General features: G+C 40.6%; 1 protein-coding gene across 50 annotated transcripts; it reads right to left on the bottom strand.

Moving 5' to 3' along the window:
• Window positions 1-1,109: 1,109 nt before the first annotated feature.
• Window positions 1,110-225,028, bottom strand: LOC131761076 (myomegalin). Of its 50 annotated transcripts, none has more exons than XR_010840732.1 (48): window positions 224,465-225,028; window positions 178,326-178,381; window positions 172,874-173,019; window positions 154,788-154,898; window positions 124,162-124,238; window positions 121,479-121,602; window positions 121,168-121,343; window positions 117,766-117,883; window positions 92,137-92,268; window positions 91,064-91,183; window positions 90,731-90,823; window positions 90,383-90,595; window positions 89,121-89,279; window positions 88,143-88,256; window positions 87,816-87,953; window positions 86,710-86,889; window positions 85,603-85,797; window positions 82,951-83,118; window positions 82,468-82,549; window positions 78,915-79,006; window positions 74,389-74,505; window positions 73,859-73,996; window positions 72,509-72,621; window positions 71,232-71,359; window positions 60,609-60,697; window positions 55,218-55,450; window positions 52,188-52,623; window positions 49,883-50,075; window positions 48,663-48,782; window positions 47,298-47,826; window positions 45,608-45,843; window positions 44,529-44,580; window positions 43,187-43,410; window positions 42,413-42,565; window positions 40,292-40,477; window positions 36,686-36,937; window positions 36,205-36,336; window positions 35,403-35,522; window positions 33,745-33,934; window positions 33,006-33,130; window positions 9,115-9,354; window positions 7,464-7,580; window positions 6,681-6,907; window positions 5,357-5,500; window positions 4,117-4,255; window positions 3,779-3,825; window positions 2,816-2,876; window positions 1,110-2,145 (listed from the first exon to the last, which is right to left on the bottom strand). XR_010840732.1 is itself a non-coding variant. In XM_059071456.2 (48 exons), exons 1-48 carry the CDS (start codon window positions 224,698-224,700, stop codon window positions 2,000-2,002), a joined length of 7,608 nt encoding a protein of 2,535 aa, XP_058927439.2. In that variant the 5' UTR covers window positions 224,701-225,028; the 3' UTR covers window positions 1,110-1,999. The 50 variants fall into 50 exon arrangements, 41 of the variants coding, with proteins under 41 accessions (XP_058927439.2, XP_058927529.1, XP_066890362.1 ...); XM_059071456.2 differs by having other exon boundaries at window positions 2,816-2,867; XM_059071546.2 differs by having other exon boundaries at window positions 2,816-2,867; window positions 48,663-48,779.
• Between the last annotated feature and the right edge of the window lie 14,298 nt (window positions 225,029-239,326).

Below are 239,326 nucleotides of genomic sequence, written 5' to 3'. Positions count from 1 at the left end.
CTCCATTCAGAGGCAGCCCAAGATTGTGTCCCCATTGTGTTTATCCCAAATCTAGTGTAAGACTGTGGCATGGAGTGGGCTGGGCCTGGAGGTTGGGGGGTTGTGGCTGCAGGGACTGAGGTGGCTGCACTGCCACCTGAGATCTGGGCTGCCTCTGTGGCAGACCTCACCCAGGACCTGTCTGCCCCAGATCTAGTGCTGAGCTGGAAGACAAACCACTGCGTACTCCTAAGCATGCTCACAATGGCCGTTGCAGCCCCAGCTGGACCACACCCCAGGCCCTCTGGGCTGTTTCTGCCTAGCTAGATCATATCCTCTCCCAGGGCCTGTCTGCTCAAGATTCATTGCTTGGCCCTTGCACACTCCTGTTGTGCCACCATGGACACACACTAATGTTTGCTGCATTTACACCTGTTGCTCTGAGCCCTTGCTGACTATGGCATCTGAGGCTACTCCTAGATCACACCCCAGATTTCCTAGTCTGTCTCTGCATGACTAGATCTAGTCTCTGGCAGGATTTTGTGCCAGGTTGTGGTGTGGAGTGAGTGGGGCCAGGGCATTTGCCCCTTTGGACTGGGAAATACAGCAAGGGGACTGCTCCCAGTGCAACACTCTCTGCACTGATTGTCAGCGAGCCAGCATGCACTGCTGGTGAGTAAAGTCTAGTCTTCTCCAACCCTTCTGTCTCAGCAGATTTCCCAAGAGGCAAGGGGGCCTGGCCACTCCATGCAGGACCCCAGGACTGGGATGCCCATATTGTGACTTGACCTGCTCACTCCCCAGGGCAAGGGTCTACCCTTGTGGACCTTCTCCTTGCAGATCCCACCAAGGAGCCCAGGTGCTGACCCAAGTCTTCTTTTTTTTCCTTTCCTACCCAATTAATTACATGTAGATCTTTCTTGCAGCTTTGTTTTACAGGAGTTCTGCCACTTTTCAAGGAGAAGTGCTCCACATGTAGATGTATTTTTGATATGTCTGTTGGGGAGAGGAGCTCCACATCCACCTACTCCACCATTTTGATTCTGCTTTGGACAGTTAGCTTTTTAATGACAGTCTCTCTTTCCTATTTTTACACACTCACCCTGAGGACTGGTATAGAAATTAGAAACTAAGCAGGTGAAGAAAACTTTATTTCTTTATACATATTTTGCTTTAATAGCCACCAAAAAGACTGTTTCATTTCCTCCCACTGACCCTATCCACCAGTTATGTTAGCCTTCAACATATCGCTATAGCAACATATATAAATATATATCATACATTTATACACACACACATTCTAAAGCACTGTGAAGACACAGACTAGGCTCTAGCAACTGGGAGTTGCTCACATGTCACTTAAAAATGATCACTGATCTGCTTTACACAAGACTTTCAATGGGCTTGGTGTGGCCATTAGTCCCTAGTTCCCAGAGAGAAGTTGGGATGACAAAATGGGACAGCATATTTAGAGTAAGGTCAGTACACATTTTGGAGATCATAATAGAATAGAAATAGGAGGTCTAGGCTAAGCACTAGATGGCATCTGGGAATCACTGCTCTCACCACGTGGATTCAAATAACTCAGGTGTTGCAGTGTAGACCAATCCCCAGCCTGACTGTGACCCAGCTCGCTGGCCCAGGTTAGGTCTGCCAACACTGTCCTGCAGGGTGCCACTGCTCACTCCTGTGCTTTTAGATCTGCCGTGGAGCTCCAGTGTGGGGACCATATGCTCCATGACTAGGAAGCAGGTCCTATTTCCCCTGAGTTGACCCTCGGAGGATGAGGTGAGAAATGTGCTGTTGCCGGTTCCCAAGCCCCTGGGGTGTTCAGAAGCAGTGCCACAAGGTATTCTACAAACTATTCCTGTTTTGCTTAGTGCTGGGTCCAGTGGACCTTGGCTGGTTATTCCTCAACTGCAGGAGAGGCCCTCTGCCTTTCGCCCTGCCCCACCAGGCCACATCTCTGACTCCTCCCAGACCCTCCAGCAGGTGTGGAGGAGTGAGACCCAGATCCTCCTCAGCAGACTGGGAGCTGCAAAGAAGGGGGGCAGGCCCATCCTCCCTGCTGTTTTAAGGACCTCTGGTGGCTTCGCTTCTTGCTTGGCTCCTGGAAGGCAAGGGTCACAGGACTGGAGTGCATGGCAGAGCCCTTAGGGATTTCACCTGCAGATGAAAATAACACAAAGAGTCCATTATCAGGCCCTGCTGGTGGCTAACTGAGGCTGGAGAGAGTGCTGAGTGGTGACAGAAGCCAGGAGCACGCTGAGAGCCTGTCACGAGGATGAGCTGAGGGGATGCGCTGAGGTCTGGAGGAGCAACTGGGGCCACCAGGTTCGAGGAAAAGCTTCCCACCACCTCCCGTGGTCATATCTCTGCTCAAAGCCACTGCACACCAGGTGGCCGGATCCTACCACTCCCTCTTCAGGGGCCAGTTCACTCTCCAATTCACTGTGGAGCAAAAGGATGGCTTCTGTGATTTCCCAGGAAAAGAAGTGCTTAGTATGAAACAGGCATATATAGAAGCAGCCTGTTGTAGGAAGGAGAGAACATTTTGCAGGGACGTCCCCCTGTTAAATTTATGTTCTGTTTACTTGATGAGGAGGGGGAGGGGCCAGGTCAGCAGGGACCTCAGAGATCATCTAACTGTAATGCCCCCTCTTACAGATGAGGGTCAGCAGGCCCCAGAGACTGGGGCCAGCCAAAGCCACTCAGCCACTTAGTGACAAGGCTGGGATTAGGTCCCAGGCTTGGGGCCTTTCCAGTGGCCTAGGGGAAGTGGGAAGGATACTTCCAAACTGGGGAAGCCAGCAGGTATGAGAGGCTGTTGGGTTACCTTTGCTGAGGCAGGAATAAGGTTTTACAGAGGCAATCTTGTAAGTGTTCTTCTAAAAAGGCTCAGGAAAGAGAGGAATCATCAGAGAAAAACAGAAGAAATTAGCAAAACAAACAAACAAACAAAACAGAGTTAAATTATGGCCCAACCCATTTTCATACTGTGGGGTCAACACTCTCTTAGGTTACAATTTAGGAACATTCCTAGGAATGTGCTTAATTGCTTATGGCAAAGCTTTAAAGTCCAAGGTAAAAGGTTTAGTTTTTGATTTTTAGGCCATTTCTAAGACCTCAAGTTTTTCATCAAAGTGGTTGCTAGAGAATGTGTTAGTGTTTTAAATAAAAGTAGAGAAGGTCTGCCATAGAGATAATATCTTTCCCTTTAAGTTTCAGTTTTTACTTATTACCAAATTCTCTTTCAGATCAATAAGACCTAAGGATTTTCTTTTGTGTTGTTGCTTAAAGAAAAAGAGATATCAAAATCAAACTGCTGTTTTCAGCCCAATAGTGTGCAGTGAAATCAACTTATTAGGTTGCATCTTTCAATTATTTTTTCTTATAATGTTATAGGAAACCCCAGAACACATGACTGGCCTCAGGATCCCTTTACTGAAAGCTCCTTCAGAGGCAGACCCCATATGTCCTCTGACCTCGAGAATCAACTGAACTGCATTTCTCCCCACTCCTGACCTGGCATAAAGGAGACAGAATTGGAGTAAGGAGAGAAGATGATGACAAAGTAAGGGTCAACCGAGAGGTCAGGGGAGGTTGCTGATTGGGGTGGAGGGCTGATGAGGATGGAATCTAGAGGGATGCTCCTGAGGACCTGAGCTCCCACAGATGGACCAGACATCTCCTCCTGGAAGGTCAGAGCAGGTCAAGGATCACCTGCACACTCTGACGACAGATGGTGAAAAGTCTGGGGCGGGCTCTATGGCTCCGAGTGGTGCAGTAGTTTCCTTACCTCCAAATTCGTCCTTGCCTTCTTCAAAACATCGTGTGTCCTGCTCACTGAAACAAGAAAGCAGCCCCCAAGGCAGAAATTACCAGTGGGCCCACGCTTGCATTGGGTTTGTGTTCTAAAGCTTGTCTTTCTGGACACTCAGCTCAGGGTCCCCTGCTGTGCCCCGACCCTGTGTCCCCTCCTCTGCCTCCACGATTACTGATGGCACAGGATGTTTAGAGACGTCACATCAGTCTTCCCCGTCCCCTAACCTCTCTGGTGTCTGTGCACTCACAGCACAGGTGGCTACCCAGAAGGATCCCCATTTTCTGTCCCATTCCCGGGCTGGGGGCACCCACACTGGCTGAAGATAAACTGTTCCATGCTCTCCTTCTGCTGGTTGGCGACCTTCAGATGCTCAGCTGTGCTCCGAAGGAGACTCTCCTGTTTGGACAGTTTGGTTCTCAGTTCCAGAAGCTCCCTTTTCATGCACTCTCCCTGGGAAGAAAAACAGGCTCTCTGTCAATGGTCAGAAGGCCTAAAGCACCCTGTGTTTTATGGCTCTTTCCAACTCCAAAGAGGATTCTACAATCTTCACAAGTATTTTTGGAGCCGATTTCCCTCATTAAAGCCTCTCAATCCCTCCAGCAGGTGATGGCTCAGGATGGGCCATGAGCTGGCAACACTGAGGACCTGGAAGCCCCCGTGCAGATTAGCACAGGGTACACTCCTGTTGCTGCAGAGAACCTGACTCCAGGCCACACTGAAACTCCCAGCTGTGAACAAGAGCTCAGATTTCATGCTGACATAGTTATATCACTTGGGCTTCACAAGTAAGACTTGGTCGTTAGGCATTTTATGCCTGGATATCACGCCTGGGGAGACGGGGCTGGCCTGAGACAGTAAGTTTGTAAATATATCTGCCAACCACAAGATGGCAAAATGCTCCCTCCTTGGAATTAACATAATTGGGGCCCCTAAAGTGTCAGTGATCTTAGTCTGGAGTTGGAACCCCTGGGAGGGATCCTGAAACCTGCCTATCCAAGGTCAACAACCAAAAAGCAGTCTGAGATCTGAGAGCTCCTGGGGGAGGCTGATTCTCCCCAGGCCTGACCCTGAGACGCAGATGTAAGTGATTTTCTGGGATTCCAGGGGGTGGCTACAAGAGGCTGGGTGACTCCTGGTGACATTCTGTGATCCTGCCTGACTATGTGGAGCTGGAGGTGGTTGTGGGCTAGGATGGGAAAGGAGATGTTGATGTTTTAACATGGCCCTGAACTTCAGCGCAGCCAGACTTCAGAAAGTTAAAGAAATGGCACATTTAGGGGTTACCAGGGCTCTCGTGTCTCTGCCTCCTCCATGTCCTTTCCTTCTGCTCTTTGAGTACTTATCCTGGGGGTCAGGGCTGGGGGGAGAGGGGATGGAGTCAGAGCTGCACTGAAAGCAGCCACCGCGGAGGAGAGGTCTCCCTCCACGGACGCCCCCCTCAGGTCCCCTTTGTCCCAGCTGCCCATTAGGCTCCTGATCTTCAGGATCTGCTGGCCAAGGAGGCAGAAGGATATTTGGGGGCAGAACCAGTAGGGGATGCTGGCTTCTTACCACTTTGCTGTCCAGCGCAGGGCCGTGAGAGCTTGGCAAGGCTGCTCGCCAGAACATGGTGAGGAGGGAGGCTGACTCCTCCAGTCGGTGGTGAAGGGCGTTGGTGCTGTTCCTGAGCTCGTGGATGCCTTCACTGCCTATCACCTGGGAAAAGGGGGAGGTAGCCATGGGCATCTCCGGGGCTGAGAGATCACTTTTTTTTTTTTTTTCTGAGCATAGGCCTCAGCTTCCTTTGTGGGTGAGGCATAGACACAGGCCTGCTTAAACCTGTGAAATCCTTTTCTAACCTGGAAGCCACGGTTCTCTGACCTCAGCAGGGACCTCTCGATTTGCAAGAATTCATTTGACTCCGGCTTTCCCCACACTCTTTAGCTTCTAGTCCTGCTTCATGCTCCAAAGTCTAAGGTCCCTATTTTTGCACTGGCCCCCCTTGTCCTTCCATATATCACATCTTATGCTTCAAATGGGCTGCACCACTTGTAGCTCGAAGGACTGAGGTACCGCTCCCTTTACCTGTCATGTTCTCCCCCGAGAACTTACATATCCCCTGTTGGCACACCCCCCCCCCCCCCCGCTTGAACCTGTTACTTTCCTTGCCTGGGATAACAGCCAATTCTCGGTTCATGCCCTCACACCCAGAGCACTTGTAACCTTGTGCCTGGAGCCCCTGGTTATATTTATTTATTCAGGTGTGGGCATCCCTCTCTACTGTGGGGGCCCCTGGGGGCAGGGCTGTCCCTGCATGCTTGTGCATCTCCAGTAGCTCAGACAGCATAGCAGCTAGCACCTGGATCTATCCCTGGGAAAGGGCTCTGTGAAGCCTTGCTGCTTGCTCTCCCCCCTTGCTCAGTGTGAGCAGAGAAATTCCATGGCTGCCACCCTCCTCACCCCTTCCACATATTTGGACCATATGGACACAGATTCTCATTTTCCAGCCAACTGGTTAAGTGATTTTATTCTGCCCACAGATGGTCATATGCCAGCATGACTTTAGCAGATAATAAGCTACCAAAGGGTACTCAGTACAGCATTGTGTGTATGTTGATGCTTAATGTGCTCTACTGATGAGGACGGCAATGCTGCACATGCTTTTCTGTGGTTCTGAGGGGAAATAGCAAGTCAGCTACATCTGGAACAGAGCAGAGCTTGTAGTGAAATTAGCAGATGAAGATAAAAGGCCTAGCTGGATATAAATGGAAGATGTATCCTCAGCTGATGGGAGATGTGGAACAGGAAAAAAAAAAAAATAGAGGGAGAAGAAGCTAAAATCAGAAGAAGAAAGGGCCTAAGGAAAAGTTGTACCTAAGAGCTAAAACGTGATTACCTCTGTGCCTGGAGCTTCAAGGCCAGGGAAGTTGCATGTTGATCTCATGAGCGATGCTATCTTCTTGACCAGCAGTCTGCCCTCCCCAATCTGCTGTCTTAGGGCACTGTAGTCATCAATGTGGCCAATGACATGGCGGCCATGCTTATTGGCAAAGGAGCCATCAGTAGCATCACCCTCCAGCTTGGGAGGGTTCTTCATTACTGGAGAAGCATCCAAACCCAGCTCTGAAGAATAAAACCACAATAACACAGAATCTACTGTTATTCATAATCATCCTCAGTTCAATCCAAAATGGACATCAAATAGTGAAAGAGGCCAGAAACAAGAATGACAATCTTGGAAAGTACAAGTGTGAAGTCCATAGGTATTCTGGCTTCTATATTTTTATGATCTTTCTTACATCATCTCATAATGATAAAATTGCCAGGAGGCAAATTTTATCCTCATTGACAAATGAAATATTCAGGACAAATTTAAAAAATTTTCAATTTGGGGGTTGAGAAGACACAGACAAGGAAATTAAGCTGGATACAGAGAGCACTTTCAAGAAGGAAGAGATTATAGTGCAATGAAGAAATACCAGAGCAATAGGAAAACCACAGGAGGATGAATAATGACAAAAAAGGCAGCCACAGGAGGTGGAATGAGTAGGGCTAAAGGCCGTGGGACATGCAGAGAAAAATCTCTAAATTCAGATAATGTGCATATAGAGAACCAAAGGTTACTTGCTTCAGTCATTTTCCATCATTAGACCCTGAATCCTGTAGTTGCCCTATTTACCATTTGTCCTATTGAAGGTTGTGGTCTCTGAGCCATGAGCAGTGGAAGAAGAGCTGGGGAAGACCAGAATTGGAGAATTCATGCCCACATCCCGAACTGGAGGGGAGGCAATTGAATCTAGGGAGTAAAGATAGCCACAACTTTAGGAACCCTGGAATATACTGCTCCCGAAACACATGCACAGCCTATCTTCACTACTGGAGATCTAAGGCAACATGACTCTCCTCTTACATAATCATCGTCCATGTACCACAGTCAAAACCAGTGGCAAACACACCACTTAATTTGGAGCAAGATATTCCTGTAATTGAATGCTATTCCATGAGAAAGCAACTTCTAGTTTGAAAAATTATTAGATATATTTTCCTAACCCTTGATTTGAATATAATATTGTATGCAGTGTGTCTAATACAATGCTTTTTTTTTTTTTTTTTTTTGTGGTACGCGGGCCTCTCACTGTTGTGGTCTCTCCCGTTGCGGAGCACAGGCTCAGTGGCCATGGCTCATGGGCCCAGCTGCTCTGCGGCATGTGGGATCTTCCAGGACTGGGGCACGAACCCGTGTCCCCTGCATCGGTAGGCGGATAATACAATGCTTTTTAACTAAATATAAATATGTATAAATATATGTAGTATATATGTTAAAAATATTTGATCAAAGAATGAATGGATTTATGGGCGATTAAACTCAGCACTCTAATCACCATTCTGATGAGTCAGTGCTGTAAAATATGTAGTAGTATAAGAAAGAGACATACTAGAAAGCATGTAGTATTATAAGAAGAATAGGAGCCATAAGCCTTGGTGACTTTGAGATGCCCTACTGGAGACCAGGCAGCAATCCTCCAGGGGAGGAATTGGAAAATATCACGAAGAGATAGAAATGACCCTGCTCAGGCAAATGTGGCTTAGAACCTGCTTTCCACCTCAGGCCTCTGTGCTGTATGATGAGAAGGAGGAGTGACTGAGCCAGTTCAGATGAGTCCTGGCTGGTGCTGTGGGGAGGCTCTGAGAGGGGAAAGCATAAGAGGAAAGAGAAGCAACACTGAGACAGAGCATAGTGAGGTGGGAGGAACACAGAGAGCAGATCAAAACTTCTGCTTCGAATCTTGGGTTGGCCTCTTAACTCCTGTAAACCTTAGCATGTCCGTTAATTGTCTCAGTGCCTACGTTTTCTCATGTAAAATACAGAGATAGTAAGATCTACCCTAGCTCTGATGAAATTATTTGAAAATTTATTTGAAAACGTGGTAAATTTTAAAGCACTCTGCAAATATAAAGAATAGGCATTAATACATACAGCTGTTAACTGTTGAGCACTTATTGCATCAGGCACTTGTAAATTATATCACTTAATGCTCCATATAACTATGCACAGTGTTTATTATTATCCTCATGTTAAAGATGAGGAAACTAAGGCTTAAATACCTGAGGAGTTTAAACACAAGGCAAACAACATATAAGTGTCAAACTCAGAATCTGGAGCCAGATCTGACCCTAAATCCTGTGCTCTCAAGGCACTGTATTGAAGCATCTTCGATTTTACCCTGACCTTAAGGAGCATGGAAGAGGCGAGATTGTCCCTTCCACCGCAGACATCCTGGGGACCTCCCCATTGGCTGAGGGCTTCCTGATTCCCTTTTCCTTCCTACCTTGGAAGAGCAGCTGCTTGTTTCCAGGGTCAGTGTTGGTGGGGAATTTCTGGTTAACAGAGGAGGGGCTGAGGCTGGTTTTGCTGGCACCACCATCCAACTGCTGCTCGAGCTGTAGTCGCAGACAGTTGTTCACCTGAATGCTCTGCTCCAGCTGCCCTCTCAAAGCTTGGATCTCTGCCACCAGTTGGCTCAAGTCACTGCTCAAAGGGGCTTGGTGACAGGCATCCCAGGTGTAAGCTGAAAGTAGAGAGAGGACGGAGGGTCTGGTGGCACTGAACCAAGTATTTCCAAGCATTTGTCAGAACACTCCTCTGACGTTCCTTTCTGCCAAGGACCCCACTGTAATTTCAGGGTCCCAGGAACACACCTGTGATGGATATGTCACTTTTCCTATGCAGGGCCTGGTGCACACTGAGATGGCATACACTCCAGCATGGAGTTCACCTGGAGGCTCAAATGACCCTCGTCCATCAAGAGGGCATTTAATTGGCAGATAAGTCAAGCCTATTATTTCACCTTATTAACGTCAGTCCTGCAGGCTAGACAGCAGGGTCTTCCAGGGCAGGAGATCAATACTGAACTAGAGAAGGGGAGGGGCTAAGGGAGAAGGATATGTGATGACCTTCACATTCAGGAATCAAAGGGAGAGGAGGAGGAAGGCATCAGGGCTTTGGGCAGCATGTAAGAATGGGAGAGGGGTACCACAGACCAGGGATCATAACTAACTGGGCTTCTCAATTTCTTCTAGTTTTTTTTAACCTCCACTCACCATTCATAGCCTGTTTCTATGTACTGGGGGAAGAAGAGATCTAAGAAATATTCTACAAGACCACAATTGCTCATCTAAAAACGTTGAAGCCAAATGTAGTTAAAAAGATAGAATTCGTTTTGGTTTTTAGCAAGGGTATATGATGCATATACCATATAATAATGCACCCAGTTGCATCAGGGCCACAGGCCTTAACCAAACACAATATTTCTGCAATGAGCTATATGAATATTCTCACTAAATGGGATAAATGAAGAGGAGTGCAGGACAAGATGGCAGAGTAGAAGGACTTGAGCTCACCTCCTCTCATGAAAACACCAAAATCACAACTAATTGCTGAACAACCATCAACAAAAAACACTGGAACTTACAAAAAAGATATTCTGCATCCAAAGACAAAGAAGAAGCCACAAGGAGATGGTAGGAGGGGTGCTTCCATGATATAATCAAATCCCATACCCACTTCCACAAACTGGAAAATAATTATATTGCAGAGGTCCTCCCACAGGAGTGAGAGTTCTGAGCCCCATGTCAGGCTCCCCAGCCTGGGGTACTGTAATAGGGAGGAGGAGCTACCAGAGCATTTGGTTTTGAAGGCCAGTGGGGTTTGAGTGTAGGATCTCCACAGGACTGTGAAAAACAGAGACTCCAGTTTTAGAGACTGCAAAATGGTTTCATGAGCACTGGGACTCAGGGCAAAGCAATGACTCCATAGGAGCCTGGGCTAGACCTACCTGCAGGTCTTGGAGGGTCTCCTGAGGAGGCAGGAGTCAGCTGTGGCTCACTGTGGGGACAAGAACACTGGTGGTGGAGGCCCCAGGGAATATTCAACAGCATGAGCTCTCCTAGAGGTTGCCATTTTGGCACTGAGACCTGGCCCCACCCAACAGCCTGCAGGCTCCAATGCTGGGATGTCTCAGGCCAAACAACCAACAGGGTGGGAACACAGCACCACCCTTCAGCAGACAGGCTGCATAAAGTCATCCAGAGTCCACTGCTGCCTCTAAACATACCCCATGACTTGGCCCTGCCCACAGAAGGACAAGACCCAACTCCACCCACAAGTGGGCAGGCACCAGTCACTCCCACCAGGAAGCCTGCACAAGCCCCTGGACCAACCTCACCCACCAGGGGGCAGACATCAGAAGCAAGAAGAACTACAATCCTGAAGCCTGTGGAAAGGAGATGACAAACACAGAAAGTGAGACAAAATGAGAAAGCAGAGAAATATGTTCCACACGAAGGAACAAGATAAAACCCCAGAAGAACAACTAAGTGAAGTGGAGACAGGCAATCTACCTGAAAAAGAATTCAGAGTAATGATAGTAAAGATGATTCAAAATCACACAAAAAGAATGCAGGCACAGATTGAGAAGACAGAAATGTTTAACAAAGACCTAGAAGAACTAAAGAACAAACAAACAGAGTTGAACAATACAATAACTGAAATGAAAAATACACTAGAAGGAATCAATAGCAGAATAAATGAGGCAGAAGAAGAGATAAATGAGCTGGAAGACAGAATGGTGGAAATCACTGCTGTGGAACAGGATAAAGAAAAATGAATGAAAAGAAATGAGGACACTTTAAGAGACCTCTGCGACAACATTAAATGCACCAACATTCACATTATAGGGGTCCCAGAAGGAAAAGAGAGAGAGAGAAAGGGCCTGAGAAAATACTTGAAGAGATAATAGCTGAAAATTCCCTAACATAGGAAAGAAAACAGTCAGCCAAGTCCAGGATGAGCAGAGAGTCCCATAGAGGATAAACCAAAGGAGGGACATGCCGAGACACATGAATCAAATGGACAAAAATTAAAGACAAAGAAAAAAATATTAAAAGCAATAAGGGAAGAGCAACAAATAACATACAAGAGAATCACCATAAGGTTATCAGATGATTTTTGATCAGAAACTCTGCAGGCCAGAATGGAGTGGCAGAATATATTTTAAATGATGAAAGGGGAAAACGTACAACCAAGAATACTCTACCCAGCAAGGCTCTCATTCAGATTTGATGGAGAAATCAAAAGCTTTACAGACAAATGAAAGCTAAGAGAATTTAGCACCACCAAACCAGCTTTACAACAAATGCTAAAGGAATTTCTCTAGGCCAAAAAGAAAAGGCCACAATGAGAAACAAGAAAATTATGAACGGGAAAGCTCACTGGTAAATCAAACATACTGTAAAGGTAGGAAATCATCCACACTCTACTGTGATATCAAAACCAGCAATTGTGAGAAGAGGAGAGTACAGATGCAGGATATTGGAAATGCATTTGAAAGTAAGAGACTAGCAACTTAAAAATATCTTGTGTGTGTGTGTGTATATATATATATATAGACTGCTATCTCAAAATTTCATGGTAACTGCAAACCAAAAATCTACAGTTGATACATGCACACACACAAAAAATCAATCCAAACACAACACTAAAGATAATCATCGGGGGGGAGCAAGAAGATGGCGGAAGAGTAAGACGCGGGGATCACCTTCCTCCTCACAGATACATCAGAAATACATCTACACGTGGAACTTCTCCTATAGAACACCCACCGAATGCTGGCAGAAGACCTCAGAACTCCCAAGAGGCAAGAAACTCCCCACGTACCTGGGTAGGGCAAAAGAAAAAAGAATAAACAGAGACAAAAGAATAGGGACGGGACCTGCACCAGTGGGAGGGAGCCGTGAAGGAGGAAAGGTTCCCACACACTAGGAGCCCCTTCGCGGGCAGAGACTGCAGGTGGCGGAGGGGGAAGCTCCGGAGCCGCGGAGGAGAGCGCAGCAACAGGGTGCGGAGGGCAAAGCGGAGAGATTCCCTCAGAGGATCGGTGCCGATCAGCACTCACCAGCCTGAGAGGCTTGTCTGCTCACCCTCCGGAGCGGGTGGGGCTGGGAGTTGAGCCTCGGGCAGATCCCAGGGAAAGGTCTGGAGTTGGCAGAGTGAAAACAGCCTGAAGGGGTTAGTGCACCACGGCTGGCCGGGAGGGAGGTCGGGAGAAGTCTGGAGCTGCGGAAGAGGCAAGAGACCTTTTCTTCCCTCTTTACCTCCTGCTGCGCGAGGAGAGGGGTTTAAGCGCGCCGCTTAAAGGAGCTCCAGAAACGGGCGCGGAGCTGCCGAAGAGACAAGAGACTTTTTCTTGCCTCTTTGCTTCCTGGGGCGTGAGGAAAGGGGATTAAGGGCACCGCATAAAGGAGCTCCAGAAACGGGCGCGAGCTGCGGCTGTCGGCGCAGACAGCAGAGACGGGTGTGGGACGCTAGGGTTGCTACTGCCACCACCAAGAGGCCTGTGTGCGAGCACAGGTCACTCTCCACACCACCCCTCCTGGGAGCCTGTGCAGCCCGCCACCGCCAGTGTCCCGGGATCCTGGGACTGCTTCCCCGGGAGAACGCACGGTGCGCCTCGGGCTGGTGCAGCATCACGCCGGCCTCTGCCACCACGGACTCGCCCCACATCCATGCCCCCCTCCCCCGCCTGAGTGAGCCAGAGACCACGAATCAGCTACTCCATTAACCCCGCCCTGTCTGAGCGAAGGGCAGATGCCCTCGGACAACCTACGCACAGAGGCGGGGCCAAGTCCAAAGCTGAACCTCAGGAGCTGTGCGAACAAAGAGAGGGGGAGGTCTCTCCCAGCAGCCTCAGAAGCAGCTGGTTAAAGCTCCACAGTCAACTTGAAGTGCCCTGCATCTGTGGAAAACCTGAATAGACAGCGAAATATCCCAAGTTGAGGAGGTGGACTTTGGGAGCAAGATATACTATTATTTTCCCCTTTTTTCTTTTTGTGAGTGTGTATGTGAGTGCTGCTGTGTGAGATTTTGTCTGTATAGCTTTATTTTCACCATTTGTCCTAGGGTTAGAGAGACCCATTTTTTTTCTTTAATAGAAATTTTTCTTCTTAATAATTATTTTTTTATTTTAATAACTGTATTTTACCCTACTTTATTTTGTCTTCTCCCCTTTCTTTCTTCCTTTCTTCCCTCCTTTCTTTCCTATTTCCCTCCTTCCTTCTTTCCTTCCTTCCTTTATTCCCTCCTTCCTTTCTTCCTCCCTCCCTTCCTTTCTTTATTCCCTCCTTCCTTCCTCCCTTCCTTTCTTCCTCCCTCCCTTCCTTTCTCCCTTCCTTCCCTCCCTTCCCCCTTCCTTCCTTCCTTTCTTGCCTTTCTATTTTTTTCTCCCTTTTATTTTGAGCTGTGTGGATTAAAGGCTCTTGGCACTCCAGCCAGGTGTCAAGGCTATGTCTCTGAGGTGGGAGAACCAACCTCAGGACACTGGTCCACAAGAGACCTCTCAGCTCCACATAATATCAAATGGCAAAAATCTCCCAGAGATCTCCATCTCAACACCAAGACCCAGCTTCACTCAAGGACCAGCAACGAACAGTGCTGGACACCCTATACCCAACAAAGAGCAAGACAGGGCTACAGCCCCATCCATTAGCAGAGAGGCCGCCTAAAATCATAATAAGGCTACCAACATCCCCATACACACCACCAGACGTGGACCTGCCCACCAGAAAGACAAGATCCAGCCTCATCCACCAGAACAGAGGCACTAGTCCCCCCAACCAGGAAACCTGCTCAACCCACTGAACCAACCTCAACCACTGGGGACAGCCACCAAAAACAGATAGAACTACGAACCTGCAGCCTACAAAAAGGAGACCCCAAACACAGTAAGATAAGCAAAATGGGAAGACAGAAAAACACACAGCAGATGAAGGAGCAAGATTAAAACACACCAGACCTAACAAATGAAGAGGTAATAGCCAGTCTACCTGAAAAAGAATTCAGAATAATGATAGTAAAGATGATTCAAAATCTTGGAAATAGAATAGACAAATTGCAAGAAACAGTTAACAAGGACCTAGAAGAAATAAAGAGGAAGCAAATAACGATGAGCAACACAATAAATGAAATGAAAAATACTCTAGATGGGATCAGTAGCAGAATAACTGAGGCAGAAAGACGGATAAGTGACCTGGAAGATAAAATAGTGGAAATAACTACTGCAGAGCAGAAGAAAGAAAAAAGAATGAAAAGAACTGAGGACAGTCTCAGAGATCTCTGGGACAACATTAAATGCACCAACATTCAGATTATAGGGGTCCCAGAAGAAGAAGAGAAAAAGAAAGGGACTGAGAAAATAGTTGAAGAGATTATAGTTGAAAACTTCCCTAATATAGGAAAGGAAATAGTCAATCAAGTCCAGGAAGCACAGAGAGTCCCATACAGGATAAACCCAAGGATAAACACGCCAAGACACATGATAATCAAACTGTCAAAAATTAAATACAAAGAAAACATATTAAAAGCAGCAAGGGAAAAACAACAAATAACACACAAGGGAATCCCCATAAGGTTAACATCTGATCTTTCAGCAGAAACTCTACAAGCCAGAAGGGAGTGGCAGGACATATTTAAAGTGATGAAGGAAAAAAACCTATAACCAAGATTACTCTACCCAGCAAGGATCTCATTCAGATTTGATGGAGAAATTAAAACCTTTACAGACAAGCAAAAGCTGAGAGAGTTCAGCACCACCAAACCAGCTTTACAGCAAATGCTAAAGGAACTTCTCTAAGGAAGAAACATAAGAGAAGGAAAAGACCTACAAGAACAACCCGAAACAATTAAGTAAATGGTAATAGGAATGCACATATCAATAATTACCTTAAATGTAAATGGATTAAATGCTCCCACCAAAAGACACAGACTGGCTGAATGGATACAAAAACAGGACCCATATATATGCTGTCTACAAGAGACCCACTTCAGACCTAGGGATACTTACAGGCTGAAAGTGAGGGGATGGAAAAAGATATTCCATGCAAATGGAAATCAGAAGAAAGCTGGAGTAGCAATTCTCATATCAGACAAAATAGACTTTCAAATAAAAACCATTACAACAGCCAAAGAAGCACACTACATAATGATCAAGGGATCGATCCATGAAGAAGATATAACAATTGTAAACATTTATGCACCCAGCATAGGAGCACCTCAATACATAAGGCAAATACTAACAGCCATAAAAGGGGAAATCAACAGTAACACAATCATAGTAGGGGACTTTAACACCCCACTGTCACCAATGGACAGATCTTCCAAAATGAAAATAAATAAGGAAACACAAGCTTTAAATGATACATTATACAAGATGGATTTACTTGATATTTATAGGACATTCCATCCAAAAACAACAGAATACACATTTTTCTCAAGTGCCCATGGAACATTCTCCAGGATAGATCATATACTGGGTCACAAATCTAGCCTTGGCAAATTTAAGAAAATTGAAATCATATCAAGTATCTTTTCTGACCACAATGCTATGAGACTAGATATCAATTACAGGAAAAGATCTGTAAAAAATACAAACACATGGAGGCTAAACAATACACTACTTAATAATGAAGTGATCACTGAAGAAATCAAAGAGGAAATCAAAAAGTACTTAGAAACAAATGACAATGGAGACACGACGACCCAAAACCTATGGGATAGAGCAAAAGCAGTTCTAAGAGGGAAGTTTATAGCAATACAATCATACCTTAAGAAACAGGAAGCATCTCGAATAAACAACCTAACTTTGCACCTAAACCAATTAGAGAAGGAAGAACAAAAAAACCCCAAATTTAGCAGAAGGAAAGAAATCATAAAGATCAGATCAGAAATAAATGAAAAAGAAATGAAGGAAATAATAGCAAAGATCAATAAAAGTAAAAGCTGGTTCTTTGAGAAGATAAATAAAATTGATAAGCCATTAGCCAGACTCATCAAGAAAAAAAGGGAGAAGACTCAAATCAATAGAATTAGAAATGAAAAAGGAGATGTAACAACTGACTCTGCAGAAATATAAAAGATTATTAGAGATTACTACAAGCAACTCTATGCCAATAAAATGGACAACCTGGAAGAAATGGACAAATTCTTAGAAATGCACCACCTGCCAAGAGTGAACCAGGAAGAAATAGAAAATATGAACAGACCAATCACAAGCACTGAAATTGAAACTGTGATTCAAAATCTTCCAACAAACAAAAGCCCAGGACCAGATGGCTTCACGGGCGAATTCTATCAAACATTTAGAGAAGAGCTAACACCTATCCTTCTCAAACTCTTCCAAAAGATAGCAGAGGGAGGAACACTCCCAAACTCATTCTATGAGGCCACCATCACCCTGATACCAAAACCAGACAAAGACGTCACAAAGAAAGAAAACTACAGGCCAATATCACTGATGAACATAGATGCAAAAATCCTCAACAAAATACTAGCAAACAGAATCCAACAGCACATTAAAAGGATCATACACCATGATCAAGTGGGGTGTATTCCAGGAATGCAATGGTTCTTCAATATACGCAAATCAATCAACGTGATACACCATATCAACAAACTGAAGGAGAAAAACCATATGATCATCTCAATACATGCAGAGAAAGCTTTTGACAAAATTCAACATCCATTTATGATAAAAACCCTGCAGAAAGTAGGCATAGAGGGAACTTTCCTCAACATAATAAAGGCCATATATGACAAACCCACAGCCAGCATTGTTCTCAATGGTGAAAAACTGAAACCATTTCCACTAAGATCAAGAACAAGACAAGGTTGCCCACTCTCACCACTCTTATTCAACCTAGTTTTGGAAGTTCTAGCCACAGCAATCAGAGAAAATAAAGAAATAAAAGGAATCCAAATTGGAAAAGAAGAAGTAAAGCTGTCACTGTTTGCAGATGACATGATACTATACATAGAGAATACTAAGGATGCTACCAGAAAACTACTAGAGCTAATCAATGAATTTGGTAAAGTAGCAGGATACAAAATTAATGCACAGAAATCTCTTGCATTCTTATACACTAACGATGAAAAATCCGAGAGGGAAATTAAGAAAACACCCCCATTTACCATTGCAACAAAAAGAATAAAATATCTAGGAATAAACCTACCTAAGGAGACAAAAGACTTGTATGCAGAAAACTATAAGACACTGATGAAAGAAATTAAAGATGATACAAATAGGTGGAGAAATATACCATGTTCTTGGATTGGAAGAATCAACATTGTGAAAATGACTATACTGCCCAGAGCAATCTACAGATTCAATGCAATCCCTATCAAATTACCACTGGCATTTTTTACAGAACTAGAACAAAAAATTTCACAATTTGTATGGAAACACAAAAGACCCCGATAGCCAAAGCAATATTGAGAATGAAAAATGGAGCTGGAGGAATGAGGCTCCCTGACTTCAGACTATACTACAAGGCCACAGTAATCAAGAAAGTATGGTACTGGCACAAAAACAGAAATATACATCAATGGAACAGGATAGAAAGCCCAGAGATAAACCCACACACATATGGTCACCTTATCTTTGATAAAGGAGGGAAGGATATACAGTGGAGAAAAGACATCCTCTTCAATAAGTGGTGCTGGGAAAACTGGACAGCTACCTGTAGAAGTATGAAATTAGAACACTCCCTAACACCACACACAAAAATAAACTCAAAATGGGTTAAAGACCTAAATGTAAGGCCAGACACTATCAAACTCTTTGAGGAAAACATAGGCAGAACACTCTATGACATAAACCACAGCAAGATCCTTGTTGACCCATCTCCTAGAGAAATGGAAATAAAAACAAAAATAAACAAATGGGATCTAATGAAACTTAAAAGCTTTTGCACAGCAAAGTATACCATAAACAAGACTAAAAGACAACCCTCAGAATGGGAGAAAATATTTGCAAATGAAGCAACTGACAAAGGATTAATCTCCAAAATTTATAAGCAACTCATGCAGCTCAATAACAAAAAAACAAACAACCCAATCCAAAAATGGGCAGAAGAACTAAATAGACATTTCTCCAAAGAAGATATACAGATTGCCAACAAACACATGGAAGAATGCTCAACATCATTAATCATTAGAGAAATGCAAATCAAAACTACAATGAGATATCACCTCACACCGGTCAGATTGGCCATCATCAAAAACTCTAGAAACAATAAATGCTGGAGAGGGTGTGGAGAAAAGGGAACCCTCTTGCACTGCTGGTGGGAATGTAAATTGATACAGCCACTATGGAGAACAGTACGGAGGTTCCTTACAAAACTACAAATAGAACTACCATATGACCCCGCAATCCCACTACTAGGCATATACCCTGAGAAAACCATAATTCAAAAAGAGTCATGTACCAAAATGTTTATTGCAGCTCTATTTACGATAGCCAGGACATGGAAGCAACCTAAATGTCCATCAACAGATGAATGGATAAAGAAGATGTGGCACATATATACAATGGAATATTACTCAGCCATAAAAAGAAATGAAACTGAGTTATTTGTAATGAGGTGGATAGACCTGGAGTCTGTCATACAGAGTGAAGTAAGTCAGAAGGAGAACAACAAATACCTTATGCTAACACATATATATGGATTCTAAGAAAAAAAATGTCATGAAGAGATTAATGGTAGGACTGGAATAAAACACAGACCTACTAGAGCATGGACTTGAGGATATGGGGAGGGGGAAGGGTAAGCTGTGATGATGTGAGAGAGTGACAGGGACATATACACACTACCAAAAGTAAATTATATAGCTAGTGGGAAGCTGCAGCATAGCACAGGTAGTTCACCTCTGTGCTTTGTGACCACCTAGAGGGGTGGGATAGGGAGGGTGGGAGGGAGGGTGACGCAAGAGGGAAGAGATATGGGAACGTCTGTACATGTATAACTGATTCACTTTGTTGTAAAGAGAAACTAACACACTATTGTAAAACAGTTATACTCAAATAAAGATGTTTAAAAAAAAAAGGTAATCATCAAATCACAAGAGATGAGAACAAAAGAGGAAGGGAAGAAAAAAGACCTGCAAAAACAAATCCAAAACAATTAACAAAACTGCAATAAGAATATACATATCAGTAATTACCTTAAATGTAAATGGATTAAATACTCCAACCAAAAGACACAGACTGGCTGAAATGATACAAAAACAAGATCCATATATATGCTGTCTACAAGAGGCCCACTTCAGATCTAGGGACATATACTGACTAAAAGTGAGGGGATGGAAAAAGATATTCCATGCAAATGGAATGAAAAGAAAGCTGGAGTAGCAATACTCATATCAGACAAAATAGATTTTAAAACAAAGACTAAAAGAAGGACACTGCATAATGACCAAAAGATCAATCCAAGAAGATATAACAATTGTACATATATATGCACCCTACATAGGAGTACCTCAATATATAAGGTAAATGCTAACAGCCATAAAAGGAAAAATCAACAGTAACACAATAATAGTGGGGGACTTTAACACCCCACTTACATCAATGGACAGATCATCCAGACAGAAAATCAATAAGGAAACATAGGCCTTCAATGACACATTAGACCAAATGGAATTGATATTTATAGAGTATTCCATCTAAAAGCAGCAGAATACACATTCTTCTCAATTGCACATGCAACATTCTCCAGAATTGACCATACAGTGAGCCAGAAAGCATACCTTGATAAATTTAAGAAAATTGAAATCATATCAAGCATCTTTTCCAATCACAACACTATGATATTAGAAATCAACTACAAGAAAAAAAATAAACTAAAAAAACACAAACATGTGGAGGCAAAACAATATGCTTCTAAACAACCAATGGATCATTGAAGAAATCAAAGAGGAAGGTAAAAAAAAAAACAAACCTAGAAACAAATGAAAATGAAAACGTGATGATCGAAAACCTATGGGATGCAGCAAAAGCAGTTCTAAGAGGGAAGTTTACAGCAGTACAGTCTTACCTCAGGAAACAAGAAAAATACCAAATAAAAAACCTAACCTTACACCTAAAGCAACCAGAGAAAGAAGATCAAACAAAACCCAAAGATAGCAGAAGGAAAAAAAATCATAAAGATCAGAGCAGAAATAAATGAAATAGAGACAAAGAAATCAATAGAAAAGATAAATTAAACCAAAAGCTGGTTATTTGAAAAGATAAACAATATTGAAAAACCTTTAGCCAGAATCACCAAGAAGAAAAGGGAGAAGGCTCAAATCACTAAAATTAGAAATGAAAAAGAGGTTACAATGGACACCACAGAAATATAAAGGATCATAAGGGACTACTACAAGCAACTATATGCCAATAAAATGGACAACCTAGAAGAAATGGACAAATTCTTAGAAAGGTACAATCTCCCAAAACTGAACCAAAAAGAAATAGAAAATATGGATAGACCAATCACAATTACTGAAATTGAAACTGATTAAAACACTTCCAACAAACAAAAGTCCAGGACCAGATGGCTTCAGAGTGAAATTCTATCAAATCTTTAGAGAAGAGTTAACACCTATCCTTCTGAAACTATTGCAAAATATTGCAGAGAAAGGAACACTCCCAAACTCATTCTATGAGGCCACCACCACCCTGATACCAAAAGCAGACAAAGATACCACACGCAAAAAAATTACAGGCCAATATCACTGATGAACATAGACACAAAAATCCTCACACAAAATAATTCTAGAAAACCGAATCCAACAAAACACTAAAAGGATCATACACCACAATCAAGTGGGATTTAACCCAGGGCTGCAAGGATTTTTCAATATCTGTGAATCAATTGGTGTGATAAACCACATTAACAAATTGAAGAATAAAAACCATATGATCAGGCTTCCCTGGTGGCACAGTGGTTGAGAGTCTGCCTGCTGATGCAGGGGACACGGGTTCATGCCCCTGTCCTGGATAATCCCACATGCCGTGGAGCGGCTGGGCCTGTGAGCCATGGCGACTGAGCCTGCGCGTCCGGAGCCTGTGCTCCACAACGGGAGAGGCCACAACAGTGAGAGGCCCACTTACTGCAAAAAAAAAAAAAAAAAAAAAAAAACCCAACAACAAAAAAACATATGATCATCTCAATAGAGGCAGAAAAAGCTTTTGACAAAATCCATCACCCATTTATGATAAAAACTCTCCAGAAAGTGGCACAGAGAGAACTTACCTCAACATAACAAAGGCCATATTTGACAAACCCACAGCTAACATTATACTCAATGGTGTGAAGCTGACACCATTTCCTCTAAAATCAGGAGCAAGACAAGTATGTCCACTCTCGCCATTTTTAGTCAACATAGTTTTGGAAGTCCTAGCCACGGGAATCAGAGACAAAAAAGAAATAAAAGGAAGCCAACTTGGAAAAGAAAAAGTAAAACTGTCACTTTTTGTAGATAACATGATTCTACACATAGAAAATCCTAAAGATACTACCAGAAAGTTCCTAGAGCTCATCAATGTATTTGGTAAAGTTGCAGGATACAAAATTAATACACAGAAATCTCTTGCGTTTCTATACACTAACAACAAAATATCAGAAAGAGAAATTAAGGAAACAATCCCATGTACCATCACATCAAAAAGAATAAAATACCTAGGTATAAACCTACCTAAGGAGGCAAAAGACCTGTACTCTGAAATCTATGATGCTGATGAAAGAAATCAAAGATGACACAGACAGATCAAAAGATATACCATGTTCTTGGATGGGAAGAATCAATATTGTCAAAATGCTACACTACCCAAGGCAATCTACAGATTCGGTGCAATCCCTATCAAATTACCAATGGAATTTTTTTGCAGATCTAGAACAAAAAGTCTTAAAATTTGTATGGAAACACAAAAGACTCCAAATAGCCAAAGCAATCTTAAGAAAGAAAAACAAAGCTGGAGGAATCAGGCTCCCTAACTTGAGACTATAATACAAAGCTACAGTAATCAAAACAGTATGGTACTGGCACAAAAACAGACTTATAGATCAATGGAACAGGATAGAAATCCCAGATATAAATCTATGCACCTATTGTCAATCAACAACAAAGGAGGCAAGCCTACACAATGGATAAAAGGTAGTTTCTTCAATAAGTGCTGCTAGGAAAACTGGATAGCTACATGTAAATGAATGAAATTAGAACATCCCCTAACCATACACAAAAATAAACTCAAAATGGATTGAAGATCTAAATGTAAGACCAGATACTATAAAACTCTTAGAGAAAAACACAGGCAGAACACTCTTTGACATAAATTGCAGCAATATCTTTTTGGATCCACCTCCTAGACTGATGAAATAAAACCCCAAATAAAGATATGGGACCTAATTAAACTTAAAAGCTTTTACACAGAAAAGGAGACCATAAACAAAATGAAAAGACAACCCACAGAATGGGAAAAAAATATTTGCAATCACTGTGACTGACAAGGGATTAATCTTCAAAATATACGAATAGCTGATACAATTCAATATCAAAAAACAAAACCACCCAAGCAAAAAATGGGCAAAAGATCTAAATAGACATTTCTCCAAAGAAGACATACAGATGGCCAAAAAGCACATGAAAAGATGCTCAACACTGCTAATTATTAGAGAAATACAAGTCGAAACTACAATGAGGTATCCCCTTACACTGGTCAGAATGTCCATCATCAAAAAATCTACAAACAGTAAATGCAGGAGATGGTGTGGAGAAAAGGGAACCCTCCTACACTGTCGGTGGGAATGTAAATTGGTATAGCCACTATGGAGAACAGTATGGAGGTTCCTTAAAAAACTAAAAACAGAGTTATCATATGATCCACCAATCTCACTCCTGAGCATATACCCTGAGGAAACCATAATTCAAAAAGAGTTATGGGGCTTTCCTGGTGGCGCAGTGGTTGGGAGTCCACCTGCTGATGCAGGGGACGCGGATTCAATCCCTGGTACGGGAGGATCCCACATGCCACGGAGCAACTAAGCCCGTGTGCCACAACTGCTGAGCCTGCACTCTGGAGCCTGCGAGCCACAGCTACTGAGCCTAAGTGCTGCAACTGCTGAGGCCTGCATGCCTAGAGCCCGTGCTCCACAGCAGGAGAGGCCACCTCAATGAAAGGCCTGCACACCGCAGGGAGGAGCAGCCCCCGCTCACCACAACTAGAGAGAGCCCACATGCAGCAGCGAAGACCCAGCACGGCCAAAAATAAATAAATTAAAAAAAAAAAAAGAGTTATGTACCACAATGTTGATTGCAGCACTATTTGCGATAGCCAGGACATGGAAGCAACCTAATTGTCCACTGACAGATGAATGGATAAAGAAGATGTGGCACATACATACAATGGAATATTACTCAGCCATAAACAGAAATGAAATTGAGTTATTTGTAGTGAGGTGGATGGTCCTAGTGTCTGTTATACAGAGTGAAGTAAGTCAGAAAGAGAAAAACAAATACCTTATGCTAACACATTTATATGGAATCTAAAAAACAAAAAGGTTCTAACGAACCTAGGGGCAGGACAAGAATAAAGACGCAGACATAAAGAATGGACTTGAGGAAATGGAGAGGGGGAAGGGGAAGCTGGGACAAAGTGAAAGAGTGGCATGGACATATATACACTACCAAATGTAAAATAGACAGCTAGTGGGAAGCTGCAGCATAGCACAGGGAGATCAGCTCTGTGCTTTGTGACCACCTAGAGGGGTCGGATAGGGAGGGTGGGAGGGAGATGCAAAAGAGAGGGGATATGGGGATATATGTATACATATACCTGATTCACTTTGTTATACAGCAGAAACTAACAACATTGTAAAGTAACTATACTACAATAAAGATGGTTTAAAAAAAAGATATTGTAGGTGGGGGACCTTCAAGATAGCGGAGGAGTAAAATGTGGAGGTCACTTTCCTCCCCACAGATACATCAAAAATACATCTACATGTGGAACAACTCCTACAGAACAACCACTGAATGCTGGCAGAAGACCTCAGACTTCCCAAAAGGCAAGGAAATCCCCACGTACCTGGGTAGGGCAAAAGAAAAAAGAATAAACAGACAAAAGAATAGGGACGGGACCTGCACCAGTGGGAGGGAGCTGTGAAGGAGGAAAGGTTTCCACACACTAGAAGCCCCTTTGCGGGTGGAGACTGCGGGTGTTGGAGGGGGTAAGCGTCGGAGCCGCGGAGGAGAGTGCAGTAATGGTGCAGAGGGCAAAGCAGAGAGATTCCCGCACAGAGGATCAGTGTTGACCATCACTCACTAGCCCAACAGGCTTGTCTGCTCACCCGCCGGGATGGACGGGGGCTGGGAGCTGAGGCTCGGGCTTCGGTCGGATAGCGGGGAGAGGACTGAGGTTGGCAGCGTGAACACAGCCTGAAGGGGTTAGTGCACCAAGGCTAGCTGGGATGGAGTCCGGGAGAAGTCTGGAGCTGCCGAAGAGGCAAGAGACTTTTTCTTCCCTCTTTGCTTCCTGGCACATGAGGAGAGAGGATTAAGCACACCGCTTAAAGGAGCTCCAGAAGCAGGCGCGAGCCACGGCTATCAGCGCGGACACCAGAGACGAGCATGAGACGCTAAGGCTGTTGCCACCACCAAGAAGCCTGTGTGCGATCACAGGTCACTATAGACACCTCCCCTCCAGGGAGCCTGTGCAGCCTGCCACTTCCAGGGTCCCAAGATCCAGGGACAACTTCCCCAGGAGAACGCACAGCGTGCCTCAGGCAGGTGCAACGTCATGCCGGCCTCTGCCGCCTCAGTCTCGGCCCGCATCCGTACCCCTCCCTCCCCCCACAGCCTGAGTGAGCCAGAGCCCCTGAATCAGCTGCTCCTTTAACCCCCTACTGTCTGAGCAAACAGCAGATGCCCTCGGGCGACCTACACACAGAGGCGGGCCAAATCCAAAGCTGAACCCCAGGAGATTTGTGAACAAAGAAGAGAAAGGGAAATCTCTCCCAGCAGCCTCAGAAGCAGCAGATTAAAGCTCCACAATCAACTTGATGTACCCTGCATCTGTGGAATATCTGAATAGACAACGAATCATCCCAAATTGAGGAGGTGGACTTTGGGAGCAAGATATATAACTTTTTTCGCCTTTTTCTCTTTTTGCGAGTGTGTATGTGTATGCTTCTGTATGAGATTTTGTCTGTATAGCTTTGCTTTCACCATTTGTCCTAGGGTTCTGACCGTCTGGATTTTTTGCTTGTTTTTTTACTTAAAATTTTTTTTCTTCTTAATAAGTATTTTTTATTTTAATAACTTTATTTTATTTTATCCTACTTTATTTTATTTCTCCTTTCTTTCTCTCTTTCTCTCTCTCTTTCTTTCTTTCTTTCTTTCCTTTCTTTCCTTTCTTTCTTTCTTTCCTATTTTTACTCCCTTTTATTCTGAGCCGTGTGGATTAAAGGCTCTTGGTGCTCCAGCCAGGCATCAGGGCTGTGTCTCTGAGGTGGGAGAACCAACTTCAGGACACTGGTCCACAAGAGATCTCCCAGCTCCATGTAATAGCAAATGGTGAAAATCTCCCAAGATATCCATCTCAACACCAAGACCCAGCTTCACCCAGCAAGCTACAGTGTTGGACACCCTATGCCAAACAACTAGAAGACAGGAACACAGACCCATCCATTAGCAGAGAGGCTGCCTAAAATCATAATAAGGCTACAGACACCCCGAAACACACCACCAAATGTGGATGTGCCCACCAGAAAGACAAGATCCAGCCTCATCCACCAGAACACAGGCACTAGTCCCCTCAATGAGGAAACCTACTCAACCCACTGAACCAACCTTAGCCACCAGGGACAGACACCAAAAACAACGGGAACTACGAACCTGCAGCCTGCAAAAAGGAGACCCCAAACACAGTAAGATAAGCGAAATGAGAAGACAGAAAAACACACAACAGATGAAGGAGCAAGGTAAAAACCCATCAGTCCTAACAAATGAAGAAGAAATAGGCAGTCTACCTGAAAAAGAATTCAGAATAATGATAGTAAAGATGATCCAAAATCTTGGAAACAGAATAGACAAATTGCAAGAAACATTTAACAAGGACCTAGAAGAAATAAAGAGGAAGCAAGCAATGATGAACAACACAATAAATGAAATTTAAAATACTCTAGATGGGATCAATAGCAGAATAACTGAGGCACAAGAATGGATAAGTGACCTGGAAGATAAAATAGTGGAAATAACTACTGCAGAGGAGAATAAAGAAAAAAGAATGAAGAGGGGACAGTCTCAGAGACCTCTGGGACAACATTAAATGCACCAACATTCGAATTATAGGGGTCCCAGAAAAAGAAGAGAAAAAGAAAGGGACTGAGAAAATATTTCAAGAGATTATAGTTTAAAATTTCCCTAATATGGGAAAGGAAATAGTTAACCAAGTCCAGGAAGCACAGAGAGTCCCATACAGGATAAACCCAAGGATAAACACTCCAAGACACATAATAATCAAACTGTCAAAAATTAAATGCAAAGGAAACATATTAAAAACAGCAAGGGAAAAACAACAAATAACTCACAAGGGAATCCCCATAAGGTTAACAGCTGATACTTCAGCAGAAACTCTGTAGGCCACAAGGGAGTGGCAGGACATATTTAAAGTGATGAAGGAAAAAAAACCTACAACCAAGATTACTCTACCCAGCAAGGATCTCATTCAGATTTGATGGAGAAATTAAAACCTTTACAGACAAGCAAAAGCTGAGAGAGTTCAGCACCACCAAACCAGCTTTACAACAAATGCTAAAGGAACTTCTCTAGGCAAGAAACACAAGAGAAGGAAAAGACCTACAAGAACAACCCGAAACAATTAAGTAAATGGTAATAGGAACATACATATCGATAATTACCTTAAATGTAAATGGATTAAATGCTCCCACCAAAAGACACAGACTGGCTGAATGGATATAAAAACAAGACCCATATATATGCTGTCTACAAGAGACCCACTTCAGACCTAGGGACACATACAGACTGAAAGTAAGGGGATGGAAAAAGATATTCCATGCAAATGGAAATCAGAAGAAAGCTGGAGTAACAATTCTCATATCAGACAAAATAGACTTTAAAATAAAATCTATTATAAGAGACAAAGAAGGACACTACATAATGATCAAGGGATCAATCCATGAAGAAGATATAACAATTGTAAATATTTATGCACCCAACACAGGAGCACCTCAATACATAAGGCAAATACTAACAGCCATAAAAGGGTAACACAACAGTAACACAATCATAATAGGGGACTTTAACACCCCACTTTCACCAATGGACAGATCATCCAAAATGAAAATAAATAAGGAAATACAAGTTTTAAATGATACATGAAACAAGATGGACTTAATTGATATTTATAGGACATTCCATCCAAAAACAACAGAATACACATTTTTCTCAAGTGCTCATGGAACATCCTCCAGGATCGATCATATACTGGGTCACAAATCTAGCCTTGGTACATTTAAGAAAATTGAAATCGTATGAAGTATCTTTTCCGACCACAATGCTATGAGACTAGATATCAATTACAGGAAAAGATCTGTAAAAAATACAAACACATGGAGGCTAAACAATACACTACTTAATAACGAAGTGATCACTGAAGAAATCAAAGAGGAAATTTAAAAATACCTAGAAACAAATGACAATGGAGACATGACGACCCAAAACCTATGGGATAAAGCAAAAGCAGTTCTAAGAGGAAAGTTTATAGCAATACAATCCTACCATAAGAAACAGGAAACATCTCGAAGAAACAACCTAACCTTGCACCTAAAGTAATTAGAGAAAGAAGAACAACCCCCCCCCCAAATTTAGCAGAAGGAAAGAAATCGTAAAGATCAGATCAGAAATAAATGAAAAAGAAATGAAGGAAACAATAGCAAAGGTCAATAAAACTAAAAGCTGGTTCTTTGAGAAGATAAACAAAATTGATAAACCATTAGCCAGACTCATCAAGAATAAAAGGGAGAAGACTCAAATCAATAGAATTAGAAATGAAAAAGGAGACGTAACAATGGACACTGCAGAAATACAAAAGATTATTAGAGATTACTACAAGCAACTCTATGCCAATAAAATGGACAACCTGGAAGAAATGGACAAATTCTTAGAAATACACAACTTGCCGAGACTGAACCAGGAAGAAATAGAAAATATGAACAGACCAATCACAAGCACTGAGATTGAAACTGTGATTAAAAATCTTCCAACAAACAAAAGCCCAGGACCAGATGGCTTCACGGGCGAATTCTATCAAACATTTAGAGAAGAGCTAACACCTATCCTTCTCAAACTCTTCCAAAAGATAGCAGAGGGAGGAACACTCCCAAACTCATTCTATGAGGCCACCATCACCCCGATACCAAAACCAGACAAAGACGTCACAAAGAAAGAAAACTACAGGCCAATATCACTGATGAACATAGATGCAAAAATCCTCAACAAAATACTAGCAAACAGAATCCAACAGCACATTAAAAGGATCATACACCATGATCAAGTGGGGTTTATTCCAGGAATGCAAGGATTCTTCAATATACGCAAATCAATCAATGTGATACACCATATCAACAAACTGAAGGAGAAAAACCATATGATCATCTCAATAGATGCAGAGAAAGCTTCTGACATAATTCAACACCCATTTATGATAAAAGCCCTGCAGAAAGTAGGCATAGAGGGAACTTTCCTCAACATAATAAAGGCCATATATGACAAACCCACAGCCAACATCGTCCTCAATGGTGAAAAACGGAAACCATTTCCTCTAAGATCAGGAACAAGACAAGGTTGCCCACTCTCACCACTCTTATTCAACATAGTTTTGGAGGTTCCAGCCACAGCAGTCAGAGAAGAAAAAGAAATAAAAGAATCCAAATTGGAAAAGAAGAAGTAAAGCTGTCACTGTTTGCAGATGCCATCATACTATACATGGAGAATCCTAAAGACGCTACCAGAAGACTACTAGTGCTAATCAATGTATTTGGTGGAGTAGCAGGATACAAAATTAATCCACAGAAATCTCTTGCATTCCTATACACTAATGATGAAAAATCTGAAAGAGAAATTAAGGAAACACTCCCATTTACCATTGCAACAAAGGAATAAAATATCTAGGAATAAACCTACCTAAGGAGACAAAAGGTCTGTACACAGAAAACTATAAGACACTGATGAAAGAAATTAAAGATGATACCAACAGATGGAGAGATATACCATGTTCTTAGATTGGAAGAATCAACATTGTGAAGATGACTCTATTACCTAAAGCAATCTACAGATTCAATGCAATCACTATCAAACTACCAAGGCATTTTTCACAGAACTAGAACTAAAAATTTCACAATTTGTGTGGAAACACAAAAGACCCCAAATAGCCAAAGCAAAACTGGAGAAAGAAAAATGGAAGACAAGGAATCAGGCTCCCTGACTTCAGACTATACTACAAAGCTACAGTAATCAAGACAGTATGGTACTGGCACAAAAACAGAAATAGAGATCAATGGAAAAGGATAGAAAGCCCAGAGATAAACCCACACACATATGGTCACCTTATCTTTGATAAAGGAGGGAAGGATATACAGTGGAGAAAACACAACCTCTTCTGTAAGTGGTGCTGGGAAAACTGGACAGCTACATGTAAAAGTATGAAATTAGAACACTCCCTAACACCACACACAAAAATAAACTCAAAATGGGTTAAAGACCTAAATGTAAGGCCAGACACTATCAAACTCTTTGAGGAAAACATAGGCAGAACACTCTATGACATAAACCACAGCAAGATCCTTTTTGACCCATCTCCTAGAGAAATGGAAATAAAAACAAAAATAAACAAATGGGACCTAATGAAACTTAAAAGCTTTTGCACAGCAAAGGATACCATAAACAAGACCAAAAGACAACCCTCAGAATGGGAGAAAATATTTGCAAATGAAGCAACTGACAAAGGATTAATCTCCAAAATTTATAAGCAACTCATGCAGCTCAATAACAAAAAAACAAACAACCCAATCCAAAAATGGGCAGAAGAACTAAACAGACATTTCTCCAAAGAAGATATACAGATTGCTAACAAATACATGAAAGTATGCTCAACATCATTAATCATTAGAGAAATGCAAATCAAAACTACAATGAGATATCATCTCACACCAGTCAGATTGGCCATCATCAAAAACTCTAGAAACAATAAATGCTGGAGAAGGTGTGGAGAAAAGGGAACCCTCTTGCACTGCTGGTGGGAATGTAAATTGATACAGCCACTATGGAGAACAGTATGGAGGTTCCTTACAAAACTAAAAATAGAACTACCATACGACCCAGCAATCCCACTACTGGACATATACCCTGAGAAAACGATAATTCAAAAAGAGTCATGTACCAAAATGTTCATTTCAGCTCTATTTACGAAAGCCAGGACATGGAAGCAACCTAAATGTCCATCAACAGATGAATGGATAAAGAAGATGTGGCACATATATACAATGGAATATTACTCAGTCATAAAAAGAAATGAAACTGAATTATTTGTAATGAGGTGGATAGACCTGGAGTCTGTCATACAGAGTGAAGTAAGTCAGAAGGAGAAAAACAAATACCTTATGCTAACACATATATATGGACTCTAAGGGAAGAAAAAAATGTCATGAAGAGATTAGTGGTAGGACGGGAATAAAACACAGACTTACTAGAGCATGGACTTGAGGATATGGGGAGGGGGAAGGGTAAGCTGTGATTAAGTGAGAGAGTGACAGGGACATATATACACTACCAAATGTAAATTAGATAGCTAGTGGGAAGCTGCCGCGTAGCACAGGGAGATTACCTCTGTGCTTTGTGACCACCTAGAGTGGTGGGATAGAGATGGTGGGAGGCAGGGAGATGCAAGAGGGAAGAGATATGGGAACATATGTATATGTATAACTGATTCACTTTGTTGTAAAGGAAAAACTAACACACTATTGTAAAACAGTTATACTCCAATAAAGATGTTTAAAAAAATAAAAGAGAAAAAAAAAGGGAATAAAGTATGAAGACTTACCCAACTTGATTTCAAAATTTACTATAAAACTCTTAACAATGTAGACAATTTGGTATTGGTGTAAGAATAGGCATATTGATTAATGGAACAGAATGGAGAATTCAGAAGTAGACTCACACATATATTGAGAAGTGATTTTTTTTCTTTTTGCCTTGGCAATTGTTTTTCAATAGATTGCCAAGCAATTAGAAGATACTCATGGTGATGAAAAATCAATTGTGTTTCTATATTAAAAAAAAATTATTTGGCAATTGAAATAAAAATGTTATCCCACACACATGTATCCCACACACGAGAAATATTTATGTAGAAGTTAAAATATGAAAGATGAATATACTAAAAATTACAAAATATTACTAACAGAAGTTATGGTCAATTTATTGTCAGCAAAGCTGCCAAGATAATTCAATGGGAAAATGGCAGTCTTTGTAACAGATGGTGCTGGAAAAACTGGATATCACAATGGGAAAAAAAGAACTTTAACCTTTTTCTCACTTTGCATACAAAATTAACTCAAAGTGAAATGCAGTCCTAAACATAATAGCAAAAGCTATAAAACTGCAAGAAGAAAAATGCAAGGAAATCTTTATGATCTTGAGATAGACAAAGATTTCTTAGCTAGGACATAAAGAAAAGCATAAATAATAAAACAAAAAATTTGATTAATTGACCTTCAACAAAATTTAAAAGTTTTGTCTTTCAAAGACACTAAAAAGACTTGGAGAATATATCTGCAAATTATTTTTCTGACAAAAATTCCAGACAAAAAAAAGAAATTTTTAAAAATTTCTTTAAAAAAACCTTAATTTTCTCACTGGGGTAAGAGCAGGTTGTCTGCAACATTGGCTGCATGGGTGGTCAGAATTCAGAACATTCAAGACGTTTTCAAATGATGATATCACCAAGACAGTTTTGTGTATTTTTCTTTTTTGAATCACTGTATAAACTGGACTTTGATTAACTTATCTCAGACCATGCAGGTGGGTATAGTTCGACTCTTGTGGCCTATTTTTAAGGATGTCGAGGCTGGATCTTGCTAATGTCACCAACCTCTGGGCTATGTGTGTGAGAGCTCCCCTCTCTTCCTGTTGGGATCCTCAATGACTGAGGGTTTTTTTCTGAGACAGAGCAAGATAGGTTTCCAAGATCTCCACAACTCCCAAGGTAAAGACTTCACCAGGACCCTTAGCAAGAGCAAGAAGCTCATAGGGGGGGAAGAAGGGAAAACATACCTTTCAGCCCCTTCTTGGAATTGCCATAAAGTGCCTCATAGATCTGTAGCTCTGACTGGAGGGACTGGAAAAGCTGCTGTTTCTCTTCACACTGATGCTGCAAGAGGGCCAGCTTATGCTGCAGCCTGTCAGGAGAGAAGCAAGGGTCCGCTGAGCTGGTGGGGCCCCACCAGGGCAAGAGGCTGTGAGCCAACTTCTGCATCATAGAATTCTAGCCCTAGATGTCAACTCAAGGGTCATGAAGACCATCACTTTTATTTTACAGATGTGGCAACAGAGGCTTGGAAGGTAAAGTAACTGTGCTTGGAGTCATGCCATTAGCTACCATACCTAGGACACATTATCTGGTATTCTTACTGCCCCACATTGATCTTTTCATGTTGTCAAGCAGTTACAGTGTTTATGCTGGGGACTAGCATCATGGCTGGTGTAGAAGCTTCCTAGGTTACGGTGGGACTAATATCTTAAAACTAACTGGAAGCACGAGAATGTACTTTCTGCAGAATCTGATATGCTGAAGCTTTCCATAACAGGGTTTTACTCTCTCAACTTTGGAGTGAAAAAGACATTCCCAGAGAAGTCCTTCCTTCTGTTCAAAGTTACCCATAAATCCGGAATAGCGGAGGGGCTACTGAGGTTTCCAAAACCCTCGACGGCAAGACCATTAACCGTCTTGCCAGTATCCCTTTTGCTAAATCTGAAAATGGGCCACCTTCCTTATCAATGGGCTCCCTCTAACCTGGAGTCTTTCTCCTGGAGAGATAGTCGTTCCTCATCGAAATGCAAGATCTCCTGCTGCTTCTCCTTCAAGTCTTCCAAAAGCTGCTGCCTTTCCACCTTTTGGTGCTCCCGCTCCATTTCCAGCTCTTGAAGCTGGGATCGAGAGGTCAGCAGAGCCTCCCTCAGGCATTCTGTTTCCTGGGAGTGCTCTGGTGAGCAGAACACAGGAGTACATATATTGTAGGGCCAAAGGTCAGCAGCAAGACGAGCCCAAGCACATCCATCCTGACAAACAGAACTAAAGCAAAAGGAAGGCCAGCTTATGCTGCCAGGAGAGATAAAGTGAGGCTATGCTATTATATCCACACACTCAGGGGGATGGGAACTTCTTTCTCTGCAATGCCCTTTGATCCTCTGATTTAATACGTCCCACCTTGCTTTTAGAGAAAACACTCTGCTTCCTGACGCTCACTGTTTTCTAAGTCCACATATACCTTCTGTGCAGTAATCCATTCTTGAATTTTGCCAAGGATCCACATCAAAATTTCTTGTCTACAGTTTTTAGTATATATTGTTTTCATCATATTGCAAATAGAGCCAACTGTTCTTTCCTGGTCTTGCAGCATCTCTCTGATCTTCATGATGTCTCAAAGACTATTGACAGGGACTCTAAGAATAAGGCTCCGGTGCTGTTAATCGTCTGGGGCAGAATCACCTGTGCCTGGCAGACTGAGCTCTTTTAAATCTCACTATCTTCTCACCTGTGAGGTCTGTTCTGATCTTTCCAGGCATGCAATGGTAGTTTAGTAGTTCTGCCTTCTCCCTTATCTTATAATTTTTGTTATCTTCCCTAGCAGGGATCACTCCTCTCACATCTTCTTGCTCTGAGGAGGGTAATTTAGAAATATCTCTTGATGTCTTTTTCCTTTCCCACAAGCAGTCTTTCATTCTGGGCTTAATCCTCTTAGCCACTCTTCTTTGTCTGTTATGGCTATTCAATAAATATTTGTAAATAAAAATAATTTGTAATCGAAAGTATATTGATTCCACTAAGTCAATTAACACTAAGGTCAGCTGCCCCACCAGGCCGCACAGGAAATGATGCCCACACGTGGATGCCCACTGAATCGTGTTGGGAAACCTCTGGAGGACATTTTGCTAGCATCTTCAGACACAGAGTCATGAGGACTAGTGACCAAAGAGGAGCCCTGAGTATATGAGTAGGGAGGTGGTGAGGAGATATGGGGATAGCAGATCAGCAACTGGGCGGGACACACAGAACAGCTGCAGCCAAGTCTGGAGAAACCTGAGAGAGGGTATAGTCCTCACGTTCCTTCCTTTCCTGGGTCCAAACTAGCTGTGAGCTGTGGGCAAGTAGAACAGGCACTAACTGGAATCTAGTTTGATAACTAATGACAGTATCTGCCGGCGGGTTGCACAGAGGTGGTGGATTTCCTAGAGCCCTTGTCTCTGGAGCCTAGGAGTCTGAGGGCCCGTGGTTGGGAATTGTCAGGAAGTAGCCCTTTCTAGACTTAGAATAGCTATGGGAGTTTGAGGTTGCTGGGTCTGGGTAGCTCTGTTCTCTCCACCTTCTCTGCTTCTCCAGTTGGTGACTGGTGTGGCCAGGGAGGAAAGGGACACAAGAGTAACCACAGTTTGTGGCTTTTGACCACTCACCTCTGGAAGCATGATTGAGCTGAGCCTGAAGCCTCTGGTTTTCTTCCCTAAGGACTCTGTTCTCATTGCAGAGCTGAGGTGTGGACTCCAGGCCCGGACTGTAGAAGGTAGAGGTGGGTCCTGTCCCGGGAAGTGCAAGGAGGCAAGTTACACATTTGGGTAACAGACGCTCTCTGTGTTGTTCATTCTGTATCTCCAAAGATACTATCCCAACGCAGCAGAAAACCCAGAGAACTCGCATCCTGGGCCTAAAGCCTGATGCGCTGAATGCCTGGCTTTCCTGTGGCTCCTTTGAGTGGGTTCTTTGCGTGCATTACCACGTGCCCTGGCTGTAGCTGTTCAGGAGGCCCTTTCCCCTAAATAGCTGCTGCTGCGGTGTGGGCAGGACAAGGGCGTGTGGAAGGGATGGCCTCCAAGTGTCAGCAGCCTGAGGAGAGGGTGGGGAGGAAGGCCACCTCGTTAAGTGGCTGGAGGAGGCCCTGCAGACCTGGCTCTCCCACTTGCCAATCGCAGGACGGGGGCACAGAAGTCAGCAGGCAGATATGAGCAGATTAGGATGGATGAGAAGTCAGAGGATTCTGGGGACCAGACCTGGTTAGGTCTGCCGTGAGGAAAGTTACCCTCTGAGCTCAGATACAGCTGCAACAGGAGCCTAGTACTTGCCCCCTGCCTCGTTGATGTAAGGAGCAAATACAGCAAAGCAGACCTCGGTGCTTTGAAATCTGCGAAGCTCTGCCTAGGGGTTGACCTTCAGCAGCTCCCTAATGACAACCAGAAACAGGAAGCCCTGGGCCTCTCCTACCACTTCCGCGGGCCGTGGAGCTAAGCCTGTGTTCCAGCTGCTCCTGCAGGCGCTCGTTAATGCAGATGGACTCCTCCAGGCGCTGGCGCAGGTTCCGGATTTCACCGAGGTGCTCCTCCAGCAGGTCAGTCCCTGCAGTCACCCAGCAGGACAGGAGGAGGTGGGAGATGGAGAATCCTGGTCACTAGTGGGGCCCATATGGGGGGTGTGGGGTTTGGCCAGTGGCCTCTCAGCAAGATCCCTAAACATTACCGGTCTCTCTCACGGGCATCTAGGAGCTCAGATGACTTTGTTTAAAGAGTAAATTGGCTTCAAAAACAGGACAGCTGGTGCTAACCAAGCCCCATGGGCCTCCTCTAACACAGGGGTAATGTGTAAGGGAGTTACAAGTGTACATGTACAGCCACCATGGTAACTGGTAAGTGTAAGGGGTTTCACACGGTTTAGAAAAATAATTGACCTGCTCAGCTTTGTGCTTTACCTGTGGGTTTGGAGTTAAGCTGGTACGTGGAGGAGCCTGAAGATAGGTCCCCAGATATGCTCCCTTTCTGGGGCCTCATCATGTCCCACTGGCCTCTGCTGCCCAAGTACCCAGGTTCGAGGGTTCTGCCCAGTTCTATGGTGGCCCTCAGAGGAGAGAGGGGCTGGGCAGGGTTGAGGTAGTGGGAAGAGCTGGCTTCTAAATGGTTGGTTGGCAAAATGGTTGGGGAAGCAGGATGAACATTGCTGACACCTGGGCAGAAAGAAACATGAATGAGAAACTGTAACAGAACAGAAGGATCGGCAGGGAAGCACGTGATTGCTAAGAACAGACACTAAAGGGGACACGTGGGCTATCAGAGGTCCCAGTCTGCTGTGAAATACCAATTAGATGAGGATTCCCATCCTAGAGACTATAACTTTTCACCCCTTGTATTTGCTAGCATGAGACACCAAGAGGTAGGGGATGAATAACGTATCAGAAAGTCACCAGTGTACACAAAAGGGAAGTCCAATGGCCCTAATCCTGGCTCCTGTGATAATTCCTCATGATAGAATCCAGGGAAGTTCCAGAAGTGGAACTCACTGGGAAAATCAGAGGTTAAGAGTGTGATGGGCCATAGCATTGAGCACAGCTGTGAACGGGAATATTTGTGTCCGTATGAGTACTTGCTGTACCCAGAAGCTAAACTGCCAGCTTTTCGGTTTTCCTCTGGGGTTGTCAGAAGAGAAAGGGGGTATAAATCCAGTTAGACGTGGTGGCCCCAGTTACTCCAGAGTGGGGAACTTCTTTGCTGAGGCTGGGGGGGTTCTAGGTAAGGCAAGAGGTGATTTCATTCTTACCTAACATGATTCCAGGAACTGAAATATGTCATCACTCATGTCTAAAGAGTCATGAACACTCTTCCATGGGGGAGGGAGGACCTTTCATTTCATAGGCTGATGCTTTCATAGAGCCTATGAAATCATGGGCCTTCCCATTATCTCTGCTTCTGTGTAAAAAGAAGCCCAACTTGGTTGAGGGAGGGAAAGAGGTGAACAGGGACATAGTTTAGAATATTCACGTTCAGAAGACTACTTTCTTCCAGGGATTATCAATATGAGCAACAGAGTAAACAGGTAGCTCCACCTAAGAAATAGGAGTTAGGAGTAAGGTCATCGTTCTTTCCAACCAGGCCAACCCCCTTTGAGGGATTAATGTAATTGGCGGTTGCCAATTTTGATCCTCATTTATAACTGTTTCTCAAATTTGGCCACATACTGGAATAATCTGAGACAATGTAAAAACATGTACTGGTGCCTGGACCCCCAGAGATTTTACCTTAATTGGTATGCAGTGCAGCTTGGGCACTGGATGTTTTAAAATCATCGCAGCTGATTCTAGTAGGCAGGTAAGTTTGAGAAGTATTGTCATGGGTTTCCCCTTCCCCAGTTTGCAAAATACTGTATATTCATTAGGATCACAGGAAGTTAAAGAGGGAGAGGAAACACGTTAGCATCTAAACTATAGTCAGTATTTTAAAGAATGTGACTTCCTGCCTCTCTCACACCTCCTTCAACCCCAACCTCACACAGGCAGAGGGGGAAATCAGTGATTGTCGACAGTCAGCTTACTATCTCAGCAAGGTCATAGGAGGTGCCAAGTCTATCAGTAACAGTGATCAGTATTCTCATGTTCCAGTCTTCCCAGCCACACGATACAGAGCACATGCCCTAAACCATGCAAAGACACCAGGCAGACTCTTGCACAAGGAAATTTTAGCCCCACAGTGGCCTGAGAAGCCGCCATGCACCACTGTCCACTTGGAAGCTTGTTTCAAAGCAAAGGGGGAGCGCCGGTGAGGACTGTGCTTGACAAGGCAAAAGAAAGGGCTACAGCTTTCCTCACCAAGGCTGGGACCACCCAAACTCTGGCCAATGGCACAGACTGGATATGACTCCATTTCAACCCACATCACAGACCCTTTCATGCACAGTGCTCTCCTTCCTCCATCTTTCCCTTTGGGCAAAGACAAATTGACAGTGTGGAAAGATCAAGGAAAAGGTGGCAAGGAAAAGAAAGGTAATCTAGAGAACAGTCTTGCCTTTTGGCATGGAACACATTTGTTATCCATCAGTTGTTGCTTCCAGGTGTGCTATAGTAGCAAGTTCTAGATCAGAGAGAACAGCACCTTCCTCTCATCTCTAAAGAGAGAAAAGATTGTTGCAAGGGGCCTCCAGGGTTGTTCAGCCGAGCTCAGCTCTGTGCTCTGAGCAGGATTGTAACAAAACCACTGTAGATAGAGAAGGTATAATGGAAGTATGGAACTGGAAGCAGAGGATCTGAATTCAAGCCCATTTCTCCCAGTTACTAGTGATCTCGAACAAGTAACCTCACTTCCCTGAGTTTTAGTTACTGCTCTGGCAGGGAACAGGGTTCACGTTGGTAGGTAAGCCTAGGCTGCTGTACCTGTGTAATGCCGATAAGCAGAAGGTAGCCTCCTAGACTTCACTTCCTGCAGAAAAAGGAAGATGTACAAACTCTTCTAAAAATAGACCCAGTCTAGCTGGTTCTGGAAATCAAACTGATGTTAGAGTAGACAGTGTATCCATTTTCAGAGCTGATAAATAAGCCAATCCGAATGACCTTTGGGGCTTCACATATGCAGATTCCTAGCTGTGGTCTTAGGTCGTTGGACACCCTTTGTACAGTGACCCTACCATCAATTTCTGCCTCATCCAAGCTCTTCTTCACAGGCACAGAGTGTGGTTTTAAGGTAATTTCAAATTGCTTTCTAGTTTTTTTAAGCACTACTAGAGAGCAAATTCATCACGTGAGGTTCTTTTCTTATTTTAAGCTATAAGTGATAAGTGATAGCTTATAGCTTAAAATACAACAAAATGTTTTATGATGTGGCATCCAGCCCATATTTACATCAAAACTTTCCCTAAAAGATGACTACATATTCTATGAATTTTGTGACTACATAACATCAATTATATCTGGGAGTTGACAGAATTCACAATCAGACATCACAGCCTGTGCTCTGGTTCTAGCTGTCCTCGTGCCACCTGTGCAGAAACAGAAATTAACCTCGTGTAAGGGGAAGAGAGGTTTGGCACCCCTTCTTAATCGTTCCTCCACCATCCTTTTAGCCCTGAACCTGATGATGTCAGAATTTGAACTTGACTAAAAACATTTCACAGAGGAGGATATAATTGCCATGGAAATGGTCCCATTGAATGTGGCCATCTTTTTCTGGCCACTTCATCCTGCGTCAGCGGGCAAAAAAACCTCTCTCCCATGTCCTGCCAGTGAATATGTTGACAATGTGTCAGGGCTTCAACACACCTGGTGGAAGGTACCCGACACTGTCAGCAATGGGAAAGCACCAGGTCTAGGGTCTGATGAATGTATATACCTGTTAACTGATGAGACACACATATGAGAAAGATAACAGTAAATATAGTTCCCAAAACAGCAAGCACAGCCCTCCCTCAATCGTCCACCGATAACGTGTACCCCTATGTTATTTTCTAAAACTCTGCCATCCAGCCAAAGCCATGCAGAGAAACACAGTGTGGGTCCATCATTCGCAAGAACACAAATGCAGCAGGAAGTGCTCACTTTCTCCCAACTGCTTCTGCAGCATCTGCAGCTCCTGCTGAGCCTCAGCCAAGGAGACCATGGGTGTCTCACAGCAGCCAAGGAGCGGAGGGCCAGCAGAGCTGAAAGGCAGGAAGCTGGGTGGAGCTGAGGGCAGTGGTGCCTGGGGAAGGCTAACCAGCGTGGGTATGGATTGAAAATGAAGGCCTAGAAACAGAAAGTTAGGGAGAAAGGAGATAAACCATTAGAGAGAAAGTCAGAGAAAAGAATGGGTGAAAGATTGAGAAGGTGAAACTATTCCCTGAACAAACATCTCCTTGGGCAGTGTCTATCATTCATGTCTATCCTGCATACACATTCTATGCTCATCTTGAAAACAATTGGCTACAAAAGGCAAGGTGGCATTACCATAACCCAGGCAGCCATGAAAGCCCCATCCTAGCCATCTGGACACGGATAGGTGAGGATGGCTGTGCCTTGATGCTCTCAAGAGCCCCTGCAGTGCTGCTACCAGCATGTGCTAGTCCTGGCCCTTGTGACAAGACTCTCCCTACACCTAGAACTCCTCTTCTGAAAGCAACAGGACTCATCCTGAGGAGGGCAGAAGTAGACTAGGATAGTGGGGAAATTTGCATGACTAATGCATGTAATTCAACACTGATGGAAACAAACTTCAGAATCCCAAATCAATGTGTTCATTCACCAAAGGAAAAAATAAAAGCCTTGGCATACTGACTTAGACACAATGGCTTGCAAATCTTTCTGGACATTCAAATAATTTAAGAAAAATTCTTAAAATACATGGATCCTTTCATCCTTAATGCAATTTACTGAATCATAAACTCTGGCAGTAGGGCTTAGAAATTTGTTTCTAAAAAATTCTTCACAGGTGATCATTAGGCAGTCCATCTATAGACAGGTCTTTAGGAACCCTGGGAAGTTCTGATGTTTGAATCTGTCTCCTCTTCCTAAAAAGTTATAGGGCAGGTAGCCCACAGAGGGAGAAGAAACCAAGAGAGACCTGTGGAGAATGTCTCACGTGAAAGACAATGATCACATTCTGAAAAACATCCCTTACCCCAAGATACTGACATAGTATCAGAGCAGTACAGCAAAGACCCCTGAATTACCAAGTGACACAGACCAGGCCTCCTTCAGGGAGGCATTCTGATGTTAAAACCCCTGACCTTCTGCTCTTTTTGATCCCAAAACATTTACACAGATGTCTACAGTACTAGGTGAATAGCTTTTCCCCATGATTTCCTGGTTTAGCTGCTACCCACTCTGGCCCAGAAACTTTGAGCCCAGGCTCAGAAAGAGTTGAACACATTCTTTTTCTTAAGATTTTGGTTGACTTGTCCTCAAGAGAGACAAGGGCGGCAGAATGAAAGTGCTGTTCTTCTGGGGGCGCCTCTACACGAGTCTGACCTCACCACAACCACACTGAAAGCAGCCAGCCAGCCCATCTTGTTGGGTGGTAGGAGGTGAGAACAAGGTTTGCCCTTTCTCTGCCATTGCTGGTGTGCAGCTGTGATTGAACAATGCACCCCCTGGTAACTAAGCTGAGGCAGGTAAATGAAATGTACAACTATTGGTCCAAGATACGCACCATATACACATCAAGGACTACCAACCCATTCATAAACCCATGAATGATAATGTAATATGAACAGAATCTTGTCTAAGGATACTGAAGCATCCTTAGCTATGAAGTAAGCAGCCCTACTTACTGTAGAGGCTCCTCTGCAGATAAAATGGGGAACACATATAAGGGAGCAGCAGATGTAAATTTCCCTTTGTTCTTTGGCTACAGTGATCCTAGGAGAAACATGTTGCCTCTTTGATTCCCAGGGTGAAATGAGAGAAAGAAATGAAGATGCTTCTTTTAGAATGATTAGCCAACTATTGGTCAAAATTGATATGTAGATCAAAGTCTATTGTGGATTATTTACTTTTCTAAAATATTTTAAACAAAGCGTAGTCAGACACTATTAGCTAATTTGGATGGTCTCTTGATTTTGTCTAGGATTTAATGTATTGATATATAAGCTCCTAATGTTGCTTTTCTTGTCCCTGAAGAAAAGTCAAACAGGCAGCTGAGGAAGAGGAGATGAAGACCCTGCCCCATTGGCTGTTGCATACCTGGATGGGCCTGGCTGGCCTCCTTGTGGGGATTCTGGGGAGCTGGCAAGCTGATGGGGTTGCTGCTGGGTTCGGCCTTAACCCCCTGAGATGCACTGGTTGATGATGGTTTAGAAGACAGTACAGCAGAATGACTCGAATGACAGATGGAATCTACAAAACCCACGAATGAAAGAACATGTTTGATGTTCTACAAAGAACTGGCATCTGGCCTTACATTTAATCAGGGCAGAGCCTCATTTTCAGGGAGAGCATCAAGCACAAGCACTGGGAGCGGTGTTCATTCTTTACTGGCAGATAGCCTCCTCCGTGAGGAAAGCCACCTTAGAGGTGACAGTGGGGCTCAGAGCCTGAAATCATGGAAATGGCGCCTCCAAAAATACCAGGCAAGTCCAGCAGCATCTGTAGACACCCACAGAAACTCAGGGGTTCAGGAACTGCAGCTAGCTGGAGGGATAAGATATCCCATCTTAAAAAAGGAGGTCAGTCAGACAGATTGTATGCTCATGAGGCAGAGTGGGGAAGAGAAGTCTCCGTGATCTCACTCTCCTCACTGTCACTAGCCTTGTCCAACAGCAGTATCCATGTACTGGTGGAGACCCAGCGACAGGGGTAACTTGTAGAGTCAGGAGCAAAGCAAAGATCCTGACCCACTGGGGCCTGTGCTTCGCACGGTTCGGCCTGATACACACCAAGGTGCATCTATAAGGCCTGGATGTGGAGTTCTCCTCTCAGCCTAGAGAAAGGTGGTTCCACTCAGAAAGTGGAGGCTACCTGAGTGACAAGGTGAAGCTTTCTTCTCTTCGTAGTGTGTGTACTCGCTGGCTATGTCCATGTCAGAGCAGGCTTCCGGCTCATCAGACGAGAAGGAAGAGCTGCTGGGAGACCGGTGGGAGTCAGACAAGGCACGGCTGCTGGAGGGCGTTAGGGACCGCGCGTCCAACGTGGCCTGCAGGACTTCAATCACTTTCTCCTTCTCATGCAGCTCCCTGCTGAGCCTAGTGGGGTGAAGGAGGACAACAGCTGAACCCAAAGTCACTGGACTAGCTAGTCCTGACTAGGGCACATGGGAAAAGCCACATAAGTCAAGGGGACCATTCCTGCAAAGGGTAAACGAAATTACCCATCTCTGATTAGGAGTGGAAAGTAGGTGAGGTGCAAAGGGAAGGAGAGCAAGAGCTGCCCAGTGCACCGGTCACACAGTACACTGAGCACTAGCAGAGGCTCAGCTAGCACTTCAAGGCACTGCTGCTTAAAGTACGGTCCCCAGTACAGCTGGAGTCCGAGAACCGTTGGTTCCCAGTCTCCAATAAGTACAGAAATGCAAGGTAAGCCTTGAGCAACATAGCAGTGTGGCATGCCCACAACGTCTAGGAGTATAAGTAGAATCATCTGGTTGACTGAGATACAGAAAATGTGTGTGTCTGTGATGGATTCGAAATGAAAACAAACAAACAAAAATACTTTGTCCTTCACTGCAGATATTTTGAGAAGCACTGAGTGGTCTAAAGCACACTCACGACACAAAGGGGTGTGAACTAGTGACTACAAAGGACTCTGAGCCTGTATTTTATTGCACATGATGAGATAATATTCAGTGTCAATGAAAACTGGTTCCTAAGACGCTGTAGCCTCCCGGGATCTGCAACGTCAAGCACTTTTTTTAAAATTAGGAACTGTAACACAATTCTTTTTTTCCCAAGGAAATTGTGTGGCCATTAAACTAGCTGCCAACTCAACTTGGGGTAAGCCAACTTGGCAAAAAGTATACCTTGGTCTTTAAACACACAGTGGGGAAGCAGAGGAGATCCTTTAATGGTGCCAAGGACCCTTAAAACCTGGTTAGTTTACTTTTAAGTCAAACTGACTCTAGGTTACTAAGCTAATAATATAATAATAAATCTAGGTTACTAATTTGAATAAATATACAAACAGAAATCAATAGAACTATATCAAAAGAGAGTAAGGCTAAAAAGAACAGTAATGTGTTCCATGAATAAATGAATTCATTACAATCAGCATTTTCCTTTTTTCCCCCCTGATTTGTGAAACTGCAGCCACCCTTGACCCCTTAGGCCTTGTTCCTGATTCCTTTACCAGATCCTATTTTAATTACCTCAGGGCCAGCGGCTCAAGTCCAGCTTGATCTTTCTCACTTTTATGATCCTCTGCAAACCAAATTCAGAAAGAAACGGTAAGAAATTAAACAGGTCTCGCTTCATACATTATAAATGCAGGAGCCGATTTGGGTGCAAAATAGTGACTACTCTATGTGTGTCCAGGATATGTGGGAGAATTGCTCTGGGAGAACCTCAGACTGTATCTTTAGAGAGCAGACCTGCAGGTTCTCCTGAGCTCACCAGGCAGACCTTCCCTGACCTGGTAATCACCATCATGACTTCCTCTGCCCGAAATCAACACAAAAATAGTTTAAAAGGCACTTGGCTAGCTTCCCTCTGGAACATTTCAGCCTCCAAGTCTGCCACAGACTGACTCCCAGATGGACCAGCTCTGTGACCCATCACAGCTTTCATGTAGAACCTACTCTTGCTTTGAGGAGATGACAAACAGCCCATCCCACCTCTGCACCTGCCACTAGGATGTGGGATGGTTGGCCCTCAAGACTGATCCTGCTGTTGTCCCTCGGTCTCTCAGGAAATTCTAAGTCAAGGGCTTCAATAATTACCAATATTCCTAGCCCTGGTACTATGACATTCAGTGCCCAAACCATGTTCAAAAGGGCATAGTGCTTCATCTGTATTTGAATTACATTCATGTGGGATACCAGGCAATAGATGAAGAAACAGAGATACCAAAAGGTTAAGTCATTTGCCCAAAGAAACTTAATGGCAGCATCCAGGCTAGAGCTTGTGTATTTCAAGTCTCGGTTCAGGGCTCCTTTAACTACAGTGAAGTCCTCTGATCTCTTCTCCCTTTCTCCCCCTTAGCACTAGATGGACTCAACCTCCTTCCCTAGAGGTCACATTCCATAAATGATGCTGTAGCCATGGCCTCTCTGACCCTGTGGTTCCTCCTCAGTGCTTCCCACTGGCCAGTCCTGATTCTGTAATGACCCCTGGGAAATGAAGTGGAAGCAGGACCTGGGTTAAAAGGCTGTGGTGGAGGTGTGGCGGTCACCTGGGGCTGGGCTCTGGGAGGGACTGAGAGTGTCCAAAAGCCCTGTGGCCAACTTACTGGTGCTGAGTTTGCTGGTGAGCCTCTCTGTCAGCTGGCTTCCCTGAGCGAGTTGCTCCCGGAAGCTCTGCCCCAAGTAGTAGTCAATGTCATTGCTCCTTAGGAGGTCCTCGAAAGACTTTACTGTATCTTTCGCATGCTGGGTGAGAAGATAACAGATACCCCTCCCTTCTCGTATTTTCTGGCGTAGGTAGGAAAGTTCTCGGGCCTGGTCCTGAATCAGGGAATCATATTTCCTAATGTAGGAATGAAGAGGAAAGGGTAAGAATGGAAAAGAGTGAAAATTAAGTTATGGGGGCTTCTGTAGTCATTTCTGTGAGAACATCTCTAAGAGTTCCTCAGTTTAAGCTGAATTCTGGCACAAAAACCAAAGGATGTATTTAAGAGTAAATTCTGTTCTGACAAACTTGCATCAAACAACATGGTATGCCACCATTCTTCCACTGTTTTATATGTGCTAGTCATGTGTCCAAAAATGAAAAATAAGTTCTGTGGGGGTAAATACAGTGCCATATTTTACATCCCTTACAGCACCAATATAGTGTAGACTCACAGTTGATACTCAATAAATACTAAATATAGTTATTGGGTAGACACTCAATAAATACTAAAAATCCAAATAGGTCCTTTCATGTCTTCTACTTCAAAGACCATCTATATTATGGCAGACTGTATTTTGCAAAGATGGCCATTACTCAAGCTCCCATTCCATGTGCTCCTCTATAATGTGGCTGTGCCCCTCTTTCATCATTGGGCAGAAGTTATTCTCCACCTCCTTAAATCTGGGTGGGTTCTGTGACCACCATGACCAAGGTAACATAGTGGAGGTAACACTGCACCAAGTCCAGGAGTCGCTCTTAACTGGCCTGGCAACTTCCATTTGGAAGCCAGCTGCCATGCTGATGTGAAACTACCCTGAGACCACCGTACTATGAGAGGCCCAGGCCAGGTGGAGAGGCCCCGGAAGACAAGGAGCCACATGGAGAAAGAGAGAAGCTAAGGAGCATCACGTCACCAGACACATGAATGAAGAAGCTGTGTCCAGGCAGACTTCAGTGATTCCAGCCCCAACCTCCATCTGATGGCAGCCACATGAGAGACCCGAAGTGAGAGCTACACTAAGCCCAGCCAATCCACATAAATTGTTTCAATCCCCTAAGCTTTGGGGTGGTTTGTTATTCAGCATAGATAACCCAGATACTGAGAGGGATATCTATCCTGATGTTTTTCAACCACAAAGTATCAATAACAATAATAATTATGGCAAATAGTGTTGAGAGCTTTAATATATGATAGGCATTATTATAAGCACTTGTATTAATTAATTTAAACCTAATAACCACCCTTTGAGATAGGTTTTCTTATTATCCTCATTTAATAGGTAAAGAAATAGGCTCAGAAAGACTGAGTAGGTGGCATAGCCTGTAAATCCCAGAGCTAGGATTTGAACCTAGGAAGTCTGACTCCAGTCTTACTACTTATATCATATATCCTGTCACTTTAAGAATACATTCCTAAGAGGAAATCCCAAGGACCTGGTATCTCCCAGCAGACCTAGGGCTACCATTTAAATAGGTGCTCCTCTGATTGCCCTGATGGGTTCTCTCTTCTACCTGCCCGGGCTACCCTCCTTCAAACATAAACTTAGACATCATCAATCAAGTAATGGTCCAAAGAGTACCCTCCTTACCCAGGCCACGAGGCTGATCTCAGCTCCTCGGCCAGCTTCCCTTCTGTTCCAGTTTTCGGGAGCTGGGCTTCCAGCTGGGACACCCTCTGGATCAGACTCTCCAGATCCTTTTTAGCCTGAAGCCCTGGGGGGTAGAAAGCCCCAGTGCCATCAGACAGCCACCCCTCATCCTCATCAGTGACACTATGAGGTGAAGATCCCTCGAGGGTACCAACAGCCTTCAGCTTTTGGGGTCTCTCCAGACTAGATGAATAATCGCTTGTAACTGAGAGGGACCGGACCCGACTCTTGAGGTTTTGAATGACCTTGTTGGCGTTCTGCAGCTGGGCCTTCAGATCTTTGATGTCCTTACATAGGACAGAGATGTCTTCTGACTTTCCATATGCCTGGAACTCCTCCTGCTTCCCTAGCTGGCTCTCCAAGGACTTCTTTCCAGAGGGGCTGGCCAGTGTGGAGCCCAGGTGTCCTTGCTCAGAGCACAGCCCCTCCATTAGGACAGTTTCCCTGAGGCTGTCATGCTCCTCACACTCTGAGAAAAGACAAAGACATCTTCCTGAGTAAAGCTGGGCGTGCTGCTGAGGCCACTCCCTTCAAGGTCTTGAGGACAATAATTACTAGAGCAAAAGTTGAAGCAGTACTTCATTCAGTGCTGGCACTGTACTAACATTCAAATGCAGTATTTCCTACCCTCCCAAGAGCCCTGCAAGTCAGGTGTGGTCACCTTCTATTTTACTCAAGTGTTTTTCTCCTTGATTTCAATTTGGTGGATGTCCCTATAGTCACAGTACTTTTATAATAGAAGATTTTTTTTTTTTTTTTTGACGTACACGGGCCTCTCACTGTTGTGGCCTCTCCCGTTGCGAAGCACAGGCTCCGGACGCACAGGCTCAGCGGCCATGGCTCACGGGCCCAGCCGCTCCGCGGCATGTGGGATCTTCCTGGACCGGGGCATGAACCCATGCCCCCTGCATCAGCAGGCGGATTCTCAAGCACTGCGCCACCAGGGAAGCCCAGAAGAATATTTTTTTAAAACTTATGGTTTGCCTATTCCCCCAAAGCTCATCTGGTCTTCTCATTAATAAATAGACCTTAGTATTTTTTTCTATAATAAACAGTTGGATAGAACATTTTTTTAATTAACAGCAGTATGCTGAAAACTAATTGTAGAAATTCAAACTCACACTCAGCCTCATTCTGGGCAAGAGTTCTCCTCCAAACTCCCTGTCCCTCTCTGGCCTTGTGTCCTCTTCAGTCTACCATACCCCCTCATCCCTACTCCTCGTTGCATGTGGGACTGGCCAACAGCACCCAAATGTGAAGGCTGCCTCTAGGGAGGGAAGGTGAACCCCATACTTGTGCTCTTACCGGGACTGGTGCTCTCCTCCCGCTCAGCCTCATTCTCGCTTCGGCCACAAGTCTCATAGCCCAGGTCCTGGAGGTCCACCTGCACCTGCTTGCTGTCCTGCTTCACCAAGGATTCACCTGCTTAGGAAGAGACAGGGGGTGTTACTGAGTCTCTGAATTTCCCACATACACCCTCATCCTCAGTGGCACATACCCTGGCCCTTAGGGTGCAGGGAGGTTAGATCCAGAGTGGGACAGATGCTTCTTTGGACTTAGATGGGAGAAGAGACCGCCTGCTCCAGGCAGCAGAACTTCCCTCCACCAGGATGAGCCTGTTTGCCATTGATGATCCCATCTACAGATAATGGGGCTTCGCTGGGACCAGACATCTTTAAGTCATCTCTAGAAGCCCCAGGGAAACTAGTAAATGCTTTGTTCACAGGGGCTCAGTAAATGTTTGAATGGAGCTGAACTAATTCAGAGTTTCAAAGACATCTAGATCTGTACTGTTCCGTAAGGTAGCTACTAACCACATGTGACTATTTTATGTTAAACTGGTTAAAATTAAGCTTAAAATTTCCAAGTTGAATTAGCTACATTTCATGTTCTCCATAACCACATATGACGTAGGTATAGACCATTTCTGTCACCGCGGAAGTTCTATTAGAAATCGTTGATTCTAGACCAACAATGATGGTATACTTTTTTTTTTTTGCGGTACGCGGGCCTCTCACTGTTGTGGCTTCTCCCGTCATGGAGCACAGGCTCCGGACGCGCAGGCTCAGCCGCCATGGCTCACGGGCCCAGCCGCTCCGCGGCATGTGGGATCCTCCCGGACCGGGGCACGAACCCGCGTCCCCTGCATCAGCAGGTGGACCCTCAACCACTGCGCCACCAGGGAAGCTGGTATACTTTTTAAGAATCTGATGTGGTGCAAAGAGGAGCAGAAGAGAAGCAATTAGCATACGTTGAGAGAGGTAAGGCAGTTTGTTGACTGTACCAGAAATCAGCAAATCTAGGTGTTAGTCCATTTCCTCCCTATACTGTCACTGCAAACTTGATTTATTCATTTACTCTTCTCTGCCATCTGCAAATTGAAATTAAGTATCCACTTCCACAATCCTAGGGTCATGGTCAGGATTAAACTTGTTATGAGGTTGGGGAAGAAAAGTGAAGTCTGCAAAGCATGTAGCTTCTCAGGGAGAAGACAGGCATTTTGGTGACGTGAACTTAAGACTTACTAAACATGACTCTGTATTTCTCCAGCTGGTTGGCCTGGGCAAAGACAGTGGCTTCTGATATCAGCAGCTTCTCTTGGAGATCTTGAAAGCGTTGTCTGCACTGTGCCAACTGGGAGCGCAGGTGCTTGGTGGATCCTGGGAGGCTAAATTCTGACTGAGGTCCAGAGTTACGGGACTGGGGAAGGTTGACCAGCTGTGAAAAGAGCCAGCACAGGGTCAGGGCAGCCTGAGCTCATCCCCCAGGCAGTGATGGTTGCTTCCCCTTGCAAACCTTGTGGACTTTATTCATGTGTCTGTCACAGCACTCATCATCCAATTTGGCAGTTACTTGCTTTCTGAAATGAGCTCCTGGAGTGCTGGGGTAATGTTTTATTCATCTCTGTATCTACAACACATAGCATGATATCAATTGAATCTACGAGAAGGAGCTCTCAGTAAATGTTTGTTCAATGATTGAAGAGAGAAGGGGTGGAAACCTCCACTCATCCCTCCCTGCATTCCTGCCCAGTTGTCCTCTCAGAATCCTCTGCAGAAAGTAGAACACTCCCAAACATCATACACAAAAATAAAATCAGAATGGATTAAAGACCTAAATGTAAGGCCAGACACTGTGAAACTCTTAGAGGAAAACATAGGAAGAACACTCTTTGACATACATCACAGCAATATCTTTTTTGACCCACCTCCTAGAGTAATGGAAATTTTTAAAAAATAAACAAATGGGACTTAATGAAACCTAAAAGCTTTTGCACAGCAAAGGAAACCATAAACAAGATGAAAAGACAACCCTCAGAATGAGAGAAAATATTTGCAAACAAATCAGTGGACAAAGGATTAATCTCCAAATATATACACAGCTCATGCAGCTCAATATCAAAAAACTAACAACCCAATCCAAAAATGGGCAGAAGACCTAAACAGACATTTCTTCAAAGAAGACATACAGATGGCCAAGAGGCCCATGAAAAGATGCTCAACATCACTAATTATTAGAGAAATGCAAATCAAAAGTACAATGAGGTATCACCTCATACCCGTTAGAATGGGCATCATCAGAAAATCTACAAACAATAAATGCTGGAGAAGGTGTGGAGAAAAGGGAACCCTCTTGCACTGCTGGTGGGAATGTAAATTGATACAGCCACTATGGAGAACAGTATGGAGGTTCCTTAAAAAACTAAAAATAGAACTACCATATGACCCAGCAATCCCATTACTGGGCATATACCCAGAGAAAACCATAATTCAAAGAGTCATGTACCACAATGTTCATTGCAGCTCTATTTACAATAGCCGGGACATGGAAGCAGCCTAAGTGTCCATCGACAGATGAATGGATAAAGAAGATGTGGTAAATATATACAATGGAATATTACTCAGCCATAAAAAGGAATGAAATTGGCTCATTTGTAGAGACATGGATGGACCTAGAGACTGTCATACAGAATGAAGTAAGTCAGAAAAATAAATATCATATATTAATGCATATATGTGGAATCTAGAAAAAAGGTACAGATGAACTGGTCTGCAAGGCAGAAATAGAGACATAGATGTAGGGAACAAACGTATGGACACCAATGGGAGAAAGGGGGAGGGTGGTGTGATGAACTGGGAGACTGGGATTGACATATATACACTAATATGTATAAAATAGGTAGCTAATGAGAACCTGCTATATAGCACAGGGAACTCTACTTCATTTTGCTGTACAGTAGAAACTAACACAACATTGTAAAACAACTATACCCCAGTTAAAGAAAAAAAGAATCCTCTGTAGTCTCCATTTTACTTAATCCTCAGCTCAGCTGCCTCCCCTTAGAGGATCCTGAAAACTCCTTCTGAGGCTCAGGGACAGACACCTGTGATGAGCTGTGACGAAAATGGCAGTGAGAAGGAAGAGATGTCATTACACACCACTTGTCTGGCTGCCTTAAAACCCCATGTATCCCTATATTGTATCCTATTGAAATGATCTGGTTTTGTGCCATCTTTTCCCACCATATTGAATACCTGAAGGACAGAGACAAAGTCTTATTGCCTGCTTCCAATGTCTAGTCTCTTATCTGGAAGATTAGGCACTCATATATTTATGGAAAATTAATTATTCATGTAATATTTATAAGATAATGTTATAAAAAACCTTTCTAAAGGTTGATGTGTGAGGAATATTATCACCACTACTTGTGGTGCAAACGTGCCCTTCCCTTGGTACCTCCTGACCCACAGGGCAGAACTGTTTAAGGTAGAAACTGACATTTCCCACCCTTCTCCAAGGGTCTTTCATTCCATCTAATCCCACACTTACTTGGTGGGTATCCACTGTGAAGGCAGTCCCAAGGTCAAGGCTCTGGGGTCTGGGGCAAGGCCTCATGGTCACACCCTCCTCTTCTTGGCATTGGTGCTTTCCAGAAGAGCAAACCAGCTCTGTGTTCATTCTGTCGATCTCCCTGGCCAGGTGCCCAAGGAACTCAGGATTAAGTTTACTATTCCCTTCCCTGGTGCTCAGCACCAGCTGTTCTTTGAGGAGGTTGATGATATTGTGGGCATTCTTCAGTTTTCCCTGGAGCTTTCTGAATTCAGCCTGAAGGCTATTCTCATTCAGACCCCCTTTGGCAACCACAGTCTCCACCATCACCTCGCCCTTCTCCTTGTCTTCCTCAATCTCCCATCCATCAGACATTGCTTCTCCCATCTGCTCTTTCAGCTCTGCATTCTCAAGGCAAAGGCTCAGCATGGTGTTCCTACAGGAAACATACATAATCAGGGGCCAGGTATGGTCTTGGCCTCAGTTCCTAAAAGCCCCATTTACCCACACCTCAGGCCATCAGAGACTCAGAGACACCCCAGAGCATGAAGTGACCTCAGAGACCTACAACAACTCCCTTGTTTTATACACGAGGAAACCAAGGCTCAGAAAGAGCAAGAGATTACCCGCACTCCCATAGCTACTTGGTGGCAGCATCATCACTAAAAATCTAGGACTCAAGACACCCAGTCTAGTTGTCTTTACTCATGCTTGCAGCCTCATGTTCTAATTTTCAGTGGCCTCCAGAATAAACAAGGGTAACTACACTGTTAAGAAAAAAAATAATATTATTATGGATTCTACAGTTCTATTAATTATCATCAGTCACTTTTCAACTACTGGATGAGAAATTTGGACCTAGGAACACAGAAGAAATAAATAACACTAATCACAACTATAATCAAATGTACTTATGTTAATTATTTGCTTTACGTCTGGCTCCTGTGATAGGAGATCATCTCCATAAGAACAGAGATTCTGCGTGTCCTGTTCACCCTGTATCTCCAGAACCTCCACAGTGCCAGCTGTGCATAAAATATTCATATTTGTTGAGGAAATAAAATGGACTAAATAACTAATTTTCACCAAGACATTCTAGACGCAGCCTTTCCTCCCACCAAATATTTCACTAGGATTGGGTGGAAGCAATAAAAAATATGGCTTTAAAAAGGCAATTTACTTAAAAAGGCAGTTCACTTAACCTCTAACACTGACCTAGTGGAGTTATTGGATGCTTGCATGAAATTACATAAGTGGTGTGGCTGGCTCGGTGTCTGCAACAGAGAAGTCATTTAATCCTGCTCATACTAGCTGCAGACCCGAGGAATACTAACAGCAGAATCCTAGGAGGTGCTTGTTTAAAAAGCTTTAGAGCTAAGGCCTACAAACTACTTAAGTTCCACAGGTGATTCTTAAGCATGCTAAATTGAGAACTGCTGACCAGAAGAGGCAAAGGAAGTAATAATTCATAGCCTGAAGGACCAGCAGTTGGCTATGCCCCTAGACTGGGTTTCTCAGATCCTCAGGTTTTGGAATAGAGTAGAGCTTGTCTAGCATGAATCAAGGATGAAAATGCTTTAGGACACAGGAATCAGAGAGATCATCTATGAGAGTTTCCATGGAGAAAAGTGGGACAGGTATTTTAACCAAAACTGATGTGTAAAAGGGAAAGAAAGGGGCACACGTGTGGTATAAAGAAGAATATTTAATATTATGTCATAACTTTATATTTGCTGTGTTCACAGTACAAACTAACAACAGCAATGTTCAACAAAATCTCAAAAGAGGGACTACAAATTACATAGATTCTATCTTCTACAGTATCAGTGATGCTTCAGGTTGGATGAAGAGTTCAATCAGTTTTAGGTTAGTAACTGAGGAAAAAGGAAAATAATTCATGAAGGTACTACATTTGGTTGGATTGTATATTCAACTGTAGGATCAAATGACATGTATTGTTCTCACCCATGATAGCACAACAAAGTTTACACATAACCATGTTTAAGTCAAACTTAAGCTTTAACTTAAGTTGAATTTAAGAAAAGAAATATCGTGATAATTCAGAGTAAAAGAACCAACATTAAGGATGATCACAAGAGTATTTCAAAAATTGTTTGACAAAGTATACAGTATAGAAGAAAAGGTTTATAATTTAATGATTGGGAGCCAGGGGTCTAGCCAGGGACTATTATACAACCTTGAGCAAGTTACCAGAACTTTTTAGGCCAGAGTTTCCTCGACTATGCTGGATGCCAAGGTCCTCTTCTGTACTAATATTATTCTATGATTCAGGGACATTTAAGTGGCACATAATAGGCAGGGAAACAACAGGGCATGAATTAGAAGTTGTACATCTGCACAGCTGTGTTCTAAACAGCAGGCCATTATGATTATGACCCTCAGGGATGAATGAATAACTGGATTAGCCCTATGTTATCAGCATGTTCCCCAAGCATCTTTTGAAAAAAAAAGCCATTAAAGACAGAGTGGTCAATCTAGCCAATGAATAAGCTACTTACCACTTTTGCAAAGTAAATAAAACAGCAGAGATTATTAAAATTGCTATTCTGTGATTTAAGGATTTGTGCTGCTGAGAGAGAGCTGAGTGAAGGTGGAAGGGCCTCTGTATAAATCCTCCTCCTCATGGACTATTCGGGTCATGCATATAGCAGTGAAGCATCTTGGGTAGCAGAAGATTCCTGACATGTCAGTCAATTCAAAAGAGCAATACGAGTCATACAACTAGGAGATTTCCACTCATGACAGTCATATGTATAGCTAATAATGGACATTATTATACTGAATTAAGACCAGATTTATTTGAATACTTTGAATGGTAATAATTGATAATCCCCATTATCCAATACTATTAACTTTTCTAAGAATCAGTAGAACAATTAATGCACGGAGCATGGGATGTGGACCAAGAAGCCCCATGGCAGCACAAATGCCTTGGCAGCAGCAAGGTGAGTCCCTTGGCTATGGTAGCCTCTCCATCAGCGGGCTCCCCTTCTCTGGTGCACATCCTACCTGATGTGGGCCACAGAGGAGAATCCTGCTTCCTCGATTTGAGCCTTTAGCTCCTTCAGTTCCCCCTCAGCTTTCCTCTTCTCCTCTAAGAGCTGGTGAATCTCAGCCCTCAGGTGGAGCATTTCCTCCTGAAGACCCCTGTTACTGTCCCCTCCTGTCGTGGATGGAGGGGCAAGAGATATGTTCTGGGTCTCCACAGCTGCCAGGCTTTTCTCCAAAGCTACCTTGATGAGCTGAAAGAAAATCATGGTTTAAAGAAGTTAGTGCATTGAAGAGGATCTACGAGGAACATCAGAGCACAAAGGCAGCCATCTAGGGGACCAAAACAGGCAGACCTAAAAGGAGCTCCCCCTCTAGGATTCCTCAGCCATAAGGGCCCTGGAGACTGGTTTGGATGAGAGGACATACCACACAAGCAGGGTGAATTGTTGCCACAGGCAGAGGTGGGTGAGGAAAAAAACACAAGCACACAATAAATTTAAAACAAAAGCAAACAAATGAGATTTAAACAGGACTGGAGAGTGTGGATGCTGTGATTCTTCTCTTTCTGAGGGGACAGAGTTCTGCAGAAGTCTTCTCACAGTCAGGAAGCTTCATCAGCTCAACACTTGAGTCCTTGACTGCAAAGATCATGGCTAAGATACCAAAGCTCAAAGCCTGAGGCTGTAACGCAGACTCCAAAAAGGATGATTACGAGGAAGGATATGGGCACTCAGGAATCTGGAGTCATAGTCAGAGAATTAGGGTATAGGCGGAGCTACAGTTAAGACAAAGCAACCTTAATTTCATTGGCAACAGGAGAATCACACTCTACAATTGCTGAGAAGTTAAAGTGAGGCCACCTGCCTAGCAACCAATTTCCCTTGTTGGTTATCACCCTATGCTGATGTTGCCAGCCAAACTCTCTACAAATCTAAGCACGTGAGAAGAAAACAAGCAGAAGCAATTTCCCATCACCTTTGTTTTTTGAGGATACTCTTGAAGTTACTCCTTAATGTTTCAACTAAAGCAGATTGTATAGTTTTTCCTCAGATAATATTTTAGGGCCTCCCTGGTGGCACAGCGGTAAAGAATCCACCTGCGAATGCAGGGAACACGGGTTCAAGCCCTGGTCCAGGAAGATCCCACCTGCCACGGAGCAAATAAGCCCATGTGCCACAACTACCGAGCCTGCATGCCACAACTACTGAAGCCTGCACACCTAGAGCCCACGCTCTGCAACAAGAGGAGCCACCATAATGAGAAGCCTGCGCACAGCAACGAAGACCCAATGCAGCCAAAAATAAAGAAAATAAAAATAAATAAATAATTTTTTAAAATTAATTTTTTAACTTTTAAACTTTTTTATTGTTCGTCTTCGGCTCCTCTCCAGCTTTTCCCATGCTTTTAAAAGCGTAGAAACCAAAACATGAGTATGATTATCTACTTAGTGTATGACTAATCATTTTAGTATGTGAATTTCTTGCCTGTCTGTCGAATATTAATCTTATATCCCAATGTCATATTGGCTTATTTTTCCTTCAGTGGCAGCATTTTTGGGTTTTACTTAACTTCAGGTCAATTTTGACCTCCCAATTTTCCAACTCTCCCCACAGCTATTTCTGGGTCATATTGTTTTCTTTTATCTCTGTAAATATAATGACTTGTACCTGTCACAAATTCATTCCGGCTATACAGAATCATTTCAAAATCACCAAAGTCGTCAAAATATTTATGTGCATCTCCATAAATCATGTAGCGGCCACTTGATTAGGGATGATTTGTAGAATTAATTATGTGCTTTACTGCTTCATTTAGGTCAGAAATATTGATATATTGGACAGAACAGGGCTCAGAGGAGCTTAAATGGATCAGTGATTAACAGCTGCTTGGCTTGGCACAAAGCCATTGACTGTTGCTTTGGACCTCGTAACAGCGTGATAAAATCTAGGTTTCAGGTATGTCGTGGGGTGGATTCATATGGCACGTATGTGTAAAAGCATTTAGTAGCATAGCAGTTGAGGTTGTAAAGAGATGTGCGCGATAACGCACCCACGTCAAAGAAGAAAGAGATGCCTCGCACAGGTGCTCATTTCCTAGGCATCCAATCCCACCTGGGGTTGTAAGCCTGAGATTTGAGAGGCTCCTGGGAATGTGTTTCTATGGTTCTACTGCCAGGCTTAGTTGGACTGGTGGCCATCCCTGCATGTGCCACGAAGCACTTGGGTCAAAATAAAGGAAGGGGGACTGGATAAAACCACTTTTGAAAGTTTATGTTCTCACCCTTCATTTAAATTATGTGACATTACCTTTCTAAATAAACTCTTTTCAACTAACTAAACAATGTCATCAGCTTTGAATATGGACACATTTATTCTTTTCTAAACCTTAAGGGTTCCTTCTGCTTAAAAATGTCTAACTTTAATGATACCATCTATTTTTAAAGTGCCTTCTAGATGTATGTTATCTTCTATTGATTTAAATATACCTACTTTCTTTAAAAAGAAAAAATAAGACCCACGAAATGTTAATACCAGAAGGGACCTTAAGGTTCACCTGGTCCGATTTCTTGTTCCCAGGCTAATTTGCCTTTTCATATTTCCATGTCCAAGGGAGTTTACGTTAGCTGCCTTGTCTGTAAAATTTAAATGTAAATGCATGAAAAGTGACTCAGTATCTAACCTTTTTATTTTTTTTTCTTTAACATCTATGGAAAGCTAGTATTTCTATTGTTTTCCCTGAAGTAAAACCCCAGGGCTTCCAGTGTATGTGGTAGTAGTATGAATCCTTTAGTTCTATTGTTGATTACATCTCTTATAGGTAATTGTTGCTGTTGTTGTTTTTCACATTTCCTAATTCAACTATTCTATTGCTTCCATGGTATAATTCAACTTTTTTGTGTGCTGGTTTTTCATTTGCCCCATGGAGATCAATGTGCAGATCTGATCTCTTATTTGAATAGAGTGGTTTTGTTTTAGCCCTATTCCTTCATACCTCCCACAGTGTAATTCATTTCTCAGACCGCATCAGGGTATTAAAAATGATCTTTTTTCAAGTTCATCACTGACTCTCCTTTGCGGTTTTGATTGTTGATTAACTTTTCTCCATTGCAAAAATTCGAATGAAGAAAGGAAATGATTGATTACTCTAGTTTCTTTCACGGGAACTTCCTAGGTATTTGTTACAGAACTTACATTTGATTAGGAATGGAATTGTGTGAGAGGTGTCTGAGGACAATTACCATCATGGCCAGGCCTTTCTGAGGAGGGTGAGTCCAAAAATAAAGGTGAAGCAATCTGCTTTGGCCAAAAGTTGATTCTTGCCTTAAAAGGCACACAAAGTTGGATGTGTTTGTTAGGGGAAGTGTGTGTATGCTTGAGGTGGGAAGGGAGCTTGGTGTTGAGAATAAGGTCTACCTCCTAAGGACACAACTAGGAGAAGCTCAGAGCTCAATCTTAAGGGACCAGTTCCCAGGAACAAGCAAACGCATTTTTGAGAATCTGGACACAAAACAGTTATGACAAAACAAGCTTTATTTAATTGGTAGCAGGAGAGTCACACCAACAAACCTCAGAAAAGTTGAAGTAAGTTTACAATGATTTCACACACCTCCTTCCCCAAAACTGGAGATTGATTTTCAAGGAAAGGGGATACAGAGAAAAACAGTGCTTACCCAAGATATTTTTCATCCAACAGGTAAATACTTGTCTAACTTATTAAGTATCTCCTATGCCAGGTGATAGGGAAGACATTGCAAGGGAAGTACAAATGCCCCAATGTAAAGGTTTATTCCAGGCTTGGACTGACCTCAAAAATGTGGTCTGATCATTTTCTCCACGCTCAGCTATAGAAAAGAAGGTTGAGGAAGATGTGACTTTACAAACCAGTTTGCCTATAACTGAGAAGCACAGTGAAGAACTCGTGCTATCAGGCATAGTTTGTACCACATCAGTCGGAATCTGGTTCTCTCCATATCTGTGTCTCCTGTTCACTTATTCTGAAGTTAACCCTGACCCAGAGTAGCAATAACCATCAGTGACCTGCTGACATCCCAATCTAGCTCTGTGTTAGAGTGGATATTTTCTCATCCTGCAGATCCCACTGTCTCACCCAAGATCCTCAGTGAAATCAGGAAGTGAGAGGTAAGGGATCTGTCCAGAGGCCCAGTGGTGTACATAATTAAAGTTACAAGCACCGGTTAGGAGGACTCAGAAGAAGCTGTCCAAGCAAAAAGAGAAGTGAAGTTCATGCAGGAACGCAAGGGAGATGTTAGGGTCAGGTGTGTCTAGAGCAGCAAAAAGGGAATCTTGGTAGAAGGTAAAGAAACTGTGCTGAGGATGTGAGGTATTCCAGACAACTGCTTGTGTCCCCAAGAGTCAAAGGCTGTGCCAAATCCTGTGAGATTTGGGGACTGCTCACTTGGGTCTTTCTGCTGGTTTATTAGACGTCTCCTTTTTTCTTATGCAGGCTATGAAGAGGCAGACCCAGAAAGCCTCATGTCCCCTATAGCTTTCCTAATAGCTCCAAGGAGCCTATCTCTGGAAAAGCCCAGCTGCTTCTGCAGAAGGACAGATACCAATGATCCACTTTTCCCTTAAAAACTCAGAGAGTCGCAGGCCTTGTCCATCCAAGACATGTGATTGCTAAATGTCACTGGGCAAGGTGAAGACACATAGGAGTTCCAGTGGGTGCTATGGGATCACTATTGGTGACTTAATCTCTGACGTCTAGAACATTCTGCTCTTGAGCTTGAGAAAATGCTGGTTACACCTTCACTGATGGTTGGTGGGAACAATGTTTTGGCCTTGGGTACCAAGTTCTGAGGTTGGACAGGGGCTTTGCTCTTGAAGTGTCATCTGCTGGTCATTGACATGTCACAACCTGGGTAGATTGTCAGGTTGCTCAACAAGGTTCTCTTTTATATATAGTGAGACTTCACTGAGAATGATCCCTGCTTCGGAAGCATTCCGATCCTCTTGGAGTTCCTCAGAACACACTCTCCTGAAGCAGGTCCTAGGCCTGCCACCTCCCCAAGCAGCCCTTCGATGACTCCCTGTCTTCTGTGATGTGTTTCAGTTACAAAAGCCCAAGAGGGGAAGTGTTCAGGTCTTGTCGTAAGTAAAAATTCTTCTGAAGCTATAGCTATAGACGGTACATAGGAGCAAAGGAGGGTAGGAGGGGGCAAGAAGCAGGAGCACAAGATACAAGGAGTCAAAAGGGTGGATCGGAAAGAGAAATGGAGTGAGGACAGGGGTTGGCAAGGTGGCTGGGAGGGTGGAAAGAAGACTGGGAAGTGGTTTATCTAAAAAGATAGCTTCTCACTCCAGGCCCACAAGGGCTGCAGGAGACCACCAGTCCCCAAAGGGCTATGAGCTCTGCACCCTGGGGCCCCAGGACCTGACTTAGACTTACTTGCTGGTGGCTATTGTGTGCAGCCTCCTCCTCAATACTGTCAGTGAACTCCGTGCTCGCATCCTCTGTGTCGTCCCCTGCAGCTGCACCTAGAAGTAGGTCCAGAAGAGAAAGGTGACTCCCTTCACACGTGCCTTCCAGACAGCAGCTAAAATTACACTCTTTTTGCCATCTGCCTCTGACTTCTTCCCTTCCCCACATGGGTGGCCCCCTAGCCAGCAGGGCTGACAAGGAAAGCAGCACCAAGGTACCAACTCTATAGAAAAGCTTTTTCACCATATCACTGATACTTTCTTGCTAACACTCAAGCTTAAACCTCAAAACATAAGCTGGCTTGACCGCACAGACCTGTACCTAAGAAGCAGACTGTTAGACAGAGGGGTTATCCTCCCTCACTTATTTCCAGAAAGCCAGAATTATTCCCCTCCAGCCACTGACTATGTAATAACTTTCCCTATTGTGACACGGGCCCAATGTGACGTTTTCCCACCATCGAGTGCTGAGAGGGTCCCTGCTTTCCTTGGGATTAGGGAAGCCCGGCTCCTCTCACACTTTTCCATTGCTGGGATCAGTCGTGAGTGGGGTGATAATCTCGCTGAGGAACCCTCCTCTAAGGGTCCTGTGTCCTACAGAAGCTCAGGTCTAGTCCAGCCCCGCGGCAGAGAACGGTTTAGCTGTTTCCTAACCCCTTCCTCTAACCTCCCCTCCTCCCACCTCCCTCAAACTCTTGTCCAATGCCAACATCTTATGCCTGAAGGGTTTCCTGCACTTCTTGTCCAAATGGAATTTAATCCATTCGTCCATTCCCCAAAGATGAACACAGTCACCCTGGGGTGCAAACCTCTATGCCCTGCACTAAGGGACAAGTAGTTGCAGTTCATGGTCCAGGTAAAGGTCTAGGGCAGTGCTGACCAATAGAACTTTCTGCGATTTTATGCCTCTGCTGTTGAATTCAGTAGGCACTAGTCACATGTGGCTACTGAGCACTTGAAATGTGGCTAGCATGATTGAGGAACTGATTTTATAATTTAATTTAAATTAATTTAAATTAAATTCAAATAGCCACACATGGCTGCTGGCTACCATATCAGACAGCACAAATCTAGGGCATTTCTTCTTCTCCACATCTGTTAAAATAAGACCATTCATCAAATTTTAGATTGAGACCTGTGGACCACATTACTGATTTCTTCTGAAAGTGTAGGAATTTATAGTGGTTAATTCATTTGGAAACCAAAGAAAATCTACCGTGACACTCCCCGAACCTGCCCAAGTTAGAGAACTTTGAGATCTAGTTCTGACCCTGGCCTCAGCAACCAACCTGTTAAAACTCCTCTTACGACCGCTGGGAAATCTGGGCCTCAAAGAGATTAGGTGGCTTGACCTAGGTTACATAGCTAGTTCTGGGTAAGAGCTGTGCCGAGATGGCAAGTCTCTGGGCTTTCAGGCAGAGGCAACTCACTGTTCCCTCTGGTGACAAATCAGATCTTTGTCTATTCCTCCAAGAGCAAAGAACCTGCTCCTGAGCTTAGACACCTGTGAATGAAAGGCTCTGCGTGAATAATGAGCATTCACTACCCTCAACAGGTAAGGTGAACAGGGCCAGTTCACACTTACATTCCATCTCTTGGCATCTGCAAGTTTATATCAGGGATTTGCAATGGCCCAGGCCAATCTCATTAAAGTCCTAACAGCTTAATCTTTTGACTTATTCCCTGATCTTTACTGTGAATGTTGTGTTAACTTTGGACTAAGGCAGTACCCTATTCAATAAAGTCCTGCTCACAAGGAGGCACCTTTACCATTCAGCATCTTTAGAGATACTTGGCAGGCTGTGTACAGTAGGGATTTCCAATACTTACTTTTTCAAACCAGCCCTAGAACCATCTTATTCAGAACACTGGTTGTGTAGAGGTGGTGAATGCACACACTTCCTAAGCTGTGGCTGCTTTGGAAACTCACTGAACCCAGGATGCTAATTCACTCGAGGACATCCCTATCATATTATGCTCATTTTGGAAACTCTTTCCCTGTACAGCAATAGAGATCAGAACATTTTTCTTTCCCTGCAAAGAAAATGAATTGTCCCACTCGGTGATAGATTAAGAAAACACACTTTTCACATTGTTTCTCTTCTGAGTGCTGGACTAGAGAATGATCCTGTGGTTGAAGAAAGTTCAGCTCTATGAGGTCAGGATCCTCACCCCCATACCACTTTGGGCCCAAACTCCATGATGATTCCTGTACTAGGTTCCAGAAGTAAGGTAAGTGGGGATTAGAAAGAGTGATTGTCACTGGCCTTGAAGGCTTTTGTCTAACCCTTTCTGCCCTCCACTTACCTTTGTCAGCCTTTCTGATGCCACATCTCCATTTCTACATAATGTTCTCTCTTTAATTCACTCTGGGGCAGGAGACCATGATTTTGACTTCATCAGTAGTTAAGTGGAGACAAAGCAAAAATGCCCATTTCATCCTGACATTATACTACTAGGGGTTTTATTTTCCTTATTCATTTTTTCATCTAGCTTAGTCTGCCATACTTCCTTCAGGGCAGCTTTAAGGGTTGCTCAGCCCTTTACCAATTTGAATTAGAATGCTAAAGCCTTTTTTGTGTGTGTTTGTTTGAGGGGTAAAGTTAAAAAAAAAATTTATAGAAAACATTGGAATAAGTTATCCCACACAAGGTCCTATCTATAAGTTTATATTAGCCTTTCCTCTTTCTGTTTTTACCATTTCTGGTTTTTAAAAAAATGACAATAAAGGACTTCTCTTTTGTGGAGGATACCCTTTTCTATGCTTTCACAAAGCAACAAAACACTGTCTTCAGAACTAAGTTGGAATAGTACTTTAAATTTCTAATTTAAAGGTACTATATTGATGAAGTGAGTGCTTATGTTTGATAAATAAATAAAGTGGTCTGCCACCTTTAGAATTTCTGAAAGCTAAGAATCTGTTCATTCAAATTTAACTTGCTTCTCCTGGTTTTATCTCCAGGATTAAGTTTTACATGTTAGACTGGAAATTTTATTAAAACCTTTTATTTGAGGCTTCGATGGTAGTTTCTCAAGTTGTGGTTCTTCCAAGTTTCTAGGCTCTGAACCACACATAAGGGAGGTGGTACCAAAACTTCCCTTTCTTAGATTTAGAAAATTATTTTCTACCAACTACCTGACTCTGTAAAGTGTATAGAAGTAAACTTCTATAATACTATAAAATCCCTGGGCAAAAATTTAAGTGGTATGCAAAACTAAGGTCTTTTTTTTTCATCATTGAGGCAAAAATTCATACTTCTGTGCGTTTTTTTTTTGCGGTACGCGGGCCTCTCACTATTGTGGCCTCTCCCGTTGCGGCGCACAGGCTCCGGACGCGCAGGCTCAGCAGCCATGGCTCACGGGCCCAGCCGCTACGCGGCATGCGGGATCCTCCAGGACCGGGGCACGATCCCGCGTCCCCTGCAAGGCAGGAGGACTCTCAACCACTGCGCCACCAGGGAAGCCCTTCTGTGCTTTTTAAATTGAGGATGGCATAATTATTGAGAACATGGACTCTGGAGCCAGATTGTCTAGGTTAGATTTCTGCTCCCGTCATTAGATACGTGACTTTAGACAAATCACCACCTTTCTGTAACTCAGTTCCATCACTTATTAATTAGGGTTAATAGTAATATCCACTCCATACACCTGTCAACTTTCAAGGGTTTGGTGCTTTTGAAGGGCTTAGAATAGTGGTTGGCATATACTGTGTACTCAGTATATTGCATTATTATTATTGTTTTAAATTATTGTTGGTAAACTGGTCTATGGGCTAAAAAGTTGAGGGTAGAAAAAGACCGTAGAACCTAAAAGTACTCAGCAGAAGAAAATTCTATACCTAATGTTTTTACTGGATGATCTTGATTGAGTCTATCTGTATTTCTTCACTGCTGAATATGTTTCCCCAACAGGAGGTTTGAAGTAACACTCTTATGTTCTCCCTACTTTGCAGGACAGTTGAAAAAACACAGATCTATCAGTAGATTAAGATGAACTCTTTTGAATAGGTTTTACAAATAGGATTCATCATCATTAAATAATAACTGCCTTAAAACTCCATCATGCACAAATAAGCCTTGAGGGAGAGTCATGAAGTGTTATTTTAATTCTTCAGTAATGAGTCCCAGCTGGGCTGCAACAAGACCATATTCTCCAAATTCTACTCTACCATCATTATTGTTTCCTTTTTAAGCCATTTATACGCAACCAACAGAAAAGGAGTAATATTTTCCCATAAAGTTACTCAGAACATAGGAGTCCTATTTGACTAATTTTGAAAGGGGATTCAAAGAGCTAAACTTTACAGTACGAACACTGACAAGCGCCCAGCTGTTTTTCCCAGTGCCAGGCCCTTATGTCCTCTGGGCTCACCTCACTTTCACTCCTAGGCACTCTGCCATGTGCTCATTACAAGAACTCTCACCTGTTCACGTCATGAACCAACTATTGATGACTTAAATATTATGATGCTACATGAGAGGATCAAAGAAAAAAGGTCTCCTATCAAACTGCAGTATTACCTGCATCCATTCCCTTCTGGACCATAAGAAAATTTTAAGATTTCATATAATCTTCCATAAGCTTCTGCCAAGAAATAAAATTCTTTAACTAGACAGATTCTGATATTGGAACTGAAGTAGCTAGAAATCTGTTGTCTGCAGTCAAGCCCCTTCATGGTATATCTTTGTCTTTAAATTGCAACATCTCTTAGGTACCCTTCCAGCTTACAAGCTTACAATTCAGAAGGCAACTGTTTTCAGTGACTTAAAAGTCTGTAATGTCAAGGAATTCTTCCTGCTTATGATCTCTTTTTTCCTCAAAGAACTACAAGAAGCAAGCCTTTCCAGGAATATACACAGGGACAGCACCACCCACCAAAACAATGGACTCCTCAAATTTTCATCCCACTTTCTACTACTCTCCTTCAGCAAGGAGAGCAAGAAATGTTTTTTTTAAGATAAAGTAGTCCATTTCACATTTCTGGGGGAAGTATAACGCTGTTTCTTTAGTCTCACTTCTTTGAGAGTAGAAAAATTCAGGTTTCTTCCTCATCCTTTCTTTAGTTAAATTTCCTGAGCCTTATTTGACTTGGAATTTTAGTACAATAATCAATAGACTGATTCTCCTATAAGGGAAAAAAAAGATATGAACTTTCTCTACTTTTCTCATAAATCTTTTAAAAATGAAACCAAATAGTTACTGTTTGGCCTTTGATACTTTTATTGGATCAGTGACAATTTTCTGTGTCTCAACTAAAGTAGCTGAAATTCTAACACTTATATATAAGAAAGTACACGCTCCATTTCAGCACAAATGTTAACACAATTTAACACAACACAGTGCCATGAAGAAATGAAAATTTACAGCTTGTTTAATCGGGGAAATAGTCCTAGAAATAATCTAGCACCACGTTACTGGATTATTTAACACGTCACTTCCTTCATCATTTAAATTGTTATGAATCACTCTAATTTTTCTCAACAGCTCTAAGACCAAAACTTTAAGTGGTAAAAGTAAACCTGCTTTTATTATCAAACTGATAGTACTTTATGGAAACAGACAGAAATTCATGGTTTATAAAACATACTTGTATATACACATGCCTCTAAAGTTCACAGATTGAGAGACAGGTTGGTATTTCAGAGCAGTGATTTTGATAATTGCAAAAGGAAGCACTGTATACTCATGTTATATACCAAAAACAAACCTACATGCATTTCCTAGACAATCATGAGTTCTCAAAGGGAACAAGGAAGTCCATTTGGTTCATGTACTTAATTAACAACCCTACTCTTCATATTACTTTAGATCAAACATTTTCTGATGTTGATGAGCTTTCTATTTTATCCTTCCAGCTTTAGCAAGAAGAAAACTGTATGATAAAGATTTTTATTTCTGGAATTTGACTTTAAACAACAAAAAGGGAAAGTAATGCAAAAAGAATTAGTATGTCACTTTATAAGTTTAATTATTCTTATTTGAAACCTGATAAAATTAGTATTGTCAGCTCTACAGGTTTGTTTGCTTGTTTTGGTACGCGGGCCTCTCGCTGCTGTAGCCTCTCCCGTTGCGGAGCACAGGCTCCAGACGCGCAGGCTCAGCGGCCATGGCTCACGGACCCAGCCGCTCCGCGGCATGTGGGATCCTCCCGGACTGGGGCACGAACCCACGTCCCCTACATCGGCAGGCGGACTCTCAACCACTGCGCCACCAGGGAAGCCCCAGCTCTACAGTTTTATGTGTCCCTTCCACTAACCATCCTTTTGGAAGCAAATTATAAATTTGCTTTATTTGGGAAATTTCTTTGGGAAATTCATCCTGGCTCAGTGATTACATAGAAAGAAGTTGAGAACTTACCTTCTGTCAATACTCAAACTATTTAAAAGCAACATGGTAGTCTTTCAATCATAATAAAAGGCTTAAAAAAGTTATTGCTCCAAAAGTCTAGTGGGAGGGTGGCTTAAATCCATAGTCCAAAAAGCATTAAGATGCAGAAACTATTACCCCACAGAAATCAACTGTCCCACTGACTCATTCCTTGTTTTTTAATTGGGTTGCCTTATATGCACTCCATATTTCCAGCTATTCTTTCTACAGTACAAATGGTTCTATACTACCCAAGGGAGAAGAAAAGCTCTCTGAGCTCTACCCCAAAGAGAAATGAGAAAATACTCTATATGACTGTATCTCACAGGATGTTAATATCTGAACAAGAAAGCTAACTTCATTTATCCCACCTCTAGTGCCATTTCTATAAGGCAGGATGGAAAATGGACTTTAAAAGTGTGTGGGTCACTGTATTCCTTCCCGACTCCCTAGGAAGTTTGTCATATATCCCTGCACACTGCCTGCAGGACTCTAGAATTACTACTGAGACCCTAGTTGAAGAGGCAACTTGAGTTTTTCAGGGACATGAAGAGTCTGTGACTTTTTCAAATAAAAAGACCAAGAAACCAGAAAACAGTAACTTTATCCTAACAACAGGACCTAGAGTTTTCCAGTACTAGCTCAAGGAAAGCAAAGGTATTAAATTATAGTTTCCTATAGGGCTTACAGTCCAAAGGGAAGTGACTTTAGGTAGGTCAGTCAACCTTTATTCCTTAATGAAAGGAGCAATTTTGGGTGTAATCTGATCTATTCCTTCTCTCCCTTATCAGAAGACTCTAGATCCAACTAGAAGGCTGAAGCAGAGAGAACTGAAATCAATTTTCTTGAACTGTTTTGAAGCTATGAACCAAACCTCTCAACCAGATACTGAATTAGAAGCATAAGCATAAAAGTAATAGGTCTTTTATATATATCTGCCATTTATGTATAAACTGTGCAAGTAGAATAAATGAAAGAACCTCCTAAGAAAACTTGTGGCTTGGATCTAATATCGTATCCAGGTCAAGATTTTCTTGATCTTTAACAGATCTCTCACTATACATAATGACAAAGACAAATCTTTTAAAAATATGAAGGAGGAAGTGGAGAAACCAAAAATATTGCTACCATCCACAACTGAATGAAGAGAGGTGGGTGTGGGAGAGGGTTGGGTCAGGGGGGATAAGGATAGAAGTACACCCCATCAAAGTAAAAGGTTGACAATGTTAAAATAGTCCCATCAGGCCTTTTCAGAAAAAGTTATAACTTGGCTAAATAGCTAAAAAGAGAACACCAGAAAAATGTAGATTTATACTAGGCATTAACAATCACCAGACTTCAATGATATAGTTTAAACCTGTAATAGAAAAGAGTTTAGGGGAAATATCTGTCAAAAGGACTCCATTTCACTCCACTCATTAAATAAATCTTCTTGGAGGTCCTTTTCAACTCTCTAGCTCTAAAAACTATAGACTTCAACTACCCTGACCTCTTACAATCATTACAACCAAAAAGGAAATGCGAGAAAGACCAAATCCATCAATATGCATTTTTCTCAATTTAAGTTCTATGCTTCCAATTAAGCATAGCCTGAGAATTTCATTTCATTTTCTTTCATGCTTTTTATTCAAGCACAAGGTTCTATAAGCACACAATGCTTTACCTAAAATTATTGTAAGGTTGAAAAATGCCTGCAAAAGTGGAATAATTCAGTAAGAGAAAATGTCTGTGCCCCTGAAGAGAGAATGGAATCATATTATAGCATGCTAAATATGATTATATGAATGATGTGGCCAAAGCATCATCTATCTGTGGGATACAGAACAAAATTCATTAGAATCATGTTCTCTAATAAGATGCCAAATTACCACACAAAATTGTTAGACCAGCAAGCTCTCTCCAGTTAGCACTGTTTGCAAGGCTCATTCCAGCTATACAGACCAGAAAGTCAGTACCAGATTTTAGTCACATCTACGTTATCAAGACCAAACTTTTAATTTCTCTTGTGCCACTAAATCACCTAACTTTCTAAAATGTTTCCCAAGGACCAATATCAAAGGTAAGTAGCTATAGCACAAGTTACTCTATCTTTTCAAGATCCAAATCAGGACTGGAATTCACTTACTTTCTCCCCAAATCTACGTATTTTGTTCATTGTTCAGTAGGAAGTTGAGTTTCTCATTATTCACCCCACTACCTTAATATTTCTAACACTTAGCAACTGTTCAAGATAACAAGGGAAATTCCTATTCTCATTGGAGAATGACAGAAACAGAAGTAGTAGTTTACATAAATTACTGTAATCACTATGAGCCATTAGAACCCAAATATCACCCATGGTTGAATCTTAATAAGAAACTTAGAAAGTGTCATTGCTCTATTAGTAAAAATAAGGAAAGGCATTTCTTAAATGCTTTGTAATCATGACAGGCTAGTCTTTGGTGGGGTGCGATTTCTACAGCTCGATTACCCTCCTCTTTACTTCTACAATGTTACAGAGCTTTGTGCAGGAAAGGGTCACTAAACATTGGAAGACTAAGAAAAAATGGATGATTTTGCTTATACTTCTAATCTCCCTTCTTAAATGACCCCTGTACCACCCAAATCCTATTAAAACTGAAAAGCTTTCCATTAAGAGGAAAGCTTATGGCTACCAATCTTTTACAAACTATCAATACTTAATCAGAGAATTCCATGGTGTTTCTCCAGTAGAATATTTTCTTCCCTGTCCATTTTAGAGTGACAGATGCTCTATCTGTTACAGGTGTGGCTAAGGTTACAGAAACTTGGACAGAATTTATAAGGTAAGCAAGCCATGTCAACACATGAACGTGAAAGAAATAAAAGTGTCATGTGAAAAATGGAGGGAAAAAAGAAAAACTATCGTGCTCCACCTCGTCTAGAAAGGGTACTCGGTCACATTTATGGGGCTAAAGAGCCTCAATCCCTATTCACCAAATTCCATATTTAAGAACTGAAACCTCAGCTTCTAATCTAGGAAGTTAATTCCAGCAGAAATAACAAACCTCATGGGTTAGCAAGGCTCCAAATTAACCTTGGTTACTTTTTATACTCTTGACATTTAAGATACCAGAAGCATAATCTCAAGGGCTCGCTTCCTTACATCTGTCATGTTGAAATAAGAAAGCATTGAGACAATGACCAAAACCTAGAAAGATCTGCAACATTTCTTTCTAAACTATTCAAACACATCAAAGCCAGAAGCCTATTATTTATTGTAATATGGAGAAATGCAAAAGCACTAAAAAGTAAAAAATACAGGACTCCATCTAGTGCCATTACCAAATGAAAAAAATACAAGAAATATTTTCTTCTAGTCATGAGTTATTTGGTGAAATACTGAATTTAAAGGGGGACATTACGTTTGAAATTATATTTTTATATAGAGAATTCTGACTCTGGAAGACCTGGGAGCTTTCTTAAAGTTGTGTTCTGACTAAATACTATACCCTTAGTTTAAAGAAAAAAGTTTTAATGGAATTTAATCTGCACCTAATCTAATTTCACTGTCATTCAATAATCAACTCTGAAACAACATTAGAGGTAAAGGTTTACTATAAACACTTTAACAGTCTTTGCTTCTGCTCTTTAACTTGGCCTTCCGAATACTTTGTCTACTATTGCAAGACTTGGCTTTGGTTACCTTCTGATAAGGATTATACCACTTTTGCAAAGTCATTCTTATAGACTCTCAATCTCTTATCTTGAAACTTCTATTTGATTAAAAAATTGCTCTCACTCAAAGAGCAGGAGTTGATTGAATGGCAAAAATAATACACACGCATGCATTTATGACATGATATGGAACATATGAAATGGATTGTGAAAGTGGGGGAGGAATAAACTTTATTGGCCCATAGAAGGGATGAGGAAAAAGAAGGAAGGGCTGGGGAAAAGAATGAAAACAGGTGGGAAAACTAAAATGGAATGATTTATAGTGCGCAAATATACTTTGTAACCTCCACAATTCAACCTAGAGACAGCTATGTACAGTGAAATACAGGTAGACTAAAGTGAGTTTCACTTTGTAGTTGATGGTACTTGTACCAGTTCTATCATTAGTAAGTCACTGTTTAATTCTGCCAAAGTCAGACAAGGCTCTCTGGTTAGTGCAAACAAGGGTCTCCATCCCGGGCTGCAGTCTGACCCGCCAGTGCTCAGAAGGCATGCTCGTGACGAACTCGCATACTTTCCAGTTCCCCACCTCCAATGGCGGCCAGGGTCTCCAGCCTGCTTAAGCGCTCCAGGCTTCTTCCAAGAACTTCTTCTAGCCGACTGCATATCACCTGGGCCCCTTCTAGTTCCACCTGCAGGGTTCGGTCTCTCTCAGAGCTGATTAAACATGCCATACATGGAAGGAAAATGGATTAGCCATCAATGTAATGAGCCCCTAGATGCTTCCAAAGAGCCATCAGTGCCACTCTGAGCCATGAGACTTTTGGAGTAATTGCTCTCTAGGACACAGTAAATGAATGTGGTCTTTGTTGTGGCCCTTGTGTTCAATGCTGGTAGATTAGCAAGGCCTGCTTTCTGTAAAGTTTGTCCCTTTATCCTAGATTCTGGGCCAATTTGACATAAAATTATAGTTCCTAATATTTATCTCACACCCCTATAGCCCACTAAGAGAAATTTCATTTTTTAACGAAAAGCATTAGTTTCTGAAAAGCCAAAACCCAGGAAAAACTAAATGTAAACTGAATCGATATTGAGCCAAGTAGGGTCACTACCGAAGATATTTGTTTTCTCATTTGTTACCGAAAATTGACAATGTTCTGAAAATGAATCCAGTTCACAAAGATGCAGAGATTCTTTATAAAGTAACACACATGGTCCTATTTTACCTTTCCTCTGCCTTCATTTTCTTGAAGGACAAAGAAAAAAAAAATTTTTAACTCAAAAATAAATTAGAAAAACCTGAATAGTAAAAGAATAAAAATTAGGAAAGAGAGAAAGGGGCTAGGAGGGAAGGCAAAATAAGAAAAAAAAATTAAGGGAATTTAAATTTAAATTAAGGGAATAAACCAGAAGGATATAATATACATGACCAAAAATCAAGAGGTACAGGAAAATAGATTCATCATGATGGCTATGAGTAATCCTGGGGTAATATTAGTCATAACAACAATTATATCTTCTTCAGTTATATTCAATGAGTATCAGTGCCCTTTATAGTCTTATAATGAAGCAGCCTTTAATAGGACATGGATTAGAGAGAGGAAAGAAACATACAATGAGTGCTTACTATATGCAAGCATTATTTTAGACACCTGACACGTCTCCTCATCTGATCTTTGCAATAGCTACATGAAATGAATGTTTTTCCTGACTTAAGATTTAGACACTGAGGCTCAGAGCAATCCCTACAACTAGTGACAAGTTGGGTAGTCCAAGTTATGATTTTCTTTTTCTCCCTCCTTATATACTGTATGCATCTGCACTTAATGAGGAATAAAAGGAAAAACAGTGCAGTCACTCTCTTACCTCTCTGGATGGGCATGGAACTTCACCAGACTGCTATAGAGCTGTCTCTCTGCTTGTAAGGCCTCATTGAGCCGACTCCGTTCATCTACCAGTCCTTCTAGCATCAGCAGCAACTGAGGGAAAAAGAATAGAAGCAACATGCAAATAGAGACATGAGCCACAGTTAATCCTGAGAAAGAGACCAAAAGAATGTATTAGCATGAACTATGACTCAAAAAGCTCACTATCTCATTACTGACTTAACCTTTCTATATATAGTATGTTACAGTTTTCAAGTCAATGCCATATTATCTTTTTTTTAATCTTTAAAACTCTATCGGGGGCTTCCCCAGTGGGTGCTGTGGTTAAGAATCCGCCTGCCAATGGAGGGGACATGGGTTCAAGCCCTGGTCCAGGAAGATCTCACATGCTGCGGAGCAGCTAAGCCCGTGCGCCACAACTATTGAGCCTGCGCTTTAGAACCCGTGGGCCACAACTACTGAGCCCATGCACCACAACTACTGAAGCCTGCGCACCTAGAGCCCGTGCTCCACAACAAGAGAAACCACCACAATGAGAAACCCACGCACCACAACAAAGAGTAGCCCTCGCTCGCCACAACTAGAGAAAGCCCGCATGCAGCAACGAAGACCCAACAGCCAAAAATAAATAAAATAAAATAAAATAAAATAAATTAATTTTTTTAAAAAAACCTCTATCAGGCAGAATTCAAATATGGGAGCAAGAAGAAGAAAGAGGAGAGAGAAGTCAGAAGGACAGGAAAGAGGCCAAGAAGAAGGAGTGGGAGAGAAAGCAAGGAAGGGCAAGAGGGAAACATACAATAGGACTTACTAGTACTCTTCATTCATTCAGTAAACATTTATTGGGCACCTTCTATGTGCCAGACTCTGTTCTAAGGATAAGCTTACTATCTAGTGGGGGGAAAAGACATTCATGAGTCACAGACACATGTCATTATGAGCTACAGTAAGTGCTATAAAGAAGATGAGCTACAATAGTGCATAACTACAGAGATCTATTTAAGTGAACTGGTAGAGTTAAAAGCTAGCTTGGAATGAGATGAGTAGTTAGTGAGAGAGATGATAGTGGAGACAGGGAGGAGTACAGGCAAACAGGTCATTTTAAGAAGCTTGGCATTAAAGAGAGGTCACATATGGGGCAGCAGTTACAAAGGAACTACACATGTGAGAAAAGAGCATCTGTGGCTGCTACTGACCAAGGCAGGGAACCTTAGAGCACAGATTTTCTATGAAATTCCATCAATAGACACCTTCATAAGTAATTGAGATTGACGGCTTGTTCATTGTTTATCTCACAGTAAAAAATAAGGTATGTAATTCAATAACTTACTTGTTGTCTTCGGTTTCCGGAAGTTTCCTGACCCTGTGATTCCACTGAAGCAACTTTTTCCCGAAGAAGTAAGACTTCTTGGGTCAGGCGTTCCATAGCTGGTATGTCTTCAGGATCAACCAGCTGCATTTGCAGGTCCTAAAAGTAAAAACAAGTATAGTAATAAAAATATTGGGTTGCCCAAAAAGTTTGGGTTTTTCCATAAGATCTTATGGAAAAACCCAAATGAACTTTTTGGCCAACCCAATAAGTAATAAAAACGCTATTCAGCACAGGAACAAAGTAACAAATTTCTTGAAATAGTCTGCTATACTTTAAGTGGTATATTAATAAGCCATATGATGGTAACAATAGCTTCTTTATGAAATCTTAGCAACTCTGACATGAACCAGAGAGAATATGGCAATATCAAGAGGCTCAGAACAACAGTGCATAAGAAGACTCAATGTATCCAAGTGTTGTCTGAAGATGCCCTACAGGTATTCTGAGCTGCAATCATTTCCAATAGTCTTGAAAAAGCTTTGAAAGACCTTTATGAGGTCTTCTTTAATCTGTATTGTCCTGGTCAGGGACTCCATATCAGCAGCCTGCACCTGCAGCTCTTCCTCTTGCACAGTCATCATGGACTGGAGGGCGGAGAGTTCCATCTGTAGAGAAAGAAATCCTGAAGTCAGTGGGTAGAGGAAACAATACGTGTCACAATTACATTTTAACACTGAAGCAAATGCTTTTCCATATCTTATCACTATCAGCCAGTAGTGCAAATAGAAACTAGAACATGAATAGTGCGCTACTGGATCAGATCAATAAACTGCACTGTGCAGTACTAAAAGGTGTTTCATGGGAAGTTGTAATGTGGTTTTAATGATATCCTCCATCTTTGTTAGCACTACAAAACATACCAAATTTGTTAAATTAATGAGTTTATTATACTACTTTAAAAAATGGGTTACTATTAGCAGATGCAAGAATAGATGTTTTTCTTTACATAAGTATTTCAGCTAAAAGATTAAAAAAAAGACAGAATATCTCCATTTTTGCAAGCCTTAATGAATTAATAGAGGCATCGATCATCAATATCACAAGAGATCACCAAACATTACACACCTGCTGACGGAAGAACACACCACCACCTATGAAGAAGTCCTACCAAAAGTTAACACTGTAGACCCTAAACGTTCAATGTTGTATCTTTCATCTCTCACCAGAAAATGACAGCCAAATATTCGATTATGACAAATTTCACTAAAAATCATGATAATTTCCACAGCTGCTAACATTTACTAGGTGCTTATTACTGTGTTCCAGGCCTTATAAAAAATACTTGGTATATATTTAACCCTTTTAACAAACCTAATGACTTGGCTTCTGCCCACTTTTTCAACCTCAATATGAACCATTTTCTACCTCATTCATGATTTTCTAGGCACACTGGACTTTTTCTGTTCTAGGAATACCAGACTTTCTCTTGACTCAGAGCCTTTGCACCTACTATTCCCTCTGCTTGAAATATCTTCCTGAGTTGCTTCCTTCTCATCCTCGAGTCCCAGCTTACACGGCATCTGCTCAGAGAAGCATTCTCTAGCCATTCTATCTCAAATGGTCCCATACATGTTACTTTCTATTATTTCCCTCATATCGTTTATGACGATCTGTAATTGTATTATCTGTTGTCTGAATGTTCCCAGTAGGAATTAATTACATAGGGTCAGGGACTTTGTTGATTTTGTTCCCTATTCATCCCCACCATTTGCCCTGGCTTAGAGAAGGTACCCATATAGCTGATGAATGAAAGAATGAGTGAATCCTCCCAACAACCCTACAGGATAACTACTCTTCTACTCTTCAATTTACAGATGAGGTGACTGAGGCTGAGAGAAATTAAGGAACTTGTTCAAAATCAGAGCCAGTAAGTGGTAGATCCAGAATGTAAACTCAAGGAAGTAGACTCAGAGCCACCAGACTATGTCTTATATGCTTCATGGTAATGGCAAGTTATTTGTAAGTAAACATTTTAAGGAAATATTTTGAGATTTTTTTAAAAAGTAACTGTGACAAGTGAAGATGGATCACACACAGCTAGTTTAAGGTGTGATCAAGCTTCCTAAAGGAAGCAGCACCTTTTTCCTTAAGTAATATAAAACGTAAGTTATAAGCAGTAAAAATTTTACGTGTGTATCTTCTTTTTTAAAAAAAATAATAAATTTACTTATTTATTTAATTTTTGGCTGCATTGGGTCTTCATTGCTGTGTGCGCGTTTTCCCTAGTTGTGGTGAGCGGGGGCTCCTCTTCGCTGAGGTGCGCAGGCTTCTCATGTTGCGGAGCATGGGCTCTAGGTGCGCAGGCTTCAGTAGTTGTGGCATGAGGGCTCAGTAGTTGGGCTCGTGCACTCTAGAGCGCATCAGTAGTTGTGGCACACGGGCTTAGTTGCTCTGCAGTATGTGGGATCTTCCTGGACCAGGGCTTGAAACCGTGTCCCCTGCATTGGCAGATGGATTCTAAACCACTGCGCCACCAGGGAAGTCCTACTTGTGTATCTTCTAACTTCATCAATGCTTATAGAATCACTGTGTGGGCTTATGATGGTTTATAACTATACAAAAGTATTTGATGATTCTGAGCTACTGTGGCAGATTAGGAGGAAATGCTTCTCCTATTTCCTTCCTTGTTGAAGGAGCTCAGTTACTGTAACTCCTGACCTCTCTCCACCCTTTTACTCACTCAACCCTAGGCAGGCAAACAGAATTAACAGTACACAGGGGAAGAATAAACCAAGCAAGCTTGACTTAGTTCCACCTTTCCTCTTCTTGGGAGACAGCTGCCTGTAGGAAGCCACTGCTTCTCCAAAGGCAAGCTCTTCCCCACCATGCAGAATGGTCTGCTGAGGCCCAGTGTTGCCTGTCTGGGCAGATAAGTCTACCTAATTCTGGGGATTGGCCAGCAGGCCCACTTGGCTCTTGCATTAAATTCTCTATGTAAGCCTTTATCAGTAATACAGTTGACAGAGTACCAAACTATCTGCCACTATTTTGTTTCATTTTTCATTTTGTTCAGATCCTGGTTATGGAAAAAGGGGTGCTCTTTATTAGGCTCTCTTCAGAGACCTCTGCCATTTTATACTGAGGAAGTTGCACCATTGAAGAAACATGAAAACATGAAGAAAAAACATTATTGCAGCATGCTAAAGGTCTGCAGTCAGATACATGGGTCTTAAATCTTGGCATAATCTCCCGAACAAGGCAATTTAAACTGAGCTTCAGATTCTTCAATTGTAAAATGGGAATAAAATCTATTTTTCAGGGTTATGTGAGAATAGAGAAAATGTATTAAAGTGCGTGGCATATAGCAGGCAATCAGTGAATGATAACTATTATTACCACCACTACTATTATCTCAAGGGAGTAGGGGGAATGTTGAAATCTATATGGCTTTGGTAAATACCTAATATTAGAGGAAATGTGATAATGAAAATACATAGCATTGAATTGAGAAATTGTAGTTGATTAAGAACATACAGACGTAAGCAATAGAGCTAAATATAACTCACTCAAAATACCCATTTTTTCTTTTAAATATTTTTCTTCAAAATATTCATTTATAGTCATTATAATTTTATGATCCTGAAAACAGGACAAAACCAAAAGTAACATTACTCTTAACTGAGTATATGTGAGATAAATAGGGACAGCATGTGGAAACTAAATTATCTGACATGATAATGGCTAGGGCAGAACCAAAAAAAAGGAGGGGAACTAGGGGATCTTTTAAACTAGTATTTTTTAAATGCCACACAATTTCATATCCTCAAAACTTGATTCATATAACTCTGTAAGGAGAAATATGGTAATGAAAAGAGAAATTAGAGGTACAATAAGATAATTTCATCACAAATATGAATGCAGGTTTTATATTATAGATGTAACTATGACAAAGAGGTAGAACAAAACTGAGGAGCTATACAGACTAGCCAGCTAAACTTAATTTAGGAACCCATGACACTGACTGATCTTCTAAAATAGAGGCCATTGTAACATAAAGGCTTTCAGTTTTAGTCTATAACTCTATACTGTGGCCCTAATGCTTCTTCTACATCACAGTACAAACAATTAGCTGTATAGGGAAGAAGAAGTGGAAGGGATTCTGTAAGGCTGAGATGCCTCTTCTAAGAAAACTGATGAAACCTCTATTGCTAGAAATAGAGCATATGAATGGGAAAAATTATCTGCTCCAGGAAATGACTTCTTAGGATGCGTTTTGAGTCACAAAAGACTTGAGTTTAAATCTTAGCTTTAGCATTTTATAGCCATATAACTCTTCCCCACCTCCAGGTTTTAAAACAGTGTTTCAGCTTCTTCATCTATAAAATAGGGCCAATATGACTTACTTAGCAGAGCTGTAAGTATTAGTGCTAATTTAAGTATCCAGTACAGTGCACTGCATATAGCAAGTACTCAATAAATGTGGGTCCTTCTCAAATTTCTCTTGTTCCATGTTTCTAAAACTAATTTCATGCATCTAATGTTATAATTCTAAGCAGCAATTATATAGCACTTCATTTTTTCACAAGTCCTTTGTAATTATTTTATTCCAGTTAGCAATGGGCAGAGAAATCTGTGTTTTTTCAGCACTTAAAAAGTTTTAATGGGGCTTCCCTGGTGGCGCAGTGGTTGAGCGTCCGCCTGCTGATGCAGGGGACACGGGTTCGTGCCCCAGTCCGGGAAGATCCCACATGCCGCGGGGCGGTTGGGCCCGTGAGCCGTGGTCGCTGAGCCTGCGCGTCCAGAGCCTGTGCTCCGCAAAGGGAGAGGCCACAACAGTGAGAGGAGCGCGTACAGCAAAAAAAAAAAAAAAGTTTTAATGATCCCCATTATAAATAACAAGAGCATCTTGGTGAGAAATGTGTACATAAAGGGATTTCTATTTTTCTCCAGAAAGAAAAAAGGCTCAACTTGCATTTGGACCCAGATATTATACTTGGAGAATTTTACTCTTTTAAATATGAAGTATTTTGAAAAAAACAGGAATTAAGAAATTAGGCTTAACAAGAAAACTCACCCGACTTTCTCTTTCTTTTTTAGCCATGAGCTCAAGTTCCTCTTTGGCATTACTCAGTTCTTTTTCCAGCCCTGCAACTGTATCCAAGTCTCCTAAAAATGAATACATAATGCTAGTTAAAATCAGTATCTACATAATGTGATCTTTGCTGCCTTGTTTCTAAGGAATTTAAGATACAACCCAACAACAACAAAACACATATGAAGAGGTTGTTCTTTGTAGCATTATTTGTGATAGCAAAATACCACAATCAACCTACAAGCCTATAAAAGAATGAATAAAGCACAGTATATCCACACAGTGAAATACTATATATAGCCATAAAAAAGAATGAGGAATATCTTTATGAACTGACACGGAGTGATATCCAAGATATTAAGGACAACAAGCTGGGCAGAGAAGAATACATCTAGTGAAGTATGTTTTATATTAGGAAAAGGTGAAATAAGAACATACACATACACATCACATATACACATAGGATTAATCTGCTTATTTTTGCAAAAAGAAACACAGGAAGGATACCTCAGAAATGAAACTGGCTGTCTTCAGGGGATGAGTAAAAATAGGAGAGAAAGGACAGGGAAGTAGATGGGACTTCGTAGTATACTTTTCTATATTTTTGAGCTTTGAAGCACGTTAGTGTTTTATTATTAACATGTAAAGTTAGTTCCACAATGAGGAAGCAAAAAGCCAAACACTGAATACTAACATAAATAAATGAAACTAAACAGCAAATTGATAAGATAACCACCCAGAAGATAATAAAAAAAATTAATCCAAATAATTTTTGAACTCAGTATTCTAACTCTACACCCTTGGTGGGAAATATTCTAAGGATAAAAAGAATTATAAAGAAATTTTATACATTATTTAATAGATTTAGTGTTGATAGTGGTATTCATGTAGCCATTCTGAAACTGTTTTTGTGTACTGTGCAAATGTATAAATATAGTGATGTTACAGGTAACCAGGTTTCTCAATGTTGGGAGAAGGCAGATACAAATACGAAATAATGGAAAGAACTTGTATTGTTAAACTGGAATTAGAGGAATCAGTATCAAATGGAGATATATATATATGTGTGTGTATGTGTATATATACACACATACACACACGCTCACACATATACATATAAACATCCTTAGCTCTGTTCACTTAAAAGGGCCTAGAAGCAAATGACATACTTGTAGCTCTGAACCTATCTTATGTCCAGATATTAGTATATAAATGCCATTACCCACTAAAAGGAAGCAGAGAGCTCCTTGAAGTAATGGATAATTCAGGGCGGAGGGAGGCAAAGTAAAAGAAAAACACAGAACATCTTATTGAGCCAGAAAGTATGGAAGTGCTCAAAAACAGTTAGGGAAATACTGAAAGGACAGAGGAACAGCTCGAAGGGGCTCCAATTGGCCAAATCTGGGATAATTTGGTTATCAAATGGAATAATGACAGAAATGGATAATAAAATGATTTTTTTAAAAAAAAAGAACCCATTACTCCATACTGATATAAACAAACAGAGTAGGAAGAATAGGGAAAGGGCATCTCTTCTTTATAAAAGAATACACACTACCAAACAAAGAAGGAATTTTAGAAATAGAAAATCTCTTTTTTAAACTACCAAACAGTGAGTTCAAACAAGCTCAAAGGATGCTAAAACCACTGGATGAATGACTGTGGGAAAGCAGAACTATCAACATCTCAAGGCATTTGCTGGCAGATCACTTATTAATTACAAAGGGGAATATGAGCCTTGAGAGTGGAGACATCTGTCAGATACAACCTTAACCAAACAACTAAACTTAATATCACCGAGCTTTTTAAAACAAACTGATACCATGTGCTCCTGATGTGATGCACTGAGAAAGACATCATCCATGTAGTATTCTTGCCAAAGATGTTTAACTTGAATCTAACCACGAGGAAACAATCAGAGCCAAATTGAGGGCCATTAGCTGGCCCAGAGTTTTAAAAAATGCCAATGTCAGAGAACAGACTTGTGGTTGTTGGGGGGGAGGGGTGGATTGGGAGGCTGGGGTTAGCAGAGGCAAACTATTATATATAGAATGGATAAACAACAAGGTCTCACTGTATAGCACAGGGAACTATATTCAATATCCTGTAATAACCCATAATGTAAAAGAATATGATAAAGAATATATATATATATATATAAAAAACTGAATCAATTTGCTGTACATCAGAAATTAACACAACATTGTAAATCAACTATAGTTCAATTGAAAAAAAAGCCAATGTCAGAAAAGACAAAAAAGGCTAGAAAACTGTTCTAGATTAAAAGAGACTAAAGAACCATGACAGGTAGGTGCAATGCATGATCCCTGAGGGAAGAGAACAACCAACTATCAAGAATATTATTGGGACAATGGGAACTCTGAATATAGACTGTACGTTAGATACTAGGACTATATTAAAGCTAATTTTCCCTGATCGTGATAATTATATTGTAGTTATGGAAGAGAATGCCCTTGTTCTTAGGAAGGACATAATGAAGTATTTAGGGATAAAATGTCAATGATGTCTGTGAGTAATTTTTAAATGGTTCAGAAAAAAACATTATATCTGTGTGTGGGTGCATGCAAGAAATAATGCAAAAGTAGCAAAATGTTAACAATTGGTGAATCTTAATAAAACTGTATATGGGTATTCATTGTACTATTTTTGCCACTTTTCTATAGGCTTGAAATTTGCAAAATAAAAAATTGGGGAAAGATGCTTTTTAAAAGAGGTAAATACGGAGTAAATTAAACAAATCCAGCATCCTTTACTCTTTAACTAGCATAAAGTTTCCCACTAAAAAATGACTATGTGCACAACTTATCTATGAATTCCATAATACCCTACACTACAACACAAAGTTTATACATTCTTAAAATCATTTAAAAAATCAAAAGTTAATTCTCTAAGTCGACAACATTTTTTATCATAGCACTATAATCACCAAGTCACTAACCATGGTGAGCCCTTATTTTTGGAACTCACTGGATAATAGTTTCTTTGATGCTTCCCTAGATCCCAACCTTTTGGTCTGTGAAAGTCAGAGACTCTAAGGCACCCATCTGAGTTTTGCTCAGTTGTTTTTAGGGAGTTCAAGGCCTATAACCAACCCTTGGATGGAGGGGAGCCTGGCACTGCCTACCCCTCCCAACACTGTAATGTGGGTTATGTCAATTTACAGTGAGCAGCCTCAGCCTGCTTAAGGTACCCAGGAGACAGCATCAGCCCCGTGGTCCTGCTGTGCAGGTTTGGAAACACTGCCTCCCGCATTCCTGAATCCCTGCAAAGCTAACTGAGAAAGAATTAGGATGCAGTTTCTCTGAGCCAAATCGTGTAGCCAGAGCAACACTTTTAATTCAAAATAAGGCAAGGGCAGTTCTCCCTAGAAGACACATGTTTTCAGCCTTTCGGTGGAATCCAAACTTATTTTTTCCATTATGGTAGGAAGAGAGAGTCTTGGCCAAACCTATTAACAGAGAGTTACAGGAAGGAAAGACAGAGGTTCCTGAATGAAATGAAATTTGATACTTACCTAATGCAGACCTGGGTATGCTAGTATCCCCTTTGTCAGTCAATGAAATGCTATCATCTCTGGAGGGTATAGGCACTGAACCCTAAAAATTGGAAGAGTCGGGGGATTTAGGAAGATACAGGAACCATGATCACAATGACAAGGACTTGGAACATTCTTGCACAACTTGTTATTAAAATTATCATACTTATGCCTCAGATATAAAAAGAAAATGCGGGGCTTCCCTGGTGGCGCAGTGGTTGAGAGTCCGCCTGCTGATGCAGGGGACACGGGTTCGTGCCCCGGTCCGGGAAGATCCCACATGCCGCGGAGCAGCTGGGCCCGTGAGCCATGGCCGCTGAGCCTGCGTGTCCGGAGCCTGTGCTCCGCCACGGGAGAGGCCACGACAGGGAGAGGCCCGCATACCACAAAAAAAAAAAAAAAAAGAAAAAAAGAAAGAAAATGCATTCGGCATAAACATCTATACAAGCCTATGGTTCTTACTTGATCAATCTGCTCTCCAAGATGGGGACTGACAGAGGTAACTTCAGCTGGTTGGTTAGAGATGAGTGCCTGGGACATCATGAAATCTTTCCCTCCTAAATACTGGCGCAGGGCCTGTAATTCTGAATTTCTTTCCATTAGGGCCTGTACCATCTTTTCTGCAGCAGCCTAGTAAGGAAATCACACATAACATTAGAGAGATATTCTAATAAAAAAAAAAATTGTGTTCTGATGTCATTGTTAAAAGCCAGCCATTTAAGAAAAGCCAGTGGGGCCCTAAGAAATAGTTTCCTTGCTTTTATTTTACAGGAAAAACCATAGTCAATGAGTGGAAAGAAAGTCTCTCATAGGCACAATATTGGAAAAATGGAATATAACACATCTATTACAGATAACATAATCTAAACTTTTTCTGCTAGAACTATCAGGCTAAGGTATTAAGATTCTGGTTTGAACTGGGTAACATATATCTTTCTTTACTCATGTGCCTTTGGCCTGAATGGTCTTTGCCCAAACATTTGTTTGGTACACTCCCTTAAGGTCTTTGCCAAATGTCAACTTTATCAGATTGGCCTAGTCTGTGTTTCCTATCTAAAATAGCAATCTCATCTCTACTCCCAATTCCCCGGTCATGCTAAATTTTTTTTACGATGCACTTACCAGTAATCAATATATCTATTTATTCTCTCTCTCTCTCTCTCTCTCTCTCTCTCTCTCTCTCTCTCTCTCTCTCTCTCTCTCCCCAGCCCCCGGCCCTGTCCCAACTGGATGTAAGTTTTCTAAGGGCAAGTACTATGTTTTGTTCAGTGCTGAATCCCAAGCACCCAGAACAATGTCTGGCACATAGTAGGCACTCAATTCATAGGTACTTGAGACCTATTTATTGAATGAATCAATTACATAGAAACATTTTTATTAGACCACATGATCAGGAGAATCCGAACCTCAAACTCACCAAACCCAGTTTATTTCATTTCAAATCCCACAGTTTTCTAAGACACATGATGGTACAATAAGAAAAAATTTAGAACATTTTTTTGTGACCATTACCACATAGAAAGTCTGCATTTAATCAGAAAATCGAGAAATAATAAACTAAGACTAAAAGAGGGTATAAGATGATGAATATATTAGCTATATTATAGCATTGACTGTCTTTGGGAGAATTACTACTATTTTAAATAAGAAGCTGAGCTCTTGTCATAACTTCTAAGGGAAATAAAAGAATAACCTTCCAGTTTTAGTATGTAAAATTCAGACGCTTTAGGGATTTGGACATAACCATCTTAGAGGTAACAGTACATTATTAATTTGCCTTAATGAAAATCTCTGTGAAATTATGGGAAGAAACAGAGTGAATAATACACAAGATATCTTATGCCATATATATGATCTATCTGGCTTGGTACTCTTTTCATAGCAGTGCTGTTTTTAGCGTGGCTCCTCCAAGTGTAGTTCATGGACCAGCAGCATCACCATCAAGCTTGGAAGCTTGAAAGAAATACAAATTCACCTAGAAGCTTGGAAGAAATGCAAATTCTTGAGGCTATGTTTTCAAAAAGCTATTCAAGGGATTTTTCTGCATATAAAATTTGAGAAGCAGATCTAGAAGAATACAATCATTACACTTTTTCTTGAGTTGAAAATCTTTTGTAATTTCAGGCATCTCCTAGATTCCATTATTTTACTACCAGTGGTATATTAAGTGTTATAAGGCTAATTCTTTCAAATTACAAAGGGGTGAAAAAGAAAACTCAAAGACTTGTTAGTCTCTTGCCAAAGACTTAAATAATTCAAAATGATTTTGTTAGGTCTATTCTAGAAGCAATTTCTGCAGCACATGGCAGCATGTTTGTAACAAAATGTGTATTTACTTCAGTGGGCCTAAGAATTGGATGAGTGGAATATAACCACCCCATAATATAAGGAAGCATTAGAGAATATTATTGTCAAATAACATAGGCAAATGATAAGAATCTAGTTCCCTCTGAGAACTGACTAGGGAGAATTGAATGACTGGTCCCTGAAATGCAGCACAAGTCAACTATACTAGACTTTCTCTAGCCTTTAGTAGAAAGATACGTGAAAATGAGGGTAAGTTAAGAATTTACTTTTGAAATATTTGTGTACCATTATTTTGAAATTACTACATACCATATTACTATGAGATTGTTTATTCTCATCATGGCCTTTGAAAAAACACAAACTTTTTTTTCTCTCTTAAAATAACTCAGATTTTACATGAATTAAGAGAAAATATGTAAAGTATAAGTTTTCCCATACCCTGGCTAGAAACAAAATATCACTCAAGTCTTGATAATTTAGAATCAAAACCAAAACACTCCAGAACCCTATATTCCTTTCTGTCAAAATTATCAGAACATCAAGGAAAAGAAAATGTACATAATGAATTTAATGAGTGGGGACATGTATTATTTAGGCACCCTCCAAAAGCAAAGTGTTTTAGAAATATTTCATACTCTGATGACTGATGTAAAACTGTAGTCTACTTAATAGGATGAAGGAAAAGAACTAACAGAATGGACTGTAAAATGACATAAATTTTACACGTTATAAAGTTCTAATGCTTCCTATAGTGCGGACTATAAACGCAGTAAGTGATACTCTTCTGGACTGGGCATTAGTCCTTACTTGGCTCTCCTGCTCCCTGCTGCTCATGGAGTGAAGCAGGCCCTGAATCTCCATTTCATATTCCACCGCTTGTTTGTTTCGATCACTTAGAAGGTCCTGCAGCATCCTTTCCTTTCGCTGTAGACGCTGGCACAGCTCCTCAGCTATCTCACTCTGTCCTGGTCCAAGTTTGCAGAGCAATGTTGCACTAAGATCCTAATATAGGAGAGACAGTGTAAGTTTTGGAGGAAAGAATTCCATCTACTGTATATCAAAGGGCTTAAAAGAATCTATCATAGAAGAGAGAGCAAGTATGATGTTTTATTCATTTTTTGTTCCCACAGATCCAGCATAGGCCTGGCACATAAAAGACTGTCAATACATGCTCAGTGAATGAACACTAACAATACAGAAAAAATACTTAGAATGGCAACTTACATATTTTTTTCTAAAATAAGTCCTTTCCCTATAATGCTCAGGGCACATAATAATGTTAGGTGCGGATAAACGGGCACTTGGTTCATTTATCTCATTTATCTACTCCCGTTTGACTTTATAGGGGGAACACGAAATGATAAGCTGAAAAAAATAACAAGCACTGTATTTATTAGCACGGTGGTGCAGCTCCTAGTTCTACACTGGAGGTAATACAAGGGGGTTAAAACTGTGGAGCCAGATCGCCTGGGGTGCCCACTGGCTCTGCCACTTATTAGCTATGTCACTTTGGACAAGTTGCTTCACTTCAGAAGTCTGTTTCCTTGTCTGTTAAAGAGGAATACAGTATGTACCTCATAGATTTGTGAGGATTCAATGAATTGACATCCACTAAGCTCTTAAAAAAGTGTCTGACGCAGCATGAGCACCATAACAAAGGTTAGCTATTGTATTGTAGGGTATATTTTTTAGATCTCATTAATTCTCACGTAACTTCTTTGAGAAAGATAATTGTCCCCTTGAGTGTATAGGTATAGGGAAAAAAAACGTCCCAGTGAAAACCAGTGATCTGCCCAGAGACAGGATGGAATTAAAGACTTGGGTCACCGGCCTCTCAGACCTCAAGAGTCCTAATGCAAGACTGAGATTATGTCATCACGAAACCAACTGCCCTTAAGTTAACTAAATTCTTGCCTCCACTTCTTTGTTCCTGTCATGCAGAGATGTCTGTAGCTGCTGAATGATACTTTCTTGCTCCTTCTGCCAATGGCTAAATTTCGTTTCCATTTCTTCTTTCAGCCACTGGAGGTTTTGACAGCTGGCAGACAACTGTTCCACTTCCAGGCCTTTGGCCCTCAGGAGACTCTCCATACACTATAGTCACAAAGAAAGCAGCCCTTAAGTCGAAGGGCCACCCCACACTCCTCAGCATGAACAGGAAACCTGATCCACCTTTACATTATCTCCTAAGTTATCTATCAATTTCTTTTGCAAAAGGAAAAAACATAGTATCTAATCTAACCATGTCATACTAGTCTATTTGTTGTTTTTAGAGACTCTCATCTTGTTTGTAGAGAGGTAAATATGATGTATGTGTTAAATGAAGTACTTTGGAGGAAGTGAAGAACTTCAAGAAGTGTCAGATGGTTAGATATTTAAGCTCTAAAATAAATATACAAAAATAGCCCAGAGTAAATATTAATAAGAGAAACAAGTGTTCTGATTGTGGCTGTACAGACATGTACATAATATTAACAAGAAAAATACAATATAATAGCTGCATCTGAGCAATGTTTATATAAAAGTATATAAATATGGGCTTCCCTGGTGGCGCAGCGGTTGAGAGTCCGCCTGCCGATGCAGGGGACACGGGTTCGTGCCCCGGTCCGGGAAGATCCCACATGCTGTGGAGCGGCTGGGCCCGTGAGCCGTGGCCGCTGAGCCTGCGCGTCCGGAGTCTGGGCTCCGCAACGGGAGGGGCCACAGCAGTGAGAGGTCCGCGTACCGCAAAAAAAAAAAAAGTATATAAATATTAGCAAGGATTAGAAATAAATTAGACCTACATATAAAAATCCATATTCACTGTCCTCTCCTACAAAGTTCACAGTAGAAGTGCTAAAACTTCTCACTCCCTTATGTATAATGACAGAACTAATGACTGCTATTTTTGTTTGCTTTTGTATTTTTTTTTTTAATAAAGCAAATATCCTGGTTTTCAGAAAATGATGGAAGGGGTGATGTTTCAGGTTTAGAATCCAAGTGGGAGAGGGACACCAAGTCATGACAGATTTTGCTCTTACCTGCATGGTAGCTTCATTGGAGGAGAGGATACCACGCAATCTCTCTAAGTCATGATCTCGCGCTCTCACAGCCAGACAAAGTTGACGCAGTTCTTTTTCTTTTTCTTCTAGACTGGAGAACTTTTCGTCTATAGCCCGCTGCAAGCAAAGTCAGCATCCCAAAGCTCCACAAGAGTCACTATTCTGATCACTCTTATTCAGTAAGATTCCAAATATAAAGGAATGGAAAACCAACTCCCAAAAGCAGCAAATTAAGTAAATGCATTTCTAAAGTCCCCCTATGGATGAAATAATCCACAGCATCATGAGCAAAATTATGGTACATACCTCTAGAGCAGTATCTCTATCTTGTATTCTTTGCCGAAGTTTCTCAAGCAACATTTCATTTGCTTCAAGGGTTTTGTCCGAGTTATTTCGATACTGCAGGAGCTCCCGAAATTCCTAATGAGACCAAAAAATATTTTCCTTTATTCATTTATTCAGTATTAATTGAATTTCCACACTTTGTCAAGGAATTTGTTAGTGATTTGGGACAAAAAACAAATTGTGATCACTCTCAAGGGGAACACAGTTTAGCAGAGATGACAGACATACAGAATGTCAACTATTCTGCATCACACATATGCAGGTGTATACATATATGCATGTAGCAAGCTACTAGGGGAACACGGGCTGCATTGCCTAATTCTGCCTGAAGGTGTCACTAAAGTTCTCACAAAAGAGGTTACATTTGCTCTGAGTCTTAAAGGACTGGGGGTTTCCCAAGAGGCTGTGGGGTATCTCTATCAGAGAAAAAAACTGGCACAACATATGTATACCATGAAAAAATCATATGCTCAGTGAAATATAAGGGATCCAGTATGACTAAAGCTTAGAGTAGGTGGTAGACCTGATCAGTCTCTTCTTTAGTGCTCCATTTTTTCCTATAACTTTCATTTTATCATCTATATAACTCTGGAAATTTCTATACAGAGGTCTTCAGTGGGAGCAGTGGACATATCTTCTCTTCATCTTCCTCATACCTAGCCTAGTATCTAACTCACAGAAGTTCTTAATAACTATTTGCTGAATATTTATTGCTTAAGTGTTTCAGGTCTATATTTCTTGTTTCCTACACTTGCTGGTTAGCATCTTGGTTCAAGGATTGTACTTTCTACTTCTTCTGAATCCTCCTGATTCCCACCTCTTAATGTTCTACATGTAGCAGGTACTCAACACAGGTGGACTAATGTTTTGAGATGATATGAACATAAATTCCCGAGCTCTAGGAATCCAGTTTTGCTTGAAATCATTCTGTGGACTCACCTGAAGCAGCTGCTCTTTGTGACTCAGACTATGGTTGAGGTGCTGAATGTGTTGCTCCTGGGTGCGAATCTCATTGTATTTTTCAGCCTCCAGGGCATGAAGCTGTTGGCCCTTACTCTGCAATTCTCCTTGTAGCTGTTGCAAGGCTTTTCGCAATTCCTGAATTAAATAGATTCCTTTTTCAAACAATCTAAAACTTTCACATGGTCATTAGATATGGAGGCCTTAAAACTTTCAAAGCACAGAGAACAAAAAATAAAGTAGCAAAAAGTGCCATTCTTAAAATTACTATAGAGATACTACTACACATGAGTCACATATGATGTGGGAAATCATGGGAACCGTGGATGGGGGTAGGATGTAAATTTGATATTATAGTTCAATACTTATTTTTGGCTTAAAAATGATACATCTATATAAGTACTAAGTGGGACTCTGTTCTACCATAAACCTGGATCCTTTACTTTACAGTAAGCTCAAGGATACAACATTCCTACCTATCCTTTCAAATCTTAAAAAAAAAAAAAAAAAAAAAAAGGCATTTGCTCTAAGCTAACAAGAAACCATTTAAGAATTATGTGTTTTATTTAAAAAAACGTACATGACTAATTGTGCATGCCATTCCTCTGACTTGGTTGTTCTTCCCACTTTTCTGTCTCGCTGACTCTTACCCACCCTTCAAGAATAATCTCAGATATCTCCTCCTCTATGAAGCTTTCCCTGATTCCCTTCCCCGGCCCCTTGTATATATTCCTACAGGATCCCTATATGTCTCTTCTACAGTATTTACCACATTGAAATACTGTTTACGTGACTGTCTTTCATACTATATTACAAGTAACAAGAGGAAAGAGCCTGTGATATTCACCCTTGTATTTCCAGAACACAGCCCAATACCTGGTACATGGTATTAGGGCAACAAATGTTGAGCTGAATTACTTAGATTAAGTAAGTGACTCAAGGGTTCAACACAAGCTATCCTTAAAAAAGTTATTATCAGGGCTTCCCTGGTGGCTCAGTGGTTGAGAGTCCGCCTGCCGATGCAGAGGACACGGGTTTGTGCCCCGGTCCGGGAAGATCCCACATGCGACGGAGCGGCTGGGCCTGTGAGCCATGGCCGCTGAGCCTGAGAGCCCGGAGCCTGTGCTTCGCAACAGGAGAGACCACAACAGTGAGAGGCCCGCGTACCACCAAAAAAAAAAAAGTTATTATCAGGGCAAAGTCTGCATTTACACGGTACCACAAAATGATTAATGATTTACTTGGTTATGTTTCCAAGCAGCCTCTTTCTGCTGTTCTCTCTCCTGTGCTGCAGCCTCTACAAATTGCACACATCGTCTGGCATCAGCCAGCTGCCGTTCTTTTTGTCGTACCACCCTCTGGAGCTTCTGTATTTCAAGCTGGCTGCAGAATAAAGCACTCTGAAGATCAAGCAGAGACACCTGTTGCTGAGCTGGGGAAGTACCCTCTGAGTTCTGAAGAGAGAGTGAAAATCATCATCACAAGGAGGGCAAGCACTGAGCAGCCGAGAAAAACAACAAGATCAAAACTGTGGCTGAGAATGGCACATCCTCAAGTGATGCCTCCTGTCCCAGGTGACCCTCACATACATGAAGTTGTCCAAGCTGACTTTGGTGCAGCATTTCTCGAAGCTTTACCATTGTGTCGTTTTGACCTTCGATCACCTGGTACAACTCCTCAGTCTGAAAACAAAGACAGGGAGTACCAAAAATGTTAGCAAGCTAAATATAAATTCCGTTATCTCACCTGTACAGATTTTAGTAACAGGACTATTCCAAAATTCCAATTTAGATGACACTACAGTTTCTCTAGGCTAAGATCTGTTAGTTTGACAATATCCAATTCAACAAATTATAGAATACTTGTCTACTTCGATGGGAAAAATTGTTTCCTCATGGGTCCTTGACTGCCAAATATTTTACCTCATTTTCCCTGCTTTTCAGAGTTTCCTTGAGGTTTTGAATTGTACCATCTTGCTTCTGAGACGACTCCTGGGCAGACTTTAGTTCACAGCTCATTTCATTCAGTTTTTCTTGAAGAATCTGAATTCAGCAAAAGAAAAACAGTTTGGTAGGTCAATGATTTCTTTTAACCTCAAATGCAACCATGAAGTCCTTCCTCAAATCTAGGTTTAAAAGGATTTCTTAGGGAATATTACCTTATTAATTTTTCCCCACATAGCATAACCATTAAAGTCCTAAGTCAGTCAACAAGAGAAAGTAGCAGGAAATGTGAAATACTTCTTTTATTACTCAATTACTTCAATTCTCATGCACTGTGCTTTCTCTTTTTTTTTTTTTTTTTTTTTTTTGCGGTACGCGGGCCTCTCACTGTTGTGGCCTCTCCCATTGCGGAGCACAGGCTCCGGACACGCAGGCTCAGCGGCCATGGCTCATGGGCCTAGCCTCTCCATGGCATGTGGGATCTTCCCAGACCGGGGCACGAACCCGTGTCCCCTGCATCGGCAGGCGGATTCTCAACCACTGCGCCACCAGGGTAGCCCTTCTGTGCTTTCTCTATGACGGCAGCCATACTGGGGGTACCTGTCCATGAGTTACTGTGGATCTATTACACAAAGACCAAGGAGCTTCTGCTATCTACTACAGGACAGGACACAACAAGGGTACACAAAGCCAGGAGCACAGCATCCCAAATTGTGGGAATTTTCTTCTAAGCAGATGTTAAAACCCATGAGCTTAGAAGTTAAACCAAAATCAAAAGCATGAACCTCTTGTTTCAGTGCCTTATACAGTTGAAAATTGCACTCAAGTTTTAATTTCAGACCTAAAAGGCACCAGAAATTCTGATCTGTGCAGAACAGGCTAAAATCTTGATGAGAGATACAGGAAAGAACTACATTTTGAGAATTTTAAGAATATAGTCCACAGAGCACCAGGCATACACAGTACCCATCTCCCAGGTCCTACTCAGAGATGTTAACGCAGACCCAGCTAGAGCCAGTCACATTCTCAAGAAACCCTGTGATCTCCAATACCTTGTTGGTGGCCTCTGTTTGCTGGATTTTTTCCTGGAGTTCTGTCAAATGGGAATCAGATACAGCCTGCTGAGTTGTACCGGTCTCCCCTGAATTCAGCTTTGGTTGTCTGAGTAACTCTTCGGTCGTGGGCTAGGAAGAAGCAGCGAGATGATTAAGTTAAGTGTAGCCAACAATAAAGTTTAATTTTATCTTCAAATGTCTTTGTCATCTTTTGCCAGAGACTTAGAGAACCAGCGTTGCTGAATGGATTATCAGTAATTCCTGTAGCCAGTCCTGTTCCATATTCTAAGCAGTGATTCACTTCCTCTCTAGCTCCCTTCCCCACCTTTCTCTATGAACCTACACAAACACTATTCAGTTAAAGCAAGTAATTCAGAGATTAAAAAGAAGAGAGGATTTTTTTTAATGCTTATGATGACCAAATATTTGCTTTACCCTATCTTCAATCAGGGAATTCAAAAGGTCAAACTCACACCATCCCTAAGGGAGAAAAAGTTATAGTTCAACTATCTTTCTTACAACATGCCTATTCACATTATTGGAAAAATGGACAGATTTCAAATATGGACCATACATTAGATAATAGTATTTAATCAATACTAAATTTCCTAACTTTGGTAATTGTACTGTAGTTATGTAAGAGATGTCCTTGTCTTTAGGAAATACATGCTTATTGAGCGTAAAGATGCATAATACCTGCAACTAATTCTCAAATAATTCAGGAATTTTAAAAATGTGTCTATAAACAGTGAGAGTGATAAAGGAAATGTAGCAACATATAGCAACTGGTGAATCTGTGAGTTCTTTGTACTTCTCTTATGACTTCTCTAACTTTGAAATTATTTCAAAATAAAAAGTAATAAAAATTAAAATAAATTTTAAAATCCATAGGGTCTGGGAAGGAGGTATGTTTTATAGGAATATCGATTCACCAAAAAGATTCCAGAGGAAAAAACCATCTATTTATATTTGGGATGATCAGACTAAGATAAACTTACTGAACTGTACCTAATATTCATTATGAGCTAAGGTACAAAAATAAAACTTTAGCAATTCACTGTGGCTTTAAATTCCATCTCTTCTCTCCCTGCCTATCCCCCCTCCCTTTCTCCTGCACTCCAATTAGGGAAAATACAAATCCATTAGGAAAAGAAAAAAGGCAGCTATTCATTTTTTCTTTACCTCACATGTTCAAACTCTGATTACCACTTTCTAGGCAGTGGGGTTTCAGCTTACCTTAAACCCCTTCCTGACAGCAACTGACTGGAAGTATAAAGATTTCAGAAGAAAAATCTTTTCTTTTCTTCCAGGGCTGTTCATCTTTTCTCTCTCTTTTTTTTTTTTTTTTTTGCTGTACGCTGGCCTCTCACTGTTGTGGCCTCTCCCGTTGGCTCCAGACACGCAGGCTCAGTGGCCATGGCTCACGGGCATAGCTGGTCTGCGGCATGTGGGGGTCTTCCTGGACCGGGACACGAACCCGTGTCCCCTGCATCGGCAGGCGGATTCTCAACCACTGCGCCTCCAGGGAAGCCCAATAATTATTACTATTATCTTTTTTTTTTTTTTTTTTGACTGCACTACTCAACTTTCAGGATCTTAGTTCCCAGACCAGGGATCGAACCCTTGGCCCCTGCAGTAGAAGCACAGAGTCCTAACCACTGGACCGCCAGGGCATCCCCCTCATCATTTTTTAAAATATCTATGAAGTACCCCTAATATGCAAAGCACTGTGGGAGTTGGAGTGGGGAGCTACATGATAAAAGAACAAGGAAATACACAAAATATAAGCTAGTGACAAGCCCTATGCTATAAAATAGGAAAGCATGACAAAGTTGTTAAGTTACTTTAAAGTGCTTGATGAGTGGAAGATCTCTTTCAGGCAGCATTTAAATGAAGATCTACATGATAAAGAAGCAGCTCTGCAAAATCTACAGAAGAATCATCCAGGCAGAGGATCAACTAATGGAAAAGACCTCGGGTATATATGCCCCTGGGAAAGAGAAAAGCCTATGTGGTTAGAGGAGCACTTTCCAAGAGAAATATAATGTGAGCCACATATGTAATTTAAAATTTTCTAGTATCTTCATTGACTAAAGTAAAAAGGTAAACTTAATTTTAATAAAACATTTTATTTGACCCAAAATATTATACGTAAAATATTATCATAAGCATGTATTCAATATAAAAATTACCAAGATACTTTACATTCTTTCCATAATAAGTCTTTAAAATTAAGGTTATACTTCACACTCACAGCGTATCTCATTTTGGACTAGCCACATTTCAAGTGCTCAATAGCCACACAGGGCTAGTGGGCTGCCTTTCTGGAAAGCACAGGGCTAGAGCATACTGGGCAAAGCAGATGGTAATACACGATGAGGTGGAAAGGCAGGCAGGGTCCAGATCTGGTGTACAGAACCTCCATTGGAGGTAATGAAGCTGGATTTCATTCTCATTGAAATGAGAATGGACTGCAGGGTTTTTAACGGAGAAGTAATCAACCATATTTAAATTTTAAATAGCTGCTCTGTGATGAATAGATTGTTGGAGAGCGCCAGCAGGAATGGGAAGACCAGCTAGGAGGCCGCTGCAGTACTGCAGGGGAAAGGTAATGGTGGCTTGGATTATAGTGGTAGTAATGGAGGGAGAGAAAAATGGATAGATTTGGATGTTTTGAAGGTAGAGTCAACAGGACTGGATGGTGAGACAGGGAGAAAGAGAAAAGTAGCAAGGATAATTAATGACTCCTAGAAAAAATTGAGATATTTGTTGTCGTGGGTATAACAGGGAGCCTTGCCCTGAAGCGATGTGAATTATGTCACACCATGGGAGAGGTAACTATTTTAATAGATATTTACAACAATTCTAACTGATAAATAATTTTATCATTTATTTAACGATAAAAAATTCTCTACCAAACTTGCCTTCTTACTTCCTCGGTGTAAAACAAATTTCCAACAACATCTATTACAAGATATTTTTCAAATTTAAACTATAACAAGCAGAATTAAATAGCTTCAAGTTTTAAATGGTCATATTTGATCACTTTAAACCAAAGAATCTTAGAGCTGTGAAGGACACTTTATAAATTAGCCATCTGGTCCAATCCTATCTTACATTTAAGGAAACGGAGACTTAGATAAGTAATTTGTCCAAAGTTACACAGGAAATCAGGAAAAGGATCCAATTAAACCAAATGCAGTTAAGTTGGTAACTTCCTTTTCATCTTTATAAACCCATTGCTTACCATAATGCCTGGAATATTGTACAGACCAAAAGTTTTTGTTTAATAAAGTGAACAGAACAATAAAAACAAAAGCAAATTAACAAAAATAGGCCTGTCTCCTAATTCCCAGACCATTGCTCTAATCTCTTAGTGGCTCTCTTACAAAAAAGACCAGATAAAAAGATTAAAAGGTAGATGTTTAATTTAGGCATTTCAACATCAACTTTAAATCCAAAGAATGCCACAGAAAAGGACATAATGAGTCTGGATCTCATCTGAACCCATCTTGGCATGAATCATCATAGGAAACCCCTAATTTGGTAAATGTAATGTATTGACCTAAAGGCTAGAAGATGTTTGTTTCTTCTTTATTCATAATATTTTATTATTTTAAATCTCAGGAAAAATATGTCCTTGCAGATAAGTCTGCCAGAAGAGTACCTAGCAAAGTCCCACTGAGTAAACAGCTCATAATGAATTCTTGTGAAATATCAAGTACATAAACCAACCACTCCTGTGAAGATTTTGTAGAGCCTGAAATCAGTAATACTTGATTTGGTTGAATCAGTGTTAATCTCCATGCTATCAAGTTACTAAAATCATGTTGTAATCGTAATATAATTTTAAATTCAGTTGCTTTTGACTCAGGACAAACGCTTTTCAGCATCAGAAAAGAGAATTGCTTCCAGGCCTAAGGTTGCATAAAACAAGACCTTTAGGCTAAAAGGCAGTTATTTAGATCTTCTGGATTAACAGCAGTTTTCTTGACACTTTCATAGTCATAATAGAAAGTCACAGGGCTCAAACTACTATAATTTTCTATCCTATTGTTAGTAATAGGGGATACACAAGAACTATCAACTAGCATAAAATTAAAGGCCTAATCTTTGACCAGCATCTAATGCTTACCCCTTCCAAAGGGCCTGATCTGGGTTACATAGCTAAGCTATAGAGAGGGATAAATTTATCATAGTCATACAAGAGCAGACTCTGGCATTGTAAGGCTTGAAGCAAAGATCTCTTACTCTCTGAATTTAGATAGAAAAGAAAACTGCAGGTGAACCAGAGCTGAATTAATGTTTACCAAGGGACCACACCCCTTCTATGACAGCTTTTCTATTGTATTTCAGGGCCAGACAATAAAGTAGGAAATTATCAGCTAGAATAAGGCTTCAAACCTTTCTTTAGATATTTGACAACCTTGGGTCTTCAGACATAAATTCTGTAGGAGGCAAATAAATCAGTTTGCATAATGTCAGAAAATTAGTAAGCAGAACTACGCTGTTGCAGTTTTTCTTTAATATAAGAAAGAAAGAAGGAAAGAGAGAAAGAAAAAGAAGCAAACAGGAGGCATGCTGATGGTGATATTTAACAGTAACCAGATTAAACAAAGGAATCAAAATGACCTTACAGAACAATCTTGCTCTTAGGATAAGAGCTTTTCTTCATATTTGTAGCAAAATTTAGCTAAAGGAAATTTTTTTTTCTTTCAAGTTATTTCCTTCTACAAACTAAAAAGAGAACTACCAAAAATAATTTACACTTATTTCTATTCTATCCACACTTGTTCAGAAACAGACAAAAATCAGTCTGCCTTTGTCCCACTTAGATCTGCTTTTGCCATAAAGCACAACAGGCCTTAAGGAGCTTAAAAGTCAAGACTTAGAACAGAAGATCCAGAATCCAAAACATACATTTTATCTACAAACACTTTGAGCCTAATTAATCTATTTCCTTCCACATTCTTAATTATTGGAGAAAACAGCACAACAATCAAATGCCATGATTCTTCAAGCTGAATGTTTTCTTCCTCCTCTCAATGTTTTATTATTCTACAAACAGTAAAGACGGTAAGCCAGGTTACAGCAGAAAGGTCAAACACTGCTGTGTTAAAGGTCTATTTTTTTCTGATGTCTAAATTTAGTGAAGAAAAGGGACTTGACCTAAAGGTACAGTTACCATATTTTAAATATGCTCATTAGGATGCCAGATTTCTTCACAGAATTCCTAAAGAATCCTCCCGCAATCCTTAGGGTATAGAAAGAAGGCCCTGCATTTAAAACAAGTATTTTTATTTAATTCAATGTACCTCAGACAATGTGGTTTAATATATAGAATAAAAAGGTCTTGGCTGAGAATGGTTAGGAATCTTTGGCTCTGCCTGGGCTAAGTTATTTAAACCATGACCTTTCCATATCTCTAAATTGAGAGACTGCATGAGATGATCTTTAAGCTCCTTCCCAGCTCCAAAATTTGTTGAGCCCAGGCACCAAGAGAGTATTTTTAATTTAATATGGAGAAAAAACTCCTCTTGTTTTACCTGTAACGTTCTAAGTCTTCAGCTTTCTACAATATTGGCCATATTTGAAAGGGGGGGAAAAAGCTTATTTCCCATCCAGCCTGTCCAAACTATTTTTAGATTCTAATATAAAAACACTATGTTTAATTTGTGACATCTATGTCTGCTCACAGAAATACTGTATTGTAAAGCCCAAATTTAGCTGCGAAGCTCAATGAAAGAAAAGGAAGCAAAAGAAAAGTACACAAGCGTTAGGCATACTGAACATTTTATACAAATGAAAACACATTTTAAACTTTTGGATAGTCATACTTTTATGTAACACTTTAATATATGCTACTTCTGACAATTTTGTGCAAATTCAAAAATATTTCTCCCATTTCCTCTTTCTTATTGAGATGCAAATATTATACATAATAGAACTATTTTTTTAAAAATTTCAAGTGACAAACAACAATTTCATTTAGAAGCTCTAAGTTTCTGGGATGATGTTGACTGGTAGCAAGCTTTCCAAAAATGCCTTCTAGATTGTCCACCTTTGTAATGGTATCACTAGAGAATCTGTATCAAGTAGAACATGCCAGATGTTTCACAAAATTAATTGAACCTAGCATTTACTGTTGCTCTAGAAATAAAATAGCATCTGTCAGGTCCCTGTACTAGTGGCTGAATTTAAAAGGTTGGTATGAAATCGGCTGGGCAGACATGAACAGCTCAGATTAAGATCAACTGTCATCTTCCAGTCGTTAGGAAATTCATGAGTACAATGGATAAAACTCTCCTATCATCCAATATAATGGATGAATCCCTACTTAATATCAAACTTTTTCAAACAGAGCTCAGTATACAAACTGGCTGTAAAGAGTTTTTGCCTTAACATTTTAAATGATGATACTTGACTTCCCAAGTCTGTTTTATGAACAAGTCATTGTTAGTCCTCAAATGACCTCTTAATTTACTTTAAATATTGCCCAGATGTTACAATACTTTGGTGGATTAATAGGTTTTTCCCCAAACCTTTACCCTAAGCTCTAATCAGTTTGAGGCACACGTGCAATGAAAGGCTTAATGCTCTAAGGAGGGCTAAATAGCAGAACTAACTCCTTTACAGAATAGGAGAAACATTCATAAATCTAAAAATGAAAACAAAAAAAGGGGGTAGGGGATAGAAAAATGAAGTAAGAGGAAAGAGTTCTAGTGCCAGAAATAAGATTAAATGTTTTTTATAGGATAAAGGTGAATTAGAAATCTTTCCCTTTTTGTCTTAAAAGGTGTGCAATTTTGATAATGGGAAAGCCAATAGATAATCTTATAAAGAGGATTGTGAAAAACAAATTATTTGAATGAATCACATTTACTAAAGGGGACACAAATGGGCTCAATGATTAATTTTCTCAAGTCTAGATTATTATTAACCTTCACCTAGACAGAAATCATGTGAAGCCTGAGGCTAGCTAACTTCAATCAGAAAGGCACTATGCAGCTCTTTTGTATACCTGGACCCGAAGTGGCAAATAATCTTCACAGAGATCATCCCACAGCTCCTGGAGGTCTGAAATCTCCAAGGGATAACTCACAGATGTCTTGTAAAGGGGTTTCAAAGACCTGTTAAGAAAACCAGAACTAACTCCATCTGTCATGATATGGCCAGGCCTGGTTCCAGGTGGGCTGGATTTCACTGGAATAGGAAGCTTGCTCCCTCGGGGGCTCTGGATGGGCTTATAATCAAGACCTTTAATCATGCTAAGAGCTAGCTCCAGCTTGTGGTTACACATATGCTGTGGGGCCTGTTCATCTGAACAACAGTCACATTTCACAAGTTCCTTTGCACTTCTCTCAGGCTCCTCTTCCTTTTGCTGTGGAGGACTAGCCTGGACACTTGCATCCAAAGATTCCACAGAGGATCCCGGTGTCCCTTCTTCCATGCTTTCTCCATCTGGGGGTACCTTCACACTTGGTAAATCTGTTGGCCCAACCTCAGACAATGCTGGTTCTTCAGTGCAAATGCTGGTGGACCACCTGGTAGAAGGGCCACACGAGATACTTTTTGCCACCTTTCGAGGCACCTTACAAATGGCTTCATAGTCAGAATCAGCAACCCGCAAAGCTGCACAACCACGGCATCTCCTGGGTCGGTTTCCGGGGCCTTCCGAAGTATGACAGCTGTGTAGCTCCTGAGTTTGATCCTCATTTTCTACCCAGCACTCAAACCCTGAATAGGCAAAGTCCTCCTGGAGCAATGCAGAGTATCTTACATCGGGTAAGCCGGAAATGTCAACCGTTCCATTCCCCGCCTTGGTCTCCCCGCCAGTGTCATCGTTATTCTTCCGATACATGCTAGCAATGCAGAACTTGAGGCGGTCCTTCTCCAGCAGCAGCTTCTGCAAGCGCTCGATAGAAAGGGCTTCGATCCGGGCAATGACTGTGTCGAATCTATAGATCCGATCAAGCATGAAAGCACACTTGCTGCAAGCAAACTCAGCTTTGCCATCCCGGGAAACATCCTTGCCCAGGACGTGCGACAGCAGAACCTGGAGGTTGAGCTTGGACGCCGTGTGGAAGATCCAGCGCCGCTGGTTTCCACACAGCTCCCGGGCACAGATCCTGCAAATCTCCTTCATCTTCCCTCCTGCGGTTGCCGAGCTTCCCTGATGCGGCTGCTGCTCGGTGATCACTCACTGGCGCTTGGTTGCGTTCCGTCTCCCGCCCCAGTGGCCTCCGGCCGGCATGGCACAGGCCGATGGGGTCCCCACTCTGCAGAGGTGCTCCGCTGCCACCCGCGCGCGGGCTCCGGGTACCAGAGTGGTCAGCCCCGCCCCTCGGGGAGGGGGCGGGCGAGGAAACACTTCAGGGGGATGCTGAGTGACAGCAGCGCAGGCCGCGCTCAGAACCTGCCAATTCTCCTCCAGCTGTCTCTCCCACCAGCCGCTGTGTCCTCAATGTCCTCGCTTTCAGCTGGCTGGGTTCGCGGTCCACAAGCGGCCGCCTGCGGCTGACGCAAAGACTCAGAGATTGAGGATCAGATTTCAAGATGGCGCCAGAGGCTCGGCGCCTGCGGCCACCGGCAAACTCCTCTGGGAGCTGTAGTCCCGGAGGCCGGCTCCTCGCTCTGCGCATGCGGGGTGGCGAGCGCGTCCCCTCGCCCCCAAACGACATAGTGCTCCCCGCGGTAGAGCACAGACCTGGCTAGCAGTGGGTACCGGAGTGGAGACCTGAACGGATGCCGACCTCTGCTAGGCCACTTTCATCTGCTAAAATTTCACCCCAAAAGCGCACCAGTTCCCTCACGGATCCTCCCTTCCCCCCTTGCGGGATGTCCCAAGGCTCTGCTTGGGGAGGAGAAAGACGAATCCCCTCCCCCTCCCTCCACGAGTAGTGCCACGTACTCTGGATGGAGCAGCCTGGCAGCACCACTAGGTACCGCTGCGCGTCGCCTCCCTCCCGCCTGCAGCCCCTCTCCTCTCCCTACCCAGTCCGGTTCCTGGATTAAAAGGCCCCAGGTCTTCACAAGCGGCCGGGGAGAATGGGTTGATAAACCGGAGGTGGCAGGTAGGGCGGATTTTAGGAGGCTCAGTTCAACCTCCCCCTCGACTGTTGGGAGCATCTAGAAAAGAGGACAAGTGTTTCTCCCCTCGTGATGCTGCGGTTGAGTTTAGCAGTACTGGATGATTTGCCCTTTTTTAGAAAAGAAATCGAGAGAGGGCACAAAGCAGTCACCTGAGAAGGAGTCCAAAAAAGCCACATGAATGCAGCTGGTTAACCAAGATTTTGATGATAACAGAGAAAATGAGCTTTTTCAAGAATGTAGACACCTGAGAGTAGATTGCCATCACCGAATCCTCTTTCAGGTTCAGGTAGACTGTAGGCCTTATTTTGGAGGTGGGGAGGGGAGTCAAACACTGGAACAAAAGGCCTTATTTATTTGAGCAAGAGTCCAGAGTATCAGAGAACGCTGCTGTCTGCAGAAGTGGGGCTGGGAATTTCACTGACTTCAGTTAGTATCTTGTCTTATTCAGCATTATCTAGTAGTAAGTCACCCAGCCTTGGGTACAGAACTTAGATTGCACACAAAGAGTGGAGGGAAGCTGGAGCTCTCTCTAGGTGGAATCGGGGTGTCAACATCTGTTTATAATAAACAATTCTCTCCCTGGCTTGAGAAGTATGCAAACTCCAGATGGGAGGAAAAACAGTCCCACACAATCATCTGGAGTTATCCCAGAGCAGGACATTTCCCAATTACAATAATGCTAGATTTCACTAACTTGACTTTGTGAGATAAGGCCAGCAACAGTCAAAGTATTTCTGAACCTCATCTCCAGGGCACAGCCCATACTCCTAAACCTGGAGACATTCAGATGTCTTCGATGAAAGCCCATAATAAGCCCCCAACTTCTTATTGAGCATTAAATGAGATGATTTGGGGGGAGTGCTTTAACAGATTTTGGCTCATATCATGTCAATAATAATAGCTAATATTATTTTAATATTATAATGCAATATTTTAAAGTAATTTTCAAGCTTTACGGGGCTCTGCACACATAAAATTGTATCACTCTCTTATTTAATCATCAAAACAAAATCTCAGTAGCTCCATCATGAGAGATTAGAACAGCCCTTAGAGCTTTGGCTTTAGTAGGCTACAGAACTTTGCATCTGTGATTTCACCTAAAGAGGCATGTTCTGGTACCAAAACCAAGAATGTAAAATAGAGTTCCAAGTAAAACTCACTACAGGTGCATTTTTGCCTACCTCTAGGTATGTGAGCTTCAGAGTCAGAAGAAATTAAGTAACAATCAATCGTAACAATCTTTGGAATCCATAGTGATCTATAGAGAGGCAAGGAGTTTCTGGCCTGCCAGGATACTACCCTGCCATACCCTGTCTTAAGTATTATCCTAAAGAACAGCAAGGACTCAAAAGTACAAAAAGTGCAAATTAAGACATTAATCAAGGCCTCATCTTTGAATGTGGACGCAAGCCACGTTTTTCTATTGGGGAAAATGCTAATGAAACAAAGTAATTAATGAAACAAAGTGCTTCTGGGGAGCAAACTCTAAATAATACTCTGTATTATTCTGTATATTCCTTAATAAGGTTTTGCACCTGACCTGCAGTCTCTAAACTTTAATGACAACGTATGGGTAGTTGGTATAGAAGAGCAAGTCAGTACAAATGGAGAAAAGGCAACTTACTATTGAAGGATATGTTGGTAAAGAATATGTAAGTAAAGATCAACATACTGAAAGAGCTATACATACATATCTAGGCTTCCAACAGACAGAAATAAATCACTCAACAATCAAAGAAAATTTGAAGACAGCACTCTTCCCTCCCAGAGAACATATTTAAAGACCATATCTCAAAACGGATAGTAAACTAGAGTACTAGAACCACTCCTAAACATGATCATTTGGTATTATCAAACTAAAAGATCACTTTTGTACAGATCAATTGAAAATAAAAATTAAAAAATGAAACAAGGAAAATGATGTGATAATAAATTCAGTACTTCATGGTTTATCAATATCATCTTGGTCAAGATTTTGTATTTAGTCAACACTGGCTATCTATGGGGAGGCAAGAAAATGGGCAGCTGAACAGCAACATTTACTTTTATTCTATATACCGTGTATCATTTGAATTGGGGGCAATGAATGTATGTTCATATATATATATATATATATATATATATATATATATATATTTTTTTTTTTTTTTTTTTTTTTTTTTTTTTTGCGGTGCGCGGGCCTCTCACTGTTGTGGCCTCTCCCGTTGCGGAGCACAGGCTCTGGATGCGCAGGCTCAGCGGCCACGGCTCACGGGCCCAGCCGCTCCGCGGCACGTGGGATCCTCTCGAACCGGGGCACGAACCCGTGTCCCCTGCGTCGGCAGGCGGACTCTCAACCACCGTGCCACCAGGGAAGCCCCATATATTATTTTTAAAATGTTTTAAAATTAGGAAATATTCTATAGTTAAAACTAGGAACTGTGCCAACTTAAGGCACTTATATCAGGGTCTGAGTGGTAAAACTTGAACCCTAAAAAATGAAAACTTATAATATGTGATAAATATATATATGTAGACAACTTATATAAACAAAGGTTCAAGGGGATATACAAGTTATTAGTGATTATGTCTGGAGAGCAGAACTATGGATACTTATTTTCTTCTTTCCTCATTTGTATTCTAAAATTTTCTATAATCATGTATTGATTTTGTGATAAGAAAAAAATGTGTTACTAAGAAGAAGACAGGATAAACACATTTTGATACGTTCATATAATGTAATATTAACCATCAATAAAAAGGAATGAACTCTGATACCCACAATATGAATGAATCTCAAAAGCATGTTTGAGATAAAGTGAAACAAGCCATTTAACTATATCCTGTGTGATTTCATTTATTTTGTCTAACAACTTAAAGTCTAAACATTTCTATAATGATAGAAATTCAGAAAGTGGTTATGGGGGGTGAGGATTAATTGAAAGGGAGCACAAAGGAATTTTCTGGGGTGATGAAAATGTTCTATATCTTGTTTGGGGTGATGATTATATGGACGTGTACAGTTTTAAAGCTCATTGAACTGACTGCTTTATCTGTAGATTTTATATGTTAGTATAGTTCAATTAAAAAAGATAAGGAGTAAATTAGTATAAAAATATGTATTACCCCTAAATTTTTAATCTGAGGGATTTCTTTGGTGGAAAGTAACCCCTATAACTTTATCATAAGAACAGCTTTGAAAATTGGGAAAATATAGCCCAGAATAAATTCTATAAAAGGCCCAATTGCGACTTCAAAACATCATAGTTCCTATCCATATGAGTGTTGGAAAATATTATTTTATATTCATTTACACACCACACATTTACGATTGAAGCAAAGCATGTTGTTAAGGTGGGACCTAGGGCTTTTGTGATGATTTAGAATAGGATGATTACTTCTAAAACTTCTAAAAAGTTACATAATAAAGGAAGATCTTACTGAGAACAGGTTTCATATTATGATAAGCAATAATGAGTTAAACAAATGATTAATTTTATATATCAGCAGTTTGCCCTCAAAATGGATTGATAAATGCATTCACAAGCACATATTTGCTGTCTGTCCTAAGTCAAATCACTTATATCTGGCCCTTAATTTCCTAAGCTACAAAATAAACATATTGAATTTAAACAGCGGTTTTCAACCTTTGGCATGCATCAGAATCACCTGGAGGGCTTGTTAAATGGTAGATTTAACAAGTTTCTAATTCAGTTGGTCTGAGAAGGGGCCCAAGAATTTGCATTCCTAAGAAATTTCCAGAGCATGCAGATGCTGCTGAGAACCACACTTTGAAAACTACTGAATTAGAACTCTTTTAAAGTGTATTCAGACAAATGTCAGCCAAACGATCAGAAGTTCTGCAGATAAATGGAAACACCCATTAATGAAGAACTACGTACAAAATTGTTGAATTTAGAGAACTATATGTCCATTTGAAACAAGATTCCTAAGTATTATTATGGTAGGGATCTTTTGCACTATCTCTATTTTGGTCTCTAGATTTGAGGGCCCAGGAAGATTCTCTTCGAACAGTAGCTACTTTTGTACTCCCTCTGTTGTAGTGTTTCTAAGACCTAATTCTGGGCTGAGAGGGAGTTTCCAAGAGGTGAAAAATCCTCATGTCCCAAACCAGTTGTAATAGCTTTCATTATCCTAGTTATGACATTGGAAATAGCTGTTCTAATTACTAAAAACTATGCCAAAGGGGGTGGGAGGAGTGATTCTGTCAGACAAGCAAAAGCAGATGAGGAAATACAAGAATATCAAAGTAAAGCCAGTTAGGCTTTATGGTAACACCACAAGCATGTTCATGATTTCCCTCTGTTGGTTGGAAATCTTTAAGAAGCCAGAAACAATCATGCTTTGCATTAATTAATAACACAGCACTTCAAAACACTTGTTTTAAAACTGGGAGATTTCCAGTTCAACTACAGATTGCTATAATATGGTTATCAGCAGAATTGATCTTAAAATAGTAAACACTGCAGTCTTTCAAGTTATTAAATATCCACAGCTGTTTAAGTGAATTTCAAAGTATTTGTTAATCAACTGATGAGCAAGAATTTATGCAAACTCAGTTTTGTTTGTTTTGTTTTCTCTGTCTTCAGAGAGCTTTCAGTTTAGTTGAAGGGGAGAGAATGTGCATGCTACAATCAGAATAACTGATTGGTAAACTAAATGGTACCGACAACTTCAATGTAAGTGCAGTAAAAGTTAAGTATGAGCTGATACAGGTGAAGGGGGCAAGAGTAGGACTTGAGATGGATCTTGGAATGGAGGAAACCAAGGAAAGGACTCCAGAAAAAGAAAACAGCATCATCAAAAGTCTTGGAAGTTGGGTTAAATATGATGCTAGCCTGTCAGTAAAGGGAAAGATTTTGTGGGATACCTGAGTGGCCAGGTTCATCCTGCTCTATACATCTATATATACACTGTACATCTCAATAATTACTCATTCAAAGAACATATATAAAGGGCCAACTGAAAGCCAGACACTATGCTATGGAGGGAATTGGCAACTAGAATTTGGTTAATGTTTGAGAAAGGCAAAAGAATTTGGACATTCTGTTATGAATTTGAGCTAAGAATGGCATGATGAAAAGTTTGTTTTAGGAAAATTAGTCAGAAAACAGGATGGCTTGTAGTTTCAGGGACAGTTTTTGGGATGGTTACAGGAAGACTTGTTAAAAATCCATTGCCTAGAGACCATGCTCTGCAACAAGAGAAGCCACCACAATGAGAAGCCTGCGCACCTCAACAAAGAATAGCCCCTGCTCACTGCAACTAGAGAAAGCCCGCGTGCAGCAACGAAGACCCAACGCAGGCAAAAATAAATAAAGTTTAAAAAAAAAAAATCAATTGCCATTATTCACATGTGAGATAATAAAGGTCTGGTATAAAAATGGAAAGAAACGGGTAAATATGAGAGTCATTTTGAAGGAATGAGCAGCAGGACTTGGTGACATATACGCAGAGAGGATGAAAGAAAAAAAGGTTAAAAATAGAGATAAAGGGCTTCCCTGGTGGCGCAGTGGTTGAAAGTCCGCCTGCTGATGCAGGGGACACAGGTTCGTGCCCCGGTCCCGGAAGATCCCACATGCCGTGGAGTGGCTGGGCCCGTGAGCCGTGGCCGCTGAGCCTGCGCGTCCAGAGCCTGTGCTCCGCAACAGGAGAGGCCACAACAGTGAGAGGCCCGCGTACCACAAATAAAAAATTTAAAAAAAAATAGAAAGTTTTTGGCCTGGAAGACTGGTAGAAAAAAATTGCCTAAACAAACAGAAATGTGGGAGTTGAGTCCATTTGCAAAAGGATAATACAAAATTTGACTTGGGACATGCTGTATTTGGGGGACTGAGGGAAAAACTAAGTGAAAAAAACTAAGTTGAGCTCTTCCACAATCAAAACACAGGTGAGAGGGGGACAGTTTCAAGAATGAGAGGGGTAGTTAACATTGTCAACATCTAGAGAAAGATCAGGAGAGATGAGGTCAGGCATACCATTTTCTACAATAGGGTAAACTTGTAAACTGAGGAGTTGTTAACTTTAACTCCTCAGAATCCTTCCCTATCAAGCCAAATGCTAAATTCTTTTTGACTCTATTTCCAAACATCTCTAGTGTGTTCAGAAATGTTGTTTTGCATTTTCCCTACACTGTCATTTTTAGGTTCTTAAAACCTGAAACCTGAATAATGTCACACAGCTTTAGAAGCTTACCCCTCTAATCATCCTGCATACTATTTCTAGAGCATTCATAGTAAAGATCCATAATTGTCCACTACCTATAGCACGAAGTCCAAACCTCTTAGCTTGGCATTTCAATATCTGTACAAAAAGGTCCTAATCTACTTCTCTATCAGCTCATCTCACATTTCTTCTCTAACCAAATGGTGACAGGGTAAATTTTTGGATATATATATGTTACTTGTATACCCTTACCTACCTCTTTCCTAGTCTGATGGTAAGGCCCTTAGCATTCCCTTGACTTGGGAGTTTTTGCAGAGCAAAGAGTGGAGATTGCCTGAAGTCAAATGCATTTCCTGACTTGGATAAAATTCTAAACGCACTGAGAAGATTAAGCCAGGTGTCCCCGTGGGGAAGAGAAGAGAGTAATGTCTTTGAGGTCAACAAAAGAGGAGAGGGTGAGATTTCACCCCAGTTGGGAAGAGACTGGAGAGGGGGTGAAAGAGTAACAAGGACCCACCTCCATTATCAGTGCCCTGCAGAAGAAGCAGGACCTGTGTGGGAGAAGGCACTGGGTGACTTGGAGAGGTTAGACTGTAGGTCAAGGGGCTCCATAAAGAGTCCAATGTAGCAAGCAGTTAGGATTGGTAGAACTGTATGTGCTGGGGCAAGGGTGCTTCAGTGGTGGACCAATGATCAGAGTAGTCTCCTTGATGCTTTGACACCTGATAAAGCCCAGGGACCTTCACCTTCACATAACTGAGAGAGTGGGGAGGAGGAAGAACCAAATGAATGGAATTTAATTTCCCACCAGCCTGATTAGGATAGGGACTCAGGGTAACATTAAATTGATTTAAAGAAAGTAAATGTGATATTTCCTGCAAAACTAAATTTGTGAATTCAGAGTAAGAGTCATACCCACTATGAACTTTTTGTAGGTGTTCAATTAGTGTCAGTCCTAGGCCTTTTTCACCTCTATTCTCTTTCCATATCATCTCATCCTTTTCCACCTTTATATGAGTAACTTCCAATTTGTATTTGTGATTTATAATAATATATATTTGATTTGTCCCCCTTTCTGGCATAGAAACCTAAAACCCTTGGAATTTCTTAAATGATGAGAGTGATAAAGGTCTTTTATTTTGTTAATAAGGTGACTTTTGGAATATCACTAGGACACTGCGGGTGGGGGGCTGAGTCAGTCGACAATGGCCAATGAGTCAATCATGCTTTTGTAATGAAGCCTCCATAAAATCCCAAGAGGACTGGGTTCAGAGAGCTTCTGGGTTGGTGAACATGTGGAAATTCAGCGAGGTGCCTGGTGAGGGCTTGGGAGCTCCACACTCCTTCTCATATACCTTGCCCTATGCATATCTCCCATCTCGCTGTTCCTGGGTCATATCCTGATACAAGAAACCAGTGATCCAGTAAGTAAAATGTTTCTTTTAGTTCTGTGACCTGCTCTAGCAAACTAATCTAACCCGAGGAAGGGGTCGTGTGAACCTCTAAATTTTTAGACAGTTGGTAGTACATGTAACATCTGGACTTGTGACTGGTGTCTGAAGTCCAAGGAGGGGTGGTTGGAACCTGTAATCTATTGCTGGTCAGAAGCACAGGTGATGAACTGGGATTGCAACTGTTGTCTGAAGCCCAGGGGTGGGGAGGAAGGGGAGGGAGGGAGCAGTGGGAGGGGTGTGGAGGCAGTCTTATAAGACTGAATCCTTAACCTATGGCCTCTGATGCTATCTCCAGATAGACAGTGTCAGAATTGAGTTGAATTCTTGGACACTGTGCCTAAGAATTGCTCGGTGCTGTGTGGGAAGTGTCCCTGCTCTCAATACACGTGTTGGAATTGGTGTTCAGAACCAGTAAAAGAATATCTTTATTCCAGAATTCTCCTCTGAGTTCAGCTCTCAAATGGCCAACTACCTGTTTGTATCTGCACCTGTATGTGTTAGAGACATCTCAAAATTACCCCAGGAAAGATTGATTGACGTCTTCCCCTTAACTATAGTGCCTCCTCCTCCTTCCTCCTAATTCTCTATTAAGGATCAGGGAACTATGGATTGTGGGCTCAATCAGACCCCCACCTATTTTTGTAAATAAACTTTATTGGATCACAGTCATGCCGAGTCCTTCATGTATTGCATATGGCTGTTTTTGTGCTGCAGCAGCAAAAATCTTATGGCCTGCAAAGTCTAAATTATTTACTCTCTGGCCTTTTATAGAAAAAGTTTGCTGATCCTTGCTCTTTTTTTTTTTTTTCAATGTATTTATCACAGTTTGCAATTATTTGTTTGATTACGTGGTTATTTAACTAGCTCCCTTATTAGAATGTAAGCTCCCTGAGGGGAAGGACTCTGCCATGCTTATTCTTACTGTTTCTCCAGCACTTAATTGCACCAGTGTCTGGCCATGGTAGGCACTCAATAAACAGTCATTGACTGGATTACATGAACGGATGAATGAATGAATGACTTATTATATCTTAAAATTTTATTTCGTTCTTTTGCCTTAGCATGAAACTTCCATTCTTGGTTACCCTCTAGTGACCTCATACCTTAATAGAGTTCCATAATAGTTAGTCCTGTCACCTTCTTTCTCCTCTACTCGCTCCTCCTTCCAGACTAATCTTCCTAAAACAGATCTCAGATATATCACTTTCTGGCATAGTAACCTGGAGACCTAATGACTTACCCACAATCATAAACTTCTTGACCTGCCATCCAAGGCCCTCTGACTCTAGTATCACCCTCTCTAGCCTAAACTCATCGTCCCCCTGCATATCCTCACTATTCCAACTACTGCTTCCTTAACTGGAACTTCCCTACCGCTCTCTTATCTACTTGTAATGTTCTTTCCCATTACTACCATCTCCTCTTGTCAAAATCCTAACCAACCTTCAAGTATTTTCTTTAAGCTGCCTTTCTTAATCCCCTCAAAAGACATCTTTCTCTTCTTTGACCTTCCAAAGCACTTTTTATACCTATAGTAATATGTGTGTCATTTTTCCATACTGCCTTCTTCCCTTTAGCTGGTAAGCTCAATAAGAAGAGGAACCGGGCTTCCCGGGTGGCACAGTGGTTGGAGGTCCGCCTGCCGATGCAGGGGACACGGGTTCGTGCCCCGGGTCCGGGAGGATCCCACGTGCCGCGGAGCGGCCCGTGAGCCATGGCTGCTGAGCTTGCGCATCCGGAGCCCGGAGCCTGTGCTCCGCAACGGAGAGGCCACACAACGGTGAGAGGCCCGCGTACCGCAAAAAAAAAGAGGAACCACACTTTACTCATCTTGTTATCTTCTGAGGTACTTTTATCAGTATGTTCCTAGATCTAAGTAAATAATCATTGAATGAATAAATTGATGCCTAATATTTTTATGTCTTATTAAAATCCTACACATTCCTTACAGACCAGAATCTTCACGGCCCACCTCAGCCCCTGATTTTTCCCTTTCTCTCCTGCCTTGTATTTTGTTTCCATCAGAGACTTTCTTACCCTCCAATTAGATTGTAATCCCTAGAAGTCAGAGACTAAACCTTATATGTCTTTGTCTTCCTCTTCCTTCACCGTACAGTACCTGTGCAATTGTAAGTGCTCAATAAATAAAGCTATGAAGAAGCCCCTCTTATTTCCATCTGAATCAAGTCTGTTTCTGAGACATGTTACCAATGAAGGTTTGCCTGGGAGACAGTGACATTGAATGAGGATTTGTAAATGAGTCTCCAGCTTCAATATTCATCAGTTTAAGAAGGGGATATTGAAAAGCTGCTCTAAAAAAAAATTCTCCTTACATGAAGTTGGCTGAAGCTGCCTGAGCTGCTAATCCCTGCCAGGTTTTCAGTCTCTGCCTTGAGCATTTAGAGCGCATTCTTGCCTTAACCTCTACGTCAGATCTCTCCACAGTAACACTGGAATGTTTGCTATTTTAGGAAATCTGCCTCACTGCATGCAGTGCTATTTACATTAGGTTCCAGACAAGGCATAAATGCAATGGCTTGACTGCTGCTTTGTGTAAGTAGGAAGGTCCTGATGGCTTAATGACTGCCTCTCCCTAATTCTGTTGTCCTGTTTCATTCTTTAGGCCAACCACAGTGTAATTACACATTAATAAATCGTGCTTATATAATACTGGGGGGAAAGATGGAGAGAAAAAAGAGGAAACAAAACAAGAATTCCTCCAGACATTTCCTTTGCAAGTACATTACCTCCGCGCCACGCCACCCCTCCCACCCCCCACCCCCACCTTCCTACCCTCCAGGTCTGGTTTCATTTAAAAAGTTCTTTGAGATAAAGCTTCCACCATTCTGTAGAAGGGAATAATATCAATAACTGGAATGATTGCCAGCTTTTCCCTGCAACTCTGTGGATACCTTCAGTAAGGAAGAGGAAAACGCTTTGTAAACTGCACTTTATTAGATTTTCTGACTCCCTAGTAAGAAAGGTGGACAAGTTGCCGCAGCCTGACAGCGCCATCACAAAGCTCCTGAGCACCCTGGTCACCACATGCTGTCGATCCGAATGGCCATGGAGGATTGAGAGCACACATGGAGTGTTGTCAATCCGTGGCATGTCAAGTTTGTGGCATTTTTTGTTGTTCTATGAAGTTAATTATATAAAAGAAGTTCATGAGTATTCTACGGGTACACTCCAGCTAAAATGGATGCTGAACAATGTTTTGGTAGAATGGAAAAGGCAAACAACTAGAGGGATAATAAAATCAATTAAACCAAATAATCTTTATCAAAACTGTCTCTCTTATTTGAGGAAGAAAGGCTCTGAAGTAAAACTTCCTGTACTCAGAGACTATTTCCCAGTCCAGACTTTCATACTGGGATCACATGAGAAGTATTTCTCTCTGGGAGTTGGAGTAAGAGGGGTGTTTCTCATTTGGACAACTCAAACCTAGAAGCGTATGACTTGTGAGCTCTCTTTCTTCTAAAGCCCAACTGTGGTGTTCCCAATTGTGAGGGGTTGGGAGGAGGTGGAGTTCAAGCCTCAGAACTCAAGCTCCTCCGTTCCCTAACATCTGTAAGGGGTTCCAGGGATGGCTTTGCTGGCGATGAGAGAATTCTTCAGCCTCTATGGAGCAGGCCCAGGGCTTAGAAATTGAACCTGTGCCTTCTGCGTTGTAGAGGTATGGCTGCTGTGGTGAGAAGTGGCATGGCAGACTAAGGTTTGAGTATAATACAGTAGAACTAAGATGCTGCTACTGTTAGCAAAGATAACACCCACATCAAGGACTTCAGGTATCACAAATAGTAAGAGTTGTCACACATCACTGTTTAGACAAAGTGCTTTATAATTGGTTTTACAATATTCTTTACCTTTATCTAATTCACAGAATGGGCTAGTTGAAGCAGTTCCTAGCTGCATCAAACCATGATTTGCTATCTCAAAAGGTGACATCAATTATCTGCTCATTCAGTCTTCTGTCTAAACAACCACCAGGATTGCCTTTGTATAACGCAACTCATAAGCTTTTATTCCATTTACTTAATTTAAAAATTTTTAATTCTTCATTGCCTACAACATGAAGTCCTTAGCTTGATATTTATGGGACTTTCCAGCTATATATTCCATCATTCTCCAACATTTATCATATATTTGATAACACCAATTACTTCCAATTCCTTAAGTGTGTTCCACACCATTGTATATATTGTTCCCCTAACCTAGAATGCCCTTCTCCTACTTTCTGCCTGGTGTACTCAGCCTTTAAGGCCCCAGGTCAAGGCTGACTTCCAAGTGAGGCTTTCTCTGACCTCCAAAGATAGATTTAATCCCTCTCATCTCTGGGTCCTCTTAGCACTATGAGTATACTTCTCTCTCTTCATTTATCACACTGCATTTTAGTTCTTTGTTTACATGCCAATCTCTTATTGGGCTTTAAATGCTTTGAAGGCCAGGACCCCCTAGACCAGTGGTTCTCATCAAGCAGCCATATCCTAGAGTGCATTTTGGAAATTTGCAGGGGCATTTCTTGTTTCAATGATGAGAGGGGCTAGCGGGGCTACACAACTTGCAATGGGCAGGACAAAGCATTATTCCAAAATGTGAATGACTTTCAAATGTTCCACTGGGCAGTGATGCAGGTAATCAAACTGTTTATATAATCATCTGGACCTAGGACTTAATTCTGTTGTATATATGAACACAACGTTAATATACTCTGACTTTTCTCTGAGTTAAACTGCTATGTAAATTAAAGGAATATTATTTAATTTATTTGTTTATTTGGAAATTTACCAACAGTTTTTCACTTTGGCACTGCCACTGGATCATAATTAACGGCACTACCCCTTGCCATTTCTGAACTGCCAATATAACATGCCTGCACCAGACTGCATTTGAAGCTGTGACTTCCCATACAAGCACCTGCCTATTTCTTTATATCCTTTAATATAGCTGTGCCCAAGAATTCACATATTAAAATAAACATTAGTTTATTATAAATTAATCTCTTTTTATGTTTCATGTAGTTCAGTATCTACTTCACTGGATTGCTCTGAGGCTTAAATTAATTTGAGTTAATTATATAAGGTATTTAGAGCAGCACCTGGCACATAGAAAATGCTACCATATTGTGCTGATGTTACTACTACAGAAAAGTTGTTGAATATTCATTGATAAATATTTTAAATTATATTTGGAATATGTATTTAAGAAATCCTGTGACTTTACTTCTAGGTTTTATATTATAATAATCTGAACCATTTGAGTGTGACTACATGACCCCAAGATGTTATAGAATGTGCTTCAATATTTCTTTTTGTCTAGGAGACTAAAGTGAGATATAATTCTCATTGTGATCAATTTGCCCTGAATAATTCACACTCTGTTGTGGTCTTCCTGGGGAGCAATAACACAAATAGACAACTTTGAGTTTGGTCTTTGCCTATAAAACCATTTTTCTATGTGCAAGGCTAACAGGTCCAGAGGGAGAACTGTGACCATTAATCTCACTAATACTGCTATACTTAACAATTTTGTCATTGTCTTTTGTAAGACAAAGATAGTTACAATGTCAATGAAGTTTACAATATCTGACTCATTGACTATGTCTTTTTTAGCCACTACTCATTTTAAGAACAGCCTCACTCTTTCAGGTTGTTAACATGGATAGGGACAACAGTAGTTACCATGTTTTGAGCACTGTGCTAGGCACTTCACATATATTATTTCTAACCCTTTACAAATAGACGAACATTACAGAGGAGGAAATTGTACTTGGAAGGGTTATGTAACTTGTCCAAGGCCATACATCTAAAAAGTGTTGATGCTGACTGAGATCAAATTCCAATACCTGAGCTCATTCTTTCATACCACTCTGCTTCCCCAGATAAAATCCAGGAGACTTCATACTAGAATCCGTTATCGAAGGACCAAGATTCTTTCTCTAAACTGGGACTTGAATGTTTCCTTCCATTAAGTCAATCTGAACCACTTGAGCATGGCTAAATATTCCCAAGGTATTACAGAAATCATTTCAATCTTTCTTTCTGTCTAGGCCATAGACTATAAGATAGAAGCACAGTGACCAAAACCATTTCCTTTCTTTTGGTATCTGGACACACACTGAGAGAAGAAAGTTTTCAGAGGATTATCTGAACACTCACTAAAAGGCTGACTCTCTGGCCAGGCTTCCTTGGGCTGTTTTAGAAATGATAATATACAATAATTCTATGCACACTGAGCAGTACTTGGTGCCTAGTTTTTTTTTTTTTTCTTCATAAGGCACAGACCCAAAGGGAGAAGCTAGAAAATGAGCTGTGGGAGGCTTTCTGTCCTCCACATTTGAGAGGACCTACTGTCAGAGGCCCCCTGTGGCAGAGCTTTCCAGCTTGGGTATTCTGGCCAGTGTGCCTCAAAATGGCCCACCACTGTGCTGAGATGACAGTCCCTCAGCTCTCAGGTGGTGGAGGCTCTGAAGGTGGACACAGGTAATCACCTCCAACCATGACCAGCCTTAGTCACCTTACTTCAGAGTAACATAGACACATAATCAGCTCCTATGAAACTGAACTTTCTCTGAAAAATGTTGGGAAACACTGATTGACAGAATTCACAGCATGATGTAATCAAGTTTATAAATGTACAAAGAGTTGGGCAATAACAATAATAATACATTTTTATAGGTACCAGCAACATTAAAGAAGCATATCAATTTAGCACAATTTATGTGATGATGTATTTCTTTCTTCTGCTCACCCAACGTTATTATTCTCTAGAAGCTGTACTTAACCTTGTTCTAAGCATTCCTTTAGGATAGACTGTAAATAATTTAGTCTCTTTGAAATTATAATTTTTCTGTTCTTCAAGTTTGTTTGAAAAACTGATACCAACCCACTTCCCCTTATTAGCATTGCAAATATTGAACTACATATACCCATTTCAGTGCTTACCAAAGACACTAATGAAAATAAGTGTGTGTACCTAAATATATGTTTCTATATGTCTGTAAATATAAAAATAGAACAATGAGAGCGATTTTATTTCAGAATTTATGTATTTTTCTTGCGAAGTGCTTACCTTGGGGACTATGCACTTTCCCCAATGATGCTGGACTCATTAGAATAGAATGTCAAAATTGTAGGATACTTTGGAGGTTGTTTGGGCTAATTTTCCCATTTTACACATATGGAGGCTGAGAGTGATGTATCCATGGTCATACAGTTAATAAAGAAAGAATCAGGATAGAAACCTACTTCTCCTAATTCCCAGCCAAGTTATTCCTAATTAAAAAATGTTATGGGGTCTTCCATACATTTCAATATGTATCTTGCAAAATGACTATAAACTTTAATTTTTACTCATATCTATCAAATTATATGCATACACATCATTTCCTGAGTTTGTTAACCAGAGCTTTCCAACCAAAATGGATCCAGAGTCCAAGGGGTTTACAGCGTAGCCAAGATAGTGATTTCTTCTGCCCTCATTGTGGCCTAAGCACCCAGGATGGTCACTTTCAAGTGAGAAGCCCCATCCATTTACTGCTACACCTTATAAATATTATCATTCATTATTTTTTAAAATTATAATTAATGAGTGAATGTATTGCAGGTGCTCAAATTTAAAAATGTACGAAATCATTGCCTTTCTTCTATACTTATCATAGCTATTGTAAACTGTAATTCTTTTTTTTTTTTTTTTTTTTTTTTTTTTTTTTTTTTTTTGCTTATTTGGATTTGCAGACTTTTAGGTAATTGCTATTTATTACTTGAGTAATAAAAAAGAGCAGTGGGTAATGAGAAAAAGTCACTGGTTTCAAGCAATTTGATTATGTTGTAAATCATGCCTTTTTCTACATGTTTCTTATTATCATTTGCTATTTTTGTCACGACACAGGAAAGGTGAGGAAACACTGCTTTATACTAATTTTTAGCACTGCTCTTTTTATCCTGATTCCAACCTTTGTGTATGTGACCAATAAATTAAGCTCCACATGTTTTGCTTTATCATTGATCTAAGATTTGTAAGAATACCTAGTAATTGTGTATGTTGCTTGAGCACAGATACATTCTAAGGTTCCTTCAGAAAGTATCTTTTTAGTAAATTAAAAGTTGAATGAAGGAGAGGAGTTCCCTCTGAGGTAACCTCCAAGAACAACAATACAGATTAATGCAATAATTTTCACAGCAGTGAGGGTTCTCTCTTCAATATTAAAACCATGTTATACATTCTCATGTTATACATCACTAGGGTGGCAGGCAGAATCCAAAGATGGCCTCTGTGACCTCCACCTCCTGGTATTCACACCTTTGTACAATCCTTGAGTGTGGAGAAACCTGTAACTTACTTCTAACCAATAGAATACAGCAAAGGTGAGGGATATTGCTACATAGTTATGCACTGTTATATGGCAAAAGTGAAGGAGTGTTGCAGATGTAACTAAGGTCCCTACTCAGTTGACTTTAAGTTAACCAAAAGGGATAGTACACTGAGAAGCTTGACTTGATTAGGTGAACCTCTTAAAAGACTGTCTAGAAGGGAGAGAAGCAAGAGACTGTCTCTCTCCGTGGTTGGCTGTGAAGAAGCAAGCTGCCATAACTTCTACAGTCACACAGAAATATTCTTCCAACAACCTGAGGGAGCTTAGAAGTGGAACCTTCCCTAAGTGAGCCTCTAGCTGAGAAAGCAGTCCAGCTGACAACCTGATTTCAGACTTGTGAGACCCTGAGCAGAAAACCCAACTAACCCATGCCTGGACTCTTGACCCACAGAAACTGGAATAATAAATTCATGTTGTTTAGAACCACTGAGTTTGTAGTAATTTCTTACACATCAACAGAAAACTAATACATGTAAATGTAAAGTAGGGCTCCTGAAAGCATGAAGCTTTGTGCCTCAGGAAGTACAGCTCAGACCTCACCTGCACTTCCATGTCAGCTGGCTCCTCCAACAGATGTAGCAGTTGTTGCTTCTCTTGAGATAGCTGTTCTGCAAGTTTCTCCTGTGCAGCCAGGCTCTGACTCAGTTCTTCAATTCTTCTGGAGCAAAGAAAAAGTAAGAACAATTATGGCCATGGTACTATTACTACCTTTATTTTTCAGCCCACTCCAAAGATAGCATGGTCCAGTACAGTAAGTTTTTACCTTTTGAGTCATTGAACTCTTTGAAACTTTTCTTCAGTAAGCCATGTATTCTCTGCCCCAGTCTCTAAATATATACACCAATGATTTTTTGTTTACATTGTCACAGGTTCAGAGACCTCTTGAAGCCAATCCATGGATCTTTAGACCATAGATATAAAATTCTTGGAATAGGGGCCAGAAGTTGTAGAGTTTTTAAAATTGTTATTGTTGTTCCATTCAAAAAACATTTATTAGGTAACCATTATGTATATAATTCAATGCACACTACCAAGTACTGGGAATATAAAACTGGAAAACACACAATCTCTGCTCTAAAGAAACTTAAGTTCTTTTGGTGCGTGTGCCAAGAGTTTGGGAAATGGGGAGGCACAGCTATATCAACAGATAGAATATAATAAGTGCTACCACACCAGAGGTATATACCAAATAGTACACTGAGTGTTGCCATGGAGCTACAGGAGGAAAGATAAAGAAGCAATTCATTTGACTTGGAGGAGTCTGGGGGGAAGCTCAAGAGAAGAGATTGTGAAGACTGGGTTATTTTCCAGGCTCAGAGGTAGGAGCTTAAATGAAGGAATGAAGGCATGAAGATATGAGACATATGGGGAAGCGTCACTGGAAGGGAAAACAGGGAAAGGCTGGTGGGAAGAGACAGTGGCTGGAGAAGAGGCTAGAAATTCAGACTAGAATTCAGTTGTCAAAGACTATGCGTGCTGTGCTGATGTATATAAACCACAGGTTCAACTAGACAGTTATTCATCACCTACTACGTGCAGGGCATATCTTGCTGTTTCTCTCTGTGTAAGTCTTTGGGTACTAGAGATACCTGTCCTAGGAAATGTGCTGGTACTAGGTGAAATGTTTCCGATTGTGATTATTATTCCTGTGTATGTAAGATAGTGATAGCACCTTGGCAGGAAAATAGTTTGGCAGAAAGGTGAAGGGTATCAGAAAATCAGGTAGGAATCTCTTAAATAAAGGTATGAGAATCAGCTAAAATTAGGGGATCAGAAAGAACTTTAAAAACTTTATACAAATGCAAGCTATAATGATAATTATGATGATGAATGTGGACTCCATATCAACTTCCCCATGGTATCTGTGCTAGAATGTCTCTACTTTTCTCAAGCTCATACCTCATTCATCCCTTTGACCCTCAGTCTCTACAGATAATCTAGTCTCCTACTTTACAAAGCTATTCAAGGCCATCTGATACGAACTCCCTCAATTTACTTGTCAGGTATGCATTTGTTTCTTGTTTTTTTGGTTTGACAAACATTTATTGGACTGAGACAGTCTCAGAGAAGATCTGAAGAAAATACAACACCACACAGAGAACTGTACACTAATGGATGTGCATATAAAACAAAACAATACAAAGACTTAATTCTGCTGTCACAAAAGCATTCACAGAATTAACCATTGATGCCTTAGTGAGTTCTGAGGAATGAATTAGGAGTTCACCAGGAAGGGAAAACACACGTTTCCCACAGAAGGAAGGGCATGAGCAAAATTCTGGGGACCTGACACAGCACAGTGTGCTTCTGGAGGCACTGTGCCTTTAGGGTTTTGATTCCAGCAATGCCTAAAGCCATGTTACATAACTCTCTAAATGCCAATTTCTTCATTTATAAAGTATAATAATCCCTATCTCATGGGATTGTTAACTTTATGAGAGAATTAAACTTTATGGGAGAATTAAACAAGAATGTAAAGTACTCAGCTCAGCTGTACAGCAAGAGCCCAACAAACCTTAGTCGTCATTATTATTACTAGTCTGGCATCAGTGATATATGAAGGGGTCACGGTAGGGGATGAGTCTGGGGGAAATCAGGGGTCAGATCATAACAGGCTTTGATGGCCACACTAAGAACAGATTTTATCTCCTAAAGATGTTGGAGAACTTTCTACATTGCTCTGCAATAATATGATCAGATTTGTGTCTCAAAAAGATCACATTGGTCACTGTGCGTACCTTGTGTGTTTTTCACCTATTCAGTTAAAAAACACTTAAGGCGGGCTTCCCTGGTGGCGCAGTGGTTGAGAGTCTGCCTGCTGATGCAGGGGACACGGGTTCGTGCCCCGGTTCAGGAAGATCCCACATGCCGCAGAGCGGCTGGGCCTGTGAGCCATGGCCACTGGGCCTGTGCATCCGGAGCATGTACTCCGCAACGGGAGAGGCCACAACAGTGAGAGGCCCACGTACCGCAAAAAAAACCACTTAAGGCTTTTTATGCCACCATAGTATCATGCATTGAAGAGGCTAAATTATTTGTCAATTTCATATTGTTGAATTTCCCACTTCAAAACTGCTCTGAATTGTTAGATTGGGATGGAATGCAGAGGCTAGAACCAGAAGTAAAGAGAACAGGAAGTTGCTGCAGTAACCAAGACACAGTGGTGGCCTCAACAAATGCCCACTTACTTTATGAGAAAATTCAAGTTCCTTACTATGTACAAAGCCAGCACAATCAGACCCCCTATTCCCAATACAGCTTACCTCTCATTAGTCTTCCCCAGAACCTCTGCTCTGGTTACATAGCACTAATTACACGTCTTGAAATATGCCCTTCCCTGTATCTCCCCTCAATGGTGTCGCCTCCTGTACAGGACATTCCCCCTCCCCACTCACCTCCTACACTCTTTCTTCTAACTCCTATTCACTCATCAAAACTCACCTCAGATTTCACCTCCTTCAGGACATTTTCAATGGCACCTTGCTCTTTTAGTCTGTAATAGATGACAATTCTATACGCCCCAGAGCATCCCATGTTACTTCTATCAGAGAACTTATGAAAATTGTGTAATATGTATCTTGATGACAGGAAGTGGGTCTTTCCTCTCTGTAACCTGAGTGCTTAGCCCAGTGTCTGGCATATAGCTGGTGCTCAGTAAATGTGAATAAGTGAATCCATGTCTCTTGTTTGCTACCATTTGACCATTGTTCTACTTATACCTACTTAAGTCTCCTGATTGCCAACTCGTCAGTTCTGTTAATGGATACCATTAAAGACACAGCCCTAAAAAGAGATTTCTTTACTTGAGGGAACCATAAAGTCTTGGTAATGGTGAAGGTCCACTGTAAGTCCTTCAAAGGGAACAGTGCAGCTGCTATATACTCACACAGGCTCGAGAACAGGCAAAAGACAAATGGCAAATAGAGCACCAAAAGCACCTACTTGTCCCTTTGGGCCAGGGCCTCAGTGTATTGGTTGGGCTTGACCCAGTTTCCTGGTACATCTTCCCTGTCCTTGGTGACTCCCTTCAGTTTCTCTGAGAGCTCCAAGTTACACTCTTTCTCTGCTTCCACCAGAGCTGCCATGCGTGCGGCTTCATTTTTTGCTAGCCTGGATTCCTGCAAAAAGAAGGAGAAAAGAACAAAACCTGAAAGGCTGCAAACATAGGTACTTTAGGGAGGGAAAAGGTGAATGCCAGGAGGCAGAGCAGTTGGAAAAGAGGTAAAAGGGGACCCCTAGCCGTGGATACTCACCTCCTGGAGAAGCTGGATCTTATTTTCCAGGAGCTCGTAAACATGCTCCGTCTCCTGCTGTCTCTCCTCAAACTGGCGCCGGAGCTCAGCTTCATTATGGCTGTTGAGATTCTCCACATCAGTGCTAAAACCAGAGCATTGGCCAGTCAGAGCCAGTCATATAATTTAGCAAATGGACCGATTAAGGCTGTTTGAGTAATTCAGAGTCCCACTGATGAGAATAAAAATGAAGTATTTTTTTCCTCTGCAATTATTTGTGGAACTGCTCTTTGCAACTTTTCAGGTAATCTTTTAGGAACTCTGATTTGTGTTGCTTGTCAATCACAATATACCTGACTCCCTAGAGGCTTCATTACTGCTATAGCTTCAAGAGAAGAATCTTGCATATGAAAAGCAGGTAGTCATCAAATGGTTTAGAACTCAGCATCCATGTTCACCATCATCTGTCCCTGGACTTTCCCATTAAGACTGCTCTCCCAGAGTGCTTTGCTAGTTCCTTGCCTGTCTTGCTATTTGAATTTAGAGTGTTCCTTCCATTTAGGTTGCTGGAATAGAATATCCATTTGGACAGCCACAGAAATGCTTTTCTCCTTTACAGCCAGTAACCCATAGACTGTCCTGAATCTGGCCTACCTACCCAGAGTTCTATCCAGTTTTCCCACAGTCCCATGCAGAAAGCAGACATTTAATCTATGGAAGCTCAGGGTTCTGGCTCAGCTTTGCTTCTCTGATGTCCTTAGGAATGAATGCCCAGGCACTAGCATGAAGTGGGTAAGGTGTCACCAGCTTATTTATAGCTAACAACAGCTGCCTTTGGATGTCTGAGGATTAGAAATTTGGGAGCAGTATCAGGTGCTGAATGATCTTAATTCCGGTTTGGTTTTATTCTTGTTTTAAGCCATTTGTTGAGAACCATGGACAATCTTCTTGTTCTCAGGGCAGAGAACGATATTGAACCTTCATAGGCTCATGATAAATCAAAGTTGCTCTATCCAAGCCCAGTAGTGTTTTAATATTTGGCCCAGAAGGTTGTGCCCACGGTGACCAAATGGAACTTCCCTAAAGATTATGGAATTCCTTGGTCGATAGTGGACACTACTCAGCACTGTCCCAGAGACTATATTTATCTTGAGTTCCCATGTCATTATGCAGCCTTTTGGTGGTAGAAGGGTCTTTGTTGTACAGGGGACACAAGAGAATAACCTAAGGCCCTTAAATAGACCTCAGGAATCATCAACTTTGACTCCATATTCCTTGATAAATGCAATAGACAACAGCTAACTACAATGTCTTGAGATTGGATGTTATACATTTTCTGAGTAAGTCAGCCAGGAATGCCTGATTTAATAGGCTACAGCTGTTGTGAAGTCAGAAGAGCCTTGGACTTGATGCCAGAAGATGTGGGCTCTGACACTCATTTGAGAAGACTTTAACACTCTGTACCTTAGTTTTCTCATGGCTAAAAATAGGATAATGCCTCCTAATTAAAAGCTGAAATGACATAATTTTTTTAAAAAGCACTACACAAATCTCAAAACTTGTAACTCATTTGTTATTATAAGTTCTCCTAAAATCTGTTAGTTCACTTAATGCCTTAGTAAGTATTGAGTAATTCCAGCATACTGTGTATAGTTGAGTCTGGTTTGAGTATTCTGATGTTGCTGGACTATCATTCTAAGCATCAAGAAATACTGTGGAGATAGAAGGAACGCCAGATCAGATTGAATGTATACTGATTCTAGGATATACTCTGAAAATTATTTTTAGTAACAATTTCAATAGTACTTGTCATTTAAAACTAAGGGTTTTTTAATGATAAAAACTATAAATTATAAAAGTAACCATCTTAACAATACAGAAGGTATAGAAAGAAAAAAAATTCAAGTCTTCTCCCCATCACAAACTCCACTCTCACTCCCTTGATACAGGCAATGTTAAAGAGTTTGGTATGTAACCCTGCAGTTTTCTTCTATTCATATTCAAGCAAACACATGTACACATAGATTGTCTTTACGCAAGGGGCTTATACTTTAAATATCACTCAGCACTTTTCCCCCTTACTTAGTCTATCAGGGACTTCCCACCAGGATAATAATATAGAGCTAACTCATTCCTTTTAATGACTACATAATATTCCACAGTACGTTTATATCAAAATGTTTTCAACCATTGCCCTATTGATGTATAGTTGTTCCTAGTTTTCTTTTGCCATTACAAATAATGATGCAGTTAATATTCTTATACATTTATCCTTTCATACTCTTGCTTTTATTTATAAGGAATAGATTCCTTTTAGGAATTATTTGATCAAGGGAAGTGCTAATTTTTTATTTTGATAGGTAGTACCACATTCCAAAAATGTTATCACAATTCACACTCTCACTAGCACTATATGAGAGTGCCCATTTCCGCCAAACTCTATGTCAGCCCTGGATGTTATTAGTAGATTACTGAATGGGAAGTTTATAAGTTTAGGTCTGATGAATTTACCAATCTATGTCAACATCTCTCAGATTTATTGGAGCCCAAGGAAATAAAAGCACATTGTTTCAGTTTCTGAACTGGATGCAGCATTCAAATGCCAGAGTTAAGGTTAAGGAATTTGGTTCCAAATCTATTGCTCTCAGTTAATAAGCCAGACTGGAAAGGACCAAGAGCTCAACTAGTTCAAACTGCAACTCACCAAGTTTTATCCAGATGCTGTTTCTTGTCCTGGAGTTCTCGTTTCAGGCTCTCTACTTCAACCTTCAACTCGATGTTCTGAAAAGTAAACAGGCATTAATTGTCATTAACTGCCACAGTCCCTCTATCAGACAGAGAAAGACAAATATTATACCACTTTTATGTAGACTCTAAAATATGATACAAATGAAATTATTTACAAAACAGAAACAGACTCACAGACGTAGAAGACTTATGGTTACCAAAGGGGAAAGGCGGTAGGGTGTGCGGGGAGAGAAAAATTGAGTATGGGATTAACAAATACACACCACTGTATATAAAATAGATAAACAACAAGGATTTACTGTATAGCACAGGGAACTATATTCAATATCTTGTAATGACCTGTAATGGAAAAGAATCTGAAAAAGAATATATATATATATATTATATATACACACCTGAATCACTTTATACCTGAAACTTATGCAATATTGTAAATCAACTACAGTTCAATTTTTTTTTAAGTGTTCACTGTTATTACTTATAAAAACAACAGTTTTCCCTCCCTGACTAGGAGAGCTGAAGTTCTCAGTCATAATCACATATTACATTAATCATATGTCATAGAAAGGAAAGAAAATTATTACACCAAAGGTGGGATATCCTAGGCAATCTGATCTGAACTTCTTCACGTTAGCTTTATTCTTCTACATAAGTAGAAAAGAGAAATGAAAAGGATGGAGAGAATAAAAAAGAGAAAAAATATAGTTACTTCTCTAGGCTTTAGCACTTGTCTATTCAAGCAAATAGACAATACAGTTTACAAGTCTCACAGAGAACTGCTAAAACAGTTTCATCCCACAAGGTTAGATCCTAATCTTATGATCAATTATTCTGGTGGATCAAGGTAATCTCATGGGCATTACAAAATCCACCACATGGAAATGCAAGTACATTCAAATTTCCAGCATTAAATTCTAACCCTCTGTACCCTCTTTCTGCAGAAAAATCACCTCATAGTTAACCACATTTCTCCATTCTCCCTTAGTAAATATATAAATTGTTAAATTCCAAGAATAACTGAAGTGGATCCAAAATTAACTGCAGTTGCTTATCTTATCACCAAATCTTATCAGCTCTTTGTCAAGATATCCAAGGAAATGCATGTACTCAAGGGAGGGTGGCTGGTGAGGGGGGGGGGGGCACCTTTCTCTCCTTCTACTCTCCAGAAGAATATCCACCCACCTAATCCAAGGAAAAGTTTCAGTGGTGAAGCTGAACTTAAATGATAAGAAATACAATAAACTTTCATTATGATATTAGTACCTAGAACTAGAGGACTGGGCTAACAATGAGTTTATAGATTAACTGTGTTTAATCAGATTTTCTCTGTGTTGGTAGCTTGTTTTGTTTCAGGACACATCACTTGAACAGAGTCTTAATGCCAATCCATGTTAAACACAGGATTCTCCTGAATTGATTTCCACCCTTGTGTGTACTGCAAAGCTCAATATAGAGTTGGGTTAAAAGAAACCAGTAACCAATTACCTGATTCCTTTCCAAGGATTCTTTTTTTTTTTTTAAAGACTCTATCCTTTTATTTAACATGCTATAACTTTTCCCCCCTTCCAGTTTTATTGGGATATAATTGACATATAACACTGTATAAGTTTAAAGTGTTCAGCATAATGATTTGACTTACGTATATCATGAAATGATTACCATAATAAGTTTAATGACCATCCATCATCCCATATAAATACATAATGAAGGAAATAGAAAAAATTTTTTTTCCAAGGCTTCAATTTTAACTCTGTAAATTGATCTACTGCTCATATAATCCACAATGTGCCTATCCCTTTTAAAAATAGAGATTTTCAAAATTTTGCCCTAGCAGAAGCTGTGACATCGGGAATCATAAAAGAAACGAAACAAAACAAAACTGCTTTTTTAAAAATCAAAAGAGAAACGGTTTTGCCTGACCACCTTAAGAAAAAAAAAAGATCTTAATGCAAAATGTACCAGTCCTTTCATCATTAGATTAGAAGCATTATTACCCATTATATTAACTAGGTCAATAGTTTGCATACTGTGTCCCACCAGTATTCCACAAGACACTTCTAGGAATGGGAGAGGAAGAAGTTGAAATTAAAGAAGTGTGATCACAGCCAGGGAGTGTTAAAGGGTGTGCTCTGACTCCTGCAGACCCCTCTCCTTCTCTGTTAACAGCAATCTTAATGTGGAAAGGGACTTATCAGGTCCTGTGGGGAATAATGAAGATGTCTGACACTTGTTTCTTATACTCAGTATGCCTGCAGTCCAGTTGAGAGGAGCAAAATTCTGAGGTATGGATTTAAAATGCTAAAGGTGATCACTGATGAGGAAGTTTAGGATATAGCCTAACCCAGGGAAGTTTTAATGTGTAAGATATACAAGGGTAGAGAAGGTCACTATAGATAAGGAAATATTGTATTAAGCTAGCAATTTCTCTACAGTCCATTCCATAGCTCACTTATTTCAAGCACAGATATCTGATATAGCAAAATTCTAGAATAATTTTTAAAATTTCATCCATGGATTGATAAACAGATAAACAAAATGGAATGTTATTTGGCCACAAAGAGGAATGATAGATGCTACAACATGGCTGAACCTTGAAAACATTATGATAAGTAAAAGAAGTCAGTCACAGAAACCACACATTGTATGATTCCATTTATATGAAATGTCCAGAATAGGCAAATCCAGAGAAACAAAGTAGATAGGTGGTTGACTAGGGCTGGGGGCGATAGGAGAATTGGGAAGTGATGGTTAATGGGTTTGGGGTTTCTTTGTGGAGTGATGAAAATGTTCTAAAACTGATTGCTATGATATTTGCACAACTCTGTGAATATTCTAGAAACACTAATGTGTACACTGTGCACTTTAAATGAGTGAGTTGTATTGGTATGTGAATTTTATTTCAATTAAATTATAAAAAATGTTTCAAAAAGCCCTAGGAAGTTATAGTGGTTATAATTAAATGATAACAATGATTACATATTGCATATCACACAGGCAGTTAGAACAGTGTCCAGTACCTAGGGAACATCATTATTATATCTGAACTGAAGAGCAAAACTATACAATGCCTTCAAGCATCTCTTAACAGAAGTCAGCACTGGGTATTTCAAAATCTCTTTCCAATCTTGCCCCTCCTCTCCAGCACCCATGGTTACCACCCTATAAGGTACTCCTTCCTTATCACTGGGATCAGAGTGAATAGTTTCAAAACTGATCTCCCCAACCTCAGTCTCTCCACCATTTAAATTTTTCCTAAAGCATATTTCTGATTAGTTTACTCCCTTTACTCAGAAAGCTTTTCATGGTTTTTAATTGCACAGCAGTTAAATTTTACACTACTCAGCTTGAAAATGGAGTCTACTCAAATTTGACCTCAACTTACCTATCCGGCCTTATCTGCCATCACACTCCACCAATCTCCCCCACTAAAAGTCATTTCTTATGCCTCTGATTTTTCATGACTATCATTCTTTTTGTACTTCAATATTGACACACCAAATAATGCTATGTCTTTCTACCTGCCCTTTTACACTTCTGAATTACAGATTCCCTTGGGACAGAGAAAAATGATGGTGTGGTGGAACTAGCCAGGTGTGCTGGTTGTCAGCTTGTGCCTTTTGGCTTTGCGATGTTGGGACATGGGTTTCAGGACAGTAGACCTAGAAAGGCAGAAATCAAATTCTGCCACTTACTAACTGGGTGACTTTTTTTTTTTTTTTTTTTTTTTTTTTGCGGTACGCAGGCCTCTCACTGTTGCAACCTCTCCCGCGGAGCACAGGCTCTGGATGCACAGGCTCAGCGGCCATGGCTCATGGGCCCAGCTGCTCCAGGGCATGTGGGATCTTCTCGGACCGGGGCACAAACCCATGTCCCCTGCATCGGCAGGCGGACTCTCAACCACTGTGCCACCAGGGAAGCCCTGGGTGACCTTTTCTGTGTAAGTTATTTATCCTCTTAGAACATAATTTCCTCATCAATAAAAAGGGGTTACAAAAATTACCTCGAGCGGTGTAGTGAGGGGTAAATGAAATAACCTAAGTACCCAGCATAATGCCTGACTCAAATATCTAGCAGCTGTGACTAACTTGAGGCCCTCAGTGTTTTGCAACTTCGTGTGTAGTAAATGCACTGAATGAGTAAACCAACCAACCGACAGGAACAGGTACACCTAGGCAGAAGTGGAATGACAATAAAAACTTTTTATCTGAAGCCTTTAAAAGACCTTCTCTGTTTTAAATCGTGAATATTCCCTAAGAGGTATATTATTAACCCATTGAAGATAAAAGGTTGCTAAATCTGAGGCAGAGCATTGTTCTCAATGGTGAAAAACTGAAACCATTTCCACTAAGATCAGGAACAAGACACTTATGCCCACTCTCACCACTCTTATTCAACCTAGTTTGGGAAGTTCTAGCCACAGCAATCAGAGAAAAAAAGAAATAAAAGGAATCCAAATGGGAAAAGAAGAAGTAAAGCTGTCACTGTTTGCAGATGACATGATACTATACATAGAGAATACTAAGGATGCTACCAGAAAACTACTAGAGCTAATCAATGAATTTGGTAAAGTAGCAGGATACCAAATTAATGCACAGAAATCTCTGGCATTCTTATACACTAATGATGAAAAATCTGAGAGTGAAATTAAGAAAACACTCCCATTTACCACTGCAACAAAAAGAATAAAATATCTAGGAATAAACCTACCTAAGGAGACAAAAGACTTGTATGCAGAAAAGTATAAGACACTGATGAAAGAAATTAAAGATGATACAAATAGGTGGAGAAATATACCATGTTCTTGGATTGGAAGAATCAACATTGTGAAAATGACTCTACTGCCCAAAGCAATCTACAGATTCAATGCAATCCCTATCAAATTACCACTGGCATTTTTTACAGAACTAGAACAAAGAATTTCACAATTTGTATGGAAACACAAAAGACCCCGAATAGCCAAAGCAATCTTGAGAACGAAAAATGGAGCTGGAGGAATCAGGCTCCCTGACTTCAGACTATACTACAAGGCCACAGTAATCAAGACAGTATGGTACTGGCACAAAAACAGAAATGTAGATCAATGGAACAGGATAGAAAGCCTAGACATAAACCCACACACATATGGTCACCTTATCTTTGATAAAGGAGGGAAGGATATACAGTGGAGAAAAGACAGCCTCTTCAATAAGTGGTGCTGGGAAAACTGGACAGCTACATGTAAAAGTATGAAATTAGAACACTCCCTAACACCACACACAAAAATAAACTCAAAATGGGTTAAAGACCTAAATGTAAGGCCAGACACTATCAAACTCTTAGAGGAAAACATAGGCAGAACACTCTATGACATAAACCACAGCAAGATCCTTTTTGACCCATCTCCTAGAGAAATGGAAATAAAAACAAAAATAAACAAATGGGATCTAATGAAACTTAAAAGCTTTTGTACAGCAAAGGATACCATAAACAAGACCAAAAGACAACCCTCAGAATGGGAGAAAATATTTGCAAATGAAGCAACTGACAAAGGATTAATATCCAAAATTTATAAGCAACTCATGCAGCTCAATAACAAAAAAACAAACAACCCAATCCAAAAATGGGCAGAAGAACTAAATAGACATTTCTCCAAAGAAGATATACAGATAGCCAACAAACACATGAAAGAATACTCAACATCATTAATCATTAGAGAAATGCAAATCAAAACTACAATGAGATATCATCTCACACCGGTCAGATTGGCCATCATCAAAAACTCTAGAAACAATAAATGCTGGAGAGGGTGTGGAGAAAAGGGAACCCTCTTGCACTGCTGGTGGGAATGTAAATTGATACAGCCACTATGGAGAACAGTATGGAGGTTCCTTAAAAAACTACAAATAGAACTACCATACGACCCAGCAATCCCACTACTGGACATATACCCTGAGAAAACGATAATTCAAAAAGAGTCATGTACCAAAATGTTTATTGCAGCTCTATTTACGATAGCCAGGACATGGAAGCAACCTAAGTGTCCATCAACAGATGAATGGATAAAGAAGATGTGGCACATATATACAATGGAATATTACTCAGCCATAAAAAGAAATGAAACTGAGTTATTTGTAATGAGGTGGATAGACCTGGAGTCTGTCATACAGAGTGAAGTAAGTCAGAAGGAGAAAAACAAATACCGTATGCTAACACATATATATGGAATCTAAGAAAAAAAATGTCATGAAGAGATTAGTGGTAGGACGGGAGTAAAACACAGACCTACTAGAGCATGGACTTGAGGATATGGGGAGGGGGAAGGGTGGGCTGTGACGAAGTGAGAGAGTGGCAGGGACATATACACACTACCAAATGTAAATTATTTAGCTAGTGGGATGTTGCCGCATAGCACAGGGAGATTACCTCTGTGCTTTGTGACCACCTAGAGGGGTGGGATAGGGAGGGTGGGAGGGAGGGTGACGCAAGAGGTAAGAGATATGGAAACATATGTATAACTGATTCACTTTGTTGTAAAGGAGAAACTAACACACTATTGTAAAACAGTTATACTCAAATAAAGATGTTAAAAAAAAAAATCTGAGGCAGGAAAAGGAAAAATAACTTGCTGCAGGGCAACTCAAGTCACTAGTAGAATTCCAAATACTGCTTAGAATTCCAGCCTCCTCTTCTACCTTTCATCCTCCCCCATAAAAGGGCCATTCTATTCTTGGGCCTAGTCTACTCTGAGACTCAGTTACTAATTAAGATCTCCAGACCTTAAAATGGACATTTTAGAGAGAAAGGTGAGCACGGACCAAGCATTAGATGGTATTAAGAAATTATCTTAACTTGGTACAGGCACTATGGAGAACAGTATGGAGGTTCCTTAAAAAACAAAAAATAGAGCTACCATATGACCCAGCAATCCCACTCCTGGGCATATATCTGGAGAAAACCAGACTTCAAAAAGAAACACGCACCCCATCCTTCACAGCAGCACTATTTACAATAACCAAGACATGGAAGCAACCTAAATGTCCATCAACAGAGGATTGGATAAAGATGTGGTACATATATACAATGGAATATTATTTAGCCATTAAAAAGAATGAAATAATGCCATTTGCAGCAACATGGATGGACCTATAGATTATCATACTAAGCGAAGTAGTCAAAGACAAGTATCATATATCACTTATATGTGGAATCTAAAAAATGATAGAAATGGGATTAACATATATACACTACTATATATAAAATAATCAACAAGGACCTACTGTATAGCACAGGAAACCCTACTCAATACTCTGTAATAACCTATATGGGAAAAGAATATGTATATGTATGACTAAATAACTTGGCTGTACACATGAAACTAACACAACATTGTAAATTAACTATACTCCAATATGAAATATAAATTTTTTAAAATAAAAAAAGACTATTATTACATTTTTAAAAAGAAATTATCTTTAAGTTTTTGGGTACAATAATGGTATTATGGTTATGGTTAAAAACAAAGACCTTATTGGTTAGAGGTGCATTCTGATGTCTGTCCAGATGCAGTTCTGTGGTGTCTGAGAGTTGCTGTGAGGAGCAGGGAGGACAGAGGCGGCAGAATGTTGGTAACTGTTGAAGCTGGGTGACAGGTACCCACGTCCCCAGTACTCGGGACAGGTACATGGGAGGCACTATTCTCTTTATCTTTGTCTACTTTTGAAAAATGTCCTAATGAAAAGTTAGAAAGGGCATTTTCATCACAAAAAGATAGATATCCACATTCTTTTTAAATTTTTTCCTTTTCACCTCTGGAATTCCCTAAACTATGGTCACAGATAGCAAAGAACGTTTGGCTCCCTACAGCAGCTCCTTTCAGCCACCAGACTTACATAAAACAGTGGTGCTGAGTCCATTTCCCAATACTGAGGGATAAAGAAAATAAACCTGCCTCTGAAACCTGGGGGACTCAGAATACAATTGGGTCATAGGGAGGAAGGAAGATCTGCAGAAATAAACTACAAACAAGATTCTTTTAGAGAGGAATCTGTGACTTCTTTAACTGGGCAGTCAGAGCTAATAAAATCACAATTCTCTCACTTCACCTCCTACCCTCTTCCAGTCTCCTTCAACTCTCACATTGCCTCCCATTCCCTCTTCTTCTCCCTCCCCTCCCCACTCACTTTACCCAGCTGGAACTGCACCCTCCTGGTCTGACACTGCACCGCGATGACATCAGTCATCATCCAATGGCTATCTTTTCTGAAAACCAGAGTTCTGAGTGATAGTAGTTTATGGCAAGATAGTTTCCAAGACACTGCTGGCCTTTGCTGGGGCCACCCTCTTCACCTCTAAACTAAGGGCTACTACTGATTGAGAAATCAATCATGTAAGTACCCTTGGATGCCACCAAGGCTTTGCCTGAGTTGCTCTTAGCCTGTGATGCCTTCTCTCTTCTTTCTTTTTATTATTATTATCATTATTGGTTTTTGGCTGCGTTGGGTCTTTGTTGCTGTGCGCAGGTTTTCTCTAGTTGGCTTCAGTAGTCGTGGCACGAGGGCTCAGTAGTTGTGGCTCGCGGGCTCTAGAACACAGGCTCAGTAGTTGTGGCGCATGGGCTTAGTTGCTCTGCAGTATGTGGGATCCTCCCGGACGAGGGATTGAACCCGTGTCCCCTGCATTGGCAGGCAGATTTTTAACCACTACGCTACCAGGGAAGTCCCTCTCTTCTTTCTAAAACTGTTCTTCATTAGGGTTCAGTTCAAACACCCCCCACTCCCCCTTCCAGGAAACATTCCCTAATTCCCTAGTCAGAATTTAATAATTCATTTCTCTTCACTTCCACTGTTTACAACTAAGATGACTATAATTTAGCATCCATACTGGGACTCTTCTGAAAGTGAAAAGAGGCACTATCACAATTATACCAAGACAACTGGCAAAATCAGGACTGTCCTGAGTAAACCAGGATTTGGTCATCTGACACCTATCTCTAGTATAGCACTCAACTCACTCTGCTTCGATTAGTTATTTAAAATGTCTGGCTTCCCTTCTAGGTTTTAATACCTGGAAAAGTACTTTGCCCTCATTAGCTCTCCATATATGTTTATGGAATAAACATTTTACCATTTGTCTTGAATTGCTAACTTACATTTTTGTTTTGGTATTTAACTTCGTGTGTGTGTGTGTGTGTGTGTGTGTGTGTGTGTGTGTGTGTGTGTGTGTGTGTTTCAACTGATCTTCAAGCACTTTTGACGACAAGGACTATGCCTTACTTTATATCTCATAGTTTGCTGCTGGGGGAAGAGTACTCAAAAGAAAAAAAAACCTTGACAGCATACCAGTATACATTCATTGATAACATCAGCAAGTAACTATGCATTGGAGATTAAAGCTTGCCAGAACCAAAGTGCTTTTCAGTGTGATAAGACGTGAATTAGGGTCAGTGAGTGAAGGAAATGGGTACTGTACCTTTGTAAGACAGTACGAAACAAGCCAGAGAAAAGCAGGCCTTCCAATGGAAGAGTTTTTTTTTTTTTTTTTTTAACTTTTCCTTTTATATTGGAGTATAGCTGATTAACAAGGTTGTAATAGTATCAGGTGCATATCAAAGGGACTCAGCCATACATATATGTCTCCACTCTCCCCCAAACTCCCTTCCCATCCAGGCTGCCATATAACATTGAGCAGAGTTCCCTGTGCTATACAGTAGGTCCTTGTTGGTTATCATGGAAGAGTTTTTACTTGGGACAAAAATAAATATGGCCAGATTTTACTCTGAATCAATTCTGTAGACTAAAGGAATTCAAAAAGAAATAGTTTAATAGGAGGAAGAGTCTCAAACTCTTGTGAGGAGATCCTCTTATAATTCCTGATTATTAACCCAAAGTGAAAAGTCACTCTAGTGGATGGGTTTTATTTTTAAATGTTTTCTTTTCTTTTTAGAACCATATCCCTTCTAGGAAAAGTGTAGTTGAGAAATATTTTTGTTCACAGTGAATTTCTTTTCCAGACTTCTCTCAAACCACTGGGGCAAAGAATTAGCTCTATAAAACAGGGTGAAATACTGAATATTTTCATAAGGGGTTGTTCTATCTGTCCTGAAGAAGGGGCAAGGGTTTGGTTGCTATACAATCCCTGGAAACACATTTTAGTAGCTTCCGAGTAAGTTGTTTTGTAGATGAGATTTCTTTTCATTTACCTAAGACCCTAGAGGGTCTAACTATTTGGCTCTGTCATTAACTGTGTGACCTTAGACTAGTCACTCCCAGAGCTTTGTTTTTATACAGTCAGTTAATTTGAATCAGAGCCTCTCTCTCTTGCCCGTGAGAATTATAATACCACCTGCATTGCTCATCTTCTCTGTTGATGTAAGAAACCTAGCCAGAAGGTGTTCAAATGCAAATCATAAAAGTCATCAGACCCTCAGGTGGAGGAAAGACCTTATTCAGAGGTGCAACCCCTGCCTTTCTACAGATTCCAGGTTCATTGTCATCCACTAGTGAAATTAAGCCCCAAATTAGACACATAGGTTGCCCCAACATGGGACAAGAATAGTTCATTGCCAGGGAAAGAATAGCAGGGCAGTGTCCCCAGCCTCAGTAAGCAGAAGACTACAAGGCCAGGCACTCTCCTGCCAGAGATTGTTTTAGTGTCCAGTTCCCCAAAGAAATGGAAAAAAAACAAGTGGAAAGTTTCAGTTTATAAAATACAAAGTACGAGGATCTACATCCGGATGGCAAAACTCCTCTGTTCAGGTCACTCTTTCAAGCCCAAACCACGTTAGTCCTTAGTAGAGGCCTGAAAACAATACCAGTTCCTTCCCAGCTCAGTTTACCTTGATTAGACAAACACAGACACCCACATCTGAGTAAGCACTGAGGTTGTGGATGAGTTCTAAGGTGGCCAGGTATTTGGACAGACACAGCCAGAGCTCACGTGTGTGTGTGTGTGTGTGTGTGAGAGAGAGAGAGGGACAGAGACAGACAGAAAGGGTACTCACTGGGCAGAAGACAGGTAGCTAACTTGTGAGATGGCAGCATTTATTCATTCACTTTTTAAAAATTAAATATGTATTGAGCATCTCCTTTGGATATGTAAGGCACTCTAATAAGTATTAAAAAGAGCAAGGCAGACACAATCACAGTCCTCAGGGAATTTACAGCCTATGGGGGCAATTAAACAGATAATTATAGTAGAATGTGATAAACAAGAGACCCAGAATCAAATAGCTGCATGGAAATACACACAGGTGGCAGATATAAATAGTAGCAGCAGATACATAAATCAATGCAAGTCCATCCTATAACTCCTGGCTTTAGCCTCCAAAGAAACATTCCTAGACCCAACTCAACATGTGTTGTACCTTGGGATGCCCTTCGTCTCAGTTCCCTGGTTCTAATCTTTTAAGGGAGGAGGAATATAAATCTGAAACTACAGAGCTGCCAAGGGAAAATAAAGAATCTTGTACTTAGGGCAGCAGTATGGTGAAGAGTATAGACTTTAGAACTAAACTGGCCTGGGTTCATCAAATACTTACTATCACATTCCGTTAGGTTGAATCATATGAAAGTGCAGATATTCAACCATTTTTCACAGTTCCACATAGTTCATCCTCTATATTCTAGAAGTAAGTCACTTAACCTAAGTTGTAGTTACTTCAGGTGCTTACAATCACTACCTTTCAAGGATACTGTGAACATTAAATGAAAGGATGTAAGTGAAAATACCTGACATATAATAGGTGTTCGATAAACATCAATTTACCCAAAGGTAGTAAGATTTATGAACCATAAGCAGAGATTGGTACTTCTAGTCAACCTTGAGTTTAGGAACCCAAGAAAGATAAATTAAAATGAGGTTAAATGATAAAACGATTAACTAAAAGCTTTGGGTTTTGATGGTGGGGGAGGCTGTGATTTGGGAGGGGGGCAGGGAACATATGAGAACTTTCTGTACCTTCTGTTCAATTTTGCTGCAAACCTAAAACTGCCCTAAAAAATAAAGTCCATTTAAAAAGATGGGGAAAACTATGAGTTGTCTTGGACATTTTTTATTTATACTCTGAGCTCAGAGGTCCCAATATATGCACTGCCTTGGTGTTCACAGTGATCAACTTAAACCCTTCTTAGTCACTCTGTTAAAATTTTGGTCGAGTCCCAAAAGCCTCTGTTGATCTGGCCCAACTGAGCTGGCAAGTGAGAAAACATCCATATAAATACCAGTGATCTCAGTGATTCTCTCCCTGTCCCCAGCACATTCCTTAGCAGGACGAATCTCTCTCACTTGGCTGGAGCCTCTCTGTTCATAAATAGGACTGGCTGGGCTTAATTTAGAAAAGTGCAGGCCTCTTATGAAAGTCAGGGGTGAGGCTGGAGCCCCTACAATCCCAGGACACCTTGTGTGGAGACAGGAACCCGGCCCCACTGAAGGGGCTATAAAAGGGATGCTCAGAATGATTTGTTTCCCTCATTTATTTAGAAACTGGAGTTCAAGGGAACCATCCTGTGCTTTCCTTAACTTCCCTTTGGGTAGCAGGTATAGAATTGGGAGTTATAAAGTATAAAAATTATATTAATTTTCCTACAGATAAATTGGTACATAGGAAACCTAAGGCCATCTAAACATTTTTTAATTATCTGTGGCATCTAACATGATCTGACATTTATCCCCAAGTTCAGCTCTCCATTCTGGATCAACACTTGCTTTGATCTACTCTCCAAAAAAAATAAAGCCACTCATTGGTATTCTGCAAAGTCCAGGACAGTTTTTCTTGCATTGAAACTTGCACTACAAAATGGAATCTAAGTTCCAACACCTGGCAGTCACTCCTCCCTTGGAAGCCTATCTGTGTCCTGAAGCCAGGTCCTATGATCAGGCAACTCCTCTGAAATAATACCTGTGCTTGAGACCAGGGGCAGCACTTAGACTGTAGACTCTAAGTTGTGTCATTCAGGATGGCAGCCACGAGCCACACAAAGCTATTGAACACTTAAGGTATGACTAGTCCAAAATGAGATGTGTTGTAAGGATTTCAAAGACTTAATACACACTGGATTGAAAAGACTAGGCGCAACAAAAGAACATAAAATCCTAATGATTTTTTTAATGTTGATTTCATGTTGAAATGATATTTTAAATATATTATTAACATTAATTTACTTTTCTTTTAATGTGACCACTAGAAAATTTTAAATTACATCTGTGGGGACTTCCCTGGTGGTCCAGCAATTAAGACTCCTTGCTCCAGGGAACCAGACCCCGCATGCCACAACTAAGATCCCACGTGCCTCAACTAAGACCCGGTGTAGGTAGATAGATAGATTACATCTGTGGCTTACATTAAATTTCTGCAGGACAGTGCTGTTCTAAAAAATGTTAGAAAAAAGATGTACTAGTTTTAAGTACACTACATGAAGACATGTCCTGACCTGCATCAAAATTAATCCCGTGGTCTAAGAGCACCTGTAAGAGTTTTATGGGGTTATGGTATTCATCAACCAACAAAATACAGAAGTGACTCTAGCTAATTATAAGTGAAGCAAAATTATCTAGGGGGTGATAGGCACCACACTGAAGAAGTCAGGTCACAGTACTACTCAAACTATGTTCAGACACTAAGCTGCAAGTGTCAGGAGGGCAGGGACCCCCTCTATCTCCTTACCATTGCATCCCTATTGCTAGCACAGTGCCCATACACAGAAGTGCCCACACATGGAAGATGATTATTTATCCAATGAATGGGTGTTGTTAAAAATAAAAACACAACCCTCTCTTAAACCATTCTCACTGTAAAGAATTTCCTCTTCCTATACTATTTCTTTTCTCAAGTTGTTCACTTCCTACTTCTGCTAACCCTTCTTTTGGAGAGACTTCTTAGTTCCAGGAAGAGTTGGAGGTTCACCTGGAGTGCTCCAAAGCCAGCTTGTGGGCTCTCAGGTGGAGGAGACATCAAAGGATGAAAAGGTGGCCTCCTCTTTCACATGTACAGATGAGCCTCACCTGCAACTTCCAGGGTGTTTGCAATCAATCAACACCAACTTTCTGAGTTTCTATTATGGGCTCAACAATGTTGAAGAGAATGTTAAAGGCAATAGAGTAAGTTTGAGATCAATCCAACCCACAAAGTACTTATAATCTAGAAGGAGAAATAAGCAAGGTACACATTGGAAAGATAATTGCCAGCCAGGGATTAAACATGTGCCAAATAATATATCTGAACTATAACTGCTGGAAGAGCACAGAGAGTAAAAGATGGTTTCAGGGATTGGTTATGATGAAAGGCCCACCTGAGCAGGTAGAATCTAAGTTGTACTTTGACACCTGAGTAGGGTTTGGAATAAGCAGAGAAAAAGGATACAGGTATTCCAGGCGTGAACAAGGATGTGTCAGCAGGAATTAGCACACATGAGGGAGACTGACTCACTCTAGGAATATATTTAAAAATACACGGTGAGCGAATAAAGCTTGCTTCCTATGATGGAGAATACTGAAGTAACTAGAAGAAAACCCCTACAGTCTCCTATCACCATATCTATCCATCATCTACTAGCATCTGTGCTCACAAACTGTCTTTCCGTGTGTGACCACAGATAACTATCCATGCTCCCATCTAAAGCCAAACCTTCCACTTAGGCATTAGGTCCCACTCTCTCCACTTCTCAAAAGTAGCATCCAGAAAGTCTCCTTAATCAATATTTCACTTTCTACTGGAAAATTCTACTGGTACACAAGCATACTATTATTCATCTATCTTTTAAAAAGTCTTCTATGGACTCCTAACCTTGAACAGTTACTGTTCCATTTCTTTGCTCTCCTTTGCAACAAAACTCCTCAACGTAATCAGTCCAATTCCTCTCCTCCCATTTTTTGTTAAACCTACTGCAATCAGACTTTTGCCTCTACTACTACCAAAACTACTCTGATCAAGATCACTAATGACATTCATGTTGTCAAATCCAAAGGTCAATTCTTAGTCATCATATACTTGAGCAATCAGCAGCATTTCAAAAGGGTGATCCCTCTCTCTTCCATTGTATGTTTTCTTTACTTGGTTTCCAGAAGCCAGATTCTCTTGGTTTTCTTCCCACTTCACTGTTTACATTTTCTCCATCTCCTTTGCTGGTTCTTCCTCCTTTCCCCAAACTATTAATGTTAGAGTAACCCAGGGCTTAGTCTTTGGTCCTTTTATCTTCCACCTTGGTAGGACTAACTCCCTTGGCGATCTGTACAGTCTCATGGCTTTTTTTTTTTTTGGCTGCATTGGGTATTCGTTGCTGTGCATGGGCTTTCTCTAGTTGCAGCGAGTGGAGACTACTTTTCGTTGTGGTGTGCGGGCTTCTCATTGCGGTGGCTTCTCTTGTAGCAGAGCATGGGCTCTAGGCGCCTGGGCTTCAGTAGTTGTGGAGCACAGACTCAGTAGTTGTGGCTTGCAGGCTCTAGAGTGCGGGCTCAGTAGTTGTGGTGCACGGGCTTAGTTGCTTCGCAGCATGTGGGATCTTCCCAGACCAGGGCTCGAACCCGTGTCCCCTCCATTGGCAGGCGGATTCTTTTTTTTTTTTTAACTTTTTGAAATTTATCTATTTTTTATACAGCAGGTTCTTATTAGTTATCCATTATCCATATTAGTGTATATGTGTCAATCCCAATCTCCCAGTTCATCCCACCACCACCACCGCCCCCATCGCTTCCCCCCTTGTTGTCCATACGTTTGTTCTCTACATCTGTGTCTCTATTTGGCAGGCGGATTCTTAACTACTGCGCCACCAGAGAAGTCCAGTCTCATGACTTTAAATACCATCTATATGCTGATGACTCCCAAATTTATTTCTCCAGCCCAACCCTTTCTCCAAAACTTCAGATTTATACACTCAACTACTTACATGATATTGCCACTGGAAATGTCCGACAAATATCTCATACATAAAATGGCCAACACTGAACTCCTAACTCTCTACCCTCAAACCTGCTCTATACATACCCTTCCCTATCTCAGTTATGGCAACTCCATCCTTCCAGTTGCTTAGGCCAAAACCCCTGATGTCGTCCTTGATTCCTTTCTTTCTCTTACATTCCATATCCAATCCATCAGCAATCTTGTTGGTGTTACCCTCACCACTTCTCCCCACATTAACTGCTATTACCTTAGCCTGATCACCATCTCTTATGTGGATGACTGCAATGCCTTCCTAATAGCCCTTCTGGCTTCTACCCTTGCCTTTCTATTGGCTATTCTCAATACTGTAACTACAACAGTCTTTCAAAAGTCAGATAGGACTATCACTGGCTGAGTGTCATCTTGTCATTCAGAGTAAAAGCTGAAGTCTTTAAAAGTATCTACGAGGGCCTATCTGATGTGCACAATCTCCATTACCTCTGGGACCTCATCTCCCAACATCCTCGCCCATTCTCATGCTGCTTCAGCCTCCATGGCTCTCCTGCTCTTTCTCTACCTGGAATGGTCTCCTCCCAGTTATCTGTTTGGCTAACTTCCTCATCTCCTTTAGGTCGTTGCTTAAAAACTATTTTCTGTTGCATAACCACTCTGGAAAACAGTTTGGTAGTATCTTATAAATTGAAATACATGATTATTATATGACCTAACAACTCTACTACTGGGCATTTATCCAAGAGGAATACAACAAAGACTTGTACATGAATATGCACAGCACCTTTAGTCATAATAGCCAATCACAGGACACAATCCATATGTTCATCAACAGGTGAATAAACAAATTGCATTATATTCATACAATGGAATACTACTCAGCAATAAAAAAGAGTAAACTACTGATACAAACAACATAAATAACCTCAAAATCATTGTGCTAAAAGAAGCCTAACACCAGAATCTATACTCCCTGATTCCATTTATATGAAATTCTAGAATAGACAGAACTAAATTATAGACTGAAAGCAGATCAATGGTTTCTAGCAGTCAGAGATGTAAAAGGACTGGCACCAGTGGGACACACAGCAACTTTTCTGGGAGATGGAAGTGTTTTATATCTCACTTGTGGGGTGGCTATTGCATAGGTTAGATATACATATTTGTTAAAATTCATCAAACTGTACACTTAATACAGTTAATTTAAACAAAAAAAAAAAAGAGAGAGAGGAAAAACAGAAACAGCGAAGGAAATGGCAACACCAACAGCCAAGTACAAAGGGTGAGTAAGGAGCTCAGCATAGAGACCATCAATCTGGGATGGCTTCACTGCCTCAGGTCAGCCTTACAGGCTACAAATGCTGTGACGGTAAACCCATGAATAAATCTTCCTCCATCCACTGGTCATTCTCATGTTTATTGACTTCCCTTCCCATCTCATATCTGTATAATAAGGTTACAAAAAGACACAGGAAAATCATGTGGTGGACAGTCTCTAACAGGGCTCCCCATGATCCCTGCCTTCCAGAGTTCATGTCTTTGTATAATCCCCACCTTGAGTACAGCAGGATGTGTAACTTGCTTCCAACCAGTAGTATATGGCAAAGGCGATGTACTGTCACTCCTGTGACTATGTTAAGTATTAAGAATATCTTACTAGCTGACTTGCTCTAGAGCTTCTCCTTGCTGCCTTGATGATGTGAATGTGTGGAGAAAGTCCACATGGCAAGGAACAGTAGGTGGCTTCAAAGAACTATGGGCAGGGCTTCCCTGGTGGCACAGTGGTTGAGAATCCGCCTGCCGATGCAGGGGACACGGGTTCGTGCCCCGGTCCGGGAAGATCCCACATGCCACAGAGCGGCTGGGCCCATGAGCCATGGCCGCTGAGCCTGTGTGTCCGGAGCCTGTGCTCCGCAATGGGAGAGGCCACAACAGTGAGAGGCCCGTGTACCACAAAAAAAAAAAAAAAAAAAGAACTATGGGCAGTCTCTAGCCAAGATTCAGCATGAAGTCTGGGCCCTGAGTCCTACAAGGAAATAAATTCTGCCAACAACTCAAGTGAGCTCAGAATCAGATTCATCCCCAGTCAAGTCTCCAGATAAGAATTCAACCTGGCCATTACTTTGGCGAGATAATGTGTTTTAAAAACCACTTTCTAAATGTAGCCTCTCCTGACCACTCTTGAATGCTGCAAACTTCCCTCCATTCTTATACTTTTTGACCCCCTTACCCTACTCTACTATTTTTTTCCCCATTAGGACTCATCACTTGCCAACATTCTACATATGTTATTTAATATTTATTTATTGTCTACCCCCTCATAATAGAATATAAATTTCATGAGGGTAGAATGCTCATCTGTTTTGTTCATTTATATTATTATTAAAACCTCCTCCAATAGCACCTGGAACATAGTAGGTACTATCAATATAGTAGGTGAATGAATATAGTAGGTACTACAAATATAACATAGGTGTTATTGAATATTCAATAAATATTTTTAAATGAACGAGGCCTAATGCTTAGATTTCAACTAGGATCAACCTATTTTTATTCTTGCAGAGACAGAGCATAGCTAATCACTGTCTGTCACATACTGAGACTTCTAAAATTTTCTATTAGGTCACCTCTGAGTTTGTTCTTCCCCAAATTAAAAATCCCAATTCCATTGCCCTTTTCTCATTAGCCTCATTTTCTAATTTTTAAGTTCTAATTTTTAAGTTTGAATATTTCTCAATTTCCTCTGAATTTCTGGAGTTCTACACCAGACAGCACTAGTCTGACAGGGCAATGTACGGGGATAAGGACAGCCTGGTTGCTATTACATTCCACATGGCAATTGCACCTGTTTCACAAGTAAAAATAAGGTCAGTGCCACCTTTTAGGGCAGATACATCAATGAGACAATGCCACCTCTTCCTGCCACAATCTTGGTAAAAACGACCATGAAAATGGATATCATTTTACTAGAGCTCCTTCTTTTCTTTTTAGTCTGACCTTAATGCAATGTAGAGTTATTCACTAAAAAACATCATTTGCATTTGAACAGTGACTAACTTTAGTTTCTAAAGAATGTGCCAACTGAAGAATTAGGCCATGTAGCTGCTAGGATACCAGGTATACACCCTGAGGCTATTAATGGCAAATCTGGTCCTGTGAAAAATGGGGACAACCAACTTCATAGGGTTATTATGTGGTTGGGATTAAATATATGTAAAACGCATAGCATAGTGCCCGGCACGTAGTAAACACTAAATGGATCCCCTCCTCCATAGGGTTTAAATGTGAAGCATTTAGCATATATTTTCCATGTGTATGCACAAATTTGGGAAAAGAGGAGAGAGGATACGAGACAAAGAAGGACAGAATGCTGATACCAAAAGGTGGGACAAGACCTGGGCCTAGAAACCTCTCCTGGAGATAAGTAGCCTAGAAATAGATAGAGAAGGAGTCCTCAGGCTATTTTCCTCATGACCATTAATTGCCCTCCATCTTATATCAAGACCTTTAGGCACTGGTGACATACATTGACACCTCGAAGAAGTAGGGAGAACAGGAGAGGAAAGAGAGGAGAGGGAAATTAGGAAGTTAGCACTGAGGGCCAAAGGAGGGTAGAGAAAGCCTGAGGCAGAGTTCTGGTTCTAATTGACATCACCACCCTCCATCTGCAGCAATTCAGGCAAGCCCCCTGATGTGGCCCAACACAAAGAAGCCTTCCACAGCTGAAGGGACCTCTCTGCTTTCACCCCCAGCTTTGTAGAGATTGGCAGGGGCCAGTTACGACCATCCTGACTCTGAGTTCTCTGAGGCTTCAAATGGTTTGGCAGCAACCTGGGCTTCTCCATAATCCCACAAGCCTGGAAGGGATCGGAGAGAAAGAACAAGACTTCAAATGGAGACTGCTCCCCACCTCTAAAGGACCTTCTCCTCTGAGACCCAGAGGTCCACTACCTTCACATGATTTCTGTGCCAGGAAGACCCTAGGATCCGGCTCTGGACTCAGGAGCTCCTGACTTTGCAGCAAGTGATGACAACACAGCATGTCATCAACTGAGTTGTGTTAGGTGGGCAGGACAAGGTTTATGTTTGTACTGAGCATACACTCAGCTTGACTAGAGAGAATCTGGATGGGGGGGGGTCTGATGGAGTATTTCTAGGAGGGGCAGCCACCTCTGTGGCCTCAGAAAGAAGCTCTGAAACCTACCAAGGAAAAGTGACCTGGAAGGACTTGCTTACTTCTGGCCCTCAGCCAGGGCCCAGACTCTCCTTTTGCAGCTCTAGGTCATGGCCTTCATGCTGGCAGCCTCTGTCCACCCAGGAGCCTCAGAGGTGGGCTTCCTCCTCAAGCCTCCATGTGGGCTAAGGCTCTGTGTGTATAAAGAGGTGGCTTCCTGCCCGACACGCCAGTGGGGCCTTATGTGAGGTTGGGAGGTAAAAAGCTGGCATAACAAGGCAGTCGGTGCCTTTCATTCACTCCCAACCTCTTTGAGCCAAGTTTCCAAATAACAGGGATGATAACTGCCCAGTGTGGCCCAAAGTCTGTTCTAAAGTTGCTTGGCAAAAAGCCACATGACTATTACTTAGCTCTCCACAGAACGGCATGTACCGAGTCAGATCACTGTCTTTTGGTGTGTGGGTGGATTAGCTGCTACTTAACATGATAGGGCGGGCCCCTTTCCAGTTTGCACCAGCCCCCTGCTCTGTACCTTCTCCATGTATGACACAGCCTTATTTCTCTGGGGAGTTGAACTTGCTTAGATGAGATGGCAAAGGCCAGAGGAGGAAGAAACACCCCCAGCTCCCCCCACCACCAAAAAAAAAGATCCCCATGGCTTTTGGAAACATATAATGATGAAACTCCTGGGGAAGGGGTATGTAGGCTGAGGAACTAAATATTTGGCAGCAGGCACAGGGTACAGAATCATTTATCTGTGAAGTACTCTAGCTTCTGCTGTGTATACTCTATTTTAGCCCAGGATTATCAATACAAAGAAGAAGAAAGTCTAAACTTCTGACAAGCATATAAATTCCTTGAACTTTTTTTGAAGACCCAGGAAGTCACTGCAAGTACCTGGACAAGAAGCAAGGCCTCCTGGATTCTAGTTTCAACCTGACCATTAATTTGCAGTGTGACCTCAAGCGAGTTACTTTACCACTCTGAGTCTCCGTCTCTTTATCTTTAAAATAAAGGTTTTACTCATTAGGGAAAGCTGAGTGAATGGTATATAGGAACTCTATTTATGCAACTATTCTGTATATCTAAAGTTCCTTTAAAATAAAAAGCTTTCTTAAAAAGTGAAGTGAGGGGGACTTCCCTGGTGGCACAGTGGTTAAGAATCTGCCTGCCAATGTAGGGGACACGGGTTCAAGCGCTGGTCTGGGAAGATCCCACATGCCGTGGAGCAACTAATTCCATGTGCTGCAACTACTGAGCCCGTGAGCCGCGACTACTGAGCCTGCACGCCACAACTACTGAAGCCCACGCGCCTAGAGCCCATGCTCCGCAACAAGAGAAGCCACTGCAATGAGAAGCCCACAAACCGCAACAAAGAATAGCCCCTGCTCACCGCAACTACAGAAAGCCTGCGCGCAGCAATGAAGACCCAACACAGCCAAAAATAAAATAAATAAATAAATAATTTTTTTTTTTAAGTGAAGGGGGCATACAGATTATCTCCAGGATCTTTTGTAACTCTAAACTGATTCTATGTTCTTATTTATCTCCTTTCAAGTGAAAGTAAGTCATTTTCCAGCTATCCAAATATACATCAAAGCAGAATTTTCAGATCCACTCCTCCTACCGCAGACGAGATGTTGAGTAGCCCAAGCACAAACCTAGTTTTTCTTTTAACATATCCTATACCCTGAGCAAAAGCTGAATTCTCCAAAAACACATTAAAAAACATTCCCTCCATATCCTCTTTGTTCTCGTAAACAAATAAATTCATCCAGTTGGGAAAAGCTGTTTCTGGCAGCCCATGCTTACAGAATCTCAGCTTTTCCCTAGCAACTGGGCTAATTATAACTCCGGCTACCTGGTAACAGCACTAGATTTTCCTGACATTGACTGGCAGTTTTAAAGCCATCTCAGCTCTGCTGGCACATGCCTTCCTGAGAAGGCATCAGAGGAGCTGTGAGACTGGGAGAAGGGAAGCAACTACTTTAGTTACGGTGAGAGTATCCAAAGAAGCTGCTCAGAATCACGGAACTTCAGACCTGGGAGAGATGTTAGTGTCAATCCCAGTTCAGCCCACACATTTTATACCTAAAGAACCAGAGACCCAGAAGAAACGACTTGTCTGTCTTAGCCAGGATCCTGGCAGTCTTCTTGATTCCTTTCCATCAACCCTCCCATCCCATCAATCACCAAGTCCTACAGATAGTTTAACCTCCCAAATATTTCTCAAATCCGCTCCCTCTCCTCCACTCCTATTGCCATGGGCCTCATTTAGGCCCTCATTATCTCTTGGTTGGCCTATCTGTTCTCCTGACTTCCTGTCTTATCTTCCTTGAATCCATCTTCCCCACCCATCAGAAGGATCTAGCATGTTCCCTGCTGCTTAAAGCCCACCAGTGGCTTCCTATCCTCCTTAGGATAAAGTCTACATTCTTTAAAATGGCACAAACGATTACGCCCTGCAGACCCTTCAGCCTCATTCTATGCCCAGAACTTAAATTTAGCAACGCAAAACCACTTACAATTCTCCACACATACAATGTGGTTTCCTGTCTCTAAGTTTTTGCTTCTTTCTTTTAACCCTCCCCCACCACCCCACACTTGACTAACCAGTGCTTACTCTCCTTTGAAGACAAACTCAGGGGTCATCTCCTCAAAGACTCCTTTGTAGATTTTCCTTCCATCTCCTCTATTCAGTTGGGTTAAAGATGCCTCATTTGAGCTCCCTTATACTTCATACGATCTCTATTACTGACTCCTACCATACTCTATATCACTTGTGTCTCACACATCTTTGAAGCCTCAACTTCCCAGCATAGTACTTGGGATATAGTAGGCGCCCAATTAATGTTTATTAATGCATGAATGGCGAAATCCAAAGTTCTCCATGATCTGTCCCCTGCTTACCTTTCCAACCACCACCACAAGTCTTCAATATCATGTGTTCTAGTCATACTGAAAGATTTGAAGTATGTCAAGCACGCAATGCTTTTTCCTGTTTCTATGCCCTTGTAAATACTATTTCTTCTGCCTGAAATGCTTTACCCCATTCCTTGTTCTTATTTTTTAAGATTCAATTCAAACTTCACATGCTTGGCAAGGCCTTTTCTGGTGCCTTTTACTGGTCTCCTTAGTACTATAGTGCAATCTGTACATACCTCTATAGTAGCCCTTATTATATCATTTTTATTTATTTGTTGATAACTTTCTCCACCAGCATCTAGCACAGTAGCTGGCATACAGTAGTCAATAGATGCTTGAATTAACGAATGCATGTGTAGAGACATGAGTAAATGAATGGCCAAGGTGATAATGTAAATAAGGTAAACACTTGAGACAGGGACTTACAATGCCTAGTCTTTCAACTATATTACACTACTTTTATCAGTGTGTAAACCTGGATGTACATAACTAATAGGAAGAAGTGGCTTTCTGATAAATTCATGCAGAAGTACAAATTATGTAGACATAGTTAAGGAGATAGTTGAAAGTGGTTTAAAATTAAATCAGGCTCCAGGATTTAGTTTTAGATTTGTTTCCTAGTGATTGAAATAAAAGGTCTTAAGTATTCAAAGGAAAAAAATTTCGTCTTCCGAACAGGTAAGTATTATGACATCTAATTAAGAGCTCTTAAAAATGAGAAGAGTTGTGTTAGGCAAAAACAAAACAAAGCCAAAAGTTGTACTTGTTAAGGATTTCACAAAATTTTAAAGTAACTCTGACAGTTATGGGAAAGTTGCTTTAAAAAAATTTTAGTGGTAAAATGTGCATAATATAAAGTTTACCATTTTAACCATTTTTAAGTATACAGGTCAGTGGCATTAAGTACATTAACATTGTGCAACCATCCACCTGCAGAACTTTTTCCCCAATTGAGTCTATCCATTAAACAATAACACCCCATTCCCTACCTCCCCACAGCCCCTGGCAACCACCATTCTATTCTCTGTCTTTATGAATTTGATTGCTCTAGGTACTTCCTGAAAGTGGAATCATATAATATTTGTCCTTTTGTGACTGGTTTATTTCACTTAGTATAACATCCTTAAAGTTCATCCATGCTGTAACATGTGTCAGAATTTCCTTCCTTTTTAAGGCTTAATAATATTCCATTGTATGTATATACCACATTTTGTTTATCCATTTATCTGTCAATGGACACTTAGTTTGCTTCTACCTTTTGGCTAAGTGAATAATGCTGCCATGAATGTGGGTGTACAAATATCTGTTCGAGTTCCTGTTTTCACTTATTTTGGGTATATACCTAGAATTTGAATTGTTGGATCATATAATAATTCTATGTTCAATTTTTTGAAGAATTGTCATACTGTTTTCCATAGTGGCGACACATTTTATATTCTCAACCAGCTATAAACAGGGTTCTCACTTTCTTCACATCCTGGCCAACATATGTTATTTTCTGTTTTTGTTTTGTTTTTATCATAGCCATCCAAATGGGTGTGAAGTTTAAAAAAAATTTTTAACCAAAAACACAACTACTGGTTACAACTATTTAATGAATGAAGTCTCCCTACTCTCTTCCTACTCCTACTCCCCCAAAGAAGAGGAAATGCACAAGCAAGCCTTCAAGAACCTCAGAAAGCAGAGAATAAGGTGTCAGCACACACAGTATGTACAGACATGGACATACGAAACTATGTGACTTCCACAGAAATGTTTAAAAATAGTTTGGCCAAATTCGCCCTTATTTCTTTCTCTTTATTTACATTTCCCCCTTCCTTACTGTACACATTTCTTAAAGTTCACATAAGTAAAACATAGGGGAAAATAACTTAGCAGCTGACTAAACAAGGTATCCAACTATAAAAAGAAAACAGTCAACTCTGTTAAATAAGAAAACCACTTATTCTGCAACAGCAGCTGCAACAGTTACTTTAGACAGTAATCTGAGAAGGTGCACACTCTCTAGTATGTGTCTCCAGGTGTGCAGGACGGTCATAATCCTTTACATTTATTTAACATCTAACACATTAAACATGTTTACATACAGGGAAGAGGGCAGGGCGGGAATTCTTGCCTACATTTCAGGAAACTAAGGTTCAAAGAAGTTAAGGACCAGGCCAAGGATATGTAGTAGGAAAAGGTAAATTCAGAATTCAAGTTTTCTGGGAATTCCCTGGCAGTCCAGTGGTTAAGACTTGACACTTTCACCACGGTGGCCCAGGTTCAATCCCTGGTCGGAGAACTAAAATCCCTCAAGCCATGTGGCACAGCCAAAATAAAAAAAAAAAAAAAGGAACACAGAATTCAAGTTTTCTGACTGAGTTCAAAACTTGTGTCCCTACATTTTGATATCCCTCAAAGATACTTGTTTTTCTGTAATTGCCTCCATTGGTTCAAGTCAAGGTTCCTAAATTATATGGCCTAATGGAGTTCCTTGGGGCTTCACTGAACTTTTGGGTATTTAGCACAGTAAGTCTGCACGTACACTGCTACTCATCATATTTCCCAAAGCCTAAAGAAATCAGGTTAGGACTAAAGAAAATCAGTCATTGAGCCAAAAAGAAATTCAGTGAAGAGAGCAGATCTTGAAAGTTCTCATACAAGGAAAAAAAATTGTAACCGTGTGTGGTGATGGATGTGAACTAGACTTATTATGGTGATCATCTTGTGACATAAACATATAGAGTCGTTATGTTGTACACCTGAAATTAATACAATATGTTAATTATATCTCCATTAAAAAGAAAGCTAGGTCTTAAAAAATTTAGAACCAGGCCAAGCTACAAAGTATTAAACCAAGGTGATAAAAAATTTTGAATCATAACCAATCATAGTCATAATAATTTTTGTGAAAGCAAAGGACTTTGTATTATTACTAAATAAAATATTTTATTAAAGAATTTAACAAATCTAGCCTTTCCTTTTTTTTTTTTTTTTTTTGAAGAAGCGTTTGTATGTGAGGGTGACATTAATTGTGCTGTAATAGGGACACTTCGATTATATTATGTTATTTTTACATGGGCAAACTAAAATGGAGAATTGAGACAAATAGGACAAATTGTCCCAAATCCACTACTGAAGAAGAAGAAACTGATTTGGAATTCAAAAGTGGCCCAAATTGGATGTGTCCTGTAACTGGACTTATCTGGATAATTCTGCCACCTCCCAGTTTGTCACAACAGGGGCAAATATTGTTTGAGGGCTTACTACCATGTGAGAGGCATTGGGCTGATTTCAACGGATTGGCTCACTTGACCTGCTCCAGACCCTGTAAGATAGAAATTATTACAAGACCTACTTCAGCTCAGGAAAATTATAGTATTTGTCCAAGCTAACCCAGGTAGAAAATAGTAGAACCAAGATTCCATCTCAAGCCTGTCTTATTCCTAACTCTTAACTACTATGCCCAGTGATAGCAGAACAGTAGAAATGATAAAAATTTGGTAGGCAAGTAAAGTCAGTGGGCTGTTTATCATGATTTTAAAAACTCAGCTGCAAAAAACCCACAAAAACCAAGAAACAAACAAACCTAGCTGCAGAATTAAGCTATGTATAAACTTCAAAGTTAGCTCAGGAAACATATCCAGTCTCAAAGACGAGAAACCACAGCTCAAAGAAGTCAGGCAGTTTAAAGGCCACAAAACAATGGAACACAACTCTTTCAACTCCTGTCTAAAGGCCAAATCGACTTTAACCATCCAACATCAATTATGTCATATTTAAACATTGACTCTACCTGGTCCAGGATGACAACACTCAGTTTCTCCTGTCACTTTTGTTATTGGATCTGACCCTGTCAGATTTTAAATTCCATTCTTAGAATGGAACCTTAAATCTTTTTCAAAGCAACCTTGAATAATAATAAATTCACACAAGCTTAGCAAATAAGTAGTCATCGTGTGGCAAAACACAGTGGATGGTGGTTTTGTGTGCTGTTTGGGGATTGGGTGTTTATCACACAGCAGTGGATTTCACAAATTCCAGGGTTGGGCATATTTCTAGTGGGGGCACGCTCGGCTATCATGAGAAGATGCAGGATTAGATAATCAACAACAACGAGGAAGTCAGCCAAGTTGCCGCCCAGAAATTATTTACCAGAGCAGCTGCAGTTCAGAAATGCTAACAAGCCAGTCTTCCTGGGAGTGGGCCATGCTCAGCTGTAGACCACTTACAGCGTTTTCTCACTTTACTTTGCTCCAGAATCAGGAGCTCTGTGTATTGCAATGGTTTCTCCCCTTCCTTGCTTTATATATTGTCTTCCCCCAAAACTGAACCTACAATTAATATTTGCTATCAAGAGGGGGCAGTGGTACCTAATCATGTAGGTATATGCCCTAGTTGTTCTGTGCTGAGGGTAAGCAGCCTCCTCCTGTGTGTTTAAATATTTACAGAAGCTGAAGCTTAAAGAGTAGTTTAACTTAAACACTCAACCAAAAATAGCTAGTCTCACAGAAACAACTCTTATGTATAATTTAATATTATTTTATTTCTGAATTCTCTGAGCATCTTGAAAGAGAGAAACCCTTAACTCCTTTTTTATTTACTTGCTCTGAAGTTGATACTTTTAGTTTTTTATGTAACTCTCTAACTCTTACAACTTCTCTTAAAATTAAACAGCCTTGTAGCTTCCTTTACAATTAAGAATTATGTATATCTACTTTAGTCTCTTCCTCAATCAGCTATACAAAGGAGGACTTGCCACTTGGAAAGAAAGACGGAACCCACTCTCCAGTCCTTTTCTCCTGCAGTTTCTCACATTTCCCTTCCCTGTAGTCATTATGGTGAAATGCTTGATTGCCTCTCACTAAGACAGTAACTTTTTACTCTTCAGTACAAATATCTCAACAAAAATCTGCAGTAGTAAAAATATGTGAAATGATAAAATAATTACTATTCATAATAGAATTATATTACATATGTTTCACAAATACTGGTTTTCTTTAAGAGAATCCATGCATACAGCACCCAAATTATTGCAGATTCTCACTTAGTTGGGCATGATTTAATGCTTTTACTATATTTAAAGAGTCCTTCCAACACTAAAAAAAAAAAATCAAGCTAAGTTTAGTCACAGAACAGGGCTCTAAATTCTTATCTGAACTACCTGTGATACACTCTGCACATCACTCTCCCTGGCTCTGCCAACATGGCTGCTAATTAATTGTCCTAACCTTGTGGAGTCACAAAGGGACTAACATGGATGAACGTAAAACACATTCATGGGAATGTCTGAGGGTGAGATTAAAGGAACCAAATTGCTTTATCATTTTAAAATATCATAATAACTATTACTACTAGGAGGCATGCAACTACTACCCTCTCATACATGTAGGATGCTATGAAGTTTACAAAGTGCTTTGATTATGTCTTCTTATTTAATCTTTATGGCTGCTATTTATTCATACTCTCAACAGATAATTTTCAGGGCCTATGGTGCTGTGCATTACTCTTAATGCCAGTTCTACAGGGACTGGAACAGGCTCAGAGACGCTAAGTAACTCGCCCAGGTCTCCGACTGTCCAAGGCTCCTGATCTGTGGCATTCGAATCCCTTGTCCTTCCATCAAAATGCAACTGCCCTGATTTCTATCAATCCCTCATCACTACATAGTGTGATAAACAAACTTCAACTATGATGTTAACGATTGATAACAGCTTTATGTGTTCTGCTTCCCAAATTAGGGCATTTTAACCTAAGCTGTTGGTGCTTCCCAAATAATCACAGCCAAACAGGATGAGTAATGTGACAGGCGAATGGAACAAAGGTATGGTGAGAAGGGAAAGGAGGGGACACAGTAGTTTGAGATTCCCCATAGTGTAGGATGCTTGTAGCTGCCTGACTACTCTGCTCCTAGACCAGGAAGACACAGGGCCGTTTCTACTTCCTGAGTGGGACTAGTGGCAATACGGGAGTCTAACAAAGGGTTGTCACCTTTGCATGTGACAATGTCCTATGGCCCACTTACCCCCACCATACCCCGGTGCGGCTCCTATAATCCTCTCAGTCACTCTTCTCCAGGACAGAAGCGGTGCCCTCTCACACCCACCCAGAGTGTCCCCTTAGCCAGTGCAGAGCAGAGGGTGAGACCAACTGACTCAAGCGGTCATTTGATTCAAGTTAAAAAAAACCCTTTCCCTCAAACTATCTAAGAAATTGCCCCTTTCTTCTGCCTTGCTTTGGAGACAGTTAATGGGAAAATGTCCCTCCCTCTGCACAGTGAACAAATTCATTCACTATTCCTACTCCGAGGCAAATACTGCACTCACACTCCCCTTCTCCCTCTCTGAGTTACCAACCCTCACTTGGCAATATCCTCCTCAACCTCTGGCAGTTCCATTGAGGCACATTCACTATATAGTCACGTAAAAGACAAAAGATGAGTCTGGATCAATTTCAGGAAAATTCAGGTTAAAACATGGAAATCCAGGAAAGTCAGAAAATAGGGCTCAATCCCTCAGATTTAGCTGTTCATCTTAGTTGAATTTACCAAACAGTAGGTTTGGGTCTCAGAGACACCAGTTATTCCTCTGATCTAAAGTATTATCTAGCAGCCTGTAATGCTTCCCAAACACCTTCTCGACAGGACAGGGCACACATAGATAATGATAATATTGGTATAGTCCTCTGGTGCAAACAGCTGGAGATTTAGAAACTGATAAAGTCAGAGGCCACCAGCTCCAGGTCGCTCAGGCCACTTCAGGTCCTGCTAGCCCAGACACTAAGAAAGCTAAGGAAACCAACATTGTGGCAACCAGTTAGCAAGCTTAATCCTTGTAATCCGTAGCCTAATGTCCTCTTACCAAGGTGCTGTCTCATCTCACCCTCAACTCAGCCAACTCCCTCTGTCTTCCTTCCCACCCCCACCCCCCATCAATCAAGACAGCCCTCCCTTTCAGGGAAGCCGCCATTCCCTCTCCCACCCCACCCAAGGCCAACGGCTGTTCATTCCATCAATACCCTTTCTTCACTCTAAGGTGAACTATTCCTAAAGATGAAAATGCCTAAGACCCTGTCCTAAAAGCTCATCTGCATAATCATCTTCAAAAACAAACACGAATTGCTCAAGGAACAGAAATGTCCTCAGCCCCTGCCCTGTTCCGCATGACATCATTCCCTGCCCCCATGGGCCAGAGCTAGAAGGGTCCCTTCTCTAAGCGGAGTGTGTGACTTGAAAACTACCAGCTTCAGTCAGTCACCTCTGGGGCTTGTTTAAAAATGCAGACTTCTAAGTTCCCCCTCCCTTACTAAATCAGAATCCCTGGGGGTAAGGCAGTAATGGACACTTTAAACCAGCCCCCAAGGTGATTGTTCTACACAGTTCCAATCCAGAGGTCGAGAGCCTCTGGTTTAATCCAGCTCGCTCTCTCTACAGAGTAGGAAAGTAGGAAAGTAGGAAACAGGCACAGATGAGGTGAAATGGGCTTGTCCAAGGTCACACTGGCGTTACGGTGACCAGACCAAGGCCGGGAACCCGCCTCCCCCACTGATTCGCACAGCACCAGCTAGGAAGAGCTCGGAATCTGGATGTGTCCACCACCAGCCCCTGCCCGCCCCCCGAGCCGCAGGCCCCCGCACTCACCCTCTTGTAGATGTCCTCCCTGCTGGCCTCATACTTCTGCTGCATGCGCTCCTCCAGGAAGTAGATGCGCAGCTTGAGGCTGAAGTTCTCCTTCTTCAGGTCATTGAGGTGCTGGGACAGAGTGCGATATCCATTAGACATGGTGGGCAACCCATGGGGAGGAGCACACGCCCAATCGCCCCCTCAGCCCAGGAACGTGGTGCAGCTGCACCGCGGCATGAAGCGAGCCGGCGGCCACATGCCCCTGATGGCTGGCGCTCCCTCCCGCACTTGGGCCTGGGCTCGCTGCTCTGGGTGCTGGAGCGCAGCGCGCTTTCCTTTTTTACCTCGGGAGATATTTGCGGAATCCCTGACAGAGGAACATGCTGCGTGAACTCAGACACAAGTGGTGTAACCTGACTCCAAGCTAGGACTCGGCTCTCACCCTCCCTCAGCCTCTCGGGCCCAACTGTAGGCAGTTAACAGTTTCTCAGAAAAGAGAAGGGGCTGACCCTCAGAAGCTTCCAGGAAATGGGGAATGGTAGTAATTCAAGGTGATGGTGGTTGGGTTGCAAGGGCACAGAATGGCCCACAAAATGGTGACCACGTATCAAATATCCCCCTTCTGTCAGGTGCAAATCTTAAAGAATGACAATTCAGAGGGGTTTCTAATTTCCTTGGATGATCCAGAAGCTCACCTCTCATCAGTTCCTTCCCAGTTTTATTCCCTGGACCTTTCAAGCCCTGAGGCAGTTAAAGAAATAGCCTTTATTACCATGCCCCTCCCCCCATACACACCTGAGCCACCTCCAAAGAAAGGGCCAATCTTCTAGTTCAGTGGAATTTTTGCAAAATCTGTTTACCAGTTAACACAAGCTCCAAGAGGTAGGGTCAAAGTTTCCTCCCTCTAAGGGATGAGGGAGAAAAGAGGGTGGGAGGTGATGGAGGGAGGTGTCAGGCTGGAGCCCAGAGATTTTACCCAGTCACTAGTTCTTAACTCCGGCACCTGCCAAGTGGAGCTAGGCACTCATTACCAGATCCTGCTCCTAAAGCAATTTAAGATCCTTGAATGACAGCTGCAACGTTGGCAGGAAGTATTATTTATACCACACCACACGGGACATTGACAGTGACTGGGAGACAACCCCACAGCACAGATACCAAACACAGGTTCTTGGTTGCAGTAATACTAGCTTGAAAAAAAAAATTGATATTAACATCCAAAGTAAAGGAAACAAAAACTTGATACTTAATTCAAGTATAAGGTTCCTCCCCAACCTACCTGCTCTTCATTCTTCTAATTCTTTCTTCACTCTTCATAATAATTCCAATCAACCTCCCTTTTTGTACACAGCAAGGTAGTACGTTGGGCATGAAGAATACAAAGATGAAGACGGTCCCAGCCCTCCAAGAGATAGGTGGCCGTAGAGATGTAGGTGCATATGTTTTACACTATAATCCTCCAGGCCTGTGTTATTCAAACATTTTACATTTCACACACACACAACTGAAGTAAAAGTTCCCCAAGGTAATGTTAACCATCACTATGTAGGATGCACTCTGATATTTCCTATCCCATTTCTCTTTTGGGGAGCGACCCACTGAATTGATCCCATGACCCACTGATAAGTTTTGTCCTAAAGTTTGAAAAATACTGAATCTGTGGGAACCCAGAAGAATGAGTGATTCATTCTCATTGGGATGGTGAGAGAAAGAAAGCTTCTAGGAGTTGCACTTGCACTTTGCCTTGAAGGACAGAAAAAAATCTGAGTGAATAAAGTGGCCTCAGGAGGGCATAATTAGAACTGAGCATTCTCTCAGATAGAGCTGGATTATAAGTAGGCAACACATTTCTTACCTAGACCACTGGTAACTTAAGACAATATATTCTTCATTTTTAAAAAATGCACACATTTAAAATGCATTTAGCTAATTTCATTAAATCTGTGCTCTTAGAATAAATGAATTTCACCTAGGCTTAGTTAGAGACAGTGAGGAAGAGAAAAGTCTAAAATAAGACTCAAGAAGATCCTTTTCTGGTCCCAGCTTTGTTACTAAATAGCCGTATGACCTTGGGAGTACACTCCTCCAGAGGCCTAACTGTCCTCATTTATAAAATGAAGTGGTTGGAAACGGTGATTTTAAAGCCCTTTCCTGGTCTAAGCTCCTAGAGGAATAACCTGGTTATTATTACCTCCATTTTGCACAGGGGGAACCAGATGCCAGATTCTAGATTAGTGCTTAATCATGCTTTTGATGTCTACGTGGATTCTTTCATCATGTAAGATAATTTAATAGAAGCTTTATGGAAAGTAAAATTGCATATGAATGCAGGTGTTCTTACCCAACCTATATATTTCTTTCTTCACAGTAAGCCTATTTTCTCTTATGCCCTGTGATCCCTTGTTCTTTTCCTATCTCTCTAGCCTCCCTTGTTCTTTTCCTATCTCTCTAGGCTCTTCTGTGTTGTTTTTTGTTTTTTTCTTTTTTTCCTGGCTCTTTAAAGCTACTACTTCAATGATAATTAGTCATTAGCCTTCTGATTTTTTTCTCTTCACACTTTCTCCCTTAGAGATTTTATCCACTTTTAGGGCTTTGACTTTTGCCTCCCAAACAGTCCCCAAACCTCCAACTGAGTTGTCTCACCCAAGATCTAGCCCTACATATCCAGCTCTTTGCTAAATAGTTCAACTTGAATGTGCCATTCTCACCACTAGCCTCATGGCAAAAACTTCTGCAACAGTGTCTATCATGTCTGCCAGAATTCACCCAGCTAGTTTTTCTCCTTATTAAAGCTAAAGAAACCCATTAGTTTAAAAACATTATTTTCAAAACTCAAATCTTATCCTGTCATCTCCCTTACTTAAAACTCCTTCACAGTCGTCTCATTACTCTTAGTATAAAAGAAAAAAAAATCACACCCTCTCAAGACACCCTGCCTTTTTTTTCAAGTCACTTTCTCAAGTTTGAATTCCACCCAAACAAAGCTTTCCCTGCTATGCCAGACTGGAAAAACTTTTTCCTCTTGAGCTCCTAAGGCAAATACTAACGTTTGGCAAGTGCTCATATGCTGCCTCATGGTACTGCTTTTCTGTTGTCCTGCAGGGTTATTTACACATTTTAGAGCTTTTAACTTTTTCATGTGTCTACCTCTCCAACTAGTCTGTAAGCTGCCCAAGGGTCAATGACTTACATGTCTCTCTCTATTCCTTCAGCTCCTACAATTGCCAAGAAGACCTCTCCAGTTAATTCTTCCCACTGTGCAGTATACAATCACCTCAATCAGACTAGAGTGTTTTGAGGGCTGGCAAGGCATATATTTTGTGTCTTTGTATTCTCATTGCAGAATATTTAGGACGCACTCCCTAATTAATTTGTTAAATTAATGAATAGATAATTATTGCATATATATTTCATTTTTTGCTGATTTGATCTGTTAAATATGGGCTAGCTTGCTTATGTTAGGTTGGCCAAAAAGTTCGTTCGGCTAAGATCTTACAAAAAAACCCAAACAAACTTTTTGGCCAACCCAATATTATTCTCATAACTTTCCAATGATATAGAAAAGTTCGTTTTAATGGTTCCAAAGAAAACTACATCTGCTAGAATGGTGACTAGAAAAATAATGTTTTGTTCACTTAAATTTCTAAGTTTATATGCCCATCTTGACTTTTCTCCTGAACTCCAATCTACACCTAACTTCCTAGTAGAAATCTCTACTTGAATATAGACAGTTCATACTCGTGATATATAAAACTGAATTCCTAATTTTTCTCAGAACATATGTTCCTTCCTCTTTGGACCCCATTTCAGTTTGTAACCACCAATATTTGCAGTTGTTTGGGCCAAAACCTTTGAATTATTCTTGACCCTTCTTTCTCATGCACATCATCTCATCTGTCTGTAAATCTGTCTATCAAGATTTCTATTTTCAACACATATAGAGAAGCTATCTACCACCACTGCCACTCATACCTTTGCCACTCTGGCTCAAGATACTGTGATCTCTCCTCTGAGTTATTTGAATAGCCCCTTAACTGGTCTCCCCACTCCCACCCGTGCTCCCCTAGAGTCGATTCTTAGTATGGCAGCCATATCACTATGAGGGTTACAAAATGTCAGATTGCTCCTCTGCTGGAAACCCCCAATGGCTTCCCATCTAATTGAGAGTGAAAGGCTAAGTCAGTCGTTTTGTTAGCCCATAAGTCCCAAGGCCCTGCATAATCTGGAGCCTCTCCCCTACCCTCTCTTCTACTTTTTTCCTACTGCTCTTCCCCTACGTACTCTGCCCTGGGCACACTGTTTCTCTTTGCTGTTTCTCAAAAACACCAAGCACCCTCCCTCCTCAAGGCCTTTCAGCTTATTGATCCTTCTGAATAGTATGCTCATTTTTTAGTTATCTGCATTCTCTTCCTCACCCTCTTCAAGCCTTTGATCCAAATGTCACTTCCTCTATAAGGTGACCACCCTATTTAAAACTGTAACTCACCCTATGCCTCACCCCAGCCCTCCATGTCTCCCTTCATTGTTTTTTTTAATCCCATAGCACTATCATCTTCTAAAGTATTATATTTACTTATTTATTTTGTTTCTTGTCTGTCTCTCCCTACTAGCATGTGAACTCCATGAGAAAGCCAGGATATGGGCCTGTTTCATTCACTGCTATATCACCTGTACCCAGAATGGTGCCTGGCACATAGTAGGTGCTCAAGAAATACTTAATAAAAGAATGGATGAATAACTAACCTGCTGACTTTGACTTCATTGGATTTAATCCTAATAGAATTCAATCTGTATACAAGATTATGCAGATCTTGTAGGAGGAAGAGCATATCTAAAGGTAATTTTATAAGTAAAATTAATTCTTCTAACAGACTAATTTTAATGCACAATGCAGAATCTGAAAGATGTACGAGTTCTGAATAAATGGGGAATAATATACGATAAATAACAATCAAAGGGCAGTATGAACTGTACAAATAGTAAAAACTATAGAAATTAGGAAAGAGAGGCTACCAGAGAAGGTTCCAGAGAGAAGTGACATTTTTGCTCTCCTTAAAGGATGAATCAAGTTTGTATAGGCTGGAGGGAGAATACAAGGCAATCTAGGCAGGTAGAACATAAGCAAAGGTGCAGAGGACCAAGTGGACTGAAAAAAAGGGCACATGCTGTCCTGTAGTGGGTGAACAGAGAGGACAGGAAGTGAAGAGCCATTTTAGAAAGATCTTGAAAGTCAGGATGAGGAGCCTGAGTTTGTTCCTTTAGCAGATCCTGGTTCTCAGTTTGAACAAAGGGTGAGGAACTACTTACTACTTACTTTATTTGCTTATTGCTTATGTTTTGTTTTACTTGTTTGTGTTTTGCAGCTTTAGCAAACAAAACCACACACACCTGGGCTGCTCACTAGACCTCCTAAATCAGGGCCTCTCAGAGCTTTGGATAAGCTCTGCACTGCTTAGGAAATAAACACTGCAGGTTCTTGAGCAAGGGGCAGTGCTTCTATCTCTGTTCTTCCTTTTTAATGTAGTATATAGAAAATCTTTACTCTGCTCTGAAAATATTTTTTCCAAACATTAACAGTTCTCCCCTGCTCCTTCCTTAATTTCTTCTTCCCACCGCTTCTTAATGTATTAGTCCAGACTGGAAATAAGACTTTAATAAGAACTCGATCAATGCCAACAATAGTAGGTGATTACAACCCAGCTGTTGTATGTTATGCTCCATTAACATAACCGACTGTCAAGTCAGCCTTTAAAAAAAACTCAGCCTCAATTTGCTTAATCATATTCAGACCCCCCCAGACAGTTCTTACAATGGAAATGCTTGAAAACATATTAATCTCTTACCAATCCCTCTCCTAAAAATACAGTTCCACTCCACTAAAAATGATTAATCATTTTAATTCATAGTCTTTTCAAATATAATGAAACTTTTGCAACTTAACTCCACTAATTTGATATCTGTGATAATTCATATTTTACATTTTATGAAAATAAAAATATTCTTAAATAACTTAATATGTTAAGCAAAGGAACAGGAGAATAGTGTTTTAAGCAGCCCTTGATATTTTACTATCCACTTACAAATTGGCAATAAATATCATCACTATTATACATATTTATCTAGGTGGGATAGCACAGAATTGTGGAAAGGGCAATAGCTTTTGAACCAAGGAGATGTGGGTTCAAATCTCAGCTCTGCTATTTTCTAATTGTGTGACTTTCGGAAAAATACTTAATAGTAATTAACTGTAGGAAAGGAGTCAGGAGGTTGGATTGGGGTAGGCTACTAAGAGTGTTGCAATTGCATCTGTAATGTGAACTTTTACTTTTCAATATGAGGCAAATAGAGTGAAAATAATATGTGTTAAAATTTAGATATTGGGGGGACTTCCCTGGCCGTCCAGTGGTTAAGACTTCGCCTTCCAATGCAGGGGGTGTGGATTCAATTCCTGGTCAGAGAGCTAGGATCCCACATGCCTTGTGGCCAAAAAACCAAAAAAACATAAAACAGAAACAATATTGTAACAAATTCAATAAGGACTTTAAGAAAATGGTCCAAATCAAAAAAATCTTAAAAAAAAAATTTAGCTATTGGATACATGGACAAGTGTTTTATTGTTCTTTGTATGTTCTTGTCTGTGAAATAGTTTATTATTTAAAAAAAACTTTTAAATGGAATGAGACTAGGAATTACAGGAAGGCAGCTTTCAATTAAATATAAGAATAAATTATCTAGTAGAGTTGGATGTAATGAACTTATTGCCACATTCCATCCATACATTCATACATCAAATATTTACTTAGCACTTACATTATGAGAGATAGTAAATTTCCTGCCACAAAAAGGAATCAACTGAAACTAAAGAACCACTTGTCAGGGATATTGTTAAGAATCTTCACACATCCACTAGGAGTTAGTTCTGGAGAACTTTTAAGGTCTTTAGCCATCCTGAGATTCTATGTTTGAAACATATTTTCTCATAGAAACGATATTACCAAAGGCAGCACCAATGAGAGAGCTGTCACTTTTTGAAAGATCTCAGAGCACCCAACCAGCTCTCTTATGGTAGAGCCCTAAAAGGTAGTGGGAGTCTACCTGTTCAGACTGAGTGCTCTGGTTGCCTTGCACAGGAAGAGGAAGAGGAGATAAGTGAGCATAAGGGACATGATATTCCAAGACAAAAGCAGCAACAACAACCGGGGACCTAAGGATGACACTCAACAGACTTTACTGTTACATTTTCAAAAACAGACCTGTGGGAAAATCACACCAATGCCTGGAGAGTGCTTCCTGCTCTTTAGCACCCAGGAACCCTACTTGTTTTGGATTAGACGGCAGGAATAGACACGAAGGGATGGGGCAAGGAGAAGGAGGACGATGGTTTGTTTCACATATAAGTATTTTATTTGTAATACATCTATGTGTCTGGGAGTCCCTATGCTTTTCTGATAAAATCTAAGTTGGAGAAATACAAAAGTTTAATTACTGGCTGTTTTGAATGACTTTGACTTGTATTACAAAATTAATTAGATATAATTACACTATCTTCACAACAACAATCACTTGTATAGGATTTGACAATATACAAAGCACTTCCATATATGTATTATTTCATTTTATCTTCATTAAAACACTGTGAAGTAAGTGGATTGGATATTATTATCCCCATTTTATACTCCAGGAAAGTAAGATATCAGGAAGTTAGCCGATTTGCTTAGCTAGAAAGTGGAGGAGCATAGACTACAGACTACTTCCAGCAGTCTGACCCATATTTCATACTCATCAGGGCCTTAATCATGACACTAGATGACCCCTGTGAACCTAGGATTCCCCTGTGACTAATAAGGTACTTCCAATTCTACCTCAGTTCCCTGCATCTTTTCAAAAAGTATCCTTCATTATAAATAATATTGCTTGTGACCTCAGAGGATCTGACCACCTGAACCTATATAAAACATAGTTTTCTCCATTTTCAAGGTGACTAAACCAAAGCTAGTCCTCAAAAGATTAAACATAGGGTTACTATATGACCTAGCAATTCCACTCCTAGGTATACACCCAAGAGAAGTGATACATATGTCCACACAAAACAGAAGCATCATTCATATAGTCAAAAAGCAGAAACATCCCAAATATCCAAAAACAGAAGACTGAATACACAAAGTTTAGCATATCCGTATAATGGAATACTACTCAGTCATAAAAAGGAATGAAGTACTGACACATGCTACAACACGAATGAACCCTGAAAACATTATATAATGTGAAATAAGCCAGGCATAAAAAGTCATATATTACATGATTCTATTTATATGAAATTTTCAGACTAGACAAATCCATAGGGAAATTAGATAAGTGGTTTCCAGGGCCTAGAGGAAGAGGGAACAGGAAATGATTACTAATGGGTATGATGGGTTTTGGGGGGTGATGAAAATGTCCTGGAATTAGATAGTGGTAATTGTTGCACAACTCATTGAATATACAAAAACATGGAATTGTACACTTTAAAAGGGTGAATTTTATGGTATGTAAATTACATTTCAAAAAAGCTGTTATTTAAAAAAGAAGAAAGAAACCAAAGCTGGGAGAAGTAACATGTCCAGTCCTTTGCCTTTTACAAAGGATTTTTTTATGATAAAGATTCAATTCAAGTTCAATTCAGTTCAATTCAGTTAAAAGCAAATGGTTTAGAACTGACCATTTCTAAATGTATATTAATCCTACTTAGATTATGGGGCCCTAACATAAAGGCTAGATAAAGTATACTTTAAGTGGCCCTCAATACTAATTACTCATAGATTACTATGTTCTATCAAAAGTTAAAGTTTTGTTACAATCCTTAAATAAAACAGAAAGAAAACATGATCCACCCTATATTTTGACAGGAAAAACATACTCTTTAGGCTGCCCTGAAGAATATGCATAACTTCTGCAGAACATTCGAATAAGGAAAATGTCAATCGAAGTCAAACAACTTGGTCTTCCACTCATCAACCCTTTCACTTCCACACAGGGTTTCTGTCCAGTGTTCCAGAAGTCAGCTGTTGATTCCTGCCTCAGAAAGCAGACTGAGAACTCTATAAACATCTGGTTTTTTTTTCTTTTGGGTTGCACAATAAACAAATCTTTCTTCTGAAACTCTGTTTCTGAAATTTCAACATAACCCCTGAAGTTTCAGTCTTTTAAATGCTAAAATGTTAACAATATCATTCAATTTTTTCCCCTTAAACTCAGAAGCATACTGATATCCATCCTCTACACAGCCTTTTCTTGAAATAAGTGGCCTGATGGCAAGACAGCTAACAACAGAGCTATTATATCAGGTCAATAAATAAACCCTGTCTTAGGCAGCATCATTGTGTAGATAAATGGCAGGGGTTCCAGTGATGTTCCTGCTGCCTTCCCCTACCATAGATACACACCCACACCACCCCCAATGATCCTGGAATAACAGGGTGTTGTCATCATCATATTTTGGAGCACTACAAAGTATATAAAAACAAAACAAAACAAATAACAACTTCCCTGGTCACCGAAAATAAATGGCCAAGCCAGAAATAGCACTATCAGAGACAGTTAAATGAGTTCCATGGCAAAATGACAGTTGAGCTGCATTGATGCTGGGAGCTCCCAAGGATTCCTAGGCTCCAAACTAGATTCTCCTACGGTTTGGCCAGACCAACAAGAGCAGGACCTGGTGTTGTTTGTTTACAACTGGTTCAACCCAGGAAGATTATTTGCTGAGCTTTTAGTATTCAGAGGGAACGTGTCAATTTATGGCCTCACCTATTTTTCTAGATTTTCATTAATTCTTTCTCCATCCTTCTCTAGGAAAGAAGGTGATTTCAAAGGCACAATGAGGACTTTGTCTAGGCATAAGAGCTGAGTTCACAGTGATAACATGAATAACCATAGCAGTAACAAAAAGGCTTTGACCGAGAGTAGCAGGTGGTAGGGGGAGATAAAACCAGCTTGAACCCCATTCTATACTCTAGTGCTCCAGCCATGACAAAAAGCCTCCTGTTGCTGAACTTGCTCTCTGCTGCCTCCAGGACTTTTCATGGGTAGCAGTGTCAGCCTGCAAAGTCATTCCTCTTCAATTTCCATTCAGTTCTGACTTCACTGTCTCCGACTAGCCTGTATGGATTTGAATTAGATATTACCTACTAAAGGAAGCCCATCTGACCCTAAAGTCTGGGTAAGGGCCCCTCCTGGGTGCCTCCACAGCATTGTAATGATTACATTCTGTTGTAATTGGCTAATCTGTAAACTCCATGAGGGCAGGAACCATGTTTGCCTATCCATTATTGTTATGTGCAGTGCTTAAAACATTATGTTGTATACAGTAAGCACTTTAGAAATATTTGTTGAATGATTAGATAAATAAAAGGAATGCACATTATTAAAAATTCAGATAATACAAAAAGTTATAAAGAAGGTAAAAATCATGGCTAATCCTATCACCCAGACCTAATCACTTTAAATATTTTGGTGTATATCCTTCCAGACATTTCTAGTTTTTCTCCCTCCAAAATGAGATCTTATAAATACTATGATATTGCTTATATGTGGGATCTAAAAAATACAACAAACTAGTGAATATAACATAAAAAAAGAAGACTCACAGACATAGAGAACAAACTAGTGGTTACCAGTGGGGAGGGAGGGGCAGTATAGGGGTGGGGGAGTGAAGGTACAAACTGTTGGGTGTAAGATAGGCTCAAGGATGTGCTGTATAACAAATAGCCAATATTTTTAATAATGGAAATGGAAAGTCATCTTTAAACATTGTGTAAAAATAAAAATTTTTAAGAGGTCTTATTTTATGTAATATTCAAATTGTTGTTGTTCTGTTGTTTAATCTTAAATTTGTTATTATTATTACAGACATCCTTCCAAGTCAGTACATTGCTCTGTGATGCTCTGTTGTATGTGTACCATGGCTGAAATAATCAATCCTTGCCTTGATGAATAATAGATTGTTTCTAATATTTTATCAGTATAAAAACACTGAAACAGTCATCCCTCAACACACACCTTTTCATACTTGATCACTGTGCATGTAAAAGTAGAACAGGCCTGGCACATAGATTGTACCCATATACTGAGTAGATGAACAAACAAATGAATAAGGGGAGCAGCTGTACAAAGAGAGGCATAATGAAATTGTGGCTAAGAGTTCAGGTTCGGGAATCGGTACACTTCTGTTAAAATCCCAGCTCTAGCACTTTATAGCAATCACTAGTCTTTTCCTAGCTTCAGTGTCCCTCCCTGTACAAATGAAAATAATGGTTGTACCAACCTCAAAAGACTGTTTTCAGAACTGAATAAGATAATGCAAGTCAGGTGCATTCACAGAGGTCTGCACATTGTAGTACTCAATAAATGTTAATTGATATCATTATTTTTGTTATTTAAAAATTTTATCATTGGAATGGAAATTCCTCAAGTCCATAGGAAGAAAGCAGAGCTTCTCTTCATACAGTGAAGAGGAGAAGACAACAAGTTCTAATGAGGACACAGAGAGGAGATAACAAAAAATAAGAAGGATTATTCTCATTCAAGTGCCATTTTCTCTGTGGAAGTGATTGCTCTTTTCTGTGTTGGTAACCATACCTTCCAGAACTTTCAGGGTTGTTCAATTTTTGTAATTTCATTCTTTTTGATAAAGTTACTTTGTTAATTGTGTAACCAAATGTGAGCCAATATTTATAACTTTGTAAAGTTTACCTATATGTATGAATACAAATTAGAAAAAATGTTTTGTCCTAACATCTAGGTTTTAAAGACATACATTTGATTGGCAATTACTCTAATCTTGTGATCTCTTCCACTGGTGCCTTAGATGTTATTTAAATTAAATTTCATGTAATTTAAATTTCTTATGTCTCTAATCAGAGTGTATGCTCTCTGAGAATGGTAACTCATATACATCTCTGCATCCTCTACAGCACTCAGAATCATTCCTTTTATTCACAGTTCTTAAGAAAAATGTGATTGATTTGATGCCCATTTTTGGCAGTGTTGCTTAGGAATGAAAATGTTGCCGAAGTTCTGTGGAATGACTGTGTGGAATCCCTCTGAAAAGTCATGTTTAACAAGAAAGAAAAAATCCTGTGCTTATGATTGCTGAAAGTTTCAGATTTATCCCCCCTTCCCTTCTCATCTTGTAACTTTTTGAAAGTCTCAAGACACTAGTGAAACCAAAACCAGTATGCTTGGGGCACTGTGGTTTGAGGAACATAAATGCCATTTTCAAAAAAAAAAAAGAAAGAAAATGTACTTCACCAGTAGATTTCATTTTCCAAGGCTGTAATTAAAGAGAAACTCAAGAAGCACTTGAAATGGCTGGACCTAAAGGCAGAAGTGACATGACCCAGACTCAGCTAAACTAGAACAAGAAACCCAGGCCGTGATAACTCAGATCTCCATAAAGGTAGAAAAGTCCCTTTTAGGACTCACTCCCCGCACCCCACCCCCCCAGACTTCAAGACCCAAGTGGAAAAATTTGCCAGGATGGGTGGGGCCTCAACAGGCTGACTCACTGTGGTTGGATTCAGACTGCCCAGTAAAGCTAGCTTCAGACTATAATTAGGCAAACACTGCAGCTGGTCTTTTTGGCATTTTCATGTTAAAGACAACATTATTAGAAAATGTGTAAACAGGGGAGGGCAGTGGATGCCTCCTCTAGACCTTAAAGCCACAGACCCCTACCCTTTCCATGGCTTTTCTATATATAGCATTTGCCATTTTGATTCTCTGCATAGAACCAAATTGCACACATTGCACTCATGTCACCTCTCCTTCTCTGAATGGTCCTCTCATTTCCCCAAGAACCTTGACTCTTGGAATTATCTTGGCTCTGCCACTTTATACCTGTAATAGCTTTCATCAAGTTCTTTGAGTCTTGGTCTCTTCACTCATATAATGGATGTAATATAATATCTAATATCTATCTCATAAGTTAGAAAAATGAACTGGAAAAGAGCTGAAGTAAAATGTATTAAATGTCTAAAAAGTGCCTAGTGTTTAATAAACACTCAATAAATATTATTATTAGCTACTATTATGATCTTCTTAATAAATCCTGTCAAATATTTCAAAAGGTCTCTGCTTTCTTTCTCTTACTTTACATTTATAATTTTATGATCCCAGTTTAGGTAGACAGTTATCTCCCTTTAAACTCACCATTAAAAATAAATGTACTTTTCCCACCTGGCTCTGTAGTACAATGGATAGCTCATTGGACTTCTAAAAATAAATGTATTTTTCCTGACTTCTCAGTTTCCTATCCTAACCAATTAATTAATATATCAATACCCTCTTTAGAATCATTTTACTTACTGTGAATATACTCAGTGACTATTGAAGTAGAGGCCAGGGGGAATACAAATCCAATATAACACCTAATCTTCAACACTTTTCAACAAATTTAGTTTAATTGATGAACATCTACTGAGCACTTACTATGTTCCAGCATTATGCTAGGTTCTAGAGACTGGAAAAAGGTGAACAAGAGGCTTTCCGCCTCTGAATTGCCTAGAGTCTGGGTATATATTTTGAGACTGGAGAATGAGGGGAGGCATCCTAAAAAGAAAAACAAACAAAAAACTGGACCTGAACTGAAACTTGAAGGCTGAGTAGGCTTTAACCAGGTAAAGAAGAGGAGAGAAAAATTATTCTAGGCAGCGGGAACAGCCAGAACAAAGGCTTGGAAGTATGAAACAACTTTGAATTGCAAGCAGTTCAGAATTAATGGAATAGAAAGCATGTGATGGAGAATAATGGGAGATAAAAGTGGATTTACAGCTTACCTAGGGAAGATAGAACTGCACTCTGTGCCCATTTAAATAGGAGGAGCTCATGATTCCAGGCCTATATGAGTCAGCACTTTTATTACCACCAACATAGAAAGTACTATTTTAGGTCACAAAAATGACGAGTATTCTCAGCACATTATGAGATGCTTGGTAAGTTCCTTTGTTACTCTTTGTGCCTTTATTTACTGATTTGTAAACTGGTGTAATAATCATGCTTTCTTCACAGGGTTTCCATTAGCATTAAATGAGATGATACTGCACATACTTAGCACACTACTTGACATACAGAAAGTGATCAACACACACTAGCTAGTGTTATCTATGTGCTGCTCTAGTCTCACTCACCCCAGAGATGCTGGAGGTGGGGTGGGTGCTGTGATTAGTGAGAAAACATATAGGAAAGAATTTTTCTCAACATATGACTATGACCATTTGACATATGACTATATAAAATGACCCAACAACCTGTAAGGATTTTTAATCATGGTACCTAAACTCCATGATCCTGAAAAAATCACAATCTCTATGAGTTCTGGTTCCCTCACTTGAAAATAGGAACAGTGATGCTTGTTTCATGCAGGTTTATGAAGACAAAATAAGGCAATTTATGAGAAGCACTTAATCCACTTCTCAAGTCTATAGTTCTGGAAAGAATAGAGATCACTCCATCAATGTATCTTCGGGGGGTGGGGGGGAAGCACCTTTTAAACAAAGCTGACAAGGTTTAAAAATTAATTAAATCATTCACTCTTTCAAAAAGTACAAATGAAGCATACATACTAAGCTAAACTCTTTTATCATGGGAAACAATACCTATTAATTTACTTCTACCAGTGTAAAGTTGAGTAGGCTCATCTGTGTCACTATTTCTGACCCCTTCCCCCACCTATCCTTCTCTAACCCCACTCATACTGTTGGTCGGGGATACAGAATGCAAGAAAAGAAAAGGAAAGAAAACTATATCTTTAAAGCTCTGTTCCCTTTGTCCCTTCCTCCTGCACCAATATAGTGAAGAAAGATGCTGTCACTTTCACTTGTTAATTGACCAATGATGTATATTCCATAATGTGCCAGTATTTACATTTTTAGTCTATTATCACTTACTCTGGAATCAAAGGCTCTTTTCCTTAGAATTTCCTACATCAACAAATATTTCAGAAGCAATCACATTAACTGATCAATTAATTTTTACTGATTAAGTATCTTTAATATGACTTTCCTCATTCTAAGTCTCCCTCCTTACCTCCCTTGAATAAGTCTGTTCAGGTTGCTTTAAGAAAATATCACAGACTGTGTAGCTTATAAACAACTGAAGTTTATTTCTCACAGTTCTGGAGGGTAGAAGTCAAAGATCATGGTGCCAGCCTGGTCAGGTGAGGGTTCTCTTCTGGATCACAGAATTCTTGTATCCTCCATGGTGGAAGGGGCTAGGAATCTCTCTGGAGCCTCTTTCATAAGGCAATAATATCATCCATGAGGGCTCTACCCTCATGACTTAAGCACCTTCCAAAGGCCCCACCTCCCAATGCCATCACCTTTAGGGGTTAGTATCTCAACACATGAATTTTTGAGGGAACACAAACATTCAGACCATAGCATCCCTCTAGCCCAGTCTCTTATCAGATCTATAATGAACATACTTCTCTTCCTCTCACCCAAATTTCCCCTTTGTCCAGAATATTATAATCTCGTTCTCTAACTGGTAAAATCTAACTCAACTTTGAAGACCTCACTCAATGTGCAGCCCCATGAGAGGTGTCCTCTTGTAGGAGGCCCTTTTCTGTCCTTTAATAAAATTAAACATTCTCTCTCAAGATCTCAGAGTACACTGTCCTTATCTTTACCATAAGGACACCTTATATTGTAAGTAATGCAATGTCTGTACTTCCCAATAGACTATTACTAAGGATAGGAATAGCATCTTATTTGAAGTGATCAAGTATTTGTTGCAGGGATAAGTGAAGTAAGGATGGCGCCATGGTCTGAATGTGTCCCCCCGCCCCCATTCATATGTTGAAATCCTAATCCTCAAAGATGACGGTACTGTATTAGGAGATGGGCCTTTGGGTTTCATGTCTTATAAAAGAAGCTTCAGAGAGATCCCTAGCCCCTTCTGCTATGTAAGAACATAGTGAAAAGGCATCAGCTATGAACCAGTAAGAGGGCCTTCACCAGAAGGTAACCGTGCTAGTGCCCTGATCTTGGACTTCCAGCCTCCAGGACTGTGAGAAATAAATTTCTGTTGTTTATAAGCTACCCAGTCTGAGTTATAGTAGCCTGAATGGACTAAGACAGATGGATTCCTGGATGCCCAGCCCAGGCCTGTATCTCTTTGACATCTGCTTCATGCCCTGGAGGAGCCAACCTTTCTCTGGCACAAACCTTTAATATGTCCCTTTCCCCTTTCCGAGTACAGATCTCATCCTTTATCCCAAGGCTACTGAATGCATGATTTAAACTTTAGAGAAAATATCATGTTATTTAGTGTTTTCCCAGTTTTTAGGGTGGGACATTGGAATGTGTCACTCTCCCTCCTACATTTTCTTTTTCTAACTAATGTTTCCTCTGATTTTCAAATCCTTTCGTGGAGATTCTTCATACAGCAGGTGCTATCATTCAAAGTCTACAGAATGAATGGATGGATGAATGGATGTAAGAATGAACAGACCTGTGAGCAGGTCACAGCTTGGTTTACTGACAATGACCATTCTGACAAATGTATGTGCTGTAGCCTCATTGCTATTTATATATTGCTTGACACATAGGGGAGAGACATGTAAAATATCTCTTATTGGCCTTTTCTCTGCATCCTACCTTGGTTTCTGTCAGTGGTTCCCAGCATTGAGAAGTAAGGACTAACCAGTGATATTTAGACCTTATTGCTCAGAGAAAAAGACTTAGGACTCCACGGTTGAAAGTCAGCTGACCCCTGCTCATCACCCAGCTCAGCCCATTATTTTCCCTCTCCCACAGCACCTGGGCATTCACCTGATCAGTGGAGGTGACACCCTTCATTTCTGTGATCCAAATCACCTCTCCATCAAAAGGAACATGCAGGCAGACTGCCTTTCAGAGAGCACCCTCACAGCTTTGGGGAATGTCACAGCTCTGCTCACCCTTTCTGCACTGCAGGAGATGCAAAAGGCGGAAAAGAGGAAGGGGTGGTTGGTACTGCCCCCACTCCTACCACCAGCACCACAGCTGTTCAGAGGGTTCATCTTCAAAACCACTTAATATTCCTGCAAACTCTTCGTCTTTTTTTTAAAAAAAAAAACGGTGGCCATGACAACTCTGAGCACAAAAACCAAGAGGAGGCTGTTTAGATTCTCAGGCACACATTATATGGAACATATTCTTTGTCCACAGGAATGTCTGGTAGGGTTAGGTCCTAGAGAAACATTTCTATTTGCAAATTGAAAGAAGACAGGGTAAACGCATGTCAACACTACTTTATTAACCTTTTTTTGAAGATGGAATTTTTATTTTATATAACAAAAGCTATCAATTCAAGAATGAAAGAAACCCACACACCTCAGGGCATTTTTGCACAGTATTCATATGTGTCCTGATTCCTGGGCAACCCCCAGGGGGCACCAAAGAGCTGTTTCCTTTTTTAGCACACAGGGATGTAAGAAATCCTGGGTGCTCTTTCCAGGCCGTAGATAGGTCCCAGTAGGTAGGTTCCAGTGGATAGGTTCTATTGTGCAGACTTCCTTGGATCAAACCAGGGAACAGGGAGCTGGGGGCCTGTATTACATTGTCAGTAATTTGGCTTTTGGCCAAATCTAAGGATAAACCTATCAAGATGCAGAGCACTTCAAGAGTTAAATCAGGAGTTTCAAGCAACAATGCCAGATTCTTGTTGAGAAGCAAATGGCTTTGGCTGAGCCACCTCATGCTGCAGATGGTATCCAGATATCCAGAGTGGTCGAAGCCAGCAGCAGAGCATATAATGCCAGCTGACTGAGGTCTCCTGGGCTCACTACGGCCCACCTACAGATTCTCAGTGTGCCATTTAAACTTCCTATATTTATCTGAGAAGTAAACCAGGGGCAAAAATGTTAAGACAGAAATAGTGGTACAGGCAATTGCCCAAGAACCACAGTGCTCAGCATATAGCTAACAGTGCATAAGCTTATTGGGATAAATGCTACTGAAGGAGACAACATTTTGATAAGAATACCCATAATCCAAGCTAAACTATGGGTCATATTTTTATAAGACACCACTATCCCCTGAAACTCCTTCTAACTGGGATAACAATTATCCACCCAGGTGACTTACCCTCTCAAAGTCTCGAAGAGCCTGGGTCTGCACCTGAAGGGGTCTCTCAAATGCTCTCAAGGAATGCCCAAAGGGGACCTTCTCACCACTTCTCCAGGTCTGTGACTGCGCTGGAGGGCCTCGATCTTTGGTGTCACTAAGAAAAGCTGCCAGTGAAACAGAACAACAGAAAATTTTATAAAATAGTGGCACTATGATCATCCCAACCTGCATGTTCCAGCAGAATTTGGTTTCTGCAAAATATGAACCAATTCTAGGCCACAGAGAAGCAGTTCACATACAGTAGTCTGTGGTAGATCATATTAGTAGTGGTGCCCAGCACAGCACACTAGGTTATGTCCACACGCCTTTGTCATGTGATGTTCCTTCTCCTGCCATCAAGAAGTGGGGTCTATTTCTCTACCCCTTGAATCTGGGTTGGCTTAGTGACTTGCTTTGACCTAGAGAATGTGATGAAAATGCTTCTGTTGGGTGCCTTCAGGAGACTAGGCCTTGAGAGGCCTTGCATTTCTGTCCTTGCCTTCCTAAAACCCCAAGACCACCTTGCTGTGAAGAAACCCAGACTACCCTCCAGGGGGAGGAAAGGCCAAGTACAGGGGGAATGAAGATGCCAGTCACCACTGCCAGACACTTGAGAAAGGCTGTCTCGGATGCTCAGTCCCAGTCAAGCTGTCAGATTGTAGAAACAATAAACGCTGGAGAAGGTGTGGAGAAAAGGGAACCCTCTTGCACAGCCACTATGTAGAACAGTATGGAGGTTCCTTAAAAAACTAAAAATAGAACTACCATACGATCCAGCAATCCCACTACAGGGCATATACACTGAGAAAACCATAATTCAAAAGGACACATGTACCACAATGTTCACTGCAGTACTATTTACAAGAGCCAGGACATGGAAGCAACCTAAGTGTCCATTGACAGACGAATGGATAAAGAAGATGTGGCACATATATACAATGGAATATTACTCAGCCATAAAAAGGAACAAAACTGAGTTATTTGTAATGAGGTGGATGGACCTAGAGTCTGTCATACAGATTGAAGTAAGTCAGAAAGAGAAAAACAAATACCATATGCTAACGCATATGTATGGAATCTATAAAAACGGTACTGATGAAGCTAGGGGCAGGGCAGGAATAAAGACAGAGAAGTAGAGAATGGACTTGAGTGCACGGGGTGGGGGGGCGGAAGGGGAAGCTGGGATGAAGTGAGAGAGTGGCATGGACATATATACACTACCAAATGTAAAACACATAGCTAATGGGAAGCAGCCGCATAGCACCGGGAGATCAGCTCAGTGCTTTGTGACCACCTAGAGGGGTGGGATAGGGAGGGTGGGAGGGAGGCTCAAGAGCGAGGGGATATGGGGATATATGTATACGTATAGGTGACTCACTTCGTTATACAGCAGAAGCTAACACGCCACTGTAAAGCAATTATACTCCAATGAAGACATTAAAAAAAAGCTGTCAGATTATTTGAGTGATGGCAGTTATTTGAGTCATCCCAAGTGAGACCAACAGAAGAAATGCCCAGTTTGCTAACATCCAGGATTGTGAGAAATAATAAAACATTGTTGTTTTAAGCCTTGAGTGGGAAAACTTTTTCTTAAAGGGCCAGACAGTAAATATTTTAGGCTCATGGGCATCAACTCTGTCACAGCTACTCAACTCTGACCTGATAGCTCAAAGATGCAGAAAATATGTTGGTGAATGAGCATGACTGTGCTTTTATAAAACTTTGTTTACAAATACTGGCAATTGGGCCTATGGGCTGCAGTTTGCTGACCCCTGTTTTAAGCCACTAAGTTTTATTTATTTATTTATTTATTCATGTATTTATTTACTTATAACATCTTTATTGGAGTATAATTGCTTAACATTGTTGTGTTAGTTGCTGTTGTATAACAAACTGAATCAGCTATACGTATTTAAGCCACTAAGTTTTAGAGTGCTGTGTCACATGACCAAAGATAACTGAAATAGCTTTATTTGAAATAAAAAATCAAGCTATTAGCTAAGAAGTATTTCTACAAAGTATCTCTACAGAGGATCTTTTAGGTTATTGTATAGGAATAATTTCATTTACAGTTACTGCAACCAGTGAAATAGACTGATGTGATTATTACACTCATTTAACTAATGAGTAAATAAAGGTTCAGCAAGTTTGCTTGCCCAAGACTACATTGCAAAAAGTGGCAGAACCAATCCCACATTCCTTCCGTTCAACCTTCCTAGCAATATGCTAATACTGTGTTATTTTAGCAGGGAAGGGGATTGTAACAGGCCTGAGAGTCAGGGAAAAGCAGGCAAAGGGGAAGAGACACAGTCTTTCCATTAACCAAAGGAAGCACTGCCCTGGGAGAAGCTAGTGAAGACTAAGCTGCTACTCACCCTAGGCCTGCCTTGGAGAAGTAACACCGTGAAAGAATAAGAAATTAGGGCTTCCTTCAAGCATGGTACGCAAATGACCTCCGATTGAGGTGGGCTTGGGGTTGTGGACTCAGGCAGAAGACATAGAAAACTACATCTTTCTTGGCTGACGGTAAGAAGCAATGCACCTTTATTACTGAACAATTTTTTTTTTAATCAGAAAGAATGACAGGCATAGCAACACACTGAGATCCATAGACAGTGTCAGTACAAGTGAGAGTGAAATGGGCTCTAGGTGACTCTGTGCCCCACTGAGGAAAAGTTAACTAGACATAGACACATGGGCAAAGGCGATCTGAAAGGGCCAAGAAAAAAAATACCATAATATGCTCTCTTTTTGTCTTTTCCTTTTCTTTTCTTTTTTCCCCCCTTTTCTTTTCTCTTTCCTTCCTTCCTCCCTTGTATATTCTTATCTCCTTTGTCGAAAATTAATGGACCATATATGCATGGGCACCAAAAGCAAAGGCAACAAAAGGAAAAATAAACAAGTGGGACTACATCAAACTAAAAAGCTTCTGTTCAGCAAAGGAAACCATCAATAGAATGAAAGGGCAACCTATGGGATGGGAGAATATATGCCTCCCTCCCTCCTTCCCTCTTTCTCTTTCTTTCTACAAACTTTCCAGAAGGAATGCAAGAAAAAGTCCCCAGATGCTTCAATTAACTTCTCAGAATTTTTTTTTAAATGCTCATTGCCGGGGTTCAATCCCTGGTCAGGGAACTAAGATCCCACAAGCCACAGGACACCGCCAAAAAAAAGAAGAGCATTCCCTGTTTAAAAAAAAAGAAAGAAAGAAAAAGAAGAAAGACAAAAGGGTCAAGATGATGATGAAAAAGAGAAATATGAAGAAGATGAAGATTAAAAAAAAATAATGATGATAAACAGTATGGTTCCAGAGCAGGTTTTTTCTTGTCTAGAAGTATTTAACTACTCATTACATAACCAATTTTAAAGAAAAAAAAAAGGGGGGGGGGAATGTAAGGCCATATGATTTATATGATTTGTTTTTAAACTGGACATTGTACATGTCTTTTCATGTTTGTAAAAATAACATACTATCAAGTGTGTTTTTAGATAGCCCTATCCTTAATGGTATTTTTTAATGCAGTACGCAGGCCTCTCACTGTTGTGGTCTCTTCCGTTTCAGAGCACAGCTCTGGACGCGCAGGCTCAGTGGCCATGGCTCACGGGCCCAGCTGCTCCGCAGCATGTGGGATCTTCCCGGACCGGGGCACGAACCTGCGTCCCCTGCATCGGCAAGCGGATTCTCAACCACTGCGCCACCAGGGAAGTCCCTTAATGGTATTTTCAATAGCCACTAACCTTGCCTGATAGAGTACAGGGGTTTAAATTAGCACAGAAATTTAAAGCAGGTTTTATTGGTACACAGCACAAATTACTTACAGATAGAGTTGGGGTTTTTCACATTTTCAATTGTCTTTGATTCAGCTTGTTCAAAATAATTGTTGTTCTGTTAATTGTATACCACACTGTGATTGCAAATTAATAATAATAATAGTAATAGTAATGGTTTTGTTGATAACTTGATATTTCTAAGTAAATGCAAACGTTTTAATTAAAATAAGTTAGAAAAAAATGCTTTTTTCCACATTTAGGTGAAATTAAATAGGCAATTAAATGGAAAAAGATTGATAAAACAACAATACATTACAGTTAGATTCATAGGATATGGTAGAAAGATAAGAGCCTTTGAAGATTGGATATGGACACAACGAAAATGTTAAAGAAAAAAAAGATTGGATATGAATCCTGACCACTTGCTAATTGTGGGAATTTAGGTAAATCTCTTAATTTTGCTGAGCATCACTGCCTCTGTAAAAATGGGTATAATAATGCTTACCTCACAGAGCATTTATATGGATTAAATGAAATAATCAGTGAACGTACCCAACCTAATATCTTGATTATCGTAGGCATTTTCTTCATTCCCCTTCTGTTTTGCCCTAGTCCTTCAATTTTTACCTCAAAATGGAGACTCCTGATGCTCAAAATGAGTATGGTAGGCCCGTAGAATTTATAGATTTCACATATACAATTACAAAGGCTAATTTTAAGTGACTCCAAAGTCCTTAACACATTCAAATTAAAAACTTTTTTCTACATTGTGCATATGAACAATCTGTGCTTCAAGGCTGGTGTGAAAAAGCAACTCACTTAGCAAAGTAAGTAAAACACCAAGTGACTAAAAGTTTTTGTGAAAAATAGCCCCCCAAAGAGAGTTATTTTCACTCTGGTTTTGTAATTTAGGTAGACCCCTAACTAATGTTAGTGCAGAAATGATATACTATTATGAATACATTAATAATAATAATATTTACTGGGTATTTATTCCTTGACAAGCTCTGTACTAAGAGCTTTTCTAATCTCATTTATGAGGTTGACATTGTTATTATACTCATTTTAATGGTATATTAGAGATTTCATTTCAGTGGAGGAATCTATCTTAATCATTTTACAAGTGACTTTAACTTGCAATTACAGATCTGTTAAAAGTATGAAGAGTTGGGACTTCCCTGGTGCTGCAGTGGTTAAGAATCTTCCTGCCAATGCAGGGGACACGGGTTTAGGAAGATCCCACATGCCACAGAGCAACTAAGCCTGCAAGCCATAACTACTGAAGCCCATGTGCCACAACTACTGAAGCTCATCCACCTACAGCCCGTGCTCCACAACAAGAGAAGCCACAGCAATGAGAAGCCCGTGCACCACAACAAAGAGTAGCCCCCACCTGACGCAAGTAGAGAAAACCTGCGTGTAGCAATGAAGACCCAATGCAGCGAAAAATAAATAAATTAATTAAAAAAAATTTTTTAAATTAAAAAAAATATATGAAGAGTTCACATAAGTATTTCAGTTATGATTTACTGCACCGTTCTGGGAAGGTGGGGAATTATATACTACATGCCATGGTGAAATTAAAGGATCTATAATTTAAGGGAATTATGATCAGCAGGAGGCCAAGAATTTAGCAAAGCAAGGCCCACAACCTCCTTACCTGCTGCATGACTTGTTCTAGGTACCATCTCCCCATCATCTTCTGCAAAATAATCTCTGTTGAGAGAAACACATCGTTAATTAATGAGATACCACCCCACACAGTGTCCAATCCCTGGGTGGCAAGACATCTATTTTTATTTATTTCTCCATAATCATTAAGCTAGTACTATGTATCAGGGACAGTGTTAAGTGCTGGAAAGACAAAGACAAACCCCACAGGAAGGGTTTCTATCCTCAATAGGTATTTGTAGAGACAGCCATTGGACAAACAGTTCCACAAGCACTGAATTACTATTGTAGCAAGTGCTATGAAGGAATATGCAGAGTAATTTAACTAGTAGAGAGACTCAGAGAAACTCAGAGAAAAGAGCATTTACACTGAGATGAAGAGAATGTCAGCCAGATGAAAAATGGGAACAGAAGAGTGTTCCATCATGAGGGAACAGCAAGGACCCTGAGTCAGAGAGGAACTTGGCCTGTTAGAAGAACAGAGAAAGCCAGTCTTGCAACCAGACCATGCAGGGCCCTGAGGGATGGGGTAAGGATATGAGTTTTATGTGCAGGTCAATGGGAAACCACTGAAGGATTTTAAAGGAGGGAATGAACGATAAGGGACCAGATTTAGACTTTAGATCACTCTGGCTGTTGAGTGACACTGTATAGAGGGAACAAAAATAGTTGGGGAAAGCAAGAGTTGTGATAGTTTTAAGTAAGGGATAGGATAGGAGAAATGGAGAGAAGCAAAAAAAAAAAAAAATCAAGATATGTTTAGGAAGTAGAATTGACCTAGAAAACTTGGAAAACAGACAAAGTGTATTAATGGAAATGTTAAAAACACCATGATGCAGTAGCCAGAGGTGTATCTTTCCAGCACAGTGAAGGCCACCATTCCTAGCACAGAAGGGGAAAAAAATGTTTCAAAATGTATTAACAAATACTTGTTAAGCACCTACTATGTTTTTAGGCACCAGTTTTCAGCTCCACAAATGTAGCAGTGAACAAAACAGACCAAAATGCCCGCACTCATGGAACAAATATTATAGTAAAAGGAAACAAAAAAGTAAAATGTACAGTAGCAATTGGGGACAGATACTATAAAAAATTCATGTAGGGAATAGAGGTAGGGAATCCTGGAGCTATGGGGAGGAGAAGGGGATTGCAATTTTCAGGAGGCAAAGTTTCTCTGAGAATCAATAATATGAATATTTGGGCAGAGTCTTCTAAGCAAAGGCTCTTAGGAGGGAGCATGCCAGAGCATTTCTGGAACAACAAGGAGGCCAGTGTTGCTGGGCAGACTGAGGAGCAGGAGGTGAGGTGAAGGAAATAATAGGAAAGTCGGGCAGAGGGAAGATTGTATAAAGCCTTTGGGACATTGACAGAAATTTAGTCACTGGAGTCTTGTGAGTCAAAAAAAAAAAAAAGAGGTGAACTGAGTGACAAATGTTTTAAAAGGTCTGGCTAATGTTTTGACAACAGACTCTCTGGGTGGGGAAGGCAGAAACAGAGAGATGATTGCAATAATCCTACAGAGAGATGCTTTCAACATTTAGCTTATTCCTTAAACCCTTGGGTACTCCCAGTTAGTTGTTCTAAAAATAATTATATTGCCAGAGATTTAGAAGGCTTCTCTTTTTAAAAGCCAGAAGACATTCAGAGAGGCGGAAGAGAGCCTGGCATTTATTTAGAAACTGTTGGTGTTCTTTCTTCTCTGCCTCAGGGCTGGATCTTGGCATAAATCTTCACTTTGTTAAATTCCAGATGGACATGAAAGTACCAGACAAGGCACGCTGGACTATACCCACCACCTGGTGATTCCTTATTATTCAAAAGCAGATCACCAGCTTGGGGTTCTTCCAGGCCCTCTGTCTCTTCCCCTTCTCCACTTCTTATTAAAAACTTTCCCTGAGAGTGAAGAAGGAAAGAGATGAATGTACTACTTATGGATTTCCCTCTGTTGAGAAAAAGTAGGGCAAGGATTTTGAAACTATCAGCTAGAACAATGTCTTGAAAAATTTGTGGGGAAAAAACGTATAATTAGCTGCTGCTATTCATGCATTGGATGGATTCCTTTGTGCTCAGCCCACAGACCTGGGTAACTGTGTATCTGCTGTCAGGAGCAAAGCCATTCCTCAGGCCAAATTCAGCCCATCCAACATGTTTGATTTGGTCAATACAAGGTAGATCCATTTCTAACTTCTCTTGCAAAATGAATGGGTCTGGCAATACAGGGCCTGCCTTCCCACACAGAGGGATAACCTGCTGCCTTTAAACAGAAAAGACACGTTCTCCAGTTTGTCACAGTTCCCGTCACTCCCTCTTCTTGTAATCCCAGCTCGTGCGCTCATTTATGATACTAGCCTGGCTCCTTATAGGTCTCTGAGGCTGTCACCCTCGTATAGATCAAATGCAGACAAAATTTTCATTTCTGCTTTAAGACACTGTCTTGGGTTACCTATTGGCTTCAGTACACAATTCATTAATTTGAGATGGTAAGCTACTAAGGGGCTTATAAGTCACTTTTACCTCTGGGCTTCAGCTTCCTTAAATATGTGTAAAAGACATGCATGAATTTCTAAGGTTCCTTGCAGTAATTACACAATTCTATTCTCCTAGATGCTAATAGTATTAAAACCCATTTTAATACTTTCCAAGGCTTTCCAATAGCTTTCCAGGCATGATCTCATTCAATTCTCCTTGCTCCGAAGAGTCCACATTCTAGATCAGGAGCACGTTACAACAAGGCGATGCATATGCCACAAGATACTTCACCTTCTCCCCAACCCCACACTCACCCTGAGCTGGCTGCCTGCCTATGAAGCAATAACCAGAAGGGTAGAGAGGTCACTTTGGATGAGTACTGAGTTAATGGGCTTTCTGTAGTCTCAGGAGATTTTTTTAAAAATCACTTTAACTCTGTTAACAGCTCAAGTTCCCTCTCATATTGCCAGAGAGTGGGGCTCACTCAGCTGCTCCAAAAGGTTGGTAAGGAATTTGATGCTCCCCCAGAGAAGGGGCACATGGTGAAGAAACACAGGTTATATGTCTAGGGGATTGCAATTTGTGACAATATCTGATAAACCAAAGTGCAAAGAGAATTGCGGTATGCTAGAGACAGTCTCCAAGCCTGGCCACACAGACACACACACACACACACACACACACACACACACACACACACACAGAGCAGTACCATATGTTGGTAAATTTTTCTCTATTACCCAAGCCCAGAAACAATGTATACCCTTGTCCTAGTTTCTCAAATTCAAGTGTTTCTAGTTTTTTTTTTTTTTTAAAAACATCAGTCAATGAATGACTCATGCTCAGCTAGCATGTGGTTCACCAGGGCACTTACAGCTCTCCTGCATAGATGTACATATATAATCTTTCCCCAAGGATACTTCTTTCTTATCAATACATGTTACCTGCATGTTTTACCTTACATGCTTTTCTTGTGTAAATGAACCGAACTCTCCCTCAGTGAGCCTTATCTTTTTGCTTGCTACCTCACCAGTGTGTCAATACTGATACCAATTCCACTAAAATCATACTTACTAATTTTTTTTTTTTTTTTTGGCTGCACTGCACGGCACGTGGAATCTTAGTTCCCCAACCAGGGATTGAACCTGCACCCCCTGTAGTAGAAGCTCGGAGTCTTCATCACTGGACCGCCAGGGAATTCCCCATACTTACTAATTTTTGCTGAGACACTCTCCTGCTTAATTTGAAGAATCAAACATTTTCCAAGTACAACCCACCTACCAGCTGTTCACCCACTTCATTTCTGCCTGGTGTATTACCCACATTTTCCTGACTTGCTGATAAGGAGCTCTGAAGATACTGGACCCAAACAATACATCAACATTCAATATCCCACAGTACTAGCTTTTCCTACAGTTTTCCAGGGTGATTAGGTTGAGGATGATCAGAAAATAACTGCCCCTCTCAGAGCTATCTGCTACATTCTGATACTCTGATGCTGTCAAACTGTGCTCTGGTGATTTCTTCCAGTAGTTTTCTAAGTATGGTAGTTTCAATTACATTAGGACTAGCCAAGCACTCAATTTTGCATTTCTCGAAAATGGCCATTCATATGGCTCCTTTCCAAGATGTGAGCGGCTCACTGGTCCCACTAGTCTGGTCTCTCATAACATTGGGAGGAGGGGTTGAAACTTGGGTCCTTCCTTACCAAAGGGCAACACCAAGATGGAGTCTGCAGAGGGATATTTTCTATAAGGCAGCCATAGACCATCCTTTGCAAACTGCATATTTGGTGTTATTGCCTTGTATTTTGGTCTGTTTAATTTGTGGACTGAGAAAAGCAATGGATTGTGTTAATGGACCATATTACTCATGAGCAAGGGCAAGATGGCAATCATACAACTTCAACATTACAAAGTAGGTCTGCAACACTTCTTTGAACACTACAAGATACTAGTATCGCAGACCAAAACCACCCCAAACTATATCTAAGGAGCTGCTGTCTGTCGAGGCCCCATTAGTTTCTTTTCCTTGGTCAGCCTATTAAGATGACTAACCTAGGGCTACTTCTTCCCATAAGAGTGTCCAAACCCCCAAAGTGGTGGTTGCTTTTTCAGGCTGTCTCCCCAAGGCAATCACATACACTCAGGTCATCGGGGCACCACACAGTCTGCCCGCCCCCCACTTGATCGAGCACCACCACCCTTCCTTCACGGTGAGGCTGAGGGACAAAGGCCATCTCCCAGAGGCACTTTCTGTCTCTCAAACTCCTTCTTATATGGCTTTCTTATTATGAACAAAAGTTCAGGAGGAGGAAAAGCAATCTGCCATCCCAGCACTTAAGAGCAAAAAACTGGGCCTTGGTTGCTATTTTTAGAGTTTTTCGTTCCATTTCATAAACACTTATTGAGAAGTTGCTTGTATGACAAGCTCCAAAAACATAAAGGTGAAAAAGAAATGCGCTGAAATCAAGGTGCTCAGAGTTGTCTATGGGGGGAGGTGGACAGGATTCAAAGAGATAATCGGTGGAAGGATGAGATTGAAAACAGAAATCGCAGAACATAAATGAGACAGCAATGAATTTTGTCCCCATGAGGAGAGGAGGGTCTAGGAAATCTACAGAAAACAGAGAACACTGAATTCAGGCCTTGGAGGATAGGTATGAATACATAAGGAAACATGACAAAGGCCCCAAAAGAGGAAAATAAAGGGTGTGTTCAGGGCTTGATTTTGCTCCCCCCAACCTGAGTATTAACTGCTCCTCAGGACCCCCTTCCAACTTCCTCTTTACCTTTCCCCTCCTCAAGGCTTTCTCCCCCAAACTCTAACCTTGAGGCAGGAGTATTAGGGGGAGTCCAAGGGAAAACCAGTTCTTCATCTACACTTCCCTCCTCAAACACTGCAGCTTCATCTAACTACTTAGAATCCCTAAAGGTGATTTAAAATAACATCAGCAAGAAAAGATTAGGACTAAGATTTATACTATAGTAAAAATGTGTACAGATACAGGTTATACAGAGTAGCAGAGAATCCAGAGGAGTAAAAAGGCTGGGGGGTTACGATGGTAGAAAATAAGAGTGAATATCTTCCTTTTTAAAAATTTCTTACTATTTTTATACTAAAAGGTTAATTCTTCTTTAAAAAGTTAAGGAACATATTCTGATCTATTTACACTGGTCTTCTTTTAAGGCCCTTGATAAAAGATAAAATATGTTAAGGGATTAGTCTCAGTGTGGCTGTCTCAGATAGTGGGGGATATGTAGTACGACAGGAAGATTGCTCAAGTTTGCTGTTTACTGGGGCCCAAACACACACCCTGTTCTAATTCCATATATTTAAAGCTCGTTTGACATGAGTTTCTAGATTCTGATTCAAATAAATCTTTCTAATGTTCAAGCATCTCTTTTTTATGTTTTAAATTTATATCCACAATCAACCCTTGCAGATATAAAAGGGCCAGAAGGACAAGGAGAACTGTGGCCTACTTTCTTTAATACATGATGCTCTAGCTCTGAGGATTTTTGAATGGTAGGGTTTCACAAGTAGTGCCAACTTAGAAACAAAGACATCTACAGGTAATAGTCTTCAGACTGCCTGTGCGTACTTCACAGTTCAACGTGTTTTCTTACACTGGAATTTTCCTCAGCACTAATCTTGAATTAAACGACTGTTATTATTATACTGTGGGCAACCATCACCACCCACCACCATTTATTGACTGACTGATACTTTCCAGGCATTATCTCATTCAATTGTCACAAAATTCAGTAGGTACTGTTACTGCTATTTTACAGATGAGGAAACAAGAGGCCTAGAATGATGAAGTAATTTGCCCAAGATTATCCAGCTAGTTGGTGGTAAGCCTGAACTTGAAAGCTGTATCTGTCTGACTCCAAACTTTACTCGTCCAATATGCCCTATTTCTACCCACACTTTTGCCAGGAGCCTCCTTTGTACCGCCTTGACTCCAGGGAAATGACCCCTGAGAAAGTGAGGTGAAGGGAAGTGTGGGCAGTGCTGCAGTGGGGGAGGAGATGCAATTTAGACTCAAATCCTGACACAAATTTGTTTCTTGGGAAACCAACTCATCCCCAATACATACAGAGCTCACAATGGAGTATCTGAGTACTGGTATAACAGATGCCATGTGACAAATGAATTAAAATCCTAAAAAGGAAGTGGCAAGTATGACTTTTTACATAGGTTCTATCCTGAAAAGTGAGTCATCCACTATTTTATACTTCCCTATCTCTACCCACATTCCTCCAAATATTCATGCCTCCCCTGAGTCCTTTCTGTAATAACACTTGGCATTGTCCCTAAAAGGCAAAGGGAATAAGCTGACAGCCAGGAGAGGCGATGGAAATAGACTCAATCAAAATTGGGAAGGCCATTAGTGAACAAGCTATGAGACTTCTCAGCTCTTTTTTTCTCTTGCCAAGAGAGACACTAAGTATATCTTCTCTGCTCCAAATATTGCCAATATCCCCCATTTGGCAACAGAATTGCAAAAACATACATTCAAATGCAAATAGGGTAGAAGTCACAGATGCAGAGCACAAGACTGTTGTATAATAAATACAGAGAGATTATAATTTTTTTTCTCATCTCAAGACCTATCATTATAACCTCTGCAAGCTAGAATGCTTAACTGGCAAAGCCCCTCAGAATAGACAGAGCATCACTTGTGAGTCTCCCTCTGCATGCTGACTAAGTGTGAGCTGACTTGGCATAGATATAGTAACATCCACTTTTCTCCAGTACAGGCTGCAATTACACCCTTCACTCAACAGGATCTATTCACTGAGCGTGGCCGTGGCCAGATGGAACTCTGGGAGGCAGTTTTCTGTAGTGCTAAGTCCTCAATAGCTACCAGGAGCTACAAGCATCACTGTGCATCTGCAACAACTTTGAGTTTTATGACTTATTTTCCCCCTGCACTGTCTTTATCCTAAAAGGAACGAACATTTTTCATGCTGGTATTCCTCAAGGTTCAGAGAAACCTCTTAATACTGTAAACAGATAAAAGGCAGTTCAAATAATTATTTTCCTCACTTTGCCTTATGAGGTTATTAGACATGCAGATATCTAATAAATTCTCTTCCCTGTCCCCTGAATCAGCCAAGACACTGACATCACACTTTCAAAGAGATGTGAGGTCTTCCCTGGTGGCGCAGGGGCTGAGAGTCCGCCTGCCGATGCAGGGGACACGGGTTCGTGCCCCGGTCCGGGAAGATTCCACATGCCACGGAGCGGCTGGGCCCGTGAGCCATGGCCGCTGAGCCTGCGCGTCCGGAGCCTGTGCTCCGCAACCGGAGAAGCCACAACAGTGAGAGGCCCCCGTACCGGAAAAAAAAAAAAAAAAAAAAAAAAAAGATGTGAAAATAATCTTCTCTGAATTCAGCCACATCACTCAGGGATGGTATATGGTCTCTCCACCTACTTCTAAAACGTAAGCTTGTGCTTTTTAATCTTGGTCCTGGCAATGCAGGTTTCATTAACAACCACTATTGACAAGGCACTGGGGACTGCCGAGGCTGTGGCTCAGTCTATCTCAGAGGCCCTGACCAAACATCAAGAGATAGATGATTTTTTTCCTGTTCTCACCTAATCTTTTATTTGCATAATCTTTTACTTTTTCCTTCCTTTATAGTGCCTGATTTTAATGATTTTTAAAGAATTATGTGTTCTTTCCAGTAATTTTGGAAAGGAGAAAAGCGTACAGGAAAAAAAATAATAAAAAACTCTACCACTTAAAGGCAACTTTGAGAAAGATTTTCATGTATTTCTTTTTAGCTGCTCTTCAGTTTATATGCCTGTGTGAATTCCACAAAATAGAAATAACACCGAACATGCAAGTTTGCATCTTGATTTTATTCCTATTACTGAAATCAGAGGTTTTGAGGATTGCACTTTTAGGGGAAGAGGAAGAGTCAGGGGAGGAGGAGAAGAGCTGCCCATTAACCTCCCCGATATTAGAAAGAATGAATCTAGAGTCTTCCTTCTCATTGTGGTTTTACAATGTACTGGAACAAAGCTTATAGAATCCCAGAGGATAATAAAATTAACTGAGGGTTACCAAGGGTGGGGGCAGTAAGAGATTCTAAAGCAGTGCTGAAAATGATTCGAATAGCTGACCCCGAGGTCTCAGGTCAGTAGGGAGATGAATGAAGAGCAGATGGCCTGGAAGATATGAAGGAGTAAGTGATAAGGTAAACTGAATATTCAGAAAGAATGAAGAGATGGAAGACTTGACCTTGTGGTCAGGGAATATAATTTCAGTGTTAAGGATCCTAAGGATAGAGAACTTGGAGTGAGGATGAGCTACAAAGGATGGCTGTGTTCATGGTGTGCTGAAGTGAATTAGAGTTAAGGAACTGTGAGGTCAAGTTACAGCAGTAATATATACTTGTGCATTGTGACCTGTCTAGAATGTCAGCACCCTGAAGGCAGGGTTTTTATATCATTCACTATCAGGTACCCAGCATTTAAGAAGTCTAGATCATAACAGGAATTTGATGTATATTTCTTAAACAATGAATAAATACAATTTGAATGTATAATGGCATCAAGATTTGATAACCTGCTGTATCCATTCCATAGTAAAGAGACACCTACCAAACAGATATTCACATGAGCCTTGCAGGGAATGTTCTCCAGAAAGTTCTTAACTGAGGATCTGCTATGTGCTAGAAATATTGTAAGATACTGAAGATTTAGAGACAAAAGACAGTCCCTTCTTCCAATAAACTTATAGAGTATGTAAAATACCAAGTAAACTAACTAGCCACATGCAGTAACAGAGAAGGCAGAGTGTGCTCTGGCTATAGAGAACATCCAGAAGTAGGTTCCAAAAATAATTCCAAAAGGAGATAATGCTGAAACTAACCTCTAAAGAATAAACAAAGTTATCCTAGAGAAGGCAAGGCTAGGTGTGTAGGCGGGAACAACTGGTATATTAAGGCCCACTCATAATAATTTTAGTTCAGGATGAGTAAAGAGACACCAGCTCCCTAGGTCTGCTGGCAATAACTCTGCCCCCAAGGCACCAATAATCTGGAAATCTATAAATAATGCACAGAAGAATCTTTTCTAAGACCAACTCAGTTCCAAACTTTACATGTTGTCACTTGGTAGAATAAATGTAAATTTCTTTCTGCTATAAAAACATATACTGACTTAGCTTTAAAGCAGCATATAAGGGGTATTATCCACAATCCCATAACCAAATACAGCATCTGTTTTTTCCTCTCCTTGCAACAGACATCCTAATATGTTTGCAGAATTTTGAAGTAATTTATATCCTCTTTTACTTTCTTATATTGAAATTTTCTGTTTATCATTTCAGGAAACACTTTAGGATGGTAACAGAGATTAATAGCAGTAGTGAAGCATTTTACTCTGGAGAGGCTAAAAGTTGAGAATGTTGCTACTGATTTACCTGGGATTATCCTAGGATATGCCATTTTATGTCAGTGTGCCTCCACTTCCCCTTCTGCAATATAGGGACTCAGGTCTTGAAAAAGATATTTAAATGGAATGAAATGTCCTTCATTTTAATATGAGTTATATGAGTCTAAACCCTGAGCAATTTGCAATGCATTTTCAAGAACTAGAAGTGTTTGACACAGTTATTCTACTTCTGAACATCTATCATTCAAAAACAATCCCATGGAAGAAGATGCTTTATGCACCTAGAGTTTATCAAGAATTACTTATAATAGTTAAAAACTGGAAACCTAAAGGACTCACTATAGGGTAATGATTAAGTAAAGTACTATAATATGACATGACATGTTATTCCACATTATGAATAATAATGTTCCACATTATGAAGTGGAAAATATATTCTCAAATTGTATGAAGTGCTAGAAATTACTCAATTTTCTTTGTCAGTCAATGCTTTCTATATATCAGCACTTACTGCTTCTTTACACTCTTCTACCTTGGCCAGGATAAGTAGACACCAGGTGCAGGTTACCTCTTCCCTAGTTGGCCTTGGAAAAGCAAAGGGAGAAAGAAGTTTCTGCAGAATGGAACATGCAGAAAAGGAGATAATGAGATAATGGAGATAATGAGACAGATTAAGGGAAAATGTATTAGAAACTACTAAAATGCTATGAAAAATACAAGTTGTTGTTATAATAAATAGTCTATGACTAGTGAAGTGCTTCAACCATGAAAAAATAAGAAAATTCAGATCATGCTTGTCTTGATGATCACAGAGCTCAGAAGATGTCCTGAGACAGAGGAAAACAAGTCCTCAGTGCCTCTGAATGTTTTAAAATAGAATTGGATAGAGCTACCTTGGGTCACCATGACATCTCTTTTATTCTGGACTTTCTTCTAACTTTAAATGCTATTTGAATTTTTGCCAGGGACAACTTGTGGAATGTTCTGAGCCCAGTTTGGAATTTTATTTATAGAATAAAATTTCAATTTCTCTGCCCATTTCAATAGGAGCAGTTTCCCAGTGCATCTACTGAATGGATGGATACTCCACACAGCCTTGTAAAAATTACTCCTGAGCCACCCAGAATGCAGAGGGCCCTGTGATGAGGGTCAGCCAACTTATCCTTTCAGAGACAGAAATAACCACTTCCCAGACTTCTGGTATTTTACATCCAGCCTTAGCATGTTAGCTGCAAGTAGAAGAAGGAGGTCCAGTCTGATCTAGTGTATAGGAAATAAGAAAGTGGGAGTGAAAGCACTGATTGAGATAAATTTCTCAAGCCCAAATCCAAGTATAGGCCTATTTAAAAGCAGATGAGAGTTGCAAAGGCAGAGATTTTCCTACCCCAAATGCAGAAAATTAATCTCTAGAAGTGCTGAATGTTAAATAGGAAATCCAATGTCCAAACATGTTTCAATTATAGAATTATGAAAAGGAGCATTTTCCTAATAAAAAGCACTGTATGCAAAGCTGCAGCACCGCTGTAAGCAAAGATACCAGAATCAGCCAAACTTTCATGCTCCAATGCCAGCTTAACCTCTCTAGCTTCAGCTGCCACATCTATAAAATGGGGAGAAATGCCATCTCTGGTTGTAACTATGCATTAGTAAACAGGACTCTCTGCTAACTCACCACAAATTCAAAGAGAAATAAATGTCCTTGCTTCCTTTAGGTTGAGAGCTAATACTGAGCAGAATAATTGCAAATAAGGTTTAAAGGGGTATCTTTTAAATGCAATATAACTGGGGTAAATGGGCATTTTGTCCTACTTGAAGGTTACACTTTAACCATGTGGGAGAGGAGAAACAAAATAAAGAATTTTTAAATTTTGAGACCGAATCACTATTTTTCTTGGATGTTACTTCCCTTCTCCAAATGTTCACAGCCATGGCAGGCAAATACAATTAATGCTTGCATTTTATTAAATCAAATTACAGGGTAAGAGAAAACAAAACAAAACAGACTAATTAATTTGCTTTCCTTTCCTAACCTTCAATCTTAAAGGTAGCCCCAAGTTCAAGTTCAACTTGAACTTGAACAGTTCAAGTTCTCTTTTTCTTGAGTTGTTTGTTCAGGGAAGTTGTATAAGGTTCATATATGATTTATCTGACTTTTATTCAGCTTTCCTATATGCTAGAAACAAGAAAATGTCCATGTAAAAGGGGAGGAGAAATAGTAATGCCTTTTCCAGCATTTAACAGTGTGGCAGGCTGAATAAAGGCTCTCCAAAGAAGTCCACATTCCTAATCTCTGGAACCTGTGACTTTGCCACTTTCATGGCAAAAGGGACTTTCAGATGTGATTAAGGATTTTGAGACGGTGAGATTATCCTGGAGTACCCCATTGGGCCAATGTCATCACAAGGGTCCTTGTGAGAGATACACAGGAGAGTCAGAATGAGAGAGGAGGAGGCGGGATGAAGGAACAGAAGCTGGAGTGATGCCATTGCCGGAAAGGGACCATGAACCAAGGGATGTGGACAGCCTCTTTAAGCTAGAAAAAGGCAAGGAATAGATTCTCCCCTAGAGCCTCCAGGAGAAACACAGTCCTGCTGACACCTTGATTTTTGCCTAGAAGACCAGTTTTCGGACTTCTGACCTCCAGAATTTCAAGATAATAAGTCTGTGTTGTTTTAAGCCACAAAATTTGTGGTAAGTTGTCATAGCAGCAAAAGGAAACTGATATAAACAGGGATTCTGAAACACTCACACTGCTCTAGGGAGTTGCTAGTCCAGATACATGAATGCTAAACATTTAGAGCAGCAGAAGCTGTTTGCCTGGTTGATACTAGACTAACGAAGTGAGCAAATCACCTTCATCATCAGGTTCCTCATCACCTCCGTGAGTATATTCCTTTGACAACTCTTTCCCGATTCATGGATATCAGTTCAGTTAGGGACCAAACTAGCTTATTAATTCACTATTCCAGAAAAAACCATGCTCTCTCCAGATGATTTAACCAAAGAGTCTGGCAACAGTCAGGCAACATCCCTGGGAAAAAATACTCCCGTTGACTTGTAGAGGGCAGATGATATAAAGCTGGGAGGAGGAGAGATTTAAGTTTGAGAACTCAAATACTCAGCACCCTGTCCTTTGTGGGTAGACTGAGCACCATAAAGGATATGGAGGCTCATGTGAAGAACCCCTTAGAGAGGGGAATTTCCAGAACTGCTAAGAATGAAATTTGGGACTAGAATCATAATCTTAGACTTATTCATAAGCTTAATCACAGTCAGGATAAGTAGCTGGGTTCAGAAGCAACTCAGAAACCAAGTCACCTACAAGACTCAATTCAAGTGAAGCAGCTAAGAGAATAGGTTTTGGAATTAGATAGTTCCAGGCTATATTTCTTCCACAGCTGTGTGTGTTACCTGGTCAAATTTTTAATCTAAACTTCAATTTTCTTGTCTTAAAAATGACTATAATAACATTTATTTCAGACCTCATAGGGTTGTGAGGATTAGGTGAAATAAAGTACACAAAGGGATTAACACAAAAGCTAACAAATGCAAGCTTAATATAAATGGTAGCTTTAGAGTTAATTTTTATTCTTTGAATCCCCCAAGTTGAGCTCCTCCACTGTGCTCCCAGAACTGCCAATGCATATGTCTGCCTTAGCCTCTACTAGAATTATAGACCACAAAGCCAAACCTCCAAAGGCAGAAACCATCTCTCTCATTCGTCTTTTACTCTTAGCATTCAGCACAGTGCCTCACCTGTATTGGGCTCACATTTAAAATAAATGTTTATGAACTGATCTTAGCTTCCAGTTAGGAAGTATCTGAGACATCAGTTACGATATATGATTACAGGATTTTTCCATCTGTGACCCACTGGGTGGTGAAATAAATTGAGTCACACAAGCATTTTTTTTTTTAAAGGAAAAGAATAGGGTGGGGAAAGATCAGAGTACAAAACACATAGTAAGGTTAAGTATCGTTACATGATACATTTGTTTCAGTTACATATGGGAGTGTACTTGATTCTAATGTAAAGACATTTCTCACTGAGGGTAGGGATAGAAAAAAACGTGTGAACATAATGACTCTTCTACTTCAGCAACATTTGTTATTTTCTGCCTTTTTCACTTCAGCCATTCATTTTTTTTTTTTTAATTTATTTTTGGCCACGTTGGGTCTTCATTGCTGTGTGCAGGCTTTCTCTAGTTGCGGTGAGCAGGGGCTACTCTTCCTTGAGGTGCACGGGCTTCTCATTGTGGTGGCTTCTCTTGTTGAGGAGCATGGGCTCTAGGCGCACGGGCTTCAGTAGCTGTAGCACACGGTCTCAGTAATTGTGGCTCACGGGCTCTAGAGCACAGGCTCAGTAGTTGTGGCACACGGGCTTAGTTGCTCCACGGCATGTGGGATCCTCCTGGACCGGGGCTCAAACCCATGTCCCCTGCATTGGCAGGTGGATTCTTAACTACTGCACCACGAGGGAAGTCCCCATTTCAGCCATTCTGATATGTACATAGTAGAATAGCATTGTGGTTCTAATCTACATTTCCCTAATGACCAGTGATGTGGAGCACCTTTACGCTGTATCTCAGCCCTTTGAATATCCTCTTCATAACCACTTTAGAAAATTATTTGGAAGTATCTACAAAAGATGAACATGCATTTCCTATTACCCAGCAATTCTGTGTATTTACCCAAAAGAAATGTGTGCATATGTTCACCAAAAGACATGTACAGGAAAGTTCATAGCAACACTATTCATAATAGCCCCAAATGCTCATTAACAACAGAATGGATAAATACATTTGATATATCTACACACGATAGAATCCTATATAGAAGCAAGAATGAATGAACTACAACTACACACAATGTGGAAGATTTGCACAACATAAGATTGAGTGAAAGAAGCCAGATACAAAAGAGTACACAGTGGATAATTTCACTTACACAAAGTTCAAAACCAAGCAAAACTAATCTATTGTGTTAAAAATTAGGATAATGGTTATTCTTGGGGTCATGAGGGCGTCAGGGGTGCTGGTTTTATTCTCTTTCTTGATCTTAGTGCCCATTACATGGGTATACTCAGTTTGTGAAATTAATTGAACTATAAACATATGATTTGTGTTTTTTCTAACTTATTTCTGAATTTGTCTGAAATGGCTATATCTAAAGTTGGAACAAGTTAATAAATAATACTTTAAGTGTGAAAAACACTGATAGAGAGCAAGAATCCATGATACACTCACCCTCATTACCATCAAATGGTCACCTAGTGTTTGCTTGAATAATTATAGGCAAGGTCAGGAACCTATTTACTGTCCAGGCAGGTCACTTGTTAGAAAGCTTTTCCTTTACAGTAAGCCATAACTTGCATCTTCACAACTTGCTCCAATTTGTTGTACTGTCCTCCTAGGAGATTCCAAATCAATCTAATTGATCTAATCCCTCTACCACCAGCTGCTCTTCAAATATTTGAAGGGAGCTACCATATCCATGTCCCCACCCCAAGTCTTTACTTCTCCAGACTAAAGAGCCCCAGGTCCTTTGGTCACCCCTCAAGTATGGTTCTCAGTCCCCTCGTGTCTCTTGATTGCACTCCTTTTATCTAGTGATGCTCAGAACAGAGCACTAGCCTCTAGGAGAGGCCTGTGAAGAGGAGAAAAGAGCAAAAAGTAAATCTAGATAGTGAACTTCTTATCAATACCCTCTAATCTTCAATATGCCCTTTCTTCCAAGTTCACATTATACGGTTCTCTCCTGTTGAACAATCAGCTAAGATTCGCCAGGTCTTTTCCAAAGTACTGTTAAGCCCCACATTTACCTTCTGTGTTAGTACAGTCTGCCCTCTGTTAGGACTCAGAACACGCATCTGGCCGTGCTCCAGTTCTCCAAAGCTAAATCTTGGAGATGGAGGCCTACCTGTTACAGAAACACCTCTGAATAGCCTTTCTATCACCCTCCCCCCTTAAAAACAAAAATGAAGTCTTTGTCTCAAGACATCATCTCTTATCCTTGAATGAGCTCTATTTTAAAGTATATTGGGGGTAGGGGGGAAGCAACGGGGCATGAAGGAAACACAATTCCACCGTGCATCTCCAAAATCTGACCTAAAAGCAGCTGTCACTCCGACCTCGACAAAGCCTGAGCAATGACGGGCACCCTGGTTTGTTTCTTTCTCCTTTCCTCTCCCAGCATCAGTTCCAACTGGAGACTCTGGAGATGAGCATTGCAGGCTCTACTCACTCAGTCCGTTGCCTTTGTGTGACTAGTAGAGGTTGAGTAGGAAAACGTGTCAGAGTGAGAAGGAATCTGATATTTTTCAAGATAGCTGAAATCAAAGGTATCTCTAAAGAAAGACCTGGGGGAATCCCTCTCATCTGTGGAACAGTTATAAGACAGAGAAACATTTCTACAAAAACTTCCAGGCAGCCTCACTGGATATCTTTAACATCAAGATTAGGTGGAAGGGAGATTCATTAAGCAGGAAAACACCAGAGAACAGAACATGTGCAGGAGAACCAAGAGAAGTAGGCCGGGAACTAGGGAGGGGGAGGCAACCGAAAGAGAAGCTTTCAAAGGCCCCTAGTGGTGAGGGGCGACCTCTCCAAAAGGGCGCAAGGGCAGGGGTGGGGTGGGGTGGAGGGACACCAAATCCGGAACGCGGCGGGGGTCGGGGGGAAGAAGCAGCTCACCTACCTTGTCCATGTCTGCTCCATTTTCCAGGCGCTGTCCTTACTTGCGGGGCGCTCCTCACCCGGGAGTGGAAGCAGCCTGGGAAAATGAGAAGCCTGGCCCACGATTCTCCAGCGCAAAGAACCTTTCCTCCCCAGCTCCCTCTTTTTGTGTCGGCGAAGAGAGAGCTCTGCTACCCGCTTTTTTAGAAAACCGATTTGACGTGGCCAAACCTCCAGCTAACGGTGCTACGGACACAAGGGAGGGACTGTTCTCAGTAGGAAGCTGGACGTAGAGCGGAGCGGCGCGCGGAGCTGTTTTGGGAGCTGGGGCCAGAGGCAGCCCGCGGTGTGCGCACACACTCCCAGTCTGAGACACGACTGGCTGGCACGAGTTGCTCTGCACCAGCTGAGCTGTCAACCGCGAGGGGAGGCGGGGCTCCCCACAGCCAGTGTGCTGGGGCCGAGCCGGCCCAGGTTGCACGCCGCCGCCTGAACACACCCTTCCTTCTTCCCTGCCTGGATGATGTTGGCAGAGGAGGAGAGAGCTCAGAGGCCTCCATACTCAGCCTTCTGTCCCTTGCCTGTCCCACTGAGAGGCTTTGGAAAAAACCAACCAACTGTCGGGAAAATTTGGAGAGGAAGTCCTTTTGTGTGCCTGCATCACCCCACCCACAGGTAACCCCAGAGCCAGAGCTGGAGTCTAGGAAGGTTTTAGGTGCAATCCTGGGTGAATGCAGATGCAGACACTAAATGCTCATAGGACATGATGTTATTTTCTTAGAGATCTGATATGTTAGTGTCACCACTGATGCGGAGACCAAGAACCTTCCTCAGCAAGGGAAGCATCCTTACAAAACCTCGCAGCCTTATTAGCTGCCTCCATCTCAGACATCCTGATTTTATGGTATTCTCTCTCCCTGGGTTTCAATTTCCCAAGCACAGAGGCTACTGGGCTCCTCCATTAGCTTCAAGAGGGCAGAGGGTTCCTGAACTTCCCAGAATGCTAGAAAAGCTTCAAGACAGTGGCCATCAGGATCTAGGATCTTCCCAATAACTGTTCTAAGATCATGGGAAAGGGCTCTTTGGAGATGGTGCTGCCTGAGACCCTGTATCATCTATTTATGTAACAAAGTTTAGACATGTCAGACATGCTATAATTAAAGGGCTTACAGCCTTGAAGCTCCTTTTTAGCTCTAAAATAAAAACTTTTTATTATGACATAATCACTGTTATTATTAGCATTACCACCGACCTTTTTTTTTTAATTTGCAGAAAGCTTTATAGTGCCCACATGTGGAAATGTTGACTTAGTTGTATTCGTTTCACAGATGATAAATTTGAGAACAAAAAGGCTGCAGGTCTCTGTTAAGGCTCTGATACAGGCCGTCTTCTACATGGTGTGGCCCCGGAGACATGTCCTCTGAACAAAAGACCAACAAGCCTTCTCTAGAATGAATTGATTCTCTCAGGTATCCTGAGTCTAACTAAGGAAGGAGCCTAGCATGCCTAAGTATTGCTGAGACTGTGGGGAGCCTGGATTGTTGGGGCACACTATCATTCTGCCTCCCATCTCCTGGGTTAGTTCCTCTAATTATCAGGACAGAATAAGGGTTGGGAGGGCAGGGTAACACTAAAACATTTGAGAGTTCAGAAGAAATGTCTGAAAGGCCCCTAGTCTAGAACCCCCCAACCTCAACACAACTAGTACCTAAGACCACACTGCTCCTGAGCTTAGAATGTTTCCAGGAAATGTTTTAAGGTCCAGATTGACCTGATTGACAAGGTCAAGCCTGTCCAGATTGACAAGGCTCACAGGTCACTTCTCTAGAAAAAAATCTCCTGCTGCCTCTGAAGCCAAAAAAGAAAGAAGGAAAAAAAGGGGGAGCAGGGAGAGTCAGAGTTCCATCTTCCATACCAAAGTTGGTACTATATTTAGTTTTGTCTCAAATCAAATTATGGGCTACTGAGTTTGGAGAGGAACTCTGTCTACAGCCAGACAGACATGTGCTGCATTAGAGAAATTATAGCACTAACTAGATAAACTGTGGAGTCCCAGAAGCGAGGCTAGAAAATATGCTAATTCATTTTTAAAATAACTTGTTTACTAAGTTCAGAACACATTCATTGTAAAAGATTTGAAAATTACAGAAAAGTATATAGAAAGTAAATTACCCATAATACCCAGAGATAATCAATGTTAAAAGTTTAATTTCTTTCCAGTCTTTTAAAAATATATCATTTAACCCAAATGCTGACTCTCTCTTACACATGAGTATATTATTGAAAAAAGAAATTTTTTTTGTTTTTAAAATTAAATGTATTGTCAAAAGAACTATCTTTTTGTCATATATATATAATATATATATAATATATATATATATATATATATATATATATATATTTTTTTTTTTTGTACGCGGGCCTGTCACTGTTGTGGCCTCGCCTCTCCGTCGCGGAGCACAGGCTCCGGACGCGCAGGCTCAGCGGCCATGGCTCACGGGCCCAGCCGCTCCGCGGCACGTGGGATCTTCCCGGACCGGGGCACGAATCCGTGTCCCCTGCATCGGCAGGCGGACTCTCAACCACTGCGCCACCAGGGAAGCCCCTTGTCTTATATTTTAAAGGAAAATATTCACCCACATATCCACTCCTCCAGAACAACAGTTTAAATTTCTCCATATTCCCTACAATTATTATCCATATATATTACATACCTATTTGTATAGTTACAATTACGTACAGCTTAGACATGTTTATATCCTCTTTTTCATTTATTAGATATTTGTCCATATTGTTAGAGAATGTTCATATTTATTATTCTAATGATTGTATATTATATAAATCAATGTAACCATAGTTTACTTAATAATATTCTATTACTGCATAGTTATGCTGTTTCTAATATTAGACTCTTATAAACAATGCCTTAATGAAGTTTTCCTAACCTTCATTATTTTAGTCTTTTGAATTATTTCCCTAGTATAACTTCTTAAGGTATAGGAATTTTAGGATAAAAGGACCTTCTAATTTTAACATATTGCACAGCTTCAAGAGCACTAGGATTTATCATTTTATTTTTCCTTATTTAATAGATAACAAATAACTTAATAGTAATAAGGTATTTTAGATATCTGTCTATATCTATCTATATAGTATATAAATAATTTAATATCTCATTTTACTTTATATTTCTCAGAATACTAACTAGTAAGTAGTATTCCTCTTTTATATGCTTACTTGAAAACCATTATCTGTAGTAGCTAGTCATGAAATCCTGCTGTGTTGAGTCATTGTATTATTCCTCTTTTTCCTGAAACAATGCTGCTTAACAAAGAGCTCCCAAATACCAGCATTGTACAACAAACATCCAGTTCGACTCAAGGATCTGTGGTTCAGGTATGGCTTGGTTGGGCATGGGTTCAAGTCTGCTTCATGTAGCTCTCATTCCAGGACCCCCACTGAAGAAGCAGTGGATATCTGGGGAATATTCTTCTCATGGTAGAGTACAGGACTGTAAGAGTTGGCAGAGACTGTGATATCTCTTAAAATCTCTGCTCAGAATGGACACATCGTCCCTTCTGCCATATTCCATTCCCCAAAGTAAGTCACATGGCCAAGTCCAGAGTCCTTGGTGCAGAAAAGTACACTCTGCCCACAGAGTGCAGAAGGGGTGAGTATTTTGGAACAACAATAAAATCTACCAGTCACTGTCAATTTCCACTGTTGTATTGATCCTTAAAGACAATATTTGTCAAGATGAGGTTTTCATCAGCTGAGGTCTCTGAATGACTCTGATGATCAGTGTTCCTGCTGGCCCAAATTGAACATGTGGAATGAGCAAGAAATACATTTTTATTGTATTAAGTTACTGAGATTTGGGGGCTATTTATTACTGCAGCATAATGTGGTCTATATTGACACACTTTTAAAAATTTTTTTCATTTCATTTTATTTTTTAACTCATTTTGAGACCAAGGCAGAGAGAAGACTATAGATCCCATGGATCATTATGGTAGAAAGTCACACATCTTCCTTTTTGCATATCTCTCCTAGTTTTCTGGATTAGAACTCAAAGAATCTGGATAGATAATGTTGATAAATTAAACCAGTTAACGTTATTCTTTCCTGAGTACGCTGCTTTTGAAATGGTCAATTGATTGTGCTTCAGGAAATGTCTAAGTTGATGATAAGGGACACAAAATAGCAAAGTACCTCTGTCTTCATACTCAGCTCCAAATACTCCAGTGGTACTTTTACCTTCCATTTATTTAGTTTTTAAAGTTTCCTTTCCCTTCCTTCTCCCCAGCTGGACTCTGGGTAAAAAAGACTATTGCTCTTTTTTTAAAAAATTTAATTAATTTATTTTTGGCTGCATTGCGTCTTTGTTGCTGTGCATGGGCTTTCTCTAGTTGCAGCGAGTGAGGGCTACTCTTTGTTGCAGTGCGTGGGCTTCTCATTGCAGTGTCTTTTCTTGTTGCAGAGCACGGGCTATAGGCACGTGGGCTTCAGTAGTTGTGGTGCGTGGGCTCAGTAGTTGTGGCTCACAGGCTCTAGAGTGCAGGCTCAGTAGTTGTGGCATATGGGCTTAGTTGCTCTGTGGCATGTGGGATCTTCCTGGACCAGGGCTCAAACCCATGTCCCTTGCATTGGCAGGCAGATTCCTTTTTTAAAATAAATTTATTTACTTATTTATTTTTTGGCTGCATTGGGTCTTCACTGCTGCACACGGGCTTTCTCTAGTTGTGTTGAGTGGGGGCTACTCTTCATTGCAGTGAGTGGGCTTCTCACTGAGGTAGCTTCTCTTATGGAGCATGGGGTCTAGGCATGCGGGCTTCAGTAGTTGTGGCAGGAGGGCTCAGTAGTTGTGGCACATGGGCTTAGTTGCTCTGCAGCGTGTGGGATCTTCCTGGACCAGGGCTCAAACCTGTGTCCCCTGCATTAGCAGGCAGATTCTTAACCACTGCACCACCAGGGAAGCTCAGGACTATTGCTCTTGATATAGATTACTCCATGAACTATAAGGCAATAATAAACATAACCATGTCTGACATATTTTTGCCATATTGTCTTCTAAAAGTGTTATATGTACCGATTTCTTTCATCCTCACAATAACATGATGAGATAGGCTCTGGTTAACTCTGTTTTGTAAGTGACTACTGTGGGACACAGGGAGGTAAAGTATATTGCCTAAGTATACAAAGCTAAGATCTGAAACCAGTCTAGCTCCATAACGTCATGCTTAACCACTCACTATGTGCACTGCTTCCCTGATTTTGACCCCTAACATTCACTGAGACTTAGATAGGAGGACGATGTCTGCAGCGTCTGTCATTTCACTGCCCACTGCAGTTGGCTCAGCTGACTTGGTTAGTCAGCAGATGTCTCCTTTGTCTCTCACAGCTCCATGTCCACCTCTCTAACCTTGGGTTTAAAAAATGTCCTTTGCAGAGAGGAATCATTCTGCAGGCAAGGATGGAGTGTCTGTGGTAAAGATGGCCACAAATTCTTTCCTTCTTCTCCCATTGAGAGATGGAATCTAATTCTCCTCCCCTTTAATCTTGGTTGGCCTTAGACTTAACTGACTATAGAATACAATATAAGGGATGTCTGGGCCTGCCAGGGCTAATTCAAAAGAAAAGCCTTGCGCCTTCATGCAAGACTCTTGAAGGCACTTGCTTTTGAAGCCCTGAGCTGCCATATAACAAACTCCCATGCTACAGAAACCACGTGGAGAAGCCCTGACACTACATGGAGGCAGGGAGGGGCCTAGTTGAGCCCACCATCTAGCAGTTCCCACCAAGGTGTCTGGTATATGAGTGAAGCAGTCTGGGACCTTCTAGATCAGTTCAGCCATCAGCTGGATGTAATCGAGCAGCTCCAGCTGTGGTTATATGGAGTAAATTTGCCCTGCTGGGTTATGCTAGAATTACTGATCCCTAAAACCATGAGATTTAATAAAATGTTTTTCACGTTGAGCCATAAGTTTTGGAGTAGTTTACTAAGTAGCAATAGATAGCGGAACCATATTTGGTACCTGTAAGTGGGTTGTTGCTATAACAGAAACCTAACACAGGTGGCAGTGCCTTTGGGACCTGGTGCAGCAGAAGCTGGAAAGACTCTAGGAGAGGGTTAGTGAAAGCTGGAAGGACACTGAGGAGACTGCTAGAGAGACTGTGAAGGACAGTGAAGAAAATATTATTGGGGGCTGAACAAAAAATGACCTGTGTTATATACTAGCAGAAATTTAGCAAAACCATTACCCGTGGGAATGTGGAAAATAGAAAATGCACCTAATGAATCGGCAGATCTGGCAAAGGAAATTTTTAGGCAGAATTTCAAACGTACTAACTGGTTGCTTTTAACCACATATGATAAGTTATGGATAGAAAAAGATGGGCTAAAAAAAAAAAGAACCATTCAGTTCTTAAGCAGAATTTAGGTTAAATATAGCCAGGATTTGCTAGATTCAAAAAGCAAACTGCTTCTCTCATCTTCAGTTTCTCCAAATAGCAAAAGCTTTCAAAATAAGAAGTAGTCTCAGGGAAAAAAAATCAAATCCAAGATGTAACTATTAGACACATGGTTAAGACCTCAAGAAGGTTTAAGGTGGCACCTCATATACCATTTCAGTTAAACAAAGAGGCCAGTACAAATCTTAAGGGTGTGCCTTTCCACTAGACAAAAGAGCTTCTACAATTTTAAGGGCCCATTATTTTACAGCGGGCTCTCAGGCAGCCCAAGGTACAGAAGACCTTGTTTCAGAATAAAAAGTGTTATGTCTTCTGTCTAGGAGACTTGATTATAAATTAGTACAAAAGATGCCCTCAAAGTGTTGTGGTTTTTTTTTTTTTTTTGCGGTATGCGGGCCTCTCACTGTTGTGGCCTCTCCCGTTGAGGAGCACAGGCTCCGGACGCACAGGCCTAGCGGCCATGGGTCACCGGCTTAGTTGCTCCGCGGCATGTGGGATCTTCCCGGACCAGGGCACGAACCCGTGTCTCCTGCATCGGCAGGCGGATTCTCAACCACTGCGCCACCAGGGAAGCCCACCCCCTCAAAGTTTTTAAGCAAATTGTAGCAGCAAGGACTGAAAGGGGTTAAGACAGCACAGCATGAAAAGATACCTTTGGACCTTCAACCAGCTACTGAGGGGAAGCAGGCTGAGAAAGTTACCCAACTGCAAAAAAAGGACCATTTCTTATGAAAAAAGAAGAATGACTCAAAGAAAAAAACCCCAGAGGACAGACCCCCAGAAGGCTCCTCTTCACCTGAACTTGATTTAGATGGTGAGATTATGGACTTCTGAACCGACACAGTAAAAGTTATGAAACTTCTGGGGGATTTGGGAGGAAGTAAGCAATGCATATAGTAATGTTTATGGCCAAAAGGTGCAAGAATATCATAGATTAAAGATGGTTGAAAATTCTTTGCTACTTCTCCCATTGAGAAATGGGGTCTAATTCTCCTCCCTTTGAACCTGGGCTGGTTTTAGTGACTTTCTTGACCCATAGAATGTGGCGTGAGGTCATAAATTCTGAGGTTGGGTCAGCTTCCACCTAGGTCTCTTGATATACTGAGCTGCCATGAAAGAAGTCTGATTACCTTGCTGTAGAGACACTGAGGAGAGGCCCCGAGACCACTTGTGAAATATTCAATATTACCCAGCAGTCCACATGAAGGCACCAGGCATCACTCGGATTCTATGCCTGCTGTGAGTGAAGTTGTTCTGGGACCTCCAGAGCAGCCTTCAGCTGAATACTACTGAATGACCCAGTGAATGCCACATGAAGCAGACAAGTTGCTCAGCTGAGACCTGTCCAAATTCCTGACCCACAAAAATCACATGATATAATAAAATGGTGTTGTTTGAAGTACATCATTATGCAGAAATAGACAACTGGAGCAATGCCTTAAAATGTACACAATAATTCTGATACATTGTTTCATTCATTCATTCAAAAATACTGAGGACAGTTATGTGTCAGGTGCTATTCTATATACTAGGGACACAGCAGTTAAAAAAAATAACCAGCGAAGACCCTGTTTTCATGGGGTGTACAGTCTACTGGGATAGACAGACAATAAACAAAGAAATAACTACAATATGCCAGATGGTGATAAGTGCAATGAAGACAAACACAGCAGTGTTAAGAGAGCAAGCCAGCAAGGCAACCCCCTTTTATAAGTGAGGAAATGGGGCCTTATAGAGACTAAATGATAGGCCAGTAAGAGAAATAAATAGGTTCTCAGGTATAGTAAAACTGGAGCTTCACGTGGTGAAAAACTGTCCAATAGAGTTCATAAATTCAAATCTGTTTTCTGTATTATTAGTGCAAAGGAGGAATCTAATTGTTAGAATTGAGGCTTGGATGGATGTACCTGGTTACCCAGGCCATGCAAGTAACCTGGAGAGAAAAGGTTATAAGTACTATATGAGTTGAAAGACCTGCCCTTCAGTGGCTGGAGTGGGACAGGGGCTGGGGAGATGTCTGACTCTGGGGACTATACATAGTAAGTGGCAGCTGTGCCTCAGAGCAACAGAAATCAAAACCAGGAAGGGTTTATGAGAGACTGGGAAACACTCCTTGGGATAAGCAGAAATACTTGTGATGGGGAAGGGGGCTTTGTAAAATACTTCATTTCCTAAATGAAAAGGTGGGAGTTCGAAGGTAGCTAATGCTCATGAGACTTCATTTATTCCCACAAGCTGATAAAACTCAGGGACAGTTTAGTTACCTTAGTTCATTCAATTCAACATTGGTTCAACAAATGCTTACAGAGCATGTGCTAGGCATTGTACTACATGTTTAAAATCTAGTGTGGGCAGTGAGGCAGGCATTCATCAAACCGTAATACAAATCGTATTATGTAAGTGCTACTATAAAGGTACAAAGAGGAACATAAAGGAGGGAGTGATTAATTAAATCTGATTAGAGAAGGTTTCATAAAGAAGGTAGTGTCTGAGTAGGGTCCTGAAGGATGCTAGGGATAAAAAACTTTATCATATATTAGGATTGCAAAAGACAGTAGTTTTATTTTAAAATTTAAATTTTCATTGGTAGAAGGAGAAATGTTCCCAGTCTCCTCTGAGTGACTGCCTAGGGTCCCATTCATTTGTGCAGCGGAGCTGATGTCACTGGCTAAGGGAGACTTGGGTTCAGATCAGCCCTGTCAATTTCCAGCTTTGTGATTTTGACAAGTTACTTAAACTCTGTGGTTTAGTTTCCTCACTTTTAGAATAAGTGTAATGATAATGACTACCTAATAGGGTAGTTGTGAGAACAAAATGAAATAATACAAGAAAAGTGTTTAATTCATTGCCCAGCACATTTTAAGCATTCAGTAAATCATAGCTATTCTTTTGTTAATGTTTGCAAACCAGGCAGGATTCCAACCCTGTATAGAAGTTGTGAATTTTAATTTCAGTTCTGCTCCAAACTGCTCTCTTGGGCTAGGCCAGTGACCCAGATTTTCCATTTCTCAGCTCTCTGATTTATCATATGAGACCAAGGCACTGGCAAGGAAGCTGAATAAGCTGGTTCTCCCACTTCCTGGATGGAGTTCTAGGGACAAAAAAGTCGATACTTCCTCCATCTTGTATTCCTCCCTTTATCTCAAAACTTCTCCCGCTGTCTTGAGGACTGTGTGTATGTGTGTGTGTGTGTGTGTGTTTATTCACACTTCACTAGCTAGCCTCATCTGTCAGCTGTAACCAAAACCTCAAGGAAAGAAATTATGACCAAGCTTTCAGACAGCTGGTGGTAATTAACTCATACAATCCTCTTCCTTTCAACACCCACTATTTATGTGTATCTGATGTTGAAGGAGGGGGAATCATGCAAGAAATGTGGCATGTAAATTTCTAGGAAAAAGGGGTTAGAACAGTGAAGAAAGACTTGTGTGAATTACCTGGATAATTCTCTTTGCTTTGAACATAGATAGTGGGCCTTAAAAATTGAAGGGACTGATGTGAGGGTTAATAAATAAATTTCTGGAACCAGAAACAATACTGAAATAAATTAACAAATAGCTTTCAAGGCATTCATGTCAATTTCACCATCACTAAAACCCGAGTCATTTTCCAGGACAGGACAAAGCAGCTCCAGTTCAAGGCCGAGAAGCATGTATCAGGCAACCTAGGCCGCTTAAAAACCCACAGAGATTATAACTAAAGGCAGTGATGATCCTGGTTTCAAGCTCAGATTGGATTCTGAATTAGGAAACATATTGCTAAGGACCAGGCAGCCATACAGCTATGGTCCCTGTCTGTTTCTTGTATCATACCATCTACTAGCTTGTCCCCCAATTGATCAAGGTGGATTTTTCTGGCTTTAAAATTCTGGCAGACACTAAGAATCCCTGGTGTTCTGTGTCCTTGATAGATTAGGCTTTATATATATATATATATACACACATATATATGTATGTATATATATACATACATATATATGTGTATATATATATACACACATATATATATTATGTTTCATACAGATGTATCTATATATACATTTTCATGTATACAGACCCAGCTGGCAAGGGTTCAGAAATATTGAGATACAGCCTCAGAAAGCCTCACACAATCAAGAAAAAATTGTTAATGAGAAAAATCCCTCATTTGTATGTGCACTTTTGTCTTCATTTTCACGTTGCATTTATCTACAATGTGAATCTGTTTTTAAAACTTTCCATCTTGAGAAAAATTTTAAACATATGGAAGAGTTGCAAAAATAGTACAATGAAGTTCTACAAATCCTTCACTTGATTCACCAATTGTTAACATTTTGCCACATTTGTTTTCTCTCTCTCCCTCACACACAATTACTGATGAACCATATGAAAGATGCAGGCACTTCACCCCTAAATATTTCAGTGTGTATCTCCTAAGAATAACTAAAATTATTAAATTACTGTGATTATGTAAAAGAATATACTAGTTCTCCCAGGTCAGTTTTTGTCACTATTAAACAGAATCTGATTGACGTATTTGCATAGTTACTCAATATCAGGAGCTCTCCCTGGTAGCTATTTGGCTTAAATCTGCACAACCAAGAGGGCTCATCAAAATAATCACTCCAAGGACAAAGGCGAAATATACAACAGATACAAATTCCCTCTTCTACACTTGGCACTACTGGAAGTAAATTTCTTGGCAGTTTAGAACAGCTGTTTGTCCTTTCTTCCAGCTGGCAAGGGTTCAGAAATATTGAGACACAGGCTCAGAAAGACTCAATCAAGAAAAAATTTTAATGAGAAAAATCCCTCATTTGTATATGCACTTTTGTTTTCATTTTCATCTTAGCATATAAGAAGCCAAAATACTGAGCTGTGGAGTTCAATATCAAACATCTGGCAATCCTAGACAAAAACTGAGCATACCCCAACAGTGGTTTATCCTTGCAAAGTTCACGTGAGTAGAGTGGCCATAAGAGTTAATCCCAGGACTTCCCTGGTGGCGCAGTGGTTGAGAGTCCGCTTGCCGTTGCAGGGGATACGGGTTCGTGCCCTGGTCCGGGAAGATCCCACATGCTGCGGAGCGGCTAGGCCCGTGAACCATGGCCGCTGAGCCTGTGCGTCCGGAGCCTGTGCTCCGCAATGGGAGAGGCCACAACAGTGAGAGGCCCGAAGAGTTAATCCCATTCTAGATCATATCAGTTCAGTAAAAGGACAAACACACCCAACTTTAACCACTATGATTCTTTTCAACTAAAATAATCTTTAAATTAGACAAAAAGTATTTCCCATTTTTAGGCTAGGTGATATACCAATAGGTATAGAAATACAAGCTGACTCTAAATCAAAGGTTGTGATATAAAGAAAAGAATTATTGCATCTTCTATTTGTTGGCTTTGGTAAATTCTCAGAAGATAGAAGGAGGGAAAAATCAAGGCCAGAAGTTTCCTGGTACTGATGGGCTGACAACTGGTTCAAGCTTTTGATTCAACTGTGAAGGTGTTCAGGGCTGGACCTAAGGTGAGGGGAGGGAGATAGTCACCTGTGGTATAAATTTTAAAAGATGTCAGAAGCTCAGTAATCAAGACAAATGCAATATTCAAATGCAATATTTTTAAAAATAAAATTATTGCAAAAAATCCATAATGAACAAAATGTGAAAATCTTAAATAAAGACAGAATCTGCATGTGCATAATCCTGGCAGTGAGCACCTTACTTGCTTCACTCTGGTCGGCACCCTGTTGTTCATCCCAGGTGGTGTGACAAGAGCCAAACCAGTATTCTCTAATGCTGTGTTCTGCTGACCTTGTTGGCAACAGCTCTCTGTGTATAATGAACTCCCAGATATCAGGTGGTACCTTTAAAACACACAGGGCAAGAGTGACTATATGAGCCAAGGCCAGCTCTTCCAACCTCCTTCCTGAATAGTTTTAAGGCTCAAGGGAACGTTTCTGGGTTTTATAGGGCATCAGGAAGATGATAGAACAGATGAGAAGGGGAGATGGTGGAAGAGGGAAAAAAGAACAGTTTACCTCATGAGTTGCCGCTATTATAACTAGAATGGAATTTTCAAGCACCTATCCTTTTTAAGAAAACCCTGAGCCCTTACTCTCAGTTTGAGGTACCTGCTCACTCAACTCAAAAACCAAATCTGCCTCACCTTTAGTCTGTCACATGAACTGCAGTTGGCTTTGGAAATCCAAGTAGCCACGCTACCTCCTCCATAAAGGCTGTAATGAATTCCAGCTGCTTAGGAAACTTCATCAAACTGGAGCCTCTCCTTTGGCAAGAGCTGCTCACCCATGAGTACCAGAGCTGATGGTGTGACAGTGCAAACCACCTACAGGTGCCCCTGCTGGCAGAACCTATCTTACGGACTCAGCCTTACAATGTATCTTGTTTGGCCATTAGCTGGGACATGAAAGGTCCAGGTAATCACAGTCACCAACACTCCCCCTACGTATGATCCTACACCTGATCTGCTTCAACATCTATGTTACCTGCCAGGCCTTCTGTAGGCACCAGGCATTTGCATGTTCCTTCATGCGGCTTGCCTGGCTCCTAGTGGTGAGGCACGGAGGCCTTCCTCTGCCTCCCTACCTACATCGGCCTCACAAGGACAGCCTGTCTTGCTAGTCTTGGGTCCCTTGTACAAATTTTTTTTAAAAAAACCTACTCTTTGGGCAGGATGTTAGAGTCACAGCTTTGAACATTAGCCTGGAGAGCTGAACCATTTGCCAGGTTCCTGACAGCTCCTTCACTGAGGGCCAGACTCTGCTTCCAGTTTTCTTTTATGGAAGGCAGGGCCTGACTTTTTAGCTCAGTTTCCAATAGCTTTATTTTTAGGGATTGGGCCTTGCTTCTGGTGCTCCTTGACATCCACAGAGCGAGTAGGGAACTGTCCTGAGAGGATGGGGTAAAGGGAAGGGAAGTCTTGAGGGCCAGCTGAAAAGGAGGGAAGTGAAAGTCTTTCAAGGTTTCACTGAAGCCAGGAAAAGAGAAAACAGCTGCAGCCACTGCAGAGCTGAAGTTGAAGGCTGAGAAAAACTAGCCCCTGTGTCAAACTAGAAGAGTAAAAAGAGGGTATGAAATTTAGACAGGTATCAAAATTTGGCATTGCCACTGAGCCAAAATCTGCTATTTGGCTTTGGCTTTGGCAAACCCAACAACTGAATGCTAACTTCATACTGTTTCTTACATCTCTGAACTTGTGCTCATGTGGGTTCCCATAACAGCTAATCAGCATAAAATGCCAGTAGTACAAATAAAGTATGCCATCTAGATTTTTGTTAATATCTGAACAATCACTCTCAGATACAAGTAAGTATTCAAGATATTATTTGAGGTGAAAGTCTCCTTATATGATTTACATGCTGAAATTCTGGTAATCCTTCAAACATAAAATTTTAGTTATTACTTCAAGGGTGAAATGATGCAACAATGAAAAATAATTGTGAAAGTTAATAATTTAAAAATCAATAGTTATTACTTTTATTAATAACATTAATATCACTATTAATAGTTATTTAAACTGAATATATTCCCCCAGTTTCTGACTCTCCCAAGCCCTGACCAGTCTGAAAGTAGCTTTGCTAATTTATATTAGAAACTAAACTACATGTACAGTGTGGTCTCCCAATAGGTTATCTAAGGCAGAGCTCCCCAACCAGTCCCCCTCTTTTGCTGCAAACAGGTTACACTGTCTACTCAGAAATCAATTCCCTCAACCCTAAGGCATCCAAGAAGACAGCCAGAGCTGGTCACTGCCAGCAATACCTTCCAGGGATGCTTGGAGAGCTGACTGAGCTAGCAGAGTCTGAGGTTTTTATTGTTCTGAAGATAAGGTCAAAAATCTTTAACAGGACATTCATAGCTTGGCATAGTCTTTAGCCTCAGCTCTGGTTATACTCCTCCTTGATTTTTGTGCTTGATTATAGTCTTGTAATAGTCTCATTCTAGAAGGAAGGAAGGGAAGGAATAAATACTGTTGTTCCTCTAATTTCCAGGAGTTCAGGTAACGGATGCAGACTGTGGTAGCCAGTCTCTAAGAGGGCCCCCAATAATCCTTGGTAATCACACTCTTGGTATTGGAAAGAGATTTATTTATAATCACTTTATTATAAGTGATTAGCTCATGTTATTATGGAGGTTAAGAAATCCTGTGATCTGCTTTTGGAAGCTGGAAACCCAGGAAATTCACTGGTGTTGTTCTAAGATCTAGACGGTCCACTGTATAAGTCCCAGTCCGAGGTCAGAAGACTAATATCCCAGCTCAGTAGTTAGGCAGAGAGAGAGAGAACAAATTCTGCCTTCCTCCATCTTTTTGTTCTATTTAGGTCCTCAGTGGATTGGATGGTGCCTACCCACATTGGGGAGGGCAATTTGCTTTACTCAGTCTACTAATTTCAAATGCTAATTACATCTGGAAACACCCTCACAGATTCACTTAGAAATAATGTTTAGCCAGACATCTGGGCACCTTGTGATCCAGTCAAGTTGACACATAAAATTAACCACCACAGTCCCGAAGTTTTGGGGTAATTTTCTATGCAGCAATAGATAACTGATACACAGATTCCTGAACCTTCCCTCAATCCAAGGTCATGCTGTAGAGTTAGAGATCCAGCCCTCCCACTCACAAAGAAGCTATTCTCTTTTACAGTAAAGAAGGACAAGGAATTCAGAGCATTTATTTAAGGCTGCACAACTGGAAAGTAGATTTATGGTGAAAATGAAGGGAATGATAAGTAGTACTTTTGTAGGACCATTCTGTAGAATATACTGCCTAAGCATTCTCTTTCCAGATGTGCTTTTAATTACAACCAAGAACATTGTTTTTCTTTTAGAAGATATGTGAAATCCATGAAATGCCTTCTTATTGAAACAATAAAGCTGTACATTTTAGTTTCAATATTTAGTTGGAGATTCCAAAGTCAAGATTTATATAGCAATGAGGCAAAAAGATGTTATAGATCGGAATATTATGGAGATTAAAAGGATGCCAAAATATGGTATTGTTTCTGTTTGTATACTAAGATCACTTGTTCATGTTGACAATTCTATTATTGGTTCCATTTTCTCTGGGTGAGTGTTGTATGGTTAAATGTGGGTGTGCATGAGCACACACACAGCGGAGAAAAGCCCCCCACACGTGCCCACTGTTCTGGGCAGTGAGCCCAGTTTGCTTTAAGTCTTTGTTATTTGCACAGTGTCCCAGACTCTCTTTTGAAATGTGCAATTCCCCCAATTTTATTAACCTGAATATGGAGCTATCTGATGCTTTTTTGATAGACTCTCACTCATGTCTAGGTACACTTCCTTTTGTTTTAAACAGGTCATTCATTTCTCTGTGTTGACCTTCAGCATTTTGCCATATGAATTGAAAGCAAATCCTCACAAGGTCAGATTTTTTTTTTTTTTTTTTTTTTTTTTTAAGAGCTAACTTTTTGTTTTTGTGGTACGCGGGCCTCTCACTGTTGTGGCCTCTCCCGTTGCAGAGCACAGGCTCTGGACGCCCAGGCCCAGCGGCCATGGCTCACGGGCCCAGCCACTCCGCGGCACGTGGGATCCTCCAGGACCGGGGCACGAACCCGTGTCCCCTGCATTGGCAGGCGGACTCTCAACCACTGCGCCACCAGGGAAGCCCAAGGTCAGATTTTAGTAATGCAGTTTATTATTTTAAAACAGATGACATTTCACGCTTGTTATGCTAATTTGGAGACCAAACCATTTTTCATCTAAGTTCTATCAAAGGCTTCTTGTTGCTTTTGTTTGTTTTGATTTGTTTTTTAAGGAAAAGCAGGTCTAGGGCCAGTAAAAGGAAAAAGAATTTAAAGCATACAAGATGAAGAAAAATAATGACTCTAATGCACATGAAACAAAAATTTAGCACCTGCCAATTAAGTACCACCTCTACCACTTCATAACTGTGTGATCTTGTCAAATCATTTAAGTTTTCTAAAAAAGCAGGGATAATAATAGCATCTTTCTCACAGAATTGTAGTGAGGATTAAATGAGCTTATGCTTATACATTGCTTAAGATATGTATAATGCTGGCATGTAGCCAGTACTCAATAAATATTATTAATAATGTAAATTATACATGTAATAATAATAACAATGATAATTTGCTGCCATGGATGTCAGTGATCAAAAATCTAAATCACAAACTCTGTTTGGAACTCCTGTGAGATCTAGTACAAATCCCCTATACTTATGAGTATGTTCTGGCAAACAAGACTGAGAGAACAAGTAACTTGAAGAAGAGGTTGCAGTGTCCTGAGACAAACATCTCCCTGCCTGCTACACCTTCCCACCATAAACACTACCACCATCTGGTTAACATACACAACCCTCTGTGAAGGTATTTTTTACATTATCCAGGGTCTTCTCTATGGGCGTGACTGTCATCCTTTTGTCCCTTCACCTAAACACCACCACTCCCATACTGAGAGGGGATAAAACTTCAACTAAGGTTAAGCAAAAACCTCAACCAGAGGTTTCAAATACGGCTTAACACAGAGACTCCAAAAATGGAGTTTTCTCTCTCCTTCTGTCAATTATTTTCTGTGCTGGTTTTATTTTCAGTGTCTGCAAGGTAGCAAGTTATCTGCCAGAAGGCCCAGGCTTACATTCTCCTTCAGGTTCACATCCATTAGAAGAAAGGTTGTCACTTTCAGAAGGTTCCTGAAGAATCCTGTCTGGACGAACTTGAGTCAGTGCCCATCCCTGAACTAATTCCTGAGACTGTGAGGAAAAATTACTCTCTTTCTTTTTAAACTGACATTCTAATTATTTTCTGTTTAAACTGACATTATTTTCTGTTTATAGACTTAATTTTTAGAGCAATTTTAGAGTTAAATCACTCTTTTTTAAAAGGTCTGTGATACCTCCTTTTTCAACTTCATTCCCCTCATCCAATACATCAGTGAATTCTGTTGGCTCTACCTCCAACTTATTCTGAATCTGTTCACTTCTTACCAGCCCCACTGCTGGCACAAAGATTTAAATCACCATTTTCTTATATCTGTACTACTTACTGGAATAGTCTTCAAAGCAGCCTCCCTGCTTCCGCTGTTAGAAGCACTCTTTCACCCCTAAAGTCTGTTTTACAATAGCAGGGTGATATTTTAAAACATTTTCATATCATGAAAATCATATCATGCTCTTGCTTCAAACCCTTCCTTGGTTTCCCAATGTCCTCAGAATAAAATCAACTTTTTACTATGGCCTACAAGGTCTCAGGTGACCTAGCCCGGCCCACCTCATCCCCCTTATCTTTTGCCATTCTCCTTTTGTTTAGCATGTTCCAGCTGCCTTGGTCTTCTTTGTGTGGCTCAAACATCCCAAGCTTATTCCTACCTTAAGGGTTTTACAATTGAGGCTCTCCCATCATCTGCCTCCATTCCTTTCTAACCAATGACTCTATTTTATTTTCCTTGTAAGCCTCATTACTATTAGAAATCATTTTATTTGTATATTTATTTACTTGTTTACTGTCTGTCTCCTCACCAGAACTAAATTTGGCTAAATTTAGTTTCTAAAAAGAGGATACCAGAAGGGTAGACCCACAGAATCAACAGAACAGTTGAAAACTAAAAAAAAAGGGTTCAGAAGGGACAGAAGCAGGGGAAGCAATAAGAACTCAGGTAGCAAGAAGAAAACAACTGGTCCCAACCATTTTTTCTACTCTTGTGTTGCTCCATGAAGATGCAATGTTCATGCAGAGAGTCAGGTTATACTAGTGTGGGTCTCATTACCCTCATCTATCTAGAGGACAGGGTACCTTAATAGACCATCACATAAGACTTTAATAAAGCAATGGCAAAAAAAAAGGGTAATTCTCCAAAGGAGATGTAGAGTTACTGTCCAGAGAAAGGAGGAATGAGTAAATGCTCCCCCCTCCAAAAAAAAAAAAAGAAAGAAAGAGAAAGAGAAACAAATGTCTGCACTAATCCCTGATGTGCTATCTTGTCATCTAGAAGACATCTACTTTACTTTAATGTAAACTGATGTATGCCTAAGAAATGCAAACATATTTTAATATTAACCTAAATCAAATAAAAGCAGAACGATACATCTTTTGAACATCTGTTCAAAACCATACAACACACTCAAAAGATATGCACTTAAATGTTTTCTCTATTTATGCCCCAGAAAGATTTAGCGGTCCTGACCACTAAATGATACAGTTCTGCAAGACACCTCCTTTTGGATGTCCCACATGAAAGTAATTCTTTTCCCTGATATCTACTTCTCCTACCATATTATCTCTCATAGATGATATTAGTAATCATTCCATAGTTGACCTAGAAATTTAAGAGTAATTCTTGTTTCCTCCCTCTTCTTCATTTCCCATACTTCATTGATCAACAAGTGCCATCAATTCTACCTCAGAAATTCTCAAATCTAGGGGCTTCCCTGGTGACGCAGTAGTTAAGAATCTGCCTGCCAATGCAGGGGACATGGGTTCGAGCCCTGGTCTGGGAAGATCCCACATGCCATGGAGCAACTAAGCCCGTGCACCACAACTACTGAGCCTGCGTTCTAGAGCCCGTGGGCCACAACTACTGAGCCTCCACTCTAGAGCCCGTGAGCCACAACTACTGAAGCCTGCATGCCCTAGAGCCTGCATGCTGCAATTACTGATTGTGCCGCAACTACTGAGCCCACATGCCACAACTACTGAAGCCCATGTCTTAGAGCCTGTGCTCTGCAACAATAGAAGCCCGAGCACCACACTGAAGACTAGCCCCCACTCACTGCAACTAGAGAAAGCCCGTGCACAGAAACGAAGACCCAATGCAGCCAAAAATGAAAAAATAATTAATTAATTAAAATTTTTTTAAAAAGAAATTCTCAAATCTATCCCTTCTTCACCATTCCTACTAACACTGTCTAAGTTCAGGCTCTTGTAACCTCAGACCCCAAACCACTTGTAACAGCTTCTTAGTTATCCCTTCTTTTCAGTCAACCCACTTCACTCCATCTCCCACACAGTTGTCACCCTTATGGCTCTAAAACAAAGATCTAAGTACATCACTACCCTGCTTTAAAACCTTCTAGCTCCACACTGCTTATCAAAACCAAAATCTTAACCACCTCTGTGTCTTAGTTGGAGTGACAGAACACAAAAGCCTCTCAGAACTGTTTATGAATGCAACAGTTCTTTAATTCAGTGGTTCTCTAAACTTGCTGTACATGAGTGCTTTTGTACATGAGGCTAGGGCCTCAATCTGAAAGAGTATGATTTAATTGGTCTGGAGTGGAGCCTGTACATAAGTTTTTAAAAATCTCCCTAGGTAATTCAAATGTATAGCCAGGGTTTAAAAATGCAATTTAAAAGATAACTAGAAATCCACATTTACTTCCAAACAGCATGAAGTAACAGGGTCCATATTTATTACCACTCACCGCTGATAGGAATAAGTAAAAACCTGGACAAAATATATGAAAGAAAGATTTTCAGACACTGAGTTTTAGGCAACACAGATAGTGATCCCAGAGAAAAGAGAAACAAAGTGAGGCACACAACTGCCCTAGTTTACTTCTTGGAGAGAGTTTATAGTTGGTAGTGGTAACAGAGGGAGCCAAGGCAGAGCCTAGTTATCTCCTTAGGTTGAGATAAAGCTAGAAACTTGGGAAGGCCAAGGTAGCAAGAGTTCATAGAGCAGAATACCAAAAAAAAGAGAAAATTCCAGAGATCTGCGAAGCAACCCCCTTGAGTATTCAGCTGTGTACTGATCAGCATGTTTGTATGAGGAAACTAAGGCTGGGGTAAGAACCACATAAGAGAATCAGAGGGACAATCTTCTTGGCTCATACAGGATGAGAAGAGTTTGTTTTTCCAGAAACAGAAGTAGAAAAAATTTTCATAATTCATGGGATATTGGGTAGAGTACTCAAAGAAGTATCAGCCCAGTAAAGGGGAAAGTTATGAAATGTTTCTTTGGTTCCACCTACCAAACCTTAAAAACAAGACCCAAAAGGGTCAAACTATTTTGAAGCAACTTAACTATGTCCCAGAATAAAGTTCAAGAATAATTACAGAAATGAAAAATTACCTAGAATCCAACAATAAAATGCTCAATATGTGGCATCTGATCAAATATTACCACGTATACAAAGAAGCAGGAAAACACTACTCAAAATGAAGAGAAAAATCAATCACATCAATCACTAGAAACATACTTGGAACTGACATGGATATTAGAATTAAAACCATTTTTATAACATTCCATATATTCAAGAAGGTAGAATAAAGATTGACCAAGTTAAGTAAAATATATGGAAGTTTTTTGTTTTTTGTTTTTTTTTTGTGGTGGTAGGCGGGCCTCTCACTGTTGTGGCCTTCCCCGTTGCGGAGCACAGGGACGCGCAGGCTTAGCAGCCATGGATCACGGGCCTAGCTGCTCCGCGGCATGTGGGATCTTCCTGGACCGGGGCACAAACCTGTGTCCCCTGCATCGGCAGGCGGATTCTCAACCACTGCGCCACCAGGCAAGCCCGGAAGTTATTTTTTTTAAAGACACAAATCAAACTTCTAGAGGTGAAAAAGATAGTATCTGAGATGAAAAATACACTGCATGGGATTAAGAGCAATTTAGACACTGCAGAAGAAAAGATTAGTGACTTGAAGACATACGAATAAAAATAATCCAAAATAAAACAAAGAGAAAAAAGACTTTAAAAAAAAGGACAAAGCATCAGTGATCTGTGGGAAAATTTCAAGTGGTCTAATACATGTGTAACTAGAGTTTCCAAAGGAAAAAAGTTAGAAGGAATGACAAAAATTTTTCAAAGAAATAATGGCTGAAAATTGTCCAGTTTTAATGAAAACTATAAGCTCCACAAAGCCAAAGCACAGAAACATGAAAATAACTACACCAAGGTACATTGTAATCAAATTGCTTAAGATCAGTGATAAAGGAGAAAAAATTTAAAACATTCAGGAGGAAAAAACCTCCATTATGTACAGAGGAAAAAAAGATAAGAGGAGCAGAATTCTCATCAGAAAAATTGCAAGTTAAAAGACAGCATAACAACATCCTTAAAGGACTGAAAAAAAATGTTACCTAGAATTCTATAACTAGCAGAGTAGACTTCTTGCATGTGCAACTTGTATAGTCACACAGTACTACACTCAGAAAGACTGTGTTTGGTTTAATATTCTGTTTTTTGTTTTTTGTTTTTTTTCTGGATCTTAGATCTCCAACCAGGGATTGAACCCAGGCCCTGGCAGTAAAAGCGCTGAGTCCTAACCACTGGACCACCAGGGAATTCCCCTAATATTCTGCTGTTGATGGCTTGAAATTCTTAATAATTCTGAACAGAGGGCTCTACATTTTCATTTTGCTTTGGGCCCCACAAATTATGTAGTCAGTCCTGACAACTAGCAAAAATATCTTTCAAACACGAAGGTGGCAAAAACACTTTGTCAGACACACAATATCTGAAAGGATTCCCCAACAGTTTATCTGCACAATAAGAATAAGAAATGTTGAAGAAATTCTTTCAAGCAGAAGGGGAATGATACAAGATTGAAATCTAGATCTAAGCAAACTAATAAAGAAAACTGGAAATGGGAAATATGTGAGTAAATGTGAGACCTTAGAAAATATTATTCATGGGCTTCCCTGGTGGCGCAGTGGTTGAGAAGTCCGCCTGCCGATGCAGGGGACACGGGTTCGTGCCCCGGTCCAGGAAGGTCCCACATGCCGCGGAGCGGCTGGGCCCCGTGAGCCGTGGCCGCTGAGCCTGCACGTCCGGAGCCTGTGCTCCGCAACGGGAGAGGCCACAACAGTGAGAGGCCTGCGTACCACAAAAAAAAAAAAAAAAAAAGAAAGAAAATATTATTCAGAAAATGAAAATCAAAACCACCATGATATTCCACTACACACTCATGAAGATGGCCATTACTAAAACAAAAAGGCCCCCAAAACAGAAAATAACAAGTGTTGGTAAGCATGTGAAGAAATCAGAACCTTTGTGCACTATTGGTAATGTAAAATGGTGCAGTCACTGTAGGAAATTGTATGGGAGTTCCAACTGCCACATAATTCAGCAATTCCACATCTGGGTAAATACTCAAAAGAATTGAAAGCAGGTATTTGTACACCAGTGTTCATAGAAGATTCATAATAGCCAAAAGGCAGCAACAACCCAAATGTCCATCAGTGAATTAATGGATAAACAGAATGTGATATATACATATAATGGTATATTATTCAGCCTTTAAAAAAGAACAGAATCCTGACACATGCTACAACATGGATGAACCTTGATGACAAACATTTAAGGAAGAAATAGTGCCAATTCTACACAAACTCTCCCCCAAAAATTGAAGAAGAGGGAATATTTCCCAACTCATTTTATGAGGAAAACATTACCCTTATACCAAATACAGACAAAGACATTACAAGTGAAGAATACAAACCAATATCCCTCCTGAACATAGATGCAAAAATTCTTAACAAAATTTCAGTAGCTCTAATCCAACAGTATAAAAAGGATAGTATATCATGACTAAGTGGGATTTACTCCAGGAACTCAATGTTGATTTTAATATTCTTAAGTCAACCAATGTAATTTACCATATTAATAGAATAAAAAAGAAAAATGATATAGGCATCTCATCAGAGGTAAAATCAAACATCCATTACTAACGAAAACTCACAGAAAATTATGAATGGAAGAGAACCTCCTCAATCTGATGAAAAGTACCTACGAAAAACCTACAGGTATAAACTTAATGGTAAAAGAATGAATGCCTTCCTCTAAAGATCAGTAACAAGGCAAAGTATGTTTGCTTTTACTATTTCAATTCAACTTTGTACTAGAGGTGATAGCTAGTGCAATAAGGCAAAATAAATAAAGACATAGAGATTGAAAAGAAAGAAGTAAAACTGTCTCTCTGTCTCTCTCTGTCTCTTCCTCCTTCCCTCCATCTTCCTCTCTTTGTGTGGATGACATAATTATTATGTAGAAAATTCTATGAAATCTACAAAAAATCTAGAACCAAATAGTCAATTTAGCAAAGCTACAGGATATAAGATGAGTATACAAAAAACAGTATAAACTAGCAATGAACAATCAGAAATTGAAATTATAGACATTATCATTTATAATAGAATTAAAGATATTAAGAATTTAAGCATGTGTCTCATAAGATATGTAAGTTCTATATGCTAAAAACCATAAAACAGTGTTGAGAAAAAGTAAAGGAGAACTAAATGAGGGTTTCTCAACCTCACTCACTATTGATGTTTTGGGCTGGATGGTTCTTCATTGTTAGAACTGTTCTATGTATTGTAGATTATTAAACAGTATTCCTGACTTCTATTTACTAAATGCCAGTATCACCCTTGCTGTGAGTTAGGATAATCAAAAACGTGTCCAGATACTGTCAAATGTCCTTTGTGAGGCATAATTGTCCCCAGTTGAGAACCACTGACCTAAATAAATGAAGAGATATACCATATTTATGGATCAGAAGACTCAATATTGTTACAATATCAATTCTCTCCAAATTAATATATAGACTTCAATACAATCCCATTCAAATTGCCAGCAGGCCTTTTGTCTGTGTTGACCAGTGGATTCTAAAATGTATATGGAAATGCAAAGAACCTAGTACAGTCCAAACAATTTTGAATAAGAAGAATGAAATTGGAGGATTTGCACTACATTATTTCAAGATTTACAACGCTATAGTAATCAAGATAGTATGATATTGGTCTAAAGATAGACAAATAGATCAATGGAACAGAATAGAAAATTCAGACATAGACTCACATATATATGGTCAATTGATTTCAATAAAAGTGCTAAGGCAGTTAAATGGAGAAAGGAAAGATTTCTCAACAAACAGTGTTGGAACAACAAACACTACATGCAAAAAAAAAGAACCTTGATCAATATCTTGTACTAGATACAAAAATTAACTCAAAATGGATCATAGACCTAAATGTAAAACATGAAACTATAAAACTTTTAGAAGAAAACATAGAAAAATACTTTTGTGACCTTGGGTTAAGTAATGATGTCTTAAATGTAACATTAAAAGCAAAATCCTTTAAAAAAATTTGATAGTTTGGACTTACTTTAGTAAAATTTTAAAAACTTCTGGTCTTCAAAAGATACTGTTATTAAAATGAAAAGACAAACTATAGATTGGGAGAAAATAGTTACAAAGTACATATATAATAAAAACTTGTATTTAGAATAAAGAACTCTCAGATTTAACAATAAAAAAGCAAACAACTCCACAAAAAATGGGCAAAAAATTTCAACAAACACTTCACCAAAAATATACAGATGGTAATAAAGCACATGAAAAGATGTTCAATATCAGTAGTCAATGGGAATTGCAAATCAAAATCATAATAAGTGGGCTTCCCTGGTGGCACAGTGGTTGAGAGTCCGTCTGCTCATGCAGGGGACACGGGTTCGTGCCCCAGTCTGGGAAGATCCCACATGCTGAAGAGCAGCTAGGCCCGTGAGCCATGGCCGCTGAGCCTGAGTGTCTGGAGCCTGTGGTCTGCAATGGGAGAGGCCACAACAGTGAGAGGCCCACGTACCGCAAAAAAAAAAAAAAAAAAAAAAAAAAAAATCATAATAAGATACCATTTCACACTCACTAGAATGGCTATCATAAAAAAAGACAGTAACAAATGTCAGCAAGGATGTGGAGAAATAGGGACCTTCATACATCTCTACTGGGAATGTAAAAGGTAAAATCCCTTTGACAAAGATTTTGGCAATTTTCTATGAAGTTAAACATATGCCTACTGTTCTGCTCCTAGAAATTCACCCAAGAGAAATGAAAGCATATGTACACACAAAGACTTGTACACGAATATTCACAGCAGCTTTATCTGTAATAGCCATAAAACTGGAAACAACCCAACAGCTGGTGAATGAATAAACTAATTGTGGTATATCCATACAATGGAATACTACTCAGCAATGAAAGAAAATGAACTATTGATACCCACAACAGTATGGGTAAATCTTAAAATAACTAAGCTGAGTGAAAGAAGCCAGGCAAAAACAAAGAGTTCATGCTGTATAATCCCATTTATATAAAATTCTAGAAAAAGCAAACTATCATATAGTGACAAAAGGACCAGTGGTTGCCTGTGTGTTACTGGGGCAAGATGAGACAGAAGGGAGGGACTATAAAAGGGCAGAAGGAAACTTTATAGGATGATGGATATGTGATGATTTCACAGGTATGTATTGATACACATATTGAGACTTTTCAAATTGTTCATTTTAAATTTGCCCAGTTTACTGCATGTCAATTACATCTCAATAAAGCAGTAAAAAAAAAAGAAAATAACAAAAAGAGAGAGATGGCTAAAGAGACACAATGGTTGAAGTTTGATGTTAGAAGTATACTGATCCTTCTTTGACATGATTTCCTAGCACCCCCAACCTCCAATAGTTGCCTGCTGGTTCCAGGCTATCCACCTAGAATGTGCAATCTGCTAGGCTTCACAAGTGCCCATTGAGGCACATTGTCATAATCTGGCAACTCACTTAATTCCTCTTTTTAAATAGTTGTATACCTGAAAGAGGAAAACCTTTGAATTAAATCCTCATAGAAAAGTTCTATCACAGCATGCGTCTCACTTCAATAAGGAATTTTCCCAGGGCCATACATCTTGCTTATATCCCTCTGCTAAAATTTACTTCCTGAGAGAGTGGCATGGACATATATACACTACCAAATGTAAAATGGATAGCTAGTGGGAAGCAGCGCATAGCACAGGGAGATCAGCTAGGTGCTTTGTGACCACCTAGAGGGGTGGGATGGGGGGATTGGAGGGAGACACAAGAGGAAGGAGATATAGGGATGTATGTATATGTATAGCTGATTCACTTTTTTATACAGCAGAAGCTAACTCGCCATTGTAAAGCAATTATACTCCAATAAAGATGTTAAAAAATAAAAAGAAAATAAAATTTACTTCCCATCCAACCCTGGCTTCGTTATCTTGTTAGGCCAGAAAAAGTTCATCTCCTGTGTGTGTGAAGCCCTCTCTGATCCTCTGCCTCTTAGCGCCATATCCAGTTACGATTAACCACGTGGTTCATATTACCAGCATGAAGGGGCTATAACAAGGTCCCCCAGCCCCACTTCCCTATACCCTCATCATGAATTTTGCCTAAGGAAAGTAAGCTTGCCATTTGGAATTTAAACTTTACAATGAAGACAAACTGGTTCAGAGAAGAAATATGCAGACACTTGAAACAGACATAAAGATTCCCAAGCCAAACAGACCACTACCTGAAGAAATAACATGTCAGCGAAAAAAAGAAGGTGCGCATGAGAAGAGAGGTTGATCATTAATGCAACTCACCATCCAGGGAAGAAAGAACCCATCTGTATCCTTTGATACTCTGTTTGAAGCTATTACTTTTTAAAAAAAATATTTAGAATTCACTGATTAATTCTCCTTATTCTAAATTCAAGTTTCACAAACAACCTTTTTATTATAATTTGGCTTCCGAATATGGCAAGTATGCCAAGAGACCTCACTTAAATAAAAAAAGAGGGTCTAGTTCCCTAAGATGACTCCTCATTATAAATTAGTAATTTGCCATTCTAGGTATATATAGTAGTCTTGTATTTATTTATTTATTATTTCCACAGTCCATTTTACTGTTATAGCCCTTTTTCCATACTGTAGTTAGGTGAGCAGAGTTTAGAACTATAGATTCTCAACTACCTGAGGGTAGTTTTGCATCCAGTTTTGTACTGGCCTCCACCATCATTGCTTAATTTAAGAAAAACCAAAACACTGAATTAAAATGAGCTGCTTACTTCCATTTTTAGTTGATTGGGAGTTAGAAAATTGGATACCAAAGACACTCCTTCCCAAGTGCAAGCCTCTAATACTCATAAACCTCTAGTACTATAGCTAAGACAGGTTTTTTGTTTTTTCTTTTTTTAATATGGAGTAGGTTTTTTTTTGTTTGTTTGCTTGGTTTGGGTTTTTTTTTTTTAATTTTATTTTTTGGCTGCTTTGGGTCTTCGTTGCTGCGTGTGGGCTTTCTCTAGTTGCGGCAAGTGGGGGCTACTCTGTTGCGGTGCACGGGCTTCTCATTGCGGTGGCTTCTGTTTGCCGTGGAGCACGGGCTCTAGGTCGGTGGGCTTCAGTAGTTGCAGCACGCGGGACCTAGAGCGCAGGCTCAGTATTTGTGGCGCACGGCTCAGTTGCTCCGCGGCATGTGGGATCTTCCCAGACCAGGGCTTGAACCCAAGTCCCGTGCATTGGCAGGGGGATTCTTAACCACTGCACCACCAGGGAAGTCCAATACAGGTATGTTTTTAAAAGTATGTTGCACATTCCTAGAGAACTGATTTTTAAATGAGGGTCAGAGTAGCACCAACCTCAGTGAAGTTTCTGACACTGTTTCATTTGAGTATTCCTGAAATGTTTAAAAGCATTTCAAGCCTCATCACATCAACTAAGATGAATGTAGAGATATGTCAGATGAATAACTATTAAGGAAATAATGAAAGCATATACCTTCTATTTTAACAATTAAACCACAATTTAGATAACTAATTCTAACACTACAAACTTTTTGTTACCAAAGACAGTAAGAAAAATCACATCTTTAGGATAAGGAGTCATGACACATTTAAAATTTTGCAATGGTAATGCTTCTTTTGATGAAAAGAGTTCACCCCAGTATATATAAAGTAGTTAAGAAACTTTAAATCATAAATATATATTCAGATTAATTTTTTTTGTTTCAGGCTTTAAAAATAATTCCAAAGTAATCTGTGAAAAATATTCAACACACCATAGATACACATGTTTTAAAAAGTACGTATGTTTGGGCTAAAATTCCACTTTATAAAAAATCAAATAATGAACATTTCTTGCTTCATTCCTTCTTAAAAGCAATAATTTATCCTGAGTTTCTTAATAGAAATGTGATTCCTTTAAGTACTGTTAACTGAATAGTCTGACTCAGTTTTCTCAAATAAACAGTGGACAGTGTGATGAATAAATACAATTGTCTGTGAATAAATTAAGTTTTCTCATTCACAAATAAAACATAGTCCTGAACACAAAATACAGATCCCATTAATATTTGGTTCTGTAATTAATACTCAGAAGACACAAATCCTGATTTTATGCATAGGAAAAAAAATCCTGATTTTATGCATAGGCCTAGAGAAATGAAGGAACTTTTTTCAGATCCCAGTTAGTTAATGGCAGCTTAGATACTGAAACCACTATTGCCTTGTAGTTTGATTTATGAGTGCTAGTTTCGCATAAAAGAATAAGCTAAAGATTTTCTGACAAGGAAATGTTTATTTCAAAAAGTCAGCAGCACAATCTGTCTCTTCTCCAAAGAAATAGTATGTATGGCAGACTTTCATCCTGCTGCTGCTACATGAAGAAAATTTGGGCCTAATGTGTCTGGTCTTCCAAGACAGAGCAGCGGAAGTGACTGGGTTTAGGTGGGGCTCATCCTGCTCGGCGTCACCCAGCCAACAGGCAAGGCTCCAGCTCTGCAGGAGAAGAGAGGTAGCCTAGGAAAGAACCAACCCCCACCCTGCTGTCTGTATCTAAGATTGGGAAGGAAAAAAAGGATAAGGCAGTGGGTACTCTTTCAACTGTACACCCACACACATTTCCTGGTCCTTTATCTTCTTTACCATTCTTAGCGCTTCCAACCTGGCATGGCCTTCTGAATCATGTGTTCGTCTCTCCTTTGACTCGACCCAACCGGCATGGCCTTCCATCTCATCTCCACCAACAAAGCCGTTGACTACACGTTAAGCAAAGACGTTGGGGTAGAGACTGGGTTTCCTAAGCTTTAGTCCGGTACAATCCGGCACTACACCTGTATTTCTAGGCAACTCTCTACTGTCTCTCCCCGACCCGTCCCCGCCACCAGCCCCATCACCCCCCGCTCCCCAGCCGTGCCCTGCAACTTGCTCCAAGCTAATGTCACTCTGTGCCAACCCCTCCCAAGCGCTTGGGGCTGCAGCCCGTGGGTCCCAGCCCCGAAAGCAGTTCTAATCAGCGCAAAGGGCGCTGCCACTCCCGGTGCGTTCTGCAGCCTCCGGGGCTCCCGCGTCGCTCTCACCTCATCCAGGGTGCGGCTGCCGCGGCTGCCTCTTCCTCCTCGGCCGCTGCTGCCCAGCTCCCAGACGGCTCGGGATGCCGTCGTTCCCGACCGGGAGACTGCCGTGAGGACTGTGGGTTTCGCGCCGCGTCCCTGGACCAGTAGGGCGCGTGGCGCGCCCGGCTGGACGCGCGGCAGCACCAGCCGCCGCAGTCGCAGCGGCGGCGGCAGCAGGACCCGCTGTCAGTCCTCTTCATGAATTTCACGGGCCTGGCCAGCCCAATCCTAGTTACCGTCCTTGCTTGGTTTCCCTAAGGTCTTCCCGCACTGCCAGGGAGCATCCTCTGGGAGTGGATGACCATCCACTCCAGTTGCCACTGTCGTGGTTGAGACCTGGAAAGACCAGGCCTCCTCCGCGGCTGCCTCGGCCACCTGCTCCGCCCAGATTGCTTCGGTCCCTCTCGCACAAACGCCCGCCGCTGCCTCTTAACCCTCTGTCATCTCCCCCTTTTCTCTCCACCCACCACCTCAACCTGGAGAGCTTTTCATTCCCAGACCTGCTTTCTTTTTTCTTCCTGTCTGCTTCATTGTCACCGTCCTCAATTTCCAACCTCAAAAAGTTTCTCCTTTTCTCATTCCCTCTCTCCATATTTTTCCTGGTTTTTGTCCTCTACCCTCCAAATCAGTCATCCTCTTATATTTTATATATTCTCCTCAGAATCATTACTTCTCCAAGTTGTTGTATAGCCTCCTTTCCCTCTCTTCCCTTCTTATCCCCTCATTTAAAATCTTTTCCTTTCAATTTTTCCTTTAGTTATTGTAAAAACCTTTCTCCTAAACAACCTCAATTTTCCTTTCTGTTGAGACTTTCTGATTGTCATTTTTCATGAAGAACTCATAGTAAAGTATATATAGCTTGGTATCCACCATCAAGTCAGAGGGAGTTTTCATGGTTAAAAAAAGTTCATAGGTCAAATAAATCGTCCACTAAATGTTTGTTCTGAAAATCCTTTTCTTATATTCAAGTGTCCTCTGAGAATGGAAGCTGAGTCTCCAGCAAAGCAGAACGCTCTTGCTGCACTATTCTATACAGAAGGCCCCGCTTACTGGTTCCACTTAATTTTTCGACTTTACCATGGTGTGAAAGAGATATGCATTCAGTAGAAACCAGATTTAGAGCTTTGAATTTTGATCTTTTCCTGGGCTAGAGATATGGGGTAATACTCCCTGGTGATGCTGGGCTCCCAGTCAGATACATTAATAACCATTTCGTACCCATACAACCAGTCTGTTTTTCACTTTCTGTATAGTATTCAATAAATTACATGAGATAGTCAACACTTTTTTATTATAAAATAGGCTTTGTGTTAGATGATTCTGCCTAACTGTAGGCTAATGTAAGTGTTTTGAGCACATTTAAGGTAGGCTAGGCTAAGCTGTGATGTAGGTTAGGTATATAAAATGCATTTTGACTTAAGATATTTTCAACTTACAATGGGTTTATAGGGAGGTAACCCCATTGTGACCTGCAAGACCTGCAAGGGAGAAGGTTTATCTTTGTAGTGGGTACTGTGGATCCCAAGGTTCATAGGCAATAGTCACTATTATTGATTAACTCAGTGTGAATAAAGCTGAACTCTTCTTAACTCATTTTTTTCCTCCCAAATCTGCTCTTCAGTTCTGTTTTATTAACCCCAACACTACCATCCACTGAGTTGCCTAAGCCTCAGAACTGGGAGACATCAGAGACGTATCTCACTCGTGAAACTCATCCAGTCTTTCATTCTGCTTCTTTACTATTTCTTTATCTTTAAGTAGTCTCTCCCATCATGATTCCAACTGCTTCCAGAAAATGACACTACCAGGTATCTCATCCTTTCTTTCAAACCTCCTAACTTAATCTATATCTTTACCTCTCTTTTTCCCCCAATGAATCTTATTGAAGTAACTTACTCTATCACTCTCATCTCTACTAGGGAATTCTTAATTATCTTTTGTTTTCTTAATATCTTTGGCCTCCCTTTCTCCATTAGCTCCATGCCCAGGCTATAAACATGCTCAAGTTTCCTCATCCCTAAAACAAAGCCTTCCCCTTCTAACCACCATCATATCTCTCACTTCCCCTCATAACCAGTTTGCTTATATACACTGTATGCATTTGATGCCTATACTTCCTGACTTTACATACATTTTTTGCCATCTAATTCTCTGAAATCGGCTTCTAATCCTATTAGTTGAAGTTGCTCTCCTAGCAGACTCAGACTTTGGCTTTGCCCATAGGCTAGCGGTAGATTTTATCTAATACACAAATAGAAACAAATGGGGTTCCCAAATTTAAAATGAATATGCCATCTTCATTAGTTGAGGCAGATAAACAGTTCAGTGAAGTTACTGCAAACTCAAAAGCTAAGAAGTGCTGAAACTTCCAGTTCCAGTTAAGATGGAGGAGCATGTATCAGACTGACTCTTCCCTCCCTTGGGTGGGGGGAGTGGGATAGAATATATAAATATTTATAAATATGTAAGTATTACATATATAAATATAGAAAAATATAAAAACAACTCTTTGAAGGCACTGACAAGTAACCTAAGCAGACAGGACTTGAATCTATGATTCTTGAGAAGAGAAGCACATGAAATGAACTCCATATTCACCCTGGGATTTTTATCCTGAGGGAATTTTCCAAATCAGGTGCCAGAGAATAAAGGCCAAGTAAAAGATGCAGTATTACTGGGCTGAAGACTCAAATGTCAAAGTTCAGAGCTGCCAAAGTGGCTGAGACTTGAAGGAGGACTCCCAGGGAGGGGAGAATGGCAGAGAAGTAGTAGCTCAATAATCTCGGTAAAAATTCCCCTCAAGATAGTGCCCAGTTTCTAAACCCAGAATATGCAAAACAAGATGCCAAAAAGCATACCAGGAAACAGCAGTTTGGAGGGTAATGAGCTAAGTAGAGATTTCAGCATCCAACACAATTTGGACTTCAAGCCTCTCCAAGGTAGAAAGACAGCCAGAGTTTTCAGTTAAGACCCCTAAAAAGGCCATACCCTTACAGTAAGTACAGTAATGAAACAGAATAGATCTAACAAAGCTTAAGACCCAGTCTTTATAGGATCAAAGTGATCCACTAGTATTCCTTCTGCCTACCAGAACAAAACTTAACTCTTCAGAAGTTAGATAACATTATCCAGAGCCTCTACAATTTTTTCATCCACAATGTATAGGATCCAATATAAAATTATAAGGCATGGTAAAAATGAAATTCAAATGACTAAACACTAAAAGTTAACAGAAACATACCCAGATATTAGAGCTAACAGGACTTTAAATTAACTATGACTAGTAGGTTTAAGAAAATAGAGGAAAAGATGGGCAAAGATGAAAAGATGGATAATTTACTTCAATACAGAGTTGGCATCTATAAAAAATCAGATGGACATTCTAAACATGAAAAATACAATATATGCAAATAAGAACCCATTGGGTGTGTGTAACAGCAGTCTGAATGCAGCAGAAGTCAGAATCAGTGAAGTGGAAGATAGGTCAATAGCTGATTCCAAAATGAGGGACAGAAAAAAAGAGCACAGCATCAAAGACACGTGGAATACAGTAAAAAAGTATAATATATGTGTAATTACAGTCCTTGAAAAAGAAGAGAAAGAGTAAGGGCTAGAAGAAATGTTCCAGTAGAAAAAGACCAAGAATTTTCTAAAACTGGTAGAAGACACTGACTTCTCAGATTCCAGAAGTTCCACAAACCCCACGTAGAATAAATGACCAATATCCCTCAGAATATTAGAAGCAGTTTCTAAAATTCTGAAATTTGCTGAAGAGAATTCTCCAATTAAAACAAAGGGGAAATCTTGACCAAGAGGCAGTTTTCATAGACCTAGTCAATTCCATAGCATTTATACAGTGGCAGGAGTCATTGTGCAAGGGCTGAAAATGAACACGCACAAGAGAGTATAGGAAATTATGTCACTAAACAGAGCCTATATTCAAATAAGCCTTTGGGTGCCACAAGAAAAGGGGGCTCAAAGGGGAAATGAAAAATTAATAAATTTTGATTATGCGCATGTAAAATCAAAACCAATAAGCTCATTAGACTGATGAAATAAAATTCATATTTTATGGCAAGACAAGAAAAATTTAAACATAAAATTCTTCTCTGCCCATTTGGGCCTCCACCCTCCCCCTTAGTGTGTGTTGTGCATCTGCATTAACCAGACCTCCTTAGGAAGTTACATTCCTTCTTAAACTATAAAGGGTCACAATTCCTTAGGAGATAACCTTCCTTCTTAATCTTATAAGGGGCTGCGATGACCCATGACCCACAACTCGCTTTGCACCTGTAGATCTGATTGTGTAAACTGTCAGTAATACATTATTTGATGTGTACCCCATTGTCTCAAAAACTTGTGTAACTGTGCTTTGACCTCAGAGCTTTCTGAAAGACTGTCTCCCAGTTTATAATCCTCAGGTTGGCTCAAGTAAAATTCTCCATTTCTTTCTTAGATCAACTGCTGATCAATTTTTTTCATCAACAATACCATAGTGAGTAACCTGAAAATGAGACTGCCAACCTGTAAATTTCTAAATTTTGTAACAAGGCAGGAAGATCTCAAGTGTCCTTCCCTGAAAGAGGAAACAATTTATGTAGGTGAGATCCACCTCTACCTGCCACATTTTAAACACAATACCATAATTAACCTCTTCATGGGAAACATTTCTCTCAATGAGACTATGTTTACAGAGCATAGATAACTGGCATAAAGCAGATAACTGTCATAAAGCAATTAGTAAGCCAGAGAAGCTAACCCTGTGAAGATTTTCTCTTCTTTCTCTACTCTTGACACTGAGTTTCCGCTATGATGTTTAGAAACAGCTATGTGGTTCTGACATATCTCACCAAGTACTACACTGTGTTCTGATAACACCATTTGTTTGGGTAGCTCTATGGCCTTGGAGTTGATGTTTTTATTTTAATGTTTTGGCTTGATTAAATTTATTAATTTAATATTTTTAATAATTCACTAATTTAGTATTAAGTATCCTATTACATTTTGGATTGTTTGAAAGTAAGAGACATGAGAAATTTTGACTGAATCAATTCAAATTTAGGATACTAAATAAAATTTCCAGTGAAAACAGCTCAAGCTATACCTGATGGAAGAACTCTGATTCTACCCAGGCACCTGTCTAAGAACAGTGCTAGCTGAGACCAAGTAGAATAAGTAATTGGAGAATAATGAGTTTTGCATTTTAATTTCTGTGAACTTTAAGTAAAGGAGTCTGGATTTTCTATGGGGTTTAATTTACAAAGGGATGGAGATTTAATCTGCCAACTTTCTTTCCTGGAAATTTGATAATAAAAAAGGTTAATATCCAAATTTGAAGTATCTTCTGATAATGTACAATTTTAGTGTCTTTCTCCTGACATTTTATTTCATTACATAATTTTTAGTGTACTAGATTAGACAACATAACAGGTTAATAGTTTAACCTAGCAAATGGAATAGGAAATAGTAGGGATTATATTTTTTGGCCTTGCTTACAGTAAGGCTTTGGAATGAAGTTAATATGGACGAGCTTGACCCATTTCAGAGTTTTCTTAGCATAAAATTTAACTATCCTCCTGTGGTTTTTCAGAGTGGGGGCCACATGAACGTGGGGGAGAACTTGTCCTAACAGACTGCTATCTCCTCCCCAAGGAAGAAAGCCAGCCTCTGGTTTGGCTTAATGGCAAAGCCCAAACGGCTAAGAGAACAAAAAGCTAGATAATATTAGGAGGAAGTTCTTTCGCCACAGTGCCCACCTTTCCATAATAGAGAAACTTCCATTTAGACTCCTTTTAGGGGAATGCTCCTTATTCTTTCTCATCCCTTTCACTTATCATTCCTCCAGGAAGGAGTGATTTATGTGAATCATGATTTTTTCTTTAGGTTTTAATAATAATGAACTTGTTTTAGTTTTTTGTTTGCTTGCTTTAGTAATAAATTTGTTTTAAAACAAGACTTCAATATTTGATATCAAGTATATTTTTAAAAACCCTAAAATACAGAGATTTCTTTTAAAAAGCCCATAAAATCACACCCATTAGGATGGCTACTATCAAAAAGAACCCAGAAAATAACATGTTGGCAAAGATGCAGAGAAATCAGAACACTTGTGTACTGTTAGTAGGAATGTAAAATGGTGCAGCCATGATGGAAAACAGTAAGCTGGTTCCTCAAAAAATTAAAAATAAAATTACCATATCCACAATCCCACCTCTAGGTATATAGTACCCAAAAGAACTGAAAGCAGGATCTCAAAGAGATATTTTGCACCCATGTTCATAGCAGCATTATTCACAATAGGCAAAAAGTGGAAGCAACCCAAGTGTCCATCAATGGATGAATGGATAAACCAAGTGTAGTAAATCAATGTGATGCCCACCCACATTGAGAAGACCAATCTACTTTACTCAGTTTGCCAATTCATATGCTAATCTCTTTCAGAAAGACCCTCACGGACACACCCAGATAAAATGTTTAAACAGATATCTGGGCACCCTGTGGCCTCAATAGAAAGCTTGAATAGAACAAAAAGACAGAAGAAGGCTGAATCCTCTCCCTCTGCCTAACTGCTTGAGCTGAAATATACACCATCAGTACTCCAGTTCTCAGACCTTCAAGACTTGGACTGGACTATACCACTGGCTTTCCTGGATCTCCAGCTTGCAGATGGCCATTTTAATAGGTATGTAGTCGTTATCTCATTTTTGTTATATTTTGCAATTGCCTAATGACATATGATGTTGAGTATCTTTTTTATATGCTTATTTGCCATCTGTATATCTTCTTTTGTGTCTGGCCAGATCTTCTTCTTATTTTTAATAGTTTTTTAAGATTGTTGAATTCTAAGTGTTCTTTGAATATTTTGGATAACAATCCTTTATCAGGTATGTACTTTGCAAATATTTTCTCCCAGTTTGTAGTTTGTCTTCTCATTCTCTTGACAGTGCCTTTCACCCAGCAGAAGTTTTTAATTAAAATTAAATGCAGTTCAATCTATCAATTCTTTCTTTCATGGCTCATATCTATGTGTACCTAAAAAATCATCGCCAAAGCTAAGGTCGTCTAGATTTTCTCTTATGTTATCTTCTAGTTTTATAATTTTGCGTTTGCATTTAGGCCTGTGATCCACTTTGAGTTAATTTTTGTGAAAGGTATAAGGTCTATATCTAGATTATTTTGCATGTGGATGTCCAGTTATTCTAGCACCTTTTGTTGAAAACACTATCCTTCCTCCATGATTTGTCTTTGCTCCTTTGTAAAGAATCAGTTGACTATATTTTGTTGGTCTATTTCTGGGCTCTCTATCTTGTTCCATTGATGTATTCATCTATTCTTTCACCAATGTTACTGTCTTGATTACTAAGGGAATGTCATCCTGTGACTTTGTTCTTCCCCTTCAATATTGTGTTGGCTATTCTGGGTCTTTTGCCTCTGCATATAAACTTAAGAATCAGTGTGTGGATATCTACAAAATAACTTGCCGATATTTTGACTGGGATTGTATTGAGTTTGTAGATCAAGTTGGGAAGAAATGGCATCTTGACAATATTGAGTCTTCCTATCCATGAACATGAGATATCTCTCCATTTATTTAGTTCTTTTATATTTCACAGGTTTTTTTTTTTTTTTTTGTATATCCCCGGAATTATGCAACCATCACTGCTATCTAATTTCAGAACATTTTTATCACCCCCCCCCAAAGAAACTCCATAGCCATTATCACTCACCATTTCCATTCCTATCATCTGCTCTCCCTCCTCCCAGCCCCTGGCAACCACTAATCTACTTTCTGCCTTTATAGATGTGCTTATCCTGGACATTTCATATAAATAGAATCATACAATATATAGTCTTTCATGTCTGGCTTTTTTCACTTAGCATAAAATTTTCAACGTACCATGTCATAGTATTCCATTCTTTTTTTTTTTTTTTTTTTTTGCAGTACACGGGCCTCTCACTGTTGTGGCCTCTACCGTTGCGGAGCACAGGCTCCCAATGCGCAGGCTCAGCAGCCATGGCTCACGGGCCCAGCCGCTTCGCGGCATGTGGGATCTTCCCGGACCAGGGCACGAACCCGTGTCCCCTGCATCGGCAGGCAGACTCTCAACCACTGCGCCACCAGGGAAGCCCTATTCCATTCATTTTTATTGCTGAAAATATATCATATTGTATGGAAATGCCACATTTTGTTTACCCAGTTGGTACACTTTCAGATTGTTTGCATTTTTTGACTATTATGAAAAATGCTGCCATGAAGGTTCATGTACACACTTTTAAAAAATTTTATTTATTATTTATTTTTGGCTGTGTTGGGTCTTCATTTCTGTGCAAGGGCTTTCTCTAGTTGCAGCAACAGGGGGCCACTCTTCATTGTGATGCACAGGCCTCTCACTATTGCGGCCTCTCTTGTTGCGGAACACAGGCTCCAGGCACGCAGGCTCAGTAGTCATGGCTCACAGGCCTAGTTGCTCCATGGCATGTGGGATCTTCCCAGACCAGGGCTCGAACCGTGTCTCCTGCACTGGCAGGCAGATTCTCAACCACTGTGCCACTAGGGAAGCCCCCATGTACATACTTTTGAGTGGACATATGTTTTCAGTTCTTTTTGGTGGATACCTGGGAGTGGAATTGCTGGTCATATGGTAACTCTATATTTAACTTTTTGAGGAACTGCCAAACTGTTTTCAAAAGTGGCTGCATGATTTTACATTACACACACACACACACACACACACACACAATTCCCTTACCTGATATATGATTACCAAATATTTTCTCACACGTTGGGGTTTGTCTTTTCAATTTATTGATTATGTCCTTGGAAGCAAAACAGTTTCTACTTTTGATGAAGTCCAATTTATCTTATTGTTTTTTCCCCAGCTGTGCTTTTGAGGTCATAATTAAGAAACTATTGCTAAATCTAAGGTCATAGATTCATTCTTCTAATTTATCCAAAGAGATACATAGTTTAGGTCATACATTTAGGTTGATGATCAATTTTTTTTTTTTTTTTTTTTTGTGGTACACGGGCCTCTCACTGTTGGGGCCTCTCCCATTGCAGAGCACAGGCTCCGGACGCACAGGCTCAGTGGCAATGGCTCACGGGCCCAGCCGCTCCGTGGCATGTGGGATCTTCCTGGATAGGGGCACGAACCCGTCTCCCCTGCATTGGCAGGTGGACTCTCAACCACTGTGCCACCAGCGAAGCCCTGAGATAATTTTTATATATGGTATGAGGTAGGTGGTCCATCTTCATTCTTTTACATGTGACTATTCAGTTATATCAACATCATTTGTTGAGGAGATTATTCTTCTCCTTATTGAATTATCTTGGCACCCTTGTTAAAAATCAGTTGATTGCAGATGACATGATACTATACATAGAGAATCCTACAGATGCTACCATAAAACGACTAGAGCTAATCAATGAATTTGGTAAAGTAGCAGGATACAAAATTAATGCACAGAAATCTCTTGCATTCCTATACACTGATGAAAAATCTGAAAGAGAAATTAAGGAAACACTCCCATTTACGCATACAACAAAAATAATAAAATACATAGGAATAAACCTACCTAAGGAGGCAAAAGACCTGTATGCAGAAAACTATAAGACACTGATGAAAGAAATTAAAGATGATACAATCAGACGGAGAGATATACCATGTTCTTGGATTGGAAGAATCAACATTGTGAAAATGACTATACTATCCAAAGCAATCTACAGATTCAATTCAATCCCTATCAAACTACCAGTGGCATTTTTCACAGAACTAGAACAAAAAATTTCACAATTTGTATGAACACACAAAAGACCCCAAATAGCCAAAACAATCTTGAGAATGAAAAACGGAGCTGGAGGAATCAGGCTCCCTGACTTCAGACTATACTACAAAGCTACAGTAATCAAGACAGTATGGTATTGGCACAAAAACAGAAATATAGATAAATGGAACAGGATAGAAAGCCCAGAGATAAACCCACACACATATGGTCACCTTATCTTTGATAAAGGAGGCAAGAATATACAATGGAGAAAAGACAGCCTCTTCAATAAGTGGTGCTGGGAAAACTGGACAGCTACATGTAAAAGAATGAAATTAGAGGGCTTCCCTGGTTGCGCAGTGGTTGAGAATCCGCCTGCCGATGCAGGGGACATGGGTTCGTGCCCCAGTCCAGGAAGATCTCACATGCCACGGAGCGGCTGGGCCCGTGAGCCATGGCCGCTGAGCCTGTGCATCCAGAGCCTGTGCTCCACAATGGGAGAGGCCACAACAGTGAGAGGCCCTGTACCACAAAAAAAAAAAAAAAAAAAAATGAAATTAGAACATTCCCTAACACCATACATAAAAATAAACTCAAAATGGATTAAAGACCTAAATGTCAGCCCAGGCACTATAAAACTCTTAGAGGAAAACATAGGCAGAACACTCTATGACATAAATCACAGCAAGATCTTTTTTCACCCATCTCCTAGACAAATGGAAATAAAAACTAAAATAAACAAATGGGACCTAATGAAACTTAAAAGCTTTTGAACAGCAAAGGAAACCATAAACAAGATGAAAAGACAACCCTCAGAATAGGAAAAAATATTTGCAAATGAAGCAACTGACAAAGGGTTAATCTCCAAATTTACAAACACCTCATGCAGCTCAATATCAAAAAAACAAACAACCCAATCCAAAAATGGGCAGAGGACCTAAATAGACATTTCTCCAAAGAAGATATGCAGATTGCCAACAAACACATGAAAGGATGCTCAACATCACTAATCATTAGAGAAATGACAATCAAAACTACAATGATGTATCACTTCACACCAGTCAGAATGGCCATCATCAAAAAATCTACAAACAATAAATGCTGGAGAGGGTGTGGAGAAAAGGGAACCCTTTTGCATTGTTGGTGGGAATGTAAATTGATATAGCCACTATGGAGAAGAGTATGGAGGTTCCTTAAAAAACTAAAAATAGAACTACCATACGACACAGCAATCCCACTACTGGGCATATACCCTGAGAAAACCATAATTCAAAAAGAGTCATGTACCAAAATGTTTATTGCAGCTCTATTTACGATAGCCAGGACATGGAAGCAACCTAAGTGTCCATCGACAGATGAATGCATAAGGAAGATGTGGCACATATATACAATGGAATATTACTCAGCCATAAAAAGAAACAAAATTGAGTTATTTGTAGTGAGGTGGATGGACCTAGAATCTGTCATACAGAGTGAAGTAAGTCAGAAAGAGAAAAACAAATACCATATGCTAACTCACATGTATGGAATCTAAAAAAAAATGGTTATGAAGAACCTACGGGCAGGATAAGAATAAAGACGCAGACCTACTAGAGAATGGACTTGAGGACGTGGGGAGGGGGAAGGGTAAGCTGGGACAAAGTGAGAGAGTGGCATGGACATATATACACTACCAAATGTAAAATAGATAGCTAGTGGGAAGCAGCTGCATAGCACAGGGAGATCAGCTCGGTGCTTTGTGACCACCTAGAGGGGTGGGATAGGGAGGGTGGGAGGGAGGGAGACGCAAGAGGGAAGAGATATGGTGATATATGTATATGTATAGCTGATACACTTTGTTATAAAGCAGAAACTAACACACCACTGTAAAGCAATTTTACTCCAATAAAGACGTTAAAAAATTTTTTTTAAATCAGTTGACCATAGTTGTATAAATTTATTCTGGACTCTCAATTATGTTCCATTGATTTATATGTCTTGTATCATACTTATTCTAGTATCATACTGTCTTGATTACTGTTGCTTGCAGTAATTTTTAAAATTGGGAAGTGTGAGTCCTTTAACTTTGCTATTCTTTTTCAAGATTGTTTTTATTATTGTGGGTCCTTTGCATTTCTATATAAATTCTAGGATAAGCTTGCAATTTCTACCAAAAAAAAAAAAAGCCAGCTGGGAATTGATAGGGATTGCAATGAATATGTAGTTCAGTTTGAGGATTGTCATCTTAACCTATTAAATCTTCTGATCCAGGCACATGGGATGTTTTCTTTCTTTTCTTTCAACAATGTTTTGTAGTTTTCAGTGCATAAATCTTTCTTTTGTTAGATTTACCTAAATATTTCATTTATTTTGATGCTGTTATAAATGGAATTGAATTCTTATTTTTGGATTTGTCATTTTTAGTGCACAGAAATACAGTTGATTTTGCGTATTGATTTTGTATCCTACAACTTTGATAAATTCACTAATTAATTATAAATTTTTGTGTGGGTTCCTTAGAATTTTCTATATAAAAGATCAAGCCATTTGCAAACAGATTTAGAGTTTTCCTTTCCAATTTTGTTGGCTTTATTTCTTTTTCTTGCCTACCTGCCCTAGCTAGAACTTCGAATACAATGTTGAGAATTGGGAAGAGTGGACATTTTTGTCTTGTTCCCAGTCTTGGGGAAGAAGGCTTTCCGTCTCCCACTTTTTTTAATATAAATTTATTTATTTATTTATGGCTGCGTTGGGTCTTTGCTGTTGACGCAGGCTCTCTCTAGTTGCAGTGACTGGGGGCTACTCTTCGTTGCCATGCACAGTCTTCTCATTGTGGTGGCTTCTCTTATTGCAAAGCATGGGCTCTAGGTGTGCAGGCTTCAGTAGTTGTGGCACACGGGCTCAGTAGTTGTGGCTCACAGGCTCTAGAGCACAGGCTCACTAGTTGTGGCACACAGGCTTAGTTGCTCCGCAGCATGTGGGATCTTCCCGGACCAGGGCTCAAACCCGTGTCCCCTACACTGGCAGGCGGATTCTTAACCACTGTGCCACTAGGGAAGTCCCCAGTCCCTCATTTTAAGTATACTGTTAGCTGTGGGTTTCTCATAGATGTAATTTATCAAGTTGAGGAAAATCTCTTCTAGTCCTAGTTTGTTGATTGTTTTTAGGAGGAAAATGTGTTAGATTTTCTCAAATGCTTTTCTGCATTTTTTGAGATGATCATGTGGGTTTTTTCCTTTATTATATTAGTATGGTACATTACATTTATTGATTTTCATATGTTGAACCAACCTTGTGTTTCTGGGATAAATCTCACTTGGTCATTATGTATAATCCTTTTAATATGCTGCGGGGAATAGTTTACTACTACTTTGCTACTTATCTTTGTATAAGGCATATTGGTCTGTCATTGTCATTTCTGGTGAAGTCTTTGGTTTTGGTATCGGAGTAATAGTGGCCTCATAAAATGACATGGGAGGTGTTCTCTCTTCTATTTTTTTTTCTTCCTTTTTTTTGTTTTTGGTAGGGGGAAGAGTTTGCAAAAGATTAGTGTTCTTTAAACATTTGCTATAATTCACAAGTTAAGGCTTCTGGACCTGAGTTCTTCCTTGTGGGAAGTTTTCACTACTACTACTATTACTGCTACTATGACTACTACTACTCATTTAATCTCTGGTTATAGGTCTATTCAGGTTTTCTATTTCTTCTTGAATCAGTTTAAGTGGCTTGTGTCTTTCTTGGAATGTGTCCTTTTCATCTAGTTTATCTAATTTGTTGGCATACAATTGTTCATAGTATTCCTTATAATCTTTTTTATTTCTATGGGCAGTAGTAATATGCCTTCTTTCATTTGTAATTTGATCCATGTATTTTCAAGGAAAAATTGTGTCCCCACCAGCATCTCCTCCCCTAAAACAAAACCTCCAGAAAATTCCATTTGAGACAAATTTCAACAGTTACAAAGATCAACTTAAAAAAAAAACAACACAAAATGCCTCTGGTGCATTTACGTAAATGTGGTAAATGGTATTTGTATCCAGTTTAACATGGATGTAAACTACCTTCTTGAGTTCTTTTTGTTCACTCTTCAAAAAAAGTGGTTTAAAATTTATACAAATTTTATAAGAGCTCTGACAGCACTCAAATATCATCCAATATACATAATACCTGCTTCCCAGAGTGTTGAAGCACTTTAGAGGTTCAACTGAGGCTTCTGTCCTATGGGTATTTTTAGGTTTTCTAAGCAGTATTTATCATCTTTTTTCATAGAGCATATTTTTAAAAAAATCAAATAGCAACATAAAACTTGTTAAAAACCCAAACTCAATTGTAGTAATTTAAGCTGAAGTTTTGCCATTTGTGGTAAAAAAAGAAAAAAAAATGATGGAAACCAACAAAAATACACTTCCTATCCCCAGAGTAATATAAAAATCTAATAATTTTATTTTTGGAACAAGAACTTTTTCATAAACTGGGGTACATACAACATACAGTCAGAATGAGGAGACTAATAAAAAAGGCACGTATCGTATAAAATTTTAAAAATTCAAATCCTCCACAAAATGTAAATTGTAATACAACCTCTTCCCAGCTAAAGGTTAGCAGAGAGAGAACAACTGGAAGTCTATGACCTCCAGCCATTAAACCAGAGGGAAACCAAGGTGCTAAGATCACTTCTGTCCCCTGGTAGGGCCTAGGCCCTCCTCTGTGTATGGCTGTATCCAGTATTAGGTGAGTATTTTTGAGAAGATGCTGGCCTCAGTGCAGGTACATTCCAGTTTGCTCTTTCTGTGTGGTAAAGAGTCTGCCTGCCTCTTTAGCAAACCCCTGCTGTTTCTAAGCTAGATGGGTAAGTCTGCCTAATTCTGGGGTTAAAATGTTAGTAAGGCCTTTGAGTCATCACAGATCTAAATCCATGTTCCCCACTTAGTTTGATCGGTAGTAAAAGCAGTATTATTATTTCTGTTTGGTTCCTATGTCTATTTCCCAAGTTGATATCAACTTATAAGAGGAAGAAAGGATTGTTATCTTGATCCCCTAAAACCCCAACCCAAAGCTACCATTGTCATGTCCTCAAAAAGC

This window comes from Kogia breviceps, chromosome 1 (assembly GCF_026419965.1).
Source record: "Kogia breviceps isolate mKogBre1 chromosome 1, mKogBre1 haplotype 1, whole genome shotgun sequence".
NCBI lineage: Eukaryota > Metazoa > Chordata > Mammalia > Artiodactyla > Physeteridae > Kogia > Kogia breviceps.
This window is presented reverse-complemented; position numbering and strand designations above follow the sequence as displayed.

What these genes read in the sequence shown, in the direction of transcription:
- LOC131761076 (XM_059071373.2), bottom strand. Translation starts at nt 100,285, where the DNA reads ATGAAGGAGATTTGCAGGATCTGTGCCCGGGAGCTGTGTGGAAACCAG. An exon ending in ATTTGCCACTTCGGGTCCAG is followed by an intron (nt 92,269 to 99,160) that starts GTATACAAAAGA and finishes GCTTCTTCCTAG; the next exon opens with CCCACGACCGAAGAGTTACT. An exon ending in ACAGGAACAAAGAAGTGGAG is followed by an intron (nt 85,798 to 86,709) that starts GCAAGAATTTAG and finishes CTCCTATATTAG; the next exon opens with GATCTTAGTGCAACATTGCT.